The sequence below is a fragment of the Gorilla gorilla genome, chromosome 1, assembly GCF_029281585.2.
Source record: "Gorilla gorilla gorilla isolate KB3781 chromosome 1, NHGRI_mGorGor1-v2.1_pri, whole genome shotgun sequence".
NCBI classification, from domain to species: Eukaryota; Metazoa; Chordata; class Mammalia; order Primates; family Hominidae; genus Gorilla; species Gorilla gorilla.
In genome coordinates this window covers 10,301,181-10,589,538 of record NC_073224.2, presented here as the reverse complement: position 1 = coordinate 10,589,538, position 288,358 = coordinate 10,301,181, and the positions used below count along the sequence as shown (strand labels likewise).

Sequence of the window (288,358 nt, the reverse complement as noted above, 5' to 3'; positions counted from 1 at the left end):
TTACAGATGCACGCCACCATACCCGGCTAATTTTTGTATTTTTAGTAGAGATGGGGTTTCACCATCGTGGCCAGGCTGGTCTTGGACTCCTGACCTCAGGTGATCCGCCTGCATTGGCCTCTCAAAGTGCTGGGATTACAGGCATGAGCCACTGCACCCAGCCACTACTCAGTTTATATTTCTTTCTTTTCTTTTCTTTTTTTTTTTTTTGAGACAGGGTCTTGCTCTTGCTCTGTCATCCAGACTGCAGTGCAATGGTGTGATCAGGGCTCACTGCAGCCTCAACCTCCCAGGCTCGGGTGATCCTCCCACCTCAGCCTCCCAAGTAGCTGGGTCCATAGGCATGCACGCCACCACACCCTGATAATATTTTTTATTACTTTTGTAGATATGGGTTTTCGCCATGTTGCTCAGGCTGATCTCGAACTCCTGGGCTGAAGTGATCCTCCCACTTTGGCCTCCCAAAATGTTGGGATCACAGGGATGAGCCACCGCACCCCGCCAATTTATATTTCTTAAGCCCAAATGAACCACTTTTCTTTTTTCTGACTTTGATCCTATCTGACATAATGCTTAGCCCAATGTGAACAAGCAGGAAAGTTCCATAAAGCACCAGTCACTGAGGAAAAAGTGCTACCTATTCATAAGAAACTTCGGTTCAGATTACCATGAGGAAGAATTTCAATTCCTGAATGAACCAGCACCTTTGCAACTTGATAAACTGGGCTTTGCTGAACTAAAAAGCTTTGCAAGCACATAAAGGATTCTTTCCTCAAAACAATTTTATTGTGTTAAGAATAGTGCATGTAGGCTGGGTGCGGTGGCTCACGCCTGTAATCCCAACACTTTTGAGAGGCCGAGGTGGGTGGATCACTTGAGGTCAGGAGTTCAACACCAGCCTGGCCAACATGGCAAAACCACATCTCTACTAAAAATACAAAAATTAGCAGGGGGTAGTGGCGGGTGCCTGTAATCCCAGCTACTTGGGAGGCTGAGGCAGGAGAATCGCCAGAACCCAGGAGGTGGAGGCTGCAGTGAGCCAGGATTGTACCACTACACTCCAGCCTGGGCGACAGAGCAAGATTCCATCTCAAAAAAAAAAAGTCTTCCAACTCCAGATATAAGCGCCATCAAAAAGTGTTATCTGTGATCTAGCAGATGACTGTTATCTGGACAAGCACATAGAAATGCCAGAGATTCTAGACTGGCACTGACCAATACAGTAGTCACATGTAGCTATTTGAATTTAAATTAATTAAAATGAAATAAAATCCAAAATTCAATTCCTCATTTAGACTAGCAACATTTCAAGGGCCTCCATGGCCATTGGTCTCATATTGGATAATGAATATTTTCATCATCACAGAAAGTTCTTTGGGATAGCACTGTTATAGACTGTTTCAAAGGTCTAATTTACACCAAGGATGGAACTATATAGTCTATATGTGACTCAGTAGCCAGACTAAATGGAAAGTTGGCCCGAGGAATGAGAGAATGGGAGTAAAAGTGTGTGAGATTGTATGTGTGTGTGTATATACATATATATAAAACACAACATAAATATATAATATATATGGAACTTATATATATGGAACAACATAAATGTCTACAAATATCATATATTCATAGATACGTACATAGTCAACTCCCAATTCACCCATTTATCTATATAAAAAATATTTATTGAACATCTGCTATGTACCAAGTATTATACTACGTGCAAGGAAAGCAGATGTGAATGACCAGTACCGGGCCTCCAGGAGTTTGCAGTTTGCAGAGAAGGACAAGCCTTAGCTAGATGCTGTGGAACACTAGCATGGCTGCAAGGGGAGCTAGCCGTCCTGACCACCTGCTGAGCTATTGTCTGCAGGACTCCCATGGTGTAGGTTTGTACGCACGCCTCCCCCCACACAAACATTCACATGTGCAAAAACAAAACAAGACAAAACTTCACACACACACTCAAGAAGCCAGTTGTACGACATTTGCAAGTAAACAGTAATTAGCTAAGATTATCTTATATCATATTCATTATTCTATACACAGAGCTGCCTATCATTTGCAGACTTCTGCCAGCTGATAATTAAGCAAGTCTTTCATCAAAAGCTGTCAGGTTAAGGGGAAAAAAATCAAACTAAAAGTGTCTCCTGCATCGTCCTAATTGCCAAGACACTGTGCATACTCATAACTTTTCCGCCTTTTTCCTGCTTTCACTTTGCCCCATCTAAGCACACATTAAATAGGCTATTTTTTAAGTCTGGTGTGTTTTTTCCTGATCTGTTTATTTGTGCTATTAACTGCCAGTTATTAAGTGCCTGTGCCACTGTACCAGGCATTTATACAAAATACCTCTAATCCTCATAGCAATTATGTGAGGTAGGAATTATTATTCTCAATTTATAGATATGGAAACGGAATCAGAGGGGTTAAGGAACTTGGTCAAGATAGATAAACGGTAAACTGAGATATCAAATCAGGGCTGCCTGACTTTCGTGCCCAAGCTCTTTCTCCTGCACCAAAAAGTTGGAATCATTAGAATTTCCTGGCCAGGCAGGGTGGCTCACGCCTGTAATCCCAGCACTTTGGAAGGCCAAGGTGGGCGGATCACGAGGTCAGGAGATCGAGACCATCCTGGCTAACACAGTGAAACCCCATCTCTACTAAAAATACAAAAAATTAGCTGGGCGCGGTGGCGGGTGCCTGTAGTCCCAGCTGCTTGGGAGGCTGAGGCAGGAGAATGGCATGAACCCGGGAGGCAGAGCTTGCAGTGAACCAAGATCGCACCACTGCACTCCAGCCTGGGCAACAAAGCGAGACTCGACCTCAAAAAAAAAAAAAAAAAAAGAAATCATTATAATTTAGAATTTCAGAGTTATAAATGGCATACTCTGTTCCAGCCAAATTTTATACTATAGAGTCCTGAAGAAAGAGACAGGCAAATCAATGATTAAATTACAAGAGTCATACGTGATAGAGGTACATATTCAGTACAGGAGATGGAGCAAGGGGCTTATTGGGGGCAAAGGGACTTAAGTTGAGTCTTCAAAGAGTGAGCAGGGCTGAGAGAGAGGGAAGGGCATTCCAGGTAGGAGAAACCACCTTTACAAATGCGTAGAGGCGAGGCGCATTCCTGTGGCTATAATTCAGTATGAATGGACATGCTTTCAGGAGCAGGGCTAGGAAATTATTATAGTGGACAAAGAGGTCGATTAAGAAGAACCCAGCCAAGGTAAGAAGTTGGAGCTTCATCCACTAATAAAGAGGCGGGTAGTGAGGGGATTATAGAATGTTAAGCTGAGAAGTAGCTCGATCAGGTCTGAATTTTAGGAAGATCATGTAGGCATCAGAGTGTTGAAAACGCACATGTTCACATATGTCGTAAGCAGGAAACATAAATAAATAGCAACAGGTGTAATAGCTGCCATCTAATAATACATGACAAGGTCATGCATTGGCTCCAGGTCAGTGGTGCCAGAGGGAGTGATGGAGATTGTGAGTTGGAGTGAGGGCCTCTATGGAAAGGGAGCAGTCGCCTAGGACCATCTGCAAATGGGACCCAGGATTGTCGGTTTTTTGTTTAAGGGAAGTGGGAAAATCTTTATTTTTATATAATAGCTACTGAATTTTAGAGATGACCAAACTTACGTAGGCCAAAAACAAAAAACCCCCTTTGGTGATATGTTTGTAAGCCTTGGGTTAAAGAATCTTGAAGGGGGCACGGGCCGGAAGACCAGTTAGGAAGTTATTTAAACAGGTGAGGGCCGGGCATGGTGGCTCATGCCTGTAATCCCAGCATTTTTGGAAGGCCAAAGCAGGCGGATCACCTGAGGTCGGGACCTCGAGACCAGCCTGGCCAACGTGGTGAAACCCCATCTCTACTAAAAATACAAAAATTAGCCAGGCGTGGTGGCACACACCTGTAATCCCAGCTACTTGGGAGGCTGAGACAGGAGAATCTCTTGAACCCAGGAGGCAGAGGTTGTAGTGAGCTGAGATCACGCCACTGCACTCCAGCCTGGGTGACAGAGTGAGACTGTGTCTCAAAAAAACAAAAATACAAAACAGGTGAGAAGTACTAAAGGCCACTCTGACTCAGGTCAAATGGATCAATTAATCTTGAGAAGGGTAAAGAGGGCTGTGAAGAAAGATTACTTAAGATTGCTAGGGTTTTCTTAAATTCCAGTGGTGTTTTGGACCCTCACATGACCACCCAATCTTGGCAACTATAACCATTTGGGTTAATTCTCTGAACAGTGCTGCCATTAGAAAGGAAAGGGAGGCCCAGCACGGTGGCTCATGCCTGTAATCCCGGCACTTTGGGAGACCGAGGCGGGCGGATCACCTGAGGTCGGGAGTTCACGACCAGCCTGACCAACATGGAGAAACCCCATCTCTACTAAAAATACAAAATTAGCCGGGTGTGGTGGCACATGCCTGTAATCCCAGCTACTCAGGAGGTTGAGGCAGGAGAACTGCTTGAACTCGGGAGGCGGAGGTTCCAGTGAGCCGAGATCACACCATTGCACCCCAGCCTGGGCAACAAGAGTGAAACTCCGTCTCAAAAAAAAAAAAAAAAAAAAAAAAAGAGAGGAAAGGGAATGTTTTGTGGTTGTGGGCACCGTGCTTACTAAGAGGAAAAAGGATGTACAATGTACAGATTTTTCAGCTTTTTGGACAAATGTATATGAAGGTATTGAACCATGAAGCAGTTCCTTACATCCCCCTCAACCAAAAAGTGGCTGATTCAGATGAAAAGGCACATGAATTAAGTCACAGAACCAAAGCAAACCTTAGCAACACGTGAGGCTTAGGAAATTGTTTCTTCTCCCCTGCATCTTTATACCATTGAAATAAGATTGAACGGAACGCCAAGGAGTGTTCTGAAACGGAATGTAGTCACAAAGGGAAACGTTAGTCCCAGAGGAGATGATGTGTGGAAGGAAGGCACAGTCTCAGGTGGATCTGGAGAGAGAGAAAGAGAATTTTACAACTTTTTTGGTTGTAAGCAAGAAGTAATGACGCCATATTCTCCACTCACCATCTCCCCGAGTCACTGCCCACCTGTATCATGTGTTAATTAATTGTCATATGTATAATTTATTATTATTATTATTATTATTATTATTATTATTATTTTGAGACAGGGTCTTGCTCTGTCACCCAGGCTGGAGTGCAGTGGTACAATCACAGTTCACAGCAGCCTTGAACTCCTAGGCTTAAGCCATCCTTCTGCCTCAGCTTCCCAAGTAGCTGGGATTAGAGACGTGAGCTACCACACCCAGATAATTAACATTTTTTTTTTTTTTTTTTTTTTTTTGTAGAGACAAGGTCTTGCTACATTGCCCAGACTGGTCTTGAGCTCCTGGCCTCAAGTGATCCTCCCACCTCTGCCTCCCGAAGTGCCAAGGTTACAGGTGTGAGCCACCATGGGCCATTTATCCTTTATTAAACATAGAAATATCTCATTATCTGATCCCACAGTGATTCTGAGATTGTATGAGGATAGGCCTTGCTTATTCTATTCTGTTTTAATATTCAGTTTAGCTACTCAGGAGGCTAAAGCGGGAGGATTGCTTGAGCCCAGGAGTTCGAGGCTGCAGTGAGCTCTGATTACATCATTGCACTCTAGCCTGGGTGACACAGCAAGACCCTGTCTCTAAAAAAACTAAAAAAAAAAAACTTCTAAAAAAAGATTTTGTTTAGGTGTCACCTCCTCTAGGAAGATTTTCCGAATTACCCCCACGCATCCTCACCGCCCCTGAGTGGATTAGGTGTGCCCTTTCTGAGTTCCTAAAATCTCAGAATTTTTTTTTTTTTTTTAGACAGTTTCACTCTTTTTGCCCAGGCTGGAGTGCAATGGCATGGTCTCGGCTCACTGCAACCTCCACCTCCTGGGTTCAAGTGATTCTCCTGCCTCAGCCTCCCGTAGCTGGGATTACAGGCGTCTGCCACCACACCCAGCTAATTTTGTATTTTTAGTAGAGATGGGGTTTCACCAGTTTAGCCAGGCTGGTCTCGAACTCCTAACCTCAGGTGATCCACCCACCTCCGCCTCCCAAAGTACTGAGATTACAGGCATGAGCCACCATGCCTGGCCAAAATCTCCAAAGTTATTCTTGCCCTGTGGTTTCATTATTTTCTGTCTCTGTTTCTATTTCTCCTACTGACTGACCTTCTAATGGGGGCTCGAGCTAGATGTCTAGTTTGTTTTGTATCCTTATCGTTTCCTGGAGGGTAAGCACTCAGGACATGAAACATATGGAATGAATGAGCCTGTGTAGATCCGACATTGCTTAGTAAATAACTATACCCCTTACCAGCCAGGCAAAGTTGCTCGCTTCTCTCAGTCTCAGTCTTTTAACCTGTAAAATGATAATTACCACTGTCCTGTCTACCCTGGGGGTGTAAGAATCACATATGTAAAAATTCTAACCTGTGAATGCTATGTAATTACTACCTACTTATAAACATATACTTTTGGAGAAAAGGGAGGCAGAAGTTTTTTTGCTTTTTGTTTGTTTGTTTGTTTGTTTGTTTGTGTCAGGGTCTCACCCCCATCGCCCAGGCTGGAATGCAGTGGCACAATCTTGGCTCACTGCAGCCTTGGCTTCCTGGGCTCAGGTGATTCTCCCACCTTGGCTTCCTAACTAGCTGAGAATATAGGCATGCACTACCATGTCTGTCTGATTTTTTGTATTTTTTAAGTAGAGATGGGGTTTTGCCTTGCTGCTGGTCTCAAACTCCTGGGTTCATGAGATCCACCTGCTTCGGCCTCCCAAAGTGCTGGGATTACAGGTGTGAACCACCATGTCTGGTTTAGGAAGTTTTTTTGTTTTTTGTTTTTGAGACAGAGTTTCGCTCTTGTTGCCCAGGCTGGAATGCAATGGCACGATCTTGGCTCACTGCAACCTCCGCCTCCCAGGTTCAAGCGATTCTCCTGCCTCAGTCTCCCGAGTAGCTGGGATTACAGGTGCCCGCCACCACACCCGGCTAATTTTGTATTTTTAGTAGGGACGGGGGTTTCTCCAAGTTGGTCAGGCTGGTCTCGAACTCCCGACCTCAGGTGATCCACCTGCCTCAGCCTCCCAAAGTGCTGGGATTACAGCCACAAGCCACTGTGCCCAGCCTAGAAAGTTATTTTATTGCCAAGCGTGGTGGCTCACGCCTGTAATCCCAGCACTTTGGGAGGCCGAGGCAGGCGGATCACTGAGGTCAGGAGTTCGAGACCAGCCTGGCCAATTTGGAGAAACCCGTCTCTACTAAAAATACAAAAATTAGCCGGGCGTGATGGTGCGCACCTATAATCCCAGCTACTTCGGAGGCTGATGCAGGAGAATTGCTTGAATCTGGGAGGTGGAGTTTGCAGTGAGCCGAGATGGTGCCACTGCACTCCAGCCTGGGTGACAGAGTGAGGCTCCATCTCAAAAAAAAAAAAAAGAAGAAGAAGAAGAGTGTAGTGCTTTAAAATATGAAGATAAAGTCACTGACTGCCCATCAAGTGGGACAGGTTTTCTTCTGGTAATGGGGACACACCTGTGCGTCCCACTCTCACCTGGGACTCCTCAATGATCCATGATTTGACACGAAGACACTATCAGCTAAAAAGCAGGGCAGTCTCAGGGTGCACTTTGGAAGTGCTTAAGGGATCTATATTTTGAACTCCAGAAACGGAACTTCCAAACTTGGACTTTATCACACATCCTCAGGCAGCCCCACACTTCTATAACAAACGAGCTTGAAGCAAACTCTCTCTCAAGTTATGATGGATAATATTGCCTAGGCAATCTAATTAAGCACTTGGTAAACAGAATCTTAATTTACGCTTAGTCCAGAAGGAACTGCAGGAATTTATCTCCCTTCCCCCAGGGAAGACTTGAATCGACAAGTTGAGGGAGGGAGGCCAGTTATATTTTAGGCTTATACATTGTATCTATCAGAGAAGTGCTATGATTTCTTCCCAACGCAGGGGAGGTTTGGTGGGCTGCAAAATGGGACTAATTTCCAGTTTTTTCCATTTGTCAGATCTTCAGAATCTGGTTATACTGTTGTGGTGGTCGTGGTCTCAAACTCCTGGGTTCAAGCGATCCTCCCGCCTCTAACTCCCAAAGTGCTAGGATTACAGCTGTAGCTGTGAGCCACTGCGCCCAGCCTGGTTATATCATTTACTTAAGAGAAATGTGAATTCCCAGAACAGGAACTTCAGACATAAAACCAAAGATTTTACAACGTAACTACTAGTGATTTTTCTATCACAGGTGGTTCAAAGTTAGTGTACATGCCATCAGCATGATAATAAAGAATGGCAGAGAAATGAATCATTTGTTAACTAGGGGCAGAGTGATTGATCTTTTAAAGGCTCTGCTTCACGCTCTGCAGCGGCTTCCCACGGCCCTGGAGGTAGAGCAGGAACCCTCCCCTGGGCCCTCCTGGAGGGAGGTGGCTCCTGCTACCTCTCCAGCCTTATCCCAGGCTTCTCTGAGCTTCATGGGGGAAGGGATGAAGGGACCCATTTGTTCCCAGAGCCTGCATTGGTGTCCTTCCTGCCATGGAAATACTCTTGGCCTCCTAACCCTGACTCAGCCTTTAGCTCTCAGCATAACCCTGACGGCCCAGACCAACTAATGTCCTCCAGACTGAGCTTTCCTCCCCAATCACAGCCCACAGCTCCCTTTCCGTCGTGCTTGTTATACTGGGAACTGTTGGGAACGTACACCTACCTCAAAGGAGTGCATCAGTGCAAAGGGCCTGCTCATGGGAGCATTCTGCAAACATTAGTTCTTCACCGTTTGTTTGTTTGTTTGTTTGTTTGTTTGAGACAGGATCTCACTCTGCTGGAGTGCAGTTGATTGCATGGCGCAATCACAGCTCACAGCCTCAACCTCGCAGACTCAGGTGATCCTCCCACATCAGCCTTCCAAGTAGCTAGGACTACAGGCATTCCCCAGCCGGCTAATAGTTGTTATTGTTTTTGTAGAGCAGGGGTCTCACTATGTTTCCCAGGCTGGTTTTGAACTCCTGGGCTCAAGCGATCCATCCGCCTTGGCGTCTCAAAGTGCCGGGATTACAGGCATGAGCCACCGCACCCATTGGTTATGTTTGTCTTTCTCCCTAGATTGTACCCTCTCATTTATTCTATAACCCAGACCTCCCACAATGAGAACTGGGCTGAATCGCAGGTGCTCAATAAGTACTTGTTGAATGAAAGACTATATAAAAATTGGTTGGCCGGGCACAGTGACTCGTGCCTGTAATCCCAGCACCTTGGAAGGCCAAGGCGGGCAGATCACCTGAAGTCAGGAGTTCGAGACCAACCTGGCCAACTTGGTGAAACCCCTGTCTCTACTAAAGATACAAAAATTAGCCAGGCGTGGTGGTGCATACCTGTAGCTACTTGGGAGGTTGAGGCAGGAAAATCGCTTGAACCCAGGAGGCGGAGGTTGCAGTGAGCCAAGATCGTGCAATTGTACTCCAGCCTGGGCTTCAAGAGTAAAACTCTGTCTCAAAAAAAAAAAAAAAAAAATTGGTTGAATGGGGAGTGGGGAGTTATTATGCAATGGTACAGAGTTTCCATCTGGGAAGATAAAAAAAGTTTTGGAGATGGAAGGTGGTGATAGTTGCAGAAGAGTGTGAATGTCTTTAATGCCATGGAACTGTACACCTAAAACGGGTTAAAATATCTATTGGACAAGAGATTGGTGTAAAAAAAAAAGAATTTAAAAAATTTTTAAATGGTTCAAATGGCAAATTTCATATTATGTGTATTTTACCATAATAAAAAAGTGGCTCATGCCTGTAATCCCAACACTTTGGGAGGCCGAGGTGGGCAGATCACGAGGTCAGGAGATTGAGACCATCCTGGCTAACACGGTGAAACCCCGCCTCTACTAAAAATACAAAACTTAGCTGGGTGTGGTGGTGTGTGCCTGTAGTCCCAGCTACTCAGGAGGCTGAGGCAGGAGAATCGCTTGAACCCGGGAGGCGGAGGTTGCAGTGAGCTGAGATAGCACCACTGCACTCCAAAAAAAAAAAAAAAGTGCTAAATAAATGTATAAATAAATTTGAACCAGCTCCTATCCGACTCTAATATTTCAATTCAATAAACATTCATAGGGTGCCTGCTCTTGGTAAGACATAAAGTCCACTCTTGGACTTATTTAATAGTATATAAAATAGACTAAAAATTGAAATCCGATTGCCCTTCGTGTGTAAAACATGTTTTAACTAGATAGCCAGGTCTTATTTATCTTTATACCCCGAGCAGCCAGCACTTAATATGTGCTTAATATTTGCTAAATCGAAAATAGTGCACGGACAAAAATTCGGTATTTGTTCAGGCCTTTCCCCATTACAAAATGCTCCCACAAACAATACAACATTTCCTGTTACCATTAAGATTCGTTGACTTTCACCCTTTCTTCTCTTTCCCCTTACTTTCGTGTTTTTTTTTATTTGTTTTTTTTTTTGTTTGTTTGTTTTTTTGAGATGGAGTCTCGCTCTGGCACCCATGCTGGAGTGCAGTGGTGCAATCTTGGCTCACTGCAACCACCACCTCCCGAGTTCAAGCGATTCTCGTGCCTCAGGCTCCTGAGTAGCTGGGATTACAGGCACATGCCACCACGCCTGGCTAATTTTCGTAGTTTTTTTAAGTGGAGACAGGGTTTCACCACGTTGGCCAGGCTAGTCTCAAACTCCCGACCTCAGGTTATCCACCCGCCTCGGCCTCCCAAAGTGCTGGTATTACAGGTGTGAGCCACCGCGCCCGGCCTTCATGTTATCAGCCACGTCTTCCTGACTTTCTGTTGCCTGAATCAACACATCTTCTTCAATTTCTTTATCCTTGTGTTACTATTTTCAACTGCCCATTTCTGGCTCTCATTGCCTCACATCTCAGCAAATGTTTCTATTTTATACTAAACAGTTACATTTGACTCGGAGGTGGAAGGCACATTACTAGCGTAAAGGTCAGTTTGGCAGAAGCCAATTAGGTCACATGCCTGAGAATCCTGAGAGCCATCGCCCACCTGTCGCAAAACCTTCTGGGCATCCTTGACAGCAAGTATCCCTCATCCAGTTTCAAAAAGGAATTGCACACTGCTTGTCTACTATCTGTAGTTTAAATGGTGATCATGTTTCTTCCTTTATAATCAACTTCAGGCTTTTTATAAAGAAAGGAAGTATAGTTTAGATAAGCAACATACTGTATAATAAAAAATTAGGAGGCATTATAAAAAGAAGGGAACACCAAAAGTATGAGGTTAATCAGAGTGATAAATAATATTTCTGGGCAGGTGTGGTGGCTCACGCTTGTAATCCCAGCACTTTGGGAGGCTGAGGCGGGTGGATCACTTGAGGTCAGGAGTTCGAGACCTGCCTGGCCAACATAGTGAAACCTCATCTCTATTAAAAATACAAAAATTATCTGGGCACGGTGGCACAGGCCTGTAGTTCCAGCTACTGGGGAGGCTGAGGCAGGAGAATCGCTTGAACCTGGGAGGTGGAGGTCACGATGAGCTGAGATGGTACCGCTGCACTCCAGCCTGGGCAATAGAGCAAGACTGTCAAAAAAAAAAAAAAAAGAGAGAGAGAGAGAAAAAGAAAGAAAAAAAGGAAATAATGTTCCTTATTTTCAAGGTCTGATGTCATATGGTAGCTGCTATCAGGAGGAAGGACCCCTTTAAACCCAGATTTTCAATGATAGACAAGGCTATAGTTTGAATATGGCCCCCAAAGTTCATGTGTTGCAAGCGGAATCCCCAAAGCAACAGTGCTGAGTGGTGGGAACTTTAAAAGGTGATTAGGTCATCTGCGTTCATGAATGGATTAATGCTATGATCTCAGGACTGGGTTCCGTTAAAAGGATGAGTTCAGCCTCTGTCTTCTCTCTCTCTCTCACACACACTCACTCTCTGTCCCCTCTCTTCTCTCTTCTCTTTCTCTCATTCTCTCTTGCCCTTCTGTGATAATGTGGCAAGAAGTACCTCACCAGATGCAGACCTCACCAGATGCCCTTCAACCTTGGACTTCCCAGCCTCCAGAAACTATACCCAGTCTCGATATCTGTTACAGAACACAAAATGGACATAGACAAAATAGAAACAAGTAGAGAGGTGACAATAGTTTCATAAGAAGCTGGGAGTCTCATTTGGCTTCCATATGCCTGATGCCTTTGACATCTAGGCAAAGGTCTCATTCTAATATCCCTAGTAGATTTGACACAGCACAGCAGTTAAGAGCACAGACCTGGCCGGGCGGGGTGGCTCACACTTGTAATCCCAGCACTTTTCGAGGCCGAAGGTGGGCAGATCACCTGAGGTCAGGAGTTCGAGATCAGCCTGGCCAACATGGTGAAACCCCGTTTCTACTAAAAATACCAAAAAATAGTAATAATAATAATAACTGGGTGTGGTGGCAGATGCCTGTAATCCCAGTTAGTACCAGACTCTGGCGCTGGGCTGCCAGAGGAAGAAACCTTTTTCTTTTACTTACTAGCTTTGTGAACTCAGGCAAGTTTCCTAACCTGTCTATGCGTCAGTTTTCTCCTCATTCAAAAAATGAAAACAACAAGATATACCATAGAGTTTTTGTGAGCATTAAATAAATTAATATTCGCAAAGCACTTAAAACGATACCAAGTTCCTGGCATTGTATCAATGTTTGATAAGTAAATTACATTACAAATATAGTTATCTCACATCTTAGCACCCTATAGTTTACAAATTAATTTTGGTATACTAGCCTCATCAAATTCTCACAATTCCGAGGAAGGTATTATTACCTTGATGTGTGGATCAAGAAATAAAGTTTCCTAAGTGTTTTGTGAGGTTAATGATTTGGGACAAAGTTGACCAGAAAGAAAAATAATTTCATCTATTTTATTTCTATGCTTAGTTCAAGGGAAAAGGGTCAGCACCTTTTCTCCTATTTTCATAGCAGAGAGCACGGTGGTTAATCACTTACTTTTTCTTTGGTTACCGATATGGTTTGGCTGTGTCCCCACTCAAATCTCATCTTCAAGTGTAGCTCCCATAATCCCCACGTGTAATGGGAGGGACCTAAAGGGAGGTAATTGACTCATGGGGGCGGGTCTTTCCCGTGCTGTTCTCATGATAGTGAATAAATCTCACGAGATCTGATAGTTTTATAAAGGGTAGTTCACGGGCAGATGCTCTCTTGCCTGCGCCATGCAAAATGTGACTTTGCTGCTTCTTCGCCCTCCGCCATGATTGGGAAGCCTCCCCAGCCGTGTGGAACTGTGAGTCCATTAAACCTCTTTTTCTTTATAAATGACCCAGTCTCAGGTATTTCTTCATAGCAGTATGAAAATGGATTAATACAGTTACTATGATAATAAGTAGAATACCTTCCATTGAAACATAGTTTGTATATGTGTATCTGTGATATGTGACATATTGCATGTATCTCTTCCAAGAAAGTTTTCCTATTACTAAGTCCTTTATTACCAAGGACCTTTGGGGAACAGTAGTAATTTCATACATATTAGTTTTAATGGTGAGTGTTACACTTATGCTCAACTTCTAGGCTGAAGTTCAGTCTTTGCCTGTAGAGGGAAGCTCACTGTAGACTCTGGACTGAGTCTTCCTCTTCTCCAACACACACCTGTACCTAGAGTTATGGAAGAAGTTTGTTTTCTGCTCTGCAGTATTGGTATTTCCTTTTTCCCTTTTTTTTCTTTTCTTTTCTTTTTTTTTTTATTTTTATCTGGAGACAAAGTCTAACTCTGTCGCCTAGGCTGGACTGCAGTGGTGCGATGTCGGCTCACTGCAACCTCCACCTCCCAGGTTCAAGTGATTCTCCTGCCTCACCCTCCTGAGTAGCTGGGACTACAGGCACGCGCCACCATGCCCAGCTAATTTTTGTATTTTTAGTAGAGACAGGGTTTCTCCATGTTGGTTAGGCTCGTCTTGAGCTCCTGACCTCAAGTGATTCACCTGCCTCTGCCTCCCAAAGTGCTGGGATTACAGGCGTGAGCCACCACGCCCGGCCCCCTTTTCTTTTCTTTTCTTTCTTTTTTTTTGTTTTCAATAGAGACAGAGTCTTGTTATGTTGCCCAGGCTGGTCTCCAACTCCTGGCCTCAAGCAATCCTCTCTCACCTCAGCCTCCCAAAGTGCTGGAATTACAGGCATGAGACACTGCACGCAGCCAGTATTTCCTATTTTAAACAGGATACTATGCATGGGCAAAGGTTCTCAGGGTAGCTGGACAAACTGGAGAGGCAGGATTGCCTTCCTCCTCAGGTCTTGGGTGCTCCTAGACACTGCGGAGTGGTATCAAGCACACGGGTTTGGGAATGAGGAGCTGAACTGTCTGGGATTGAATTCCAGCCGTACAATTTTCTAGCTGTGTGACTTTCAGCAAGACAATCATTCTCTCTCCATTTCCTCATTTACGACGTGGAGATATTGACAGTATCTACCTTATTGGATTATTGGGAAGATTACGTGGTTAATGCCAGTGAAGCCCTTAGAACACTAGGCCCAGCTGGCTCATACAAACATTCTGTAAACGTTATCTATTAGTATTATGTCCTATTTTGCTTAACACACTCATCATCCTGTCGTCTAAGTCAATAGCTTTCAAACATTTTTGCCCGTGACTTCCAGTAAGAAATATATTTTGGCCATGCACGGCGGCTCATGCCTGTAATCCCAGCACTTGGGGAGGCTGAGGCTGGCGAATCACAAGATCAAGAGATTGAGACCATCCTGGCCAACGTAGTGAAACCCCGTCTCTACTAAAAATACAAAAATTAGCTGGGCGTGGTGGCATGCGCCTGTAGTCCCAGCTACTTGGGAGGCTGAGGCAGGAGAATCATTTGAACCTGGGAGGCAGAGGTTGCAGTGAGCCGAGATCGTGCCACTGCACTGCAGCCTGGCAATAGAGCAAGACTCTGTCTCAAAAAAAAAAAAGAAAAAAGAAAGAAATATATTTACATCACAATCCACTACATACACACATAAAAAAACTAGATTGAAGTTTCACAAAACATGAATACTCTTACTAATACATTGTACTGTCTTAATTTCTATTCCCCTTTTAAAAATGGTGGTGCATTATTAAATTGATTTCGTGACCCGATAATGGGTCAGTTAGAAAAACTGGGCTCTTTGATAGGCTATTCACTAGGCTGAATAATGACCCCCTGAGATGTCCATGTCCTAATTCCTACAAAAGGGACTTTGCACATGTGATTAAGGTTACAAACCTTGAGACGTGGTGATTCTCCTGGATTATCCAGGTGGGCCTAGTCTGTCAACACGAGTCCTTAAAAGTGGAGAACATTTTCTGGCTGTGATCAGATAGACAGGTGACCATGAAAGAAGGGTCGGAGATGCAGAAGGAAAAGGACTCAGTCGGCCATTGCTGGCTTTGAACATGGAGGAAGGGGGCCACGAGCCAAGGAATGTGGATACCTGCTAGAAAATGGAAAAAGCAGGAAGACAGATTCCTTCTGAGAGCCCCTAGAAAGAAACACAGCCCTGCAACACCTTAATTTTAGCCCAGTGAGACCCCTCTCAGACTTCTGACCACCACAATTGTTAGATAATAAATTTATGTTAAGACACTAGATTTGTGATAATTTGTCCCAGTAGCAATAGAAAACTAATGTATTATGTAAGCCAGAAGCCTTGACTTTACTGTTTCCCTAGACTTTTCTTTTTTCTTTTATTTATTTTCTTTTATTTTTTTTGAGACAGAATCTTGCTCTGTTGCCCAGTCTGGAGTGCAATGGCACAATCTCAGCTCACTGCAACCTCCACCTCCCAGGTTCAAGCGATTCTCCCACATCAGCCTCCGGTGGAGCTGGGATTACAGGCATGCACCAGCGTGCCCAGCTAATTTTTGTATTTTTAGTAGAGACAGGGTTTCACCATGTTGGTCAGGCTGGTCTTAAACTTCTGACCTCAGGTGATCCACCTGCCTCAGCCTCCCAAAGTGCTGGGATTAAAGGTATGAGCCACTGCGCTGGCCTAGACCTGTAATTTAATGGTCTTTAATGTCATTAAATTTAATGCCACCTAGTCCTCTTGCTTCTATCTTTGAATATCTCTGAAAAAATCCATATGTTTCCCCAATTTTCATGGCTCTTGCCCTCATTCAGTTCCTATTTATCTCTATCTTGAATTATTCCTACTTCTGGGCCCCTATCTGTCCTACATCCTCTTCCTTCTGGCTTTCAGAGTTAAGTTAATAAACTACCAATATGATTACCTCTTGGCACTTTTTTTGGGGGGTTGGAGGAGATGGAGTCTTGCTCTGGTTGCCCACACTGGAGTACAGTGATGCGATCTCGGCTCACTGCAACCTCCACCTCCCGGGCTCAAGCGATTCTCTTACCTCAGCCTCCGAAGTAGCTGGGATTACAGGCACGCATCACCATGCCTGGCTAATTTTTGTATTTTTAGTAGAGACTGGGTTTCACAATATTGGCCAGGCTGGCCTTGAACTCCTGACCTTGTGATCCACCCGCCTCAGCCTCCCAAAGTGCTGGGATTACAGGCGCGAGCCACCACACCTGGCCAGGCACTTTGTTTTTTTTAAGAGATTGGGGATGGGGGCACCTTGCTATGTCATCCAGGCTGGTCTCGAACTCTTAACCTCAAACCATTCTCCCAAAGTGCTAGGATTACACGTCTGAGCCTCCACGCCCAGCTCTTGGCACTTCTGATGCCTCAACGTGCTTCCAGAATAAAATCTGAAGTCTTCAGAGCAATTGCCAAAGCTTCTCAGATGACCCAGTTCAAATCTATGAGGACACATTTCTCTGCTGCCATTTTCCCCATTCTGGCCTCTCAGAGTATTATATTTATAAAGTTAGTTTTCCATGTCACTTTATTATAGTTGGTTATCTATTTTTTTGGTTTTAAAAAATGTGCTTCCTCAGGGCCAAATAAGCCACAAAGAACATGCCCTGCCTGCCAGTCAGTCAGCTCCACCTGTGTGCCCGTCTAAGGCCTCATTTATTATGTATACAGAGTATGGATCTCCAATCACAATGTGCTTTATTTTTTAATTAGGGCATTAGTGGCCAAGAGAACTCTCTTTTCCATACTTGAGCAAAATAAATAAATCAATCAGGAGTGCATTTTTTATCTGCATCCTTTATTTTAATAAATCTCATCAAAAATTTGTATCAACCTATGCGTTTGAAAGGTCTTGCTAGACCAAACATCAAAACGTGGGTGATAAATGCATGAAGGAGCCGGGCACAGTGGCTCATGCCTGTAATCCCAGCACTTTGGAAGGCCAAGGCAGGCAGATCGCTTCAGGCCAGGAGTTTGATACCAGCCAGGTCAACATGGTGAAACCCCGTCCCTACTAAAAATAAAAAAATTAGCCGGGTGTGGTGGCGCTCGCCTGTAATCTCAGCTACTCAGGAGGCTGAGGCAGGAGAATCACTTGAACCCGGGAGGCAGAGGTTACAGTGAGCCAAGATCGTGCTGCTGCACTCCAGTCTGAGCGACAGAGTGAGACTCCATCTCAAAAAAAAAAAAAATTACTTCTTTAAAGGCCCTATCTCCAAATAGAGTCACATTCTTAGGTTCTTGGTGTTGGGATGTCAATATATGAATTTTGGAGAGACATAATTCAGCCCATAATGAATAGTGAGGATATTACCTCCTAACTCAGCTTTGCGCACACACAGAGTTCTAACAAATTTCTTCTAGGTGCATCTTAAAGCCCCTGTTAAGATCCTCCTATTTGGGTACTACATTTCCATTTTCCTATCTCAAGGCTGAGTTCTACCCTGCAGCTCTAATTTGGACTCAAAAGGAATTCCATCTTTTCCTATGGACCCTCACACACCCATCCCTTGTTCTTTGGTTATAACCCCTCCACTTGCCACAGCGTCACCACCAACTCAGCTTGCCTAGCACTGCCAAAAAATTTTTCCCCTTCTTTCTGACATTTTGGACTTGGATTCTTTTGAAAACTATCCTGAACCCTTATATTTGCAATGGAATTTTTTTTCTTTTTTCTTTTTTTTTTTTTTTTGAGACAGAATCTTGCTCTGTCGCCGAGGCTGGAGTGCAGTGGCGCGATCTCAGCTCACTGCAACCTCTGTCTCCCAGGTTCAAGTGATTCTCCTGCCTCAGCCTCCTGAGTAGCTGGGATTACAGGCACCTGCCACCATACCCGGCTAATTTTTGTATTTTTAGTAGAGACAAGGTTTTGCCCTGTTGCCTAGGCTGGTCTCAAACTCCTGACCTCAAGTGATCCAACTGCCTCAGCCTCTCAAAATGCTGGGATTACAGGTGTGAGCCACCATGCCCGGCCTTGCAATGGAATTTCTGAGAGATCGTGTTCCACTCTTGCTTCCCCTTTCTTCCCTCTATGCCCTGCATTTTTAAATAAGTAACTTTAGGCCGGGCGCGGTGGCTCATGCCTGTAATCCCAGCACTTTGGGAGGCTGAGGTGGGCGGATCACGAGGTCTGGAGATCAAGACCATCCTGGCTAACATGGTGAAACCCCGTCTCTACTAAAAAATACAAAAAATTAGCTGGGCAAGGTGGTGGGCGCCTGTAGTCCCAGCTACTCGGGAGGCTGAGGCAGGAGAATGGTGTGAACCTGGGAGGCAGAGTTTGCAGTGAGCTGAGATAGCGCCACTGCACTCCAGCCTGGGCGACAGAGAGAGACTCTGTCTCAAAAAAAAAAAAAAGTAACTTTAATGTTATTAATATTATTATTTTTTTTGAGATGGTGTCTCACTGTCACCCAGGCTTGAGTGCTGTGGTATAACCTCGGCTCACTGCAGCCTCTGTCTCCCGGGTTCAAGTGATTCTCCTGCCTCAGCCTCCTCAGTAACTGGGATTACAGGTGTGTACCACCATGCCCAGCTAATTTTTGTATTTTTAGTAGAGATGGGGTTTTGCCATGTTGGCCAGGCTGGCCTTGAACTGCTGACCTCGAACTGCTGACCTCAGGTGATCCGCCCACCTCGGCCTCCCAAAGTGCTGGGATTATAGGTATGAGCCACCGCGCCTGGCCAAAAGTAACTTTTAGAATTACTCAACTCCTGCTAGGTACAGTTATGTAGATTCCACTAATGGTCACATAACTTGAGTCCAGATTCTCAGGTGCATTATCTGTCCAATCAGAAAGTTGTAAAGATCATTTTCAACGAAGCCAGCAGGAGCACCTTTCATTAAACATTTCAAGTATGTAATGTGGGGAGGCTCTTCCTCTTCTTCCTCCTGTTTCTATTTGCAGTTTATGTTTTTTTGCATGAGGCATTCTTGCTTCATGGACCAGGTTCAAACTTGACCAATATACCTGACCACCCAGAAGCTGTGTCCTAGTCCTCGGCTGTGGTCTGGGAATAGCGGTAGCTCCTCGGAAGGAGTGAGTCAGTGGCAGAGTGATGCGATGTGCTGGCAATGGGGATGGATTTGAAGACCAGTGGCTCATGCCTTGAGCTATCACAGGCCCAAGTTCAGTGTCCTCTCCTGGGAAAATTGGTGGTTTGTGCCTGTGTATGTTGAGAGTAGGCAAGGGTAGCATTCCTGATCTAGGCAGAGCCTTATTTGAAAGACTTCTGTTTTCATTTTTGTTTTATTTTAGTTTGGAGTGTGTGTGTGTGTGTGTGTGTGTGTGTGGGTGTGTATATGTGTGTGTGTGTGTGTTTTAAGTGGACATTAAAAATTCCAAGCCTGGCTGGGCCGGGCACAGTGACTCACGCCTGTAATCCCAGCACTTTGGGAGGCCGAGGCGGGCGGATCACGAGATCAGGAGATCAAGACCATCCTGGCTAACACAGTGAAACCCCGTCTCTACTAAAAATACAAAAAATTAGCCGGGCGTGGTGGCGGGCGCCTGTAGTCCCAGCTACTCGGGAGGCTGAGGCAGGAGAATGGCATGAACCCGGGAGGTGGAGCTTGCAGTGAGCCAGGATCGCGCCACTGCACTCCAGCCTGGGCGACAGTGAGACTCCGTCTCAAAAAAAAAAAAAATTCCAAGCCTAAGGCAGAATCACCCTGAAGGATGCTAAGTGCAACTCCAATTCCAGGATCTGCTGTCTAAAAATACAAATTCCATTTTCAGACACACGAAGCATCATATTAGACAGCAACAGTGTCTGCTTTGATCTTGGTTAGTTGAGATTGATCATTTTCATTCAAAGTTCATATTAATATTCAGGCTAACAGGTAAAGCTAGCATGCTGAGGTTGGAGAGCCAGCCCACTTGTTAACTGTTATAATTGAGATAGGCTGTGATCATTAATATAAATGACAGTGACTCCCCTTGGTCATCTCGTTAGTAATCAAGAAAAGAGCTCTGAATGAAGATCAATGGATCTGATTCAAATCCCAGCCCTAACTCAAACATTCTCTTAAGCTCTCTGACAACATTCTCCTCTTTTGCCAAAGGATCATAAGAATAGCTTCTATATGCACTAAACTTGTATTTAAGATTTTTTTATCATTTTATAAAAATGATACACATACACTGTTTAAATAGTGAGATAGTACTATAAGGTTTATTACAAAAAACAGCAATTCCCTGCCTGTGACAGATTGTATTTTCCAAAGATGGCCACAATATCTCCCAGCTCACAATGCTTTTCTTCCAATGAGACCATGACATTTCTCCCACAGAATGGAGTAGGGGGCTCTGTGTTTCCTCCCCTCTAACCTGGGTGGATCTTTGTGACTGCTTTGACCGATAGAGCATGGCGGAAGTGATGCTGTATTCATCAGGGTTCTCCAAAGAAACACAACCAATAGGAGATAGCTACATCTCTCTACGTATTTATTTTGAGACAGTGTCTCACTCTGTCACACAAGCTGGAGTGCAGTGGCACGACCATGCTTCCCTGCAGCCTCAACTTCCCGGGCTCAAGCGATCCTCCCATCTCAGCCTCCTTAGTAGCTGGGACTACAGACACACGCCACCATGCCTGGCTATTTTTTTTTCTTTTTTTTTTTTTTTTTGCAGACAGGGTTTAGCCCTGTTGCTCAGGCTGATCTCTGAACTCCTGAACCCAAGGAATCCACCTGCCTCAGCCCCTCAAATTGCTGGGATTATAGGCGTGAGCCACCACGCCAGCCAGGATGAAGGTATTCTACTCTCTTTCTCTTTCTTTTTTTTTTGAGACGGAGTTTCACTCTTGTCGCCCAGGCTGGAGTGCAATGGCACAATCTCGGCTCACTGCAACCTCCGCCTCGCAGGTTCAAGCGATTCTCCTGCTTTAGCCTCCTGAGTAGCTGGGATTACAGGTGCCAGCCACCATGCCCAGCTAATTTTTTATATTTTTAGGAGAGATGAAGTTTCACTATGTTGGCCAGGCTGGTGTCAAACTCTGACCTCAGGTGATCCACCCACCTCGGCCTCCCAAAGTGCTGAGATTACAGGTGTGAGCCACCGCGCCCGGCCTCTACTCTCATATTATCCCAGCCTGCCACTTCTACTTCCTCAACCCTGCAAACATAATTATATCGAGATATTGGTTAAGCCAATATTTATTATTGACCCTATTATTTCTATGTGAGTGTTGTTCACTGTTGAGCTAAGTAATGAATTCGCATTACATTCTCTTTCTTATACTATTTAATTTCCCATTTGCTCAATTTCCCATGTCATTATTACTATTTCTTTCCACATTCTCCAACTGAATTGCAAAACCCCCGCATAAGATTTTCTACATGGTCAAACACACATGAAATAATGTAGCTATCAGCGTCCATTTTCCCCTGGACTTCAGGGCCCCAGTTCCTTTCTGGACTGGCTCCCTCTGGGTGTAGCCGCCGTCTGGAGGCCCCTTTCACCTCTCTCCTGGGTCAGATCCCTTTGTCCTGACTGTGGTCCTACTCTTCAGTGGGTTATCCCCTCATTCTGGTGGAGTGTAGTCTCTGGTGGCTCTGGAAGAAGGTGCCCAGGAAGTGAAAATGTCTTTTTTTTTTTTTTTTTTTTTTTTGAGATGGGGTCTCCCTCTGTCACCCAGGCTGGAGTACAGTGGCTCCAACTCTGCTCACTGCAACCTCCACCTCTTGGGTTCAAGCAATTCTCCTGCCTCAGCCTCCTCAGTATCTGGGATTACAGGCGCGTGCCACCATGCCCGGCTAATGTTTTTTGTTTTTAGTAGAGACGGGGTTTCAGCATGTTTGTCAGGCTCGTCTCGAACTCCTGACCTCGTGATCCGCCCGCCTCGGCCTCCCCAAGTGCTGGGATTACAGGTGTGAGCCACCATGCCTAGCCAGGAAGTGAAAATGTCTTTATTTTACTCTCTCATTTGATTAATGGTCTGGTGAGGCAGAGAATTCTAATTCAAAAAATTATTTTTTCCTCAAAATATTGAAAGCATTGTTTTGTTGTCTGCCAGTTTCCAATGCTGTTCTTGAGAGTTCCACTACCATTCTGATTCCAGAATCTTTATGTGTAATGCTTATTTTTTCCCTTCTATGGATTAATGTTTTCTCTTTATCTCCAGTGTTCCGATTTTTTTTTGTTGTTTGTTTTTGAGACAGGGTCTCACTCTGCCGCCCAGACTGGAGTGCAGTGGCACGATCATAGCTCACTGGAGCCTCCACCCCCCAGGCTCAAGCAATCTTCCGCCTCAGCCTCCTGAGAAGGTGGGACCACTGGCCTGCACCACCACACTAGACTAACTTTTTGATTTTTTGTATAGATGAGGTCTCAACATCTTGCCCAAGCTGCTCTGGAACTCCTGGGCTCAAGTGATCCTCCCATCATAGCCTCCCAAAATGCTCGTATTACAGGCGTGAACCACTGTGCCCGGCCTCTTCTGAAATATTATGAACATATGACTTAGTGTAGATCTTTTCATTAATTTTTCTGGATAGGCCCTTTGAATCTAGAGGCCCGCTCTCCTGAGTTTTTTTTTTTTCTTTGATAATTTTCTCTTCTCTATATTCTACTTATTAAATTCCTGGCCGGGTGCGGTGGCTCATGCTTGTAATCCCAGCACTCTGGGAGGCAGAGGAAGGCAGATTACCTGAGGTCAGGAGTTCAAGACCAGCCTGGCCAAATGGTAAAACCCCTTCTCTATTAAAAATACAAAATTAGCCGGGTATGGTGGTGGGTGCCTGTAGTCCCAGCTACTCAGGAGGCTGAGTCAGGAGAATTGCTTGAAACCGGGAGGCAGAGGTTGCAGGGAGCTGAGATTGCACCATTGCATTCCAGCCTGGGGCAACAAGAGTGAAACTCTATCTCAAAAAATTAATTAATTAATTAATTCCTATTAGTTGGCTATTAGACTATCTGGATAATCCTTTATTTTAAAATTATTTTCTTGCTTGTCGTCCATTTATTTCTATATTATGGGAAATTGCCTCATTTCCCATAAAATTTGCTCTCACTTTATCTTATCTCTCTCTCTGAGAACAGCAATTTCATCTATTTCTGGAAGTGTTTGTCCATTTCCTGCATTACCTTTTTCTTCAAAATTTTCCCCATCATTCGTTTGTTTATTTTAGTCCTTGTCTTTCATACGGGATCATGGAATGCCCAGCAATCCTTGTAGGACCATTCACATTAAACAGTGACTCACTACAAAGCTAAGAGGAAACATGAGCAAGGCTTGGTAATGTTGAACTTCACTCCAGGGTGACAGGGTCATGCCTGTTCAGAGAGTTATTTTCTTTTTCTTTTCTTTTCTTTTCTTTTCTTTTCTTTTCTTTTCTCTTTCTTTCTTTCTTTCTTTCTTTCTTTCTTTCTTTCTTTCTTTCTTTCTTTCTTTCTTTCTTTCCTTTCTTTCTTTCCTTCTTTCTTTTTCTTTTTTTTTTGATGGACTCTCACTCTGTCACCAGGCTGGAGTGCAATGGTGCGATCTCAGTTCACTGCAACCTCTGCTTCCCTGGTTCAAGCAATTCTCCTGCCTCAGCCTCCCGAGTAGCTGGGCTTACAGGCATTGGTCACCACACCCAGCTAATTATTTGTATTTTTAGTAGAGACGGGGTTTCACCATGTTGGCTAGGCTAGTCTCGAACTCCTGACCTTAAATGATCTTCCCACCTCGGCCTCCCGAAGTGCTGGGATTACAGGCATGAGCCACCGCACCCAGGTATTTATTTATTTATTTATTTATTTATTTTAGAGACAGTGTCTCACTCTGTCACCTAGGCTCTCACTGCAGCCTCCATCTCTTGGCCTCACTCAATCCTCCCACTTTGGCCTCGCAAAATGCTGGGATTACAGGCGTCAGCCACCACGCGTGGCCCAGCTATTTAATATTTTAACGGAACAGTTTTTCCAAGAAAAACTCATTTTTCTACCTGAGAACAGGGGTGGGGCTACCATACACTCTGAGGACAAGCAGGGATAGGGCCTGGCTGCATTTCATGTAACCCCTCTTGCTTTCAGCCCAGTGCCTCGTCCCTGCCTTCCAGAATGTCAGCTGTTCCCAAATCTGGACCCCTGCAGTTCCATTTCCCCAAAAATTAGCTTCTGGACTCGTGCCGGCAGGGCGGGGGCAGGGTGGAGGGGAGGAGTGTTCACCTGGCTATGTGGAGAGGTGGAGGGAACATGATGGGAACTCTTCCACAGCTTTGGAACCAGTTTCCCTGTTTCCAGCCCCACTTGGCAGAACCTGTCTTTCGCAGTCCCGAGCCTTTAACGGTTTTTTGTGTACATCAGCGTCCTCCTCTGATCTGGTGCCGCTTCCCTGCTATGTGAGTTACTCGCTTCTTATGACTTCCATAGTCTCCAAATATACTGCTGTCATTCACTGTAATATTCTCTTCTGTTCTCTTTGATGCTATGGGTTTAGACTCATTTTATTTCTTTTCTGTCATTTTAGTAGACCCCAGGAAGCCATGGAGACAAACATTGTGTTGACTCTGCTGTGTTTAATCAGCAGTCTCCCTACCTACTTGGTAAGATTATCGTCAGTATCAAATTGGACAATATATGCAAGTGCTTTGCAAGCTCTAAAATGTCATCCACGTGTGATTTACTATCATTTGATCCCTAAGACACCTCGAGAGATTTTTTTCTGCTGTGACTTTTCTCTTGCTACTTTTGACAAAACGAGCACTTCAGTGCTGGCAGCTGTCCATCTAGCAATAATCTTTAAGGTCCCAAACAAGATGAAAATGACTAAAGCGCTCACAATTGTATGTGTTATACAAAAGAAGTTGAAAATGCAATACTGAATGGTAGGCTAAATGAAATGTACCATGCTAGAATGTCCAGCAAAAGTCTCTTAAAAGCTGGGTGCAGTCATGTATTCCTGTAGTCTAAGCTACTTGGGAGATTGAGGTGGGAGGATCATTTAGGGTCCAGGAGTTCAAGACCAGCCTGGGAAACATAGCAAGACCCCATCTCTAAAAAAAAAAAAAAATTCTTTCTGCTCCGCTCACCCACAAAACCCCCAGGTAAGTGCGCTACTTGACCCTGTGCTCCACAGGCCCTGTGCACAGAACTCTTACACCACTGCCCACTCTGTGGAAATTGTTTATTTCTTGTTGGTTGCACCCTCTGGTTATGGGTTATGTCTTACTCATCTCTTTATCCCCAGCACCTAGTAGAGTGCCTGGAATACAGTAGCTCCTCAATATTTAATGATTCAAAACACTGCAGACAACCGCATTCAAATAGTATCCCGTTTTTTTGGGAAAATGCTTCTAAAGGGGATGACCAGATATTCCACTTGAAATGTTAAGAAAACAAAAATTGGAAATTCTTTCTCCTTTTTTTTTTTTTTTTGAGACAGAGTTTCCCTCTTGTTGCCCAGGCTGGAGTGCAGTGGTGCAATCTCAGGTCACGGCAACCTCCGCCTCCCGGGCTCAAGCCATTCTCCTGCCTCAGCTTCCAGAGTAGCTGGGATTACAGGCATGCTCCACCATGCCTGGCTAATTTTGTATTTTTAGTAGAGACGGGGTTTCTCTATGCTGGTCAGGCTGGTCTCGAACTCTGCACCTCAGGCAATCTGCCTGCTTCGGCCTCCCAAAGTGCTGGGATTACAGGCGTGAGCCACCACGCCCAGCCTTCTTTCTCCCTTATAAAGACAAAGGAGGCTGGGCTTGGTGGCTCACATCTGTCATCCCAACACTTTGGGAGGCCAAGGCAGGTGGGATCACCTGAGGTCAGGAGTTTGAGACCAGCCTGACCAATATGGTGAAACTCCATCTCTACTAAAAATACAAAAATCAGCTGGGCGTGGTGGTGGGCACCTGTAATCTCAGCTACTCAGGAGGCTGAGACAGGAGAATTGCTTGAACCCGGGAGGCAGAGGTTGCAGTGAGCTGAGATCGCACCTCTGCACTCCAGCCTGGGCAACAGAGCGAGACTCCATCTCAAAAAAAAAAAGACAAAGGAGAACATTTTGGATCTGTCTGACAGCTTGCTTCATCTTTTCATGCAATGGGAGAAGAAGGATAGAGAAATAAAACTCCAGTTCTGGCAGCACCAGACAGCCCAGACACAAGTGTTAAGCACAAAAGGAGAGGCAGCGTGGATCCTGGCAGCTCTCGTGTTCCATGAAAAACACCTGCTCTGTTGGCAGCCAGGAGAGAAAGACCAGAATAGCACAGGCTCACCCACTCACGAAAACACAGGAACTCCCCTGTATGTAGGCAAGAGGGGCTGGGGAGCATCAGGAGACAGGCCTAGTGAAGCTTACCTGGAAAATGTACCCTATACTCTTAAAAAGGACTTGAATTCCTTCAGAATGAGAAGAGAATGAAATTCAACACCTTTCTTTCTTAGAGGCAGCTAGGCCTGATCAGGGCCCACAAGGTTGCAAGCTTGCCGGAAGCTTGACTCAGCCAGGACTAGCCACACACGAATGAGGCCTGGGGCCAGAATCGCCCCTGGGGGAGGCTCCCTTGGCCACACTGTGATGAAATTGCTGAGGAACATGCCATCCCCTCTGCTGGGGGTACCCCACAGTGGGCATTGCACTCAGAGTTCTGGGGGAATGGGGCAAGATTTGGAGATAACAGTATTGAGAACACTGAGGGCAGCAATCAAAATAAGCAAGGAAGGAGGCCTACAAATCAGGAAACAAGGGGACAGGGAAGGCCTGAGCCATGAAGACCACGATATTAACCCGCGAGGATGACCCTCTTGTATCTTCAACATCATGTGTCCAAAATAGCCCTTTGAGATGTTCCTTAAGAAAAGCGTTCATGGGCCCGGCACAGTGGCTCACACCTGCAAACCCAGCACTTTGGGAGGCTGAGGCAGGAGGATCACTTGACCCCAGGAGTTCGAGACCAGCCCAGGGAAAATAAGGAGTCCCCCATCTCTACCAAAAAAAAAAAAAAAAAAGACAGAGAAGAGTTCTACCAGAAAATCAATACCACATGTTTTCACTTGTAAGTGGGAGCTAAACACTGGGTCTGTACAGACATAAAGATGGAAACAATAGACACTGGGCACTCCAAGAAGAGGGAGTGGGGAGGCAGACAGGGTTAAAAACCACTTCCTGGAGGTCCTGCGTTCACAGTTTGGGAGACAGGTTCAATAGGAGCCCAAACCTCGGCATTATGCAGTATATCTGTGTAACAAATCGGGACATATACCCCTTGAATCTACCTTTTTTTTTTTTTTTTTTGATGGAGTCTCACTCTGTCACCAGGTTGGAGTGCAGTGGCACAATCTCGGCTCACTGCAACCTCTGCCTCCCGGGTTCAAGCGATTCTCCTGCCTCAGTCTCCAGAGTAGCTGGGACTACAGGCGCGTGCCACCATGCCCAGCTAATTTTTTGTATTTTTTTTAGTAGAGACGGGGTTTCACCATGTTGGCCAGGATGGTCTCGATCTCCTGACCTCGTGATCCGTCTGCCTTGGGCTCCCAAAGTGCTGGGATTACAGGCGTGAGCCACTGCACCCAGTCCTAATTTTTTTTTTTTAATTAAAAAGAAAGGGTTCTATGGTCACAGAAATTTGGGAAATGCGGCCTGCAATAAACCCCCATAGGGATTTACAATGAACAGTAACCTCTGGAAGGCCCTGAGCAGTTCTTCAAGAAAGGAAAAAGATAAAAACAGAAAAAATGACACCTGGATTTCCCACTTTCCTTCAAGTAAGGACTGTTAACATCCTGCAGAACTAGTGTTCCAGGGACCGTAAAATGGTAACTGCTGTTCTACCCAGCCTTGACAGTTGAAGCTTGTCTTTAGCAATGACACAACTTTCAGAATTTTGTAGTGAAAGATACGTTTCGTTATAAACATTAGTTGTGAATTTTTGAATCCTTTTTTCTCAAATAACATCTCACAGCGGAAAATCCACCATGTTTCTGAAATGTTGTTTTGTTTTTCCAATTAACTTTTTTTTATATAGACTCAATTTGTTTAGCACTGTTCGGACAAAACTGAGCAGAAAGCAATGTTCCCAGATGCCTCCTCCCCACCCCTCCCCCTCAGACTCCCCCATATCAACACATAGAGTGCCCCACAGTGGCACATTCTTACGAACAATCAATGAACCTGCACAGACACGTCATTATCACCCAAAGTCCGTAGTTCACATTGGGGTTCACTCTTGGTACTGTGCATTCTATGAGTCTTGACAAGTATATGATGACACGTATCCACCAGTGCAATAATATACAGAGTCGTTTCACTGCTCTAAAAATCCTCTGTGTTCTGCCTGTTCATCCCTCCCTCCCCCTAACCCCTGGCAACCACCGAGCTTTTTACTGTCATCATAGTTTTGCCTTTTCTAGAATGTCATATAATTGGAATCCTTATAATGTTTTTGTTTTTGTTGTTGTTAAATCTTATGGTATTTCTGTGTAAAAGGAAATTAAAGAGAGCGAGCGAGAAATAACACCCCTTCCATGGAAGATCACTGGCTCATTCTTTACTTTATAACAGGGTTTCTCAACCTTAGCACTATTGGTATTTTGCACCAGATAATTCTTTGGTGTTGGGCAGGGAAGGGGGTGCTGTCATGTGTGGTTTTTTTTTGAGATGGAGTCTCACTCTGTCTCCCAGGCTGGGGTGCAATGGAGAGATGTCGGCTCACTGCAACCTCCGCCTCCTGGGTTCAAGTGATTCTCCGGCCTCAGTCTCCCGAGTAGCTGGGATTATAGGCACCCGCCACCACGCCCGGCTAATTATTTGTATCTTTAGTAGAGATGGGGTTTCACCATGTTGGCCAGGCTGGTCTCGAAGTCCTGACTTCGTGATTCACCCGCCTCAGCCTCCCAAAGTGCTGGGATTACAGGTGTGAGCCACCGCGCCCGGCCTGTTTTGTGTATTTTATAGGATGTTCAGTGGCATCCCCAGCCTCTATCCACTATATAGGAAGGACCACCCTTCCCAAGTTGTGACCATCAAAAACATCTCAGACATTACCAAATGTCCCCTGGAAGCGAAATCATTCTGACTGAGAACCACTGGTCTAAAGGAGACATTCAAACTTCATCAGAAAATCTCACAAATATTTTATATGTAGTCATTTACCCTGGTAAGCATTTGACCACCTAAAATGTTTGGTAACGGTTGGGCACAGTGGCTCACGCCTGTAATCCCAGCACTTTGGGAGGCCAAGGTGGGCAGATCACCTGAGATCAGGAGTTCAAGACCAGCCTCGCCAATGTGGTGAAACCCCGTCTCTACTAAAAATACAAAAGTTAGCTGGGCATGGTAGCAGGTGCCTGTAATCCCAGCTATTCAGGAGGCTGAGGCAGGAGAATCGCTTGAACCCAGGAGGCAGAGGTTGCAGTGAGTGGAGATCGTGTCACTGCACTCCAGCCTGGGCAACAGAGGGAGACTCCATCTCAAAAAAAAAAAAAAAAAAAAGCCTTGGTAAGGAGAAGGAAAATGAGGTATAGAGATCAAGGAGTTGCAGCCGAAACCTACAGGATGACCACGAATATGGACTTTTAATCTTACACAACAAACTGTATTATTCTTTAATCGGAACAGCACATAAGTAAATCAGATAATAAAAGTGTTTTTTGTTTTGTTTTGTTTTTTTTTAAAAGAGGTTTTCTCCTTGAAACCTTGTTAAAGGAAAATACTTGAACCCTCGTTTTGGGGTTGTTTTCATGTCGTCTCTAGATCTGAAAAGAGTTTGATCCTGTTCAGATGTTCTTTAAATGTTCATAGAAGGTAAATGCTTGCTCTCTTTAAGAATTAAAAGCTAATATTTGACATAACCATCTTAGACTATAAAATACATCTGATAAAAGTCTACTTTAAAAAAAGCATTTGCTGAGTGTGGTGGCTCATGCCTGTAATCCCAGGACTTTGGTAGGCCTAGGCATGGTGGCACATGCCTGTAATCCCAGCTGCTCGGGAGGCTGAGGCAGGAGAATTGCTTGAACCCGGGACGTGGAGATTGCGGTGAGCCAAGATCACGCCATTGCACTCCAGCCTGGGCAACAAGAGTGAAACTCCGTCTCAAAACAAAAAACAAAAAACAAAAAGCATTAGAGGCCGGGTGCGAGTTTCACGCTTGCAATCCCGGCACTCTGGGAGGCCAAGGTGGGCAGATCACTTGAGGCCAGGAGTTCAAGACCAGCCTGGCCAACATGGCGAAACCTCGTCTCTACTAAAAATACAAAAAATTCACTCGACATGGTTGTGCACGTCTGTAGTCCCAACTGCTCGAGAGACTGAGGCAGGAGAATCACTTGAACCCGGGAGGCAGAGGTTGCAGTGAGCCAAGATCATGCCACTGCACTACAGCCTGGGTGGCAGAGCAAGACCGTCTCAAAAAAAAAAAAAAAAAAAAAGGGTTAGAAATTTAGAGTGAGATACTTCTGCTCCAATAAACTGGCCTAAGGGTGTGAGACCACATACTAAAAACAGGCCAGGCCAGACACGGTGACTCATGCCTATAATCCCAGGGCTTTGAAAGGCTGAGGTGGGAGGATCGCTTGAGTTCAGGAGTTCGAGACCGACCTGAGTAACATGGGGAAACCTCATCTCTAAAAAAAAAAAATAATAAAAATAAAAATTAGCCAGGTGTGGTGGTGCATGCCTGTAGTCCCAGCTAGTCCAGAGGCTGAGGCAGGAGGATGGTTGCGATCAGGAGTTCGAGGCTGCAGTGAGCTAGGATCATGCCAGCGTAGGCAACAGAGCAGGGATACCCCATCTCAAGAAAGGAAGGAAGGAAGGAAGAAAGGAAGAAAGGAAGGAGCAAACATCCCAAAAGGCAGTTTGAAAAGAGGGGGAACTCTTACAATGTCACTTACCAGAATAGACCAACAGCAATTTTTTAGTGACGTGCTTTTGATTTTAGTCCCAAATCCCTAGTTTTTATTGAACGTGGCCAGCAAAGCCCTGCATGGTGTGATCCCTGCCCACCCAGACAGTCTCTCTCACATGGCTCCTCCCAGCCCCACCCCACTTCTCAGTCAGATTGGACTTCTTGCCACCGCAGGGTTTTTACCTCTGCTATTTCCACTGCCTGGCACCATTTCTTCCTCTCATCCTTATCCTGTCTCAGCCTATTCAGTCTTAGTCCATTCGAGGTGCTATAACAAAATACCATAACTGGCCGCTTGCAAACAACAGAAATGCATTATCTCAGAATGCTGAAAACAGAAAAGTCCAAGATGAAGGCGCTGGCAAATTCCGTGTCTGGTGAGAGCACACTTCCGGTTCGGAGACGGCACCTTCTCACTGTGTCCTCACGGTGGAGGGGACTGGGGGCTCGCAGGGACTCTTTTTTTTTTTTTTTTTTTTGAGACGGAATTTCGCTCTTTTTGTCCAGGCTGGAGTTCAACGGCGCGATCTCGGCTCGCTGCAACCTCTGCCTCCCCAGTTCAAGCGATTCTCCTGCCTCAGCCTCTCGAGTAGCTGGGACTACAGGCGCCTGCCACCACAAGTGGCTAATTTTTTTTTTGAGACGGAATTTCGCTCTGTCGCCCAGGCTGGAGTGCAGTGGCGCGATCTTGGCTCACTACAAGCTCCGCCTTCCGGGTCACTCCATTCTCCTGCCTCCGCCTCCCGAGTAGCTGCGACTTCAGGCGCTCGCCACCACGCCCATCTAATTTTTTTTTGTGTGTGTTTTTTTTTTTTGTATTTTTGTAGAGACATGGTTTCACCGTGTTAGCCAGGATGGTCACGATCTCCTGACCTCGTGATCCGCCCGCCTCGGCCTCCCAAACGACCGGCTACTTTTTGTATTTTTAGTAGAGACAGAGTTTCGCCATGTTAGTCAGGATGGTTTCGAACTCCTGACCTCAGGTGATTCACCCACTTCGGCCTCCCAAAGTGCTGGGATTACAGGCGTGAGCCACCGCGCCCAGTTTCCTTTCAACTTTTCTCAAGGATCTTCCTTCAGACTGAGGGCTGTGTTTCTGGCCCTAGCCCTTGAAGTTTTTTTTTTTTTTTTTTTTTTTTCAGTAACCAGTAGTTCTGAACATTTCATTTCCCAGTTTCTGTGTTCTTTCTGCCCAAAGCTAAATTCTAAATATTTCAGTAAATATTTGCATCGGTTCTGGCAGCATAGTATTTTATCATGTGACAATGCCACCATGGGTTTATAGAACCATTCATTCCCTGTTGAGGGGCATTTATGTTGTTTCCAACTTTCTGATATTATGGTGAAATGCCACAGTGGGGATACTCGTAACCTAAATTTTCCCACATGTCTGATTATTTTCTCAGGATAAATTTCTAAAAAGAACTGCTAGGCCGGGTATGGTGGCTCACGCCTGTAGTCCCAGCACTTTGGGAGGCCGAGGCAGGTGGATTGCTTGAGCCCAGGAGTTCAAGACCAGCCTGGGCAACATGCAAAACCCCATCTTTACAAAAAATACAAAAATTAGCCAGGCATGGTGGCACGTGACTACAGTCCCAGCTACTCCAGAGGCTGAGGTGAGAGAATTGCTTGCGTCCAGGAGGTGGAGGTTACAGTGGGTGGAGATCGTACTACTGTACTCCAGCCTGGGGGACAGAGTGAGACCCTGTCTTAAAAAAACAAAAAACAAAACAAAAAAAACCTACTAAGTTAAAGGGTAAGAACATTTTTTAAGGCTAAAGGCATATTTTGTCCAGTTTTGTCCCATTACATTAGGCTTGCTTTTGACGCTTAACTCAGTGGTCACGAGAGTTTTCCTACCAACTCTCCTCCCACTATTTACTTTTTCTGTGTCAGCTTCTTATCCGGTTTCATCTGTCTGATTTCCTGTATTCCTTTTTTTTTTTTTTTTTTTTGAGATGGAGTGTCGCTCTGTTGCTCAGGCTGGAGTGCAGTGGTGCGATCTCAGTTCACTGCAGCCTCCCGGGTTCAAGTGATTCTCATGCCTCAGCCTCCCGAGTAGCTGGGATTACAGGCTCCTGACACCAGGCCTGGCTAATTTTTGTATTTTTAGTAGAGACAGGGTTTCACCATGTTGCCCAGGCTGTTCTAAAATTCCTGGCCTCAAGCAATCCTCCTGCCTTGGCCTCCCCAAATGCTGGGATTACAGGAGTGAGCCAGCATGGCAGTCCTAACACTGCTTGATTCTTATGTCTCATTAATCTTCGCATTGACTTGTTCATTAAATAAGTACGGAGCCCCTATGCTGTGCCAGCACTTGTGCTTGGCTAAGTGCAGTCGACAAAATGATCAAATCATAACAGAATGTGGTCAGTACTCTATGGACACTAACATAACCCTGGGAAATAATTATAGGGGAAAGGTTGACTTCCGAAAGTTTGTTAGGAAAGTTATTTTTTATTTTTACTTATTTACTTCTGAGACAGGGGTCTCACTATGTTGCCCAGGCTGTCCTTGAACCCCTGGACTCACGCAATCCTCCTGCCTCAGCCTCCTGGGTAGCTGGGATTACAGGCGTGCACCACCATGCTCCGTGAAAAGTTCTTTCTGAGAAGATGAAACCTGAAGAATAAGAAGGAACCAACTGGCCAATGAGCAAGCACATGAAAAGACGCTCAGCATCATTAGTCATTAGGAAAATGCCAATCAAAACCACAATGAGATAGCACTCATAACACCCACTAGGATGGCTATAATTAAAAGAAAAGGGAGAGGAGGAATAACAAGTGTTGGCAAGGATGTGGAGAAATAGGAGCCCTCGTACAGTACTTATGGGGATACAGATTGGTGCAGCTGCTGTGGGAAAGTAGTTGAGCATTTCCTCAAAAAGTTAAACCTTGAGTTACCACGTGGCCCAGCAATTCAACTCCTAGGTATGTATCCAAGAGAATTGAAAACATATATTCACACAAAAAGTTATAAACAAATGTTCATGAGAGAATTATTCATAAAAGGTCAGGTGCAGTGGCTCACGCCTGTAATCCCAACACTTTGGGAGGCCAAGGCGGGTGGATCACTTGAGGTCAGGAGTTCAAGACGACCCTGGCCAACGTGATGAAACCCCACCTCTACTAAAAATACAAACAAATTAGCTGAGTGTGGTGGCAGGAACCTGTAATCCCAGCTACTCAGGAGGCTGAGGCAGGAGAATCTCTTGAACCCAGGAGACGGAGGTTGCAGTGAGCCGAGATCACGCCACTGCATTCCAGCCTGGGGAACAGAGTGAGACTCCATCTCCAAAAAAAAAATAAAAGGAATTATTCATAAAAGTCAAAATGTGGAAACTACTCAAATGTCCATCAACTGATAAAGAAAATGATAAAGTCATACAATAGAATATTCTTCAGTCATAAAAAGGAATGATGTGCTAATCCATGCTACAACACAGGTGAACCTACAACATTATGCTAAGTGAAAGTTGCCAGAAGTAAAAGGGCACATATTGGGATTCTATTTATATGAAATGTCCAAAAGGGATGAATCTGTAAAGATAGAAGTAGATTAGTAGGTTTTGTTTGTTTGTTTGTTTGTTTTGTGACAGAGTCTCACTCTGTCGCCCAGGCTGGAGTACAGTGGTGCGATCTCGGCTCACTGCAACCTCTGCCTCTCGGGTTCAAGCAATTCTCTTGCCTTAGCCTCTGTAGTAGCTGGGATTACAGGCGTGCGCTACCATGCCCCGGCTAATTCTTGTATTATTAGTAGAGACAGGGTTTCGCCATGTTGGCCAGGCTGGTCTCAAACTCCTGGCCTCAAATGACATGCCCGCCTTGGCCTCCCAAAGTGCTGGGATTACAGGCGTGAGCCATCGCGCCAGGCCTAGAAGCAGATTAGTATTTGTATAGGTTGCAGGAGGGGAAAACGGAGAGTGACTGCTTTTAATGAGTATGGGGTTTTGGGAGCCGGGTAATGAAAATATTTTGGAATTAATAGTGGTGACGTTAGTGGATGATTGGATGCAGGAAAAAAAATAGTGGTGATGGTTGCACATCACTGTGAATATGCTCTAAAAACAATAACCACTGAATTGTACACTTTAAGATGGTTAAAATGGTGAATTTGTTATGTGAATTATTATTATTATTATTTTTGAGATGGAGTTTCACTCTTGTTGCCCAGGCTGGAATGCAATGGCGCAATCTCGGCTCGCTGCAACCTCTGCCTTCCAGGTTCAAGCGATTCTCCTGCCTCAGCCTCCCGAGTAGCTGGGATTACAGGCATCTGCCATCATGCCTGGCTAATTTTGTATTTTTAGTAGAGACAGGGTTTCACCATGTTGGTCAGACTGGTCTTGAACTCCTGACCCCAGGTGATCTGCCCACCTTGGCCTCCCAACGTGCTGGGATTACAGGTGTGAGCTACCGCGCCTGGCCGTGAATTATTTTGTATTGAGATGCAATCACATGACATAAAAGTAACCATTTCTTTTTCTTTTTTTTTTTTTTTTGAGACAGAGTTTTGCTCTTGTTGCCCAGGCTGGAGTGCAATCTCAGCTCACAGCAACCTCTGCCTCCCAGGTTCAAGCAATTCTCCTGCCTCAGCCTCCTGAGTAGCTAGGATTACAGGCATGCGCCACCATGCCCGGCTAATTTTGTATTTTTAGTAGAGACAGGGTTTCTCCATGTTGAGGCTAGTCTCGAACTCCTGACCTCAGGTGATCTGCCCGCCTCGACCTCCCAAAGTGCTGGGATTACAGGTGTGAGCCACCGCACCCGGCCAAAATTAACCATTTCTAAGGGTGCAGTTCAGTGGCATTTAGTATATCCACAGGAATGTGAAAAAAAAAAAAAAACTACACGTAAATGTAATATGCGAACTGGGCACGCTCATGCCTGTTATTATCCCAGCACTTTGGGAGGCCGAGGCAGGCGGATCACTTGAGGCCAGGGTCTGAGACCAGCATGGCCAACATGATAAAACTGTCTCTACCGAAAATACAAAAAAAAATAGCTGGGCGTGGGGGCACGTGCCTGTAGTCCCAGCTACTAGGGAGGCTGAGACAGGAGAATCTCTTGAACTCTGGAGGCAGAGGTTGCAGTGAGCTGAGATTGTGCCACTGCACTTCAGCCTGGGCCATAGAGTGAGACTGTCTTAAAAAAAAAAAAAAAAAGTAATATGTGGAAAGGATGTCAGTCTTCCAGTTACTATTTTACTAACTTAAAAATAACCTTCCAAGGAAAGGTATTAAGAAAAATTACTGCCAGAATTTTCATTTCGATCACATGTACAAAAATTGTGACATCACAAAATCAATCCCTTTTTAGTGATTTTATACCGTTATGAAGTGTATGATCTTTTAGATACCAAAAGCAGGGGGAACAGTCACCATCAATCATAAACAGCACAGGCCAGTCACGGTGGCTCACGCCTATAATCCCAGCACATTGGGAAGCCAAGGTGAGAGAAAAGCTTAAGCACAGGAGTTGGAGACCAGCCTGGGCAACCTAGGGAGACCCGGAAGGAAGGAGGGAAGGAAACAGTATGGGGAGTCCAGAGTGACGAGATCCTCATCACCACAGCTGAGCTGAGAACGGGTGATGCAGGGCTGGGTGTGGTGGCTCACACCTGTAATCCCAGCACTTGGGAGGCCGAGATGGGCAAAGCCCAGGAGTTCAAAGCCAGCCTGGCCAACATGGTGAAACCCTGTCTCTACTAAAAATACACACACACAAAAACAACAACAACAACAACAAAAAAAAACAGGTGATGCAGGAGAACAAGACACAAGCAAGGAACAGAGCCCATCCAACACTAGAATTCACTGGTGCATGTATATCGATATTGATACTGCTGTGTATTTTCTCTTTTCTTAATAGTTTCAACATTTCCAATACTACATTTCCCAGGACAGTCTCCTAATTAAGTCTACTTCTTTGCACCTAGAGACCACTCGTCTTTTATATTCTGATAATTGACCCTCTCCTCAAATCACAAGGTACACAAAGAAGAATGAGGTTATTTATACATCCTTCCATCCATTCATTCCAACCGACCATCCGGACAGGAAAGTATTACTGAACAGCAACTATAGAGAAGGTGCATAGTATCATTTTAATAAATGTTTTAAAATGGCTAGGTTGACTGCTAGGTTGAAGAGTTGCAACAGCAGCACCTGTGTGGAAATTCAATACCACGGCCAGGCAGGAAGACTTTAAAAAGCAACCACTTGTGGTCGGGTGCAGTGGCTCACACCTGTAATCCCAGCATTTTGGGAGGCCGAGGCGGGGAGATCATGAGGTCAAGAGATTGAGACCATCCTGGCCAACACGGCGAAACCCCATCTCTACTAAAAAAACAAAAATTAGTTGGACGTGGTGGCGCGCACGTGCAGTCCTGGCTACTCTGGAGGCTGAGGCAGGAGAATCGCTTGAACCCGGGAGGGAGAGGTTGCAGTGAGCCGAGATCATGCCACTGTACTCCAGCCTGGTGACGGAACGAGACTCCGTCTCAAAAAAGAAAAAAGAAAAAGCAACCACTCGCATGAGGTGGGAACAGAGGTCTCCACTGTTAATTATTTGGAAAGATCATTCTCCAGGAGAGAAAAGGAAGACTGACAAACTTTTTATATTTGCGTCAAGCTCTTCTAATACTAGAAAGGCAATTTGGGGAAATCTGCAAACTCCTGGGTGGGTGACCTCTGCCCCACATAATACACAGATATATTTTTCAAATGGAATAGGGTCTTAATTTCCAATGATGGGTTTTTAAAATACAAAATTAGTACAAGTACTTTGGGTGAGTAACAGGTCTAAAGAAACTATGCAATCTGAAAGTTGCAGCCTTAAATGTGCAGTCATTTAGCAATTGTTTTGCTATGGTTGTTCTTATTTATTTGTTTGCTTTTTACTATAAGCAAGTGGCTTTTATCTCTCTGTCCCTCAATTTCTGTAATATGGAAATTATAAATGTAACTGAAGAATCGGGTTGTTGAGATTATGAGTTAATGCATGTAAAGTGCTCAGAAAGAGCAGCAGCTGGTACGCAGTGAACACTTAACACATGTTAACTATTATGGTTATTATTACTAGTAAAATACATACAAAGTCACACTTAATTCAGGTCTACCAAGAATCTTTTAGTGCTTTCAGTATGTTATTTTAAAAATTATAGTGTGATGATTTGGTAATCACTATTTTCTTGGGGATTACCAGATTTTTTTTTTTTTTTTTTTTTCTTGAGATGGAGTCTCCCTCTGTCGCCAGGCTGGAGTGCAATGGTGCAGTCTCAGCTCACTGCAACCTCCGCCTCTCAGGTTCAACTGATTGTCCTGCCTCGGCCTCCCGAGTAGCTGGGACTACAGGCATGTGCCACTATGCCCAGCTAATTTTTGTATTTTTAGTAGAGACGGGGTTTCACCATGTTGGCCAGAATGGTCTCGATCTCTTGACCTTGTGATCCAGCCGCCTCGGCCTCCCAAAGTGCTGAGATTAGAGGCGTGAGCAACTGTGCCTGGCCCGGAGATTACCAGATTCTTTGGCTAGAAATAGAAATTTGGATATTTCAATGAGTTCAATTTTCATGGTGAAAACTGAAACAGATAAGAGGATTCAGGTGACTAAATATAGGCAAAGCACACAGAATCCTTGCAAGAATAACTTCTGATGGGAAAGCTGTATTTTACTCTAGATCAAGGAGAACATGAAGGAACAATGGAAACCGTGGTGGGTCTGCAGAGAACTATAAAAATGGGTTACAATTTGAGCCATGTAGAAATCACAGTCACTGGGATTCATGCAATTACTCTGAGAGATAGAGATGAGAGTCTGCATCATCGTGACAGATACAAGAAGTGATATTGGGGCTGGGCTTTGTTATTTCCATGGGATAGTCAGGTACTGAGTCAAAAATTTGTTGAGATAAAAAAATAAAAATAATGACAGGGGAAAAACCTAATATAATTGACAACAGCACTGGTCTAGTAGAGAGAGCACGGCAATCCCATGAGTGTTCATGGAAATGGCCATTTATTTATTTATTTATTTAGAGACTGGGTCTCACTCCGTCGCCCAGGCTGGAGTGCAGTGGCACGATCTCGGCTCACTGCAGCCTCTGCCTCCCAGGCTCAAGCAATCCTCCCACCTCAGCCTCACAAGTAGCTGGCACTAAAGATGCACACCACCACACCTGGTTAATTTTTTTGTATTTTTAGTGGAGACGGGGTTTTGCCATGTTTCCCAGGCTGGTCTCAAACTCCTGGGCTCAAGCGATCTGCCTGTCTCGGCTTCCCGAAATGTTGGGATTACAGGCGTGAGCCGCCCCACCTGGCCAGAAATGGCCTTTTAAAGGTAGCCATACTGTGCCTCAGTTTCTCAACTATCAAATGAAAATTAAATGGAGGCAATTTTACTCTACAAAGTTAGAAGACCGAAGGAGTAAATGTGAGTGTTCCTTTTTAAGAGAGACCTTTGCGAAATTTAACATTGTATTTGGATACTGCCATGCATTTACTCTTCCAGATTAACTTTGGAGTCACTTTGCTAATTTCCAGCAAAATCCTTTTGGATTTTTTGTTTGAAATTGAGTTAAATGTGTAGATTAATTTGGAGACAGTGTTTTAATATGAAATCTTTCCTGCTGGGAACAGGACATGCCTCTCCATTGACTGAAGGCTTTGAGTGCTTCAGGAGAGATTCTTAGTTTTCTTCGTAAAGTTTTCTTACACTTCTCATTTTGTTTGTATTTAGACTTATATCCTCTTTGGTTGATATTTTGACTTCTCCCACTCTATTTTGTAACTGGTTTATAGGAAAGCTGTTTTTTAATATCGGTCTTATAACCAGCTACTTTATGAATTCTCTTATTCTTTCCATCAGTGTTGCGTTGATTCTCTTGGGGTTTCTGACTACACAGACATAGCAACTGCAAAAAAAGGGAATCATTTAATCTCATTTTCCCAATAGGCTCATTTCTTCATCATCTTTTTACATGGGCTAAAACTACCAGAACAACATTGCATAGTGGTGGCGATGAGGGGACACACTTCGTGCTTTTGTTTCAGATTTGTAAATGAATGTCTATGGGATTTTACCCCTAAGTATAGTGTTAGTTGCTGATTTCAGTTAGAAAAATGCTATCACATGAAAGAAGATTCCGTCTACATTTTCTTTACTAGTGGTTTTTCTTTTTTCTTTTTTTTTCCTTTTCGGAGATGGGGTCTCCCTATGTTGACCAGGCTGGTCTTGAACTCCTGGCCTCAAGCAATCCTCCCATCTTGGCCTCCCAAAGTGCTGGGATTACAGGCACCAGCCACCGTGCCCAGCCTCATTAGTGGTTTTTCAATTCATTACTTTACTGTATTAAGGTTCCTGCTTACTCAAAGTACTTTCCATAAAACCCCACAGGACTCATTTTTGTCAAAAACCTATGCACCCATTCCAATTTAATATATAATTATTAGATTATCAGTTAGTACTGTCATAATTTGCATAATCATTAGGACCTGAAAATATGAAGCCCCTCTTTAATTAATATGATGAAAATTAAATTCAGGAAATAAGCGTGATACATAAGCGCCTCGTGTAAGGCATTTTATGAGACGTTCCTGAACAGTGTTGCTCACTGAGGGGCCTGCAGCTCACTTGAAGTGTCTCTGTTAGAATACAGATTGATGGGCTGCACTCCGGAATTCCTGAGACGGAACTTGCAGAATAGAGGCCGGTGGCCGGGCGCCGTGGCTCACGCCTGTAATCCCAGCACTTCCGGAGGCCAAGGCAGGTGGAGCACTTGATGTCAGGAGTTCAAGACCAGTTTGAGAGATGGTGAAACCCCGACTCTACTAAAAATACAAAAATTAGCTGGGCGTGGTGGCGCATGCCTATAGTCCCAGCTTCTTGAGAGGCTGAGGTGAGAGGATCATTTGAATCCAGGAGATGGAAGTTGCAGTGAGCCAAAGATCACACCATTGCACTCTAGCCTGGGCAACAGAGCCAGACTCTGTCTCAAAAAAAAAAAAAAAAAAAAAGAATAGAGGCTGGGAAGCTGCATTTTCAAGGAGATTCCCAGGTGATTGTTACACACCTTATAGTTTAAAACTCTGCCACAGAGAATGAAAGATCAAGTAAAACATATAGAACTTAAAAAAAAAAAGAGAGAGAGACAGAGGCCTGGTGTGGTGGCTCATGCCTGTAATCCCAGCACTTTGGGGGGCCAAGGTGGGCAGATCACCTGAGGTCAGGAGTTCGAGACCAGCCTGGCCAACATGGTGAAACCCTGCCTCTACTAGAAATACAAAAATTAGCCGGGCATGGTGGCAAATCACTTGAACCCAGGAGGCAGAGGCTGCAGTGAGCAGAGATCGCAACACTGCACTTCAGCCTGGGCGACAGAGCAAGTCTCAAAAAAATTTTTTTTTAAAGAGAGAGAAGAATATATTTGAACTTACCATCAGAGAGGCAAAGCTAAATTCATCATGAGATAGTGATTAAACTGGTTGTGAACATAATGAAACAGCTCAGCCACACTCATGCACCACTGTTTGTCTAGGCTTAGTTCTGACTACTTCTAGGAATTCCTTTCAATCACTGGGTTTTCCAGCTGAGCCATACAGCCTCCAATGAAGGAAAAGAAAGGAGGCCAAGTCACTGGGACTCTTTTTTTTTTCAACTTTAACCAGAGCAGCTCCACTTACATCTGTTACGGTGTTTTAGGGTTCTGAGCAATATTTTTAAGAATAAAAGTTTGAAAATTATCGATTGACACTCTTTAAATTGTTTAGATTAGATTTAGTAAGATTGCACCCCTGTCTTACTATCAAGTTTGATCCTTTATGTTGGTACACATGATTAAAACTCAAGAAGTTCATGGCCGGGCGCGGTGACTCACACCTGTAATCCCGGAACTTTGGGAGGCCGAGGTGGGTAGATCACTCAAGGCCAGGAGTTCAAGACCAGCCTGACCAATAGCCTTTAGTAGAGACCAACCCTGTCTCCACTAAAAAAAACAAAAATTAGCTGGGCGTGGTGGTGCGCACCTGTAGTCCCAGGTACTCCGGAGGCTGAGGCACGAGAATCGCTTGAACCTGGGAAGCAGAGCTTGCAGTGAGCCATGGGCGAGCCACTGCACTCCAGCCTGGGCAACAGAGTGAGACTCCATCTCAAAAGCAAAACAAAACAAAACCTCGAAAAAATTGATTTGAGCAAATTTGACAAAATCTGTTTTACATTTTTCTTTTCTTATACATCTCTCTCAAAAGATGAAATATCTTCTATATCATAATTTTGCATATAATCCATAATGCTTCTGTGAATTTGAGGGCATTCTATGACTATTATTATTATTATTATTTGGAAATTCTCTAATATTGTGTTTTAAAAACTTTGGAAAGGGAGAAAAACTCCAGATGAAACACTGAAGGGGTAATTGATGTAGTTCTGTCCCAGTGAAGGGAGCTTATGTTCCCCCCTTCACTGGGACAGAACCTGCATCAATGACTAGGGCAGCAGCTGGAGCTTCTGACGCTCATGCTCCGGTCACCTGTTTGTTTTGGTGCTTGTCCTCTCACCACGCTCGGCTCCAGTTCCTTCTTGGATAAACTGAACCAGTTGGAGCATGAGATTTCCAAGATTCTTCCCAGCTCTACAAGTTGATAACTTCTTTGTACGTCAAAGAATCCCACATAGACTTAGATTACGGCAGGCTCTCTCTCATAACCAAGAAAAAATTCTGGCTAATTTTCAGACATGGAATAATGCTCCGTATCAGTATACATTAAGATTAATTTATTCTAAGATTAATTAATTCAGCATAATAAGTATCTGCTTATGTGTAATTAAAAGCAAATTATTTTAAGGGAACCTGAGCTAATCGTCGTGTTTGTTTTTTGAATATCAGCATGATAAATTAACTTCTTGTGTTCCATTAAGATAACCAGTTCATTGCGGGCAAGGATGGCATATGAAATCAAGCCCAGTATCTCATTTCTCCACTTTAAGTTTTAGTTTCTCCTTATATTTATTTTTTAAGACAAGTTTTTATTTTACAGGTAGGACTTCCTCTCCTCCCACAGTCTCTGCAGAGCTGAAATTTTCAAAGCTTTCTTTTTTCTTTTTAGTTGTGCTCCATGATTTCTCACCAGTGCCCACTTCTTATAACAAAAAAAAATGAACTAAGTTGAAATAGGAGCCTCTTGTCTATTTAGCAAATACTCTCTGTGCACAGCCTATAGTCCTAGCAGTGTTAGAACACTGGAAGGGAATGGGGTGGCCATGACCTTGAGAAGCTCAGGCCTTCTCAATGCCCTGGAAAAAGTGGAAGCCATATTCAGTATATTGATGTCATGATAAGGATGATACTTAACAAATAATACTTTTTATCTTTTCAACAAAAAATCCTTAGCAACAATTGCTTATGAAATACACATTTGAAACTTTAACAATCACGGTATTGGTTTGAAGCAGAGCCTTAGTAATGTCCCTTGGTGGTTGTCGAAACCAACTGAAAAACAAGATAATTAGTGAATTGAAGTAATTAATAATGTTTTGTGATAAGCACCACTAACAAAGAAGTAAAGACAAGTACATGAAATGACAGCTGCTGTACAGAAGAATCATATTTCCCTTCCCCTCCTAAAGAATCCTAGTAGGATATCTTATAAAAAGAGAGCTACTGGGGTAAGGCGACTTAGAGGGAGAAAAAAACATGCAGATACAACCTACAAAAGGCATCCCAGTCTATTCTTTGCTTAGAGACTGCAGCATAGACACTGTTCCCATGAGGCAGGGTCCCACAGGGTTGGGTAAAAAAAACCTATCTAAAACAATTCTGCAGAGGCAGACTGACATTGCGTTGAAAGGCTCCACGCACTCTGTGAGCTCATATGTATGACACACACAGGGTTCTCTTTGCTGGGCAGTTCTTTCCCTTGTGTTGAAGACACACTTGATAGTTGACCCTCACCTCACGGCTCCCTCACTTGTGAATTAAAGTCAGACACTGCCGTAAGGTTCTTCTGGTTCCTGCTTTGTTGAGAAAGCTTTCAGCAGCAATATCTGGGATCACTGGTGTATTAAATGTCAGGCCTCGCATCATTATTCTGCCCTGAGCTGATGGTAAACTGGGCACCCAGCCTTTTAGCTTTCATCCAGCACGAGGGAACTTGCCTTCAGATGTGACACGTACAAGTCAAAAAAGCTCAGAGTCAGCTTCTATTGGATCCCACTCTATCGCCTTTAAAAAGGAAAAGAAAATCGAATTCACAGAACCGAGGCTAAATACGACCGTTAAGAACGGACTGCATTCACCCTACTTCCATGAGAGTGGCAAAGAGAACAAAGATAAATGCCAGGCTACATCTTGGATCCTTTGCCAGCTTGCGGAAGAACTTAGCAGAAAAAGATGTGAACTCTACTGTTTAGGAATAAAATAACTTTTAAAAATAAATTATTGAAAAGTGTTATTTGGCTGTTTGTTTTATGCATTCAAAAGCAAAATAGTAAGAATCCAGTGGACTTTGAAATCTTCCTATATGTTAAAAAATAGGCCGGGCGCGGCGGCTCACGCCTGTAATCCCAGCACTTTGGGAGGCCGAGGCGGGCGGATCACGAGGTCAGGAGATCGAGACCATCTTGGCTAACACGGTGAAACCCCGTCTCTACTAAAAATACAAAAAATTAGCCGGGCGTGGTGGCGGGCGCCTGCAGTCCCAGCTACTCGGGAGGCTGAGGCAGGAGAATGGCGTGAACCCGGGAGGCGGAGCTTGCAGTGAGCCGAGATCGCGCCACTGCACTCCAGCCTGGGCGACAGAGCGAGACTCCGCCGCAAAAAAAAAAAAAAAAAAAAAAAAAAAAAAAAAAAATAATAATAATAATAATAATAATAATAATTAGAGTCCACCTAAGGTAAGAATCTAGGACTCATTTTTGTATTGAAATTTCATTCCTTGTAATTCATATTTTTTCATGTGATCCCTGAAATAAATTAAAAAAGAAAAAAAAAGGTACCAGTGTTCGTAAGTAGAAAGTGGAGAACTAAACGACTCCAAAATGTGCAATATGTTGGGCACTGGTGGCCAGCTGGTAAAAATCTTATGAGAGTTGCGGGTTTCCGAAATATATGTAATTTAGTTATCTGTCAAAATGAGATCCGCATCTACATGGCTTTACCCAGGAATGCAGAATTTGAGACTGGAGCGTAGGGAGAAGCCTATGGGTCTTGGGTTTTCCGGAATTGGATTATAAATACGAACAGGTTTAAAGAAATAATGAGGCCGGCAACGTGTGCGAGGAGCCCCGCGCTTCCTGGGCACCACGCGGCGGGACCCGGGGAGGCAGGCGGGGACCCGGGGAGGCAGGCGGGGACCCGGGGAGGCAGGCGGGGACAGGCACCAACCCACTTGACAACTGCGCGCAGCGGCGCAGCCGGCAGCTCCGGGGCGCGCACACCCACACCGCGTCACGTGCGCGCGGGGGCTGCGGAGACTACCCGAGCCGCGTGGGCGCGTCAGAGCCACCTCCACTCTCTCTCACGTCGCCAGGGATTCTTGACGGATGATTCCGCTGTCAGATGCCAGCTTGCCTCTGTCACACCGTTTTCCTGAACGCAATAACCATGTATTTGAAAGCCGTGTCATGTGTGAAACGAGTTTACCTTGTAGATTAGGATAAACAAAGATTCTCCGTGCTCATCCAAAAGTCCAAAGCCCCCTCCGCTCTGCAATTTCCACTTGTTATATGCAGAACTATTCTCACCTCGGGAATGTGATGGTTTTATAACTGTGGGGGCCCAAATGTACTGACTAGGACTGTTTTCCCGCACTCACCATGAGGAGGTGTTCAGTTTGACATGTGCCTAAGGATTTCTGTTGGCTTTTTATTTAGTATTTGCTCATTTTGGAAAAAAAGTACAAACTACCTTCAAGCTGGGAGATACACAGAGAGGCTTGCTCAGATTCAGATTTGTTTTGGTGTGTCTGTTTCATAGGCTGCAGACTTCCTGCTGTGTCACATCCAGTGCGCATCATACCTGCTGGGGTGTCTCTCAGGGATGTTAAGATTGATCAGTGGGCTCAGATCCTGTCAACCCGATATGTCCATTATAAAGTTCCCCTTCAGCTCTTCACCTCTGGTTTCAGCAGCCATTGATAATCATTGCTTAGATACTTCATTTCATTAGGGGTTGCAAAATGGCAATATTTTAATTTATCATTTCTTTTATGTATCAGCAGGATCTTTTCCCATCAATTATTTGGTTACCCTAAATACAGTTCATACAGGAAAGGCAAAATAAATACTTGATCCTTACTCTTTATTTTTGGAATAAAGAGTTGTTTCCTTAGCACTCTCCAAAGGTGACCAATCCATCTATTTTTGGAGCATTACTCTCAACCGGTGGATGTCACCATACTTGATGTGTCTTAATATGCTACAGTATTTATTTACTTATTTATCTGATGGCCCAAATACCCCACTTTCAGCCAGGGCTCCTGTAGCCTTCTGACACAACCATAGAAGTCTTTGACATATTATGAAAGACTATGTAATATTCCAGGGGTCAGAGGAAGATATTAAATGACATCATGGGGAAGCAAAATCAGCAAAATTTAGAAAGTGAGAAACTCTACAGCACGCATCATTCAGTTTCTTCAACAATAGATTGCAAGGGGGTAGAGAAGGAGGGCGTGAAACTCCTCTAGGGTCGGAAGAGACCAAGAAACTTCAGACAAAAGCAACGTCCGGACTTTGTTTGGATACCGGGTTTTTTTTGTTTTTTTTTTTTTGATTGTAAAAAAAAGAGTTAAGGAGATGGATGATGGTAATGGTTGCACATTATGAATGGATTTAATACCACTGTTTACTTAAAAATGAATAAGATGGTAAATTTTATGTTATGTGTACTTTACCATGATAAAAATAATAAATTAAAAAAATAATAATTTGGCTGGGCACGGTGATTCATGCCTGTAATCCCAGCATTTGGGGAGGCTGGGGCAGAAGGATTGCTTGAGGGCCAGGAGTTCAGGACCAGCCTGGGCAACATAGTGAGACCCTGTCTCTACAAATAATTAAAAAATTAGCCAGGCGTGGTGGCACATGCCTGTGGTCCCACCTTTTTGGGAGGCTGAGATGGGGGGATTGCTTGAGCCTGGGAGGTTGAGGCTGCAGTGAGCTGGGATTCACACCACTGCACTCTGAATGACAGAGCAAGACCCTATCTCAAAAAAAAAACAAAAACAAAAACAAAAAGCAAAAGTAAAATAAAATAATTTATGAGAAAATCAAGGAAATCTGAATGCTGGCTGGCTTTTTGATGATATGCAGGAATTACTATAAAAATGCGTAGGAGTGGTAATATGATTGTGGTTATGTTAAAAAATATTCCTTCTATTTTAAAGACGCATAGTGAAATATTATAGATGAAATTGTATGTCGAATTGGTTTCAAAATAACCTAGTGGCAGTAAGGAGAGAAAGTAATTGTGGTACGATGGATAATCGTTGAAGCTGGGAGATGGGTACCTGGGGGTTCACTGTGTTCATCTGTCTGGTTTTATATATGTTTGGAAATTGCATAATAAAAAGTCTAAAATTTATTTTAAAGTACAGATTACCCTAGAAGGAAGCCGAAGAGGAACTGATAGTGGTAGAACTACACAAACTCCATAAATAAAGTCTTGCCTAATTCAGAAATGTGCTACCACCTGCCAGCTGCAGTAGTGGAGTAAGAGGAAAGCCCAGTGACTAAGCAAGGAGAGTAACTGTCTTATATTATCGAGGGATGCTCCGGGCCTGTGCTAGGTGCTTTGTATGCTTTTAACTCATTTAATCCTTACAATAGTCTTATGAGACAGATACTATTATGTTAGTATAATATCCACACTACAAATGGAAAAACTGAAGTTCAGAGAAGCCACTCTCTTCATAAACAGCAAAGATAGGCTTCAAACCATGTGGTCTGGCTTTGGAGCCAGTCTATTGATAAGAGCAACATAAGTAGCTCTTAATAGATGCCAGCCCTGTTTTAAGTGTTTTGTGTCTATTAATTTATTTAATACTCACAATAACCCTGTGAGGAAGATACTCTCGTAGGACCCATTTTACAGATGAGAAAGTTGAGATACAGGCAGGTGAAGTGACTGTGTAAGATCACACAGCTGGCACACGGCAGAGCCAGATACTAAGCTGGGAGTTTGGGCTCCACCCCACCCTGCTGCCCCTCACATTATTAACCACTGGGCTACAGTGACAGCTAGCTATGCAGGCTCTTTCCTTCCTTAATAAACATTTATTGAGCACCTGCAAGAGGCAGTCTCTGTTAGAGGCGCTGGGATATGGTGATGAACAAGACACATTTTGCTTTACCTTCCAGTGACATACAGTCTCCCAGTCCCTGAATCTCTTAGGAGCTAATTTAGGAGATGAAGGGGTTAAACTCAGAAGCTCAGGCTACCATGTTGGCACTTTCTTGTTTTAAGCTGAATTGGCCAGAGGGTGATGCATGCCTGTAATCCCAGCTACTCAGGAGGGAGGATCACGCAGGAGTTCCAGACCAGCCTGGGCAACAGGGCGAGACTCTGTCTCAAAAAAAAAAAAAAGTTGAATTGGAAAGCGCATTGGATCAGCAGCCCAAGAAGGGCGCTTCTGAACTTGAAAATGTCAGAGGTAAGGCTGTGAAGGAAGTTGCCTGTGGATCCTACTGCTCTACCCACTGGGTCCAGTAGGTCCCTTTTCCCTAGACACCATTCTCATTTCTTTCCTAGAATCCTCTCTCTCTTCTGTTGGGTTCTGTTCAACCCCAACTTCTTCTCTGCTTCGGAGCTCAATGAGCTCCTCTTCTCTGAAATCTCAATGCCCTTGTTGGTTGCACTAATCAATTCAATACTTAATTATATACAAAGCTTGATTGTTATCCAATAATTTTACTACGTATGTCTTGCCTCCTCACTTAAACTGTACATATTTACAGGACAGAGACTAGGTCTTATATTTCATTGATATTCTCCCAGCAAGCCCCAAGCCATGGAGTAGGTGCTCACTAAATATTATTTAAAGGAATAAATCATATTTTCAATAATATTGTGTATGTTAGATGACAATACATAGAATGATCAAGAGCACAGACTCTCTCTCTTCATAGTTGTGTGCCACCAGGCAAGTTATTAACATCCTTTATGCCTTAGTTTTCTTATCTGTAAAGGAGGGATAATAGTTTCTAATCCACGCACATGGAATTCTTAGCCTGGCGCCCAACAAATGTTCAGTATATGCTATCAGTCAATATTTTTATTATTACTACAACTGCCGAGTAAAGTAAGATTAGATTGACTAACCAGAGCATTTCTCCTACATGTGACGTCAAATTAAATCAGAAGTTTGCTTGGTGAGCATGATTTGGTGAGCATGATTTGGTTGGCTGTGGAGGCTGTGGACTGTAGCGGAGCAAGAATGGGCATTAAAATCTCACCTCTGACTCTGGCTGTGAGACCTTAGCTTTCGTGAGCTTCAGTTTGTTCATTTGCAAACTGCAAATAATAACAGATATATCCCATTGAGCTATCGTGCGGGCCAGATTTAATGAATATAAAGCACCTAGCCTGACATAAAATGGAACTTTGATAAACCATTCTCTAAATATCATCAAGCCCATAGCGTCCCTCTCTACAGAGACCATGTCTGCTTAGTAGATGAGACATTTGTGGTTGTTCATTGACTCCTTTTTTTCTGGAAAGTTCTAGTCCTCTAGAGACTCATAATACCCTTGTCCCTCTGAATTCTTGGTATTTAACTATACCTCCTCCTGTTATATGCACCCAGGGTAATATGCCTCTGGCACATGGTAGGCATTTAATGAATTTATGTTGAATAATTCAGCAACTTACTTTTATAGATACATACAGACTATCCCTCTTCTATTAACTCATTCTTTCTCAGTGTATCAAACTACCAATCTGCTGAGCTCATTCACAACATTTTGGTGCTTCTTAATGTTCTCAGAGAATAACTTTCACTCTAGTGCTGGCTTCTTCCATCCACTGGTAGGGGTTTGGATCAGATAAAAGGGAGAACATCCCAGGCTGGGTGCATAATGTTTGGAAAGGGTTAAGGAAGGCCAAGTGAATAGTTCTTGACTGAAACTAAGAGTACAAGATGGGAGAAAAAATCAGAAATAAGATTATACAGGGAGGGTGGAGACAGATTGTAGAGAAACGTTAAGGTCAGGCTGAAGAATTTGACTTGATATATCAGGCAATTGGAAAAGTCAGGGGATAGTTTACACAAGTTATAGTAATTTTTAAATTTAATTTGTGTACATGAGGTTAAAGAATTGAAGTTAGGACATGGGAGTCATTACATTTATAATGAAAAAACGCATTTCCTGTCCCACCTTCCCAACCCACTGCCCAGAGGCAACCATGATCAACTCAACCTATTGATTATTTGAATGTAATTGTTTCTTTCTTTCTTTTTTCTTTTTTTTTTTGAGATGAAGTCTTGCTCTGTCGCCCAGGCTGGAGTGGCAGTGGCGCAATCTCAGCTCACTGCAGCCTCCGCCTCCCGGGGGTCCAGCGATTCTCCTGCCTCAGGCTCCCAGGTAGCTGGAATTACAGGCACATGCCACCATGCCTGGCTAATTGTTTTTTGTATTTTTAGTACAGACAGAGTTTCACCATGTTGGCCAGGCTGGTCTCAAACTCCTGACCTCAGGTAATCCGCCCGCCTCGGCCTCCCAGAGTGCTAGGATTACAGGTGTGAGCCACATGCCTGGCCGAATGTATTTGTTTCTTTTTGAGAAGGGTAATTCCCAACTCTTGCTCCATTACCTTCCCCTCATTTTTCCAGTGTAGTCATATCCTTGTTTTTGTTAAATAAATAGCATTTCCATCTTTATATAGTTCACAGCTAATTACATTTTTCTTGTACACTCTTTTTGTTTTTCCTAATGTTTTTTAACTTTTACTTTTTAGTGATTTTTAATTTAAAGTTTTAAATGTGTTTTTCCTGGTTAATAATTGTCTTGCTTTAAATCATTTAAAAAATTTTTTTAGAGACAAGGTCTTGCTTTGTTGCCCAGGCTGGAGCGCAGTGGCACCGTCATAGCTCCCTGGAGCCTCAAACTCCTGGGCTCAAGCGACTCTCCTGCCTCAGCCTCCAAAGCAGCTAGAACTATAGGTATGCACCACCACACGCAGCCAGTTTTTCTGTTTTTTGGAGATGAGGTCTCGCTACGTTGCCAAGGCTAGTCTCAAACTCCCAGCCTCACTTTTTTATTTACTTCATTTTTTGTGTACTTACTACTAAATCAACCCTAAATGTTCCAATAAAGATGTAAACTGATCAAATACATGAAATAACCCATTAGTTTTATTTTTTTCTTGAATACTTTCTTACCAGAACCTTCTCTGCCTATCTTAACCAGGACTGACTGCTCTCTGAGCTCACCACACACCTGGGATTTTTCTTCACCAACAACTTGGAAATTTTCTTGAACTCCTTGCTGTGTGGGATCTCCTGTTTCTTGGATCTCATGTACTCATCTTTCTTGATTTGCCATGTGTGCGTTGTGGTGGGGAGGGGTGTACATCTGCCCGTAACTTGCTGAGAAAAAGCATGGGACAAATAAAATTTTTGCTGTGCAAGAGCACGGTAGAAAATGTTTTTATTTTACTTTCTTCTACAGGCTGGGATTATGATTTTAGTTTGAAAAGCACATTTCCTCTGAATTTTGAAGGCATCTCTCAATTTCTTCTGTTGAGAAAACGAATGCTGATTTTATGTTGACATAGAGCAATATGGTGTTATTCCAATTCCTGATCTTTATGTGTGACCTGTTTTATCTTTCTAGAAAGTTTTAGAATCTTCTCTGTAAAATGAGGATAATATGAGTACCTACCTCACTGGATTAGTACCTTAATTGTGAGGATTAAACCAATTAATATATCAAAAGCCTTTAGAATGGTCTCTGACCCATGGTTAATTTTAAATGTGCTTGTTATCAGCACATTTAAATTAATCCATGGTTAATTTTAAGTGTGCTCATTTTAGTAGAATTTTGGGAGAGGTGATATAAAGACTTATGTTCAACTTGTCATATGTAACAGGGATTGCAGAAGTTAACATTTTTAAATTTTCCTCATAGCACTTTTGTGGAGGTTATTTTCTTCCAAGACTGAAAAAATAACCAAAAGATGAAATGACTTAAGGAACTATTACTCAGGGATATTGATCAGGGCAGTGACCCAGCTAATTATAATAAGTTGGTAAACACATTAGGATATATAGAAAGAAAGCAGGATGTTACTGTCTGCTGAGGCTTAATGCTAACATTAAATCATGTTCCCCAAATATAGTGGGTTCATTTCTACAGTATACCTGTTCATAATTATTCATCTCTATGTCCTCAGCACATAGGCCACTATTTGATTCCTGGTAGGCAGTAGATACAAAGCCCTTGGCAATGTCTCTGACAGGAAGTAAGCAGTACCTATTAGCTCTTTATATATGTAACACACATCATCTACTTAGAAACTTTGTTTTAGTTCTCTTTCAAGTGACCTTTCTCGTGACCTTAGAGAAAGAATTTGTATGCAATTGCTAATTTCCCCATATATATTTGCATTCATTATTTTCATTCGATCCTCAAAGTGTCCAAAGAATTAAACTGAGTTTTGAAGATGGCTCTAGTGCTTACTAGCTGTGAACAAGTTACCTAATTTCTTCTTATTTTTCTCAAGACATTGGGGATCACCTCATGTGAGGATTAAATTAGATCATCTATGTCAAGCACTCAATGCATATATTAGCTATTGCTAGTGAGGTAAAGTATTATTATTATTATTATTATTTAGACAGAGTCTCACTCTGTGTCCCAGGCTGGAGTGCAGTGGTGTGATCTTGGCTCACTGCAACTTCCGCCTCCAGGTTCAGGCGATTCTCCTGTCTCAGCCTCTGGAGTAGCTGGGATTACGGGCATGCACCACCACACCCGCTACCTTTTGTATTTTTAGTTGAGACAGGGTTTCGCCATGTTGGCCAGGCTGGTCTCAAACTCCTGGCCTCAAGTGACACCCCCACCTTGGCCTCCCAAAGTGCTGGGATTACAGATGTGAGCCACCACACCCAGCCTAGCTAAAGCATTATTATTTTACTTATTTATTTTGAGACGGAGTCTCGCTCTGTCACCCAGGCTGGAGTGCAGTGGCGTGATCTTGGTTCACTACAGCCTCCACCTCCTGGGTTCAAGCAATTCTCTGCCTCAGCCTCTCAAGTAGCTGGGATTATAGGGGCCTGCCACCACGCCCAGCTAATTTTTTTGTATTTTTAGTAGAGACAGGGTTTCACCATCTTGGCCAGGCTGGTCTTGAGCTCCTGACCTCAGGTGATCCACCCACCTTGGCCTCCCAAAGTGCTGGGATTACAGGCGTGAGCCACCGCACCCAGCCAAGCTAAAGCATTATTAACCCTACTGGGTGATTAGACTAATCAGAACACAGAAATTAAATGACTTGTTCACATAGTTGTGCGAGTGGCTGATCTTGGCTTAAAGATTGGCACTGAATGATTCACAGTGCAAATGTTAGAGGAGTTTAATTTATGTTCTTGCTCACTGCTGTATCCTAGCACCTAAAATAGTATCTGGTAAATAACAGGCACTCATATATGTGATTAATAAATTAACGTGTACAAAAAGTTTTAATCCTGGAAATGGCTTCATAGATCATTGAATGAAATGAACCAGTTTTTCAAATTGGTAAACTGAGGCCCAGATGCTTTGCTTTTAGGTGCACCATAGGCACGTTTTGTGTTTGTTTGTTTTGTTTCTTTGCATCTTCACTGTGCTTTTTTTCTTTTTTTTTGAGACGGATCTCCCGCTGCCACCCAGGCTGGAGTGTAGTGGTACAATCTCTGTTCACTGCAACCTCCACTTCCCGGGTTCAAGCAATTGCCTAGGATTACAGGCACCTGCCACCACGCTCAGCTAATTTTTTGCATTTTCAGTAGAGACAGGGTTTCACTATGTTGGCCAGGGTGGTCTCAAACTCCTGACCTTGTGATCTGCCTGCCTCGGCCTCCCAAAGTGCTGGGATTACAAGCGTCAGCCACCGCACCCGGCCCACAGTGCTTTTTAAACCACTGAAGTAATTGTCAAATTAGGTTTGGCCACATATGAATAGAAAAGCCAAATTAGTGGCTTATATAAGATGGAGGTTTATTCCTTTCCCATGTAAAAGACAAACCAAAGATAGGCAATTCAAGATGGTGGCTCCAGAGTCAGCCAGAACCTAGGCAGCCATCTTTCTGCTCCACCATTCTTGCCATATGGCTTTCACTCTCAGTACTGTCTTATGATACAAAGAGGCTGCCAGGGTTCCAGCCATCTGCATTCATTCTATCAGGAAGGAGAAAGACGGAGAGGGCAAAAGGGGACATTTCCCAGCTGAGGTGGCTGCCTTTAATTTCTCCATTTATCTTATTATCCACCCATGGTGCAAGAGAGACTGGGAAATGTATTATTTTATCCAGGAAGCTTGCTGCCCAGATTCAAAGCAGTGTTCTAAGGAAAAGGGGGAAATGGCTATTGGGTAGGCCGTCTCTGTCAGAGTTGTCAGCATTTTGCAAATCAGAAATTTCCAAATAGAAATCTGGATTTTTTTAGCTTTTCTTGAAGAATCAGAAGATGGAGCTGAGGTTTGGGGCCAGAGAGAAGGAAACAATGAGCTGGATTTTGAAGGGAGGGCTGGATGAAATGGAGAAGGCCCATGAAACAGACTGACGAGGGAGAAGGGAGCTGATGTCCTAGGACTTGAGAAGTGATTTAGGAATTTTCATCCCTCGTTTGGTAGAAGTAGTGCTTTGAAGGCTGGGTACAGGGGCTCACAACTGTAATTCCAGCATGTTGGGAAGCCAAGGTGGGAGGATTGCTCGAGCCCAGGAGTTCGAGACCAGCCTTAGCACCACAGCAAGATCCCATCCCTACAAAAAATTTAAAAAGATTAGCGGGGTGTGGTGGTGCATACCTGTGGTCCCAGCTACTCAGGAGGCTGAGGTGAGAGGATCGCTTGAGCCCAGGAGGTGGAGGTTGCAGTGAGCCATGATTGTACCACTGCACTCCAGCCTGGACAACAAAGTGAGACCCCATCCCAAAAAACTAAAATAGTGTTTTGAGAGGATTAAACTAGTAGAGAGCATGTATAACAAGAGAAGGCACAAAGAATAGTTAGGGAACTATTACAGAGCTCCAAGCATGAGTGAGGAGGGTCCAGACCAGCAATGTCAATAGAAATATAGTACGAGCCATGTATGTCATTCAAAAAATTTTAGTAGCCACATTTTAAAAAGGAAAACAGATGAAATTAATTTTAATAATATGTTTTATTTACCCAATATAGCTGAAATATCATTTCAACATGTAATCAATATAAAAAGTCATCAATGAGATGTGTTACATTCTTTGTTTTTTTTGTTTTAGTTTTTGTTTTGAGACAGGTTCTCACTCTGTCACCCAGGCTGGAGTGCAGTGGCACAATCTCGGCTCACTGCAACCTTCATTTCCTGGGCTCAAGGGACCCTCCCACCTCAGCTGCCTGAGTAGCTGGGATTACACAGGCATGCATCACCATGCCCAGCTAAATTTTTTTTGATATTTTTAGTAGAGATGGCGTTTCAACATGTTGGCCAGGCTGGTCTCGAACTCCTGACCTTTAGTGATCCTCCCACCTTGGCCTCCCAAAGTGCTGGGATTATAGGCATGAGCCACTGCGCCCGGCCTAATCTGTATTTAGAGTGCATAAAATTTATAGTTGAAAAAGTAGATTCACATAACCAAGTTATTCTTCACATACTAAAAAATTTTCCAACAACTAAATCAAGTGTATGCATTTTTACATTTAAGTTAAAATGAAATTAAAAATTCAGTTCTTCAGTCATACTGACCATGTTTCAAGCACTCAATAGCCACATGTGGCCAGTGACTTCCATATTGGATAGCACGTTCCAGACAGGGAAAGAAGACAGAAATAAAGGGCCCAGTTTGAGATATGGCTTATAAAGGATGCTCCTCAGATGGAACACTTCTGACGAAACCTGTATTATCATTGTCTTCCAAAAGCATGGAAATTCTCTCATTTCCCACATCCCTTAGATTTGCCAGATCCTTTTACACGCCTGTGCCTTTGCCTGAAATGCTTTTCCCCTTCTTTTTGCACCTGGAAAATGTCAACTTACCTTTCCAGGCTCCATTTAAACATCATCTCTGTGAAATCCACCCCAGGTCCATCAGGACAGGTTAGTTGCCCCTAACTCTGTGTTCCTATTTCATGTCTCATAGATCCGTCATGTCCTTGAGGTCGAGGACTATGTCTTGATTGTCTCTGAGTCCTTGGTACATGGCATGCAGACTTATAAGAATCGTTATTGAATGAAGAAGACCTTCCGTTTAACCACACCTGGCTAATTTTTGTATTTTCAGTAGAGACGGGGTTTCACCGTGTTGGCCAGGCTGGTCTCAAACTCCTAACCTCAAGTGATGCACCTGCCTCAGCCTCCCAAAATGCTGGGATTACAGGCGTGAGCCACCGCACCCAGCCTATTTCAAGTTTTCAAAATAACAACCAAGAATACAAAGGTCAGCCGGGCCCGGTGGCTCACGCCTGTAATCCCAGCACTTGGGGAGGCCGAGGTGGGTGGATCACGAGGTCAGGAGTTCAAGATCAGCCTGACCAAAATGGTCAGGCCAACATTCCAACCAATGTTTTGTAAAAGCAATGGCAGGTAAGTGGCCTCCTCTCCAGAGCTGAAGCTTTTTGCGCTTGCTTTGGTGTCATGCCCATGCAGCTAACTCGTTTCCTCAGGTTCTATTCCATTCCATTTCTTTCTTTTCTTTTCTTTCTTTCTCTTTCTTCCTTCCTTCCTTTCTTCTTCTTTCTTTCTTTCTTTTTTTTTTTTTGAGACAGCATTTCTCTCTTGTTGCCCAGGCTGGAGTGCAATGGTGTCATCTCTGCTTACTGCAATCTCCACCTCCCGGGTTCAAGCAATTCTCCTGCCTCAGCATCCAGAGTAGCTGGGACTACAGGCATGTGCCACCACTCCCAGCTAATTTTTTATTTTTAGTAGAGACGGGGTTTCACCATGTTGGTCAGGCTGGTCTCGAACTCCTGACCTCAAATGATCTGCCTGCCCCAGCCTCCCAAACTGTTGGGATTGCCGGTGTGAGACATTGCTCCCGGCCCTCAGATTCCATTTCTATGCTTTCTCTCTGGTTCACATTCAAAAGTCCTGAAGATAAAGGATCTGATTAGGTCAGTTCATCACCATTCAATATGGATTACTCCTGCTGTGTGGGGAGATGCGTGTACCAGGCCACCTCATGGACGGAGGTCTGCTTTTATAGCCCACTGGCTTTGGTGGAGCTGTTTCAGAGTACAGTCTGGTGTGGCCAAGGTTACAGCATTATATGATGCAAAGTAAGGTGATATGCACGAAGCATGCTCATGTCTTAGAAGGAAAATATGGGCAAGGCATATACGTAGCATTCCATGGACCATCCACTCTCCTCGGTTTCATTTATTTATTTATTTATTTTTCTCTTTGGGATGGAGTCTCACTCTGTCGCCAAGGCTGGAGTGCAGTGCTGCAATCTTGGCTCACTGCAACCTCCGCTTCCTGCTTTCCAGCGATTCTCCTGGCTCAGTCTCCCGAGTAGCTGGGATTACGGGCACTCACCACCACTAAGTTTTATACTTTTAGTAGAGACGGGGTTTCACCATGTTGGCCAGGCTGGTCTTGAACTGCAGACCTCAAGGGATCCACCTGCCCCGGCCTCCCAAACTGCTGGGATTAAAGGCACAAGCCACTGTGCCTGGCCTCTCTTTGGTTTTATACACCTAAAGAGAAAGAGGGAAAGCAGGATAAACATTCACCTGCAGTCATTAAGAAATCCAGCCAAGAACTTCCTTTAAAGATGTCCTTGTCAGTGGAGAGGAAGTTCATCTTCACATTTTCCAGGTGGATCAGTTGGTGTTCCCCAGACCACCAGGTTTGCACTTGTGCATGCTCGAGGACAACAGAGAAGGTTCTATAAGCAGCTTTTCTGCACTACTTGAAGCTTTCTTTTCATTTAAAGATGAATTGTTTGGTTGGATGCAGTGCTCATGCTTGTAATCCCAGCACTTTACTCCTAAAGTGGGAGTAAGTGGGAGGATCTCTTGAGCCCAGGAGTTCAAGACCAGCATGGGCAACATAGGAAAACCCTGTCTCTACAAAAACATAAAAATAGAAATAAAATGATTAATTGAGGCCGGGCATGGTGGCTGATGCCTGTAATCCCAGCACTTTGGGAGGCCGAGGTGGGCAGATCACTTGAGGTCAGGAGTTTGAGATCAGCCTGGCCAACATGGTGAAACCCTGTGTCTACTAAAAGTACAAAAATTAGCTGGGCGTTGTGGTGCGTGCCTGTAACCTCAGCTACTTGGGAAGCTGAGGCAGGAGAATTGCTTGAACCTGGGAGGCAGAGGTTGCAGTGAGCCGAGATCACGCCACTACAGTCCAGCCTGGGTGACAGAGTGAGATTCTGTCTCAAAAAAAAAAAAAAAAGATTAGTTGCTGGATGAAAGGTAAGCAAAAACAAACAAAACAAAATAAAAAACAGTGGTATTGCTTTTGCTTTTAAGACGATGACAAAGGTCATTGTATTTACAGGAATGAAAATGTGGCGAGCTGGGTGCAGTGGCTCACTCCTGTAATCCCAGCACTTTGGGAGGCTGAGGCAGACGGATCACCTGAGGTCAGGAGTTCAAGACCAGCTTTGCCAACATGGTGAAACTTCGTCTCTACTAAAAATACAAAAATTAGCTGGGTGCGGTGGCAGGTGCCTGTAATCCCAGCTACTCGGGAGGCTGAGGCAGGAGAATCGCTGGAACCCAGAAGCTGGAGGTTGCAGTGAACCGAGATCACACCACTGCGCTCCAGCCTGGGCGACAGAGCAAGACTCCATCTCAAAAAAAAAAAAGAAAAGAAAAGAAAAGAAAAAAGAAAATGCGGCCAAAATTTTTATAGAATCTGGGATTCCTGTGATGCTGTGTTCTTGAACTGTTTCAGAGCCTAGCCTGGCACCTATTTTTAAACTTTAAAAGGCAGGTCATCGAAGCCCTTCAGAAGGAGGGAAAGGAAGCCAGAGAATAGGTGTATCCAAAAGTGCTGTAGGAGGAGCAGGCCCTTCGCTATGTTTAATTCAAAAGCAGATATCTTCAGGCCTCTAGGAATATCGTTTATCGTCATTGCTGGCAAAATGTCCATCTGTTTCTGAAAACCTCCATAAGATGTATGTGTATTTGCAACAATTCCAAGCAAGGTAAGGCCCTTATTTCCTGTGGAAAGTAGTACCAATATGGAAGGCAGCCTGTGACATGGTTTCTTTTTCTTTCCTTCTTTTTTTTGAGTCAGAGTCTCACCCTGTCACCAGGCTAGAGTGCAGTGGCGTGGTCTTGGCTCACTGCAACCTCTGCCTCCCAGGTTCAAGCGATTCTCCTGCCTCAGCCTCCTGAGTAGCTGGGACTACAAGTGCACGCCACCACACCTGGCTAACTTTTTTTTCTTTTTGTTTTTGAGATGGAATCTGGCTCTGTCGCCCAGGCTGGAGTGCAGTGGCACAATCTTGGCTCACTGCAACCTTCGCCTCCCGGGTTCAAGTGATTCTCCTGTCTTAGCCTCCTGAGTAGCTGGGATTACAGGCACCTGCCATCGCGCCTGGCTAATTTTTGTACTTTTAGTAGAAACGGGGGTTTCACCATCTTGGCCAGGCTGGTCTTGAACTCCTGACCTCATGATCCACCCGCCTCGGCCGCCCAAAGTGCTGGGGTTACAGGCGTGCGCCACCGCACCTGGACGACATCGTTTATTTTTCTATGCCTCAAAGCAAGCTGACCAATTTGCCAATGTATGTTGCTTAAGCTGTTGGGTCACTGAAGTGTTCTTACTATGGAAAGTCAGTCCCAGATCTTTCAATTTCAGTGTACCCCTCACAGTGTCTAATATGATGCTATGTACTAGGATTTCAATTTACGTGAAACAAATTGGGATTGAATATCTATCTTGTGCCAAGCACAGTGGTAAGCACTGAAATAGCAAAGTAATTTAGATATATTCCCTAACCTAAAGTTACTCATATCTGCCAGAGAAAGCAGCCCCAATAACAACCAACTATGATGTAGTACAAGGTGTGCTTGTTAGAGATATTCACAGCCTGCCACCTTCACCCAGTTAAGGGAAGGACGACCTTGTTTCACCTGTTCTAAGATGTACATTATTGTCTCTGAAGTCCAGATGCATCTTACAATAGATGGTGTCTCACAATTATTATTATTATTATTAATTTTGAGACAGGGTCTCACTGTCACCCAGGCTGGAGTGCAGTGGCACGATTTCGGCCCACTGCAACTTCTGCCTCCAGGACTCAGGCAATCCTCTCACCTCAGCCTCCCAAGTAGCTGGGACTACAGGTGCATGCCACCATGTTCAGCTGATTTTTTTGTATTTTTAGTAGAGATGAGGTTTCGCCATGTTGCCCAGGCTGGTCTCAAACTCTTGGGCTCAAGCGTTCTGCCTGTCTCAGCCACTCACAGTGCTGGGATTACAGGCGTGAGCCATTGTGCCGGGTCTCACAATTATTATTGACAGGTTTTTTCCTTAATGATGCACAAAACAATGGTTCACCCCACAATCAATGACATCTTCAATTAAGCATGTTGAGGCTGGGCGCAATGGCACAAGCCTGTAATCCCAGCATTTTGGGAGGCTGAGGCAGGTGCATCACTTGAGGTTAGGAGTTTGAGACCAGCCTGGCCAACGTGGTGAAACCCCGTCTCTACTGAAAATACAAAAATTAGCCAGGTGTGGTGGTGCACACTTTGGCCTCCCGAAGTGCTGGGATTACAGGCATGAGCCACCATGCCCAGCCCATTTTTCTAGCTTTCTGGCTAGTGATACACCTGCTCTGCCTCAACCCTCCTTCCCCCAAAAATCTTTAGCAAAAAGGAATTCCTGAATGCTTTAAAATCTTGTAGATTTTCTCATACTGTCCTCTTAACCTGAAACGGCTTTTTCCTTGCATAATATAATAACTAACATTTGTGCAATGCATTGCAACTCACAAAGGGAGGCTTTCTTATAAACGCTCATTTTAGAGGCTTCCTGTCAGCAGTTAAGAGCTGTAGCCACACCCCTGGGTTTTAATTTACCACTTACTTGCTATGTAACCAAGGGCAATTAATTCAACTTCTACAGGTTCCTCACCTTTAAAATGGGGATAATAATAGTATCTTATTTCCCAAGGTTGCTGTGAAGTTTAAATGAGTTAATACATTGCCAGACGTGCAGTTCACATGAAATAAGTGTTCATTGTTATTTGTCTTTGCAGCACGCTCACCGTTAAGCAGCAAACAGTCCAAAGTCTCCGAATTTAGGGTTTAGGTTCTGGGCTTATAAGAGATGGATTCCACCATAGCACATTGCTTTTCTATCCAGCAAGAATCCTACTCATTCTTCAGAGACCCAAGCTCAAGAATCACTTTCTCTATGAGTCTCTCTTCACCTGTGTGTGACCCTGCTACAAAATCAATAATCAACAATCAACAACATGCTTTTTCTTTTTTTTTTTTTGAGACAATCTTACTCTGTCACCCAGGCTGAAGTGCACTGGTGTGATCTCGGCTCACTGCAACCTCCGCCTCCCAGGCTCAAGCAATTCTCCTGCCTCAGCCTCCTGTGTAGCTGTGATTACAGGGGACAGAGGTTGTGGTCGGCTGAAATTATGCCACTGCGCTCCAGCCTGGGTCACAGAGTGAGACTCTGTCTCAAAAAAAAAAAAAAAAAAAAAAAAGAACTTAAGATAGAACAATTTATTTTCTTTTGGATATATACCCAATAATAGGATTGGTTAATTGCAGAACTTTTCCCAATAGCAAAGACACAAAATCAACCTGATGGGCATCAGAGGCAGATTGGTTAAAGAAAATGTGGTATATATACACCATGGACTACTACGCGGCCATAAAAAAAGAACGAAATCATGTCTTTTGCAGCAACATAGATGCAGCTGGAGGCCATTAGTTCCTAGGCAAATTAATGCAGGAATAGAAATCCAAAAACCACATGTTCTCACTTATAAGTGGGAGCTACATGTTGGGTACCTATGGACATAAAGATGGCAACACTAGACACTGAGGACCACTAGAATTGGGAGGGATGGAGGGATTGGGAGGGATGGAGGGATTGGGAGGGATGGAGGGATTGGGAGGGATGGAGGGATTGGGAGGGATGGAGGGATGGAGGGATTGGGAGGGATGGAGGGATTGGGAGGGATGGAGGGATTGGGAGGGATGGGGGGATTGGGAGGGATGGAGGGATGGAGGGATTGGGAGGGATGGAGGGATTGGGAGGGATGGGGAGATTGGGAGGGATGGGGGGATTTGGAGGGATGGAGGGATTGGGAGGGATGGAGGGATTGGGAGGGATGGAGGGATGGAGGGATTGGGAGGGATGGAGGGATTGGGAGGGATGGAGGGATTGGGAGGGATGGAGGGATGGAGGGATTGGGAGGGATGGAGGGATTGGGAGGGATGGAGGGATTGGGAGGGATGGAGGGATTGGGAGGGATGGAGGGATTGGGAGGGATGGAGGGATTGGGAGGGATGGAGGGATTGGGAGGGATGGAGGGATGGAGGGATTGGGAGGGATGGAGGGATTGGGAGGGATGGGGGGATTGGGAGGGATGGAGGGATTGGGAGGGATGGAGGGATTGGGAGGGATGGAGGGATTGGGAGGGATGGAGGGATGGAGGGATTGGGAGGGATGGAGGGATTGGGAGGGATGGGGGGATTGGGAGGGATGGAGGGATTGGGAGGGATGGAGGGATTGGGAGGGATGGAGGAATTGGGAGGGATGGAGGGATGGAGGGATTGGGAGGGATGGAGGGATTGGGAGGGATGGAGGGATTGGGAGGGATGGAGGGATTGGGAGGGATGGAGGGATGGAGGGATTGGGAGGGATGGAGGGATTGGGAGGGATGGAGGGATGGAGGGATTGGGAGGGATGGAGGGATTGGGAGGGATGGGGGGATTGGGAGGGATGGAGGGATTGGGAGGGATGGAGGGATTGGGAGGGATGGAGGGATTGGGAGGGATGGAGGGATGGAGGGATTGGGAGGGATGGAGGGATTGGGAGGGATGGAGGGATTGGGAGGGATGGAGGGATGGAGGGATTGGGGCAAGGGTTAGAAAACCACCTATAGGGAACTATGCTCAGTACCCGAGTGACAAGAATCAGTCATATCCCAAACTTCAGCATCACACAACATGCCCAGGTAAAAAACCTACACATGTACCCCTGAAGCTAAAATAAATGTTGAAATTATAATCAAATCAAATAAAATGTCTTTCAAATATAAATCCCCTATTCTTCATCCTTACCACTGCAGCCCTCCACTGTCTGGCCTGCACTAAAGAGCCAGCCTCCCACTGGTCACCCTACCTTTAGTCTTGCCCACTTGAATCCAGCTTCTCCAATGCCTTCTATCATCTTTCTGAATCACAGGTGTGATTGAGTCACTCCCCAGTTCTAGAATCTATAGATGTTGTCTATAATCTATAGATAACATTTGAAATTCAATATGAGATATACAGCATTTTGCAATCTGGCATTAACTGAATTTTCTAGCTCTCTTTTTTTCTATTTTCTTTTTTTTTTTTTTTTGATATGGAGTCTCACTCTGTCACCCAGGCTGGCGTGCAGTGGTGCAATCTCAGCTCACTGCAACCTCCGCCTCCCAGGTTCAAACGATTCTCCTGCCTCAGCCTCCCGAGTAGCTGGGATTACAGGCATGTGCCACCACACCCAGCTAATTTTTGTATTTTCAGTAGAGAGGGGTTTCACCATATTGGCCAGGCTGGTCTCGAACTCCTTACCTCAGGTGATCCTCCCACCTCGGCCTCCCACATTGCTGGGATTACAGGCATGAGCCACCACACCTGGCCAATCTTGTTAAAATCTTTGCGCTATCTCCAAACTGCCTTCCACAGTGGCTGAACTAATTTACATTCCCACCAACAGTGTAGAAGTGTTCCTTTTTCTTTGCAGCCTTGCCAGTATCTGTTTGTTGTTGTTGTTGATGTTTTTACTTTTTAATAATAGCCATTCTGGGCTGGCATGGTGGCTCATGCTTGTAATCCCAGCACTTCGGGAGGCCAAGGCAGGCAGATCACGAGGTCAAGAGATCGAGACCATCCTGGCCAACATGGTGAAACCCTATCTCTACTAAAAATACAAAAATTAGCTGGGCATGGGGGCGCGCACCTATAGTCCCAGCTACTCAGGACGCTGAGGCAGGAGAATCACTTGAACAGGGAGGCAGAGGTTTCAGTGAGCCAAGATTGCACCACTGCACTCCAGCCTGGTGACAGAGCAAGACTCCGTCTCAAAAAACAAAACAAAACAATAATAATAATAATAGTAGTAGCCATTCTGACTGGTATAGGAGGGTATTTCATTATGGTTTTGATTTGCATTTCCCTGATGATGGTGAGCATTTTTTCCATATATTTGTTGGTTGCTTGAATGTGAAAGACATTTTAGATAGAAATCCAAGCCAACTTAGATGAAAGCAAAAGTACCTCTCCTTCAACAGCTCATGTGAGGCATAGAAACGTATCATCAGAGGGCAGGTCAACCACACAGTACTGGAGGCCAGGGCAGGGATCTGACATCCATGTACTGCCAGGTAAACTTGCCTTGTTTGTCATGACATTCTCATAGAGATTTTTATTTTATTTTATTTATTTATTTATTTATTATTATTATTATTGAGACTGAGTCTTGCTATGTCGCCAGGCTGGAGTGCAGTGGCACAATCTCGGCTCACTGCAATCTCCGCCTCCCGGGTTCAAGCAATTCTCCTGCCTCAGCCTCCTGAGTAGTTGGGATTACAGGCAGGTACGTACCACCACGTCCAGCTAATTTTTGTATTTTTAGTAGAGATGGGGTTTCAACATGTTGGCCAGGATGGCCTCGATCTCCTGACCTCGTGATCTGCCCGCCTCGGCCTCCCAAAGTGCTGGGATTACAGGCGTGAGCCACTGTGCGTGGCCAGATTGTTGTTGTTTTTATCAGATATGCAGAGCAATGATCCAGTCATGACCAGATATTGCCTCCTGTGTTTTGCATGCTAGCTAGAGTGGTCATGATGGTCTTGTGCCTAGTAAATGACCTGGAAGTTATAGAGTGGAATGGCCTATACTGGTGGCCAAGACCTGTTTCCAGGGGAGTCCGATAATAGGTTCCACTGGTAGTCAGTAGCAATCGAGTGTCCGCTGCGCCAGAACACTCAGGAACAGTCTAAGGAAGATGGTAAGCTCCTTAGTCAGATGGGAGGTCAGAATCCAAATACCTAGAAAAGTACCTTAAATAGCATATCAAACGATTAAATGAAAAATGAATAACGCAGTATAAAGCAAGCATAGAAAATATAGTATGCACTCTGGTTGTCTTAAGCTGGATGGAAGCTGAGTGGTCTTCGTGGAAGCACTGGATATCCCAGGGAGGTTGGTGCAGGGGTAGATTTGGGCTAAAACAGATCCCTTTTTTTTTTTTTAACTTATTTTTTATTTTGGAGATAGGAGTCTTGCTATGTTGCCCAGGCTGGTCTTGAACTCCTGGCCTCTGCCTGAGCCTCCCAAGTAGCTGGGATCACAGACTCAAGCCACCGCACCTGGCCTAAAGCGGATTCCTGACAGTCATCTTAAGGTCTGGTCCAATCCTCATATTCCAAATACCCGTGGCCAAAAAGGTGGAGGCGGGGAGAGGGGAAGAAAATCTCTCTAGAAATGTATGAATTTGGGAGTATAGTATTTACTGTCCTATGACAGTATTCATTAAATTCCATTCTAGGCTGGGCGCGGTGGCTCACGCCTGTAATCCCAACACTTTGGGAGGCCGAGGCAGGTGGATCACCTGAGGTCAGGAGTTTGGGACCAGCCTGGCCAACATGGCGAAACCCCGCCTCTGCTAAAAATACAAAAAAACGAGCTGGGCGTAGTAGCGGGCGCCTGTAGTCCCAGCCACTTGGCAGGCTGAGGCAGAAGAATGGTGTGAACCCGGGAGGCGGAGATTGCAGTGAGCCGAGATTGCACGACTGCACTCCAGCCTGGGTGACAGAGTGAGACTCCATCTCAAAAAAACCCAAAAGTAATAATAAATAAATAAATAAATAAATAAATAAAATTCCATTCTATCACCCTGGCAGCCACAGCTGGCGCCTCATTAAAACTAGACAGCCTTTCCTCCACCTCCCCCTTGGGGCAGTAGGATGGTGCCATTCTCTACCACTCTGAACAGGTTCCTGTCCTGGGGTTGCCCCCGTGGGTCCTGAGGGAGCTTCTAGGGACGCCTGCTCTGTGACGCCCCATGCAACAGCAGCTGAAGGGTGCCAGTCAGGCATGGTGGGAGCTGGGCAGGAAGGGGATTGACTCCAGGTCATCTGGGCAAACTCCCGGGAAGGGGACTGACCTGTCAATCAGCCAGAGAGCTGGGGTAGGCAGGTTCCCCTCTCCCCACACATTTCAAGCAGTTCTAAGCACCGCCCCAAACTGCCAGAGCAGAGGAGAGGGAGAGTGGGGTTTTCTGGGAAACTCAGTCGGCCCAGACAAAGTGCTGCCTGATAGGGATAGAATGCAAGTCACATACGTAATGAAACCAATATTGGCAGTGACATTATAAAAAGTTAAAAGAAAGAGATGAAAATATTATCATTTCAACATATAGCTGACCAGGGGTGGAGGTCTACGCCTGAAATCCCAGCACTTTGGGAGGGCAAGGGGGCAGATCATTTGAGGCCAGGAGTTCAAGACCATCCTGGCCAACATGGAGAGACCCTGTCTCTACAGAAAATACAAAAATAAGCTGGGCACGGTGGTGTGCGCCTATAGTTCCAGCTACTTGCGAGGCTGAGGTGGGAGGGAGGCTTGAGTCGGGAAGGCAGAGGCTGCAGTGAGCTGTGATCGTGCCATTGTGTTCCATCCTGGGTGACAGAATGAGATCCTGTCTCAAAACACACACACACACACACACACACACACACACAGACACACACATATGTCGCCAATATAAAAAATTATTAATGAGGCATTTTACTTATTTATTTTGTACTAATCTTCAAGATCCAGTGTGTATTCTACGCTTACATCTCAATTTCGAATAGCTACATGTTAAGTGTTCAACAGCCGTGTGTAGACGTTGGACGACGCAGGCCTACAGGCCTACGCTTGGTGCAGCCAAATGAAACAACCAAAAGACTTTCACTTCTGCACTGGGGATGTACCTGCATCTCTCTCCTGTAATTCCCCTCCACTCAGTAGTCATCAAATTCTAAAATCTGGCCGGGCACGGTGGCTCATGCCTGTAATCCCAGCACTTTGGGAGGCCAAGGCAGGCGGATCACCTGAGGTCGGGAGTTCAAGACCAGCCTGACCAACATGGTGAAACCCCATCTCTACTAAAAATACAAAATTAGCCAGGCGTGGTGGCGCATGCCTGTAATCCCAGCTACTCGGGAGGATGAGGCAGGAGAATTGCTTGAACCTGGGAGGCGGAGGTTGTGGTGAGCTGAGATCGTGCCATTGCATTCCAGCCTGGGCAACAAGAGCAAAACTCTGTCTCAAAAAAAAAAAAAAAATCTAAAATCTTTCCTGGCCAGGTACAGTGGCTCACGCCTGTAATCCCAGCACTTTGGGAGGCCGAGGTGGGTACATCACCTGAGGTCAGGAGTTTGAGACCAGCCTAGCCAAAATGGTGAAACCCTGTTGGGGTTAAAATTCTAAAAATACAAAAATACAAAATAAAAATACAAAAATTAAGGCCGGGTGCGGTGGCTCACGCCTGTAATCCCAGCACTTTGGGAGGCTGAGGCAGGCAGATCATGAGGTCAGGAGATCGAGACCATCCTGGCTAACACTGTGAAATCCCATCTCTCCTAAAAACAAATACAAAAAATTAGCCGGGCGTGGTGGCAGACACCTGTAGTCCCAGCTACTAGGGAGGCTGAGGCAGGAGAATTGCTTGAACCTGGGAGGTGGAGGTTGCAGTGAGCCAAGATCGCGCCACTGCACTCCAGCCTGGGAGACAGAGTGAGACTCGTCTCAAAAAAAAAAAAAAAAAAAATTAGTGGTGGTGGGCACCCTTAATCCCAGCTACTCAGGAGGCTGAGGCAGCAGAAGCACTTGAACTGGGGAGGTGGAGGTTGCAGGGAGCTGAGATCACACCACTGCACTCCAACTTGAGTGACAGAGTGAGAATTTGTCTCGAAAAAAAAATTTCCTAAACTGACAGATAAATGTTTCTCCATTTTCAGATTTGTGATATCAGGGCCCTCCAGTGCAGGGTTCAGCGCAGGCCCCCTTGCTCTGGTCTAAGGATGGTGTTGGAGGTGGTAACATTATTTCAACTCTGGATCAAGCCAAGCCCAAATCCAGTTCCTCAGGACACTGCCATTATGCGCATCCTCTTTTCCTCTTGAGGCAGTTTATGAAGGGTTTTCGGCCAAGTGTAAGTAAAAGAGTCTCAACTGATGTAGGGGCCTGATATTTCCTTTCAAGGATCTGGGTAATCACAGAGGCCCCCTCCTCCGGCCCCCAAATTTCTCTGCTGTTGGTGCTATGCAAACAAGTTTCTTTTGAATTATGAATGATCCTATTCGTGTCTCTATTTGTATATATGGGGTACTTGCAAGTCTGTTCAGCCTTTTAAGCAAATGTGTATGTTACTGACATTCTGATTTCCACGGAATCCTCCATTTATTCCAAATGGACATCAAGTCCATAAAACAATTCCTCTGGAGCATCAGTAAAGAACAAAATAGCAGGAATATGAAAATTTCTGAACAGAAAAGTTGTATTCCTGTTTTTTTTTTTTTTTTTTTTTTTTTTTGCTGTTGTTAATGGGATGTTTCTATGCATGAACAATGAACAGTCAGGAAAAGAAATTAAGAAAACAATTCCATTTAGGACGGCACCAAAAAGAATAAAATAGGAATTGGCCGGGCGTGGTGGCTCACGCCTGTAATCCCAGCACTTTGGGATGCCAAGGCAGGCAGATCACCCGAGGTCAGGAGTTCAAGACCAGCGTGACCAACATGGTGAACCCCCTTCTTACAAAAATTAGCCAGGCGTGGTGGCACATGCCTGTACTCCCAGCTACTAGGGAGGCTGAGGCAGGTGAATTGCTTGAACCCAGGAGGCAGAGGTTGCAGTGAGCCGAGATCGCCCCACTGCACTCCAGCCTGGGCAACAAGAGCAAAACTCCTTCTAAAAATAAATAAATAAATACTTAGGAATTTACCTAACCAAGGAGGTGAATGACTTGTACACTAAAAAGTATAAAACACTGTTGAAGGAAATCAAAGAAGACACAAATAAATAGGAAGACATTCTGCATTCATGAATTGGAAGATTTAATATTGTTAAGATGTCAATACTACACAAAGCCATTTGCAGATTGAATACAATCCCTATCAAAATATCAATGGTGTTTGTGGCAGAAATAGAAAAATAGATCCTAAAATTCATATGGAATCTCAAGAGACCCCAAAGAGCCAAAATAATTTTGAAAAAGAACAAATTTGTAAGACGAAAGCATCCTGATTTCAAAACACATTACGAATCTACAGTAATTCAAACAGTGTGCTATTGGTATAGAGAGAAACATATAGACCAATGGAGTAGCACAGAGAGCCCAGAGATAAATTCTTGCATAGCCAAATATTCTTCAACAAGGGGGCCAAGACCACTTGATAAGGAAAGGACTGTTTGTTCAACAAATGGTGCTAGAAAAACTGGATATCCACATGTAAAAGAATGAAGTTAGACCCTTATTTTATACCACATTACATTAGTTAAAAATTAACCTCAAACTCTAAAACACCTTCAAGAAAACATAGGATAAAAATGTTATGGCATTGAATTTCCCATATACAATAATTTCTCATATACAACACCAAAAGTACAGTTAAAAAAATATGGATGTGAGGGTGATCTGGCTGTGGCACCTGTCACCCCATTGATTGCCAGGGTTGATTTGGCTGACCTGGCTGACTAGGCATGTGTCCCCTTCCTCCCTCGCCGCTCCATGTGCGTCCCTCCTGAAGCTGTGCGCTTGGTTTAAGAGGACAACTATCGCAGATAGAGGAGGACTGGTCTCCGGTCAAGGGTATAAGAGTAGCTCCACTCCCCCGCTAGAACCTTCAAACAAGCTCTCAAGGTCCATTTGTAGGAGAACGTAGGGTAGTCAAGCTTCCAAGACTCCAGACACATCCAAATGAGGTGCTGCATGTGGCACTCTGCCTTTTTTAAAAAAGGAAGAAAGAAAGAAAAAGAAAGAAAGAAGGAAAAAGACAAATGAGACTACCTCAAACTTAAAAACTTGTGTGCATCAAAAGACACAATCAACAGAGTAAAAAGGCAACCTACAAAATGGAAGAAAACGTTTGTAAATCATATATTTGGTAAGAGGTTAACATCCAAAATATTCACAATTATTTAATATATAAGTAATTTCTACAACTCAACAACAAAATATCAAATAATCCTATTTAAAAATGGGCAAAAACCTAGGCACAGTGGTGCACGCCTGTAGTCAAAAGCTACTCAAGAGGTTGAATTGGGAGGATCACTTAAGTCCAGGAATTCAAGGTGAGCCTGAGGAATATTGCAAGACCCTGTCTCTGTAAAAAAAATAAATAAATAAAATAAAAATAATAAAAAGTTTAATGAAAAAAAGAAAAAAACTATAAAAAATGGGCAAGGGAGTTGTATAGACATTTTTCCAAAGATGACATACACGTGGCCAACAGGTACACGAAAAGACACCCAACATCACTGATCATTAGAAAAATACAAATCAAAACCTCAATGAGATACCACCTAACACCCATTAGGATAGCTACTATTCCCCCCAATCCCCCACCCAAAAAAACCCCAGAAGATAGCAAATGTTGGTGGGGATGTGGAGGCATTGGAAACCCTGTGAATGGCTGGCGGGATAGCAAAATGGTGTGATTACCATGAAAAACAGATTATGGTTCCTCACAAATTTAAAAATACCGTTACCATATGACCCAGCAACCTCACTTCTGAGTACATATCCAAAAGAAATAAAAGAAGGCTCTCGAAGAGATATTTGCAAACCAATGTTCATGACAGCATTATTCACAATAGCCAAGAGGTGGAAGCAACCCAAATGTCCATCAATTAATGAATAGATAAACAAAATTTGGTACATATACATGATGGAATACTATGCAGCCTCAAAAAGGAAGAAAATCCTGTCACAAGCTATAACATAGATGAACCTTGAGGACAAATACTGTAGATTCCACCTACATGAGGTTCCTGGAGGAGTCAAACTCATAGAAACAGAAAGTGGAATGGTGGTTACCTGGAGCTATGGGGAAGGGAAAAGGAGAGCTGTTGGTTAATGGGTATTGAGTTTCAGTTCTGCAAGGTGAAAGAGTTCTGGAGGTCTGTTTCACAACAAGAGTGAAACTCCGTCTCAAAAAAAAAACATGGTTAAGATTTTAAAAATAGTCCAGTGAAACATACAATGATCCTTTCTGTTATCCATCACCCAGCTCCCACAATCAACAGTTCAAGGTCACGATCCGAGATTACTTTAGGCAAAATCTGTGTAGAGGTAGGGATAGACTGATGACTTTTTTCATTCATTATCCTCCTGCTGGTAACTTAACCTCGAATCCTAATCTTTTTGTAACCTAATTTCTTTGTTCTTCTTTTTTGTTTCTTTTTAGACAGAGTCTTGCTCTGCCACCCAGGTTGGAGTGCAGTGGCCTGATCTCGGCTCACTGCAACCTCTGCCTCCTGGGTTCAAGAGATTCTCATGCCTCAGCCTCCTGAGTAGCTGGGATTACAGGTGCCCACCACCACGCCCAGCTAATTTTTTGTATTTTTAGTAGAGACGGGGTTTCACCCTGTTGGCCAGGCTGGTCATGAACTCTTGACCTTGTGGTCACCTGCATTGGCCTTCCAATGCATTGGGATTACAGGCATGAGCCACCGCACCTGGCCACAACTCACCCGGCTAATTTTTGTATTTTTATTTTATTTTATTTTATTTTTTGAGACAGAGTCTTGCTCTGCCACCCAGGCTGGAGTGCAGTGGCATGATCTCAGCTCACTGCAACCTCCACCTCCCAGGTTCAGGAGATTCTCGTGCCTCAGCCTCCTGAGTAGCTGGGATTACAGGTGCCCGCCACCACGCTTGGCCAATTTTTGTATTTTTAGTAGAGACCGAGTCTCACCATGCTGGCCAGGCTGGTCGCAAACTCCTGACCTCAGGTGATCCACCTGCCTCGGCCTCCCGAAGTGCTGGGATTACAGGATTACAGGCCTGGCCCCTTTTTGTAACCTAATTTGTGAAGTGACATCATACTCAAGGGAAGGGAGTTACATAAGGGTGGGAATCTCAGCAGGAGAAGATCACTGAGGGCCACCCCAGAGGTTGCCCACCACACTATGGGACTATTATTTGAAAGCTGTAGCTTTAGCACTTACGCTTAGCATGTTTTTACCATAACTTTTATTAGGTGCTTTGAATAACCATTTCATGAGGTACTGGTCTTTCCATTTTACAGCTGACTGTATTATGTAATTTGTTCAAGTTCACAGAACAATAATCATAATTAGAACTCATACATCTCAGACTACTGTTTTCTATTTTGCAGGGTATATTTTTATTACTATTACATGAAAATCATATTATTTAACATCAAAGTGTTCTATGGCACTATATCAATAATGGGTTTTGGAGAAATTTTCTTTTTGGATTGTTACTTGTAAATGTACTCTTCTTTGTATGTCACAATTGGTATGTTTGAATCAGAATGTACATATTACATTTGGCTGTTACAATATCTCAAGTTTCTTTTGATTTTGAGTCCTCTTCTTCCAACGCATCTAAAATTTTTTTTATTTTTAATTTTTGTGGGTACCTATTAGGTATATACATTCATGGTGTCCTACTTATTTAAAACATGTCATTGACTTATAGAAGATACTTGTTTAATTGATGTATAAAATATCTCATATCCTGGATTTGCTTGTTTGCTCCCTCCTAGTGTCATTTAACTTTACATTCCCCAGCATTTTCTGTAAATGAAAGCTTTGGAAGCTTGAGTAGATTCAGGTTCAATTTCTTTGGCAAGAATAGTTCGTAGGTCATATAGATATTAGTACAGAACTCCCTACAAAATGCAAGCAATGTTGGATTATTCCAGGAAGCATTTGGAATCTCTCTCAAAAACTCACAATAATAGGGAATAAAAATAGCCCTAGTGTCCAGCCACTAGCTTCAACTTTTCTCTCCTCCTTGCTAATGTTAGCCAGCATTGATTACCTATTTTTGTCATTGTCCAAGCAGATATCATAAGCCAAGAACCTCGCTGAATATACAATGTGCACTGAAGAACAAGTAGATATATATCTTTCTTGTTTTTTATCATAAGCGAGAGAAACAAACCGTGCCTAACATTAAAAGTACTGTATTAAAAGGTTGTAAGATGGATTTATGCTTTCACCACCCGTATTCAACATAGTACTGGAAATCCTAGCAAGAGAAATCAGGCAAGAGAAAGGAATAAAACGCATCCAAATGGGAAAAGAAGGAGTCAAATTGTCCCTCTTTGCAGATGACATGCTTATATTTAGAAAAATCTATATGGTGTCAGACTCCTTATACAAAGAAAAAAAAATAGAAAAACCTAGACTCCACCACAAAACTCTTAGAACTAATAGACAAATTAAGTAACGTATCAGGATGCAAAATCAACATACAAAAATCAGTAGTGTTTCTATACACCAATGAAGAACTGGCTGAAATATAAATCAAGAAGGCAATCCCATGTACAATAACTATGCCACACAAAAACCCTGCACACAAATTTAACCAAGAAGGTGCAAGCTCTCTACAGGGAAAACTACAAAGCACTGATGAAAGAAATTGTCGAGGACACAAACAAAAGGAAAGACACCCTATGCTCATGGATTGGAAGAATTAGAATTGTTAAAATGGCCATACTACCCAAAGCAATCTACAGATTAATGAATCTACCAAAATACCAGTGACATTCTTCATAGAAAGAAAAACAACCCTAAAATTCACGCGAAACCAAAAAGGAGCCTGAATAGCCAAAGCAATCTTGAGCAAAAAGAACAAAGCTGGAGGCATTTTTCCATCTGACTTCTGAACATATTACAAGGCTACAATAACCCAAACAGCGTTGTACTGGTATAAAAATAGACACATAGACCAGTGGAACAGAATAGAGAACCCAGAAATAAATCCACATATTTATAGCCAACTGATTTATGACAAAGGTGCCAATAACATGCACTGAGGAAAGGACACCCTCTTCAATAAATGGTGCTGGGAAAACTGGACAGTCATAGGCGAAAGAATGAAAGTAGACCTCTGTCTCTCATCATATACAACAATCAACTCAAGATGGATTAAAGACTTAAATGTAAGGCCCCAAACTGTAGAAATACTAGAAGGAAACACTCCAGGACATTGGTCTAGGCAAATATTTTATGGCTAAGACCTCAAAAACAGAGGCAACTAAAACAAATAGACAAATGGGACTATATTAAACTAAAAGGCTTCTGCACAGCACAGAAAATCAACAGAATGAAGAGATAACCTGTTAAATGAGAGAAAATATTTACAAACTATTCATCTGACAAGAGACTAATATGCAGAATATACAAGAAACTCAACTCAGCAGTGAAAAATCTGGCCGGGTGCGATGGTGCACACCTGTAATCCCAGCATTTTGGGAGGCCAAGGCGGGCAGATCACCTGAGGTTAAGAGTTTGAGACCAGCCCGGCCAACATGGTGAAACCCCATTTCTACTAAAAATACAAAAATTAGCCTGGCATGGTGGCACGCGCCCGTAATCCCAGCCACTCAGGAGGTTGAGGCACAAGAATCGCTTGAACTCACGAGACAGAGGTTGCAGCGAGCTGAGATCGTGCCACTGCACTCCAGCCTGGGTGACAGAGTGAGACTTTGTTTCAAAATAAAATAAAATAAAATAAAGCTATGATCAGCACAACACAATTATCCTTATTCATTCATTAATTTGTTCAATAGTTATTTATAAGTCCTACCATATTTTACTCACTGCTCTGGTCTCAAGCATTAATAAGACGTTGATTAGAACAGGGCCAAGGACAGAGCCCTATTGTACCTACTTCCAGAAATACGTTGGCTGCGAATCAGCTCTTCAGAGAACATGGTTATTTTATCTGTTATCATCACCTAACCTATTTCCTCTAGCATCCCTGACTCCATTTTGTTTAGGAACATGTCTTCAGGCTTTTGGCACGTGTCTTAATGAAGTGAGATCCACACTGTCAAGCATCCCACCTTTTTCCAGACTAGTAGATTCCGTGTTTCTAACAACACTGTGGACCAGGATGTGGGTGTGAACTAGGTGTACACCTCAGCTTTGCACTTCTTGCTGTGAACCTGTGGCAAGTCACTTCAATTCTCAGAGCCTCAGGTTCCTCATCTCCAAAGAGGGCAACGAACCCAATCTTGCAAGGCTGTTATGAGAATTAGACATAATATACTTAAAATGTCCAGTACATACTACTTGTTTTTCCCCCTTATTTCAGGTCAGTTTCTGGGAGCACAGATCATACATACTACTTTTTGAACTTGCATATAAAAAAATTAGAAAAGCAGCATTGATTTCCAGTTAGGGGAAATTAGATTTTTTTCAATTCCTATATAAATTCGTGAGAAGTTTTAATTCAAGAATTTACAAATCAGAGAAATAGTATATACAAAAATGATTATCAAATATTAAGACTATTATCTTTAATTTCAATGAGTTTTGTATTTATTTAAAATATACAATATATGGTCATTGTAGTTATATATAATGATAGCTTACTATCATTATTGTATTAATATGCAATAAAAGACTTTCCCAAGGCTCAGTGAAAACTAAGCACATTTTATTTTCTCTGTGTTTCATATGTAAAATAAACACCTTGTACAGGATTCTGGAAAGATGCTATGCTATGCCATTTTTTTTTTTTTGTTATTCTAAAAGGAAGGTAACCAGACACTGCTCGAAGAACTTAAATATTTGCATCTGGTTTTTAAAAAGTAGAGAGAAACAAAAAGCTGACAACTATATCTACAGAGGGATATCAGGTCGGGGGAAAGAAAGGAGGCAGGCTGCTTTTTCACTATATAGCTGTTGTAACTTTTGAATTTTGTACCATGTGCATATATTATTATTATTTTATTTATTTATTTATTTATTTATTTATTTTTTGAGATGGAGTCTCACTCTGTCACCCAGGCTGGAGTGCAGTGGTGCGATCTCAGCCCACTGCAACTCTGCCTCTCAGGTTCAAGTGATTCTCCTGCCTCAGCCTCCCAAGTAGCTGGGATTACAGGCGCCTGCCACCATGCTCAACTAATTTTTGTATTTTTAGTAGAGATGGGGTTTCACCGTATTGGCCAGTCTGGTCTCGAATTTCTGACCTTGTGATCCGCCCACCTTTACCTCCCAAAGTGCTGGGATTACAGGCGTGAGGCACTGATTGAAAAAATAGTTAATCTTTTTAAATAGTGGCAAAATAATTTTAAATAACACTATCCTTTTCACTGAGTTTACTTCTATAAAATCTGAAAGCTTTAAATACAAAGAAGGCAAACTAAATTCCCTGAAAAGTCCCATTCAAGTCTGATAATATATGGATTAAATCAGTTAAATGAACCAACTTAAAATAGATCGACTTTATAACAATTTCTAATCTCTGCCTGCTGGACATTCAAATGAAAACTAAACTGTTTCTACAAAGATGCCCAATTCATTGCAAATATTTTACCAAGAACACCAAAATTTTAAACACGGACACTTTTTAGATACAATGAACAGGATAGTAAGCTATATTGATTGATTGATTGATTGACTGACTTTGAGACAGAGTCTTGCTCTGTTGCACAGACTGGAGTGCAGTGGCATAGCCTCGGCTCACTGCTACCTCCGCCTCCTGAGTTTAAGCGATTCTCCTGCCTCTGCCTCCTGAATAGCTGGGATTACAGATGCCCACTATCACACCCAGCTAATTTTTATATTTTTAGTAGAGATGGGGTTTCACCATGTTGGCCAGGGTGGTCTCGAACTCCTGACCTCAGGTGACCTGCCTGCCTTGGCCTCCCAAAGTGCTGAGATTACAGGCATGAGCCACCATGCCTGGCTAGTAAGCTAGATTTAGACATTAAAATTCAAAATCTATTTTTTCAGAATAGTTTGGGCAACTGTATAAGCTTTGTGATTGTATATTTGATTGTTGCTGATAAAATTGTATATGAACAATCAACAATTTACATAAACCCTGACTGCCTATTTAAGGCAAATAAAACAAGAGTTTTCTAAACAGGATTGTGCACAAGAGAGAGATATTAAAAATTTTAGCCGGGCACAGTGGCTCATGCCTATAATGCCAACACTTTGGGAGGCTGAGGTGGGAGGATCACTTGAGGCCAGCAGTTTGAGACCAACCTGGGCAACACGGGGAGACTCTGTTTCTACTAAAAATACAAAAATTAGCCAGACGTGGTGGCACACACCTGTAGTCCTAGTTACTCAGGAGGCTGAGGCAAGAGGATCGCTTGAGCCCAGGAGTTTGATGTTGCAGTGAGCTATAATTGTGCCACTGCACTCCAGCTTGAGAGACAGAGTGAGACCTTGTCTAAAAAGAAAAAAAAGCGACCCTCCCATCTCAGCCCCCTAAGTAGCTGGGACTGCAGGCGTGTGCCACCACATCCGGCTAATTTTTTGTATGTTTAGTAGAGACGGGTTTCGCCACGTTGCCCAGGCTTGTCTTGAACTCCGGCTCAAACAATCTGCCTGCCTCAGCCTCCAAAATTGTTGGGATTATAGGCCTGAGCCATTGCACACCAGCCAGGAGACATAGATTATCAGTAGACACTCAATGGATGATGGCTCAGAATTTCTTTTCACTTTGTTTAGTTAACCAGAAGAAAATGATTTATTTCTTGTCATAGTCATATAAAACAATTTGCTTTTAAACTACTATGAAAGGCCTGGCATGGTGACTCAGGCCTGTAATCCCAGCACATTGACAGGCTGAGGTGGGTGGATCGCTTGAGTCCAGGGGTTTGAGACCAGCCTGGACAACATAGTGAGTCCTCATCCTACAAAAAATAAACATAAAGTTAGCTGGGTGTGGTGGAATGAGCCTGTAGTCCCAGTTACTTGGGAGGCTGAGGTGGGAGGGTCACTTGAGCGTGGGAGGTAGAGGCTGCAGTGAGCCATGATCATGCCACTGCACTCCAGCCTGGGTGACAGTGTGAGACCTTGCCTTAAAAAGGAAAGAAGAAAGAAAGAAAAGAAAGAGAGAAAGAAGGAGAGAAAAAGAAAGAAAGAAAGGAAGGAAGGAGGGAGAGAGGGAGGAAAGAAGGAAGGAAGGAAAAGAAAGAGAAAGAGAAAAGAAAACAGAAATAAGCTAAATATGAGATTTGATGCTAAGCAAATATAGTTGTGTTGGGAGAAAACTTCCCCCAACTTGCCTGGTGCAATGGTATTACCTCCCTTGTGAAGTTCCTGGCACTATAGTAGGTACCCAGCCAAAATAAGACCCCTTCCTACTTCCACATCAACCTCAGTAGCCAAGGTTTCCTAACTCCTGCCTTTAAACTGAAGAAACTGTATCAATGTCTCGTAATGTAATAGTTCCATAGCTGGCAGTAAAGAAAACCAAACTTAAAGAGCCACTTGAGCAGAGGAGATAGACCAAATCTGTTGTATTGGTTGGCATTCAGGGAATACTCAAAGTCAAAAGGCACCACCTCAAGACCATCCAGAAAAGCTCCTTGCGCCCTTGATCCAGAAAGCACCCAGTTGGTCTCCCAGAGAGCGCTGTAGGGATTCTGAAATCATTACACGTGGTTTTTAACCCAGCCCCAGTTGGATGTAGATATAAGAACCAAGAATTTGCCCTGTAGGTGTATGACGAGTTGCTTCTTCATAAGTTGCGTTGAGACCCAGCAGGCAAAGACACACCTGTTCAAAGCTAATATTCTGTTAAACAATAACCAGGGACTACTCATGAAGTTCCTCCAGATGTCTGAAGACTCCCAGGGGCGAAAGGCCCCAACGGAAAGGCCTGGCAGTTGTTCAAAAGCCACACTGGATTACTACAGCTTCCAGCTGCTCAAATTGAAACTGCCCAGGTCGAAGAGTTCTAGGAGCAGTGTAGCAACCCTTTAACTACATGCTACTTTAACCTGCATCTTCCAAACTCTTTGAATTTTTTTTTCTTTTCCAGGACACGAAAAAAATTCAGAATAATAAAAAAAAAGAATAGCAGTAACTACTTTTTCCTGTGTTACTGCTTGTGCCAGACCCTGTAGAAGTGCATAATATGCTACGTCAACTCCATCAATATTTCTTCATAACAATCTGCAAGGAAGTATTATTGTTCTTATTTTACAAATGAAAAACCTGAGTCTCAGAGAGGTTTGGTAATTTGCTGAAGTTCACGTAGCTAACAAGTGGCAAAGATAGGGTGTGAATTCAGGATGGATTGGCATGAATACCCACGATCTTTATTCTCAGTCCACAGCTTCATACTTACATGCAGGGTTACAATGTGCTTGGTAAGGCAGGAAATCTCTACCAACACAGGATTTTTTTGAGGATTAACTAAGAAAACATAAATAAGCACACAGCCTGTTGCCTGATACACGTTAGGAACTAAGTAAATGCTTATTTTGTTTTAAAATCATTACCCTACATTCTGGAAAATGTGCCATGGAATGGGACGGGCCCACAGTGGTTTTTCTATAGAGTTTTTAGTGGGTTCTGGGGACAACTATTATATATTTTAAAATAGCAACGCTCACATGCTCCATAGTAAATCAGTTGGCCAAGTTAAAAATAGATTCTAAACATAGCAAGAGCAGAAATTCAATCTAAGATACTAAGTCATGGAAAGCAGTTGACAGTGGTTGCAACAGAGAAAAGGAAGCGCAGGCACACACTGATTCTACATGTGGATAAAATTCTCCAACCTCCATTTCAGGTTTGTTCTATTCTCTATAGCAGAAAACATGCACACATATATATGCATACATGCATATACATATGCATGCAAATAAATAAACTAAGATGACACATTCTATTTATCTGCAATAGCACCATTTACAAACCTATTAATTTTGAGATTTTGGTACTTATTAGCATGTACTAGATACACTACAACAATATATAGTACCTCAACATTTTTAGGTGTAAGAGAGAGGATGGTTAATGTTTAAAATATTTGGGGTGCAGATACACAGATGGCTAGACTGGTAGATAACTAGAAAGGATGGGGACAGAAGCTATATACCCTCTGTGCTCAGTCAATTTACAGTGGCAGCCTTAGAGAGTTGGGTTAATGCTGCCATTCTGTCATTTGAAACCCCGGGAACTGGTATGCCAGATAAAACTCCAATCACTGTGCCAAGGACTCAGGAAAAGGCGTGGAGCTTAGGTTCTGCCTCAGCCTCCTACTTTTAAACTGTTGTTTGGAGCACACAATTACTTTCTCTCAGTTGCTAGGGTGGGTGCTTCAGCTGTGGGTGTGACTATTTAGGGAGGAAGCCATGAAATGTATATCCTTAAATCACATAGTCTTGTTCCATGTACGTCAAGAAGAGAATGACTGAGGGATGTCTATTATAAACTGGAGTAATGGCACATCACACCAAATAAAACTTTCCATGGGATACTAACATAAAAGCAGATCCATTATAAATATAAAAGAAGAATGATACAGAGAAGATCAGCATGGTCCCTGAGCAAGGATGATACATGAATTCATGAAGCTTTCCATATTTTTAAAAACACCAAAGCAGGCCGGGGCGGTGGCTCATGCCTGTGATCCCAGCACTTTGGGAGGCCGAGGCGGGTGGATCATCTGAGGTCAGGAGTTCGAGACCATCCTGGTCAACATGGTGAAATCCCCTCTCTACTAAAAATACAAAAAGTGAGCCAGGCGCGGTGGCTCATGCCTGTAATCTCAGCACTTTGGGAGGGTGAGGTGGGCGGATCATCTGAGGTCAGGAGTTCGAGACCATTCTGGCCAACATGGTGAAACCCTGTCTCTACTAAAAATACAAAAAATTAGCTGGGCGTGGTGGCGCGTGCCTGTAATCCCAGCTATTCGGGAGGGTGAGGCAGGAGAATTGCTTGAACCCGGGAAGCAGAGACTGCAGTGAGCCGAGATCGCGCCACTGCACTCCAGCCTGGTCGACAAAGCGAGACTGATTCTGTCTTAAAAAAACAAAACAAAACACCAAAATAACAACCAAAAAACCTACAGAAAGACTTATGACACAATTGATAATTTAGGATCAATAACTTTCTCCTTTTTTTAAAAAAAAAAGCTTGAAATATATTTATTTGTAAAACACCGTGTGAAATAGAATAATTGAGGATAAAAACACAGGAGAGTGGTTAGCAGTGCAGGTGTTGGAGTCAGGCTACTTGTGTTTGGTCAATACTAACTGCAGGTCTTTGGACAAGAAGTCTTGCTTCTCTAGGTCATGGTGTCCTAAAATGTCATAGTATACACTTCATAGAGTCCTTGTGACTGTTAAAGTCCTGTATGCTAGCCATGATCCTAGCACATAGGATTCCAAACATTAGCTATTACCATTTTCTAAAAGTAACAGAGGCAAGAGATTACTAAATACTTGAGATAAGCGGATTACTGTAATTGAGGACTGATTTTCCTAGAAGCTAAGGAAAAAAAAAAAAGGTTTTACTTTCTGACAAAGAAAGAATCAGCATACATCAATGAAGACTGCGCAAACTTAAATAGGAGATTAGTAAAGGAATCTTTGAATACAGGACATTGCATCAAATAGCAGGTATCACAATGACAGCTTTGCACACCGCAGAAATAATTGTTTACGTGTAGTGCCTGCTGTCCACTCTCCAAAAGAGCTGAGGGGGGAGAGCACTATATTGTAACTCATGTAGAGGAACTGAGACATATGCTCCAAATTCTTTGCCTTCTGACTTCTTATGGTTAGGACACGGAAAAATCCAGAAAACTGAACATATGAAACTTGCAAATGACTGATATCTTAAGTGTATGTTTGGCAGAAGCGGATCATGCTTTATTCATAATTAAGTTATCTAAATTTTTGGCTCAACAAGTATTTGTTTCCGACATTGAACAAAGGTATATGGCTTATAAGGATGAATAAGACGCATTATTCTTTTTGCCCTTATATGGTCCACATGAGGATTAAAGAAACACCACATGCTGGTCAGGCGCGGTGGCTCACACCTGTAATCTCAGCACTTTGAGAGGCCGAGATGGGCTGATCACCTGAGGTTGGGAGTTTGAGACCAGCCTGACCAACATGGAGAAACCCCATCTCTACTAATAATACAACAATTATCCGGGTGTGGTGGCGCATGCCTGTGATCCCAGCTACTGGGGAGGCTGAAGCAGGAGAATCGCTTGAATCTGGGAGGTGGAGGTTGCAGTGAGTCAAGATCGTGCCATTGCACTCCAGCCTGGGCAACCAGAGTGAAACTCTGAAAAAAGAACAAAAAACACAAACAAACAAACAAACAAACAAAACATGCTTTAGATACTTGAGGTAAGGGAAGGAAATCCCAAATGGAAATAAGAGTCAAATTTCTAAGCTGGGCACGGTGGAGCACACCTGTAATCCCAGCACTTTGGGAGGCTAAGGCAGGAGGATTGCTTGAGCCCAGGAGTTCGAGACCAGCCAGGGCAACAGAGTGAAACTCCTGTCTCAATAAAATAAATAAATAAATAATGAAAAAAATGTAAAAAGAAATTTCTGCTGTCCTCCCAGATGGAAGGCCAGTTGGTGCTGCAGGGAATAAGGTTGCCTAAAGATAGAATCATGACAGCATTTTACTTAGGAAAGAGCTATGGATGAACTTGAATACTTGGATAAGTTCATGGTTAATATGTCAGATTACATATGCCACATAATATAAGGAAATTGTTATACCCTGAAAAACGTTAAGACTGGTTAATTCAGCCCTTCTCTTTATTTGCAAATTGGCCCTGTAGACTTTGTCTAGTTTCAGGAAATGTTGGAGGGATTTTGGAATCAGATTTAATCGCTCCTGGTCTGTGCTACTTAACTTGCAAGCATTTCTCTGATATAGTATTAGGTTGGTGCAAAATTAATTGCGGTTTTTGCCATTACTTTTAATGGCAAAACAGCAATTAATTTTGCACCAACCGAATACTTTTCTTATTGTGCTTTCTTTCACCTGTAGAGTCCAAGGTACTTGTTCATTAATTGAGCCAAATTATTTAGGTTTAAAAAAAGAGTTCTCGGACACAGCTCTCTTCAACGTGGAGATGGATGTCTTGGATGGATGAATATATTAATTAATCCAGCATTTCCTGAATTTTTTCAGTTATACATTATGATATGGTTTGGATTTCTGTCCCCGCCCAAATCTCATGTCGAATTGTAATCCCCCATGTTGGAGGAGGGTCCCGGTGGGAGGTGATGGGATCATGGAGGTGGATTTCCCCCTTGCTGTTCTCGTGATAGTGAGTGAGTTCTCTCGCGATCTGGTTGTTTAAAGGTGTGTAGTCCCTCCCCCTGCTCCCTCTTCCCCTTTCTCCAGCCTCATCACAGGTGCTGCTTCCCCTTCACCCTCTGCCGTGATTGTAAATTTCCTGAGGCCTCCCCAGCCATGCTTCCTGTACAGCCTGTTGGACTGTGAGTCAGTTAAACCTCTTTTCTTTACACATTATCCAGTCTTGGGTAGTTCTTTACAGCAATTCGAGAACGAACTAATACACTTTACTTCTTTTTTCTCTCTCTCTGTCTCCTGCCAGGCTGGAGTGCGGTGGCATGATCATAGCTTACTGCAGCCTCGAACTCCTGGACTCAAGCCACCCTACTGCCTTTGGCCTCCCCAAGCGCTGAGATTACATGTGTAAACCACTGTACCTAGCCACCCTTTACTTCTGATTTTTGTCAGGTCCATGTTACTTGTACTATTAGATACCAACATTTTCTTTAATTTGACATAAATTGTCCAATTTTTAAAATGTAGTCTCATCTTAAGCAATGATATTTGTGAAATCTGAGTTTGAGGCAGATTTTTAAATATACCTTAAAATAAAAACAACTATATAAATAAATTAAAATCATGAGCCACATAAAATAGCCTTCCACTCACTTTGGAAAACAAAGTATTAATCAGTTAATAAAATTTTGAACTGGAAAGGTCTCTTTTAGATTTTCTAATCCAACTCAGAGTTCCACAGAGATTCAGCCAAAGTCACCAGCTGAGGGAAGAGTTGGGAGTAGAGCCTCAGTCTACGGTTTAGTGTGAAAAGTTTAGGGCTTTCTTTACCATGTTTGTTGCAAATTATGCCCCCAACTAGCTGAACAGCTATTTGAATATAAGCATTCCTATCAAATACAATGATTTTAGTTTGGGTATAAATGGTGCCAAAGTAATTCTTCTGTTGGTAGCTAATAGGTCTGACTGCTTAAGCTCACTAAAATACTTATTTTCTTATTTGCGGAAGCAATAGCTGTCTCTAATTATTTAAAAATTATCAAATAAACTGGATTCAGTGGTGTGTGCCTGTAGTCCCACCTACTCAGGAGGCTGAAGTGGGAGGATTGCCTGAGGCCTGAAGTCCAAGACCACACCCACACATACGTGCGCACACGGGTGCGTGTTATAGAATAAAAACAATGGGTTACACTAATTCATTTATTTATTTTTTTTTTGAGAGGGGGTTCTTGCTCTGTCACTCAGGCTGGAGTGCAATGGTGTGATCTCAGCTCACTGCAACCTCCATCTCCCGGGTTCAAGTGATTCTCTTGCTTCAGCCTCTGGAGTAGCTGGGATTACAAGTGCACACCGCCATGCCCAGCTAATTTTTTGTATTTTTAGTAGAGACGGGGTTTTGCCATGTTGGCCTGGCCGATCTCAAACTCCTGACCTCGTGATCGGCCCACCTCGGCCTCCCAAAGTGTTGGGATTACAGGCATAAGCCACCGTGCCCAGCCTACACTAATTTAAAATGTTACTAATAGGGGAGACCGGTGGGGAGGCAGGCAGAAAGGAGGTATAGGGGAACTCTACATTTTGCTTAATTATTTTGTAAACCTAAATCTGCTCTAAAAATAAAGTCTAATAGTAAAAGCAAAGATAGAATGATATTGAAGCATAGTCCTCTTTAAAAATAGGATTGTGTCTAGCTGAGATCACTCTCTTCTACTTTATTTTAGCAATAGTGTTTTGCTATGGACTATGATGAAGCATTAAGGGCCAGGAGCAGTCAAGGTTGGACAGTTTGGCCCATTTATGGTTTAGTACAGAAATGGAGGGCATGTAGGTGTCTAGGCCCTGGATTGGAAGTGAAATTTGCCCTTAACGTTATCAACACAGTGATCCTATTTCACATTTTTGATCCCCAAATTCTTTTTTTTTTTTTTTTGAGACAGAGTCTCCCTCGGTCGCCCAGGCTGGAGTGCAATGGCACGATCTCGGCTCACTGCAAGCTCCGCCTCCCGGGTTCACACCATTCTCCTGCCTCAGCCTCCTGAGTAGCTGGGACTACAGGTGCCCGCCACCATGCCCGGCTAAGTTTTTGTATTTTTAGTAGAGACGGAGTTTCACCGTGTTAGCCAGGATGGTCTCAATCTCCTGACCTCATGATCCGCCTGCCTCGGCCTCCCAAAGTGCTGGGATTACAGGCGTGAGCCACCACACCTGGCTGATCCCCAAATTCTATTAGTGTTATTACTAGGTGATACTTACGGAAAATAGACAATGATTATCCTAAGATTTCAAAGCATAAGTATTAAGTGGTAAAAATGTCATACCCATTTTAAAGAAAGGGAGGCATAGAGGTCTAACATTCCTAAATGACACTGGAGCAAAAATAGAAATAAAATCCAGGTGTCTAGGGCCCTGGCTTTCCCACCATTGCTGTTCATTGTTAAAGTGATCATTAAAAAATAACAATACAAAGAAAGACAGGGTCATAGTCTTGTGAGCACTCATATTTTAAAGAGAAAGGCGTTAAAAAGAAGCTATACATGAGCCTCAATTCTGCATAGGCATGGTTTTTTAAGATCATTTAGGGAAGGTTTTGTGTTTGCTGCCATTAGTTTTAAAAGTATTAAATTCTTGGTTATATCCTTTTTTTAAAAAATTGTATTTGCCCTAATCATATAACATGAAAAACGTACGATCAAGGCAAAAAAATAAAGTGCTAGGTTTAGTTATTTGGTTTCAAATAAGCCACAACTAGTATGAAATTTCTAGTTAATATTCTACTTAAAGGTCTACAAATTCAAAGGCCTTGAGACCCACTTAAGGCACCGAAATAAAATAACTTAGTGAATAAACTTAGCCAAATTACTTAAATCCCTAATGTCTTGCTTTTTACAAATAGGAATAACTCACCACTTGTCTCCTGGGAAAGATACTGTTAGTCTATTCTGATGACACTTCTATGGCATTTTGGATTGCCAGTTGATAATTTTCAAAAAAGGTAGATACAAACCATTGCTGGGTATGCTGTGGCCATGGTGAGGGCATAGTATACATGCTGTATACTATTTGAAGGAGAATGTAGTTTTGGTGGGTGAGTATTTCAAGTTTGTGGGTCATTGTTACCAGCTGTAAAAGGACCTCAGCAACTGCAGAGCAGCTATCATGTTTGTGTACTCCCTGTTGGACCTAGAAGACAGTCCTGCACCTAGTAGGTGCTCCAGAAACATTTTCTGAATGCCGAGTGAATCGTCCCCCTCCAAGACTGGAGAGGGAGGCTAAAATGAACAAGAGCCCCCCCAGGAGTTTGTGCCTGCCTTCCTTTTACTACTTGGTGAGGAAGGATTACGAATATGTAAGAAATGAGAGGCACTAGAGAATGAAGTAAACCCTTCAACAGTTACCCAGCTGTCCCTTGGCCTGACTTCCCCTAGCTCCATGCCCCAAATGCAACTCACTTTTCCCTTCCATCCAAGCCTTCCTAAAAATAACTTCCTTTTCTAACCTCTCACTCCTGTCACCACTATTCATTTCCAAATCTCACACCTTCCCTTACCTCCTTGAAAATATAGCTGACCTGAAAAAAAAAGGCGGGGCGGGGGGGTAAGGGTGGGGGAAGAGTATAGAGAAAAACCCAGCCAAACTGTGAAGATGTTTTACTGTTATGTGTTTGCACTGCATTGCGTAGTGACGTTCTCTGTTGAAAATGGGGCTGCAGATGCTTGTTCTGGGGTAGTTACTAGGTAATGCGGGACTTTAGTAAGGAGTTAGCTTCCAACTCACAGGAATATTTAGTCTCAACTGATTTTTATTCTTAAGCATCTTATTAAGTGTAAGTGTCCATAACCCAGGCCTGCACAGTCAAGGTCAGGTACTGCATTGAGTCATTTTCTGCTCAATTTTTTTCCTTGCCCCACCTATACTGTAACCTTTTAAAAAAATAAGATACAAGGTTTCACTCTGTCACACAGGTACGCAGTACAGTGACAAGATCATTAACCTCTAACTCCTGGCCTCGAGCAATCCTCCTGCCTCTCAGCCTCCCAAAGGAGGCATGAGCCACCGTGTCTGGCTCAATTTTCTGCTCAATTTTAAGGCTCAAAATAGTATTGTAAGTGCTCATAATATAAAACATAGTACAAATTCACTTTTTACTACTTATCTGCTTGTTGAATGCGTACTGCAATTTAAAAATCCACATACTGCAGGGTACAGTGGCTCATGTCTGCAATCCCAACACTTTGGGAAGCTGAAGAGGGTGGATCACTTGAGGTCAGGAGTTTGAGACCAGCCTGGCCAACATAGCAAAACCCTGTCTCTACTAAAAATACAAAAATTAGCCAGGCATGGTGGCGCATGCCTGTAATCCCAGCTACTTGGGAGGCTGAGGCAGGAGAATCACTTGAACCCAGGAGGCAGAGGTTGCAGTGAGCCGAGATCATGCTACTACACTCCAGCCTGGGCGAAAGAGAGAGACTCTGTCTCATAATAATAATAATAATAATAATAACAATAATAAAATAAAAATAAAAATCCACATACTGTATACATATAACTGTTTATTCAGACCCAGGATATTTTTCCTTTGTCCTATCAGAGCCTCATGGACTACCATTCATCTGGGGAAACTCTGGGAAGGAAAATTAATTATAGTGCTGGCAGCATTGGAATGGTCAGGTGACAGAGGAGCCACGTGTGCCATGTGTCAGGCATATCCTCTTACCATCTCAGAGGGACTCACGAACTTTCTGAATCAGGAGCCATGTTTGTAAAAATTTTCTAACATTCCAGAACCTTTATAATATTTCTGCTTGCTAATTTTATTATCCTATCTCTTTCCCCATAGCTCAGCAGTAAAACTCTTTAAATAAATTTTTTTTTTAAAAAAGTACATGTTTACATTCAAGGGTAACAACGAGGGTGGAAGCTAGAAAGACTGGGGGACTCTAGCCCCCTTCACAGTGCCCCTCGTCTGTCACCCCATTGGATGGTGTATGCCTCCCTCCGGGGGAGAAAAGCAGGCTAAGCCCCTGGGGCTTGATACATGGAGGAAAAGAAAAAATCCAGAGTAAGATTCTGAGGCACAACCTGGAAGAGACTCTTGGGGCTGAGCAGTGGAGAGGCTTTGCCTTTCAGAGAAGCAATTTGGGGATCTTAACTCTTGGTTTCCTCATGTTTCATATGGAAATATTAGTATACTTCTTACAGGGCTATTGTGATGATTACATAAGATAGTCCATGTAAAATGCTTGACATACTTCCTAGAACACAGTAAATGCTCCAAACATTACCACTATTGGCCCTCGAGTCACTGGAGGGTGACATGGACATAGTCCAGAAAAAGTAAATCAAGGCCTGGTGCAGTGGCTCACACCTGTAATCGCAGCACTTTGGAAGGCCAAGGTGGGTGGATCATTTGAGGCCAGGAGTTCAAGACCAGCCTGGCCAACATGGTGACACCTCCATCTCTACTGAAAATACAAATATTATCTGGGCGTGGTGGCTGCATGCCTGTAATCCCAGCTACTTGGGAGCCTGAGGTATGAGAATTGCTTGAACCCAGGAGGCAGAGTTTGCAGTGAGCCGAGATGGTGCCAGTACACTCCAGCCTGGGTGACAGAGTGAGACTGTGTCTCACAAAATTAATAAATAAATTAAAATTAAAATCAAATCAAGCCACAAGTAAGAGAGAACTATAGATTGCCTCCATGTCCAAAATGGTGAATCAAGGCCGGACACAGTGGCTCACGCCTGTAATCCCAGCACTGTGGGAGGCTGAGTTGGATGGACCACTTGAGGTCAGGAATTTGAGACCAGCCAGAGCATGGTGGCACACGCCTGTAATTTCTGCTACTCAGGAGGCTGAGGCACAAGAATTGCTTGAACCCAGGAGGCAGAGGTTTCAGTGAGCCGAGATTGCACCACTACACTCTAGCCTGAGTGACAGAGTGAGACTGCCTCAAAAAAACAAAAACAAAAACGGTGAATCATCTTCTTATCTCCATTTTACAGATGGGGAAACTGATGTTACAGAGAGGAAGTAACATGTCCAAAGTCTTCTAGCTAATGAGTAGTGGACTGAGATTCAATCCTGGACCCCTTTACCTCCTAAGACCATTTCCTTGTTCTTCTATACAGCATTATCTCCTGATGTAAATGTTAACATAAATGAAACCTAATTTCAAAGATTTATTTTTGGAGCTGGAACTAACAAAACATTCAAAAATCAATTAGCGGCATATTTTTACACTTTTCCTCTATTTTTACACATGAGGAGGAAGAGGTTGTGTGAGCAATCATAAACACGTATTGAATCTTTGGATCAGCTACCATCCTTCACCTTTAAGGTTTTATTTTCAATAAATAAAGAACAGAGACTTGGCCTGGCAATAAGTGTGCCTGAAAAATGCTGGTTGGGATAGGAAGTGTTTAAGTAATTAATTAAATCGTGACTTGCTGTGTCAAGGTCTGTATTAAAGAGAAACAGAAAGGAACATGTGCTTTTGAGAGAAACAGGGCCAGGGTGTGATTTTTCCAAATGCTTTAAGAGCTGTGGTTTCATGTAAGTGTTACTCGCAAGCTGCCCACAAATGCTGCCACCCGGGCTTCCTGCGCCGGGTCTCCCTGGAAAGCCCGAACGAGCTTTGGCACTGAAAATGATCTTGTCCAGGGCCAAGAATTTAACACAATTAAATTTCTCCCTCTTGACTGAGAGGCCTGAAACCTAAAGCTGCAGAAAGGCGGGAAGGAAAGAGAAGTATGAAGGCGAGAGCCCACTACTAGCTCATGGTAGAGGAGTAAATTTCGCCTCCACTCCTGCCTTCCAAGAGCCAGCATCCGGCCAGACGTTTAGTTTCCCTCTTTGTCTTTCCAGACGAGGACAAAGTGCATGCCACTATCTGGTTCTTTAAAGTCTCTAAGAGTCTCTGCCAGATGCTTGGGTTGATATTTTGAAGCAGTAAAAAAGAAAGAAAAGCAGAGAGAGAGGTGACTAATTCTGTGGAGAATGTTTGCTCTTAACATTCTTCTCTAAATATTTGGGTTATTGAAAGGATCTAACAATATCTTATTTTATAAAGAAGCAGAAAAACAGTGATGGCTGGGCCCAGTGGCTCATGCCTGTAATCTCAGCACTTTAGGAGGCTGAGGTAGGATTGCTTGAGGTCAGGAGTTCAAGACCAGTCAGGACAACATAGGGAGACTCCATCTTTACAAAAAATAAAAAATTAGCTGGGCATGGTTAATCCTGGTTAGCACACCTGTAGTCCCAGCTACTTGGGAGGCTGAAGTGGGAGAATGACTTGAGTCTGGGAGGTCAAGGCTGCAGTGAGCCCACCACTGCACTCCAGCTTGGGCAACAGAGCGAGACTTTGTCTCAAACAAAGAAACAAACAAACAAACAGACAGACAAAACAGTGACTCTGAAATCAGAACTAGATTCCTAACCAGCTCTCTTATTTACTGGCTGTGAGCTTTAACCAAGCCATTTATGTGAAGATGTGGTATTTTTATCTGTGAAACGGGAATACTAATACAATACAAAGTACCTCATGCAGCTTAATAAAGAACTACTTTTATTATTATAACTGTAATGAAACTATGTCCTTATTCTGTTGTATTCTGATAAGGATTTCCTTTTGAGATCATAAGCTCAGGGACTCATCTATGAGGAGGGGTGGTGTCTTCCATGAAGGGCTGGATATTTTTGATGTTCATCATTCAGGGAAAGCATGTACCCTCAGTTAGGAAACTGAAATTAGACCAGAGAACTAACTACCTCCCTATCATTGTCCTGCATCTACAGCTCAAGGAATCCAGATACCCTTACGGGCCCTCCTGAACAGCAAGGTGGAAACAAGGAAGGGGCCACAAGCTGAAGATGATAAGCTGTACGGTGTAAACCAGATCGCATGTCATACAGGCAGCAGATTACAGCAGTGAAGGGTAGAAACCCTGAAGTCAGAACATCTCCCGTTGTGCATTTGAAGCATTAGAAAAGCAAACTCTCCCAGTGGAAGGTGAATTTCAGGACAGAAGGTGGGGTTTGGCGTCTGAGTGCTTCTGCCCAGGTGGAATGGGGCTTATTTCAGTAGATTTCCTTGCAAGTCCTTTAAACTTTTCGAAGCTTTCAGTTACATCTATTGCGCCTCGTGAAAACTCTAAAATAGGAAGTTTGGACATTGTTACTTCTATTTTTATGAGTTAACTAAGTTTTAAAGAGATTACATGACTCGCCCAGGATCATGAGATTAGTAAATGGCAATGCCCAAGGAAAATCCAGTTTAAAAAAAAAAAAAATTATTCCCAGTCCAGATTTCAATTATCTCCATATTAGGAAAGTAAACAGGGCATGAAGGATTTTTAAACTATCATTTTGCATTATTCACACCACTTACCCTTTCCACTTCACTCACATCTTAGGTAACTGAGTCAACTGCATTCAAAAGAAACATTTTCGGGGGGAGTGGGGAGGGATAGCATTAGGAGATATACCGAATGTAAATGACGAGTTAATGGGTCCAGCACACCAACATGGCACATATATACATACGTAACAAACCTGCACGTTGTGCACATGTATCCTAGAACTTAAAGTATGATAAAAAAAAGTAAAAATAAGTAAATAAATAAATTCCTTTTAAAAAAAAAAGAAACATTTTCTGTGTTCCTCACGGACACATCACTGATGGCTGTCTGAACAGATTCAACTCACTATAAATTCAAGCACGCTAAAGGACATAACCTGTACATATCCACCTGGCTCCATAGAGTAATTAATCAAATAAGTGTCATTGTCTAAAACTATGTGCTTCCTTTTCTGATTTAGCCCTAAGTTTATATATCCATGAGTGGGATCAAAAACGATTTTCCGATTCTAAATTTCTGAAAATCACTATGAGCTGTTTAAGTGAAAAAATGCTTTGGCGGCATACAATATTACAAGTTACTCAAGTATTACAAGTTACAAGTTACTCAAGCTATAGCTCAGAAGCCATATACATATATACATGTATACATATATATACACATATATACATGTATATATGTATATGTATATATGTATATATACATATGTAGATGTATATATGTATATATACACATATATGTAGAGTATATATACATCTACGTAGATGTATATATTCTACATATATGTATACATATATGTATACATATACATGTATATGTATATATACATCTATCTATCTATATATATATATATATTTTTTTTTTTTTTAAGATGGAGTCTTGCTCTGTTGCCCAGGCTGGAGTGCAATGCCATGATCTTGGCTCACTGCAACCTCTGCCTCCTGGGTTCAAGTGATTCTTCTGCCTCAGCCTCCTGAGTAGCTAGGACTACAGGCTTGCAGCACTATGCCCACCTAATGTTTGTACTTTTAGTAGAGACGGGGTTACACCATATTGGCCAGGTTGGTCTCGAACTCCTGGCCTCGTGATCTGCCCACCTCGGCCTCCCAAAGTGCTGGGTATACAGGCATGAGCCACCATGCCTGGCCGCAAAATATATTCTGAGGAATAAAAATGATTGTAGTTCGTTTTCCACAGTCCAAAGCAAGCTAATAATATTTAAAGAGTTAAAAGTGTAATATAATCATCGGTCATGTTTCTACAACCAAAGACAGTTGAAAGGAGTCAAATATCAGCATAATGCAGATAATGTACTCACTGGCATTGCGGGCCTTTATTATTTGGATAATCATTTTCACCTTGTGGAGACTTTTCCAGAATTATATACTTTTATGTCTAATCAGCAAATTAGGCAGTTGAAAAGTATGTATGAAGCAGCTAATATGTGCCCCAATTAGGCTAGGTAGTGTGGGTATATAAAAAGGGTTTATAAAGGGGGAGGCTCCTATTCAAACCTTAGTGGGGTCAGGAGATGGGGAAGTTAATTAACATATATTAAATATTTTTTTACTCACCCACACCTAGAGAAACAGTACTGTTTTAAATGTGCTGTAGGAGTTCAGAGAAATACTGATTAATGTGGTTTGGAATAAATTAAATAATAAAAAGCTTTGCTGAATACAGTTAGTTTAAAAAATATAAAAATATAGGGGGGTTTGCAGAGAAATCTGTTCAACTCTTAAAATAATTTTTAAATTTATATATGTTTATATAAGAATTCCATTTTATTAACATGAAATACTAGTACTTTTTTTGGGGGATGGAGTCTTGCTCTGTCATCTGGGCTGGAGTGCAGTGGCGGATCTCGGCTCACTGCAACCTCTGCCTCCCGGGTTCAAGCGATTCTTCCGCCTCAGCCTCCCGAGTAGCTGGGATTACAGGCGTGAGCCACCACACCCAGCTAATTTTTCTATTTTTAGTAGAGATGGGGTTTTACCATGTTGGCCAGGTGGGTCTTTAACTCATGACCTGAAGTGATCCACCCGCTTCAGCCTCCCAAAGTGCTGACATTATGCCTGAGCCACCGTGCCTGGCCCAGTACTTTTACTGATGAAAAATGTAATGTAAAAGGAAGGTCTGTCTTACATACAATAAGTGCTGAATCTGGGTCTTTTTTTAAAAAAGTCATTGAGAAGACTTACTCCTTTCTTAATTTTTAAGACATTTATTATTGCAAACAGAAAAATTGTACTAGATACCGGGGATATATGAACGAATAATGCCGTTTCTGTCTTCAAGATCTTACTGTTTGGTAGGTGGAAATAAAGTGAACGAACGAAGGCACTGCAAATCAATGTGGGAGGCTCTATGAGCATGGGGCCACAGAGGAAAAGGCTGAGAGGGAAAGCTTCAATGAGTAGGTGACTTCAAGAAGGTCATCCTGGCCAGGCACAGTGGCTCACACCTGTAATCCCAGAACTTTGGGAGGGCGAGGCAGGCGGCAGATCGCTTGAGCTCAGGAGTTTGAGAGCAGCCTGGGCAACATGGGGAAACTGTCTCTACAAAAAAATACAAAAACTAGCCAGACATGGTGGCGCGCGCCGCTCCTCCCAGCTACTCGGGAGGTTGCGGTGGGAGGGTCACTTGAGACCGGGAGGCGGAAGTTGCAGTGAGCAGAGATCGCACCACTGCACTCCATCCTGGACGACACAGCGAGACCCTGTCTCGAAAAACAAAAGACAAAAACAAAAACAAAGGTCATCCTGCAGGACAACCAGGAGGGCACAAATGTGTGTCTGTAGGAAGCTGAAATGTTGGCGGGGGAAAGAGCAGGGAAAGGCATTCCAGAAAAAGGAAACTGTAAACTAGCACACGAAAAAGCATAGTGAATGAATAGGAAGCCTGAGACCAAACTTAGGGTTTCCTACACTTATTTCAAAGCCCTTCATTATCTATATGGAAAGGGGGAGTCTTTAAACACAAATATTTAGATGATATTGACTGATATTTAGATGTAAATGAATGCTAATAATTACTTTTCGTTATTTTGGGGTGTTAAAAATTTACTGTACAAGATTGTATTCGTTTTAAGTATCTTCTAACATGAGCCATTTTGTAATGATTCAGTTGTTTATGTTCAATTTCAAGTAGAATGCTGATTACAGCACCAAATGGGTATCTTCTACAGAAAAAGTTATTTTAATAAAGAAAAATATAGTCAGTTTTAGGATTTCCTGAGATTATAGAAACAATAAAAGCATTAAAACTGTTAAGTCATTAAATACGAGTACCTTGTATTTTGAAGGCTCTTAAAATTTAGTTTATAAATTGCTTTTACATAACATATGCACTGAAATACCATTTAAGATTAGTTTTGAAAATAGGTGTTCGTTTCAACCACATCATTAGGTATTTTATTCAAAGCTCTTTATAAAAAGAGCTTTACTATGTTCCAGTATAGTAAACTTATCCAGAAAATAAGACAAAAATTTAACTTCATGCTATAGCTGCAAAGTTTCCGGAAAGCGGGATTTAAAACTTCCATTGTAACTTTAACCAGCGGTCATGTCAAATTTCACAACTAAGAACATTTTAACGCATGTAATACTGAGCACAACATGGGCACGTTTTTGTTGCTATGAGAACCTTCTATTTTGTATTAGACATTGCAGCCTTGACGACGCAATGTTTGTGCCTATTTTGCGCATGTTTTTCTGCAGCTATTCCTCTCCTCTAGCAATAGTCGAATGGCTCTGGTTTCCTCTTGCGCCCGGCCCAGTTTTTCCGTTTTAGCTTCGGTTGTCATAGGCTGTGCTGTCGCTTTCTCTGGGAAAGGACGGTGAAGACTGGACGGGAGAAACCGGGAGGGCAGGCGCGGCCGTTCTGCAGCAGCCGGGCCGCTTCCCGGCGGGAGGCGGGCTGTGAATGGGAAGCGGGAGGAGGAGGCTGGGCCGCGGGCTGGTTCTATCACCCCCTTGGGAGCCCAGCTCTTCACCTAGCTCTCCTGCGCTTTTCAAAATCTGCAGTTAACAACAAAAATCCAGCAACGCCACGTCGCACAAACAGGACAGGAGGGGGCGAGGGGTGTGTGCGCGCGCGTGCTGTCCCCAAATGGATGAGAAATAAGGGAAAGGAGGGGCTGGGGACCGTGTGATGAAGTAACATGCTAGGCCCGGGACAAGTCCGGCTCCGGCCTCGGGTCTGGAGGAACAAGGCTGGGGGCCGGGTGGCGCGGCGCCCGGGTCCCGGCTGGCAGACGGGGCCTCTGGTCTTCCCCCAGGGCGAGGGTCGTGGCGGGAAGCGGGGACAGGGCGCGCGCTCCGAGCCTCCTCCCCGCCCCGCCCAAGGGTCTTCCTCCCCCGGGATTCAGAGCGGCCCCTCCTCCAGGCCAGGCTCGCCGCGGGGCGCTGAGCAGGCCGGGACACCGCGGCCGAGGTTATCGTTAGGCATCTCCCAGGCGACCGGCTCCGCAGCAAGATGGCGGACGAGAAAGACAGGGAAGGTAAGGTAGGGAAGCCGCGGAGCCGCTGCCCTCGCCGCCCGCCGCGACCCCGGGCTGCACGGGGAAGCGCCGGGTGGGGGTGGGCCCTCGTCCATCTGGAGTTCCCACCCGCAGGGAAAGGGCGGCCTGAGGAGGGGGCCACCCGGCAGTAGCAGTCGCCCTGCCCCCGTCCCCGTAGCCCGCCCGGCCCGCCGCTCCGCCCCGCCCCGCCTCTCTCCCCTCCTCCCTCCCTCTTCTCTCCCCTCCTCCCTCCCTCTTCTCTCTGCCCTCCTCCCGCCGCCTTCTTTCTCCTCCCGCCCTCTTCACCCTCTTCCCCTCCTCCCGCCCCTTCCTCCTTCCCCCGCCCTCGGGGGCCGGGCCTTGCCTCCTGCGCGGGCTGCGCCGGAGGTGCCGGCAGGGGGTGCTGATAATGGCGTCGTTGTTCACGGTCGCGGGGAAGCCGCCGCCGCCTCCACACCCTCGCCTGCGGTCTCGGTGCCGCAGGCGCTACGCCCGTAGCTGTCCAGGCTGTGGGCCCCGAGGGGTGGCCTGGGTGAGGAGGAGTTCTGGCCGCCTGAATCTGACGGGATCCTCTGTTTGCGCCGAAACCCCGCCCTGGCGCAGCTTGATGGCGTTCGCGGCCACCATTTTGCCTCCTTAATGAGGACGCAGGAGGACGGTCTGGAGGTCACAGCCGCTGCCTCCGAGCTTCCCGGTCCTCCGAAATGCCTGCCCCGCCGCCGGCTAGCGCCGCGCAATTGGCCTAGTGTCTTGTCTTAAAAAAAAAAAAAAAAAAAAAGACACACACCCAAACAGCAGTTTTAATAACGACGAAAAACCAAAACCTGGCGGAGATCTTGGAACCGCTGTGCGCCGGCCGGGCCTCTCCCAGGGGACCACCCAGCCCCGCGCGGTGGCCGCCTGCAGAGGCGGGACTGCGCTTCGAGGCTTAAGGTCGCCAGATCCGAGGCATCGATGTGTTGCCTGTGCGGAGAAGCCAAAAAGTGATTACGTTTATTTGCAAGACTGTTCATGTTATTTTCAGTTCATGGTGTGATTAAAACCCGATCCTTTGTTACCATGCCCTTAGGTACTAAAAAATAATTGTGTTTGATAGTTGGCAGTCACCCAAAAATATCCAAAAAGCCATGAAACAGTAAAGGTAAACAAGTAGGAAATGAAAATAATATTCCTCCTTTGTTTTCTTTCTGGAGTGCTCAAAACACCCTCTCAAACCATTTTTCTCAGCATAGAACCAAGTGTGGTCAAGTTAACAGCTAATATTTACAAGGGAAGAAACGAACCCTGAAATATTTAGTCACTTGTTCCGGTGATCACAGAAAATCGGCGAAGAAACACATGAAACTGCCAACGATCTCCCTATTGATAACAAGGATACCGTGATTTTTATATAATAATCTGAGAAGCCAGGATTATTTTGTAGGTATTACCTTTACGAAGATGCCCTTACATACAAAGAAAAGGGTAATTTTAAAACTTTCCCAGAAAAATGGATGGCTTATTTTTGTTCTTTATTTACCAAAAAAAAAAAAAAAAAAAAAAAAAAAGCCATTAGGAGATAAACTAGCAAGGTAATTATGGATATTTATTTTCTTAAAAAAGACTTGGTTAGGTCAGCATGAGAAAAAACGCACTGGAGTATGGTACAAATACAATATTTCTCCTTTTTTAAAAATTGAGAGCTTTCCTGATTTTTCAGCTTTTGAACAATATTTTTCCATTTAAAGTAAATTCAGAGAAACAATTTTGTCGATAACTCATAGAAGTAATGACTGTTAAAAGCTGGATGCCATTCATTCAGAATACATATATTCAATGCCATTATGTAGATAAGGCATTCTACTTAGAACTTTGAAAGATACGAAAATGAAAGACATTGTCTTTGCTTCCAAGGAAGGTGAGATGAGTAACGGAGATGAGATATATACAAATGGGAGGAAATAGTTAACTGGGCTGAGTAGTCTGGGTGCCAACCACTGTGCTAGGTGTGTATCCTTGTAGTCCGTGGACAGCAGCCTGGACATCACTGGCTGCCACCGACCTAATGAATCAGTCTTCATTTTAACATGTTTGTAGGTGATTTGTATGTACATTAACGTTCGAGAAGGCCGGGCGCGGTGGCTCACGCCTGCAATCCCAGCACTTTGGGAGGCCGAGGCGGGCGGATCACGAGGTCAAGAGATCGAGACCATCCTGGCCAACATGGTGAACCCCGTCTCTACTAAAAATACAAAAATTAGCTGGGCGTGGTGGCACGCCCTGTAGTCCCAGCTACTCAGGAGGCTGAGACAGGAGAATCGCTTGAACCGGGGAGGCGGAGGCTGCAGTGAGCCAAGATCACACCACTGCACTCCAGCCTGGCGACAGAGTAAGACTCCGTCTCAAAAAAAAAAAAAAAAAGCCAAAAACAAAAAACAAAATAAAGTTCGAGAAGCACTCATGTGCTGTATCTCATTTATTGTTAACAGTTTTATGGATTAACTAATTGCAGTTTGTGAAGGGTATTATGAAATAAAGGCATTTTGTCAGAGGATAAACTAAGTAGAGACTCATTTTGGTGGTAAGATCTTTTTATGGAAATAGTCCATTACTATATTTGATTGTCAGCTACTGTATTTTGAATTTTCAGAAATTACGTCTAACCAATTAATCAGAATTGATTAAGTTTTGAGGATTCACTCAACTAAACTCATAAAAGACTGATGTGCAAACCTGAATGATTTATTAATTTAAATAGGGGTATATACATTGACTTGAAGACTGATTTTGCCAATATACTAATGTAATAATTTTGGCAATATATTAATATAATAATATACTGTTTTATGGGTACTAAGCTTCGGGTAGTGTGAATTTGTATTTCAGAAGTCATTTGATGACCATGGAATCACACAAAAGAAAGGATAATTTTGAAGGATGTGTTCATTACCCTCTAAGTTCCAAAAGATCTGGGACCATTTCTGATCTGTTAATACTGAGTGTTGTGTAGAGTGCTTGGAACGTGGTAGGTAATCAATAAATATTTGTTGAATTCAGAACATTTGAATTAATCAAAGACAGCTTATGAGATTTTAACCAAAGCATTCGTAGCTATTTTCCCCAAACTTATTCTATACCTAAAAATACACAAAACTCGTTTTAGGTCTCTTTTCCCCTCTGCTTTACCGGTAAGATACATTCTTCTATTCCATCTGGCTCAACAAAACGTTTTATTTCACAATGCCACGGTATTCACTAGCATGTCTTTAAAAAACAACTGCAAAAAACCTCATTGTAGAAATACACATATGTTTTAAATAGTTCATCCTTAATATTGAGATTTCTAAAAGTTCTAAAGAGGGAGTAAGTTTCAGGGTACCCATCCTATCCACTCTTCTTCAATATTTAGAGATGAACTTTGATAGAAGTATTGAGAATATTGATAAGAAAAATTACCTAAATTAGAAGGGGCTATTGTGCTCATAAAACTTTTTTCTAAGATTATGTACGTTGAAGTTGTTATACTTATTTGTAGCATTTTTTGCTTTCATACAGTATAATTTATTTTTTCATAGATTAAAAATTATACAGAATTATATTAGCTAAAAGTTTAACCTTTAGAACCAAATTATTTTTAAAACCACTTTTTTAACTGAAAGAAGAATGTTTGAAATGGGATAAGAAAAAATATTTTTGAAGGTTTATTATTTTTCCAAAGTTTCCTCAGCCAGAACATTTTTTGTTTTGTTCTTTCTTTTCCTTCTGTTTTGTTTTGTCTGTTTAAATGGAGAGTCAATGCAATTGTTGATTCTTTGGCTCCTTAAATCTTATTGTTTCTGTCTCTTAGAGAATTTTATATAGGACTGGAAGGATCTTCTGTTTGTAATTAGACTCACGTCTAGGAAACAAACTGCTTAGTTATAAAATTCGAACTTTTGGCAGCCAGTGAGCTTTGGAAAGTAAGAACTTTTTAGTAAGCTGCAGATATTAAAAGCTCACTCTAGGATTTACTATTTTTGTTTCTATTAAAATATTCTTTGTTACTTTGCGTGCTTTGATAACATTGCTTGATAAAGTGCCTCTAATTCAATTATCAACTCCTAAATGGAAGAGGTTTTACAAGGTTTGTTGTTTTGTTTCTGATTTCCTTCATTGTGCCACTCTTTTGAAAACCCAACATTTGGAAATATAAAGTAAAAAACAGAAATTTCAGGTGCCTATTACTTTATAAAAAGGGTTCCCTTAAATAACGTCTTTGTTTTTTTTTTCTTCTTTTATTTTGAGACAGGGTCTTGCTCTGTTGCCCAGGCTGGAATGTGGTGGTGCAACCTCTGTTGCCTAAGCTGGAATGTAGTGGCGCCATCACGGCTCACTACAGCCTCGACCTCCTGGGTTCAAGCAATTCCCCCGACCTCAGCCTCCCAAGTAGCTGGGACTACAGGCGCAAGCCACCATACCCGACTAATTTTTTTAATTTGTAGAGACAGGGTTTCACCGTGTTGGCTAGGCTGGTCTCGAACTCTTTATTTTTTTATTTTTATTTTTTTTTTGAGACGGAGTCTTGCTCTGTCGCCCAGGCTGGAGTGCAGTGGCACGATCTTGGCTCACTGCAAGCTCCGCCTCCCAGGTTAACACCATTCTCCTGCCTCAGCCTCCCGAGTAGCTGGGACTACAGGTGCCTGCCACCACGCCCGGCTAATTTTTTGTATTTTTAGTAGTGATGGGGTTTCACCATGTTAGCCAGGATGGTCTCGATCTCCTGACCTTGTGATCCGCCCACCTTGGCCTCCCAAAGTGCTCGGATTACAGGCGTGAGCCATCGCGCCTGGCTCGAACTCTTGAGCTCAAGTGATCTGCCTGCCTTGGCCTCCCAAAGTGCTGGGATTACAGGCATGAGCCACACTGCCTGGCCTCACAGTAACTGTTGATAGTATAGAGTGTAGCCTGTGGGACAGTACAAAGGTTGAGCTTTGAAGTAAGACTTGAATTTGAATTCCGTCTTCCCCAAGCTCTAATTATCTGATCTTAGCCGAGATGCTAAACATAAGTAGCTTCAAGTTCCTCAGATGTAAAGTGGGGATAATTATACCCCCAATATTTCATAATGTTGTAATGGGGACAATGTTTTCTTATTCATTTTTACATCCCCAGCACCTGCCACAGTGCCTGGCATCAAAGGAATGCTGAGGCCGGCTCACGCCTGTAATCCTAGCACTTTGGGAGGCCCAGGCAGGTGGATCACTTGAGGTCAGGAGTTCAAAACCAGCCTGGCCAACATGGTGAAACCCTGTCTCTACTAAAAATACAAAAAATTAGCTGAGTGTGGTGGCGCGTGCCTGTAATCCCAACTACTCAGGAGGCTGAGGCAGGAGAATCGCTTGAACCCAGGAGGTGGAGGTTGCAGTGAGCTGAGATCACACTACTGCACTCCAGCCTGAGTAACAGGGTGAGACTCTGTCTCAAAAAAATAAATAAATAAATAAAAAATACAATAAAGGAATGCTGAATAAATGGGAAGGAAAGTGTTTGGTACATATCTAGTGAATTAGTAAGTATTAGTATCTGCTTAACATAAAACGTAAGAGTTGGCCAGGCGTGATGGCTCCTGCTTGTAATTCCAGCACTTTGGGAGGCCGAGGTGGGGAGATCACCTGAGGTCAGGAGTTCCAGACCAGCCTGACCAACACGGTGAAACGCTGTCTCTACGAAAAATACAAAAATTAGTTGGGTGTGGTGGTGGGTGCCTGTTATCCCAGCTACTCTAGAGGCGGAGGCAGGAGAATTGCTTGAACCTGGGGGATGGAGGTTGCAGTGAGCCTAGATCGCAGCATTGCACTCCAGCCCAGGCAACAGAGCAAGACTCCGTCTCAAAACAAAAAAACAAATAAAACATAAGAGTTAAGAAAACTTTAAGTCTTACCAATTGGGATCATACATAATGCATTCCTGCATATTTCTGGGGTAATTTAATAAGTTTTCTTCCTGTTTTAGACCAATATAAATATCCGGTTAAGACTAAGCAAACAAGAAGACTAGCTTTTTGAAGACTAATTTGTTTCCTCTTATTCAGAATAAAAAAAATTTTGAAGAAAAACTGGACTGAAATTTGTTTTTGCTCTGATATATAAAATTTACAGAAATGTCTCAAGAATAGTCATAATTTTAAAGATCAAATGGACAGTGAGATACTACCTCACGCCTGTTAGGAAGGCTATTATCACCAAAAGTCCCCCAAATAATAAGTATTGGTGAGGATGTGGAGAAACTGGAACCCTCGTGGAGTGTTGGTGGCAATGAGAAATGGTGCAGCTACTGTGGAAAGTGGTATGGCGGTTCCTCAGAAAGTTAAAAGTTGAGTTACCATTTGACCCCGCAGTTCCACGTGTGGGTATATATCCACAGTAATTGAAAGCAGGCTCCCGAAGAGATATTTGCACAACCTGTTCATAGCACATTATTCACGGTAGGTAAAAGGTGGGAGCAGCCCAAGTGTCCATCGGCGGATGAAAGAACAAACCAAATGTGGCATATACATGCAGTGAAATATTATTCAGCCTTCAAAGGAGGAAATTCTGACACATGCTACCGCTTGAATGAACCTGAAAGACATCATGCTAAGTGAAATAAGCCAGTCAAAAAGACAAATACTCTATGATTCCACTTACATGAGGTACCTAGAGAAGTCAAATTCATGGAGACAGAAAGTAGATTGCTGGTTGCCAGGGGCTGTGGGGAGGGGAGAATGGGAAGTTGTTTAAGGAGTGTAGAGTTCCAGTTCTGCAAGATGAAGAAAGTTCTGGAGATTGGTTGCCCAGCAGTGTGAATGTACTTAACACTATTGAACTATATGGTTAAAAGTGGTTAATACAGTAAGTTTTACATTATGTGTATTTTACCACATTTTAGTAAATAGAAAATGTTGAGTACATTCAGAATGAAAGAAATGGTACATTGTTTTTCAAAGGCAATTTGGAAATTTGTATTGAAGAATAAATGATGATGGCTAGGCAAGGTGACTCACATCTGTAAACTCAGCACTTTGGGAGGCTGAGGTAGGAGGATTACTTGAGACCAGGAGTTCGAGACCAGCCTGGGCAACATGCTGAGACCTCATCTTTGCTAAAAATAAAATAAATAATAATGAAGAAGCCGGGGGTTCCCTCTCTCGGCTTTGGAGCCCCCATCCCTCTGTCTCTGTACAGGGAAGCTTCTTCCTTCTCCTTTCTTGCTCCTTCTTGCCTATTAAACTCTCCATTTCTTAAAACCAAAAAAATAAAAAATAATAATAAAAAGTGATGTCCACATGCTTTGAGCTTTAATATACTTCTGGATATTTATCCTTAGAAATATATTCTGAAAAGAATAAAAAATGCTCTAAGCACAAAAATGATCAACATAAAGTTATCTATAAATTTGAAAATATAGATAACATTTGCATGTCCAACTAATGGGGCATACAAAATAAATGGTTGTATGTCCACTTGTTGGGTTGCAGCCAAATATATAAAAATTATATGTGTAAATGGGTAAGGACACGTCGGGGAGCCCAGGAGATGATGATGATAGCAGGGTGATTAGACTTTTAGGGGCACTTATTTTTAAAATCTCATTTTAATGTCAGTTCTACAAAACTTTAAAAACCCACTTAAATATGCTAATTAAAAATTATTCTTACCCACTTGTGAAAGTGTGTTTACCAGATGCTGTACTTGACAATACTTTGTAAACCTCTAGTATGGATTTTATAGATATTAAGTCTGTAAAAAAGTAATTTTAGTTTTTATTTTTATTTTTTAAGAGATGAGATCTAGGCCGGGCGCAGTGGCTCACGCCTGTAATCTCAGCACTTTGGGAGGCTGAGGCTGGCGGATCGCCTGAGGTTGGAAATTCAAGACCAGCCTGACCAACATGGGAAAACCCCATCTCTATTAAAAATACAAAATTAGCTGGGCATGGTGGCGCATGCCTGTTATCCCAGCTACTCGGGAGGCTGAAGTAGGAGAATCACTTGAACCCGGGAGGCGGAGGTTGTGATGAGCTGAGAGCGCCATTTTACTCCAGCCTAGGCAACAAGAGCGAAACTCCGTCTCAAAAAAAAAAAAAAAAAGAGACAAGGTCTCACTCTGTCACCCTGGCTGGGGTGCAGTGGCTCGATCACAGCTCACTGTAGCCTCTACTTTCTGGGCTCAAGTGATCTTCCCACTTTGGCCTCCCAAGTAGCTGGGACTGCAGGGGCGTGCCACTGTGCCCAGCTAACATTTTTATTTTTGGTAGAGATAAGATCTTGCTTTGTTGCCCAGGCTAGTCTCAAACTCCTGGCCTCAGGCAATCCTACCACCTTGGCCTCCCAAAGTGCTGGGATTACAGGCTTGAGCCACCACCTCTGGCCCATAATTTTATTTTTTTAAATGCACTAGTAAAATTGGGAGTTTAAAAACCTGGACTAGAATTTGGACATTGCCTTTTTTTTATTCTTTTTAAGATTTTGCTTGTTAGTGTCAATTTATCTGACCTTTGGTTTGAAGAATTTCCATCTAATGAGGAAGACAGGCGGCTAAGGAGACAATGATACAATAATGTGATAAGTGCTATGATAGTTGCACATGTATGATGATTGGGTGCCGGGGGAGGGTCACCTGATTCACACACACCCTCTTTAAATTATAGCCCCTTTTTATTCCCTCTCATAGCTATTTGTTTTTTTCCTCTTTCATACTATATTTTGTAATTACCTGTAGATGTGTTGTTTGATGTCTGCTTCTCCTAGACTCTTAACTTCCAAAAGGATAGGGGTCATGCTCATGCATATACCCAGAGCATGGCATATAGCTCGGTATTTGCTGAATGTTGAATAAAAGTTGGCTTTCTGAAGGAGATAACCGAAGCTTATCTTTTTTTTTTTTTTTTTTTTTTTTGAGACGTAGTCTTGCTCTTGTCGCCCAGGTTGGAATGCAGTGGCGTGATCTCAGCTCACTGCAACCTCTGCCTCCTGGGTTCAAGCAATTCTTATGTCTCAGCCTCCCAAGTAGGTGGGATTACAGACATGTGCCACCATGCTGGGCTCATTTTTTTATATTTTTAGTAGACGGGGTTTCACCATATTGGCCAGGCTGGTCTCGAACTCCTGACCTCAAATGATCCGCCTGCCTCGGCCTCCCAAAGTACTAGGATTACAGGTGTGAGCCACTGTGCCTGGCCTAATTTTTGTATTTTTAGTAGAGACGGGGTTTCACCATGTTGGCCAGGCTGGTCTGGAACTCCTGACCTCAAGTGATCCGCCCACCTCGGCCTCCCAAAGTGTTGGTATTACAGGTGTGAGCCACGACTCCCAGCCCCAGGCTTATCTTGAAGGTGTAATAGCACAGAGAACAAGTAGGGGATGGATATTTCAGGAAGAGAAGAAATAACATACTTGAAATTGTGAAGACTCAATATGGCCGAAATTTAGGATGGGTTAGGAGATGTGGGAATTTTTATTCTTAAAGCATTGGTGAGTGATTAAAAGTTTTTAACAAGGCCGGGTGCAGTGGCTCACGCCTGTAATCCCAGCACTTTGGGAGGCCGAGGCAGGTGGGTCACGAGGTCAGGAGATCGAGACCATTCTGGCTAACATGGTGAAACCCCGTCTCTACTAAAAATTAAAAAAAAAAAAAAAAAATTAGCCGGGTGTGGTGGCAGGTGCCTGTAGTCCCAGGTACTTGGGAGGCTGAGGCAGGAGAATGGCGTGGACCCGGGAGGTGGAGGTTGCAGTGAGCCGAGATCACGCCACTGCACTCCAGCATGGGCAACACAGCGAGACTCCGTCTCAAAAAAAAGAAAAAAAAAAAAGTTTTTAACAAGATGGGAGGCTGAGGCAGGATAATCGCTTGAACCCGGGAGGTGGAGGTTGCAGTGAGCCAGGATTGCACCACTGAACTCCAGCGTGGGTGACAGAATGAGACTCTGTCTAAAAAATAAAAATGAAAAAATAAAAAATAAAGTTTTTTTTAGCAAGAGACAATCATATTTGTTGTCTAGAAAAATCACTTGAGCAAGTGTGCTCAGTGGATTAGATGGACTCCAGGTTTGGGACTCCAGGTTTGTCCCAATATAGTAGTCCAGAAGGATAAGACCCTGAACCAAAGTAATGGAAGTCAGGAATGAAACAAGGAGATAGGCTAGAGGAAATGGATAGATTTTGTAATAGGACAGATATGAATATTGAGTCAGGTCAGGGACACGGTTTCTGATTGGGTAACAAAGAATAAAAAGGAATAGTAGAGTTATGTAAATAATAGTTCTAGTCTTGCACATGTTGAGTTTGGGTGCCTGTGAGGCATTCAGGTTGAGATATAACATAGGCAGCACTGTGTGCTTGGTACCTAAATATCTGTTGAATGAAAAATGACAATGATGTGTGTTGGATCGCTTGAATGTATTCCTCTATAAGTGGTTGTAGTCTTGGGAATGGTTGAGAATGTCCAGAAAAAATGGATACAATAAAAAATAATGTTGACTGAGGCTGGGCGTGGTGGTTCACGCCTGTAATCCCAGCACTTTGGGAGGCCCAGGCGGGTGGATTACCTGAGGTAGGGAGTTCGAGACCAGCCTGACCAACATGGCAAAACCCCCTCTCTACCCAAAACACAAAAATTAGCCAGGTGTGGTGGCAGGCGTCTGTAATCCCAGCTACTTGAGAGGCTGAGGCAGGAGAATCGCTTGAACCCGGGGAGGCAGAGGTTGCAGTGAGCCGAGATCACGCCATTGCACTCCAGCCTGGATGACAGAGTGAGACTCTCTGTCCCCACCCCACCACCCCACCGCCAAAAAAAAATGTTGACTGAAAGGAGAAGTGACTAGGATCAGAACTCTGGGTAAAAATCAGTAATTGAACAGAGAAAAATAACTTGTGAATAAGATTGAAAGCACAATTGCAAAATCATGGGAAAATGAGCAAATAGTGTCACAAAAGCCAAGTAGGAAGAATTTCATGAAGGAAGCACTTAAAAATGTTGGGAAAAACTCCCCAATGGTTAACATTTATAGAGCACTTACTCTGAAGTAGGCACTGGGCTGAATGTTTTACGTGTATTATGTCCTTTAATCCTTACAATAAATCTATGTGGTAGGTGCCTCTGTTACCCGCTTTCCACAAGTAAGGAAATGGAGGCTTAGATAGGTAAAGCAGCCTTCCAGTTTCAGCTCAAAAGGTAAGCGCTTGGAAGTCATCACTCTGGTTGCTCCTGGAGCCATAAACTGCAAGAAATATTTGTTAATTTTGACAAATTGCTGGAGGCTGCATGTGGACTGTCATGAGAGTGAGAAACTCTGGAGGCCTGCAGTCTTAGGAGGTCCCTCACACTTCCTCCGGTTTTACTCCTAGGAACCCCACGGGGTTATTCTGGTGAAGAACCAAGCAAGGTTGGTTTAACAGGGGAAGGGGAAAGCAACGCTTTTGAAATATGCTAGTGCATTCTTCATAAAAAGGCCAATTTCAGTGGCCGCTAGTCTGGTCTTATCTCAACGGATGGGAAAAAGCTGAAAAACACTTGTGAAGGTCACAGCCCATTGACACAGGTCCACTAAAAGACTGAGATTTAATCATAAGTTGATAGAATTCTCCTCACCCATCTCTTACCACCACATCAACAGGAATACAACTCAGTACAACTGACAGCGGCTTGCAGCTGGAAGACCTACAAGATGGAGACTCTATTTAAGGACAAGTTCTTAGGGAAGCCTGAAGAGGAATCTGGCACCTACAGCTACAGCAAACATTAAACACAGCCCTACTCCTAGCCAGATTGAGGTAAAGCCTCACACTAGTAGCTGATTACTATCATGTCTGGCTTCCAACAAAAAATGATAAGACATGCTAATAGGCAAGAAAAACAGCCTAAAGAGACAAAGCAAGCATCAGAACCAGACTTAGATATATGATAATGGGTGTTTTGTAATTATCAAGGAATTTAAAGAACTGTGATTAATATGTTAAAGGTTCAGGCCAGGCTTGGTGACGCATGCCTGTAATCACAGCACTTTGGGAGGCCAAGGAGGGTGGGTCACTTGAGGTTAGGAGTGTGAGACCAGCCTAGCCAACATGGCAAAACCCCATCTCTACAAAAAGACAAAAATTAGCCAGGCGTGGTGGCGTGTGCCTGTAGTCTCAGCTACTTGTGAGGCTGAGGCAGGAGAATCACTCGGACCCTGGAGTCCATAGACTCAATGTGGCTGAGGAAAGAATCATTGAGCTTGAAGGTATGTCACTAGAAACTTTCCAAACTGAATTGCAAAGAGAGAAAAGAATGAAAAAACAACACCCAAGAACCATGGGATAATTTAAAAGGTGTGAAATAACATGTAATTGAATGCCAGAAGGAAAAGAAAGAATAGAGCAGAAGAAATATTTGAAAAAATGGGCTGAGCGGGCCCAGCACTTTGGGAGGCTGAGGCGGGTGGATCACCTGAGGTCAGGAGATCGAGACCAGCCTGGCCAACATGGTGAAACCCTGTCTGTACTAAAAATAAAAATACAAAAAATTAGCCAGGTGTGGTGGTGAGTGCCTGTAATCTTAGCTACTTGGGAGCCTGAGGCAGAAGAATTTCTTGAGTCCAGGAGGCAGAGGTTGCAGTGAGCTGATACCGCACCATTGCAACAGAGTGAGACTCCAATCTCCTAGGGAAAAAAAAAGAAGAAAATCATCTGGAAAGCTTGTTAAAACATAGATTGTTGGGTCTCACCCTCAGTAATCTGGAGTGAGGGGGTCTGGAAATTTGCATTTCTAACAAGTTACCATAGGATGAGCATGCTGTTAAGAAACATTGATCTAAAATTTAAAGTGAATTTTGCCATTTCAGTGTATTTCCTTCTAGGTTTTGTCTAGGCAGATTTGTATTTTGTTTTGTTTTACAAACTTGAGATGATATTGAATATGGTTTTATGTCCAGCTTTTTTCACTTACTATTAGAAACATTTTTTCATGTCACAAGTATTTCTTAAAAACATATAAAGGAGTTGCATTCATTATATTAGGTTGGTGCAAAAGTAATTGTGGTTTTTGCTATTAAAAGTAATCGGGCCTGCCGTGGTAGCTCACACCTGTAATTCCAGCACTTTGGGAGGCTGAGGTGGGCGGACCACTTGAGGTCAGGAGTTTGAGACCAGCCTGGCCATCATGGCGAAACCCTGTCTCTACTAAAAATACAAAAATTAGCCAGCTGTGGTGGCGCATGCTTGTAATCCCAGCTACTCGGGAGGCCGAGGCAGGAGAATCACTTGTACCCAGGAGGCAGAGGTTGCAGTGAGCCAAGGTCGTGCCATTGTACTCCAGCCTGGGCAGTAGAGCAAGACTCCGTCTCAAAAAAAAAAAAAAAAAAAAAAAGTAACCGGAAATACCACAATTACTTTTGCACCAACTTAACCTAACATTAGTACTTATGGTCACTATGATTTATTTAAGGTTTCCCTAACTGTTAGATATTTAAATTGTTTAAAAATGTTCTGTTGTAAATGTTCTTATACAAGGATTTTTTTTTTTGACCCAGCTTTGATCCTCATCCTCTACCCACTTTGGAAAAATTTCTTTTTTTTCTGGAGAGACAGGGTTTCTCTCTGTCATCCAGGCTGGAGTGCAGTGGCCCAATCTTAGCTCACTGCAGCCTCAAACTCCTGTGCTCAAGCGGTCCTCCCACCTCAGACTCCTGAGTAGCTGGGACTACAGGTGTATGCCACCGTATCTGGCTAATTTTTTTGGGGGGGGAAAATAATTTTGTTGAATCTCATCTCTGTTGGGTCTTACTAGTTACAGAGGATAACCCAATTTCCAAATTCTGTGAGTACCTTGTGATCCTTTTGTACTAATTACATTATTTCTTTCCAATTTTAAAGAAATCAATCATAGACCCACATATTGCCATTCAGAGCTTATGATCAGGATAAAATACAGGTTTGCTTATTGTCTCTCTATCCTGTTACAGTGGAAATGATAGGAAACCAGATATTTTGTTTCTTTTGTTACTAAATCCCTGGATTTAGAAAATGTGTAGGATATAGTAATCACTGTAAATATTTGTTGCAAGAATGCAGGAACCAGGAGTAGCACATTGATGGCACTTTGCATCTTCTTATTAAGAGTAAATGTATTTTTCTGTGAATCCTTTTAAAATACTGAAAATAGGCTATGTGTGGTGGCTCACACCTGTAATCCCAGCACTTTGGGAAACTGAGGCAGGTGGATCACCTGAGGTCAGGAGTTCAAGACCAGCCTAGCCAACACGGTGAAAGTCCGTCTCTACTAAAAATGCAAAAATTTAGCCGGTCGTGGTGGCGCATGCCTGTAATCCCAGCTACTCGGGAGGCTGAGACAGGAGAATCGCTTGAACCTAGGAGGTGGAGGTTGCAGTGAGCCGAGATTGCACCATTGCACTCCAGCCTGGGCAACAGAGTGAGACTCTGTCTCAAAAAAAAAAAAAAAGAAAGAAAAAAGAAAAAAAAGAAAATACCGAAATACTGAAAATAGCTCAGAGTTACCACTACATTTGCCGAGGCACTCAGATTGCGAATCACATATTTAATCTAACCTCGTCATTTAAAAGACTGGAATAGCACCTCCACTTCAACATAGTGATTGGGCACACGTATTTATTTTATTTTATTTAGTTTAGTTTTTCAAGACGGAGTTTCTCTCTTGTTGCCCAGGCTGGAGTGCAATGGCGCAATCTTGGCTCACCACAACCTCCACCTCCCGGGTTCAAGTGATTGTCCTGCCTCAGCCTCCCAAGTAGCTGGGTTACAGGCACCCGACACCATGCCTGGCTAAGTTTTATATTTTGAGTAGGGATGGGGTTTCACCATGTTGGCCAGGCTGGTCTCAAACTCCTGACCTCAGGTGATCCGCCCACCTTGGCCTCCCAAAGTGCTGGGATTACAGGTGTGAGCCACTGCACCTGGCCCACATATTTATTTTTACTCCTGAAACCCCCCTATAATGACAGTAAAGAAGTAAAAAAGGCACAAATATACAGGGATGAAGACAATAGAAAAGGAGATAATGGTGGTATGTAAAAAGATAGAAAGTGAGGAGATAATGCACTATTAAACGGTTGGACCAGGTGCAGTTTACCTAGCATAAACAAAGAAAATACAAGCCTGTAGAAGAGGGAGCCAAAAAGAAACAAACCAATTTGAGCTTAAAAGCCTTGAAAGGCTCAGGATTAGACACAGCAGCCATCTCAGAAGGCATGTATGTGGAGTCAGGCTAAATAGAGGAGATTTGGATGAAAGTCAAAAAGCAAATGATTAAATCTCTCATCCCCTGGAGTAACCAGGTGACCATGCAGAAGGCTGGTGGTTTACTTTGAATAATTTAAATCAGAGATGCTCAGGACTTAGGGATGATGGTACCTACCAGAGACGGTAGAGATGATATGCCATTATTATTATTACCATCTTTGAGGTAGTAGCTGATATATTGTTAAAATTTATATGAAATTCATTATTATCACAGAGGTTAAATATTCTGAGTAGGACCCAAGACAATAAACCTGAAAAATGGTAATATGTCTAATATATGTCAGAGCAATGGGGATTTGAGATTCTCTTATTTAAAATCTTCATTAGCTACGAGGAAGAAGAGCTATGTACCTCTTTAAATGGTTAGTTGATTTGCATTAGTAGCTAAATTACACAATAGTTATAAACACGAAAAGCCTCAAAAGTGAAAACGAATGTAGAGATTAAAAATCTTCGGGTGAAATCAGTAAATGCAATGAAATTTCATATGAAATGATGCTATATGATGAAATGAGAGGAAAATTAAAATCTGACCTCAATTTTGGTGACTTTTTATCTCTATTACACTTCAGCCACCCACTTCCATGGCCAAACCATGGATATTGCCAATATTCAGGATTGTGCCACCTCTGAAATCCTGAACTCAGATAGTCCATTCTCGGAACATAACCTTATTCAACGCTGACTATTTCGAAAGAATTTTGTGAAATAAACTTTGTGAAGTAATTTCAAATTTACAGGACAATTGTAAGAATAGTATATACAGAGAATTCCCACATTTCCTTTGTCCAAATTATTTTATCTTAACATTTTGCGTTTTTTTTTTTATCATTCTTTCTTTCTGTTTCTACATATATTTAAAATTGTTTTCCCTTCAACTATTTGAGAGTATGTTATACAATCATGCCACTTTATCCCTTAATATGTTGGTGTGTATTTTCCAAGAACAAAGATAGTTTCTTGTGTAAAGTCTCTATGAACTTTAACATAGATTTTTTTTTTTTTTTTTTTGAGACGGAGTCTTGCTTTGTTGCCCCTGCTGGAATGCAGTGGCGCGATCTCAGCTCACTGCAACCTCCAGCTCCTGGGTTCAAGTGAGTCTCCTGCCTCAGCCTCCTGAGTAGCTGGGATTACAGGCACGCACCACCACGCCTGGCTAATTTTTGTGTTTTTAGTAGAGATGGGGTTTTGCCGTGTTGACCAGGCTAGTCTCGAACTCCTGACCTCAAGTGATCTGCCCACCTCAGCCTCCCAAAGTGCTGGGATTACAAGCGTGAGCCACTGTGCCCCGCCAGCTATTTTTAATTCTATAGTCCATATTCTGATTTTATCAGTTGTCTCAATTGTCAATATCTTTGTATAGCATTTCCGCCTCTAGTACAGGTTTCAGTCCAGCATCACATACTGCATTTATTAATAGTTGTCATGTGTCCCTAGTCGTCTTTAATCTAGAGCAGAACCTCAGTCTTTGTCGTGACATTGAGCACAGATTGATTCAGAAAAGGTTTTGATCTCCTGTACAAATTCATGATCTCATACCGATAATCCTCTCATTTCTCCATTCACTCTGCAAACTTCTTCACTTATTATATGGCAGAGAAAATGCAAGCCATAAAGTATAAGCTCCTTGGCCAGGCGCGGTGGCTCATGCTGGTAATCCCAGCACTTTGGGAGGTCAAGGTGGGCAGATCACTTGAGGTCAGGAGTTCGAGACCAGCCTGGCCAACATAGAGAAACCCTGTCTCTACTAAAAGTATAAAAATGAGCCAGGTGTGGTGGCACACGCCTGTAGTCCCAACTACTCGGGAGGCTGAGGCAGAAGAATCGCTTGAACCTGGAAGGTGGAGGTTTCAGTGAGCCAAGATCATGCCACTACACTCCAGCCTGGGCGACAGAGCGAGACTCTGTCAAAAAACACCCCCACTTCAAAAAAAAAAAAACTCCCTCAATTTCCTGACACATACATGTTTATCTGTACTTACTGGCTCCTTACAAAAACCTCTTACCTGGTTTACTTGTTTTCATTTATTATGCTGTAAATCTGGTTATTGGTTAATGAATTCTCTGCCTAAAATCCTTAATGTCTTCCCATACCCTTAGGATAGTCTGAATTCTAACAAAACAGACAAGGATGTCTTCTTTCTCCAGGGTTTTGTTTTGTTTTTTTTTTTTTCTGATTACATGTTTGGTATCACCATTCACGCATTCTACACTTTATTATACGCTTCATCATAGAGAACAATTTCTTTGTTGTTCCCATAATGAAAGTGCTAGCCTCCGCACATATTGTTTCCTTATCCCAGACTTCATTTAGTAAATAGCATTGCTTAGTGGTTAAGAACATGAAGTCTGTAGTTAATCCTTATGGGCTCAAATTCTGGCTTTGCCACTTTAGAGCTGGATAACTTTAGGCAAGGTACTTAGGTGTTCTAATTTCTTCACAAGTCAAACGAGGAGCGTAGCAGAGCCTGTCCCATGTGGTGGTAAAGGATGTTGTGGAGAACTTCACACGCCGTAAGAGCTCTAGAAATGTTATGAGTCCTTACTTACCGTGTTAGGCCTGGTGCTAGATGTTGGGGAATAAAACAGATTTGGGCCCTGTCCTCTTAGATATTGCTGTAGAGGAGAGAACCATTAAAGAGTTACATAATTATTGGGCCAGGTGTGGTGGCACACACCTGTAATCCCAATACTTTGGGAGGCCGAGGTGGGCAGATCAGTCGAGGCCAGGAGTTCAAGAACAGCCTGGCTAATGTGGTAAAACCCCCGTCTCTACTAAAATACAAAAATTAGCCAGGCATGGTGGCACACACCTGTAATCCGAGCTACTTGGGAGGCGGAGGCATGAGAATTGCTTGAACCCGGGAGGCAGAGGTTGCAGTGAGCCGAGATCGTGCCACTGAACTCCAGCCTGGGCAACAGAGGGAGACTCCAACTCAAAAAAAAAAAAAAAAAACATAATTGTTATAAGCAGTTCAAAAAAGTTCAGGGTCCCACAAGAGGGACATCTGATTTAAATTTTTCTTTTTTCTTTCTTTTATTTTTTTTTCAGACAGAGTTTCACTCTTGTTGCCCAGGCTGAAGTGCAGTGGGATGATCTCAGCTCACCACAACCTCCACCTCCCAGGTTCAAGTGATTCTTATGCCTCAGCCTCCCGAGTAGCTGGGATTACAGGCGTGTGCCACCATGCCTGGCTAATTTTGTATTTTTAGTAGAGACAGGGTTTCTCCATGTTGGTCAGGCTGGTCTCGAACTCCTGACCTCAGGTGATCCGCCCACCTCGGCCTCCCAAAGTGCTGGGATTACAGGCATGAGCCACCATGCCTGGTCTGATTTAAATTTTTCTTACTTCAGTGGCTTTGAACGTGACATTTCCTCTACCAAAAACTACTACTAGTAACAGATGGAACTGCGAATTTACAAGCCTGAAGTAAGAAAGGAGCATAGCTTATTAGAGGAGTTGCACGAGGCTCCATTGTGGCTGGAATGGAGACGTGAGGGTGGGAAGAATGGTGTGAAATGAAGTTTGAAAGTAGGCAGAGGCCAGGTCTTTGTGAAGACCAAGTCAGGGAGGCTGACTTCTATACAAGAGCAAGAGGGAGCCATTGGAGCTTTTTAAACAGGGAAATGATACAATTCATTATGTTTTTAAGAGGTCACTTGGCCAGATGTGATGGCACGAGCCTGGAGTCCCAGCTACTTGGGAGGCTGAGGTGGGAGGATTGCTTGAGCCTAGAAGTTCGAGGATGCAGTGAGCTATGATCACACCTGTGAATAGCCACTGCACTCCAGCCTGGGCAACATAGTGAGACCTTGTCTCAAAAAAAAAAAAAAAAAAGATCACTTGCTTGCACTGTGGAAGGGTGGAGCACGGCAAGAGCAGATAATGATGGTGGTGTCTTGGATTAGACAGCAGCGGAGGAAATGGCAGAGAAGGTTTGAGAGTCAAGAGAGTCTAAACGTTTTTGTGACTGGATGTGGGGACTGGAGGAGACAGGGATGAATGAACACCTTTCAGTCCAACTTCTGACTCTTGCTTCTCATCTTTATCTAAGGTCCATCCTCAAGTCTGAGGTGGGTGCCACTCTTGTGCCTCCGTAGGGCTGTCTGTGTATGTCACTAAGTTTTAGCACTGATCTGTTGTGATTTACTATAGCTGGTCTGTTTTCCTTTTAAGTTAGAATGTATTTATAGTAGATGGTAGCTGATCAACAAACATTTGATAAATGAAAGCACAGATTAACATAAAACTAGATGATGATTGAGTACAGTATTTCTTTTTTTTTTTTTTTTGAGATGATGTCTTGCTCTGTCGCTCTGGCTGGAGTGCAATGGCGCATTCTCAGCTCACTACAACCTCCACCTCCCGGGTTCAAGCAATTCTCATTCCTCTGCCTTCCGAGTAGCTGGGATTACAGGCGTGCATCACCACACCTGGTTAATTTTTTTTTTTTGTATTTTTAGTAGACATGGGGTTTCACCATGTTGGCCAGGCTGGTTTTGAACTCCTGACCTCAAGTGATCCGCCCACCTCAGCCTGCCAAAGTGCTGGGATTACAGGTGTGAGCAACAGCTATGGTATTTCATTTTAAGCCTAGTGTTTTGGTGGTATATTGTCTTTGGATCAAGTTGTTTATGAAAAAAGAATTCTCAAAGAACTATTCCTACCACCTCCCTCCCCTGACCCCCCCACCCAGCCAAAGGCCAAGAATTGGATTCTTGATTTTTTTTTTTTTTTGATAGCATATGTCTGGAATATGTATTGGTATTAATTGGGTCAAATAGAACAATAACATTATCTGTACTTTCAGTTAATTGACCTTGAGGGCATTTCTTTACCTTCTTTTTTGTATGCTTTAAACGGTTCCCATGGTAAGTATTCCTCTTGGGGCTTATTATTTTATCTTAATTTCTGTAGGTGGGATTTTGAGTATCTAATTAGATATTTAAATATGTAAACAGACATCTCCATGTTAGAAAAAACTCAGCTGCGCTATTTGTTTAAAAAACTTCTCTTATATCCTTAGGTGATTTGACTTGTGTTTTGTTATGACTGCTCCTTTTGTATTTATTATCATTAATTTGTTCTTTCGAAATTAAGTTTAACTTTTTTTTATTGTTTTTCTCCTATGGTTTAGATTTTAACTTAGTGCAATATGTAGTTTTTTAGTCTTCGCAGCATTTCCATTGATGGAAAACAAATACAGTGTGAAATTGTTGGCTTTCATATACCCAATATGGAATTAAAGTGAAAAGGGAACTATTTAATTAATTATTTTTTTAAATGAGATCGGGTCCCACTATGTTGCCTAGGCTGGCCTTGAACTCTTGGGCTCAAGCGATCCTCCTGCCTTAGCCTCCTGGGTAGCTAGAGAATTATTATATAATGGTATAACTTGCCTCAACTGGTTTTTATCAATTAAGTGGCATTTTGTTATTATATTGACATACTAATTTAGTTATATTTATTTTATAATAAGCAACACTGCCGTTTATATTTTGTGGCCTATTAGAGTAGGAACAACTAAAAATAAGGTAAATAATATATTTTTAAAGGAGCATGAAATAAAAAATTTTATTTAATATTTAGGAAAGATGATATGCATATCCAACCCATTGCAAAAATTATAGTAATTGCTAGTTCCAAAATATTGTTAGTGAAATGTCATCAGATTCCTATAAGGCTTATATCTTCATGAAAAGTAATGCTAATAACACTGAGTGTGACATTAGACCTTTGCCTATTTTCTCTCTTTCCATATATGCTTCCTGTGAATGACTAATAGAAAACTTATTTTCTCTCAACCAAATCTGTATAACTTACTTTCCTGAGATACTAGGCAACTTCCCTGAGTTACAAAAAATTAGTAATGATAATGGGTAACTTTGATTGAATATTCCTATAGTTCAGGTGGTAACCCTCAAAACAACCTTGTCAGCTAGATACTCGATATTGTGCTTTTCACAGATGAGAAAAACTGAATATTTGAGCAGTTATTTATCCTAAAGATTACAGAGCTATGTATGTATGAATGTGTATGAATATGATCTTTAAACCAGGTGGTCTGGTTCTAGAGTCTGTGATCTTAACCATGACACTGTATTGCAACCTAGAAATGGTGGCAAAATTTGTTCAAAGTACAATGTTAATAAAGTAATTTTGATTTATTTAGTTATTATTTATTTATTTTTTGTAGAGACAAGGACCCGCTTTGTTGTCCAGGCTGGTCTTGAATTCCTGGGCACAAGCGATTCTCCCACCTTGGCCTCCCGAAGTGTTGGGATTACAGGCATGAGTCACCACACCAGGCCAATAAAGTAATTTTAAAAATTAACTAAAGTCCATACTTTACTCAGATTTTCTTAATTTTTACCTAATGTCCTTTTCTGCTCCGGAGTCCCATCAAGGACACCAGGTTACCAGTTAGTTGCTATGGCTCCTTCGGCTCCTCCTGGCTGTGATCGTTTCTCAGGTTTTCCTTGTCTTTAATGACCTCCTTGACAGTTTTCAGAATGGGTCAGAATGCCCCTCTATTAGAATTTGATGTTTGTGTCCTGATTAGACTGGTGGAATGGGATTTTAGGAGGGAGACCACAGAGTTAAAGTACCATTTTCATCACATGACATCAAGGGTATGTACTATTAATATCAATACAATTGATCACTGTTGATGTTAGCCTCAATCGCCTGGCTGAGGTAGTGTTTGTCTGGTTTCTCCACTGTGGTAACTCTGTCTCCCCATTCCATAGTCTTTGGAAGGAAGTCATATGTGCAGCCCACACTCAAGGAGTATGGAGTTATGCTTCCCTCCTTGAGGGCAGAGAATCTGCATGAATTATTTGAAATTCTTCTGAACAGAAGATTTGTATCTTTTCTCCTATATATTTATTTACAGTTTCCTGTATTCATGGTTTGGCTTTCTGTGGTTTTAGTTAACTAAGGTCAACCAAGATCTGAAAATATTAAATGGAAAATTCCAGAAATAAACCATTCATTTTAAATTGCATGCTATTTTGAGTATCATGACGAAATCTCTCTCTGTCCTACCAGGATGTGAATCATCGCTTTGTCCAGATTATCCACACTGTATATGCTCCCTGCCTTTAATCATTGACATCTTCTGCTTCTGACATTTAACCATGAACATTGTCATGGCTCGGGATGACCCGGGATCTCCCAAGGCAGGTGCTCTTCCTTTTGGTGTATCATCAGGTCAATAGTAGCCTGACACTACATCATGGTGCTCTGTGTCATTCACCTCACTTCATCTCATCACGTGGGCATTTTATCGTCTCACATATGACAAGACGCATGAGTACGGTACAATAAGATATTTTGAGAGAGGCCATTCATATAGCTTCCATTACAGTATGTTGTTATGATTATTCTATTTTATTATTGGTTATTGTTGTTAATTTCTTAATGTGCTTAATTTATCACAGGCATGTATGAATAGGGGAAAACATAGTATATATAGGGCTTGGTGTTATCTGAGGTTTTAGGCACCCACTGCAGGTCTTGGGACTTATCCCTCGTGGATAAGGGGAGACTACTGCACTTGATCATTCATTCCTGTCAGTATGGACACATTGGATGTTTATTTTATACTTTGGGTTATGAGCCAGTACTACTTTATTCATTTTGTTGCTCAAATTGTTTCAGCTTTGGCCATTGGAAGCTCTTTTCGCTGGCTCCTATGTCACTATGACATAGCCCCATCAAGGTGTGGTGTTTTTGGGGGGTTTTATTGAGACAGTGTCTTGCTCTGTTGCCCAGGCTGGAATCTCGATTTACTGCAACCTCCGCCTCCCAGGCTCAAGCAGTCTTCCCACCTCAGCCTTCCTAGCAGCTGGGACTACAGGCATGAGCCACTGCGCCTGGCCTAATGTGGGTGGTGTTTTTTTTTTGTACTTCTACTACTACTACTACTACTACTGCTAGGATCTAGTTCTACTCAGTACTTCTGGCACCAAATGTGTGGGTTTTCCACACCAAACAATTCTCCAGTTCCCTGTGGACACCAACTGGGAGTCCTACAATTCAACTCAATTTAATACCAACTACCCAGAGTTACTACAGATCCCACAGGTTAAGGATTTGGTCCCACAAGACCGTTCCCCAGGAGAGTAGGCTAACTGCTGATTAAAGGTAATGGATCCTTAAGTTACTCACACTTCAGTTAGATGTGGCTACAGATTGGGGGTTTCCACAACCCCCTTCTTAGTTCCATAATTTGCTGTAAAGGTTCACAGAACTCAAGGAAACACTTTGTTTAACATTTACTGATTGATCATAAAGGATGCAAATGAAGAAACAGATGGAGTGACATAAAGGGTGAGGTGAGATCTGCCAGGTACCCCAGCTGAGGAGCTTCTGTTCTGTGGAGTTGGGTGCACTATTCTCCCGGCATGTGGATGTGCTTGCCATTCCAGAGCTCTTGGAACCCCTTTGTTTAGGGTTTTTGTGGGGGTTCCATTATGTAGGCATGGTTGGTTCGATCACTGGCCATTCGAGATTTGCTCAATCCCCAGCCTCTTCCCTCTCTGGAGGTCACAGGGTGGGGTCAGGGTGGGGGAATGAGTCGGAATTTTTGGCAGATAATTTCTATTTTGTATTAGCTTTCTGGATTATTCTGATTCCATTATTGTAACTTGTTTACTATGGTCCAGCTTTATGCCCTTTGTATACATTATGACTTTTAATCCTTGTAACAGCCCTGTGAGGTAGAGAAATAGAGCAGTAGGAGTCAGGGCCTGTTTGGTCAGCATTTTGCTATTACCACCTTTTTAAACTTTTATAGGAGTGGCTCTGAATCTCTAGAAAGTCATGTAAAGATCTTGATATTTATTTAAAATCAGTAAACAAATATTCACAAGGAAACTTTTTTTCTTGACATTCAGTATGTTTTAAGTAATTTTCATGTGGTTCGAGCCTTGTAAAGGTTTTTCTGGTTTTCATAGTGTAGAAAGTAAAGAAAGCTGTTACAATTGACTGTCTGGACTGATTTATTCAAGAGAAAATCACTTGGTTTATAGAAGGCCTTTAACATTTTGTGAGTATGTGTTTTAAACCAAAACCCATAGATAGGAAGAGCCGACAGGGAGCTGGAAACTGCAATAAGCTTTCTTCTAACTAGCAAACGCAGTTGACAGACATCTTTTTATAGACGTATCTGTGATTGCACGCTGTTTTTAGGCTTGATAATTTTTTCAACAAGGAAAAACTTTTCTTCAATTTGAAAAAGCTGTTTACAGTAAAATGGCAAAGTATGAGAAGACAGAAAGCCATCCTGCTCATTCTAAAGCTAAATTGGGCCACATTTCCCTTAAAGTATAGACAACAGCAGCAGTGGAACACAGTTAAGTGTGTGTTTAGTGAAGGAAAGTTTTTTGAATACTACCGCCACAATAATTTTTCAAACCTTGAATTCTTTATTGAGAAAGTGACAAATCAGTGAGAGAGGGAAAGGGAAAAGAAAATTAATTGAATTTGCAAAATTTCTCAAACAACTAGGATTGCAGAAGTAAAAGAATGAATTTGAAGGCTGGGCGCAGTGGCTCACGCCTGTAATCCCAGCATTTTGGGAGGCTCAGGCGGGCAGATTACAGGAGGCCAGGAGTTTGAGACCAGCTTGGCCAACATGCTGAAACCCTGTCTCTACTAAAAATACAAAAAATTAGCCAGGCATGGTGGTACCCATCTGTAATCCCAGCTACTCTGGAGGCTGAGGCTGGAGAATCACTTGAACCTGGGAGGCGAAGGTTGCAGTGAGCCGAGATTGTGCCACTGCACCGCAGCCTGGGCAACAGAGTGAGACTGTGTCTCAAAAAAAGCCCCCAAAAAAACAAAAAACAGAAAGAATGAATTTGACGTAGTGCCTGTGTCAGTTAGCTATTGCTCTGTAACCAATTACTCCCAAATCTAGTAGCTAAAACCCACAAATATTTATTATCTCTCATAATTTCTGGCTGTAGCTTTACTGGGTGATTGTGCCTAAGGGTCTCTCATAGTCTGAGGCTCACTCACATGACTTTTGGCAGGAAGCCTTGGTTCCTTATTGGTTGTTGGCTGGAGGCCTCAGTTTCTTGACACATGAGACTCTATAGGCCACTTGACTGTACATGCAACATTGCATCTGGTATCCCATAGAGTGAGTCATTCAAGAGACAGAAAGAGATGAGACAGAAGCCACAATATCTTTTATAACATAATCTCAGAAGTAACCAATCATTACTTCTGCTCTATTCTATTGGTGACATAAACTAACCCTATATAATATCAGTGGTGACTGCACAGTGGTGTAAATAGCAAGAGGTGAGGGTCATCGGGAACCATCTCGGAGGCTGGCTACCACAGTCTGCCTTCTGGCCTCCAGTGATTCACGTTTCCCGCACGTGTAGAATGCACTCACTCTCTCCAAAGGCCCACTAGAATGGGCCTTCCATCCCATTACAGCTATTACAGCATCAGCTCACAGTCCAGAATATCATATCTAAATCAAGCCCAGGTGGTAATGAGGTTCCTTAGCTGTAGCTACTTATGTATGACTTCTTGAGTGGTTTCTCTTGATCTATAGACCTGTGAACTAGAGAGATGTTACTTGCCCCTTACCACTCAACATACAATGGGAAAAGGTAACATCCACAGACACTTCTATCAAAAAAGAAGATGTCTTCGTGTATTTGTGCTGCTGTAACAGGATACCACAGACTAGGTAACTTATGAAGAACATAAGTTTATTTCTCACATTTCTGGAGGCTGGAAAGTCCGAGATTGAGGGTCTGCATCTGGTGAGGGCCTTCTTGCTGCATCATAACGTGGTAGAAGGCATCATATGGGGATGGGGAAGGAGGCTGAACTCATTCCTGTTAAGGAACCCACTCCTGCTATAACATACCTGCTCCTAAGATAACAGCATTAATCCATTCATGAGGGCAGAGCCCTTGTGGCCTAATCACCTCTTAAGCTTCCACCTCCCAAAACTTGCATGGGGGATTCAGTTTCCAACACACGAACTTTGGGGATACATTTTTTTTTGGTATACTTTTTGGTATTCCTCCATAGTAAGGAGGAAATGGGAGGAACACAGGAGTTGTTGGTTCATAAAACTGAGCCTGGCAAGTATTGGACATTTATTGATTAGGACTCAGTCTTACTGTCCAGAAGTGATTCTAGGTGGCCTTTAGCTCTGTCCCCTGAGCTCTTGGTTCGACTCTTTGTCATCTTTTCTTTTACGAGAAGTAGTACATGTTTACAGCTAAGCAGTTTTCTAAGCCTGATTCCTGTCAATAGAAGTTTTGGGAGTCCAAAGGACGTTTTTCCTTTTGTAATCTCTTTGTCCTTTTTAGTTCAGGCTGAAGGTGTTTCTGCAAATAGCTTCCTTTTAAAATTTTTCATAGGTCTCCCACGAATCTTATTGTCCGTTAGACAAAAGCCATATACACAAATTTGTTTGAGATAAGCTGTTCTCTGTCTTTGGCTCCTACTAAGATAGCTAAGAGACATTAAACTTCTTTTTTTTTTTTTTCTTAGATGGAGTCTCGCTCTGTTACCCAGGCTGGAGTGCAGTGGCACAATCTCGGCTCACTGTAACCTCTGCCTCCTGGGCTCAAGTGAGTCTCCTGCCTCAGCCTCCCAAGTAGCTGGGTCTATAGGTGCACGCCACCATGCCTGGCTAATTTTTGTATTTTTAGCAGTGATGGGGTTTCACCATATTGGCCAGGCTGGTCTCAAACTTCTGACCTCGTGATCTGCCGGCCTCAGCCTCCCAAAGTGCTGGGATTACAGGTGTGAGCCCCTACGCTTGGGACATTAAACTTCTTTTTAAACCCTGTTGTTTGAGTGAAAGGATCTGTAAGACTCACCCTTAAACTTTCTAGAGATTCTTTGCTAGTCTGAATGTTGCCTTGATGCACCACATTTGATAATTCTGAAGTCCTAAGAAAGGACTCTAGAACCATATACTCTATTATGTTTTCCTGGCAGTGCCCTAAATTTGATCTTTAAGAAGCCACTTCTTAGCGTTTTCTTGCCATCTGGAGATCTAGGGAATTTTCACAACTAGCAATTCCTGGCTCCTTTTTGTTTAACAGGCTTTCCTTTAGGTTATCTCTCCTCTTATATTTTATTTTTTGTTTGTTTGTTTAAAAGAGACAGGTTCTCAGCTGGGCGTGGTGGCTCACACCTGTCATCCCAGCACTTTGGGAGGCCAAGGCGGGCAGATCATGAGGTCAGGAGATCCAGACCATCCTGGCCAACATGGCGAAACCCCGTCTCTACTAAAAATACAAAAATTAGCCGGGCGTGGTGGCAGGTGCCTGTAACCCCAGCTACTTGGGAGGCTAAGTCAGGAGAATCGCTTGAATCCGGGAGGTGGAGGTTGCAGTGAGCCGAGATTGTGCCACTGCACTCCAGCCTGAGTGACAAGAGCAATACTCCATCTCAAAAAAAAAAAAGAAGGACAGGTTCTCACTCTATCCCCCAGGCTGGATTGCAGTGGTGTGATCATAGCTCACTGTAACCTTGAACTCCTTGGGCTCAAGCAATTCTCCCACCTCACCTTCCCGAGTAGCAAGAACTACAGGTGCGTACCACCGTGCCTCACTATTTTTAAATTTTTTTGTAGAGATGAGGTCTCTCTGTGTTGCTCAGGCTGGCCTTAAGTGATTGTGATCCTACCACCTCAGTCTCCCAAAGTGTGGATGACAGGCATGAGTCACTGAGCCCACCCATCTCTTGTATTTTATTATGCGCAACTGGAAGGAACCAGGAAGCACCTTCAGTGCTTTTCCTGGAAATCCCCTTATCTAGATTACCCAGTTTATTTTCTACTTTCCATGTTGATACAGGTGACAATGTTGCAAAATTTCTGCTATTGCATAAAAAGGATCTCTCTCTGCAGTTTCCAATGTGATTTTCCTCACTTTCCTTTAAGCTCTAACCTAGAGCCTACGGAAGGGCCAGTACTGCTTGGCTGCAAAGCCTCTCCCACATTTTTAGGCATGTGTTATGCCAGCACCCCGTTTTCCCGTACCATACCTCTAGATGTTATCTAGTACCATTACCTATTAGTCATCTATTTTGTGGTAACAAATTACCCCCAAAACTTAGTGGCTTAAGACAATAAACATTTATTTTTTCACACAGTTTCTTAGGGTCAGGAATCTAGAAGTTGTTTAATTGGCTGGTTCTGGCTCCGAGTCTCTCATGAGGTTGTAGTCAAGATGTTGGCTGGGGCTGCCGTAATCTGATGGATTCGCTGGGCAGAGACTCTGCTTTCCTGGGGTTACCCATAGGCTGCTTGAGTGCTGCTTGAGTGGGGTTACCCATAGGCAGCTGGTTTCCCGCAGGACTCGTGGTAAGAGGGGTGTGGGGGGGCCAACATGAAAATCTAGTATGAAAGTGATGTGCTGTTACTTCTGCCATATTCTGTTGGTCCCATGGGTCAGCCCTGGTGTATTGTGAAAGGGGACTACACGAATGTGTGCAAGCCAGGAGGCGGGAATCACTGGAAGCCATATGGACGTTACCAGGAGGCAGGAATCACTGGAAGCTATCTGTGAGGTTGTCTTCTACAACCCTGTCTTGAAGAATTTCGTAGCCTACTGGGCACGAGTGCCTACATGTTCTAAGCATTGTGTTAGACTGTCACATGTTGTTGATTTGGCATTTACAATCCAGAAAGGAACTGCTACCGCCAGTTGAAGTTTAAAGAGATCAAGTAACTTGTTCGCGACAGATTCGAATCTAGCCTGGGAATAAACGCTTGGAGCCTAGGCCTTAGGTAAAGGAGTGGATAAATATTCTATAGCATCATTGCCTTTGTATTTAAATATGAATTTTCTTCATTATACTTATGTTTAGCAGCAGCCACTTAATGTCTATTTTATATGTGGACACCTCTGCTCAACTGTTTTTTCTTGTATTCCCTTCTCCATGCAGTCATCCCTTGGCATGTGGCGGGGATAGGCTCCAGGACCTCCTGTGGATACCACAATCCACAGATGCTGAAGTCCCTTACATAAAATGGCAGAATATTTGCATATAACCTATGCACATCTTCTTGTATACTTTAAATCATCTCTAGATCAGTTATAATACCTAATACAATGTAAATGCTGTATAAATAGTTTTTATACTGTATTGTTTAGGGAATAATGATAAGGAAAAAAGACTGTACATGTTCAGTATAGACGCAGTTTTTTCCCCAAATATTTTCAATATACAGTTGAATCCATGGGTGTACAGAGGGCTGATTGTGTAGCTCTGACCTTTTTATTTTTTTTAACCTATCCTATCTCGTTCTTCTACTGACTTTCCTTCCAACACTTTCCATAGAGTCCTTTGGAGCATCAGACTTACTCTAACGTGAATAAACTTCTTTACGAATACTCTTTTTATAGACTACCCCTCTCATTTCTTTGTCTTAACTAAATCCTGGCTTTCCTGCTAGAATGCCACTCTTCGGGGACCATCTTGAATGAAAGCTGTTCATTCTTCCATACCATTTTGTCTTCAAGCCAGTAAGCTGAATCAGTCTACTTCCAATTCCAAATCATTGTTCTTTCACCCTCATATAAAAATTCTTCTTCCTTTGAAATTCGTGCCATCTTTTTTTTTTTTTTCTTGGTTTATTTTTATTTTTTGAGACAGAGTTTCGCTCTTGTTGCCCAGGCTGGAGTGCAATGGTGTGATCTTGGCTCACCACAACCTCCGCCTCCTGGGTTCAAGCAATTCTCCTGCCTCAGCCTCCTGACTAGCTGGGATTACAGGCGCCCTCCACGACACCCAGCTAATTTTTTGTATTTTTAGTAGAAACGAGGTTTCACCATGTTGGCCAGGCTGATCTTGACTTCTTGACCTCAGGTGATCCGCCCACCTCGGCCTCCCAAAGTGCTGGGGTTACAGGTGTGAGCCACTGTGTCTGGCCCTGAAATTCGTGTCATCTTAATCATTTTCTGTCATTCTTTGTCACTGTCATTTATTAGTCTGCCTGTGGCTTATCCCTTGTTTATCAAAGACTTTGGCACTCTTTTCTCAGTTTTCTGTCCATCTCAAATTCCACTATCATTCTGGGTGGCTTCAGTAGCCAGGTGGACTACCATGCCACATGCTAGTTTCATCATCCTTGTTCTTTTCAACTCCAGTGACCTTCACTTCCACTTCTTTCCAACATTTTACTCTCATGAGTTTTAGACTGTAAGACACTCTGAAATCTTGACTCCTTCATTCTATTGACTGACCACCATCTCCTAATTTCCAGAGGTGCTCTGCTCCCTTACATATATATTTATTTTATTTTTCTTTTTTCTTTTGAGACCAGGTCTTGCTTTGTTCTCCAGGCTGGAGTACAGTGATGTGATCACAGCTCACTGCAGCCTCGAATGGCTGGGCTCAAGCAATCATCCCACCTCAGCCTCCTGAGTAGCTGGGACTATAGGTGTGCACCACTGCATTTGGCTAATTTTAAAATTTTATTTTTAGTAGAGATGAGGTCTTGCTATGTTGCCCGGGCTGGTCTTGAACTCCTGAGCTCAAGCAATCCTTCCACCTTGGCCTCCTGAAGCGCTGGGATTCCAAGCGTGAGCCGCTGCGCCCAGCTCCCTTACATATATAATACCGGTGTTGGATCTTACCAAGATGTCTAGGCTGTCCCCCTTCCCCCAACTGGCTTATCAGTCAAACAAATGGCTAATATCAAATGATTCTGGCTAATGAAGTAGAAAAGGAATTTATTAGAAGATAGTAGGTAGCTCACAAAATCAACAGGGAAGCTGGAGAACCAGCTTGGAAAATGGGCAGGAAGCAAAGAGGCCCAGCAGCATGTACCCCAGCTAATGCCATGGCACTAGGACAGTGGTTAATATGCTATTGCTCCTACATTCTTGCTGTTATTTCTTCTGCCATTCCCATAAATAATTTTAATACTGTCTCTCCATTTTTATATTACCTGCTTAGGATTCAAAATCTCATTCCCATAAATAATTTTAATACTGTCTCTCCATTTTTATGTTACCTGCTTAGGATTCAAAATCTTGCACAAGAACATCTGATTGGCTGAGTATAGGTCACATGCCTATTCCTTTGCTACCAGGGAGCTGGGAGAGGAAAGAGCTGCCTTCTTTGGCTTACTTAGTGAGAAGGTAGACACTTTTCTGCCAATATTATACACAATAGGATTCCCTCAAAAGACAATGAATGTTTGGATCCTGGGTCAAAAAAAAAAAAAAGAAAAGGAGAGGAAGGGGAGGGGAAGAATAGAAGGAGGAGAAAAAGGAGGAAGCGGAGGAGGAGGCGGCAATATTGACAAATGTCTACTTTAGCCCACTACTGGCTTGGGAATGGGGAGAAATCTGCCTTTAAGCCTCCTGAAAAAAAAAAAAAGCCTTCTGATCCAACTTTAACCTCCAAATTCTCACTAGATGATCTTGCTTCTTATTTTAAAAATAGGAGCCATTAGGCCTGGAATCCCTTCACTTGTTGCCTCTGTCTTTAAACGTACCTAATCAACATTGTCTTTTCCTATCTCCCTTTAGTTATCTTAGTAGAAGAGCTCTTCCTTCTCTTGTTCAAGGCTAATTTTTCCATTTATATTCATGATATCATCCACACTTGTCTTCTCCAGGACCCCTCATCATTAATTAAGCCTTCCTTCTTAGTTAAGATTATTTATTAATATTCCTTTTTTGTCAGACATTGCTGAATACAGGAGATATAAAGATGAATTTGATATAGCTTTGAAGTATTTATTATTTAGTGGGGAAAAGACAGACACAAATAATTGCTGTGCAATAATTTAATCATGATCATAATTATAGTAGTCCCTTACTTTATCCATGGGGAATACTACACCAAGACCCCCCAGTGGATGCCTGAAACAATGGATAGTACTGAACCCTATATATACATGATTTTTCCTATACATACATACCCATGATAAAGTTTTTTTGTTTTTTTGTTTTGTTTGTTTTTTGAGGCGGAGTCTTGCTGTGTCACCCAGGCTGGAGTGCAGTGGTGCAATCTTGGATCTCCGCCCACTGCAACCTCTGCCTCCTGGGTTCAAGCAATTCTCCTCCCTCAGCCTCCTGAGTAGCTGGGACTACAGGCATGTGCCACGACACTCAGCTAATTTTTGTATTTTTAGTAGACATGGGGTTTCACCATGTTGGCCAGGCTGGTCTTGAGCTCTTGACCTCATGTGATCCACCTGCCTCAGCCTCCCAGAGTGCTGGGATTACAGGCATGAGCCACCACACCCGGCCAATAAAGTTTAATTTTTAAATTAGGCACAGCAAGAGCTGAATACTAATAACTAATGATAAAATAGATTAGTTTTAACAATATACTGTAATAAAAGTTATGTGACTGGTCTCTCTCTCAAAATATCTTATTGTACTGTACTCACCCTTCTTGTAATGAAGAAGGGATGGGATGGAGTGGAATGACGTGAGATTTCATCATACTGCTCAACTGCGTGCAACTTAAAACTTAAGAATTGTTTATTTCTGGAATTTTCCACTTAATATATTTGGACCACGGTTGACTGTGCTAACTGAAACTGTGGAAAGTGAAACTGTGGACAAAGGGAGACTACTGCATTTGTGTAATTTGTTTGATACATGATTTTCTATTAGAATGTGTCTTCAGTGGCCAGGCACGGTGGTTCAAGCCTGTAATCCCAGCACTTTGGGAGGCCAAGGCAGGCGGATCATGAGGTCAGGAGATTGAGACTATCCCAGCTAACACGGTGAAACCCCGTCTCTACTAAAAATACAAAAAAATTAGCCGGGCATGGTTGCAGGTGCCTATAGTCCCAGCTACTCTGGAGGCTGAGGCAGGAGAATGGCGTGAACCCTGGAGGCGGAGCTTGCTGTGACCAGAGATTGTGCCACTGCATTCTAGTCTGCAGAGCGAGACTCCATCTCAAAAAAAAAAAAAAAAATGTGTCTTCAGTGTCTAATACCTAAGAGATGCTCAATAAATATTATTGAATGAATGAAGAGGGGTAAGCACAGGGTACTGTGGAATCGTAGAGGATAGGTACTTGGCCCTCCCCTAGGAGGGAAGGAAGATTGGGCTTATGTCAGTGGAGGCTTGGTGGAGGAGATTGCAGCAGCCAGCAGGGGAAAAAAAATCAGGGGAGAGTACCAGGCAGAGAGAGGGGCATGAACAAAAGTTGAGAATGGTGAGGAGGTGGAGATGGTTTGAACAGTTAGGTGTTAAATAGAGTTATTAACAGTTAACATCTATTGAGTTTACATACATACATAGTATATGTTTATGTATACTTGTTAAGTACTTTACATATATTTTCTCATTTAATACTTACAATATTCTTTGATTAAGGTATTATTCCCATTTTAGAATAGAAAAATCTCTGCAATACGTAGGGAAAATAGTTAACTTGCCCAAGACCATTTAGCCTATAAAGGATCAAGGAGGGATTTGTTTTGGGGTCTTTCTGGATGCAAAACCTGGTGCTCTTTATAAATGCCGTGTTATACTAATATAGTGTGGTTCCCAAACTTGGCGGCTCATCCGAGTCCCCTGAGGACCTTTGTAAAAATACAGATTCCTGGCCATACCCCAGACCTGTTGAGTCAGAGTTTCCAGGGGCAGAGCTTATAGATCTATATTTTTGGGTGGTTCACATGGAACTGGCCTGGTACTGGTTCTCTCACCCTGGGGAGTTATTGCAGGTGGTGTCAAGAGCAAGGCAGGAATAGCTGACTAGCCAGGGAGGTTTTCCTGTGTCTTGCTCCTGATCCTTGACTTTACCCCGTAGATGGTGGGGCACTGAAGCTGAGAAGTGTCATCAGATACGCATATTGTGCCCACCACTTTAGCAACAGTGTGAAGGATGAAGTTGAAGGCACAGGTTACAGGCAATAAGAACTTACATCTTTAGACTGCTGTCTTGACTGAGTTCGTCCTTTTTCCTCACATTCTCAAGTTTTCTAAATTTTTTTTCTCTTGGTCTGCCAACCCTTCAGTTCTCTTTTCCCTAGCTAATTTCTTGAAAGAAATAGTTATACTCAATGTTAGGTTTCATTCAGTTCAAGAAATGTTCCTTACTGACTCACTCTTCTTTGAGGTCATCTTCCATCAATAAATGTTTATTAAACATTATTTGAAAGCATGGTCCTTTCTCAGATTTTGCTTTGAAGTGAAAATACCAGGGATGATTTATTTTTTCATCACGTAATCACTCATATGACAATTTTTATTGATCACCAAGTACTCTTCATGTGTCTCCTTTATGCTAGGGCCTGGGATACAACAGTGATGAGATGAGGCCTCAGACTTTACTGATCGAACATCTAATGGAAGGTGGAAGAAGAGACCATCACACAATGACGGTGTTATGGGGAACACAGGGTACAGTGCATTCATACCTTCTCCCCATCACTGTGTATTCATACCTTCTCCCCATCACTGTGTCAATCACTTAACCATCTCTCTGCCTCCAGCCTTGCTTCCTTCCAGTTAAGTTATCCTCATTGATTATACATCTAGCCAGATACTCCCTACTCTATAAATCTTCATTTGATAGCTATTGTCCTTGAAATAAAATCCAAACTCCTTCAATGTGTCTTATTAAAAAAACTTGAGCCTATCCCCACCTTGCGTTCTCTCATTCTGTTTCATTATAGGGAAGTTAAGGAGCAAGAATTTGAACTTTTCCTCATGTTTCTTTAGTTTCTTTTCTTTCTTTCCAACATGTTCTTGTTCTGTTGCCTGAGCTGAAGTACAGTGGTGTGATCTTGGCTCACTTTGACTTCCCAGGCTCCAGCCATCCTCCTGCCTCAGTTTCCTGAGTAGCTGGAACTACAGGTGCACACCAGCACGCCCAGCTAATTTTTGTATTTTTTTGTAGAGATAGGGTTTTACCATGTTGCTCAGGCCTTAGTTTCTTTTCTGAAAGATTTTTTTTTTTTTTTAGTATTTTGAATTATTTTTAAGTAAGAGAAAAAAAATCAACCTTGTTAATATAAAGGGTAATAACTTAAAAAGCACACCTAAGAACTAGTATCTCAAATTGTTGTGTAGCTGCCACCACCATCCAACTTCAGAACCTTTTTGTCACCCCAAACTAAAGCTCTGTGCCCACTAATCAATAACTTCACATCTCCCCCTCCTGGAAACTACCGTTCTGCTTTCTGCCTCAATGAGTTTGAGCACTCTAGGTACTTCAGATAGGTGGAGTCATACAATAATTTGTCTTGTGTCTGACTTATTTCACTTAGTATAATGTCTTCAAGGTTCATCTACCCTATAAGAATGTGTCAGAATTTCCTTCCTTTTCAAGGCTAAGTAATATAACATTGTATGTGTATGCCGCATTTTGTTTATCCATCTGTTGATGGACATTTGGGCTGTTTCCACCTTCTGTCTATTGTGAATAATGCTACTGTGAACACTGGTGTGTAAGTATCTGTTCGAGTTCCCACTTACAATACTTTTAGTTATTTACTCAGAAGTGGAATTGCTAGATCATATGGTAATTTGATGTGTAACTTTATGAGGAACTACGATACTGGTTTCCAAAGAAGATGCTATTATCACCATGTGGCAAGTGGGGAGACTTGGGCACAGAGAGGTTAAGTAACTTGCCCAAGGTCTCACAGCTAGTACATGGTAAAGCCAGTGGTGGCTGGCTCCAGGTCAGTGCTCTTAACCAGCAATATATACATACTTACTGGCCTCTTCTGTAATCTCTGTTATAATTATGTTTTCCTATTTGGGGAAGATTGACATCATTTGGAGGTTTTTTTTGAGATGGGGTTTTGCTGTGTTGAGCAGGCTAGGGTGCAGTGGTGGAATTATGGCTTACTGCAGCCTTGACCTCCTGGGCTCAAGCGATCCTTCCACCTCAGCCTCCCAAGTGGCTGGGACTACAGGCATGTGCCACCATGCCCAGCTAAATTTAAATTGTAGAATTTTAACTTTTTTGTAGAGACAGGATCTCACTATGTTGCCCAGGCTAGTCTTGAACTCCTGGCCTCAAGCAATCCTCCCCCCTCAGCCTCCCAAAGTGCTGGGATTACAGGTGTGAACTACCGCCTGTTTTGTTTTGTTTTTGGAGGCAGGGTCTCCCTATGTTGTCAGGCTAGACTTGAACTCCTGGGCCCAAGCTATTAGCTTGCTGAGTAGCTGGGACTATAGGCGTGTGCCACCATTGGTGGCTTGGGGTTTTGAGAATTGGACTAAATCAAACAATATTTTACTCGTAGAGTATTTCCTTCTTGGATTGATTTTTTTGTTTGTTTGTTTCTGAGATGGGGTCTCACTGTGTGGCCCTGGCTAGTCTCAAACTCCTGGGCTTAAGTGATCCTCCTGCCTTAGCCTCTGGAGCAGCTGGGACTATAGGTGTGAGCCATGGTGCCCAGCTTTGGATTGATTTTTTTTTTTACATGACAGAATTGTTATAGTTCTTACTCTTAAATATTTTTTAGAATAGTTCTAGATAAGTATACAGGAAACTCTTTAGGAATTTGTATTCTACAAAACAAAATGAAAAACAAAAGTATACTGACACAGTGTATCAGTAACAAATAGCCTGACTCTCAAAGTACTCTCATTACAAAACTTAGAATGATACTTTTTTTTTTTTAAAGATGGTATGTTACTCAGTCTCAAACTCCTGGGCTCAAGTGATCTTCCCACCTCAGCCTCCTGAGTAGTGGGGACTATAGGCATGTACCACCACACTCAGTGAATTATATGTTTTAAAAGGATATTTTGTATATTGGCCATTTCTCTAACATTTCCCAAAACTGCATGCTTTTGGCATCTGTGCTATAAACTTAGACCAAAGTAGCTTCAGAAATACAGTAGAAGCTCCCCTTAACGTGTGTGCCAGATTAACATAAAATAGACATTTCCTTTCTAAGACATGCTTATTCTAAGGGCACGCAGAATACCTTTTGCCATTCATTAAGTATGATGTTAGTTGTGAGTTTTTCATAAATACCTTTTGTCCTGATGAGGAAGTTCACTTCTATTCCTAGTTTTCTTTTAAACAATAACCTTAAGAAGTATTTTTTAATTGACACATAATAATTGTACATGTTTATGGAGCACAGTGTGACATTTTGATATGTGCACATAATGTGCTATGATCAAATCACTATTCCTAGCTTTCTGAGTGTTTTTATAATGAAAAGATGTTATGTATTGTCAAATACTTGTTCTGTGTCTATTGAGATGACGTGGTTTTTTTGCTCTTCTTCATTCTATTAATGTGGTGTATTATGGTGATTGGTTTTCATATGTTGCATTCTTGGGAGAAATCCCATTTGGTCATAGTGGATAATCCCCCATAAGGTGGCTGGATTATGTTTTGCAAGTGTTTTGTTGAGGATTTTGCATTTATATTTATAATGGATGTTGGTTTGTAGTTTTCTTCTTATGTCTCAGTTTTGTTTTTTTTTTTAAATCATGTTAATACTGGCCTTATAGAATGAGTTGGGCAGTGCTTCCGTCTCTTCAATTTTTGGGAAGATTTTGTGAAGGATTGGTAGATTGGTATTAATTTTTTTTTTTTAGACAGAGCCTCACTCTGTCACCCAGGCTGGAGTGCGGTGGTGTGATCTCGGCTCACTGTAACCTCTGCCTCCCAGGTTCAAGTTATTCTCATGCCTCAGCCTCCTGAGTAGCTGGGATTACAGGCGCACACCACCACACCTGGCTAATTTTTGTTAGAGACGGGATTTCAACGTGTTGGTCAGGCTGGCCTTGAACTCCTGGCCTCGAGTGAGTGATCTGCCTGCCTCGGCCTCCCAAAGTGCTGGGATTACAGGCGTGAGCCACTGGTGCCCGGCCTTATTGAGTTTTTAGTAGGTTTACAGGTACTATCAGAGTTATTCTCAAGGTGTTTACAGTATGGAAAGGGAGACAAATAAGTAAACTGCTAATTATAATATGGTTTGATAGACTATTATGATAGAGATAGCATGTATGCTACATGATTACAAAAAAGAGAAGGGAAGCCTTCAAAAGGTCAGTTACTCTTAAACGTGAGTGACGAATGGGAGATAGCCAGGAAGGAGGAGAGCAATATTCCAGGCAGGAGTGTCCGTCACAAAGGCACTGGGAAAAAGCATTATCACTGGGACACTACAGAGACTTCCTGCCTAGCGCATCTGTGTGGAAAAGTGTGAAGAGATCACATTTTTGAGATAGGTAGGAGCCTAAGTTCATAAAGGGCTTTGTGCGCCTAGTTAAGGAGTCTGAATGTTAGTTTGAAAGGCCTTGCGAACCATTGGAGGATTTTAAACCAGACGGTCAAATTACTAAATTTGCATTTTAGATCATCCTAGCAGAATGTGGATTATGGTTTGATGGGTGGAATGGGAAGTGAGAGAAAGGAGACTAAAGGCAAAAAGGCAGGAAGTGACTACATTAATTTAGCTGGAAGTGATGAGTGTTTATTTATTTATTTATTTTTGAGACAGAGTCTCGCTCTGCCTCCCAGCCTGGAGTGCAATGGTGCGATCTCCACTTACTGCAACCTCTGCCTCCCATGTTCAAGTGATCCTCCTGCCTCAGCCTGTGATTACAGGCGCATGCCACCACACCCAGCTAATTTTTTTTTGTATTTTTAGTAGAGGTGGGGTTTTATCATGTTGGCCAGGCTGGTTTCAAACTTCTGACCTCAAGTGATCCACCCACCTAGGCCTCCCAAAGTGCTGGGATTGTAATCTAATCGTAAGCAATGACAATGGAAATGGAAGGGAAAGAACAGAGTTCAGAAGGGTTTATAAGTAGATGGCCGGGTGCACTGGCTCACGCCTGTAATCCCAGCACTTTGGGAGGCTGAGATGTGTGGATTGCTTGAACTCAGAAGTTCGAGACCAGCCTGGGCAGCATGGCAAAAACCTGTCTCTACTAAAAACACAAAAATTAGCTGGGCATGGTGGCACAGGCCTGCAGTCCTAGCTACTTGGGGAGCTGAGGTGGGAGGATCGCTTGAACCGAGGAGGTGGAGGTTGCAGTGATCTGGGATTGCGCCAATTCCAGGCTGGGCAACAGAGCAAGACTCTATCTCAAAAACAAACAAACAACAACAACAACAACCAAAAACCCAGAAAGGTTGAAAGGTGTTGATGATCAAATAGAATTAGGAAGATGAATTTGTTAGAATGAGAAATTTGGAGGACTGTGATCAGGGAATCAGTAGAAGATAGCAGTGAGAAGGAATGGTAGATTATGTGTCCTCAAGTGATGAACCTTAATAGGGTAGTAGTGTTTAATATGAAGTTGAAACGAGGATGCTCCCAGACAAGTCCAGGATGTGGGCCATTCTGTATGATGCTATATAGCCTGGTCTCTTCAACAAGCTAATTTCATGTGTGTGGGGAGGGTTGGGGAAGGATGGAGGACTGTTTTAGTTTCAAAGAGAACAAAATAATATGTAACAGCCAAATGCAGTACATAATCTTTGATTGGATTTTAGTATGAAAAAAATACCTATGAGACATTTAGGGACAGATGGAGACATTTGAATATGGAATAGATATTAGATGATCTTAGTGAATTTTTGTTAATTTTTAAAGATGTCATAATAGCATTGGGATTATGCAGGAGAATGTCTATTTTTAGGAGATATGCTGAAGTATTTAGGGATGAATTATTCTGATGTCTGCAATTGACTTAGAGACAGACAGACATGGAAAGAGGAATCAAAAAATGGCAAAATATTAACAATAGTTTAGGTGGTGGGTATAGAGTTGTTTGTAACACTAAGCTTTCAACTTCTCTGTGTGTTTGAAAATTTCCTTCATTAGAGAAGCTGGCAAAAAATATGGCAGATTAGGAGTATGGGGCTATGAGTAGCAATGGGGAGCTCTCTACTGCTAACCTTCCCCAAGTCCCTGAGATAGGTAAGCCACGGGAGAATGAGCAGCCAGTTCTGAAAGGGACTTCAAGATGGGTAATGACTTTGGGGTAGTGCTTCTCAGCTTTTATCACTTTAAAACCTAAACATTGGCCAGGCTCAGTGGCTCACGTGTGTAATCCCAGGACTTTGAGAGGCCAACGTGGGAGGATCGCTTGAGGCCAGGAGTTCAAAACCAGCCTGGTCAGCACAGAGTGACCTTGTCTCTACAAATAAAAACAAAAATTAAAAAAAATTAGCCAGGCATGGTGGTCTGTGCCTGTAGTTCCAGCTACTCAGGTGGCTGAGGCGGGAGGATTGCTTGAGCCTGGGAGTTTGATGCTACAGTGAGCCATGGTCTCACCACAGCACTTCAGCCTGGGTGACAGAGCACGACTCCGTCTCAAAAACAAAGAAACAAAAACCCTGAGCATGGAAAACAATATTTGTGTGGCACACAATATCTAGTAAAACTAGATGAGCTTTGGGACTCTATATGAGGCTTGATTATTTAAAAAATCGTTATGTTAAAAAATTTTTTTATGTATTTCATTATGTAAAAAAATTTATAAGAAAATAAAACAGAGCATTAGGAAATTTTAAAATGATGACCCTTTTTTAAAAGTTCCAAATGTATTTAAAATGTTAAAGATGGAACTTGAGCTTGCTTCCCAAAGTGTTACTTTTTAATATAAAACTTTTTGCTTGAAATAGTTGTACTCAATTCCTGATTTTAAAAAATCTTTAATATGAGCTCTTCAATTTTTGATCATTTACTACCAATGAGTAACTGTTCATGCAGAAATGTAAAAGCATTTTTCCCAACCATTAAAAAATCAAAATATGAACTAGGCCCCTACCTATCTCAAAAATGTGATCTCTTAACATGTTCTCACACTTTTTTTTTTTTTTTAATTTTCAGAGCAAGATCCTTCAGGCTGCAGTGCAGTGGTGCTATCATAGCTCACTGCAACCTTGAACTCCTGGGCTTAAGGGATCCTCCCATGTCAGCCTCCCGAGTAGTTGGGACTATAAGCATGTGCCACCATGCCTGGCTAATTGCTTTTTAAAAAATTTTGTGTGTGTGTGTATGTGGAAGTGAGGTCTCGCTATGTTGCTCAGGCTGGCCCCAAAGTGCTCAAGCAGTGCCCCCAGCCTGGCCTCTCTCAAAGTGCTAGGATTAGAGGCATGAGTCACTACACCTGGCCCTCGCACAAATTTTTGTAGTTTCCCAAGGATTATGCTTTTTTTTTTTTGAGACGGAGTCTCGCTCTGTCACCCGGGCTGGAGTGCAGTGGCACCACCTCAGCTCACTGCAACCTCCACTTCCCAAGTTCAAGTGATTCTCCTGCCTCAGCCTCCTGAGTAGCTGGGATTACAGGCGCGCACCACCACGCCCGGCTAATTTTTGTATTTTTAGTAGAGACAGGGGTTTCACCATGTTGGTCAGGCTGGTCTCGAACTCCTGACCTTGTGATCCGCCTGCCTCGGCCTCCCAAAGTGCTGGGATTACAGGCATAAGCCACTGTGCCCAGCTGGATTGTGCTTTTTCACTGTGCCTTTGTCACTGATACTCCTGCCTGGAATATTTCAAACCAGTTGAAATTATATCATCTAAAAACTTTTCCTTTAATTAACCAATATAACTTAGAAAATTTTCTAATAATCCAAATGATTTTTTTTTTTTTTTGAGACGGAGTCTCGCTCTGTCACCCAGGCTGGAGTGCGGTGGCATGATCTGTGCTCACTGCAAGCTGTCTCCTGGGTTTACACCATTCTCCTGCCTCAGCCTCCCAAGTAGCTGGGACTACAGGCGCCCGCCATCACGCCCGGCTAATTTTTTGTACATTTAGTAGAGATGGGGTTTCACCTTGTTAGGCAGGATGGTCTCGATCTCCTGACCTCCTGATCCACCCTCCTCGGCCTCCCAAAGTGTTGGGATTACAGGCGTGAGCCACTGCGCCCAGCCCCCCAAATGATTTTTTAATCCAGTTGAACTGTCTCATATCAATTATTTCAAAGTAACGAAGATTTAATTTATATATGATGCATGTGTTTTTTGTTTGTTTGTTTTTGAGATGGAGTCTCTCTCTGTTGCCCAGGCTGGAGTGCAGTGGCACATCTTGGCTCAGGCTCGCTGCAACCTCTGCCTCCCAGGTTCAAGTGATTCTCCTGCCTCAGCTTCCTAAGTAGCCGGGACTACAGGCGTGCGCCACCACGTCCAGCTAATTTTGGTATTTTTAGTAGAGACAGGGTTTCACCATGTTGGCCAGGCTGGTCTCACACTTCTGACCTCAAGTGATCTGGCCACCTCGGCCTCCCAAAGTGCTGGGATTACAAGCATGAGCCACCGCTCCCGGCCTCTCATGCATGTGTGTTTAGGGCCACACAACAAGCTTGGCTGCTACTGAAAGGACATATCAGTTACGGAGGCATGGAAGTAGCCCATAGTATGTGAAGATAAAGATTTGGGACTGCTTCCTAGAGCCATGAGCCCTGTCAGTTTGAAGTAGTTGCACACTGGAATGAACACTATGCTCTTTGGGCACCTGGAACAGAAACTTCTCCAGGAGCTCTCTACTGGGTAATGGTGCATTCTGTATCTGGCCTCTGAAGGAGAGGACCACATGATATGTCACACACTTGGCAATGGGGAGCAGTGGGTGCCTGATGGCATTTGTTGTGGTTGTCGCTGTGCAGAACAGGGGGCCTGCCATCAGAGCCTGTCCTGCCCTGGTCCCCCTCTGGGAAGCTCTGGAATAGACTGCTTTCTGGGGCCTGACTTCATCTGGCCACACTGAGAGATGAGAGATAAGAGGATCAGTATTTTGGGGTACCCCTTTAATCCATCCACTTTACAGGCTGAGTATCCCTTTTTCTTTCTTTTTTTTTGAGACGGAGTCTCACTCTGTTGCCCAGGCTGGAGTGCAGTGGTGTGATCTCGGCTCGCTGCAAGCTCTGCCTTCCGGGTTCACGCCATTCTCCTGCCTCAGCCTCCTGAGTAGCTGGGACTACAGGCACCTGCCACCACACCTGGGTAAGTTTTTGCATTTTTAGTAGAGATGAGGTTTCACCGTGTTAGCCAGGATGGTCTCGATCTTCTAACCTCTTGATCTGCCTGCCTCGGCCTCCCAAAGTGCTGGGATTACAGGTGTGAGCCACCGCACCCAGCCTTGAGTACCCCTTTTACAAAATGCTTGGTACCAGAAGTATTTTGGATTTCTAATTTTTTTGGATTTTGAAATCTTTGCATATACGTAATGAGATATCTTGGGAGAGGGATTCAAGTCTAAACACGAAACTCATTTATGTTTCATATAAACCCTATAGACATAGCCTGAAGGTAATTTTATGTAGTATTTTAAATAATTTGTAGATGAAACAAAGTTTCTGTACATAGAACCATCAGAAAGCAAAAATATCACTATGTCAGCCACCCATGAGGACAAGCTGGTTGTTTGGCATCAGCATCATTCCTGACCCTAAATTGATAGAAATTGATATTGATAAGCAATCATCTTCTTACATTTATTCACACGGAAGTACTTACCAGTAAAAAATATGAAGTACCATTCATGAAGTGAAAAAATAATGTGTTCAAGGTAGTGAAGCAGCACAGTCGCATCACCAGAATACCTGTGTCAGCTGTGAGCAACAGCAAACGCCGGACTCTCAGTCTCTGCTTGCAATGCTGTGTTTTGATTAGAAGGTTACTGTATACTTACTGTACAGGTTGAGTGACCCTTATCTGAAATGCCTGGGACCTCCAAATGTTTTGGGTTTTGGAGCATTTTGGATTTAGCATTTTCAGGTTAGGGATGGTTAACTTGTATTGCAGTGTCCAGTGGGTGAGGATTCCTGAGTTAGGGTAGTCCTAGATTTCAGTTACGGCATTAATCATTCCTGATAGATGATAATTCGAAAAAAGAGACTCGATGATCAAGTGACTTTGGAAAATGCTGTGTTGAACAAAGTTTCATGATTGTAGAACATTCCAAAGACTTTAATATACTAATACACACTATAAATGACCATATAGAACTACATATAAATATTATATATAAACCATAATATTCAGAGTTTTCCAGACATTTTTGATCACTGAAGCCTTTTATTGAGAAGCTCTGGCTGGGCGCAGTGGCTCATGCCTGTAATCCCAGCACTTTGGGAGGCCAAGGGAGGTGGATCACGAGGTCAGGAGTTCAAGAGAAGCACCTTCAGGAATGAGTGTTAAACAGAACACAGTTTAGAAAATATATTGATAAGAAGTTATTAAAAATTCATGCCTTGCAGGCTGTAAATGCACTTTAATCAGAGTGCCATTTGTTTTGTTCAAATGTTTTAAATTATTGGAATGCACACTTTTTAAAATATGCAAATAAAATTTTGAAAACTAAAAAATAAAGTTAGTGCCTGTTCTTTAGAGATGGAAGGATAAAATTATAAATTATGAGTTTTACCTATTTCAAAACAAAAGTCAGCATTATACTTATTGGTAAAAGACTAGTGTTCCAGATTATTAATAATAATAATTATATTTTTATAAAATGGATTATTATCACTTTATGCATTAATGTTGCTTTGATAGTGCTGGCCAGTGCCATGAGTCATGACAGAGAAATAAGATACAATAAGAAGATAATACAAAAAGTATTATTAGAAAATATAAAATAATCAACTGAAAGATTTTAATAAATTTTTCAGGAAATATATAATCAATAGCAAAAATTCAATTTTTACCTCAAACACTTGAAATTACAGGGCTCGAAAAAATATTTCATCACAATATCTACAAAACCCATAAAATACTCAGGCATCATCTTCTTGGAGGATTGTGTGTGACTTACATGACGAACCTCAAAATAAGTAATATTTAATTTAGAGATCTATAAGGGATATATATATCTAAATATACACCTCTTAGATGTGAAAACTATTCTAAAATGTTAATTCTCAATGTATAGCTGATTGCAATAGCAATAAAACTTTCAATGGCATTTCATTTGGAATTTCTAAATTGTATACGGATTTCTGTATTTCCTTTGGAGTAATAAATTGGTATTGATCAACATTCCTAAAAAGAGGCTAATAGAGTGGCAATAAATAAAATACTATGGTAATGGCACAAGACTAGAAATGCAAATCAGAATAGAATCAACAGAATGGACAATTGATAGAATTAATCTCAATCACATAAAAGATGATAATACATGATAAAGTGCAAGGAATCAAGCACCTGGTAAATTAGGAAAAGCTAATCTTTCACTTTGAATCACATCAAAATAAACTTCAGATGAATTACTCAGTGTGTTGTCCAGTGTCAAAAACAAAAAACAAAGAACAAACAAACAAAAAAACCACAGTAAATCTATCTGTAAATTGTTGAAGAAAATAGAATTAAGTATTTGCCAGACCTCGAGAAAAAGGGTAATTTTTCTTTGTCTCCCTCTTGGGCCTTTCAAAGGATAAGTTTCTCAACTTTAAAGTATGAGAAGAAATCTCAACAGATGTGACTACCTAAAAATAAAGGATAATATACTTTTAAAATGACCTTAAATTTAAAAACCAAACATCAGCTTTGTGCAGTGGCAGTGTCGTAACCAGAGAGATTTTCCCAAGATACTGTTATGGCTAATAAGAACCTTGCTAGTTCAACTGTGTTCAATTCGTTGAATTTCAGTGAGATAAGGCAAATGTACAAAGGTGAATTGGGCAGGATTGTTCAATAAAGAATTGATTATTGATTATAATAATGAAAAATCAGAAACAACCTAAACATCCACAATTGGAGGGTTGATTAAATACATTTTGATAAAGCTCTATAATGGAATATCAGGCAGTCACTAAAAATAATAAGGTAATGAATATTTATTGAGAATGAAAGATCCAATTTATTGCTGAGTGAGAAATTAGATTAGAGAACAACATTAAAAGTAGTTAACTCTGGGCCAGGCGCGGAGGCTCACACCTGTAATCCCAGCACTTTGGGAGGCTGAGGCAGTTGGATCATTTGAGGTCAGGAGTTTGAGACCAGTCTGACCAATATGGTGAAATCCCGTCTCTACTAAAAATACGAAAGTGAGCTTGGCGGTAGTGGTGCACACCTGTAATCCCAGCTACTCCAGAGACTGAGGCAGGAAAATCTCTTGAGGCTGGGAGGTGGAGGTTGTGGTGAGTTGATCATGCCACTGCACTCCAGCCTGTGCGACATGGCAAGACTCCATCTCAAAAAAAAAAAAGACAAAAAAAATAAAAAAAGAAAAGAGTAGTTAACTCTGGGTAGAATTTGAAGTGATTTTAACTTAAACTTTCGTCTGTGTCTTTTTTTTTCCTCCAGTAATTGTGTATGATTTTGATCATCAGAAAGGAAATGGAGCTGTTTTCATTTTAGAAAAACAAGTGCAAACAACTGACCTGGAAAATTGTTTGCAGTAACTTTGACATAGGGTTAAGTCTTTATTATTCAAACAGGTCATGCAAATTGTTAAGAAATAATTGAAGATCCCAGTAGGGTTGAGCAGAGAACATGAATAGACAATTCATAACATAGAAAACAGAGATGGTAAACAAACATATGGATCATTATTCAGATTCACTTGTAATCAAAGCAGTGTAAATTTAAATAATGAGGTAATATTTATTTGTTGTTAAATTAGCAAAAGTTTATTGCTGTGTTATAATAAAGAAAAAATAATATCAATAAATTGTGGTGTATTATTTTGGTACCGTTAAAAATGGAAGGTTGTGTAAATTATGTTGCAACCTGGAAAAATATAACATTTGCGTGAAGTAATTAAGGAGTTAAGATTTTATACTGTAAGTACTAACAGGTGGGGTGGGGTGGAGTGAGGTGAGGTGGGGTGGGGTGTGGGGGGAGAAGAGCAGGATTGTTCAAATGAGGAAGATCTGAGTTCAGTCCAGCTCTGCCACTCAATAACTCTGTGATCTTGGGCAAGGTGCTTAGCCTCTCTGAGCTTTGGTTTCTTTTTTTCTCTATGGTTGTAAAAGTATATACAGTACCTGACATAGAACCTGGTGTATAGTGTTTATTCAGTACATATTTGTTGAGTGAGTGAATGGTAGTTATTCAATGCCATATATAAAAGAATATGTATGAAGAAAGATTGGAAGAAAATACAGCAAAATGATGAGTAGTTATGTTAGGGGGAAGAGAATGTGACTGATTTTAAAATTTCCTATTTTCTACTATTGGGTGGTATTATATTTCTAATTGAAATAATTACCTAAACTCATGCCTAATCTCTTTCTTTCTGGGTGTCCTACTGTATTTACTGCTTGATACATTTTGACACCTTTTTCTTTTCTTTGAGACAAGGTCTAGTTCTGTCGCCAGGCTGGCGTGCAGTAGTGTGATCATGGCCCACTGCAGCCTCGACCTCCTGAGCTCAAGCAATCCTCCTGCCTGGGCCTACCAAACTGCTATAGGCATGAGCTCCCATGCTTAGCACAATTTAGAGACTTAATTACATTATTGTCCTTTATTCTTTCACTCAGCCAAACACCTTGGAGTTGGCCTTGACCCTTTTCTTTCTCTCTGCACCTAACATCAAATTTATCAGCAAATCTTGTTGGCTCTGCTCTTTAGAATATATCCAGAATCTGCCGGGCGTGGTGGCTCACGCCTGTAATCCCAGCACTTTGGGAGGCCGAGGCGGGTGGATAATGAGGTTAGGAGATCGAGACCATCCTGGCCAACATGGTGAAACCTTGTTTCTACTAAAAATACAAAAAATTAGCTGGGCACGGTGGTGTGCGCCTGTAGTCCCAGCTACTCAGGAGGCAGAGGCAAGAGAATCGCTTGAACCCGGGAGGTGGAGGTTGCAGTGAGCCGAGATCAAGCCACTGCACTCCAACCTGGGCAACAGAGAGAGACTCTGTCTCAAAAAAAAAAAAAAAAAGAAAGAAAGAATATATCCAGAATGCTGACATTTCTCACCACCTTCACTGCTACCATTCTGGCCCACATCTCTCACCTGGAGTGTTGCAGAGGCCTCCTGACTGGTCTCTCTGCTTCCACCCTTTTCATAATAGCTAAAGTGATCAGCAGACCGCATCACTTTGCTGCCTGGAAAAACCCTTCAGCGGCTTCTCATCTCATTCAGAGTAAAAGCCGAAATCCTTAAAGTAGCCTACAGGGCTTTTTTGTTTTGTTTTTTTTTTTTTTTGAGATGGAGTTTTGTTCTTGTTGCCCAGGCTGGAGTGCAATGGCGCAATCTCGGCTCACTGCAACCTCCGCCTCCCAGGTTCAAGCAATTCTCCTGCCTCAGCCTCCCAACTTGCTGGGATCACAGTTATGCGCCACCATGCCTGGCTAATTTTGTATTTTTAGTAGAGACAGGGTTTCACCCTGTTGGCCAGGCTGGTCTCAAACTCATGACCTCAGGTGAACCACCCTCCTCGGCCTCCCGAAGTGCTGGGAATACAGGTGTGAGCCACCACACCCAGCCAAGTCCTCTTTACAATCACCCTCAAACTCATACCTTTCTGATCTTATTTCTTACTCTTCTGCACTTACTGTTCTCTCTGCCTGAAAACTCTGCAGTTGTTCATAAGGCTGGCTCCTTCCCCTCCTTCAGGTGTCTGCCCAAGGGTCGCCTTACCACAGAGGCAGGCCTCTCTAAGACCACCGTATCAACCCATTCTCCCCCACCCACGCCCAGCACTCCTCATGTCCCTACCCTGTTTATTCCTTCCTCTATTTTTCACACCATTTGCCTTACTATGTATTTTATCGAATATTACGAGCTTATATTTCTTTCCCAATAAAAGTAGCTCTATGGAGGCAGGAATTTTTTTCTACTTTGTTCCTTGCCATAACCTTAGCACATTGTAAGTACTAGCTAACTGTTTATTGAATATATATATGAGTGTTTCATATATGTAAGTCATAGTCCAAAACTAGTTTGAAAGCTTTTTGAGAAAATGTCATGTTGGTTTTTATGCCTTTCTTCCCCCAACTCCGCAAGCATAGAATAAGGCAAGGTAGGCAGGGAACACTGTTGATAAGCAAACAGTATCTGTTTTTATTGGTTTCACTGTGCCTCTCAGGCTACGACTCTACCCAAAGGACTTGAGATAGAGAGGCCGCTGCTGGAAATATTCTGTCACCGTGATTGGAGTGGTTGAGTGGTTCCATGAGTATATGCGTATGTAAACACTTAATTAAGCTGTGTATTTAAGATCAGTGTACCTTTACCATATGTATATTTTGCCTCAGAAAAAATGTTTACAAATACAGTGTATCCTTTGACATCTCCAGAGGAAGTTAAACATGCTAAATGATACATAAATATAAGGAGAGGGTTCTTCATATGCTTACTTATTAAGATTGCTAGTCTGGTTATTAGAATTTTTGTTTTGAATTCAAAGCTAAAGTAAACTAATTTTTATTTACTTTGTCTTTTGCAGAGATAATAGTAGCAGAATTTCACAAAAAAATCAAAGAGGCATTTGAAGTGTTTGACCATGAGTCGAATAATACAGTGGATGTGAGGTTTGGAAATATTTTTTTTTTGTTACACTTTTAAATTACTGATACAAGTCATAAGATACAATAGAGCTATTTTCTCTTTTTACACTGTACCTTGGATTTATTATGCTGTTTTAAGTATTTATTTTCCATGCTCTGTAAAAGGTCTTTGCTAGCTATTGCTTTGATAAGTACTGTTTCTTATTCTTCATACTCTGGTAGAAACAATATACTGTATTCTCATTGCCTGTTCCAACCTATAAATTGTAAACTCTGTAAGTGAGATGAACTCTATTTTAGCTTTAGTGCTTGGCGCATAGTTGGCACTCAGGAAATAGTCGTTGAGTGAAGGAACAGCATTTGCTTTGTAAAACACATAAATATGTATTATAAGGCCACAAATAGGATATTGCAAGGAAACAGTAATGCTTATGCGATGACACACTCCCCCTGTAAAATAGCAAAAAGAACCCAAACAGAAGAACATAAAAAGACAAGAGAAGACATGAATACTGGTAGGTCTGAAATGGAGGACACAGCTTGGGACTGAAACAAAACAAACAAAAAACCCCTTAAGAGAAGAGATTAGACACTAATAAGAATTGTAGGGTTTGTGCCACACACATCAAAGAAAAGCAATGAAGCCAGGCGTGGTGGCTGACACCTGTAATCCAAGTACTTTGGGAGGTCAAGGTGGACAGATCACCTAAGGTCAGGAGTTCAGGACCAGCCCGACCAACATGGTGAAACTCTGTCTCTACTAAAAATACAAAAACTAGCCGGGCATGATGGCAGGCACCTGTAATCCCAGCTACTTTGGAGGCTGAGGCAGAAGAATCACTTGTACCTGGGAGGCAGAGCTTGCAGTGAGCCGAGATCATGCCACTGCACTCCAGCCTGGGCGACAGAGCAAGACTCTGTCTCAAAAACAAACAAACAAAAAAGGCAATGAAACCATCCTTTCAGGAGGCCAGGCTAAATGAGGGTTATTTGATGAGATTGCAATCTCAAGACCAGAACCTAGTAGAGAGGCCAGCAAAGCAGTGGGAAGTGGTTTGAAAATGGTTCTGGAAAGGAACTGTTTGATGCTTATAAACCAGTGCCATCAGAGCTGCAGTACCATACAGCTCCGGTGGCTGTGGTCACATTGCATTCTGTGGGAATGACACTGTGGAACACCAGGCCTTCCTGTGGGTATCCCAGTAGGAAATGAGTGGGCGGGGTGCTGGTGGTGGTGGTAGGGTTAGGGAGGGGGTGCAGCAGGCAGCCTGGCCTGCAATTTGAATAACTAACTACATGAATGACAAGTGCCTTCACCTCAGACCTCTCCTTGAAGGGTTCTCCTCCTGGGGGCGGGGGACAGAGGTATTGTTAGAGAAGTCAGGGAAAGTATGGCTTTATGAGAGAGAGGGAAAAGAGAGAAAAGAAACCAGCATCTGCTTGAGGCTTGTCATCTAACACACTACCTGTAGTTAGGTGCCAGAGGCTTCACGTGGATTACCTTATTTTAATCTTTTTATTTGTGGGTTAAGGGTTGGCGTCTCCGGTTTCCGGAGACAAGGAGAAGGTAAATCGTTTGCTCCATGTCACACCAGGTTTCTCTAACGCCGAGTCTCTTGCTACACTGTGGGCATGCCACACTGCCCACACTCCCACTCCTACTCTTTAAAGACATCAGGGGCTTCTCTTCTGCCTTCAGGCTTCCTGACAGTAGCAGTGAAAAGAAAATCTCCCGATCACTGAGAGCAATGATGCCAGGCCTTTTTTGGTAAAAGGGCCAATTCAGTAAAAGAAAACATGTTTATGGGCTGAATCTTTTTTTCCATTGAAAGTTAAAATAACTTTACCGAGGCCCTGAGGGAAAGTGGATGTTCTTACAATTTAAAGAGTCTGCTTTATTAATTAAAGATTGTTACTAAGAAAATTGTTATTGTTTTTAGCATTAAAATATTGCTGCTGAGTATATTTGAGGAGTAACAACATGGATGAATGTAGCTTTATAATCATTTTTCCTGTGTTAATTTGTGTATCACTTTAAAGTTTATAATGAATGTTCTCATGCTGCTGGTATCATTACCATCCACTCTTTTTTTAAAAATTCGTTTAAAGATAGGGTCTTACTCTGTCCTCCAGGCTAGGTTATAGTGGCTTGATCATAACTCACTGTATGTAACCTTGAACTCCTGAAGTGATCCTCCTGCCTCAGCCTCCCAAGCAGCTAGGACTACCACGCCCAGCTAATTATTATTTCTCGTAGTGAGAGGGGTGTTGCTACGTTGCCCAGGCTGGTCTTGAACTCCTGGCCTCAAGTGATAGACCCTCCTTAGCTTCCCGAAGTGTTGGTATTACAGGTGTGAGCCACTGCACTCAGCCACTCTTTATAAATTGGAAATTAAGCTTTGGGAGGCCAAGGTGGGTGGATCACCTGAGGTCAGGAATTCAAGACCAGCCTGGCCAACGTGGTGAAACCTCATCTCTCCTAAAAATAAAAAATAAAAATAATTAGCTGGGCATGGTGGTGTGCACCTGTAGTCCCAGCTGCTTGGGAGGCTGAGGCATTAGAATCTCTTGAACCCAGGAGGTGGAGATTGCAGTGAGCTGAGATTGCACCACTGCACTCCAGCCTGGGCGACAAAGTGAGACTGTCTAAAAATAAAAAAGGAAGAAGTGTCTTTGAATGGAGGGAGAGATATGTAATGGTTCAGTGGGGGCAGGACAGAGAGAGCTGTTCCTGGAGAGCCCCCCCACCCCAGGCACTGGCTGTTCCTCCCCTAACTGCTTTATCCCTCAGGTGGAGGTTTGGTGTTACTTCCTGTGTAGGGCTGATCTAGGCCCCCGAGAGGTCTAGGTCTTAGAATTTTGTGGTGGCTACTTTCCCTTTCCCTTATCTCTGCTTTGCACAAATTGAAATATTTGATTTGAAATTGTATTGCATTAGATAAAGGGAAAGTCTGGTATTGCAAATGCTGGGCAGCCACTAGCCCACTGTCAAAAGCATTATGAGCTGGGCTCCTGCTACTGCCCTTCCACCTCTGAGGGGCAGTCCTGAGGTCTGGAATCAGACTTCCTGGGTTCCCATCCCAGCTCCGTGACTGTGAGTCACTTTGTTATTCTCTTTGTGCCTCCATGTACCTTTGCCTCCTAGGTTTCATAGTATAAGTAATTAGTTCTCAGAGTGCCCCCAAGACCCTTTCCGGGGTCTGTGAAGTCAGAACTATTTTCATAATAAATTTAAGACAGTATTTGTTCTTTTCATTCTCACTTTTTCCACGAGTATATACTGGAGTTTTTCTTTCTTTCTTTCTTTTTTTTTTTTTTAGACAGGGTCTTGCTCTGTCACCCAGGCTGGAGTGCGATGGTGCAATCTCGGCTCACTGCAACCTCCGCCTTCCGGGTTCCAGCAATTCTCCTGCCTCAGCCTCCCAAGTAGCTGGGATTACAGGTGCCCACCACCACGCCCGGCTAATTTTTGTATTTTTTTTTTTTTTTTAGTAGAGGCAGGTTTTCACCATGTTGTCCAGGCTGGTCATGAACTCCTGGCCTCAGGTGATCCACCCACCTTGGCCTCCCAAAGTGCTGGGATTACAGGCGTGAGCCACCACGCCCAGCCTTATACTGGAGTTTTTCAAAGGCTACATGACGTGCAGTTTTACAGCAGATTGAACGCAGAACTAGATATGAGAATGCAGCTGTCCTCTGTGAAGCCAGGTGTTACATATTTACATTGAACGTTATGTAAAACAATGTAAAACAATGCCATTCTTCTAAATATACTTTTTGTTTTGGAAAATATAGTTTAAAAAATTGAAAACTATTTATGTAAACATTTGGGTTGATTTATGATTTTTAAATGAATTAATAAATACATATTTTTAAAATGTAAGCTTTAATTTCTAATATGATAGTAAATATAGATCCATATAACTCACACAAACATAAACGCTTTGAGCGCCTTGATAATTTTTGATAGTTTGTAAAAGGAGTTATCAGACCAAAAAGTTTGAGAACCACTATTGTGAGTGGACATTTTTAAAGCTCTTAGAACAATATTAGCTTGGGATTTAAAGCTAAGAACAGTATTAGCTATTATAATTATTCTACTTTATATATATATAGTTTTTATTATTATTATTTTGAGATGGCATCTCACTGTGTGGCTCAAGCTGGATTGTAGTGGCCCAATCTCGGCTCATTGTAACCTCTGCCTCCTGAGTTCAAGCAATTCTCCTGCATCGGCCTCCCAAGTAGCTGGGATTACAGGTGCCCACCACCACGCCCATCTAATTTTTGTATTTTTAGTAGAGACAGGGTCTTGCTATGTTGCCCAGGCTGTTCTCAAACTCCTGGCCTCAAGTCATCCGCCTGCCTCAGCCTCCCAAAGTGCTGGGATTACAGACGTGAGCCACTGTGCCTGGCCCCATTTTATGTTCTTAAAGTAAATAACTCAGACTTGTTTTGCCCCTGTTTAATCTGGATGAGCAATGTTATGCTATATGTAACAAAACTCTCATAAGAACTTTAAAATACATATTTTGTTTTAGAGACAAGCTGTCTTTATGTTGCCCAGGCTGACCTTGAAACCCTGAGCTCAAGCGATCCTCCTGTCTCAGCCTCCCGAGCTGGGACTATAAGCACGTACCACACCTGGCTAGAACTTTTTACTTATTTCCATATGTCCGTATCGATCTCTTAAGATCTAAAGCATTTTATTTTCCTTTTTCATTTCCTTGTTAAATAGTTTTTGAAAGCTAGCGCCTTGAAAAACATTGGGCAGGTTTTCAATATCACTAATTAGGGACATTCTGATTTTGCCTCATATAAAACACAGACTTTTTTTTTTTTTTCAGACAGTCTCACTCTATTTCCCAGGCAGGAGCACTGCGGAGTGATCTCGGCTCACTGCAACCTCCACCTCCTGGGTTCAAGCGATTCTCCTGCCTCAGCCTCCCAAGTACCAGGAATAGTGAGATTACAGGTGTGTGCCACCACCCCCGGCTAATTTTTTTTTTTCCATACTTTTAGTAGAGACAGGGTTTTGCCATGATAGCTAGGCTGGTCTCGAATTCCTGGCCTCAAGTGACCCGCCCGCCTCAGCCTCCCAAAGTACTGGAATTACAGGCATGAGCCACCGCACCCAGCCACATTTTCACTTATATATATTTTCCTGCTCTGTGTTTAGAAGTTAAGGAGACTGATTGAAAATTAAATTTTTGAATAGATGATATATGTACATGGGATAAAATTCTAAAGGTAGAAATAATATATAGTGATAAATAAATCTCTTTTTTACCTATCCAGTTCCCCTTTTTAAAGGCAAAGTTTGTTACAGTTTTCTCTAATTCTTCCAGAGATTCTCCGTGCAAATATGTATGAGTATGCGTGTGCATGTGTGTGTGTGTGTGTGTGTGTGTGCATGTGTGTATTTTTTACTGTGGTGAAATATAGATAACCTAAAATTTATCATTTTAAGTACAGAATGCAATGGCATTAACATTACTCTACAACTGTCACCGCTATCCATTTTAGGCTTTTTCATCTTCCCAAACTGAAACTCTGTACCCATTTAACAATAATTCCACATCCCACTCTCTCGCAGCCCGTGGCAACTGCCGTTCTGCTTTCTGTGTCTATGAGTTTCATTATCCTAGGTGCCTCATATATCAATGGAAGAGTACAATATTTGTCCTTCCTGTGCTTGCTTCGGCAGCACATATACTAAAATTGGAACGCTACAGAGAAGATTAGCATGGCCCCTGCACGAGGATGACATGCAAATTTGTGAAGCATTCCATTTTTAAAATACAAACAAACAATATTTGTCTTGTGTCTGGTTTATTTCACATAGCGTAATGTTCTCAAGGTTCATCCATCTTGTTGCATGTGTCAGAATTTTATTCATTTTTTGAATAATATTCCATTGTATTTATATCCCACATTTTGTTCATCCATCTGTCTATTGATGGACATTTGGGTTGTTTTCATCTTCTGACTGTTGTGAATAATGCTGCTATGAATGTTGGTGTATAGATATCTGTTCGAGTCTCTGCTTTTAATCCTTTTGGGTGCATATCCAGGAGTGGAATTGCTGGATCATGTGGTAGTTCTGTGTCTGATATTTGAGGAACCACTGTACTGTTTTCCACAGCGGCTGCGCCATGCTGCCTTCCCACCAGCAATGCCCAGAGGTTCTGGTTTCTCCACATCTTTGCCAGCACTTGTCGTTTCTGTTGGTTTTTTGGAGGAGGGTGGTGTTGTTATTGTTGTTTCTATAATAACCATCCTACTGGGTGTGAAATGGTATCTCACTGGGGCTTTGATTTGCATTTTCCTAATGATTAGTAATATTGAACATCTTTTCATGTACTTATTGGCCATTTGTACATCTTCTTTGGAGAAGTGTCTAGTCTTTGCCCATTTTTAAACCAGGTTGTTTTATTTGTTGGTTTTTGAGTTGTAGGATATGTGTTTATTTTTAACATGAATGGTATGATACTATATAAACCATTCTGCACTCTGCTTTTTTTACTTATCAATATATCTTGACTATTTATTAATATATAAAAATTGGCCAGGCGCGGTGGCTCAAACCTGTAATCCCAGCATTTTGGGAGGCCGAGGCGGGCAGATCACCTGAGGTCAGGAGTTCAAGACCACCCTGGCCAACATGGTGAAACCCCGTCTCTACTAAAAATACAAAAATTAGCCAGGCATGATGGCGGGTGCCTGTAATCCCAGCTACTTGGGAGGCTGAGACAGGAGAATCGTTTGAACCCGGGAGACGGTGGTTGCAGTGAGCCGAGATTGTGCCACTGCACTTCAGCCTGTGCGGCTGAGCGAGACTCTTATCTCAAAAAAAAAAAAATTATCCTTATTTCATTGTATGGATGAATCATAATATATTGAATTAATCTCCCTACTAATGGACATTTGTTTCCAGGCTTTTGCTATAATAGCTCATGCTGCAGAGAATATCTTAGCATGCATATCATCTCACAAAAGTGAGAACTTTTTCTCGGTAAATTATTGGAAATATGTCAAAGGGCTTGACAATTTTTGGTAGATGTTGCTATCTTGATGATAGAGTCTCTCATCTTGTGTGAGAGTGCCAGTTTCTTCAGTCCTTCTGAAACAAGCTTTAATTATCAAGCATTGGGATTTTTTTCCAATCTAATATGTGAAAAATAGAAACTCAGTGTTAATTTTCTTTTTCTTTTCTTTTCTTTTCTTTTCTTTTTTTTTTTTTTTGAGACAGTGTCTCGCTCTGTTGCCGAGGCTGGAGTGCAGTGGCACGATCTCAGCTCACTGCAACCTCTGCCTCCTGGGTTCATGCCATTCTCCTGTCTCAGCCTCCTGAGAAGCTGGGATCACAGGCTTGTGTCCACCTGGCTAATTTTTGTATTTTTAGTAGAGATGGGGGTTCACCATATTGGTCAGGCTGGTCTTGAACCCCTGACCTCAGGTGATCCACCCACCTTGGCCTCCCAAAGTGCTGGGATTACAGACATGAGCCACCATGCCCAGCCTAATTTTCATTTTCTAAATTAGAACATCTTTCATATCTCTTAAAACTATTTGTATTTCCTTTTGTTTGACCTGACAGTTTATGATTTTTCCCCATTTTTTCCCACTGAATTATTGATTTTTTTCTATATGAAAGATCTCAGCCTTAGTCATGATGTGTCTGTCATCTATCTTTTCACTCTACTTTTACTTTCTGGCATGCAGATTTTTTTTAAATTTAGTCAAATTACACACCTTTGGAGTATGGATTTAATTTCTGGAAACAAACGAATGTCATTTCGAGTAGTTTTAGTAGAATAAATTTAGGTTCCCCTAAATAAAGCTAATTTGGTGGGGACAAAATACACCCACAAGGAGTGCCTCTAAGATAAAGAAGATAATTTTTCCATGTAGCTGATAAATTTAATTTGAAAATGACTCTAATCTTATTCACAAACAAATCCAGTTTTTTGTAATCTAATGGAATAAAAGTACACCACAAGTCCGTAGAGACAGTTGCTGGCTCTATCATGCATTTTCTATGTGTCACCCTCTTTTTATTTCATTTTCCTTATCTATAAAATTGAAATAAAAATGCCAGCACCACTTAAGCCACAAGAGTGTAAGAATATCAAATAAAAAATATCAACTTACTTTTTTTAACACTCCATTCTAATCAATTTCAGAAGAGGTTGATACTCAAGAATTTGGTGAGCTAAAACGAGATGGGGCCCAATCCTGGAATAAAAGTGCCAGTCTTTCCCCTTTCCCAAGCCACACCCATCTGTCCTGTTCCTATGCTTCAATGCCTTTACAGTGCGACCTTATTTTTAGTATTCCAGACTATTCTGTGTGATATGGTTTCAGTGTGTCCCCACCCAGATCTCATCTTCAATTGTGGCTGCCATTATCCCCACATGTTGTGGGAGGGACCCAGTAAGAGGTAATTGAATCATAGGGGCAGGTTTTTCCCATGCTGTTCTTGTGATAGTGAATCAGATGATTTTATAAAGGGCAGCTCCTCTGCAGACGGTCTCTTTCCTGCCACCATGTAAGATGTGCCTCTGCTCCTCCTTCGCCTTCCACCATGATTGTGAGGCCTCCCCAGCCACGTGGAACTGTGAATCCATGAAGCCCCTTTTTCTTTATAAATTACCCAGTCTCGGGTATTTCTTCATAGCAGTATTAGTGGTACGAGAATGGACTAGTACACTGTGTTTACTTTATACTTGCCCTATCTATAGGAGATTTTCCCTAATATTTTCTTAATCTTTAGACAAATTTTGCAGTCCAGCAGCACCAAGTATCCACTTGCTAATACAGTGAGTCTCTTTTTTCATTGCTTCCATCTTCAACTCAGTATAAGTCTCTGAGGCTCTTGGTATCCAATATTTATTTCTTTTACTGATAGGGAGACTTCAGCTTCGTTAGCAATTGGCAGGAACCTTGAGTGTACTAGGTCCTGTCTAAAATTCTGTAAGAAGTAGTAACAAGAACTTATTTGTAATGGATTAGAAATAACTTTTCCTAGGAGCACTGGAGATACCATAAATATTACTTTTACTTCTTTACATATAGTGCTGTTTTTGAAGAGATATTAAAACAACATTTCGCAATTCATGTTTATCAGGTAGTAGAAAGTGTGAGCAATGTGGAGAGATTGCATGGACAGTTTCCCCAAGACAGTTATTATCTGAGAAAGCTGGAAGCTACTCAGAGAGCTTTATAAAAACTGTTATCGATACTGGGTCTGCATTTGTGCAATGGAAAAACATGGAAGAGGAATGGGAATTGCTGGGTCCACACACCCCTCAATAAGAAATGAATTGTAAAAACAGATTTATTCATGCAGTGATTGTTCACATGTATGAATGAAGTGAATGATGAACTAAGACTACATGTGTAACTTGGATAAATCTCAAAAAACAACGTTGAGTTTAAAAAATTACAAAAGGACGGAAACATAGTACCATATATATACACTTTAAATACACAAAATAATAGTAAATATTGTTTATGAATACAAAGATATGCATGGAAATGATAAGCATTATCCTCAGAATAGTGGTGTGATTGCATCTGAAGATGAAAGGAGAAGGGATGAGGAGTGGAATGTTAGCTGTTTCTGCAATGCTTTCTTGTCAGGAAAAAAATTCTGAAGAAAATGTGGCAAGATGTTAACATCTGTTAAATCTTGGTATTGGCTGTCGTATTTTCTCCTGTACTTTTCTCTGAAATACTGTACAACTACACATAAAAATAAATATTTTTAAAAGAGTGATTTATATCTTATCTCTTTACCATCTCACTTTGTAGTTGCTTTGTTAAAACTGGTTTCTTATCATGCTCCTTTTGATGAACTGGGATTAAAGAAAAGAGTCAAAGAGAATTTTTTAAAGTCATTCCAAATTCTACTTCCTGAGATAATAATTTTTAATGTTAGACTACTATTATTCTAGAGCGCTTTCTATCCCTGTGTAATAAAATAAATGGCTAGAAGGGTGGGAAATTAATGAGAAAGGAAGAAGGAGGAAAGGAAAGGAAGGAAAAAGATATTGAAGAAAAAATCTAGGATATAATCTTCATGTGGGAAGGACTTACTTTAATTTTACTTGAATGGGACAAAAGAAAAAAAATTAAGTTGAAGAAATTGTGGAATCTCAAATGTTTGTTAGCCGTAAGAGACGATATTTATTTTAAGTTCAGAAAAGATTTTGAGAAAAACATTAAGAGACTGTAGTCCTTGTGTTTTTTTAAACTATCTATTTCGAATATAAAAAGTGTCAGTTGATTCCTTGCTGTGAAAGATAAGGACATTAGCACTTCCAAAATTCTGTCTACATTTTCTCTCCCAACCCCCAATTTATCTTAGGTATATTTTTATTTTTACACTGACAAGGTAGAATGTTCATACTTTGTTTAGTATTCACACATATTTTAGTAGTTTTGTATATTTGAATGAAATTACCACTAACCACATTTTCTCATTTTTTTCTCCATCCTTGAATTCTTTGATTTATTTTTGTGTGTTGATTCTCTTGTCAGTTTTTTTTTTTTTTTTTCAGGAAGTGCTCATGGATGTTTTTGAGACTGGGTCTCCGTCTGTCACCCAGGCAGGAATGCAGTGGTGCCATCACGGCTAACTGCAGCCTCGACCTCCTGGGCTCACACGATCCTCCTGCCTCAGCCTCCTGAGTAGCTGGGACCACAGGTAAACGCTACCACACCCAGCTAAATTTTAGTTTTTGTAGAGACAGGGTCTCCCTATGTTGCCCAGGCTGGGCTTGAACTTCCGGGCTCAAGCCATCTGCCTGCTCAGCCTCCCAGAGTGTTGGGATTAGAGGCGTCAGCCACCATGCTGAGCCTCTTTTATCTTTTACATGTTTTTTTTGTACTTGAATACTTTTTACTTGAATGACATCTTATAAATTTATGCAATCATTTCTCATGGCTAAGAAGTGTTCCAATGTGTAACTATACTAGAATTTAACATATTTCCTAATTTTAGAAATGTAGGTTGTTTGTAATATGATGCTGCTGTAATTGTGACTGGGCTAGAATTATTAGTGTGGAACTTTTCAAAGATCTTATTTCTCTCCTGCACTGCCAAAAAATAAACCCTGGATGCCCAATTTATTTTATCTTCACCTTTTCTTAAAGAGGAATATTTTTTTTTCTTGTTGAGAGAAGAGATATGTCAATCATTATAGTTACGTTCTGAGAGTGGGATGGTGTGCAGGATAAAGAAGAAACCCACTCTGACCGAGATTGGAAGAGGAGTTTGTTAAAGATGTGGGGGAAGTAAGATTTGAGAGAGAGGAGTGGAACTTGAGCAGTTACAGAATATGAAGGAGCAATCAGGAAAGGCGATTACAAAAAAAAAAAAAAAAGTTTTTGAATAGATAATATGTTCACATGTTTAAATCCAAAGAGAATAAAATTCAAAGAAAAGTCCCTGTAACTCTTTTCCACCAGTCACCCAGTTCCCTCTAAAATACTGGCAACCAGAATACTAGTTTCTAGGGATCACTCCAGATTCTAGCCATACACAAGGAAATGCATGTATATTATTTTCTTATACCGTGTTTTTATTGAAATGGTTACTTACTTTCATACTATGGTATGATTCCCATGGAGTGGGGTCATATCTGTGATGAAGCTTGCTTTTATGGCTTTTCCGTAGCGTTCGGGGATCTGGAATGGAGGTAGCTCTCCAGTTCAAGCTTAGGCTAAGTGGCATAAATGCCATAAGGGTTAATGTATTGGAGGACATCACAAAGGGCATGGGGTCGGTCCTAGATATCCCAGTAGGCTATGTTCCAGGCTTTACAGATGGAAGTTAATAGGAATGGCATTGTGACAAGAAAAATAACATTTGGATTCAGGCTTCCCTCTTCAGGGCCCATTACTGGCTGTTTTAATAAAGAAGACCATTTTTGTATCTTTGGAGGCCAACTTTGGTTGACTGTGGATTACAGGTATCTGTCTGTTTTTGTTTTTGAGGTGGAGCCTCACTCTGTCACCCAGGCTGGAGTGCAGTGGCCTGATCTCAGCTCACTGCAACCTCCACCTCCCCGGTTCAAGAAATTCTCTTGCCTCAGCCTCCCAAGTAGCTGGGATTACAGGCACCTGCCACCATGCTCAGCTAATTTTTGTATTTTTAGTAGAGAAGGGGTTTCAGTATGTTGGCCAGGCTGGTCTGGAACTCCTGACCTCAGGTCATCTGCCCATCTCAGCCCTCCCAAAGTGTTGGGATTACAGGTGTGAGCCACTGTGCCCAGCCCTGTCTGTTTTTTTTTTTTTTGGAAAAGGAATCTCGCTCTGTCAACCAGACTGGAGTGCAATGATGTGATCTCAGCTCACTGCAACCTTCATCTCCTGGGTTCAAGTGATTCTCCTGCCTCAGCCTCCCGAGTAGCTGGCATTACAGGCAGGAGCCACCACGCCTGGCCAATTTTTGTATTTTTAGTAGAGACGGGGTTTCACCATGTTGGCCAGGCTGGTCTCGAACTCCTGGCCTCAAGTGATCCACCTGCCTCAGCCTCCCAAAGTGCTAGGATCATAAGCATGAGCCACTGTGCCCAGCCCTGTCTGTTTTTTTTTGTTTTTTGTTTTTTTTTTTTTGTTAATGGAATCTTGCTCTGTCACCTGGACTGGAGTGCAATGATGTGATTCAGCTCAGTGCAACCTTCATCTCCTGGGTTCAAGTGATTCTCCTGCCTCAGCCTCCCAAGTAGCTGGCATTACAGGCAGGAACCACCACGCCTGGCCAATTTTTGTATTTTTAGTAGAGATGGGGTTTCACCATGTTGGCCAGGCTGGTCTCGAACTCCTGGCCTCAAGTGATCCGCCTGCCTCAGCCTCCCAAAGTGCTAGCATCACAAGCATGAGCCACTGTGCCCAGCCCTGTCTGTTTTTTTTGTTGTTGTTGTTAATGGAATCTTGCTCTGTCACCCGGACTGGAGTGCAATGATGTGATCTCAGCTCAGTGCAACCTTCATCTCCTGGGTTCAAGTGATTCTCCTGCCTCAGCCTCCCAAGTAGCTGGCATTACAGGCAGGAGCCACCACGCCTGGCCAATTTTTGTATTTTTAGTAGAGATGGGGTTTCACCATGTTGGTCAGGCTGGTCTCGAACTCCTGGCCTCAAGTGATCCGCCTGCCTCAGCCTCCCAAAGTGCTAGGATCACAAGCATGAGCCACTGTGCCCAGCCTATTGTTCTTATTGGACTGTCTTGATCAAGTGCAAATTTTGCTGTATGATTTCAAAAGTGGGGAGTCAGAGGCTCTCTGAGGATTGGTGATTTCAGAGAGTGTACTTCCTGAGGCCTCTGGGTATAAAATTCCTGTGGCCTCTGGGTGTGTACCCTCTGTGGCTTCCAGATTCATACGTCCTGCAGCCTCAACCTATTCTCCTTAACAGAGGAAATCTAATATTAGATTCACTCGAAAAGTGTGGAAGGCTTAATGCAAATGCACCACAAAGAACAGCTCATGGTAGTTTCTTTATTAGCTTTGAAATATAGAATGGACACAAACCAAGAAAGTGTTACTGTGTATTCTTGTGGCCCCACACTTGTTTGGAAATGGGGCTCCTTTTTATCATTCTGTTGGTCATGCTCTGTCAGGTTGGATGGGACCAAATATTCTTTAAGTTTTCTCAGTTCGAGCAAGTTTCTTGTAAGGACGTATTTGGAAATAATATAAGTGATAGAAGGTGTTATAAGTAATCCAGAGAGGATTTAAAGTATATGGGAGGATGTGCTTAGGTTATATGCAAATACTATGCCATTTAATACAAGGAATTTATTTATATAAGGAATAGCAAAAAGTCCCCTCAGCAGCATTCCAGCCTCTCAGTGTACTGGAAGGACATTTATTGCCATTAAGGGAACACAGGGGCTCTCGTATTTCAAGTCACTCTGGTGACTCCACATCACCTGGTAATCTAACATGCTGGTGACTCTACTCGCCTGCTTTTATTTCTTCTTTTCCAGATTCTTCCTATTTTGCTCCTGACTGATTTGATCCTGCTATGTGTCTCCTATTCCTTTGCGTCTACCTCCTCATGGGTTCAGATGCTTTATGATTCTGCACCTGCCTTCTCTCTCTGTGCCGTTCCTCTTCCATCTCTCTTCCGTCTGTATGTCTTGCTTTAAAACTCCCAAGGAAAAAGGAAGAAAAGTCGGCTTTGGTCATTTGTCAATATTCGGTAGTGTATGCCTTTGTTGAGCAGAGCTCAACTGCGTCAGCCCCTCTCTTGCAGACCTATAGAGGGACGCCTTGTTTTGGTTAAGTAGCCATCTCTGGTTCAAGCATCTGTGCCTAGGGAGGCAGGTCCAATGGTACAAAGCATAGCAACCTATACATTCAGAAACTCTGGGGAGGGAAGTGTGGATTTGGCAGAGACCTTACTGCTCATCTGATATAGTTACCCCAAATTCTAATGAGGTTGTTTGAGCCTAGTGTTAGGCCATTCCAACCCAGTTTCTAGGCCAACAGTTGGAACTCTGTGGTAAACTCACCGGTTTATTACCATCCCCCTCCCTGGTAGTGCTAGTGATTCATGTCATGGTGGTTGGCTGTGGTGGAGATTGCATAGTCTAATTCTGTTTCCTCTCCTCCTGAGCACATAGCTACACTGTAATTCCCAGATTCTCTTGCAGATAGAGGGGAGCTGGGAATTATGGTCTAGCTAGACCACGTGACCTAGTTTTTACCAATGAAATGTGGATGGAGGTAATGGGTGCTACTTCTAGGCCCGGTCCATGGAAACCTCCCACGTGGGAGGTGCTTTTCCCTTTACAGCTTGATATATACAGTAGCGTGACATTGGAAGCCATATGTTGAAAATTATGGAACCACAAGATGGAAGGAGCTGGGTCCCTGAATGAGTTTTCGGAGGAAAGCCATCCACCGATCAGGAAAATCCATTTTGGATTTTATGTGAGCCGTCTCCATGACTATTGTGTTAATCCACTGAAGGCTGGAGTTTGTTACAGCAGTGGCTGTTATCCTCACATAGTGGCATTATTGATTTTGCTCCACAGGGACCCAAGGAAGGGTTTGGGTTCCTTAGGTATCTTGGTGAGCACTGTCCCAGGCGGAAGTTGGTTAACAGGATGGCCCCCTTCAGGGAGGGCTGACGGGGTATGGGAGAGCGACCATCGCTTTGCTACTCCTGATAAGCATGACATAAAGAATGTCCCTCTTTAAGCCTTCCTCCCCGAATCCCAAGCTGTGGATATCAATACATTTGTATAGATTCATGCGAGAGTTCCAGAGTATTCTGAAATTGCCTCTGAATTTATTTGCAGGAAGGTAGGGGTTAGTAACTAGTGGTGCCACTTTATACACAGAGCAAGTAAACTCCATCTTTACCATGGCCAACTGTAGCGATAGAATTCAGTGTCTTCTATATCACAGATAGAAGAAGTAACAAAACTTCATCCATTTCATCTTCATATATAGTAAGGCGAGGTGTCTGAGAGGCAGAGGTGAGAAAGACAAGACTGGCATGCATGGTATTGAAATGGCCGTGAAAGGGAGAAGATTTGCTTATAGTAGCAGGGCCCAGGTAGCATGGGAATTCATTACTTTTATCTTTAAAGGGGTTAGAAACAAGTGTTCAGAGGTGCCATGCAGTAATGAAACCAGCCCAGGAGCCAGGCTGTAATTCAAGTAAGCTTTTGGTTAATTTAAAGGGATGGTAGTTACACCAGCTCCTAACCCATCGCCATCTTCTGTTTCATTTTTTTGATTACTGAGAAGTGACACTCAAATGTTTATTTTTTCTTAAAACTACTGAGTACATTTTGTAACAGCTCCAGTTTCTACTGAGAGCTCATTTATGCCATATTTCCTTTGCTCACGTAACTCTAAGAGTACTTCTGTTTTTTACTGAAAGCTTGTATTTCTCTCTCTCCTAAGTTATAAACTTACTGATGACAAAATGTATTTATTATTTGAGTTATGTAACGCATACAACATTGCCTTTTTTCTATATACAGTGTGATAATATTAGCTGAGGGTATGTAACTAGTTGTGTGGTGTTAGTAGGAAATGAATCTGTAAAGGTGGGCCGGGGCCATTCAGTGAATGATCTTGTCTGTTGCTCTAGGATCCTGGATTTCATTGTGTAAGCAGTACAAATCCGTAAATGCTGAGAAGGGATAAGATGAGATTTGGGCTTTTAGAAAGAAAACCCTAGCCAGGTGTGGTGGTGCACGCCTGCTGTCCCAGCTACCCAGGAGGCTGAGACGGAAGATTGCTTGAGCTTGGGAGTTTGAGACCAGCCTGAGCAACATTTCAGGATTTAAAAAAAAAAAAACCAAAAACCCAAAAAAGAAAGCAAACTCTAGCTTTAGGATGGTAGATCCATTGGCGTGCGGACCAGAGCAGTAGTTCTTAATCCTGGGTGAGCTTCAGAGCGGCCTCACAGCGCGGCTAGTCCGGTACTGCATGCGAAGGAGCAGCACGGAGCTGGCACACGGCGGGCTCTCCAACCCAACTGGACCTGGTGACCTTTATGAACCCGCAGCCCAAAGCCAGGCAGAATCAAGGAGGTCTCCACAGGTGCCAGTGTGGGTAGCTTATGGGCCTTAGCTACACCCTGGCAAGTAACTATCCCTTTTCATAACAAAGCTTTCCTGGGCACTCACCCTGCCAATTGTATTCTGCCGAGTTCTCCTCTCCCGGAGGCAGTGAGCGTGGAATGCCCTTGTCTACATTGGGAAAAGGATATAAAGGATTATGGATGAAATACCTTCTCCCACAAACGCCTTCTATATAAAACAAAACCAAAAAATTTCCACCCACTAAAACCCCTGGCTAATGCCCTATGATTATCTTTCTCTTTACAGCTAAGAATCTTAAAAAAGAGTTTGCTCTTTATTGAGCACTCTGTTCCTTCTTCAACGTGCAATTTGTAATTTCACTTCTATCTCTCCATCCCATCCTGTTCAAACTGTTTTTCCTGAGGTTGTTGTCTCTTACTTTATTTTTCATACCATTGTCTTTTGTTTTCTTTTCTTTTCTCTCTTCCTTTCCTTTCCTTTCTTTCTTTTTTCTTTTTTTTGACAGAGTCTCACTGTTGCCCAGGCTGGAGTGCAGTGGCGCAATCTCAGCTCACTGTAGCCTCTGCTTCCTGGGTTCAAGTGATTCTCCTGCCTCAGCCTCCCAAGTAGCTGGAATTACAGGCGTGCACCACCATGCCCGGCTAATTTTTTATTTTTAGTAGACATGGGGTTTCACCATATTGGCCAGGCCGGTCTTGAATTCCTGACCTCAAATGATCCACCTGCCTCAGCCTCCCAAAGTGCTGGGATTACAGGCATGAGCCACCACACCCGGCATCTTTTGTCTTCATCCAACACCTCTGACTCTTTTTTCTCAGCCTCTGCTTTGGGACGATTATCTTTCTATCTGGACTATTAATGTCTGCTAGAGTTTCATCTCCATCCTTCTTTTCATTTACACCCTTTCTGGGAAATCTCTTCCATACCCAAATCTGTATCTTAACCTGGAAAACATTTTTAAAGTCTATATAAAAAAAGCCCTTCTTAGTTCAAAGGTAAAATTTTAGGAAAATTAAATTGAAAACTTATAAGAAAATAACAATAATGGAAACTAGATTTGAAAACGGAAATGACAGGCCGGGCGCAGTGGCTCATGGCTGTAATCCCAGCACTTTGGGAGGCCAAGGCAGGCGAATCTTTTGAGGTCAGGAGTTCAAGACCAGCCTGGCCAACATGGCGAAACCCCGTCTGTAATAAAAATACCAAAATTAGCCAGGCATGGTGGCATGCACCTGTAATCCCATCTACTTGGGAGGCTGAGGCAGGAGAATTGCTTGAACCTAGGAGGCAGAGGTTGCAGTGAGCCATCATTGTGCCATTCCACTCCAGCCTGGGTAACAGAATGAGACTCCATCTCAAAAAAAAAAAAAAAAAAAAAAAGAAAAAAAAAAAGAAAAGAAAATGGAAATGATGTTAGAATCTATGAGATACAACCAAATTAAGACTCATTAAATGCCTATATAAAGAAAAATGAAAGCATGAAAAAAATGAACAGAACATCCAACTCAAAAAAGCTAGGGAAAATAGGTAAACTGAAAGAAAGCAGAAAGGAGAAATTAATGAAGATAAAAACAGAATTAATGGGGTTGGGAAACAGTGTAACAGTAGGAACCAATAAATGAAAGTTTTTTTTTTTTTTTGCAAAAGTTTAATAGAAAGATAAATCACTAGCAGTGTCTTATTTGGGAAACTACAGATGCAAGATAACTTGGGAGACAGAATGATTAAAACATAGGAAAATTTCAAATCTAATGAGAGTCATTTGTACAACTCTATACAAGTGAATTTGAACACCTAGCTAAAATGGTCAACTTTCTAGTAAAATACAATTTGCCAGAACTAGTCCTAGTCATATGTATATAGATTGGAAGAGTTAATATTTTTATGATGGCAATACTCCCCAAATTGATTAACAGATTCATTGCAATCTCTATCAAAATCCTGGTTGCCTTTTTTTTTTTAAACAAATTGACAGTTAATTCTAAAATTCATATAGAAATGTAAGGGACCTAGAATAGCCAAAACAATCTTGAAAAAGGATAACAAAGTTGGACTCCCATTTCCCGATCTCAAAACTTACTGAAAAGCTACAGTAATTTAGACTGTGATACTGGCATGATGACGTAAGGCTAGACACATGCATCAATGGAATAGAATTGAGAGTCTGGAAATAAACCCTTACACTTATGGTCAATTGATCTTCAATAAAGGCGGCAAGACAATTCAATAGAAAAAAGAATAGTCTTTACAACACATGATGCTAGGATGACTGAATATCCACATGCAAATGAATGAAGTTGGACCCTACCACACACCATATATGAAAATTAACTCAAAATGGATAAAAGGGCTGGGCACAGTGGCTCACGCCTGTAATTCCAGCACTTTGGGAGGCCAAGGCAGGCAGATCACCTGAGGTCAGGAGTTCAAGACCAGCCTGGCCAATGTGGCGAAACCCCATCTCTACTAAACATACAAAAATTAGCCAGGCACGGTGGCACACACCTGTAATCCCAGTTACTTGGGAGGCTGAGGCAGGAGAATCGCTGGAACCTGGAAGGCGGGGGTTGCAGTGAGCCGAGATCACACCACTGTGCTCCAGTCTGGGCAACAGAGCGAGACTCTGTCTCAAAAAAAAAAAAAAAAAAGAAGAAGATAAAAGATCTCAATAAAGAGCTAAAATTATAAGACCCTTAGAAGAAAACATTGATGTGAATGTTTGTGACTTTGGATTAGGCAGTGGTTTCTTAGCTATGATACCTAAAACAAGCAACCCAAGACAAAAATAGATAAAATTGAATTTCACCAAAATTAAAAACTTTTGTGCTTCAAAGGACACTGTCAGGAAGATAAAGAGACAAGCCACAGAGTGGGAGAAAATATTTGCAAATCATATATCTGATAAGGGGTCTAGTACCTGTAATATATAAAAAACTGACAACAATAAAAAGGCAACCCAATTAAAATGTGGACAAAGTATTTGAATAGACATTTCTCCAAGGAAGATTATTTAATGGCCAAAAAATCACATGAAAATATGCTAAGCATCATTAGTCATCAGAGAAATGCAAATCAAAACCATAGTGAAATACTACTTTAGATCCACTAGGATGGCTGTAATTTTAAAAATGAAAGATAGCAAATGTTGGTGGAAATATAAAATGGTGCAGCCACTTTAGAAAACAGTTTAGTAGTTCCTGAGAAAGTTAAATGTAGAGTTACCATATGACCCAGCAAATTCATTCCTAGGCGTATACTGACGAGAAATGAAAAAATATGTTCATACAAAAACCTGTGGATGAATGATCATAGTAGCATTATTTGTACTAGCCAAAAAATAGAAACAACTCACATGTCAATCAGGTGATGAATGGATAAACGAAACGTGATGTATTTATAAAATAGAATATTGTTCAGCTATAAAAAGGAATGAAGTACTGATGCATGTTACAACGCGGATGAACCTAGGAAACATTCTGCTAAGTGAAAGAAGCTGGACACAGAAGGCCACATGTGTATGACATTTATATGAAATGTCTAGAGCAGGCAAATCTGTAGACACACAGATCAGTGGTTGTGAGGAGGTAAGGGGAGGGAGGGATGGACGTAACTGCTAACAGGTATGGGGATTCTTTATGGGGTGATTAAAATGTTCTAGGATTAGATGGTGGTGATGGTAGCTCAACCTTGTGAATATACTAAAAGCCACTGGATTACACACTTAAAAAATCAATTGATGAAAAAAGCAAAACAAACTGATCTCATAAAGATAGAAAATCTAAACACACTAATTTACATAGAATCATTAGACAAGTTTTCAGAGTTCTCTCACCAAAAGGCTTCAATCCAGATAGTTTCACAAGATAATTCTATCAAAGAAGAACATTTTAGCTCTAGTGCTACTTCATCTCTTTCAGAGAATACAAAGTAAGTATAATGTTGACACCAAAAACTTAAAAAAGACTGCATTAAAAAATCTTACAAAACAATCTTATGAATATCTGTACAAAAATTGTAGATAAAATGTTAGCAACAAAATTCAGTGGCACACATAAGCAAATGGAGTTTATTCCAGAAATGTAAAAATAGTTCTGTGTTGGGAAGTTTATTAATGTAATTCATCATATAAACAGATCTGTGAAGAAAAATCATAGGATCATCTCTATAGAGGCATTTGACAGAATTCACACATTCATAATTTTGAAGACTCGATAAAGTAGAAATTAAGGACATGATTTCTTAGCATAAAATATGTGTGTTTCAGCCCAAAATCTAGTTTCTTACTTAATAAAGAAGGCACAAACAGCATTTTCATTAATGTCAGGAATAAGATAACGATATCCGCATTTGCTGTTATTATTTAGTATTGACTAGAGGTATTAACCAATTTAATTATATAGGTGATAACAGACACGTAAGTATTTGACGTTAAATGGTAGAAGGTAGAAAAGATAGAAGAAAGAACTATCTTTATTCACAGATATATGATTAAATATGTGGAAACCTCGAGAAAATAAATGGAAAAACTACAAAGAAAAATAATATTTGCTAAAGTATAGTAGGGAATAAAATTAATACATAGAAATCAAGAGTGTTCAACTATACAAACAATGCCCAGTTGGATGATATAATGGAAAATAAGACTCATTTACAATAGCAACAAAAAAGCTAAAATTTATAGACAAAAATATAACAAAAACCATATAAATGCTACATAATTCAGATAACTTGAAATATATAAAAATAGATGAACAAATAGACATAACATGTTTTTGTATAAGAGGACTTGAAATTATAAAGATGCCAAATAATTCTAAATTAACTTAATAAGTTAACACAGTCTCAATTAAAATATCACCAGATCTTTTCTGGACCTAGATAAGTGAATTTTAATTTTCATATGAGAAATAAGTTAGCAAGAATAGGCAAGAAAACTCTGATAAAGAGTAAGGTGGCCCAGCGCGGTGGCTCATGCCTGTAATCCCAGCACTTTGGGAGGCTGAGGCAGGCAGATCACGAGGTCAGGAAATCGAGACCACCCTGGCTAACATGGTGAAACCCTGTCTCTACGAAAAATACAAAAAATTAGCTGGGCGTGGTGGCAGGCGCCTGTAGTCCCAGCTACTCAGAGGGCTGAGGCAGGAGAAAGGCATGAACCTGGGAGGCGGAGCTTGCAGTGAGCTGAGACCGCGCCACTGCACTCCAGCCTGGGTGACAGAGTGAGACTCCATCTCAAAAAAAAAAGTAGGGTGGTGAGTTTAGCTTTGTTTGATATTAAAACATACTACAAATCCTCTATTGTTAGAACAGTATGGCATAATGGATCAATGAAATAGAAAATCCAGAAATTGTTCCAAGTGCATATGGAAAGTTAATATAGGATATAAATAGCATCTCTGATGTGTGAGGAAAACATAGATTTAACTGGATAGCTATTTAGAAAAATATAAAATTGGGTCTGTACTTCATGCTGTATAGTAAGATAAAGTTTGTGTGCAACAAGTATCTAGGTTTAAAACAAAACCTTGTTAAGTATTTAAAAATATGAATGAATTCCATTATAAACTTGGGGTAGGAAAAATAACTCAAAACAAAAGCCAGAAGTAAAAAGATTTTAAAATTTAATAAAATTTTACATAATAAAATTTCAAGCCAAAAAAGAATTATAAAATCAAGGGATAAATAACACCTTGAGAAAAATCTTACATTGTAAATGGCTAATATCCCTGATATGTGTAAAAGTGGTAACTCTTTTAAAAATATTTGATTAACCAGAAATTTCCATTCCTTGACCACAGAGAAAAAAGGAATCTAGTATGCCATTATTTTGAAATTTAATCTTTTCAGTGCACCCCCTTATTCACTGCATTATTCACAATAGCCAATATAGGGAATTAACCTAAGTGTCCAAACAAATGAATGGATAAGGAAAATGTGATATGTTTACACAGTGAAATACTATCCAGTATTTTAAAAAACATTTTATTTTGAAATAATTTTAGAGTTATATAAATGCAAACATAGTACCCAGGATGGGCAACATAATGAAACCTTTTCTCTACAAAAAAAAAAAAAAAAAAAAAAGCCAAGTGTGGTGGCACATGCCTGTGGTTCCAGCTGCTCAGGAGGTCGAGGTGGTTGGATTGCTTGAACCCAGGAGTTCGAGGCTGCAGTGAGCTATGATGGCATCACTGAACTCCAGAGTGCAACAGAGTGAGACGCTGCCTCTTAAAAAAAAAAAAAAGAGAGAGAGTTTGTGTATCCTTCACCCCATTCACATCTTACATAACTACACTACAGTGATCAAAACCAATAAATTAACGTTGGTTCAGTACCATCAACTGAACTAGAGATGTACTGGAGTTTCACCAGATTTCCCACGAATTCCCTCCTCTCTCCCAGGATCCGTGCAGAACGCTGTCCTGCGCTGTCGTCTTGTCTCTTTAGCCCTCCAGTCTGTGACAGTTCCTCTTTCATCACCTTGATACTTTTGAAAAATCCTGCTGAATTCTTTTTTAGAATGTCCCTCAGTTTGGGTTTGCCAGATATTTTCCTGTGATTAGATTGAGGCAGTATATTTTTGGCGAGAATACTACACACAAGTGCGTTTGTGCCCTTCTCAGAGCATCATGTCAGGGAATACATGATGCTGCTATGCTTTAGTACTGATGATGTTAACCTTAATTGCTTGCTTAAGATAGTGTCTGCCAGGTTTCCCCACAGCAAAGTTATGAATTTTCCTTTTGTATTTGGTAAATATCTTGGAGGAGATACTTTGAGACTGTGCAAATATTGATTCCCCTCAAACTCTGGCCCACAAGTAGCATCCGTTGGTCAATCTTGCCTGTGACTGTTATTACCGTGGTTTTTGCCAAGCGGCGTTTTGGTGTTATTTTTAAAAAGGAAATTCCAGGACAGTGGGCTTGTTCTCATTTTGTTGGGCGGTCGGCAGCCATTGGGCAATGTGGAATTTAGAATTACTTAGGTCTTTCCCAACACAGAAAAATGCTGTAGTCTATTAATTCAGTAAACATTTATGAAACCCTTGTTATGACCAAGGCCTTTTGGTGAAATATGCAGACAGCATAGGATCTGGTCTGCACCTGAGTCTTTTTCTCTGCCACTACTTTTCACCTTGAATCACACTTGCCATCAAGATTTGTTCTAAGATGTTATTGCAAAAAGTGGTGAGAGACAAGTCCAGGAGTCAGAGGATGGGACCAATTTCCAATTTTGCCCCAGACTAGCTATGTTACTAGCAGGGCGAGTCAGATATCGTCTCAAAGTTCTAGTCTCCTTATTTTTAAAATAGGGAATATAATATAGATTGACATTAGAATTAAATGAGTGGATATATATGAAAGTACTGTTTAAGTGAAAGGCATTTTTCAAGCTATAAAGTGTTCTACAAATTCATTAATTATTGTCTGGGCACGGTGGCTCATGCCTGTAATCCCAGCACTTTGGGAGCTTGAGGCGGGAGGATCAATTGAGCCCAGGAGTTCAAGACCAGCCTGGCCAACATAGTGAGGCCCTGTCTATAAAAAACAAACACACAAACATGAATTATTCAACAAATATTTGATTTCTTATTAAGTGTGAGCTTTTTCTAGGTGTTAGAATATAGCAATGAAAGCCAAAGCCTCTACCCTCCAGGAACTTATATTTTAGAGGAAAAAGGTGGATAATAGAAAAGTAAACAAGTAATAAATACAATTTCAAATAGTAATAAATGCTACACTGTAAATAGAACAGGATGATGTAACAAAATGTGCTATAAAGAAAATAAAGTAGGATAATACATTAGAGAATTGGGGTGTGGTTAGGTGGGATGGAATAGTTTAGACGTTCTGGTCAGGGAGTGCGTCTCTGGAAGTAATTTTTGAGATAAGAACTTTAAGATTAGGAGTCAGCTGTGTGAAGTAGGGGAGAGCAAATATAAAGGCCCTTTGAAGGGGAAAGGATTAGGATGCTGGAGAAAAGCAAAGAGGATAGTGTACCTGTGAGGTCGCTAGAGAGTGGTGTAAGATCAAGCCAAAAACGTTGGCAGGGCCAAATGACGTAGAGCATTACATGCTGTGAAAAAGAAGTTTCTCGGTGCAGTTGATCAGGAAGAAGTTGACCAGAAAGCCATTGAAGGGTTTTAAGCAGGGCATTACATGTTGTGATTTTCATTTTAAAAAGATTGTTCTGGCTGCTGTGAGAATGGATTGAGATGGCCATCAAGAGCAGAAGCAGAATGACAGCCTGTGGTCTATTGCAGTGGTGCAGGCAAGAGGGAATGGTGGCCAGGCAAGCTTGGTGGTGGCAGCAAGTTGTAAGATGTCATTATTGTTATTGTTATGGGCTGAATTACGTCCCCTCCAAATTCGTGTTTTAAAGTCTTAACCTCCAGTATACCTCAGAATGAAACCTTAGTTGGAGATAAGGTCTTTAAAGAGGTGATTAAGTTAAAAAGCCCAAACAAAAGGGAGGTGATTAAGTTAAAATGAGGCCATTGGGGTGGGCCCTAATCCAATCTGACTTGTGTCCTCCTAAGAAGAGGAAGTTTGGACACCCAGAGAGACACTGGGATGCTCACGCACAGAGGGGTGACCAGGTGAGGGCACAGGGAGAAAAAGTGGCGCCTACAAATTGAGGAAGGCCTCAGAAGCAGCCAACCTGCTGACACCTTGATCTGGGACCTCTGGCCTCCAGAACCGAGAAAATCAATTTCTGTAGTTTAAGTCACACAGTCTATGGTAATTTGTTGTGGCAGCCCTAGCAAACTGATAGAGCTATGAAAATCATGGTTATGGTGCTGATTTCTTCATTGTATTTATCACTACCTAAAATTCGCTTAGATTTATTTATGTTTATTCTTTCACTCCCTTGATTGTAAGTTCCATTACAGCAGGGATTTTGTCTAATTCATAGTAATCACAGTGCTGAGGGAGTGCCTGCGCTATGGTAGATGAAAAGTGACTGTGTGGTTAAATTATTTCTCAGTCACTCTGTAATATCCAGTATTTTATAGAGCTTTTGTTTTTAATGATATACAGAAGATCCAGAGTTTTTTAGGGGGCTGCAAACTCTAGCACATAGGACTATATAAGAAATAATACTGCAGCAAGTTAGAACCAGGTGTTCAGGAAGCATATCTTAGCAGTGGAGACATGATCTCTTGATTAGAGGGACCTTGGATAAAAGAGGCCTTTTTTGAACAGAATAGCTCTGCTGAATAAAGAGATTTCGTCATTATTTTACCTTCATTTCATGGCTTTTCCAGAATAAGGTACATGTGTGAAAAATGCCCTCCGTAAGGGCGAGGTCTTTATTTTGTTCTCTGCTGTTCTGTAAACGATACCAGCACATCATAGGGTTCAAATATTTGTTAAATGAATGAAAACATTTTCAAATCCTGCTTTGTCCTTAGACATTTTTGGATTGCTTTAAATGTTCTCTTATCCTTAGCATAATATTAGCTATTTAATAGAGCAGGTAAAATGTTTTGCCTATTTTTTTTGTCTCTTATAATTGTGTGAAATATTCTGAATCTGGTCTTCACTTTGGTGTTTTTGACCTTAGGCTGCCCTTAAACTGAAGTCACAGCCTAGCTCAGTGGCACTGGCTCCCCCTTGTGTCAGGAACGTGATACTACACCCACTAAATGCCAGGCTGCCAAGAACCAAGCTTCCCCGGGTCAAACATTTTAAGTGGTCCAAATGCTATACATAATTAAATGATGACACCACGATCGGGCCACCTTATTGGGGCTCATTTGCTCCAAATAGTCTTACTCCTATGCCCATTACTATATATATAGCACAGGTACAGAAAAACATTTTTAATACTTGTAACCATAAAGGCTTTTGGAGTTAGTTTGTACTTCTTATCAATATAAGACATCTACGTTGACAAAAGAAATCACATGTTGACTGAGCGCGGTGGCTCACGCCTGCAGTACCAGCACTTTGGGAGGCCGAGGCGGGCGGATCACTTGAAGTCAGGAGTTTGAGATCAGCCTGGCCAGCATGGTGAAACCCTGTCTCTACTAAAAACACAAAAAATTAGCTGGGCATGGTGGTGGGCACCTGTAATCCCAGCTACTTGGGAGGCTGAGGCAGGAGAATTGCTTGAACCTGGGAAGCGGAGGTTGCAGTGAGCCGAGATTACGCCACTGCACTCCAGCCTGGGCGACAGAGCGAGACTCTGTCTCGAAGGAAAAAAAAAAAGAAAGAAAGAAAGAAAAAGAAATCAAATGTCTCAGCATATTTTAAATACTTTATATGGAACAGTTGAATTTCACTTTCTTTCAAAAGCCTACCAAAATTGAGGAGTTAGCGTTTTTTTAATCCCATGAAATCGATTTAAAAGGAAGAAAATTATTTTTCAAAGGGACAACATTTTTTTTTCAAGAGTAGTATTCGATTTCTGTTTTGTGTACATGGTAGAATACTGAGTGAGTTGCTCCTGCCCACTCTCGCTGTTGAGGAGATGAACCCGTGCAGGGACGGCCCCGGGAAGGCCTCTTTAGCTGTCTGAATGAAGTGATTTCGACTCTCACCGTCGGTGGTGTGCTGGAGCCAGACCGTGCCGACTTATCCCAGCTCACAGGAGCTAATGGCTGAATTTCAGGAATTCTGCAAACTATTGTTAAAGCTAGTTTATATTAAAAATAAATTATATAGACTTAATTCAATTATATTAAAAAACAAGGGTGCTTTCTTCAGCAGCACTTTATCTAAGATCAGAACAACATCAGAAGATGAGCATGGCACCTACACAGGCTGACACACACATTTGTGAAGCGTTGCATATTTTTTCAGGTTATTCTGTATAAAATGCAAAATAAATGCTTTTATTAACAATGACAAAAAGAAAGGTAATTGTAATAAATACTTACAATTTACCACTTCGTAATTACTTTCCTATATTTTACTCATACTTATGCTTTGAGGTTATTTGTGTCTAGTGTATGTGTGGTGGCTGTACCATATAATGGTATGCTATTGTCATTTCTTCCAGACTCCACCTTTAGTGATTTCATGTTTGTAATTGGCAGCTTGAAATCGATCTTGGAACAATGGAAATAAAACCACAATGGAAATAAAAAAGGATCCAAATCAGGACTTTTTGCCTATGAGGAGCCAGTGATAACCAGCCCATTACTATATGCAAAACGAGTTTATATCTTTTTTCTCTACTCCAAAAACTTAACAAAAGAAGGAATTATTAAACTTTAAAAAACAATTTTAATTTTATTTTACTACATTGGTTTCAGTTTTTTATTTTATTTTATCATTTATTTATTTATTTTTGAGACGGAGTCTCGCTCTGTCACCCAGGCTGGATTTATTTATTTATTTATTTATTTATTTATTTATTTATTTATTTATTTTGAGACGGAGTCTCGTTCTGTTGCCCAGGCTGGAGTGCAGTGGCACCATCTCGGCTCCACCTCCCGGGTTCAAGGGATTCTCCTGCCTCAGCCTCCTTAGTAGGTGGGATTACAGGCGCCTGCCACCACGCCTGGCTATTTGTGTGTGTGTGTTTGTGTATTTTTAGTAGAGACGGCATTTCACCATGTTTGTCAGGCTGGTCTTGAACTCCTGACCTCAAGTGATCCACCTGCCTCGGTACCCCCTCCCCCGACCCAGCCCCAACAAAGTGCTGGGATTACAGGTGTGAGACACCATGCCTGGCTTGGTTTCAGTTTTTTAAATAGTTTTTTGAAAAGATAACTTCAATAATTTTAAATTCTTTAATAATTTTAATAATGTTAAAAATGGTTTTAAAAGGTTGCTTTAATTGAATTGAATTTATTTATGTTAAGACAGAGTCTTGTTCTGTCACCCAGGCTGCGGTGTGATGGCAGCATCACAGAGCTCACTGCAGCTTCAACCTCACCTGCTCAAGTCATCCTCCCATCTCAGCCTCCAGGGTAGCTGGAACTACAGCCACACACCACCATGCCTGGCTAATTTTACATTTTTTTGTAGAAACAGGGTCTTACTGTGTTGCTCAGGGTGGTCTTGAACTCCTGGACACAGGTGGTCCTCCCGCCTCAGCCTTCCACAGTGCTGGGATCACAGGTGTGAGCCACCTTGCCTTGTCACTGGTTGAGGGTTGTGACTGCAAGTTGTCCAGGTTCTTGGCATTTTGAACAAAGAATTGGACAAAATGCCCAGCAAAGCAAAGCAAAGTATGAAGCAACAAAAGAACAAAAGCAGGGATTCATTGAAAATGAAAGTACACTCCACAGTGTGGGAGTGGGCCAGAGCAGCAGCTCCAGGGTCCAGATGCAGAATCTTCTTGGGTCCAAATACCCGCTAGCAGTTTTCCATTGGCCACTTCATGTCCATCTCATGTAAATGAAGTGCTAGCCCACAGTCAGTCTGAATGGTTGCAGAAAGCAGCCAACCAGAGGCTGAAGTGAAGTTACAAAGGTCACACCCCTGTGCAAACAGGAGTTGGTTTTCGCAGCCAGTCAGAGGCTAGGGTGAAGTTACAAAGTTATACCTCTATGCAAACAAAGACTTGGCAGGCCATCAGTCTGACTGGTTGTGGACAGCAGCCATCAGTCTGACTGGTTGTGGACAGCAACCATTCAGAGACCGGAGTGAACAAAGATGCAAACGAAGACTCAACCCGCAGTCAGTCTGATTTGTTGCAGACAGCCAGTTTCCCATCTGCCTACCAGAAAAGGTAGTGAGTTTGCAAAGGGAGTAGCCTCTGGTCCTTTTGTTACTTAGGCTGGAAAGTTAGGGTTTTCCTTTCAATTTAGTTCTAGGAAGTCAGTGTGAAATAGCCTTAGGATCCCTGCCTCCAGACCCTATTGCCCTGCCTCAGCCTGGCCTAAAACTTTACTTTAATCTTCAATCAATTCACTTAATTCAAAGTTTCATTTAGTAGAAATGGGTTAACCAACCTTAATATTATATATGATTTTATCAATTATGTTATATTTTTGTTTCATTTTCTAGTTCCTGTCTAATGTCTTGTTTTCTTATTTCTAAACTTCTTTCTTTTATTTTCATCATTAAGCTATGAACTTTTTTTTCCTATCTCCTGTAACTTTCTTTTCACTTATTTCAGTGTTTTTACATTTTTCTCTTCAGCTGTCTCCCTTTGCAGACAGACCTTGATCTCTTTCTCAGAATTAATGGCCTGATCTTTTCCTGACCTGTGCTCCTTCTCGCCGTCTCTTTTATTCTTAGCTCACCTTTAGGATCCTCACTACTCCTGAGGCTGAACTGTTAGCAATACGGTTTCCTCCACTGTGGCCAGGATCCCAGCTCCATCCGGATACCATCTGGACATGTGCAGGGCCCACCTGGCCCCTTCTGCTGTTTTCCCATGTCTTTGGCACCAGAAATACGATGCGAGGATAGTGCATAGGATCATTCGGTCATTTGTGTCTCTAGCCCCGTATTTCAGAACATGGGAGGACAAGAGAAGCTTCGAGTCGTTTTTGCTTCTGCTGTAATTTGTTTTTATTCTCATCTCAAGGAATTTGGAAGGCCTTTTGAAATAAATGCATCTCATTCCATTATCATTTGAGGAAAGAGACATTTGAGAGGAAAGGGCGATTAATATTTAAACACCACCTCCCTTCCCCTACCTCATTTGCCCTTGTATTTTTTTCTTCTCACTCGCTCTCTTATATTGCCTTTACTGGGCAACTACGTCAACAAATTGCCACTGAAAGGCACCTGACTGGTGAGCTGCCTTGAGCTGAGGTCAGTGTGATCCTTCAGCTGGGAGCCGCTGCTCCGTTTTAGAGGGCGAGCCATTGCTACCGCTGATGAGCTGAGCCTGGGGCTCAACGAGTCCATCTGAAAAGCCATCTCTCTTCCAGCAGCAGGGAGCCGCTCGCAGTGCTGCTTTCATCAGCCTTCGTGAAGGATGAAAAGGGCTTCGTCTTTTCCACACACACTTGACTCGAGCAGCGTGGGGGTTTGGAGCACTGATCTCCCCTACCGTTGAAAATCCACATGTAACTTTTGACTCTCCCAAAACACAACTAACAGCCTGCTGTGGACTGAAAACCTTACTGATAACATAAACGTCAATTAACACATATTTTATATGTTATATGGATTATCTACTGTATTCTTACACTAAAGTAAACTAATGTTACTTTAATAAGAGAGAACATTAGGCCAGGCGCAGTGGCTCACACCAGTAATCCTAGCACTTTGGGAAGCTGAGGCAGGTGGATCACTTGAGGCCAAGAGTTCAAGACCAGCCTGGCCAACATGCTAAAACCCCATCTCCACTAAAAATACAAAAATTAGCCAGGCGTGGTGGCGGGCGCCTGTAATCCCAGCTACTTAGGAGGCTGAGGCAGGAGAATCGCTTGAACCTGGGAGGTGGAGGTTGTAGAGAGCTGAGATGGTGCCACGGCACTCCAGCCTGGTCGAGAGAGCTAGACTCCATCTCCAAAAAAAAAAAAAAAACCAAAAAAAGAAAATGTTATTAAGAAAATCATAAGGGGCTGGTGCAGTGGCTCATGCCTGCAATCCCAGCACTAGCACTTTGGGAGGCCAAAGCAGGTGGATCACTTGAGGTCAAGAGTTTGAGACTAGCCTGGCCAACATGGTGAAACCTCGTCTCTACTAAAAATAAAAAAAATAAACTTAGCTGAACATGGTGACACGTACCTGTAATCTCTGTTATTTGAGAGGCTGCGGCAGGGGAATCGCTTGAACCCCAGAGGCGGAGGTTGCAGTGAGCTGAGATGGTGCCACTGCACTCCAGCCTGGGTGACAGAGCGGGACTCTGTCTCAAAAAAAAAAAAAAAAAAGAGGAAGAGAAAATATATTTACTCCTCCTTAAGAGGAGGTGGATCATCATAAAGGTCTTGATTATCATCTTCACATGGAGGAGACTGAGGAGGAGGAGGAGGAGGAAGAGGGGTTGCTCTTGTTGTTTTGAGTGGCAGAGGCAGAAGAAAATCCACATCTAAGTGGGCTTGTGTTGTTCACACCATGTTGTTGAAGGGTCCACTGTGCCTTTCTTTTACCTGCAAGGAATGGTAGGCTGATACACAGCCTCATCTCAACTTTTACTTCAGGAAACAATATTTTAGGTCTCTCCAGGGTCGCCAAGTTTCTGAAGTACTGAGTGAAAATGTTGTAACTAATATATTTTGCTATGAAACTGAGGATTAAGACATCCTTCATAACCAGCTTGTCAAGCCAAAGTGATACAGATAGTATAACACAAGAGTAAATTGTTGTATAAGTAGTTTATGTATATGAGGCAGGGTTTCTGTTATCCTTTGTTATTACTGTGGTTTTGATGGATGAGAGTGAAATGTGCTTATCTTGTTTTTTTTTAAATAAAATCTTTTTATTTAAAAAATTTCAAACTTCTAAACGGTAAGAGTGTTGCCCTGAACTCCTGCGCACTTTTACTTAGATTCGCCAATCCCTCATGATCTGCCACATTTGTTTTCGCCTCCTCTTTCTCCTTCTCCCTCTCTCCCCCGTTTCTCTCTATATATGCACAAACACACATACCTATTTATACATTTTATTATTATTGTTATTTTCATCATCACCATTTTGCTAGACTATTTGAGAGTAAATTGTAAACATTGTAACCTTTCCCTGAAATGCTTCACTGTGGATCTTCTTTCTTTCTTTTTTTTTTGGAGAAAGGTGTCTTGCTATATTGTCCAGGTGGGAAATGGACATGAACTCCTGGGCTCAAGTGGTCCTCCCACCCCAGTTTCCCAAGTAGCTGGGACTATAGGTGTGCACCACTGGGGTCTTCCTTCCTTTCTTTTTCTTTTTTTTTTTTTTGAGACAGAGTCCCACTCCATCACCCAGATGGGAGTGCAGTAGCTCGATCTCGACTCACGCAACCTCCACCTCCCAGGTTCAAGTGATTCTCATGCCTCAGCCTCTCGAGTAGCTGGACTTACAGGTGTGTACCACTACAGCTGGCTAATTTTTGTATTTCTAGTAGAGACAAAGTTTTGCCATGTGGGCCAGGCTGGTCTCCAACTCCTGGCCTCAAGTGATCCACCCACCTCGGCCTCCCAGAGTGCTGGGATTACAGGCGTGAGCCCCTGTGCCCAGCCTCAGTGTGGGTCTTCCAAGACAAGAACATTCTCTTACATAAGCCACAGTGTCTGTGTGTGCTCTTGAAAATCACCTTAGAGTCAGATCACTTGGGTTAAGGTGTCATTTGGCTCATTCCTCTGCTTCTTGCAGGTGCATTTCTAAACAGTACAAAACTGATATTTTCTGGGAGTGATAGACCGAAATTCTTATGGGGGCCAGCCTGTGATATAAAAGTGAGAATCAGACAGAGTTCATACTGTACTCATGACATGTATGTATGCCCCACCTAAACAAATAAACACGCCAATCCTAGACTAAAAAAAAACTGTAATAAGAAAAAATAAACAAGAACAACAACAACAAAAATATCTGATGGCCAAATTTGTCACTTGGGTCAACAATTTGCGGCCCTGGATCTACGGTCAAAGCTCCCGTGGGGTGGAATATCCACAGCTTTCTTTGGAAGCCACTGTGTTATAGTTCAGAAGTTCGCCTTCAAGTCCGAGTGCTTGACTGAGATTTGTGAGAGGCAGCAGTTGCAGTGGCAGGTAGCATGAGAGCTAGGCTGTGTGTGTGAATCCCGTTTCCACCATTTGCTACCGGTGTGATCTTGGGAAAATGTCTTAACCTTTCTGTGGTTCACTTTTCCTCATCTGTAAAATAGTACCTATCACACAAAGCTGTCATGAGGAAGAAGTGAGGAAGAATGTTTAAAGCACCTTACACCAGAGTCTGGCACGCGTAATAAGTCACTGTAGAACTGGATTCTGCGAAGACGAACCTGATGGCTGGAGGCTATTTTTTCTCACATCCATGCAGATCATGATCCTGGTATAAGGGGAGAGGGATGTGAGGACTGTTCCTCCTGGAAGACCTAGAGAAGATGTTCATTCTTGAGCCAGAAAGCTACTTAATCTACTTTTCTCCCATTGTGAGTGACTTTCTTTTGTTCTTATCCCCATTTTCTTTTTTTTTCTTTTTTTCTTTTCCCTTTTTTTATTAGACGGATTTTCACTCTTGTTAGTAGAGATGGGGTTTCACCATGTTGGCCAGGCTGGTCTTGAACTCCTGACCTCAGGTGATCTGCCCACCTTGGCTTCCCAAACTCCTGGGATAACAGGCGTGACCTACCGCGCCCGGCCCTCATCCCCGTTTTCTACTCATCCTTCTTGTCAGACTTCTCCCCAGCTCTTTCCTCTATGTCCCTAGTGCTGAGGGGGTCACTGCTTGAATATTAACTCTACGTGATCCCTGACAAGTTATTTAATATCTTTGAGCTTTAGTTTTCTATCTGTAAAGTGGGGACAATAATAGTACCTACCTCCTAGTTGTTGTGAGGGTTCAGTGAGTTAATGTAGGGATTACTGTGTCAGGACAGTCCCTGGCACACAGTAAGTGCTGTGGAACTCTCAGCTATTGGGTAGGATGTGCATCATTCTCTTTAATAGCCATATTCCTCCACGGTGTACTCTATACTTGTGATCTCAATTTTCTTTTTGCTGGCTCTCTTTTGGAGTTTTTTCTTCCTCTTTTTCTCCTCTGCAAGTGCTCTTATTGAGGTCAGTCCTCTTCTTTTTGTCCAGATCTAAGATTCTGCTTATTCTCTTAGCCTTCTGAAATATTTTATTTTTTTACTTTGAGACAGGGTTTCACTCTGTTGCCTAGGCTGGAGTGCAGTGCCACGATCTCGGTTCACTGCAGCCTCAACCTCCTGGGCTCAAGCAATCCTCCCCCAAGTAGCTGGGACTACAGGCATGCGCCACCATACCCCAATAATTTTTTTAAAATTTTTGGTAGAGATGGGGATTTGCCATGTTGTCCAGGCCACCTTCTGTAATACTTTGAACTGTAGCAACCTGGCCAGGCTCATGCCTGTAATCCCACTACTTTGGGAGGCTGAGGTAGGAGGATCACTTGATCCCAGGAGTTCAAGACCAGCCTGGGCAACATAGCAAGACTCTGTCTCTATTAAGAAAAAAAAAAAAATCAGCTGGGCATGATGGTGTGTACTTGTAGTCTCAGTTGCTTGGAAGGCCGAAGCAGGAGAATCGCTTGAGCCCAGGAGTTTGAGTATGTAGTGAGTGTGATCGTGCCACTTCTCCAGCCTGGGTAACAGAGCAGACCCCATCCCCTCAATCCCCCCCACCCAAAAGGAAGACAAAACCATTGATATTATTTTGCAGCCAGAAGCTTGGGGGTAGGGGACAGTAAGGAGGTTATTGGAGAAAGGGAAGTGGAGATGAGGAGGGAAGGGAGGGAGTGGGAGGGAGACACTGGCTGATTGGCTGAGCAGTGGAGAGCTACTGATGGCAGGATTCTGCAGCGCGGTGAGGCATGGGGTGGATGGTGTGAAATGAAGCTGGCAGTTACAAGATAAGCCATTTAGAAGAAGTGCTGTGATTAGTGAAAGGAAGCCGGGAAATAGAATAGAGTGGCGAAGCACCTATCAAGTTTTTTCAAGATAAGGAAGATACCTGAATATTTTAAGGCAAAAGAGGAAACAGCTAATAAAGAAAAGAATGAAGATGCTGAGAGGGAGAGGTAATTGTGTGAAGAACAAGAGCTGAGTGTGGAAATGAAAAACTAAGAGGGAGATTTGCTTCTTTGAGGAGGAGCACTTTTTATTTCTCCAAGGCTACGAGCATGAGGCAAGAGCTATAGGACATTCCTCTAAAGTGGTACAAAGTCAGCGACTGTAAAGGTGACGTGAGGATTAATCATAGCACCCAGTGATCGTGCAGTTCACATCTGTTGAGGGAAGTGGGTGATAAGGAAGCTTTCTGAGATGAAGGGAGGGAAGTGGGTGATAAGGACGTTTTCTGAGATAAAGGGAGGGAGTACTTTGGAGCTTGAGGCAAGAGATGCTCCAGAATAGCTGCTTTGAGGGAGTTTGCCAGGAAGTCAACAGACGACTGAGCGGATTGTTAGGCAACACCCAGGACAGATTCGATGTTGGATGGGGGTGAATTTGTCATAGGCCACGGTTCTTTATTTTATTATTTATTGCAGCAGTGCTTTGCAGGAACAAAGAAAGTGAAAATTGAGAGGTTCAGGATTATGGACTAACAGCAGGCAGGATGGAGGGTGAAGGGCCCAGAGTTCAGGGTGGTGACAGTGGCCATTTTGAGTGGCTGAGTGTAGAGGATTGAGCAGCCGTGTGTAGATTAACTGCCAAGCACAGCTCCATGAGTGAGCCTAGGCCAGGAACCACGCAGCCAACCTGCAGGATGGTGGAAAAGAATAAGCCGTGGTTGATTCCGCCACTCTGTGGCGGGCAGCTTGTTACACAGCAGAAGATGCACGCCATGCCTCGTGTTGACTGCGCACAGCAGGGAGCCTGAGGCAAGGGAGCCTGGCACAGAAGCAGAGGTCGGTCGGCTGGAGAAGCTGGGCAGGTGGAGAAGAATAGAGGGGGCCTCTGGGGAGCACCCAGAAATACCCAGCAGCTCTGGAGAAGTGCAGGTTTTAGAATGTGAGAGAGAGAAGGAGGCTTGCCATCTTGAGATATACACACCTGGTGGCAAGTTGTGGTGATGGTAAGTGCTGGAGGGAGCGCAGCCACAGCTCAGACTGTCTCTTTTCTTCCGTGCCATTCACTCTCAGCAGAGGACCTTGCCTTGTACTACACAGAGGACAGAGAAGTCTTTTTATGCGAGTTTCTTCATCATCCCATTTCCAAAGACAAACTAGGGATACAGATATGAATTGTATGATAAAACTTGAGATAACAGATAAGTCACATTACTTTTCTAAGTCTGATTAAATCTTGTACCCCTACTTGTCAAGACCAATAAAAAGTTAATATTAGTAGTTTTCGTGGCTTCTTTTTGTCTATTATATTGTACAGTAAGTCTTCTCTTAACCTTTCAATCAGTTGTTGGAAACTGCGACTTTAAATGAAATGATGTACAGCAAGTCTTTGAATAATGTTGTTACAAAGTTGATGAGAAAAAAAAATGGTTTTGTTGTATGTCCTTTTGCTTACAGTTGTAGTTTCCAAGAACCCATCAATGATACTCAGAGAAGACCTGCTGTTCTGGGACTCCAAGGCTTAGTGCAGTCTCTGGGGGAAACTGGAGAGAGGAAAAGCATTGTGCTCATGAGCTGTCTAGGCCTGAGACAGGAACAGCATCCGTGTCGTCTGCACCAGACTCAGCCACAGGGAGCCTTAGCACAGCTTCCAGGGCCCCAGAGCTCAATGGACAGATTAGCTTTCCATAAGAGGAAGGAACCTCATCCAGTGCAGTAGAGGAAAACAGAAGAAGATAGGTGAGATATAGGTGGGCTAGTGGAGCAGTTTGTAGGTGTACAGGGAGAGTTCTTGAGGAAGCCGTGGTATTGTCCTTCAGGCCACTGTGGCCTCATCAGCAAAAGAATCTTTGCCTTTTTTTCTTATATCATCAGGCCTTTGTGATTCGAGACTAGAGAGAAAGAAGTTGCTTAATGCCTGGAAGATGTCAATCACGTGGGCTTTGTTTTCTGGGGTCTACCCGGGCAGGTGAGACCATAGCAGATTTGCTCAGCAGAGAAGAGGATGGTGATGGGTTTCCTCAAGGGGATGTGGAAAGAGGGGGAGGGAAATTTCCCATGATAGGGAAGAACTTGCCATTCTCTCACATGTAGCACCTTGCAGGTGGCAGGACCTAGGATGGGGGTGGCTGGAAGAACACTGAGCGCTAAGTGCCTGGCCCAGGCCCTCCCACCCTCTCAGGAAACCCACCCACCCAGTGAACAACGCCCGCATCAGCCTTCCTCTTTGCACGGGCTCTTTCCCAGTAGCATTAAAATATGCTCACATCATTCAGGTCTTCAGTATCAAAAAAGAAAAAACATCCTCTTTAACACCATGTTCCTCTCCAGACACCCCTTCCCTCCCCTTTACTTCTGTTTGTTTTTTGGGGTTTTTGTTTGTTTGTTTTTTGATGTGGGGGTCTGTGTATGTTGCCCACGCTGGAGTGCCGAGTCAGTGGCTGTTCACATCACGATCTCTGCTCACTGCAACCTTCGCCCCCGCTTCCTCCGGGCTCAAGTGATCCTCACGCCTCAGCCTCATGAGTAGCTGGGACTACAGGCATCTGTCACCACGCCTGACTTCTCCCTTTCACTTCTTAGATCCTCCTTGACCCACTGCAATCTAATTTCTCCTCCACCTTCAACGGAGAGTGCCCTTGTCAAAATCATAGCTGATCTCCTTTTTTACTAACTCCAGTGGCTGTTTCTCAGAATTTACCTCCCTCGACCTCTCAGCAGCATCGGAAAGCCAAGGATGACTTTCCATTTTCTTTCTCCTTAGCCTCCATGCCCCGGCCCTCTCCTGGATGTTCACTTTCCTCTCTGGCTCCTCTGCTCCATCTCTCATGCGGGTTCCTCTTTCTTGGCTCGTTCCTTGAATGTGGGTACTCCTCAGACCTCTTCCTTGTTTTTCCCAGCCAATACATTCTACGTAGAGGAGCTCTTCTGCTCCTGTGGCTTCATGACCGGATCCACGTCTCCAGCCAGATCCTTCTGCACTTCACACTCTTATAAGTATCAAGTCTGTGGTTTGATTTTATCCCACTTATAAGCTAGCAAGTTAGCTTGTTACTGTTTCATGAATGTTGCCACAAGACTTGAGACTCCTGGGTCAGTGAAAAAGGACTTCATTCCTCTTGGCACAGCAGGCAACATGAGCATCAGCTTGTGGCAGTTACTCCTGCCCTCACCTTTTCCTGGTGATGGGCCCAGCTGGATGCCTGCACAGGAAATGGGTGGCATCACAGAAAGGGAACAGAGCTTTCAGAACAGAGAAGTTCAGGGAACAGAACAGGGGATATCTACTGCTTTTATAGCAAGCAGGAAGCAAGCCTGCTCTTTGGCCTAGAGGGAGACATTACATCATCTCTCGAGGCTGCTCACTGCGTCGTAACCCTGAGAGATGGTCAGGGTTTTTATGGCATAACCAGCAAGAACAAGCATGTTGAAAATTCAGCGTGTCCCAGATTGAACTCTTCATCTCCCTCCACCCAAACTTTTTTACTTCCTTTTTAAAAATTTATTTTTATTTATTTTGCACATTTATTGGTATTTCTTTTAGAGACAGGATCTCACTCTGTCACCCAGGCTGGAGTACAATTGCAGGATCATAGTCCACTGCAGCCTTGAACTCCTCAGCTCAACCGATCCTGCCATCTCTGTCTCCTGAGTAGCTGGGACTACAGGCACGTGCCACCACACTCGACTAATTTTTAAAATTTTTTGTAGACATGGCAGTCTTGCTGTGTTGCCCAGGCTGGTCTCGAAATCCTGGCCTCAAGTGATCCTCCCACCCACAGCCTCCCAGAGTGCTGGGATTACAGATGTGAGCCACCGCGCCTGGCCTGTTTCTCCTTCTATTTTCTGAATTCAGTGACTGATGCAGTCCTCGATATTGGTAACTCATTACCAACTGATAAGAAATTCTTAACTCTTTTGACTTTCCTCTCCCTCATGAAGTCTGATGACTCCTTCTAACTCTCTCTTAGGTTTATTTGCTCTTCTTGCCCCTTGCTGCCTATCCCTGGGTCAGACTGCGCTTCTCTTATGTGTTTAAGACAATTACAGCCTTTTATCATCCAGCTAGAATATTCATTTTATGAAGTTGTAAGTTGTTTTATTACGAAATGTTTTTAGAGACAGGGTCTTGCTGTGCTGCCCAGGCTGGAGTGCAGTGGCCATTTACAGGTGTGTAATAGCTCACTGCAGCCTTGAACCCCTGGCCTCCAGCCGTCCTCCTGCCCCAGCCTTCCTAGTAGCTGAGACTAAGTTACTTAATTTAAAATGTGTGTATTCATTTGTTTGTAATTCAAAAGATTCAAAAGGTAGATGCTGAAAAGACTTCCTCCAGCCTTTGCCCCTGCCACCCGCTCTCCTCCAAGGCATTCTCCACCCTCCAGTTAATGTTACCAGCTCCTCCTGTGTCCTGTTAATACTGTACCCAAGGTAGACATTTTATACTCAGGTTACTCAAGTACCGTATGTGAGATTGTGACACAAATTTCCATACCTTACATTTGCTTAGTACTTTTTTTTTGAGACAGATTCTCACTCTGTTGCCCAGGCTGGAGAGCAGTGGTGCCATCTCGGCTCACTGCAACCTCTGCCTCCTGCGTTCAAGCGATTCTCCTGCCTCAGCCTCCTGAGTAGCTGGGAGTGTCCCAGAGAGGAACACGGAGGCTTCTGTTGCTGACGCAGCACAGTGGCATTCTCACTTTCTCCTTATCTGCTCTCTTCTCAGTCTGACTCCGGATGGAAGCTCTTCCCTAGAAAAGCCCTGTCCAGAAGGAGTTTGCATAGTCTATCATTTTCCATTTTATGTTAGCCACATTTTTTCAAGTAAAAAAGAAACAGGTGTTGGAAGAAAAACTTTAGACAAGGCCGGGCGTGGTGGCTCACGCCTGTAATCCCAGCACTTTGGGAGGCTGAGGTGGGTGGATCATGAGGTCAAGAAATCAAGACCATCCTGGCCAACATGGTGAAACCCCATCTCTACTAAAAATACAAAAAATTAGCTGGGCGTGGCGGCCCGTGCCTGTAGTCCCGCTACTCAGGAGGCTGAGGCAGGAGAATTGCTTGAACCCGGGAGGCAGAGGTTGCAGTGAGCCGAGATTGTGCCACTGCACTCCAGCCTGGAGATAGAGCAAGACTCCATCTCAAAAAAAAAAAAAAGAAAAAAAGAAAAAGGAAAACTTTAGACAAATTGAATTTAACAGAATTTAATTGAGCAAAGAACCATCTGAGAATCAGCTCACCCCTCCAAAAAAAGGGAAGTGATGTACGGAAAATGGAAGTGAGGTGCAGAAACAGCTGGCGTAGTTACAGCTCGAAGTTGGTCTCCTTTGAACAAGGTTTGAACCGTTGGCTGTGATTGGCCGAAACTCTGTGGTTGGGGCATGAGTAGGTTATGTCTGTTGTAACATCCGGTTAGGTTGCAGTTCACTATATATGCGGAAACCTCTAGGTCAAGCTTAAAACATGTAAGGAGGCAGCTTTAGGCGAAACTTATAGGTTGGTGCAAAAGTAATTGCAGTTTTTGCCCTTTTAATGGCAAAACCCACAATTTTGCACGAGCCTAATAATTTAACACAAGTAAAATTAATTTTAACAACGTATCTTATTTAACCCAATGTGTCTAAAGTGTTATCATTTCAACATGTAACCAATAATAAAATTATTAATGAGCTATTTTGCATTTTCTTTTTCATACTAAGCTTTTGGAATCAGTGTGTATTTTACACTGACAGTACATTTCCATTCGCAGTAGTCACATTTCAAATGCATAATAGCCAGATGTAGTTGGTGGCTGCTGTTTGGTCTAGCACGGGCCTAGAATTTGTCTTTTCCCAATCTTGTCTCCTTCAAAAATCTTTTTGGTAATTAAAAAGTCGATATACCATGGTTGTACATATTTATGAGGTCCATGTGCTATTTTGATACCTGCATACAATGTGTAATGATCAAGTCAGGGCAATTGGGATATCCATCACCTCAAACGTTTATCTTTGTGTTAGGAACATAATTCTTCTCTTCTTGCTATTTTGAAAATAGAATAAATTATTGTTCACTCTAATTTTCCTACTGTACTATCAAATACTGGAACTTACTCCTTCTATCTAACTATATATTTGTTCCTATTAACCCAATTTCTCTTTGTCCTCCTTCTCCTCTTCCCTTCCCAGCCTCTGGTAACCATCATTCTACTCTCTACCTCCCTGAGACCAACTTATTTAGCTCCAGTAAGTGTGAGAATGTGCGATTTATGTTGCCCTCCTTCAAAACTCTTGCCTGCAATAAGAGTGAGAATGTGCGATTAGCCGTGCATGGTGGTGCACATCTGTAGTCCCAGCTACTTGGGAGGCTGAGGTGGGAGGATCACCTGCGTTTTGGGAAGTCAAGGCTGCAGTGAGCTGAGATTGCATCACTGCACTCCAGCCTGGACAACGAAAGCAAGACCCTTTCTAAAAATAATAATAATAATAATAATATCTTTGCTATATGAAAGAAAAAAAAACAAGAAAATGGGAAAAAAGGAAATATACTTGACATGAGGATAGTACATGTTTTGTTGGCCCTTCATTTATTAAGAAGGAAGATCAGTAAGTGAAAAGAATCCTATATTCCACAGTTACTGACTTTAGGTTTCACTTTTAAGTTGATACTTATTCTGCAACCTCTTTCAGTGAAGAAATTTAAAATTCTTATTTAAAACATTTTCTTTGTAAATAGGGAGTAAATATAATACCACTAAAATTATCCAGAATGGTAAAGAAATTAACTACTCTAGTTAAGTGAATATTTGTGAAATTAAATTAACATTCAAACATTACAACTTTAATTTTGATAATTTTGAATGGAAGTATTTCATAATCAATTACACATCCCTGTCTTAATATTCAGAGAGTATTGAATAGCATTTATACTTTTCTTAGGTTATTTGTGGAATTGAACTACGTTATGATGAGGGCAGGGAGAGGTGAATAACTCATATTTATTGAGTCGCTGCTCTGCCAGGAGATGTGCTTTGTATTATGATAGCTCTTCTTATTTAACCCTCAGTGTATCCCCCTTCCTGGTTCTTAGTGTTTGAAGGAAGTCACTGTGTTTTACCTACCAGGTAGGCTTATGCACACATTGATTAGGTAGGTGATCTCTCCAATCTAGTAAGTCACAGAGCTGGGATTTGAACCCTAGTGGTTTGGCGCTAGAGGCCATGCTTTTAACACTCTCATACTAATGTCAACTTCACCACAAAACTCTGCGGTAGACATTATCATCCCCATTTTACAGGTGTGGAAACTGAGGCTCAAAAGAGTTAAGTAACACTTAAAGTCAGTTGGTACATGGCCAACGTTTCTTTTTCTTTCTAGAACTTTTTTATATTGGCCCAGGCAAGGCATTTGCCAGTCAGTGAAACCATTTCTTTCATCTTTCTTTGGTTCACTTATCCTCCTTTTTCTTTCCCCAGAAAACATCTTTTATAATCATGAGGCAATATCGGAGTGATTTGGTTTCCTACATTACAAAATATGCTCTGATATAATTTGGAGAAACATGGCCTTTTCAGAGTTTATATTCTAAAACCATTGAAAACTTTTTTTTTTCCAGAGAGATTGGAACAATTATCAGGTCACTAGGATGCTGCCCTACGGAAGGAGAGCTGCATGATCTGATTGCAGAGGTGAGTACGGCAAAAAGGTTTCATTCAGCCGGCTCTCTGTGTGACAGCTACTCCTTGTAATTAAAAACAATCCTTACCTGAAACTAAAAAAAAGTGCCCCAAACTACTGAATGTGCTCAGTGGAAATATTAGGATAACTATTCATATTAGCCAACCAACAAAATCTGAAAGAATTGAGCAGATCTTGAAGAAATGACTATGAACAAGTAACACAACTGATCAAATAAAGAACCCACTGTAGAAATGATCCTCTCTGTAAAATGCAAGGGGCTGACCGTATGCAGAAAGGCTATTGACAGAGACAGTAAGGAATTTTTATTTATTTGGGGAAATAAAACTAACTTTTAGAACAAGTAGTAAACAGAATAAAATATCAAGAATGAACTTTACATTGACCAGAGAGTCTAAGAAGTTTAAAAACGAGTCAGTGTAATAGTGGAGATGAGTCTGTGAAGAGAATGATCCCATAAGGCAGTGGATGAGCAGCCCAAGATGGGAGTGCTTCATGCTCTGTTTGACTTTTCAGAAAGGTCTCTGATCTCATTTCAAATGCAGCATTCGGTTCAACAACAGAGACTTTAAGGGGAAAAAGCTGCCTGGCCAGGAGAAGAATCTTTTCAGAATTGCTTATCTAGGCACAAAGATTTTAGTGGAGTCTGGGGATGGCAAAGGGGATAACAGAGGCAGGTAAGGAAGTGGAATTTTATCTCTTTATTTTGCACCTAGCACAGTAGCTGCTTGTTCAATATTAAGTTGGAGAGAAGGAATTGTGACCGTGGTGAGTCACTTAACCCCTGCTGAGTGTCAGTTTCTCCATAATAATAACTACTTCAAAGTTTGCTTCAAAGATAAATGAAAGAAGGTACAAGAATGCATGTTTTGAATCCTAAAGCATTATGTAAAGTTAAGGAAGGGAAGATTAGAAAGATGATTCTGCTGCACAGATATTAGCACCTTGGTGACCAAAAAGCAGTAGTAATTTTTTGAAGCATTCGGAAATATTCAGTAAAGGAATCTAAGTTGTAAGAACACATTGTTTTTACCTTGTGGGATTCAATAAAGCTATTTTTACCAAGAGTAAGAGGAAAAGCTTGTTTTTCCTGAATTGATGCTCACATTCAAAAAAGATACTGATTACTGCCTTAAAGTGTTTCTGCACAAAGCTGGAATTAGTGTTAGGGAAAAGCAAGATGGCAGTGTGGAAGAGGTAAGAACTAGAGGACGAATTTACAGCGAAATCATCATCATCACATGCTCAGGATAGTAAGTGAAGCAATAATGAAAAATACCTCCGAAGGTCAGAAAAGGAGGATCTCTAGAGTCTAGTCCCTTTATGGTTTGTTTGTATGTTTTAATCTCTATCAGGAGTTAGCAAATCATGGCCCCTGGCCAAATCCTGCCCACCACCTGTGCATGTAAATAAAGTTTCACTGAAACACAGCTAAACTCATTTATTTGTATATTATCTATGGTTGTTTCCTGACTACAAGGGCAGAGTTCAGTAGTTGCCACAGAGACCTACAGCTTGGAAAGCTTAAGATATTTACCATCTGGCCTTTGCAGAAAAAGGTTGCCAACTCCTGATCTATGGGCTTCTGTGCCAAAGTAGAACAAATACCACATCTAGTACTAGAAGATCTGAGTTCAAACTCCACAGCTACCATTTATAGCCATGTGGCCTTCAATGAGCCACTTAATCCTTCAAAGCTTCGTTTCACATCTGCAAAAGGAGTATAATAATATGAAAATGTTTTTATGAGGATTAAATTTAATAACCGAGGAATCAGCTGTTACTTGGTGGGCATGCAGTACATACTTGAGTTTGCTTGCACTGCAGGTGGCTCTCTAGGATAATAATCTCCACTGGTTTGGGCAGTTAGCCACAGTGGGTGCTTAGGTCCTAAAGTTTTATTTTATTTTTACCCTTTTTTAGGGACATGACACAACCTTTGAAAATTACAGATATTTAGAATACTTATGTACCAGTAGGGGTCACTGAGCTATTAAGCTCTGTAAATATTTTTCTATATTTGTATACCAACACAATTTACTCTAATTAAATTCTACTGATAAATAGCTTTGGGTATAACTACCTTTTAAGAACTTTTCCAAATAAATGGGTGGGAAAAAAGCACATGAAAAAAAGCACAAATTTGAATTGATAAATACAAGTATGTATTTGTACATATTTAAATACATTTAATAGTGAATACATGTAAACACATTTAGAAAATCAAAGCCCCATAAAAGTCAACATCTAGGGATAAATGTCATATTGCTAAATGTTCTATAATAGTTTCAGAGATCAAACTATTTAAATGTATGTGTGTATATGCTTTAAAATTGTTCTATAAGGCTGGGCACAGCAGCTCACGCCTGTAATCCCAGCACTTGGGGAGGCTGAAGCAGGTGGATCACTCGAGGTCAGGAGTTTGAGACCAGCCTGGCCAACGTGGTGAAGTCCTGTCTCTACTAAAAATAGAAAAAATAGCTGGGTGTGGAGGTACACATTTGTAATCCCAGCTACTTGGGAGGCTGAGGGAGGAGGATCACTTGAACCTGGGAGGCAGAGGTTGCAATGAGCTGAGGTCATACCACTACACTCCAGCCTGCGTGACAGAGCAAGACTCTGTCTCAAAAAAACAAACATACAAAAAATAGTCCTATAAAAAGTTGAAACCTTTGTAAAATTCTCTGGTTGTCATGTACTTGAACTTTAGTGTAGACACATTCTTTTCTCTTTAATTTTTATAACTTTCAGCCCTTTGCTTCCTGAAGATCAATTTCAAATCTGGTGTTTCTCTTGAAATAGATCATTTTAAAAATCATTTAACTTTGATCCATGCAGTTTATATTCTATAAATAGCAACTTCCTGCAAATACTTTCTGCCTTTTGGAATATCACAAAAACTGGCAACTGTGAGAAGGATTAGTGAAAAATCTTACCGACATATAGGCTACCAAATAATCCTTCTTTTAATATTAAGTTAGAGCCTTCTAGGATCTTCAGGGTGTGGGAGCTGGGAGGAGATAATGGCATTTTCATACAAATGGAAAGGTTATTTAGAGGTCTATGTCTGCTGAAGTTTCAACCTAAGTGGAATTATGGAGAACTTCAACTAATTACAAAGGAAAACTAAAAGATGATTTAAAAGTAAGACCTATGTTCGTCAGATTATTGACCCAGGCTTAGGCACTAAGTACGGATTATGACTTTTTACTGGGGTGACCATCTGCATCCTCCCCTTCCCCATCCTTGCCCTTTTTTGGTTGTAGATGTTAGGCAGCACCTTTGTTGGCTCCACATCTGTTTTGCTCCTAAGCATGCTATGTTCTATTAACCATCTCCACCTTTCCCCTTGACTCCCTCTTCAATCTGTCTGCTCATTATATAAGGCCTCTTAACTTCTGTGCTCAAACAACTCTGCTTGGCCTCTGTTACCTGGGTGTAGGAGAGCTGGCTAGCAAATCATTACATGGATTTAACAAACCCAGGTCTACAATTACCTAATCTAGTCAACCCTGGCTTGCAGAAGACACCATCACAGAACTTAGTGACACCAGTGCCTTTCTCACCAGCCTGATACCCTTGGTGAGCAGTGCATCTGAGCCCTCCCATGGAACAGAATCCTCCAGTGAGTCTTCTGACTCATTAGATGCCCATTCTGCCCTCCCACTTCCATCAGCTTGGTTTGCCACTTCACTCAGGGTTTGGTGTCGCTTGTTCCAGGTCTCCACTTCACTCAGGGTTTGGTGTCACTTGTTCCAGGTCTCACCCTCTCAGCAAGGGTGCCCCCATCTCCTAGGGTCCTTGCCAGAGTGTTAAGTCTGTGTCCTGAGAAAGTGCCTGAAGTCGATGAATTCTTGCTTATCCAGTTTTATATTCCAGACCTCTTGGTCAAGCACTCTCATCCAATCTCAGGGGTACTCCCCTAGCTCCTAGTTCAGGAGCCAATTCCTATCTAATTCCTTTTGTGATTTTAGTGTATAGTCTTTTTCTTTCCTTATTAGGCGCAGCACTTCCTCAGCCAGATTATGCTGGGATTTAACACTTCATTATTGCCTGGAGCAGCCCATTGGATGGATGGCCTTGGCTCAAATATGATGGCTAGGATTATCATTCAATTACATTTCCTGCAACTGTAGATTTAAGAGGTGCATTTCATTGGGAGGCTGAGGTGAGAGGATTGCTTGAGCTCAGGAATGAGGCACAATCGTGGCCCACTGCTCTGCAGCCTGGGTAACAGAGCCAGATCTCAACTCCTTTTTTTTGAGATGGAGTCTCACTCTGTCGCCCGGGCTGGAGTGCAGTGGCACAATCTCGGCTCACTGCAACCTCTGCCTCCTGGCTTCAGGTGATTCTCCTGCCTCAGCCTCCCGAGTAGCTGGGGTTACAGGCACGCACCACCACACCCGGCTAATTTTTATATTTTTAGTAGAGACGGGGTTTCACCATGTCGGCCAGGCTGGTCTCGAACTACTGACCTCAGGTGATCCGCCCACCTCGGCCTCCCAAAGTGCTGGGATTACAGGCGTGACCAACCGCGCCCGGCCCAGATCTCAACTTTTCTTTTTTTTAAAAAAAAGAGAAAGAAAATTGAATTTTCATGGCTGCCATAGTTGTCGTCTGGAAGAGCTGTAATGCGAATCAGGTGTTCAGTGTCCAGTAGAATATGACCAAAAGGAGTTGGCTGCTCTATATATTTTATTTCTAAACTCACTAGGGCCTACCCCTGGCTTTCAGGATTAGATCAAAGCATAAAACTACTTAGGAATGAAATGAAGGTCCTCATCAGATCCAAGGAGTGGGGCAAGAGTGAGCAGAAACTTGACCAGCACATAGTAAAGATAGGTCAGTGATAGATAAGAACTGGGCCAGGCTTATCCTGGAATTCTGTTCTTGGAGCAAAAGAGGATACCATGGCAGGGAGACCATGGTAATGATAGTTCTTAACAAAACTGTCCCTTTATATATGATGGTTGACCTCGACATCTGTGCACAGCCATCATTCTGGGATCTTTGTGATATTTCTGGGAGTCACTGTTTTCCTTCTGGGTTGGACTTCTTTCTATCCCAGGTTTTCCTCTTTCTAGTTCCTCTAGCATTTTAACATATTATTTGATAGCGTCTTGGGAAAGAGTGCCTTGGGGGTAAAATTTTTGAGATTTGTATGTTTGAAAGTGATTATGCTAATCTTTGGCTGGATATAGAATTCTACATTCAATGCATTTTTCTTCATTAAATGGATTTGGATTTTTCAGGTCTTCAGTAAGAGTTCTGAAGGCACTGCTCATCTTCATGTTCCTGGTAATGCTATTGAGATAGCGCAAATCCATTCTGGTTCCCAATCCTTTGTATATAAACATTAATTTTTTTTTTCCTGAAACTCTGGACAGTCTTTTTTCCCCAGAGTTTGAAATTTCACAATGATTTACATTGGTGTAAACACATATCTAATGTGTTAGGTACCTGGTGGGCCTCTTCAAACTAGTGACTTGTATTTTTTGGTTCCAGGAAGTTTTCTTGCAATTATTTTGTTTTCTTTTTTCTGTCTTTTGGAACTCCTATTATTCATTTTTGTGTTTCTGGACTGGACTAGTCTTTAACATTCTTCTTCTTCTTCTTTTTTTTTTTTTGTATTTTTAGTAGAGGCAGGGTTTTTACCATGTTTGCCAGGCTGGTCTTGAACACCTGACCTCAAATGATCTATCTGCCTTGGCCTCCCAAAATGCTGGGATTACAGTCGCATGCCACCACGCCCGGCTAATTTTTGTATTTTCAGTAGAGATGGCATTTCACCATGTTGGCCAGGCTGGTCTTGAATGCCTGACCTCAAGTGATCCGCCCGCCTTGGCCTCCCAAAGTGCTCGGATTACAGGTATGAGCCACCGCGCCCAGCCTAATATTCTTATTTTTCACCTATTTTCCATCTCTGTCTCTGTGTTCTCTCTGGTAGATTTCTTGAACTTTCTCTTCCAATATTTTTATTGAGTTTCTCATTTCTGTTGTGTTTTAAATTTCCAGTAGCTTGTTTTTGTTCTTTGAATGTTCTTTTCTAAATAGCATCCTGTTCTTGTTTCAGATCTCTGAAGATAATAGTGTTACTTTATTTGAAGTTTTCTTCTCTTTGCATAATCTGTTTTCTCCAAGTTGATACCTGTGTCTGTTCTGGTCTTTGTTTTTGTTAGTAGCTTTCCTCCGTATCTGATAAACCTTGGCTGTCAGTTCCTAACAAACACATGCATGGAACTTGTCAACTTTAAACTTCATCACTGGGTAATCTGGGAATCACCTGCATCGGAGTGTTGGGGATTTTTCTGTCGTGCAGGCTTGATTCTTTGGAATAGAGTGTTCAGTCTTCTGCTTGGGAGGCAAAAGCGTCTAGCTGCCAGTTCGGACACCTTCTGTTTACACTCTTTAGAAGGTAAATCTCGAAACTCCTGCAGGGATGGAGGGAGGCAGTCACTTAGTGGGGAAAACTGAGAGGGAATTTACAGCTTTTCAAACATATTTTACCCTAGTTCCCCTAATTTTAGTTCCTGGTCCCTCATCCTCATTTCCAGAAGCAACCAATGCTTTTTGAGGATTCTTTACTCACTACTGTCTTGGGTTCAGTTTTCTAGATCTACTAGATTATTGCCACTCATCCATCTACTTCTCAGCTTCCAAAATTTTATTCCCATTATATTTTTTCCTATTCTTCCTAAGTAGGTGTATGATTATTTTAACAAATGTTTCTTTACTGCAATTTTAATAAGGTTTGAGAGAGAGTAAAGTTAGATGCAGATATACAGTTTGCCTCCTTAACACAGAAGTTTCATTGATATTTGATTAGTCAGAAAATAGCAACAGTACTCCTGAGAAAAGTATTAATAATATAAATCTAAATGAGATATTGTAATAATCTTTAGAAAGAGAGCATTAGTAAATGTTGGAACTAAAACACTGATAATTATAGCATATAAGATGTAATACATTGGAGTGAATTAAGTATGCATGTTTAAATATTAAGGGTAACTACAAAAGAGTATAAAGTGAATGCGTAACTTCCACATTGATATAGAGGATAAAAGAATTAGAGGTCATTCCGTCAGTCCAAAAAGAAAAGAAGCATAGAATAATCAGAGTATCTAGAAAACACAAGATAACGGTACTTATAATCATAATAGGCCAGGCATGGTGGCTCACACCTGTAATCCCAGCACTTTGGGAGGCCGAGGCAGGCGGATCATAAGGTCAGGAGATTGAGACCATCTTGGCTAACATGGTGAAACCCCATCTCTACTAAAAGTAGAAAAAATTAGCCGGGCGTGGTGGCGGGCACCTGTAATCCCAGCTACTCGGGAGGCTGAGGCAGGAGAATGGCGTGAACCCAGGAGGCGGAGCTTGCAGTGAGCCGAGATTGCGCCACTGCACTCCAGCCTGGGTGACAGAGTGAGACTCCATCTCAAAAAGAAAAAAAATCATAGTAAATGCAACTGGATTAAACTGACCAGTGACAAGAAATTGAAATTGGACTTCTGGAAAAATCCGGTATTATAATACATCAACACATTTCTGCCATCTCTACCTTCACATTATAAATTTAACTCTTTCTCATCATTTCCACATCCATCACCTTAGTCCAAGCCTTATCATTTCTCCATGAATGACTGCAATGGCATTTATTTACTTATTTTTCAGACAGAGTCTCACTTTGTCGCCCAGGTTGGAGTACAGTGGCACGATCTCGGCTCACTGCAACCTCCACCTCCCAGGTTCAAGTGATTCTCTTGCCTCAGCCACCTGAGTAGCTGGGATTACAGGCGCCAGCCAACATGACCACACCTGGCCCAATACATGCATTTTTAAATATTTGAGATGGTATTCAGTCCCTACTCATTTCGCTAAGTGAGGAAACCCATAAACAAATGTTATAGTTTTTTTTATATCTGTGGTCAGTGGTTTAATGTTACATTTATAGTGTTGAGACAACTATGATGTCAAAGTGTGATAAATACTCCCCAGTAACCAGTTAAAATAATGTAATGACACTACTGAATCATTTCCTACACTTTTCATCTTGGATGGAAAGTATCATACTACTCCAGGCACACCACAAGCCCCAGAGGTCCCAAATCTCCATCTTTCATTATTCTTAATTGGTTAAGTATCCTTGGATTTTTTTTCTTTGAAACTTCAGAATTGGCTTTTGAGTTAGTAGAACAAGATCCACGTAATCTACACCCTGGTGAAGTGGGAATTTCTATCAGCCTGTACCTGGACTCTATCATTGAGCTTCTAGAAGAGCCCTGGGACTTTACATCGTTTGGAATTTGACTGTATCAAGTTTCTCAGAGAATGAGAAAGGGTGGGAGTAATTATGTTCTTATTTTGAAGTAGTTGGTGATATGAAATGTTTTATCTGTTATTGTTCCTACACATCCTGCCTTTGGGAGATGGGGGAGAATGGAATTGATCTGCTCTAATTTTTGTTTATGTTAGATGCTGGAATTTAATTATAGAGCTGATGGTACTTTGCAGATTAGTTAGTAATGGCTACCATCCAGCCGTTACTTCTGAGTAGAATCAGGTACATTTGGGGCAATGAGGAGAATATATTGTAAAAAGCGTATACTGAGAGTATTGCTTACTTGTAATGGGTAGGAAAACATTAAACGATGCTAAAGCCATGATCAGCAGCGGGAAAACGTGACCCAGGGAAATCTGCAAAAGTGGTTTTTTCTTTATTAGATAAATAAAATGTGTTTTTATATAGAACAGAAACAATCACGGCAACAGACTATTAAATACGGTTTTATTCCAGATTTCTTATTGTATAGGTAATATCCAGATTACAAAAAAATTTAAATAAATAGGAATTTCCTTTCCAACAATGCCATCACCTTAATATAATCATTGTTAATATTTTGGTACACTTCCTTACATATTATTTTTCTGTGTAGGTTTTTAACTGGACTGTAATTTTTTTTGTTGCTATCGTATTCTTTTTTTTAGAGACTGGGTCTCACTCTGTTACCCAGGCTGGAGTACTATGGCACGATCATAGCTCACTGCAGCCTTGAACTCCTGGACTAAAGTGATCCTCCCATCTCAGCCTTCCAAATAGCTGGTACTACAGGTATATGCCACCACTCCCAGCTAATTTTTTTTTTTTTTTTTTTTTTTAGAGACGGGGCCTTGAAATGTTGACTAGGCTGGTCTTGAACTCCTGGCCTCAAGTGATCCTCCCACCTCAGCCTCCCAAAGTGCAGGGATTACAGGTGTGAGCATGTGAGCCACCATACCTGGCAGAACTATAATCTTATAGTATAATTCAGTAGGTAAAATTCTGAATCTTGCTTTTTTCCACCTAATTATATCACAAATTATATCTCCATGTTATTACAAAGCTTTCATTATAAAAATGCATGCTGATTAAATTGCACAAGAAAAAAAAGGAAGGGAATGATCTCTCTTCTGTGCATCACTCAGACACAACCGGAGTATTTTACCTTTTTCACTCACTATTACATCAAAATGATTTTTCCCTTCTGTTATCTAGTTTTTAGAAACCAACACTTTAAGAAAGAAATCCTGTTCTACTATAACATGGATGAAACTTAAGGATATTATGCTAAGCAAAACAAGCTACAGTTGGCCCTTAAACAACATGGGGGTTCAAGGCACCGACCCCCATGCAGTTGAAAATCCAAGTATAGTTTTGCCTCCCCCAAAACTTAAACTAATAGTCTACCATTGACTGGAAGCCATGTCAATAACATACACAATCAATTAACAAAGATTTTGTATGTTATGTGTATTATTTACTGAATTCTTACAATAAAGTAAGCCAGAGTAAAGAAAATACTATTAAGAAAATCATAAGGAAGCGAAAATATAGTTACTATCCAACAAGTGGAAGTGGGTCATCATGAAGGTCTCGTCCTCATTGTCTTCACACTGAGTAGGCTGGGGAGGACGAGGAGAGGAGGGGTTTGGTCTTGCTGTTCCAGGGTAACAGAGGCAGAAGAAAATCCATGGAGAAGTGGACCCATGGATTTCAAACCCATGTTTGAGGGTCACCTGTAGTTATAAATATTAATGCACAAATACTGCATGTGAGGTATCCAAAATAGCCCAACTCCTAGAAACAGAAAATAGAGCAGTAGTGGCCAGGGAATGGCGGAGGGGAAAAGGGGAGCTACTGTTCAATGAGTATAGAATTTCAGTTTTGCAAGATGAAAACGTTCTAGAGATCTGTTACACAACAGTGTACATGTAGTTAACACTGCTGTACTGTACACTTAAAATGGTTAAGATGGGCTGGGCGTGGGGGTGCACCCCAATAGTTTCAGCTACTCGGGAGGCTGAGGCTTGAGGATTGCTTGAAGCCAGGAGTTCGCGACCAGCCTGGGCAACATTGTGAGACCCTGTCTCTACAAAAAAATTTTCAAAAATTAGCCAGGCTTGGTGGTGTGTGCCTATAGTCCCAGCTACTTGGGAAGCTGAGACAGGAGGGTCACTTTTGCCCGGGAGTTCAAGGCTGTAGTGAGCTATCGTGGCACCACCGCACTCCAGCCTGGGCAACAGAGTAAGACCCTGTCTCTAAATAAAATATAAACCAATAAAGTATACAGAAGGATGTGCATAGGTTATATGCAAATAGTGTGCCATTTTATATAAGGAAGTTGAGTATTTGCAGATTTTGGTATCCATGAGGAGTCCGGGAACCAATCCACCATGGATACAGAGGGACGCCTATACTAATATCATTAATATTTTCCATGCCAATATTCTACTATAATAGGAGTGCAATCGCTTCCTAATATTTAATTATATGGCAATAACCATATTAATAAATAGCAACATAATATTCCATTAAATGAATATTCCATATTACATATCCATTCATCTATTGGTAAAGGTTGCTAACAATTTTTAATATAATGGATACTGCATGATAAATGTTATTTGAATAAAGTATAGGCCCTTTTCAGATGTCAGAGGGCCTTGTGAAGCAAGCCAAGGCAGTGATGGGTTACTGAAGGGTTTTAAATGAGAATAACATGACAAGATTTGCATTTTATTTTATTTTAATTCATATTTGTTTTTATTGAAGGAGATTGTACTTTAGACAAACCAGTCTGATGGTAGTAAGCAGTTAGATTGGAATAATTTATAGTCATCCTTTCCCTGGGTCATATCTGACAGCTTGGAGCCCTTTGTACATTTGGGTAATTTTTTCCTAAATGGTTTTATTTATCCCTTTTATTCAGTAAAACTTAATTGCCATGTTTCTATGATGCTGTGGTCAGAATGTATGTGCGCCTTCAAAATTCATATGTTGGAGCTTAAACCCCAATGAGATAGTATTAAGAGGTGGAGTCTTCAGGGGGCAATTAAGTCGAGAGAGTAGATCCCTCACGAACGGGATTAGCAATGTTATAAAAGGGCTGGAGAGAATTAGCTAGGCCCCTTTTTGCCCTTGCATCCCTTCTGCCATGTTAGGACACAGTGCTTATCCCCTCTGGAGGCCACAGCATTCAAGGCCCCATCTTGGAAGCAGAGACCAGGCCTTCACCAGACACCAAGGCTGCTGGTACCCTGATCTGGGACTTCCCAACCTCCGTAACTGCAAGCTGTTAGGTATGCTGTTTATACATTAACCAGTCTGAGGTACTTCGTCATAGCAGCACAATTGCACTAAGACCGAAATTGATCTTCGTGGGACTATTGCTATAACAAATACCTGACAATGTGGAAGTGGCTTTGGAACTGGATAATGGGTCAAGGCTGGAAGACTTTGAGGTGTATGCTAGAAAAGCCTGGATTGCTGTGAACAGAGCACTAATGGTGATTCTGATGAGGGCTCAGAGAAGAGATCTGTAGAGAGAGCCTCAGGCTTCTTAGAGATTATCTAAGTAGACAAGAACAGAATGTTGGTAGAAATATAGATGGTAAAGGCAATTCTGTTGAGGTCACAGACATAAATGAGGGATGAGGTATTGGAATCTGGAGGAAAGGACATCGTTGCTATAACATGGCAAGGAACTTGTCTGAATTGTGTCCGTGTCCATGCTTTATGGAAGGCAGAACTTAGAAATAATGAACCTTGGATATTGAAATTGGCAAAGAGTTTCTAAAAGTGGTAAGTTCCTGGCATTGACACTTTTGCACATTGCTAATAGCAGTAAAAAATGGTGGTATTCATACTCCCTTCCTGGACGGCATTTTAGCAGTACTTATCAATAAGCTAAAAAAAATGTACAAGCTCATTGATCAGTTTCTGGAGGAGATACTGTATGGAGAACAAACAGAAAGATTTTACTTCAAAGTTAGTCACACGGTTGTTTGTAACAACAACTGGAAACAACCTGAGTGTTCATTAACACAAAAATGGTTCAACAAATCTTGGTCTGTCTGTGGAATGGAGTGCTGTGCAGTCATTACAAGTATGTCGTAAAAGACTGATGCCACCACACACCTATGAGAGTGGATAAAATCCAAAGCACCGACAACAACAAATGCTGACAAGAAAGTGGAGCAGCAGGAACTCTCCTTCACCATTGGTGAGGACAGTGCGGCACTTTCTTAGAAAACTAAACATCCTCTTACCACATAACCCAGCAGTCTTCTCCTTTTATTTATGCAAAGGAATTGAAAACTTATGGCCGCACAAAAACCTGCACACAGATGCTTATAGCAGCTTCATTCATAATTGGCAAAACTTGGAAGCAACCAAGATGTCCTTTAGTAGGTGAATGGATAAATAAATGTGGTACATCCAGACAATGGAATATTATTCAGCACTAACATGAGTTAGCAAGCTATGAAAATTCATTGAAGAAACCTTTTTTTTTTTTTTTTTTTTGAGACAGGGTCTCACTCTGTCACCCAGGCTGGAGTGCCAGTTCTCCCACCTCAGATTCCCAAGCAGCTGGGGTTACAGGCACATGCCATGCCCAGCTAATTTTTAAAAATTTTTGTAGAGATGGGGTTTCGCCATGTTGCCCAAGCTGATCTCAAACTCCTGGCCTCAAGTGATCCACCCACCTTGCCCTCCCAAAGTGTGGGATTACAGGCATGAGCACCACGCCTGGCCTCAGAGGAGTTTGAGGGCAGTGAAACTACTCTGTGTGATACTATCATGGTGAAGACTTGTTGTTATGCATTTGTCCACACCCATTGAATGTACAACCAAAAGCGATATAGTTTGAATATTTGTCCCTGCCCAAATCTCATGTTAAAATGTAATCCTCGGTGTCAGAGGTGGGACCTGGTGGGAGGTGTTTGAATCGTGGGGGAAGATCCCTCAGGCATGGCTCGGGCCGTCCCTTGGTGATAAATGACTTCACACAAGCTCTGAGTTCACACAAGCTCTGGTCATTTAAAACTGCATGGCTCCTCCCTCCACACTCTCTCTCTTGCTCCTGTTCTGGCCATGTGATGTGCCTGTTGCCCCTTCACCTTCCACCATGATTGGAAGCTCCCTGAGGCCTCCCAAGAAACCAAGCAGATGTCAGTACCATGCTTCCTGTATAGCCTGCAGAACTGTGAGCCAGTTCAACCTCTTTTCTTTATAAATTACCCAGTCTCAAGTGTTTATAGCAATACAAGAACAGCCTAATACAAAGAATTAAACCTAATGAAAACTATGAACTTTGGGAAATAAAGAGGTATCAATGTAGCTCTATTAATTTTTTTTGCTTGTTTGTTTTTGAGACAGAGTCTCACTCTGTTGCCCAGGCTGGAGTGCAGTGGCATGATCTTGGTTCACTGTAACCTCTGCCTCCCAGGTTCAAGCGTTTCTCCTGCCTCAGCCTCCCGAATAGCTGGGACTACAGGCATGCACCACCACACCCAGCTAATTTTTGTAATTTTAGTAGAGGTGTGGTTTCACCATGTTGGCCAGGCTGGTCTCAAACTCCTGGCCTCAGTTGATCTGGCCATCTCGGCCTCCCAAAGTGCTGGGATTACAGGCATGAGCTACTGCACCCGGCCAGCTTCATTAATTTTTAACACATATACCACTCCTGTGGGGATGCTGATTGTAGGGGAGGCTGAGGATGGGGAGAGCAATCCGGGGGAGGGGACATGTCATATGGGAACTGTCTGGACATTCCACTTAATTTTGCTGTGAATGTAAAACTACTCTTAACAAACTCAAATTTATTAATTAAAAAAAAGACTAATGGCTTGATAAGATGTTCACAGTGTGTTAAGTAAAAAAAAAAAAAGACGCTAGAATTCTATTTCTTGCTAAAATATGTATATACATGTATATATAATACATACACAAATATAATATGTGGATATAGCATTGTATTAATAAATATAAAACTAAAAGCTCTCCAGCACTGTATATACAGAAGTGATCTGTAGATGACAGGATCAAATCCCAGCGTGATTTGTATTCTTTGTGCTCGTCTCTATTTTTCACTGTTCCACAAAGAACATGTATTATCTCTGTAACAAGAAAAAGAAGAAAAGAAAACTGCATTATATCATTCAAAAAGTTATCTAGTGGTCACAAAGACACTATTGAAGATGCATGTTGAAAGTTTGAATAAAGTTGCTTTTTAAAATGCAAAAATATAGAGCGATATTTTTAAATTAACGTCGTTACATGCATGATCTGAAATGTATCTGTGGACGTAGTAAAGTTTATATATTTAACTTGACCAAAACTCCTTTAGGGGATTTTCTTATTAGGGAAAGGAGGGTCACTTTTTTTTCATCACTGTATTCAGATATTTATTGTGTTAACCACTGCTCCTTTGCTTAATCACAACCCAGAATAAAGCTTTTCCTCCAATCATATTGCAACACAACTTTAAATCATTGTTTTTGGTCTGAGTGGGGTTGAAGAGTACCTTAGTGAGATGATTGCTGCAACACTTGCTGCAATCACCATCTCTATCAAATACAATAAAACTACTTGGCGTGGGAGCGGCACTCACCCTTAAGTAGAGAAACTGGAGCTGGAGAGGATGAAACAATTAGTGTAGCTGGTGCTCCTGAAGCCCCACCCTCAGAGGATTAAAACAGGGAAATTAATGGTCTGACAGGGACTGCTGCAGCCTTTCCCCCATCTCTTCAAATTGGAGAAACTCTCAGTTGGAAGTGATCTTATTAAGTACCGGATTTAGCCACCTGTTGATTTTTAGAATCTCTGGTGATTCATCTATTTTTAACACTTGCACTTAAATAGGAAAGGAATTTATAACCCAGAAGACTCGTGTAGCCTCATGGTTGCACAGCAGCCTCTGGAATCTTTAGAATAAATAATTTTTCTAAAGTAAGTGGCTTTAAAATTTTTTCTGTGTAAAGACAACATTTTTGGTAGATGCCAATTAATTATTGTGATTTTATTCTATTCAAGGTAGAGAAATATTTTCTAAATTGTGTTTATGTTTTGGTTTTGAAACATAGTTTATGTCAAAATTTGTATCTATACTATTTAGAGCCTAATGTGAACTATCTCATGGTTTTTATATTTTTTACTACAAACAGTTTTTAAACATTCACATGTATATCTGATTTGGTGACCTGGAACTAGCTGAAATGCAGATGCTTTATAAACTATCTTAACTACTGACATTATCTTGTTTTTTGTGAAGCATGAAATGGTTCAGTTTATTGACTGATTGTTATGTCACTGGGGAGAAATGAATTTTCACGGTGTGTTTTATTGTGCCTATTTAGTTGGTTCAGCATTAAAATAAATAATGCTTTTATGAGAAAAGAGATGGCCTGATGATTTCTGGATGCAAGTGGAAGAACTCCAGGCTGTGATCCCATCAAAACACCTGACGGACTCTGACGCCCTCAGATAGGCACTTAACCTCTCTGTGCCTGTATTTCCTCAAATCCAAAATGGATTAAGAAAATTGATTTAGACCAAAGTTGAGTGAGAAGCACAGTATTTGCCACGCGCTTTGAGGCTGAGATAAATGTTGATATTATTAAAAAGTCCCACAGTATTTATTGAGATGGCTCCATATTGGGGAAGAGGAGGAGAGAGACTGTGGAGTGCTGGAAGGCACTGTGTTAGCCTCCAGAATTTGGGCCCCTTTGTGTGGCAATGAAGGCAGTATATTTTCTTCAGGTCACCTACTCCACCTTAATTCTTTGCAGGAGGAGAAGCCAGGCGTACCAGGGCCTTGGTTTTCCAGGTGAGCATCTGCTGGCACACTTTTAAGATGAATTCCCTGCAAATGGTACTTTTAGCAGGCTAGGCTCGAGGGGTCTTCTGGCAAAGACGTTTTTCCTGTACATTCATAAACGCTGCCTGGGTTACTTTTAAATTATTACTCCGTTAGCCCTTCTCTTAGAAGAAACAAACTAGACTTAACTTACTTTGCCTCATTCATGTTTGCAGTAACAAGATGTATTTGTTTTGTGAGTTTCTTCTGTCTTTTGGAGGGATGTGGAGTTTGGTGGATATTTGTTACTCTCACCTTTTTTTTCAGTCCAAAGAGGCCATGTGGAGAAACAGCAGAGGTGGAGGCATCACTGCTAACCCACATACCCTGTCCTCTAGACATGGGGCGAGGCAACAAGGGGTGAGGGAGAAGGTGTTAAATGCACCTAGCAATTCCATACATTATCTTATTTAATTGCCACATTCCACGTGGCATTTTACGGATAGGTGGCAGAGGCAAACTTCTGTATAAACAGGTGGGTCTACACGGTGGGTCAGGGAGGATGTGCCTGAAATTTCAGCACCAGCGATTGAGTCTTTTAGGAAAAAGTGCCATTGCATGTCATAGAACCAGAAGTGTGTACACTGCTGGTACAAATCATCATCATCATCGTCATCATCATCATCATCATCATCATTGACTCTCGCAGTTCACAAAGCACCTTCATATCTCATGGAACATCGTCATCATCATCATCGTCATTATCATTGACTCTCACAGTTCACAAAGCACCTTCATATCTCATGGAACCTTCACAACCATCCTGTAGGTTACTGGTTCCCCTGTTAGACGTGAGCATGCTGAAGCTAGAGGATGAATTTTAGTAACATTCTTAACTATTATTGGTCTAACATGGGGAATATATTGTGATTTTTCTCTATAAGAAAGGTAATGTCTTTTTTATTTACTTTTCATACCTAGTACTGTAGAACATCTGTTTTTTAAAAAACACTCTGACCAATACAGAAAGAAGTCAAGTGGATTTTCCCAACACGACTTTGCTTTAAGTGAAGAAATGCAATGACTTTGTAGTCTTTTCAAACATGTCTGATATAATATATGGAATCTTTCTTGAATTCATTTCAGTATAATTGAGTTTTCTCCTGGAGAAAATAGGTCCCGATTGCACCATTTTTTCTGCATTTCTGCATCAACTCTGTGAAATACAGTTTTTTTTTTTGGTTTGTTTGTTTTTTTTTGGGACAGAATCTTGCTCTGGAGTGTAGTGGTGCGATCTTGGTTCACTGCACCCTCCATCTCCTGGGTTCAAGAGATCCTCCTGCCTCAGCCTCCCGAGTAGCTGGGACTACAGGGGCACACCACCATGTCCAGCTAATTTTTGTATTTTTAGTAGAGATGGGGTTTCGCCGTGTTGGCCAGGATGGTCTCGATCTCCTGACCTCGTGATCCGCCCACCTTAGCCTCCCAAAGTGCTGGGATTACAGGCGTGAAATACAGTTCTGAATTCTGAATATCTGCTCTGCTTGATGACAGTGATTCAAACTTGATCAGACTTCTGCTTGATGATAGTGATTCAAAGTCTTTGGCTAAAAATATGTCATATACACTTAGAATATATGTTAGTTATAATGTTTGCCAGAGCCGCTTTGATAGTGCACCACACAAGAGTGGCTTAAACAATAGAAATTTATTGTCTCACAGTTCTAAAGGCTGAAAGTTTAAGATCAAGGTATCAGCATGATTAAACATCTACCGTATTCTTCTTGTTCTTTTTTATGACATTGGAATATACCATATTTGAAAAATGCATTTAAGAAAAACTAATGGAATCCAAATAAAGTTTGGAATTTAGTGACTAATAATGTATTAATATTGATTCATTAGTTATGACAAGTGTACCATAATAATGTAAGAGTTAACAATAGAGGAATTGTATCACAAATGAAATTACAAATTATGTTACAAAGCAAAAGTAATCAAAACAGTGTGGTACTGGCACAAAAACAGTCATATAGACTATTGGAACAGAATAGAAAGCCTATAAGTGAAGCCATGCATAAATGGCCAGCTAATCCTCAGCAAGAGTGCCAAGAATACACGATAGGGAAAGGATAGTGTCTTCAATAAATGATGATGGGAAAACTGTTATTTACATGGAGAAGAATGAAATTGGATCCTTATCTCACACCATACACAGAAATCAACTCAAGCTGGATTAAAGATTTAAATGTGAGACTTGGAGCCGTAAAACTAGAAGAAAACATAGGGAAAATGCTCTTTGACATTGGTCTGGGCAATGATTTTTTGGATATGATACCAAAAGCACAGGCAACAAAAGCAAAAATAAACAAGTGGCACTATATCAAACTAAAAAGTTTCTGCATGCAAAAGAAACAAGGAGCAACCTATGGAATGGGAGAAAATGTTGCAAACCATATATTTGACAAGGGATTAATATTCCAATACATATAAGGAACTCAGACAACTCAATTGCAAAAACAAAAACGACCTAATTAAAAAAAAACGGAAAAAAAGGACCTGACATTTTTTCAAAGATGATGTACAGATGTCCAACAGGTATATGAACATCATTGTTCATCAAGGAAATGCAAACCAAAACCACAATGGGATGTCACCTCACACCTATTGTAATGGCTACTATCAAAAAGACAAAAGTGTTGGTGAGGGTGTGGAGAAAAAGAAACCTGTTGGTGGGAATGTAAATTGGCACAGCCACTACGGAAAACAGTACGGAGTTTCTCAAGAAACTAAAAATAGAATTACCATATCATCCAACAATCCCACTTATGGGTATAAGTCCCAAAAGAAATAAAATCAGAATCTCTAAGATCTATCTGTATTGCCATGTTTATTGCAGCGTTGTTCACAGTAGCTAAGATATGGAAACAACGTGTCTATAAACAAATGAGTGGATAAACAAAAGGTGTGTGTATATATACACACACACACGTATGTAATGGAATATTATTCAGCCTTAAAAAAGGAGGTCCTGCTATTTGCAACAACATGGATGGACTTGGAGGACATTATGCTAAGTGAAATAAGCCAGACACAGAAAGACAAATACTGCATGATCTCTGTTACATTTTCAAAAGTCAAACTCATGGAAACAGAGTAGATGGGTAGTTAACCGGGGGTGGGGGTAGAGGAAATGGGAAAATGTTGGTCAAAGGGTACAAACTTTTAGTGATAAGAAAAACAATGTCTGATGTACAGCGTGGTAACTATGGTTAATAATTATTCTATACTTGAAATTTACTAAGAGAGTAGATCTCAAGTATTCTCACCACACATACAAAAAAGGTAACTAGTGAGTCGGTGGATATGTTAATTAGCCTGTGTGGTAATCGTTCCACAAGGTATATGTATATCAAAACATCGTGTGGCACACCTTAAATATATGCAATTTTTATTTGTCCATCATACCTCAGTAAGACTGGAAAAAAAAATAGAGGAAACTGAGTGAGAGAGGTATATGGGAACTCTGTATTATATTTGGAACTTTTCTGTATATCTAAAACTATTCTAAAATCAAAAGGTTATTCAAATGTAAAATCCTTTTATAATATAAAATAGTGTCTATATTAAACATTCCATGAATGCTGTACTTAGAATTATTGTATAATTTTATTGTTTTTAATGCCATTGCTTATACATGTTTTTGTACTCAAGAACAAATTGGATACGGCCTCTAGAGGACAGTGTTGGGTCATAGAAAGATTTTACAATTTCTGCCCAAGTTGAAGATGGTCATAACCATTTTTCTTCTTCTTTTCTAACCACAAGTCCTGTTTATTCGTTGTCCCTCTGTAAAAACAACAATAACAAAGAACACTTATGACCCCTCTGCTATTCTGACTAGTTGGCTGTTTTGTTTTAACTTATTTTCGTATAATTTTGGTTCCACAAACATCTATTAGGCAAGAAAGATCTGCAGAGTTGGCACCATAATGTTCACATTCCTGAGGGTTTGTGAAAGTTGTGAGGGAACCTGGGGAAGCGATATGAGGCGTATATTGTGTGTCATTTGTGAGTTCTTCCACGATGGAGACGGAATTATAGAGTTGAACTTCCTTTGGAAAAACAAACAACGGTTCGTAGCTTGATCAGGGTGCATGTAAGCTAAAGAGGGGTTTTGATCGTTTAAAGGTTGAGACTGCCTGCTCTACAGTGGTTTGTTGGTGGTGGGAGGAAAGGAAAAAAACCATTGCTCTTGCTTCTGGAGCAAATTTCTGGAGTAATCAGAATAGCAACTCAACATTTTAATTTTAAAATTCCTCCTCTGGAGATAACCTCGTGAGATTGCCATTGTATTTGCCCGGGGCTCCTGAGGTGGGGAGTTGCAGAGTGCTGCTCAAGTGCATCAGAGCCATATGAACATTCATCTGCAAAATGCTCGCCTTGGACTTAGAGGCAGCTGAAGACAATTGTTCATGAACGGATGGGCTCAGAAATTCTGAAACACACAATTCTGTCATTGAATGCACTGAATTTTCTGCTGAGAGTGGAGTCTGAGGGTTCTACCATGCTAGGTGTGAATCTAGTATAAACATTAAAAAATAGGAGTCATTTGGATGACGGTGTGTTCCACTTAGCAGCAACCTATAGTTTTTCGTTTGTTTTTGCTCAAAGAATAAATCTGTCCAAAGCTCATCTGCTCAATTGGGATCTTTGAGCCTTTTAATAGGAGTCTTGAGAGGGAGTGGAAAATGTACAGCTCCTTATAGATAGCCCGACATGAAAGTTAAGGTCAATGGTGTTTTGTTCAGCCACTCCATCCAAGTCGAACCCACGGGCAGGGATCTGTTTTGTTCTCATTTAATAGTGCTAAGTGACAAACATTCTCTTTCTCAGGTATAACCTTCTAATTTAGTGGTGGTGTGACAAAGTTCTATTTACCATATAGGTACTTACTATGTATTATGATGATTTAAGATGTAGTTGGTCCTTGAGATCGTGATTGGTCCCCTCAGCTGGTCCCTCATTCAGGATTCCTTATCTCAGGGAAAAGCATCACCTTATCCCAGTGGTATAAGTCAGAATCTTGGGAGTCATCATTGAATCCTCTGTTTTTTCCATCCTTACTCATAATGAATGCAGGACCAGGTCCTACCAATTTCACTTCTTAAATATTTTTTGAAGCCATCCATTTCTCTCTCCATGGCCGCCACTCCAATCTAAGCCCTTGTCATATCTGCTTAGACTACTGAAAAAGCTGCCTCACCCTCAACCAGTGTGCTCTTCCAAAACATGCATCTATGAGACCGTCACTGATTTCCCATTGTTCTTAGGCTAGCAACCTTATCACTGTCATGGACAAGAAGGCCCTGCCGTCGGGCCCCTGTCTCTCTTTCTAGCCTCATCTTGAAGCCTTCTCCCTGCTCCTTGTACTCCAGCCTCCTAGCCTCCAATGTGTCAGCAGAGAGTCTTAGCGTATTCAGTTTCCTCTAGGTGACTGTCTCTCCCCTGCTGTCTCTGTCTCATTACCTTCTACTCATACTTTCTAAATCAGCTGGAGTGTTATTTCCTCATGGATGACTTCCCTGGTCTCCTGGTCTAAGAAGTGTTCTTTATTTTTTTATTTTTTATTTTTATTTTATTTTATTATTTTATTTATTTATTATTTTTTTATTTATCTATCTATATATATTTTTTTGAGATGGAGTCTCGCTCTGTTGCCCAGGCTGGAATGCAGTGGCCCAATCTCGGCTCACTGCAAGCTCTGCCTCCTGGGTTCACGCGATTCTCCTGCCTCAGCCTCCTGAGTAGCTGGGACTACAGGAGCCCACCACCATGCCTGGCTAATTTTTTGTAGTTTTAGTAGAGACAGGGTTTCACTGTGTTAGCCAGGATGGTCTCGATCTGCTGACCTCGTGATCCACTCACCTCGGCCTCCCGAAGTGCTGGGATTACGGGCGTGAGCCATCGCACCCGGCAATTTTTTTATTTTTTATTTTTTTATTGAGATGGAGTCTCACTCTGTTGCCCATACTGGAGTACAGTGGTGCGATCTCGGCTCACTGCAACCTCCATCTCCCGGGTTCAAGTGGTTCTCCTGCTTCAGCCTCCCGTGTAGCTCGGATTACAGGTGTGCGCCACGATGCCCATATAATTTTTGTATTTTTAGTAGAGACGGGGTTTCACCATGTTGGCCAAGCTGATCTCGAACTCCTGACCTCAAGTAATCTGCCTGCCTTGGCCTCCTCAAGTGCTGGGATTACAGGCGTGAGCCACCACGCCCGGCCGACTGTTCTTTATTGGCCGTTCTTACAGACCCATGCTCCTTCCCCTCACTGTACTTACATCAATTCACAGTGTCTTTGGTTGCTGTTTCTTGATTAATGTCTGTCTCCCTTATCAGAGTATCAGCTGTGTTCCAGTTGAATGATGAAGATAAATCTTAAAAAAATAAAATAAAGGACCATCTCTGTGAGCAGGGGTCACGCCCAAGTGTGCTCACCATCCAGAGTCTCTAGCACTTGGCACAGTGCTTGGAAAAACTAGTTGCTGAATACATTTGTTGAATGACTAAATGGCTATTTACTTATTGAATGTTTAGGTAGAGGAAGAAGAACCCACTGGATACATTCGATTCGAAAAATTTCTTCCGGTGATGACAGAAATACTACTAGAAAGAAAGTAAGTAAGTAAATGCAATTGTTAAGGCAAAGTAATGGTCAGAATTATGAACCCATTCATTTCAGGACGCTTGGCTTTTTCACTTTGTGTATTATACTCAACCAGTGTATCCTAAGGTGGCCTCCCTCTAAACTTTCAAGCTACTTCTGAACTGGCAGTTGGTACGTGCTTAGAAATGTCAACCACATTAGTGTTATCCTAAGCAAAGCATAATTAGAGGGTAAATAAGCTATAAAGATCATAAATCAACATTCTTAATATCTTCTGTTTTGAATTATCAATGATAAATAAGAATCCTAATATTTTTCTAGCAAAAATATAGCATTAGCTTACCATAGTTGGTTCATCATAGAAGTCTTGTGCCCAGATAAAGATGTCCAAAAAGCTAATAGATAACCTCAAACATGTCAGTGATTTTGCACTAAATATTTCCTGTGGGGCTGAGGTATTTTCAACTTTCATATCCAGAAATCCAAAAAGATTTCAATGAGGCAAGTATTATCATCCCAGTATGTTAGCAGCTTTTATTTTATTTTATTTTATTTCTGAGATGGAGTTTCGCTCTTGTCACCCAGGCTGGAATGCAGTGGCACCATCTTGGCTCACTGCAACCTCCACCTCCTGGGTTCAAGCGATTCTCCTGCCTCAGCCTCCCGAGTAGCTGGGATTACAGGCGCGTGCATGCCACCATGCCTGGCTAATTTTTGTATTTTTAGTAGAGACAGAGTTTCACTATGTCAGGAGTTTGGCCAGGCTGGTCTCGAACTCCTGACCTCAGATGATCTGCCCACCTCAGCCTCCCAAAGTGCTGGGATTACAGGCATGAGCCACCATACCCAGCCCTATTTTGTTTTATGTGGTCATTTATTACAGGGATCCCCAACCACCAGGCCAGGTACTGGTGCCAGTCCCTGGCCTGTTAGGACCCCTGGGCCACAGAGCAGGAGGTGAGCAGCAAGAGAGTGAGCATTACTGCCCGAACTCCGCCTCCTGTCAGAGAAGCATTGGCATTAGATTATCATAGGAATGCGAACCCTATTGTGAACTGTGCGTGTTAGGGATCTAGGTTGCATGCTCCTTATGAGAATCTAATGCCTGATGATCTGAGGTGGAGCAGTTTCATCCCCAAACCATCCCTCCCCTACCCTGGTCTGTGGAAGAATTGTCTTCCATGAAACTGGTCCCTGGTGCCAAAAGGGTTGGAGACTGCTGATTTATTATGTAAAGACTGTGGTAAATACCATGGCATTTATTAATTTTATTGCATAATTATAGATACAGACCAATTCCAGAAGATGTCCTTCTTCGAGCTTTTGAGGTATGTAAACTCCAGCTTATATGCATATACATATATATAAATACATTTATTTACATACACACATATATGAAAAATTTATTGTGTAGAACTTATTCACCAAATGAAAAATATAATATCTATCTTTTCTTTTCCCCTAGGTTTTAGATTCAGCTAAACATGGGTTTCTTACTAAGGAAGAGCTGATCAAGTATATGACTGAAGAAGGTAAGTGTGATTTATTACTTATCACAATGACTTATGTGAGGAATTAATAATTTGTTAACAGTTATGCGAAAGTTACAGGGGATACTTTAAAATCAGTCATTCTGGTGAAAGTTATTTACTGTTCCTGCTATTTTGGCTTGGGGATGGTTTCTGCTCTGTGGGGGTTAAGAGGACAAAGAGTAGGGAAAGGGGAGATGGGTTGTTGTCTCGTAGAATTTTGTGAAGCATGGTGATTACTTCTATAATTTCAGGCATTGCATTCAGAGCATTTCCAGAATAAAAGATCTGCCATCTGGAAAACATGAACTATCGATCACTGTAAATGAAGGCCCCTTCCTAGATTGAAGATTTGAATAAAGAATATAAAAACTCCCCCCGCCGGTGCCCCGGCTTTTTTTTTTTGAGACGGAGTCTTGCTCTGTCACCCAGGCTGGAGTGCAGTGGCGCGATCTTAGCTCACTGCAACCTCCGCCTCCTGGGTTCAAGTGATTCTCCTGCCTCAGCCTCCCTAGTAGCTGGGATTACAGGCACAGGCCACCGCGCCCAGCTAATTTTTTGTATTTTTAGTAGAGATGGGTTTCACCATGTTGGCCAGGCTGGTCTCGAACTTCTGACCTCAGGTGATCCACCCATCTTGGCTTCCCACAGTGCTGGTAAAAATTCCCTTTTAAAGAGCTTTTCTGTCAGTGAAGTTACAGATAATGTAGCCTCAATTGAATACTGAGGTCATTTTTAACACTAAAAATGTCCTTTTTTAATGTTAATTGAAGCATATATATTTGTTTTGAACATGGCCCATCATACATATATGCATACACACACATAAAACCTGCACACTTATATATATGCCAACAAATTTCCTTTAGGAATTCTCTCTGCTAGGCTGATGTGTAAATTTGTTTACGCTGAAGGTCAGTAGCCTGATGGACAGTCTCCTGAAACCATCCTCATATTGGTCCCCTTGCCTTCTCCCATACAGAGCTAGAGCTCTCTGGTTCACAGACTGAGTCCTGAATGACTCAGAGTTGCTAATCACTTGAGGCAGAATGAAAAGCGCAAGTGATTTTGAGTAGGGAAGACTAAGACTGCATCTACACGCACAACTGGTTTGACCATTCCAGCTTGATCCACCTTTAGGTGGAATACAGGGAGTGAGGGTCAGAATGGCACGGCCGTCACAGCTGCCACCCAAGAACTCTGATGCCATTGTTAAAATTACCTTAGGGATTAATTTTGATGGGGATGTTATGACTTTGAAAGCATCAGCTTCTTAATCCTGAGGATTCGTTTAAAGAAAGTAAATCCTACGTTATATATTAGGCAACATGAATTTAGTCAAAATGGCCAAAACAGTTAGATTTTCCTACTGTTGTGTGCCTACTATATGTTTAATATTTAGTAAGTGTAGTAAGGTATAATGATACTTAAATCTACTTCCTCTCTCAAGGATATTACACTCTTACTGGGGAAATAAAAGTAACGTAAAATAATTCACAATACAAGACAATACAAAGCTAAATATCAGAAGATCAACCAGGGCCGGCCCAGCCTGGAAAACTTGGTCTGGGAAGACTTAAAGAGAAAATAGGTTTTTTGAGATGGTGGAATGTATATGGTTAAATTGTTGAGGGCAAAGGTAAACTCTTGTGCATTATAATTCTGTCACACATGGTAGTTATCAACAAATGTTTGTTGAACGAATGAGTGAATGAGTAGATGATGAAGACCAGGTGAAGGGGCTAATGAGAGGGAGACATTATCGATGTGTAAAACAGTCTGAACAAAAATGGGGAGGTAGGAATGAACATGCTATTTCAGAGAGAAAATAAGCCTAGCTGGCCCAGAGGGCAATGTTGGCAAAGAGCAGGAAATTAACTTCAGTAGACTTACTGGGACTAAGTTGTGGAGTCCCAGGCTCAGGAGTTTGGAATGCATCCTGTGGGCAATGGAGAAGTATTATAGGCTTCTGAGCAGATGACTCACATGGTGTATGAGTGATTCTGAGAAGGTTTTTCTGGTGCTGGTCGGTTTGTTAGATGCATAAGAAAGAGGTTGGACTAGGGAGGCCAGTTAGAAGGTTATTTCAGCATTTTGAGGGCACCCAAATAAGGGCCTGACCTGGCAGTGGGAATGGCAATGGGAAGAAGGGACTGGTACAGTAGGACTGTCTGCGGCAGGATCCATGGGTCATGATGAGTAACAGAGTGTAGGCGACAAAGGTGAGAGCTGAATCCAAAGTACCACCAAGGCTTTGCCCTCGATGGCGAGTATGATGGTAATGAGACTGACTCAAACAGAAAGGTCAGAACAGACCGCAGTGTATACAGAGACAGTGCGACCATGTGGTTTACTTGGAGGTGCTGTGTGATAATTTCAAAAATGGTATGTTTACAGAGAGTTCATGGTACTTAAAGATCAACTATTGAGTATCTCAGCGGACTAAGCATAGGACAGGTATGGGCAAATAAGAATACATATGTTTTCAATTATTCACTCAGCAAGTATTATTACAAACCTTCCACATATATGAACCAATATGTTTGGAAGTAATATGTAAGATGTAAATCTATACAAATCTAAGTTACGATTTAATATAACAGACCCATCAGCTAAGTGTAATAGCAGTTGACTAGTTTGGTAAAATAGGAGCTTAAGAATTGCTGCTTTGAGAGTCTCGGAATTCTACAAATTGTTTTTAAGTACATTTATGCTATATAACAATATGGATTCAAGCTACTTGCACACTCATCCTAATATCCACAAAGTATCAAACACACTAGTTTGAGAATATGCATTCCTACACCCCAGGATGTCATATGATAAACAAAATAAATCACATTGAATCAAGTTCCTACAAGATAGAAGTCCCTAAGTGTCCAGGAATGTGTATTGCATCAGACAGTGTTTAGCAGCCGGGAAGATCTCAGAATAATTTTTTAAACAAACACTTGCATGTTGCTGCTTATATGCCAGGTACTGTTCTAAGTCCTATTCAAATCATAACACGTTTCATTCTCATGACAACCCTATGTGATAGTTGGTATCATTATCACCTCCATTTTATAGACAGGTAAACTAAGGTGTGGAGCTGTTAAGTGACTTGCTCAAGATCTTAGAGCTAGTAGGAGGCAGCCAGCATGTGAATCCAAACTTGTGCTTTAACCATTTGGTTATTTTCCTTCCATCTTTAATCAAATACTGGGGCTTCAAGTTAATCCTCTGGTAATTTCAAAAGTTTTAATCTAAATAAATAACCTTGTTCATGATGTCTGTATGTCTTCCTACTGTTTTGCCTGAAATGACGTGTTCTAGAGGTTGCTTGATATATGACATCTGCAGGCTAAAAGAAGTCCAGAATCTACCACGGTGTACAATAGCCTTGTCTTTGAACCTCTGGACTGTCGTGATGTCCTGGCTGTACGGCTCCAGGGAGTGTAACTAGTGGCATTGTGGGAGCTTGTGGGGCTCCATGGCTATTAAGCTGGCTAGTGGAAAGAGAAAGAAAAAAATCAGATGATCCTAAATGATAAATTTTCCTTTTTGTCTCTCTGAGGTGAGCCTTTTTCTCAAGAGGAAATGGAAGAAATGTTGTCTGCTGCAATTGATCCAGAATCAAATTCAATTAATTACAAGGACTATATAACAATGATGGTGATAGATGAAAATTAAATGTTCTAAAGATAATTTCTGATTGAAAGAACAATTTTAGAAATTGCTTGTTCTTGTTAATTTCACATCTTAGCTTAGGATTCCTATATGTGATATTTAATACCTTGTGACATAACTATTTTAAGACACTTTGTTTTTAAAGATGATCGTAACACTTTAAACCAAATTTAGTATGTCTAGCCTTACAGAATGATAAATTACTATTTATTTAAAAACTATTCTTAAAACATTTTAACATTAGAGTGGATTGTTGTTTATTTTCTACAATAAAACTCAGGTTACCTTCGAATTAATTAAGCTGACAAAATGAAAATGACTTAATTACCCAAGGTTTGGCATCTAGAGATCTTAAGAGGGGGCAGAATGAACCACTCGAAAACGAGTAGCAATGTAATGAAGACTTCTTTTTTAAACAATAACAAACGCTTCATCAATCTTAGTGTGGAAGGAGATTTATCAAAATAAATATTACTAATTGATTTTTTATGAGTGCCAATTACAAATATCATATGGGATGATAATAACTTAGTGTAAACATTTATATTTGCTGATCCAGCGTGTCACCATTTATGGAGTAGCTAAAGGAGTTGAGATCATTGGAACTAGAGAAAAGAAGGCTGAGTGGAAGTTGATAGTGTAAGGTAGTGGCAATTCTCCCTTTGTCTTTAGAATTCTCACCCACTCGGCATATCTGTCATGGGAGCATTGTCCTGAATACTGAGTAAGAATACTGAGAAATGTTATGGTGTGCAAATGTACAGCTCCTGAAAGAGCAGAATGAAGCACAAGCAGTCACAGTGGAAAAATATATGGCATGGCCACTGCCTCCTCCTTGCAATTCTCTCCGATCTTGGCATCTTATATGGCAACTATATGGCAACTTACAAGCAAAGGGGAAGATAAAGTAAAGGGAAGTGAACAATTTTCCAAACTTAGATATTCTTTTGTAACAAGACACACACACACACACACACACACACACACACATGGCTCTCTATTTAAAGATAGCTTTACCACTATATGTGTGTATCTACATAGATGTAAACATTTAGAGTTGCTGTGAGCCTTCCTCAGGCATGTAGTCTTGCCCCCAAAAGAGGCGGCTGCTACCCAAGAGACTGTCGCTGTTCATTCATTCATGAAACACTGAAGGAGTACCATGAGATGATGTGCTGGGAACCGGAGTCCCTAACGAATCCAGGTCACAGTTTAGTGAGGGAAGCCTGCAAGGCAGTCAGCAGCCACATTTCAGATAGGGGCACGTTCAGGGTACCGTGCAAGTGCCGAAGAGAGGCAGCTACTCAGCCTTGCAGGGAGAGAGCTTTCTGGAAGATGAAAGGTGCTAGTGAGCGGAGAAGGCTTCCCAGGACAGGAAGCTCCTGACTTTAAAACGAGTAGTTTAGTAAGTGGGCGGCGGGGCACAGGGCATTTCAGCAGGTGAGCAGCAAGTCCAGACACCCTAGAGGTGTCATGAGACATGGAACCACCTGGGAATTGAAAGCAGCTCAGTATACTTGGAATGTGGGAGATTTGGGAGTCATGATGAGAGGTGAAATTGGAGCGGTAAACAGGAGCGGTATCATTAAGAATATCGGGTTAGGTGCTGAGTTAAGGTTTCAGTGTGAGAGTTTGGACTTTATTCTGAAGATCACAGAGAAAGATCATTTGTAAGCAGCATGGAAAATAGATTTGATAGGTCAAGACTAGAAGTGAGACCAGTTTGTAGGCTATTTGGTTGGTGGGAGGGGATAGACTGGGAAAAGTCAAGCATGAATCCCAGGTTTCTGGCTCGGACGATGGGTAAAAGTGCCATTCATTCAGATAAGAAGTCCAAGGAGCAAGTGGGGCATTTGGTAAGCAAAATGATGAGGTTGGGTGCAGACACCTTGGGACACCCAAAGGGTGACATTCAATAATCAATCGGATATAGGAGGGAGATCTGGCTGGAGACCTGGATTTTGGAGCTGTCAGCATGTAAGTAGTATTAATGCCTTGAAAGTAAAAGAGAAGACAGTCTAGAACAAAACCACGGGGGATATCAGCATTTACAGGAAGGCAGAGGAAGAAGAGCCCACAAAAGAGACTGGGAAGGAGAAGCCTGAGAAGAGGGAAAGCTGGAAAGAAGCATCTTGGATGCCAAGATCAGAGAGAATTGCAAGGAGGAGGCAGTGGCCATGCCAGATGTAGTGGAGAGGAGAGGGAAGTTAAAGACGGAAAAAACGTCCATTGGTGTTAGCAATGGAGAGTTCATTGAGGGCCTCTCCCACAGCAGATGTGGGGAAGCAACAGGGTATGGAGTTGAGTGGATGGAGGAAGGAATGGATGTGAGAAGGTTGCAGCCTGGAGGACAAGTTATTCGGCAGTGAAGAGAAGGAAACGGACAACAGGCTCGGGGAGTGATTTTTGGAAGATGGGTGGATGTAGCAAGTTCATTTCTAGTCCAAGGGCTGAGAGCCCGCAGAGAAGGTGAAGGGAGGGGCCAGCTTCCAGAACAATAAAGAGATTTAGGAACAATGAACCAACGCTTGTGGTCCCTACCTCATGGCCTCTACTGCCTTTTGGAGAGGAAGGTAGTAGGTTATAGAGTTTCAAGAGAATGGTGTAATTTTGGAATATCTCTTGTGGGAAATGGGAGAAAGAGTTGAGAAAGAGCCCATGTAAGGATTTTCAAGAAACCCTGGAAGATTTTGTGCTCAGGAGCAAAAAAGAAAAGAAAAAGGTAGATTCTTGTACCAGAGTTAAGGTTTTGTCATGTGGGTGAGGTGGAAGGAATCAAAGGCTGAGGAATCTGGGAGAAAGCAGTTTCAATGGTGTCCGTGGGACTAACGCATTAGGGAAAGACCCAGGTAGGAGGAGTGGGTGACAGATGGGAGGAGTGGGTGACAGATGGGAGGGGGTTAGAGGGCTCAGGGCCCTGAAAGGGCAAGTGGCTGGTGTTGGTAGCAAGGGGTGGTCTTTCCTGCCTGAGTGATAATTCCTGAGTGATAATATGTTTCCCTTGAAATTTCGCTTCTCTGTGTTCTTAGAGTGTTTCTTTTCTTCTCCTGTGTTATTATGTGAATAAATAGTAAGAGTGGCTGACGTTTGTTGACTGTTCTCTGTGTTGCAGGCACTGTCCTAAGTGCTTGACGTACATGACATTTCATCCTCACATCCACCCATCGGTGCAGGTGCTATTAAGTTATCCCCATTTTAGAAAGGTGACAATCAAGAAGTTACACAGCAGTAAGTGGCTGTATCAGCTTTTTCTAGGTTATATTGTGATAACAAAACTCCCACGTGTCAGAGGTTTGCAAGAATGAAGCTTATTTCTGTTTACATTTTTTTTTTTTTGGTCAGCTGGGGTCATCCTGGACTCTGGCCTACGTGTCTTTGTCCTACTCATGGCCTACAGAAGTAGGATGACCGTCTGTCCTGCTTTGCCCGTGGTAGTTTCAGGCTATACCTGTCCCAGTGTAATTATTAATAGGTCTCCTTTGTACTCTTAGAAATGTTCCAGTTTAGATGATTAATATGTGGTCATCCCATTCAAAAAATAGTGAGTAAAAACGATGGTGAGGAATCATCACTTCTGGAAGGCTTCCTGACAGATAATTCCAGCAGTGGTAAGAATGGAAGGCATTTCTTCCTTCTCTAGTTTCCCAAGATCATTTTTTTCCCCAGGATAACCTAAGATTTTCCCAAGGTAAAATCCAAATAGAGACCTGATGTGCCACTGGCTTGGCCGTGCATGCTAGAATCACCAGCCAGAGATGAGGATGAGCCACGTGCCTTCAGGACAGGGCGGAGACGGAGGAGGAAAGGAGTGTGGTGACCCTCAGAACATCAGCAGACAGGCTGTTGATGATAGGAACACATTGCAGCGGGGAAGGAGGATGGCTGAGATATGAAATACCCTTCAAGGTGGACGCATACCCAGGGGCATGTCATTCGGTGGCAGGGGCCAGCACGGACATGCAGCACTGAGGCGTGTCCTAGCGCCTAATGCGTCGACCCAGGCACGGACTTGTTTGGAGCATACAGGACAGCTCTGAGTTAAGTCCTGTAAGCCATTAAAGAAGTACAGTCTGGTGAATGAACCCTAATCTCTTGATGATCAAGTGATGACATCATATTCTGTCTCCAAGGAGACACCCTCGTGCACAGAAGGCAGCAGAGGAAGGTTGCGTCGAGACTGCGTACCTCCCCAGCCCCACCTTTGAGGATTCTTTCAAAAGTTCGGACTGATGTTCAACTTCACATCTTGTCTCAAGGCAATCCTCTCTGTTTAGTCTCATAGAGTTGGCTTTGTGGAATGTAATTCATTTTTATCTTTAGCACAGATTTGTCTGTTTCTTTTAAGGCCACTAGAAAGCACAACATAGACTCCCCACAGAAATCTCATTTTATCTCCTAAGTTGCAGAATAAACGTACCTTGTTTGCAAAGGGAACATTTTTCTTTACACTCAAATCACTTCAATGTGTATTTTGCCTCTTCAGCTCACTGACCTCGCCCGCAGCATCTGATGTAAGTCACCATATGCCGTTTCCCGACTAGGAGAGTGCTTGGCCTCTTGTGCAGGAAGTTTGCTTACCCTCATGAGTCCTGGCTTCTGCAGAGCCTGCCATACCCCACAGCTTGGCCGGGCCCTGTGGAAAGCCATCTCTATTCTCACACTGCTGGGGAAGGTGCATGACTCAGGGCCCGACACACAGGCCTGAGAGTCTGGCGATCTTGCGCTCTGATCCCAGCTTCATGTGTGACTCACTCTGGATCAGGCGCTTCACCTCCTGTGCACCTCTGTCTGTAAAATAGAGAGCCCAGCTCTAGTCCTTCTCCCTCCTGAGAAGCAGTGCAGAGATTTCATCCCCTTTGCAGTCACCCAGTGTCTAAATACCAAATGCCCAAGAGACAAAAAAGAGTCCAAGATAGCAGGCTAGTTGGGATTATGACTGTTCGTTAAGGGCAGGAATATTTTCTGTGGGATGGAATGTGTTTAGATCTTTCTCTCCTAGCTTCCTGTCTTCCTTCCTTTCGCTTTTCTAAATCCTTCCATATAAGAAAGTACCCTGTTTATACAGGCAGTTCCTTGAAGGTCAGTGTTACTACCTTACCCTCCTGGGCTGCTTAAATAAACGGAGAGCCTCATGGGTGCCAGGCATGGTGGCTGCCTCCTAGGCCTGCCTATTTCTGAAAGCGTGGTTGCCAATCATCTGCTTCAGGAGCATCTGGAAGGAGGGTGTTAGAAATGGGAGGTGTGCCCCATTCCAGACCCCTGAAACAGAATCTCTGGAGGTAGGGTCCAGGAAACTTATATTTTTAATATTCTCAGGGGATCCTTATGCATGCTTGTGTGTAAAAAGCACTACCTGGGGCTCTGATATTGAATGAAAGTGTGGGATTTGGAGTTAGGCTCTGCTGCTTACTGATTACGTAATTGGCCCAGACATTTAATATTGCTGAGCTTCCCCGGAGGTCGAGGCTGCAGTGAACCATGATTGTACCACTGCACTCAGCCTGGGTGACAGAGAGAGACCTTGTCTCAAAAAAATAAAAAAATATTGCTGAGCTTCTGCATCTTAATTTGTAAAGTGGAAAAAACACTTTTCGGGGCTGGTGTGAAGATTAAATGAAATAATAAAAGTGAAAATGTTTAAAAAGCTGTAAGCTATGACACAAATTATTATTTACAGAAAGCCAGCTAGGCAGAGAGGGAGAGAGAAAAAGAGAGAGGGAGGGGCAGGGATGGAGATCTGCTGCCTGGGTGTGGACAGGGAGGTGGGGAAGTAGGTAAATAATAGAAAACTAATTGGAGAGAACATGCGCATACCTGGGCTGCTGGTGGGGAAATAGCCGAGGTTTGCTGTCATGGTGCTATTAATTATAAGGCGTTAAGTTTATTTCTAGAATGTGAAAATAGGAGGCCTTAAGAGGTTTCTTTTTTTCTTCTTTCAAAAATGTGCTATCAGTCATGGTACTTTTAGAGCAGCAGGAATTATTTACCTAATCTAGTGGAGAAAACACTCTTAATCATTTGAAGAAACTGTTATTTTTCTTAAAAAAGAAAGATCAGGCCAAGCACAGTGGCTCATGCCTGTAATCCCAGCACTTTGGGAGGCTGAGGTGAGCGGTTCACTTAAGGTCAGGAGTATGAGATCAGCCCAGGCAACATGGTGAAACCCCGTCTCCACAAAAGTACAAAAATTAGCCAGGCGTGGTGGTGCACTTATAATCCCAGCTACTCGGGAGGCTGAGGCAGGAGAATTGCTTGAACCCGGGAGACAGAGGTTGCAGTGAGCCGAGATTGTGCCACTGCACTCCAGCCTGGGCAACAGAGCAAGACTCCATCTCACAAAAAAAAAAAAAAGAAAGAAAGAAAGAAAGAAAAAGAAAAGAAAAGAAAAATCACAAGTTGAAAAATTGAGGCCAAACCTAGTTCTGTGGAGAAGGAGATAAGATAAAATAGCACACTATGAAAATGGGGCCATGGTTTTATATGTGTGGCAGGTCAAAATGCCAAATATATCTTGCTGGCTCCTGCATTAAGTTTTCAGCTATTAGTAAGAAATCTCAAAAGAGGCTTCTAAGCATTTATCACCAAACTTAGGAAATGTACTGAAGTATAGGTGAGTATTGCATGACTTTAAACATAGCTTTTAAGCATGTCAAGATGTGTTTCCGTGCTCTGAATGCCTAGTTTTAAACTGTCTTGCTGGCTGGTAACCATTCCTGGTTACTAACTCAAGGCATGATCCGCACTTAGGCAAAGCTCATTGTTAATGAGAATAGAGGTAAGTCTATTTTCCAACTAGTCTTGATAATGTTTAAGTTTTCTTAGTTCTTCTTTATCAAATCCGATTAGCGTGTCTTTGTTCTTACACAACATGATGAAGAGCTCATCCTGGTGGAATTGTCGGCCTCACCGTTCTCGGAAAACCCCCCTGTGCTTAGGTGTTGGGATATCTTCAATTCGAGGTTACTTTTTAGGAACTTTTTAAGCCTCTTATCAGTTTTTGAGGGCTGGTGTCATTAAAACCAAATAACATCTGCAAATCCTTCACTCAGTTGGCCACCTGTACGGTTAGTGATTGCACGGAAATAAGCAAGGTGGAATGAGTACACGAGCGAAGGCTCCCCGAGCTGCCTTCAGGACGGCCGCCTGCCTTCCTGATACGTGCGTTCCTGGTACATGCATTTCTGCTGTATGGACCCCGGGAAGACGTCAATGAGATTTAACTCTAACACAGAACATAAATATAAAGTAAAACAAATCCTGGTTTTCTTCCTGCACCCTGAGGAGTTATCTTGCGTTCCCTGCAGGGGCACCTCACTGTGAGATGGCTACGTTAGAGAATCTTCTCAGGAAAGGCTCTTTTGGAAAAACAATGTAAAGTGTAAAATACTCTAAAAATTACTAGAGTGGCTCCCAAGCAATAAAGAGAAATTGGAAAATGCCAGTAAACAAAAAAAGAAGAGGAAAACCCCTTAATTCCACAGAAGTTAACCACCATTACTAATGCTTTGCTTCATCTCTTCTGAAAGCTTTTTCCAAGGATGTGTCTCTCTATAGAACTTCTTTAAAATATCACTGTGGAACCTATCAGTTAGGGTCCTTGACCATAAGGACAGAAAGCAGGACTCACTGGAAGGCACCTGGGCTGAGGAAAGAGTGCTCACAGAGCCTACTGGAGACTGGGGCACCAGGCTCAGGCCAACAGGAGCCAAGGGGGCATCTGAGGGCAAGGAAGCATGGTGCAAGAGGATAGCAAACATCACACAACCGGAACAGCCCGTGCAGGGCCGCTGCTGCAGGGGATGGCTTTGCACTGGCTCAGGTTCAAGGCCTGCAAGACACAGCCCACTGAGCTGAGCTCAGTCTGGCCTGGGAAGGTAAGGAAGGACCTTGCTTCTAGGCAGCCATGTGGAAGGCAGGAATCCTCCAACCACCAGCTACACCCCGCTGGAGGGAGAAATACTCTGGTGAGAAATCAAGGTACTATTGGGGAAGAGAAATAAATAAATAATAAACACGCCAATACTACAGGATCAGACCATATATGCTATTATGTAATCTGCTATTTTAAATGAATACATAAGGAACAATCTTTCCATGATAGTGTGTACTCACCTAAAATATAACTTTGAGTGACTGGATAGTATCTTATTGTTTGGAGATACCTTAATTAATTAATTAATTTAGAGACAGGTCTCGCTGTGTCACCCCGGCTGGAGTGCAGAGGCACGATCATAGCTCACTCCAGCCTCGAACTCCTGGCCTCAAGCAATCCTCCCACCTTGGCCTCCCAAAGAACCGGGATTAGAGCCACCACACCTGGCCTATTTAATTAGTTCTTCATACTTCTTAATTTAAATAATTTTCAGTTTTCACTATTATAATAAATTATGACCAACATCCTAGTAGTTAAATCTTAATTGTTCACTTAGAATACATTCTGAAAAGCAGAACTGTTGGGTCACCTTTAAAGTGATGGGGACCTATTTTTAAGTCTTTTGCTAATGTGTTTTCAATCTGTCCTGCAGAAAGATTGTTCCCATATTCTAAACCCTCCTCAGCATATTTTTGCTTTTTATTTTGCAATTAGATAGGGAAAAATAGTATCTCACTGATCTTTTAAAAATTTGCATTCCATTGATAACTGGAGCTTTCTAAAGGCCCACAGCCATGTACTGAAAGATTCAATTGGATTAGCTCCAGGAAGCACAAAATTGGAGCCTCACAGATTGTTTCTTCAGATAGAAACAACAAACCCCTCAGCTGCTATGAAATGGAGCCCACAAAGCACAACATGACAGACAGAATCTGAATTCCAGAGACACAGTTTCTTTCAGAACAAATATTATTTGCAGGAGGCAATTAGAATGAGCCACTATTGAACAGTAGACTTAGCAGGAAATGTCACAAATATTCAAGCAACAAAATAAGAACTGGGGAAATAAGCCTGCAAAAGAAGTGAAGAATGTCCAACACAGGCAGGACGAGGGGCCAACTGGCCGTCCGCGCTCACACCAAAATGCCAGCTTCTTAGGCTGTGACAGTGTTTCCTAATGCAATTCATTTGCTCATTCAGTCAGCATTCATTGAATTCCCACCATGTGCCAGACACTGTGCTGGGCACCAGAGATGCCAAAATGAGTATGAGACATAGCCCTTGTCCTTGAGAGATTTCAGCCTCATGGGAGAGACAGGAAGACCAATAATGACACTGAGCAAGAGTTGTTCAGCAATGTTAGCAAAGTGCATTGGGGTCAATGACAGCAGCTGGCTCTGCCTGTGGGACTCACAGAGGACTTCATAGAGGAAGTGGCAGGATGAACTGCAAATGTTTTATGTGCTCACATTGGCAATTCTGCTGCCAATACTGGGGGGTGAGAATGTTCTAGAACGAGATGGCTTGAGGCTAATGCTGAAGTAGCTTTTTAATAGCATGGCTTAGGGAAAAGAGTGCTGAATTCCAGCTGTGCCAGGTATAGGATATGTGACCTGGGGAAAGTCACGTGATGTGTCTGTCCTCTGTTGCCCATCTGTAAGTGACAGAAATCATAGCTACCTTGTAGGATTACTCTGAGCATGATGGGCTGTCTGCACACAGGGCTTAGCAAGTGGTATCTATCATTACAAAGTGTTCAGTAAATATCTGCTGAATGAATGAATATAAATATTTTCTCCATATAGTAAATATCTTCAATTATATAACGAGGTTGGCTACAGGTATTTATAGGATGTCCGGGAGTAGGGAAGTCCATTTTCCTAAACTTGTGACCTCAGGGACTTCATGGAAAGGGTGTACATGTCATTTTAACTTCATTCATTCAATAAAATATTTAATTAGTGATATTCTATGCTAGAAACAGTTCTAGTAAACTGGTCGGGTGTGGTAGCTCACGCCTGTAATCCTAGCACTTTGGGAGGCCAAGGCGGGTGGATCACTTGAGGTCAGGAGTTCGAGACCAGCTTGGGCAACATAGCAAAACCCCATCTCTACTAAAAATGCAAAAATTAGCTGGGCATGGTGGCAGGCACCTGTAGTCCCAGCTACTTGGAAGGCTGAGGCAGGAGAATTGCTTCAACCCAGGAGGCAGAGGCTGCAGTGAGCTGAGATTGTGCCACTGTACTCCAGCCTGGGAGACAAAGCAAGATTCCATCTCAAAAAAAAAAAAAGAAAAAAGAAAAGAAAAGAAAAGAAACAGCGCTAGCAAACAAAACAAAGTCCCTGTCCTTAAGGAACTTGAATTCTGGCTGTGAGGTTGACAGTAGGAGGCAGATAATACATCAATAAACATATGTCATGTCGGGATTAACACTATGAAGAAAAATGAAGCAGGATAAGGGGTGAGAGTGATGGGGTACTGTCCTATCTAGAATGACATGGAAGTCCCCTCTAAGGAGGGGATCTTGAGCAGTGGCCTGAAGGAAATGAAGGGACATGGGGAAAGGGCATTCCTTGTAGAGGAACATCAAGCACCACGTGTTTGGCAGCCAACAGGATCAGCAAGGTGCACCCCAGGCCTTGGTAGCCTGAGTGAAGAGAGAGAAGCAGATGAGGACCGAGAGGTGGGCAGGACCCCGAGCATGAAGGGCCTTGTGGGCCAGGAAAGGATTTGGAGCTAAATGTGGAGAGAAGAAGAGATGCCATTGAATGGTGCTGAGCCAGTTAGGGGACACTACAAGGGAGATGGCATCTCAGGCTGGGGAGATAATGGTGGATAGTGAAAGGCGGTTGGATTTGGGATCTGTTTGGAAGGTAGAAGCAACAGGATTTCCCAGTGGATGGGATGGAAGTAGAGAAAAAGACACCAAGAATGATCACAAGGTTTAGGTCTCAGCAACTACATACTATTCGTTAAGGTTTAGGGGGAAGATCGAGAGTGTGGTTTGAGACGTGTTCCCACTGAGAAGCCAACCATCCAGGCTGTCTATATGAGCTCCGGAGAGCCTGGGGTTGGAGTGGTCAGTGCACAGAAGATGTTTAAAACCGTGGGGCCGGATGGGATCCCCTAAAGAGGGAGGGTGAGTAGGGAAGAGAAGGGCTCCGAGGGCTGAACCTGGGGGCAACCCAAAGTTAGAGATAGGGAAGGAGAAAGATCAGCAAAAGAAACAAGGCAAACATAGTATCAGGGCAATCCCAGGTCCTATTCCGTCCCCCATCCTGTGTCCCCAGGGCCTCCATCACCCAGTTGTTTCTCTTCAGTGTCCTTCAGAGTCCCTGAGGCAAGCTGGGCTCACATAGACTAGAAAATACTGCATGTATTTTGTGTGCAACCCAGTGGTAGTGCTGCGTTTTTCAGTTGCTTGTGAGATCTACGAATATCCCTTCTCATCACAGTCCGAGTGAACTGTCCTGATGCTGTGGTTTCTCAGTGTCTCTGAAATTCTGGTGACCTTCAGTCCTGAGGACCATTCTTCTCTGAGTAGGGAGGCCGGGGGTTAAGGCCGGGCCTGACTGCCATTGTTCTGACTGCAGAACCGAACGGAGTTCGATCCAGCGGAGCCCGTGTGGCGGCTGTCGAAAATAAGCCCTTCACAAAAATGGTGTGCTTAAAGGTAACTGCAGAGGCACTGGGGTTCTTAATTTTAAACTATCAGGAAAGAATGAACGGGCAATATGTGATTCTCAGGGGTGAAATGCAACCATCACACCCTTGTCCCAGAAACACCGTTTCATTTTTTCTAAATCAAGTATGACTCCAGTCCCTTACTGACCAGTCATAATAAGAGGAGGCCTGGGGGTTTATGTGGTGCCTCTGAAACCTAACAATACGGACCAAGAACATGACAATTGTTGAACACCAAAACTGGCTCCGTCACCTACATCATCGCCTGAGCAGCCCTGTCCCCTCCCCAGTCCACTGCTCCCGAAACTGGAATGACCCTTGTGAGGAAACCAGTGAGAAGCTTGAGCAGTTCTCTCAAGGGGGGGCTTTTTCAACAGATTGTTAAAGGGACTATATTGACATGATGTTTGACAAAAGCCCATAGTGAGACTAGAGGAGAGAAAGCTGAGTGACAGCAAGACCCTAGGACAAGGGAAGTTCTTCCCTCCAGTTTGCCCGCCAACCAACAGCACAGCCACCAGCCCTGCCCACCCTTCTGATGCTGGGACACAGCCCCGCCCTGCCCCGACACCAGGCCACAGGCCACAGGCCCTGTCAACAGCCTTCCCATTCCCGGCCCAGAGACCCTACCTGCTCTCTCCAGACAGTTCAGCTGTTTGTTCATGCAAAGCCTTTCTGAAAACAAAGGCCTATTAATTCTGCCCCGTTTGCAAGTGAAGCCCCAGTTCTGTGGGACTCAAAGCACACGCTGATCGCTTGAGGGGGTGGTGAGAAGAGGATGTGAGGAAGGATGACTTATTTTTTTCTCTTTTAACAGCAGAAAGAAAAAACAAAAAATAGTAACTCCATAAATCATCCTGCCAGGCAGAGAGGAATCTCCCATTTTTAAGCTACAATACACACGTTTTTGTAAAATGTTTTACTATAGTTAGTAGACAATGGTACAGTGTATCTCCATGTAACATCACCCTCCCCGCCGGCCATCAACTCGAGGCCAATCCTGTTCCCATCTCCAGAGGTCACCTCCCTCATAATTTTGAAGCAAATGTAAGGCATTATTTTATTTTATTCATAATTTTTTTCAGTAGGTATATTTAAAAGATACTTAAAAATAAAGGCTCTTAAAAATTACCTATAATACTATAATGGTCCCTTTAAAATAATAATGGTTTGGCCGGGCACGGTGGCTCACGCCTGTAATCCCAGCACTTTGGGAGGCCGAGGCGGGTGGATCACCTGAGGTCAGGAGTTCGAGACCAGCCTGACCAATATGGTGAAACCCAGTCTCTACTAAAAATACAAAAATTAGCTGGGCATAGCGGCATGTGCCTGTGGTCCCAGCTACTCGGGACGCTGAGACAGGAGAATTGCTTGAACCCCGGAGGTGGAGGTTGCAGTGAGCCAAGATCATGCCACTGCACTCCAGCCTGGGCGACAGAGTGAGACTCCATCTCAAAAGTAGTAGTAGTAGTAATAATAATAATAATAATAATAATAATAATAATAATAATTGTTTAATGTTATCATATATCCAGTGTCGAAAAGATCAGTCTTCCCGTAAATGAATAAATGACCTTAAAAAAATACTATACAGAGGCGTGGCACAGTGGCTCATGCCTGTAATCTCAGCACTTTGAGAGGCTGAGGCTGGTGGATTGCCTCAGCTCAGGAGTTCGAGACCAGCCTGGGCAACATGGTGAAACCCTGTCTCTACCAAAAATACAAAAATTAGCCAGGTGTGGTGGTGCACGCCTGTAGTCCCAGCTACTCAGGGGGCTGAGTCAGGAGGATCACCTGATCCTTGGGAGGTTGAGGCTGCAGTGAACAGCGATCGGTCTACTGCACTCCAGCCTGGGCAATAGAGTGAGACCCTGTCTCAACAAAATAAATAATAATAATAAATATTTCACAGTTTGAATTAGGAGTCAAGATTCAAACTGTGAATCTTGTGATTGGCTAACATGGGTTTTTTGTTTGTTTGTTTTTTGAGATGGAATTTTGCTCTGTCACCCAGGCTGGAGTGCAATGGCGCAATCTTGGCTCACTGCAACCTCCGCCTCCCGGGTTCCAGCGATTCTCCTGCTTCAGCCTCCCAAGTCGCTGGGATTACAGGCACCCACCACCACGCCCGACTAATTTTTGTATTTTTAGCAGAGATGGGGTTTCACCATGTTGGCCAGGCTGGTCTCGAACTCCTGACCTCAGGTGATCCACCTGCCTCGGCCTCCCAAAGCGCTGGGATTACAGGCATGAGCCACCGCGCCTGGCCTGGCTAACATGTTTTTAAAGTTTCTTTTAATGTGTAGTTTTTACTCCCAACCTTTCTTTTATCCTTGCAGTTTAATTATTGGAGGAACCAACTTGTTTGTCCTGTAGAATTTTCCACATCCTGGTTTTGCTGGTTGCATCATCATGGTATATATAATTAATGTATTTGTCTGTCTTCTCTACTTGATAAATTGGCAATTGGATCTAGAGCAAATTCAGATTTGATGTGGCGGGACCAGATTACTTTACAGGTGTTGTATCCTTCTATCAGGAAGTACATGATATCTGATTGTCTCTCTATGACGTCAGTACTATTGTTGATGAACACTAGGTCTATATTTATACATTAGGGACTGCAAAATGGTGATAATCTAATTCTATCATTCTTCATTTACTAGTATTTCCTTGATTTATAAGTATTTTCCTTTATCAGTTTTCAAAATAATGATTTGGTTTCTCAATATTCCTTAACAGCAACCAAGTAGTTTTTAAAATTATTTTTTAAAATTGATACATAATAGATGTACATGCTTTCAGGGTACATGTGATAATTTAATATATTTATATCAAGTATTTTTTGCTTTTTAGTATTATTATAAAGTCATGAATATTTGGTATATTTCAATCCATTGTCGTCATTATTCTTATTGATGTTCACAGTATCCCATTTTTGAATAGTGGGAGCTGCTTCAGGTTGGATTCTAAAAGCTTCCTGGATATATGGCATAAGACGATTTAGGTTCATCTTGTACCTATTGGTTTCCAATGACGTTATCAATCTTTTGTGACACGAGATCAGGGCCAACAGTGGGTTTTTGCTAATGATGTGTTATTAGGCAATAAGTAGAGGAAGAGTTTGGTTTGTGTTAGAGATTTACAGATCATTTTACTTGTTTTTGCACCATGCTTCTACACAATAGTGCACAGACACACAACTCACTGGTTAAATGGAGACCACAGAAGTCTCTGGGACACTTTATGAGCAGCCTAATATCTCCTGATTCTACAAGCTAGATTGGAGAATGCGTCTGGAGCCTGAGGCCAAACTGTAGTCCTCCTAGTTCTCAAATCAAGACAGGATTCACCTGTGGGGAAAATGATGTGTACAGAACCTCTGAATTCGTTGTAATAATCAGTGTCATTAGGAACTTTATTTATTTATTTATTTATTTTTGAGATGGAGTCTCATTCTGTCGCCCAGGCTGGAGTGGAGTTATGTGATCTCAGCTCACTGCACCCTCCACCTCCTAGGTTCAAGCGATCCTCCTGCCTCAGCCTCCCAAGTAGTTGGGACTCCAGGCATGCACTACCACTCCTGGCTAGTTTTTGTGTTTTTAGTAGAGACGGGGTTTCGCCATGATGGCCAGGCTGGTCTCAAACTCCTGACCTCAGGTGATCCACCCGCCTTGGCCTCCCAAAGTGCTGGGATTACAGGCGTCAGCCACTGCACCTGGCCACTTTTAAATCCCAGTGGCAGGAGTACTTATAGATTTGCCTTAAATTCCCATTTGTTGGGAGAACAAAAAACATACAAAACAGAGTAGGAGGCAGGTCCAATACAGACTTTCGAAAAGTGATAAAATGTGGTAAAAGCAAAGCTTCACACATCCAATCAGATGTCTTCCTCATAAGGGAAAGAACAAGTAACCAGCTGGAGAGGCCCAGCATTGTTTATTTCAGTCCTCCACCCTGTGAGGCTGACGAGGATCAGCGGTGGTCCTCTATGGTCAGGAGAGGGAACCAGAGGAGGGTGGTCTGGGAAGCGCTGCTTGACTCAGAGCTTCCTAGTACCAAGCACTGGATCCACTGAAGAAAAGGTGGGGAGAGGAAGAGTGGCTGCTTGTGGAGTGGGCTATGGCTGGAAACTGGTGAGAAGGTGATGACAAAAGAAGGCCCATTCTCGGTCTAAAATCTGTAAACAAGATCCTAAGAAGGGAGAGTGGGCTTAGGGATAAGACAGAGTAAAAAGAGGCGGGGAAGTTGCAGACGGAATACGCCGAGCCAGCGACAATGACTGGTTGGTTCAAACTTTCTTTCCTGGGACAGTGGAAATAAGAAGAGGTACTCACTTTGATGGGGATGTGGGGATATGGGAGAAGAGCCTGTGGATGGAGCACAACCAAACTGAAGTTATTGTGCAGCTGGTTTTGCAAGACACTGATCACCAGCATAGGTGATTAAAAAAGGACTTTCTATTAAGAAATGTTAACCCTTAAAGAATAGGATAAATGGGCCAGGTGTGGTGGCTCAGGCCTGTAATCCCAGCACCTTGGGAGGCCCAGGCGGGCAGATCACCTGAGGTTAGGAGTTTGAGAACAGCCTGACCAACATGGCAAAACCTCGTCTCTACTAAAAATACAAAGATCAGCCGGGTGTGGTGGCGCGTGCCTGTAATCCCAGCTACTCGGGCAGCTGAGGCAGGAGAATCACTTGAACCTGGGAGGCGGAGGTTCCAGTGAGCCGAGATGGCGCCACTGCACTCCAGCCTGGGGGACAGAGCGAGACTCCGTCATAAAAAAAAAAAAAAAAAAAAGAAAAAAGAATAGGCTAAATGGACCCCCATGTATTTATTAGGCATTGCCATTAACATATGGCCAATCTTGCCTCACCTATTCTCCCTCAACAGTTTCCCTCACCTCCATCCTCACCCCTGCTCGTTATTTCAAAACAAATTCTAGACATCACATCATTTCACCTATAAATGCTTTGATGTTATCTTTACCAGATAAGGTAGAGATAAGGACCTCCTTCCCCTTTTCCCCACACAACCATTAAACCATGATCATATCTTAAAAAGCTAACAATAATTCTGTAATGTCTGATATGCAATATTTTCAAATTTCCGCTCTTGTCTCATAAATATGCTTTTACCATTGGTTTATTCCAATCAGGATCCAAACAAGGTCCTCGTGTTGCATTTGGTTGATGCGTCTCTAAATCTTTAACTTTCCCTTCCCTTTTGTTCTTGTCTTTCATTTGCTGAAGAGCCTGGTCTTTGGTCCTGTAGAATCGTCCGCACGTTGGACTTGTCCGATTGCATTTCTGTGGTTGTGTTTAACACGTCCCTCTATTCCCTGTATTTCCTGTAGACCAATTTTTATATCTAGCGGCTCGATCAACGTCAAGTTCAGTTTTGTTTTTGTTTTTTCTTTCCTTGCAAATCAACTTCATTGGAAGTGGTGAATTTTTATTGCCTTCCTTCAGGAGGTAACATAATGTCTGGATTGTCTCTTTTTGTCACTCCTCAGACTCAGTAGCTGTCAGCCTGATCTAGGCTGTATGAAGCTCTCCATCAACCTGTCACCTAATGGTTGCCATTAACATTATTTTAGTAGGAGTTGCAAAATGGTGATTTTTTTTTAAAAAGATTCTATCATTCCTTCTTCATTTATGCAGTGGAATTCCTCTATTAAAGATAATTTTCTGAAGACCAGCCTGGGCAACATGGAGAAAGTCCATCTCTACTAAAAATAGAAAAATTAGCCAGGCATGGTGGTGTGTGCCTGTAGTCCCAGCTACTCAGGGGGCTCAGGGCTCAGGGAGTATAACCTGAGCCCAGGACATGGCGGTTGCAGTGAGCCATGATCACACCATTGTGCTTCAGCCTGGGCCACAGAGCAAGACCCCATCTCAAAAAAAAAAAAAAAAAAAAACAAAAACAAAAACCCAAGATAATATTCTGCCATCAACTATTTGGCTTCTTTGAAATACAGTTTGTTCAGAAAAGGCACAGCGGTTTGCTTCTTTTCTTTAATTTTTCAAGCAAAATATTTCTTGATTTCTCTTGAAAACATGCGTTTTTGGCTGGATGCTGTGGCTCACACCCATAATCCCAACACTTTGGGAGGCCAAGGCAGGAAGTTCACCTGAGGCCAGGAGTTTGAGAGATGCCTGGGCAACAAAGTAAGACCCCATCTCTACAAAAATTTTTAAAAAATTAGCTGGGTATGGTGGCACATGCCTGTAGTCCCAGCTACTGAGGAGGCCGAGGCAGGAGGATCACTTGAGCCCAGGAGTTCGAGGCTGCAGTATTGCACTCCAGCCTGGACAACAGAGCAAGACCCTGTCTCTGGAAAACAAACAGAAATATGCATTTTACTTTCATAAGTGTGTGTGTGTCATAGGTGGGCCTTAAAATTGCCTGTATCCCTTATGAGACGTATAAGCCTCCCTTTGGCTTGTGTGCTAGCCAAACCACACTTGGTAACATTCTTCTTCCCTTATTAGTTTCTGGTGATTTACAGTGTTTGCATTAGCAGTTACACTGCTCTTTCTGTCACAGTGAATCTCTCTGGGAGGAAGTGAAGTGTTTGGACTTGATTTAATGAAGCTATCATAGACTGATAAAACAGGTTTCAAATATCATAGGGTTATAAGGAAAAAGATGATTTAGAATAATTATTTAAATAAATGATAACAGTACACCATGAATTCCATAATAATTCTGAATATAACTCTTCCCTATGTTAAATAATTAACATTTACAACCATTTAAATATATTTCAATATTTAATATATTTAAATTGTATATTTAAAATAATGTATATTTAAAAATAAGAAAAATGTTCACACAACTCAAACTTGCACCTTGTTATATCTATGTTTCTTCCATTTTAAATTTTGTCATTCATCGATATGAACTGGTTACCAATAAATTTGGATTTGTAAGCTAGGTAGAAAGTTGGGGAAATTTCTGCAGGAATAACCAGGATTAACCAGATAATTTCAAGATTTTCTTGATCTAGGAATTAAGAATTCATATGATATGGTGGCCTGGTGCAGTGGTTCACCCCTGTAATCTCAGCACTTTGGGAGGCTGAGGCTGGCAGATCACCTGAGGTGTTTGAGACCAGCCTGGCTGGCCAACATGGCAAAACCCCGTCTCTACTAAAAATACAAAAATTAGCTGGGTGTGGTGGCGGGTGCCTGTAATCCCAGCCACTCGGGAGGCTGAGGCAGGAGAATCGCTGGAACCCGGGAGGCGGAGGTTGCAGTGAGCCAAGATTGCGCCATTGCACTCCAGCCTGGGTGACAAGAGTGAAACTCCGTCTCAACACAAACAAAACAAAAAACAAACAAAAAGGAATTCATATGACATGGGAACTAGAACTATTTCCAAACAGTTGTAATCCGATTCCAAAGAAACGCTGCACTTCTGGTTTCCTGATGATGTCACCCACATATATGGCTACGTCAAGGAGTCGGTCCTGAGAGCAGTGAGGCAGGAGCGAGGTCGAGTGGGCAGGCGTGAGAGCCGAGCACAGGGGCAGAAATGAAGACTCTGCACCCAGAAAGCGGAAAGGAGGCAAGTGGGGGACGGGGGTGTGGTCACCGGCCCAGGCACTATGGGACTGCACATCGCACCCAACACTAACTTCCCTTAATAAACACTAAGTTAATCTTTACAACTCTTCAGCAAGGCCGTGCCACCCCTGGTCCTTCTGTTCTGATCGGAGGACCTCGCCTCTTATTCAGCAGAGAGCGTAGAACCTTTGGCCTCTAACACCGCCAAATCTCCCTTTCACAGACCAACTGGCATCTAAGAGCTCTAGGGGCAGAAGTGCCGCTGTGGGGCACTGATGGGGCAGGGACTGTGGCGCAGGTCACCTCCTGCCTTTGCTGTCTGATGCGGGCTCCCAGGGCTGCTTGCATTTGGCAGGGGCTCCTCCTCCACGCTGCCCTCTCCTGGTTCTCAGTCCTGCTCGGTTTCCAGGCAATCACAGCCCCCCTGTGCACCACTCCAGGCACCGGGCTCCTAAAGCAGCCCCTTTTTCAGAGCTACCCTTTAGTTGGTGACACTCTCCACTACCAACCCCAGCCCAGCCCAGATTCCCTCCAAGCGCAATTGTGCTGGGCACAGTAGTCATCATCTCTAAGCTTACCTGTGATTTCATCCATCCTCACCTCGTCACCACTCTCAGAAGCTCCGCGTCCTCCTGGAGGCTAACTCCTCCTCTGCTGTTGTTCCCACTCCGGGCTGCCTCCTCACTGCCCTTCCTCCACCAGAGATTCCCTCCATGCTCTCCCCTTGACTTTGTCACCATCCCTGTGCTTATCGCTTTCAGACCACAGTCTTAGTCAAGTCCACCCCGTCTTTTCAAAGAACACCTTCCTTTCCTTTAGACGTCTCTCCCCGTCACCCACCCGTCACCCAGTCTCTCTTTCCCTCCCTCCACCGCCAAGCATTCTGAAGAAATGTTCCCCTCGCCCTGAGCTTGCTGCCCCTCCCTTCCATTTCCCAGCCTCCTGCAGTCTCACTCTGTCTCCAGCATTTACTGAGACTGCTGAGGTCCTCAGCGACATGCCCATTGCCAATCCCAGCAGCCTGTGTCCAGTTCTTCACGTTTTTTGAATTCACTGCAACATTGAATGTTTGCCAGTGATGCTTCCTTGCTGAAATTCTTCCTTGGATGAAAAGACACATTCTTTCCAGGTTATCCCTTTTCTCTTTGACTATTGCTTCTATGTCTTACTGAGGCCTCTTTCTATTTCCACCCTTAACCATTAGTGTTCCCAGGATTCTAGCCTCAGCTCAACTTCTTTCATCTCTCCCAGTAGCCTCATTCATCCCCGTGACCCCAGCTACACTTGCAAGGACTCCTAGATCCAAACCTTTGATCCAGCCTTTCACTAAGACACTCTCCAGCTGAATGTTGTGCTGGTCTCTCATATGCAGCAGAGTCTATTCCTCCTCCTCTCAGCTCTCTTTTCTGTCCAACCTAGACCACAGGCATCAGTCTCTAGGACTTGCCTCAGCGTCTCTGGGGTCCCTCCTTCCACTCTACTCCTATAATACGAGGTGATTCCAGCCCTCATCCCCTCCTTCCTTGACAGTTGCCATAGCCTCCTAACTCTGCCTCTAGGCTCAGCCCAGTCCGATCCATTATTCCTCTGCTTTTAGAAGTATTTTTCTAAATAGATATGGCCATGGCTTGTACCTCAGTATGGGTTTTGTCAAAAGCAGAACCTGAAACGAGGATTCTGGTGTAGTTGTTGTATTTGGGAGGAAACAATAGTATGTGAGTAGGGAAGGAAGACAGGAAAGGGAAGCAGGCCAGTAAAGGGTGTGTTGTCAAGCCAGTTACCGCTGCACGTAACTGGAGCTGAATCTTGCTGGGCAACTCTAGGAGTCTCGTAGAATACATGCCTCAGAGGTATCCTGCCTGAGGGGCGAGAGAGCTGGGTTATTTATACTCCGACCCTCATCAGGCAATGAGAGGTGTCAATTCTGTAGCAGTTCATTCCCCTCCTGCAGTACTTGGAGGCAGGGGGCTCATGAACCCCTTAGGCAGTAGAAGTCAAGCCAGCTATTGCAATGGAAAGGCTCAAAGGGCTAGAGAGGGGCACAGATGGAAGGACAGGGACAGTATCTGTCTCATTACCCTCCTGCTTAATAATCCCCAGAGGTCCCCACTGCCCACAGCTGGCCTTTCTGGCCTCCTCCCCTGCACTGCTTCCCTCCATTCACACAAGGGTTCTGAGGTCTTTCCTGAAGAAGACAAGCACCCTCATGCCGGCACGCCTGGGTGTGCATCGCTCTTTCCTCCACATCACCCTTCGCTTTTAGGTTAACTGATAATACTGGCTGCACGTACTGGGCACCTGCTACCTGCAGAGTCATTTATGTATGTTAGTTGATTTAATGTAACTGCTATAATAGCATATGAGTTGACTAGCTAAAAAGAATGATCACTTCCATTCTACAGGTAAGGAAATCACAGCTCAGAGAGGTTATCGAAGTGCCTCTGGCACAAAGCTAGCAAGTGGCAGGGCCATGTTGGGAGACCCGGCTCCCTGCTACAAAGCCTGTGCGAGGCACTAACCACTGGGCTGAACTACCTCAGACTTCCTGTCTCAGCTCGGCGGTGGCCTGTCCTTGCTCCTTCTCACCTAAATAGATGTGCTGTCAGCTCTGTCTTCCCATAGCCTATGGTACTTTTTTTATGTGGGTGTCTTCCTTAAGCGTGTGTTGTCTTGTAGTGTAAGTATTTATCATCTGACTTCCCTTTTAAACCATAAGTCCCTCCCATTTTAATCTTCAATGCTTGGCCAATTGCGTAACTCGAGTAAAGCCTTCATTAACTTTTAAAAGAGCATTAAGTTGAATTCTGCTGGGCACAGTGGCTCACGCTTGTAATCCCAGCACTTTGGGAGGCCGAGGCAGGCGGATCACTTGAGGTCAGGAGTTTGAGACCAGCCTGGCCAACATGGTGAAACCTCATCTCTATTAAAAATACAAAAAATTAGTCGGGCATGGTGATGCACGCCTGTAGTCCCAGCTACTCAGAGGGCTGAGGCAGGAGAATCACTTGAACCCAGGAGGTGGAGGTTGCTGTGAGCCGAGATTGCACCACTGCATTCTAACCTGGGCGACAGAATGAGGTTCCTTCTCAAAAAACAAAACAAAACAAAACAAAGAATTAAGTTGAATGAATGTTGACTTTGTTTCAATACCATGTACACAAATACTGAGGAATGAGACTTCTTAAATAAGACAGGACCTAGTTTTGACTTTTCTGGGCATATTCTGCTGGGCGGGAAAGAAATACGAACATTAACTCTAATGGACCACAGACAGATGGCCTGCCAGCCAGACAGCGCCCCGCTGAGGGCCAGAGCAGGGCCTTTGCCCAAATCAAGGAGGAGCCTATTGTTTCTTCCAGTTTGTGTATGGAAGGCAAAAACATACAAACAAACAAAAATTCTTTGAAAGCTCTTCAGGCTCTGCAATTTGGGACATGTTTATAGGGCATGCATGAGTCACAGTGGTCAGTGGCTCTGTGGCCACAGAAGGCATTAAGAGGAAATGTTAGTGGCCTCCTCACCCTTTGTTCCTTAAAGGGCTTCTGCATTGACACCAACAGCCAGAAGGGTTTGCTAGCTTTTAGTGTGGTTATAGTGTGGACTTAGACACTATAAAGTGGGAGGAAAGAAAGCTCCTTTTAGGGAAGAAACTTCTACCTATGTCAGCTATAGTATACCAGCTCACAGAGTGCTAAGAAAAAATAAATTTTTTAATTTAAAAAAACTACATGTGCATGTTTATGAAAACCTGGTTTCACAATCAGAATACTGAACCTGCTAATAAATTTATACCAGAAAAGCATGCATGCTTTGCTGTTAAAAATTAACTTTATAATTTACTTTTTGGCAATAGGGGATAATGAGAAAGAGCAGCAAAGATATCTTTAAAAGGCAGCAGGGAGTCAGACCTCCTCCTCCTTTCTTCACCCAGGTCTGCACTCGCGGGCACTGAGTCGAGACCACCAAATGCATGTGGGTGGGTCTGATACCCGGTGACCTGCAGGGACAGCAGCACTCCCAGCCTCTGCCCACCTGCTGACCGCAGGGCAAAGTGTCTAGTTGTAAAAGGAAAGTATGGCTCCTTCTCCCTTCAACCCGGCCGAATCTTCCAAAGTCATTTGCAGAATATTGACTGCACAGAGCGAAGAACACTTTGTTTACAGTGCAGTTGGTGCAAAATGAATAGACCAATGAAGGTGACGTGAATGTCTTTGACTCATATTTATAGATTTTGGCTTCTTTGTTTCCTCTTGAACGTATTCGCAGTGCCTCCTTTCTTTGTCTGTCTTCTCTTCACTTTCATCAAAGGCAGCCTGTTCCTTCTGACCTTGAAATTTCTTGTGTAAACCTCATGCCTGTTGGCACCTGAACCCACCTAAAGTTTAAGGGGTCCAGGGGTAAGGGGACTTTTAGAAAACCCTGCTGTCCTATGGCCAACATCAGATAACTGGGGTGGGACATAGTAGCTCATGCCTGTAATCCCAGCATTTTGGGAGGCTGAGGCAGGAGGATGACTTGAGCCCAAGAGTTCAAGACCAGCCTGGGAAATGTAGTGAGACTCCGTGTCTATACAAATAAAAAAAAATTAGCTGGGTGTGGCACGCACCTGTAGTCCCAGCTACTCTGCAGGCTGAGGCCAGAGGATTGCTTGAGCCTAGGAAGTCGAGGCTGCAGTGGGAAGTGTTTGCGCCACTGCACTCCAGCCTGGGTGACAGAGCAAGATCCTGTCTCAGGAAAAAAGATAATCTGGAAGACGTTATTATTTGTTTTTGTTTGTTTGTTTTTTAGACAGAGTTTCGCTCTTGTTGCCCAGGCTGGCGTGCAATGGCACAATTTCTGCTCACCGCAACCTCCGCCTCCCGGGTTCAAGCGATGCTCCTGCCTCAGCCTCTCGAGTAGCTGGGATTACAGGCGCATGCCACCACGCCCGGCTAATTTTGTATTTTTAGTAGAGATGGGGTTTCTCCATGTTGGTCAGGCTGGTCTCGAACTGCCGACCTCAGGTGATCTGCCTGCCTCGGCCTCCCAAAGTGCTGGGATTACAGGTGTGAGCTACTGCATCCGGCCTTATTATTTGTTTTTATGGATGATCCTTATTCCTTTACTTATTTCATTTAAGGTTACCTTTAAGATTATTGGAGCTTAAAAAAGAAATATACAGCTGAGTGAGAAAAGGTTATTGAAAATTTTACTATATATGTGTGTGTGTTCATATGCTTAGAGACATTGTGAAAGCCGGTAACTTTTAAACTTCTTTATACTTTTACTTAACTGTGGTGGAATATACATAACATCAAGTTTACCATTTTAACCACTTCCATGCATATAGTCCAGGGGGATTAAATAAATTCACATTGTCGTGCAGCCATCACCCTGATCCTTCTCTAGAACTTTCTCATTCTAAATGGAAATTCCATACTCCTCAAACAGTAACTCCTGTTCTTCCTTCATGTTACCTTTTTTTTTTTTTTTTGAGATGGAGTCTCTCTCTGTTGCCCAGGCTAGAGTGCAGTGGCACGGTCTTGGCTCACTGCAGCCTCCGCCTCCTGAGTTCAAGCAGTTCTCCTGCCTCAGCCTCCCAAGTAGCTGGGATTACAGGTGTCTGCCACCACGCCCAGCTAATTTTTTAATTTTGGTAGAGACAGTGGTTTCACCATGTTGGCCAGGTTGGTCTCGAACTCCTGACCTCAAGTGATCCACCTGCCTCGGCCTCCCAAAGTGTTGGGATTACAGGCGTGAGCCACCGCACCTGGCCCCTGATACTATTTTGAGTGTGATTCTTACAGTAATATCTTATATTTTAAAAAACAGGATACACCTTACCTTGGTCCTTAAAGAATATGTTTGCTTATTCTGCTGTGGTTCCAAGATTATTTTTCCTATAAAGTTTTCCCCCCTAAGAGCTTATCACCGTGTTTTACAGGCGAGTCAGCCAAGTAAGACATGATGAAAATGCCAGTGTTACGAGGTTCCCAGGCGCTCCTTCATAAAGATTCTGAGAAAAGCTTTTAAGAATGTATCTAAGAGTTGCTTTCAGGGATCTTAACTCAATTAGTGGAGGTTGCTGACCACAGGCATGTCTAGAGCACAGACTATATCGTCACGTTACTCTGTTGTCTTCTCATTGTTCAATTCAGCAGCATTTTATAAGGCCCGCTGTGTGCTCTGCACTGTGCTAAGTACTGCGAGAAATAGAAAAGTTGAAGACGTGGTTATTGTCTGAAATGGCAGCTCCTGGGAAAAAGTGCTGTAGAAAGAGGAGCTGGCTATAGAAAATATGGTAATTTCTAACCTAAAATTAATATGCCACTTATGATCATACAATACGAACATTAACGTGTTCAAATATGAGAACAGGAACGAATGCTGGAAATATATTAAAGTAATAACAATAATAATATTAACACCTAACAGTCACTAAGCATCTGTCATGTGCCAAACGCCACACTCGACACTTTACGCGCATTATCTCCTTTAATCCCCCCAAGAACAAGAAGCTTACAGTGATGGCTCTTGTCCCCAGTTTAGTTAGAAAAGCTGTGACACACACAGAGATTAAGGGCGTGGTACTAGCAAGTGATGACATGGGGCTCCCAACGCAGACCTGCCCGACTCCACGGTCCAAGGCTGGTGTTTGTCATTGTTGGGACAACCATTGGTACACTGTGATGTCCAGTCTGGAAATAAAAGAGAGTGGATTTTGTTCTGTTACATTTTATTTTTCACAGAAGTGAAAAGGAAAAGGAAGCAATTCATTTAAAAAGCATCCAAAAGCAGGATGTTGTTTCTGTCACGCCATTGCTTGGGGTCTGCTACCAAGTCCCTTACTGGTAGCTTAGGCCTCACTGGTTGGGATTCTTTTTTAAAAAAATTGTCTTCCTGGGTCGGTTGTGGTGGCTCACACCTGTAATCCCAGCACTTTGGGAGGCCGAGGCAGGCGGATCACAAGGTCAGGAGTTCAAGAGCAGCCTGGCCAATATGGTGAAACCCTGTTTCTACTAAAAATACAAAAAAATTAGCCAGGTGTGGTGGCAGGTGCCTGTAATCCCAGCTGCTTGGGAGGCTGAGGCAGGCGGATCACAAGGTCAGGAGTTCAAGAGCAGCCTGGCCAATATGGTGAAACCCTGTTTCTACTAAAAATACAAAAAAATTAGCCAGGTGTGGTGGCAGGTGCCTGTAATCCCAGCTGCTTGGGAGGCTGAGGCATGAGAATTGCTTGAACGCCAGAGGCAGAGGTTGCAGTGAGCTGAGGTCACGCCACTGCACTCCAGCCTGGGTGACAGAGTGAGACTCCATCTAAAAAAAAAAAAAATTGTCTTCCTAAGATGTCCCTAGATTCCTTCATGTACGACATCCATGGGGACACCACCATGCAAAGCCAAGTGGTTGGCCAGCAGCCGGTTCCTGCCAGTCTTCATGTCGGGCTGAGGACTCGTTCAAGAGGAAATTCACCGATGCGTGAACAGCCTGCCTGTTCGTTTGGTGAAATAGGGCAGATTTTTTATTTCATAAAAGTGTAGTAAAGGGAGATGCTATTAATCAAGGATTTAAATTATGATCATTATTATTATTATTATTATTTTTGAGACAGAGTCTTGCTCTGTTGCCCAAGCTGGAGGGCACAGTGATCTTGGCTCGGTGCAACCTCTGCCTTCTGGGTTTAAGCGATTCTGTTGCCTCAGCCTCCCAAGTAGCTGGGACTAGAGGCACATGCCACCATGCCCAACTAATTTTTGTATTTTTAGTAGAGATGGGGTTCTGCCATGTTGGTCAGGATGGTCTCGATCTCGTAACCTCGTGATCCACCCGCCTCAGCCTCCCAAAGTGCTGGGATTACAGGCATGAGCCACCATGCCCAGCCGAGATTTAAATTATTTATTTTATTATTTATTCATTTATTTATTTTGAGACAGGGTCTCGCTTTGTCATCCAGGCTGGAGTGCAGTGGCACGATCTCGGCTCATGCAGCCTCGACCTCCCCAGTTCAAGCAGTTCTCCTGCCTCAGCCTCCCAAGTAGCTAAGACTATAGGCATGCCACTTCGCCTGGCTAATTTTTGTATTTTTTGTAGAGATGGGGTTTCACCATGTTGCCCAGACTGGTCTCAAACTCCTGAGTTCAAGCAATCTGCCTGCCTCAGCCTCCCAAAGTGTTGGGATTACAGGCGTGAGCCACCCTGCCTGGCTTTAAGTTACTTATTTAAAAAAAATTATTGCCCACTCTTTAGCAATGGGGAGGGAATAGTGTTTCTTCCTGGATCTTCAGGAGTGGCTGTCCCTTCTGGGAAGGTGCACTTTTCAGTTGAGAAATGAAGTTCAGGGAACCTGGTGACAGTGGGTTAATAGTTTCTCAACTCACCTCTTTTTGCCAACTCTGACATGTAGGACTCATTCATTCTTTCAATCACTGTCATTCATTTATTTATTCATCAGTAAGTGCCTTCCTTGAGCATGGCACACCAAACTATGTAGCAGGGCTCAAAGAACCATTGTGCACAGTGCCTGCCCTCATAGGGCTGGCTGTCTAGTGAGGGAGGTGGGCGTGTGAACAGGCAAATCACACACCAGTGGCCAACACCAGGGCAGAATGATGGACAAAGCACTGCTGATGGGCAAAGAGCACAGAAAACAAAACGACGACCTGGGCCTGGTGCCGTGGCTCGGCAGGAAGATTGTTTGAGGCCAGGAGCTTGAGACCAGCTTGGGCAACAGAGTGAGATCCTATCTCTTTTTTTTTTTTTTTTGAGACAGCGTCTCACTCTGTCGCCGAGGCTGGAGTGCAGTGGCGTGATCTCAGGTCACTGCAGCCTCTGCCTCCCGCTTTCAAGCGATTCTCTTGCCTCAGCCTCCTGAGTAGCTGGGATTACAGGTACCATCGCCATGCCTGGCTAGTGTTTTTGTATTTTTAGTAGAGACGGGGCTTCACCATGTTGGCCAGGCTGGTCTCGAACTCCTGGCCTCAAGTGATCTGCCTGCCTCAGTCTCTCAAAGTGCTAGGATTATAGACATGAGCCACTGTGCCTGGCCTAAAGATCCTATCTGTACCAGGAAAAAAAAAAGAAAGAAAATTAGCCAGGTGTGGTTACTCACACCTATATCCCAAGTAATTGGGAGGCTGAAGTGAAGGCTACTTGGGAGGATCGCTTGAGGCCAAGAGTTAGAGGCTGCAGTGAGCCTTGACTGAGTCACTGCACTCCAGCCTGGGCAATGGAGTGAGACCTTGCCTCTTAAAAACAAAACAAAACAAAACAATACAAAACAAAAAAAACTCTGGCTTGAGGAGTCTAGAAATTAGGAGGTGACATCTGAGCTGTGTCTTAAAGGACAAATAGGAAGTTTCGGGTGGAGCTGACATCTGCAAGAGCACAAAGCCTCAAGAGCTAGCCAGCGTCCACCTCGTCAAACAGATGTGGCGTCAGAACAAGAAACTCTCCAGGGCAAGAGGAAAGTGCCTACATTTCTTGTTTGTATTTTATACCATATAGATAAAATTGTTATTTGTTTTTTGTAAGGCTTTCAGTCACCTTGAGTATCTGGCTAAAACCTATTTTTTATCTTAAACTATAGACACAAATATTAATGTTGTCAAAGTAGCGTAAAAGCTGGCCTTGTAGAAATATTTTATCAACTAAATACATGGAAGAGCTGTGTAATAAAATCTTGTCTCCTTAGCTTTTTCTTGTGTGCTGTGTAGTACAAAATATTTTGTTTTTATCTCCCTTCTGTGGTTAATACTTATAAAGCCAGCAACGATTTTATCTGACATTCAGAAATATCAATGTAAAAGCCTGTAAGCCCTGCAAAGAAAATTGTTTTTCTTCATTCTTTTCACCAATACTGGGAAGCTCCCAAAGATATCCAAGGTTAAGCAATTTGCATTCAGATTGTTGTTATTAAGTCTGGTTTCCTTCTCTTTTTTGTGAGACAGAGTCTTGCTCTGTTGCCAGGCTGGAGGGCAGTGGTACAATCTCTGCTCACTGCAACCTCTGCCTCCCGGGTTCCAGTGATTCTCCTGCCTCAGCCTCCCGAGTAGCTGGGATGACAGGCAGTCACCACCACACCCGGCTAATTTCTTTGTATTTTAGTAGAGACAGGGTTTCACCATGTTGGCCAGGCTGGTCTCGAACTCCTGACCTCAAGTGATCCACCTGCCTCAGCCTCCCAAAGTGCTAGGCAGCCTCCCAAAGTGCTAGGATTACAGTCATGAGCCACCGTGCCCAGCCTGGTTTCCTTCTTTTGATAAATAATAACAGAGAAAATAAAGCACATCCACTTATTTTTATTGTTATTTTATTTTATTTTATTTATTTATTTTTGAGATGAAGTTTCCCTCTTGTTGCCCAGGCTGGACTGCAATGGCACAATCTTGACTCAGTGCAACTTTGCCTCGCAGGTTCAAGCAATTCTCTTTCCTCACCCTCCCAAGGAGCTGGGATTACAGGCGTGCACCACCATGCCCAGCTAATTCTGTATTTTTAGTAGAGATGAAGTTTCACCATGTTGGTCAGGCTGGTCTCTAACTCCTGACCTCACACATCCACTTAGTTTTAAATATGCTTCAGGGCAGGCACGGTGGCTCATGTCTATAATCCCAGCACTTTGGGAGGCCAAGGCAAGCGGATCACTTGAGGCCAGGAGTTCAAGACCAGCCTGGCCAACATGGCAAAACCTCATCTCTACTAAAAATACACAAATTAGCTGAGTGTGGTGGTGCGCACCTGTAGTCCCAGCTGCTTGGGAGGCTGAGGCATGAGACTTGCTTGAACCCAGAGGTGGAGGTTGCAGTGAGCCAAGATTGTGCCACTGCACTCCAGCCTGGGTGACAGAGTGAGACTCTTGTCTCCAATAAATAAATAAATACGCTTAAAATGGGAAATGATGACTTCCAGGCTGTGGGATGTTTACTTAAGCAAAAACCTCCGTTACGCTACCTGAGAATTACATTACTCAAGTTTGAATAATTACAAAACTGCATGATGGGTCTGCCCTGTCTGACCTCCTGCACACTTAGGCCGAGAACTGAAAGACCCTAGTGTCAAAAATATTTAAGATCTGCCATGAGAAACAGATGAGGGAGAATTAGAGCAAACCCTGGCCCCAGGGTGCATTTTGAGATTGAAATCGCAGCCTAGTCTCTTCCATTACACCATCAGTAAATCTTGAAGGACAGAAGAGTAGCCAAGAACAACACAGGGACAGGTGCGCTGGGCTTGGCTGGGGAGGGAGCCAGGTGAGGTTGTGGCTTCCTGAATGCCCTCGAAGTTTGCCCCTGCAGCTTCCTTCGGAGAACTGGGAGAACACCATGTGTCACCTTGTGGAGCATTTTAAAAACGAGTGAGAAACCTTTATCGGGAAGATGCTACGTGCTGTAAAACAATGACAGTAAGCCGGGTGCAGTGGCTCACGCCTGTAATCCCAGCACTTTGGGAGGCTGAGGCAGGCAGATTGCCTAAGGTCGGGAGTACGAGATCAGCCTGACCAACATGGAGAAACCCCGTCTCTACTAAAAATACAAAATTAGCCTGGAGTGGTGGTGCACGCCTGTAATCCCAGCTACTCAGCCTCAGGAGGCTGAGGCAGGAGAATCACTTGAGCCCCAGGAGGCGGAGGTTGTGGTAAGCCAAGATCACACCACTGCACTCCAGCCTGGGCAACAAGAGCAAAACGCCATCTCAAAAAAAGAAAAGAAAAGAAAAGAAAAAAATAATGATAATAACAGTTGATGAAATGCTTTGATTTCCAGAAGACATTATATAAAGAGAGAACTTTACTTGCATGGGACAGCTGATGAGCTCCTCAGCTAGGGAGAGGGGAGGGATTGACTCATTTTTGATGATGGGGCAGGGCCAAGGCTGTAGGGAATTGGGCATTGTCTGGTTGCTGGTGGTATGAGATGCTGGCGGAGCCCAAGCCATGCCTCTGGCTGTTATGTGAGGGTGGGAAAATTCCAGTTTGCTAGAACCATTAATAACACAAGTGGAAATCATGGGTAGGTTTACAGTTTATTCAAGCAAGTACTTCTAATTAAACAGAAAAAAAGAGTGTGAACTCTTGACCAAGGCATATTCATGATTTTCAGTAAAATAATTTCTCACTTCTAGTGATCGAAATAATAATGAAGTGCGAATATGAAGTGAAATGCAACATTAAGGGTTGGTTAACCCCAAATTCTTTCATCAAAGAGCAATATACAAGAAATTGGAGAGTTGTTTTTTTTTTTCATACTAAAAGTAACCATTAAGGGTAAAGAACTGAGCCTGGCACAGTGGCTCATGCCTGTAATCTCAGCATTTTGGGAGGCCGAGGCAGGAGGCCAGGAGTTGGAGACCAGTCTCGGCAACAAAGCGAGGCCCTGTCTCTACAAAAAAAAATTTAAAAGTAACTGAGCATGGTGATGCATGCCTGTAGTCCAGCTACATGGGAGGCTAAGGCAGGAGGCTGAAGTGAGCCATGATCACGCCACTGTGCTCCAGCCTGGGCAACAGAGCAAGACCCTGTCTGAAAAAAAAAGGAGGCTGGGCACAGTGGCTCACGCCTGTAATCCCAGCACTTTGGGAGGCCGAGGCATGTGGATCACAAGGTCAGGAGATCAAGACCATCCTGGCTAACATGGTGAAGCCCCGTCTCTACTAAAAATACAATGAAGTAGCCACGTGTGGTGGCAGGCGCCTGTAGTCCCAGCTACTCGGGAGGCTGAGGCAGGAGAATGGCGTGAACCCAGGAGGCGGAGCTTGCAGTGAGCCTAGATCGTGCAACTGCACTCCAGCCTGGGCAACAGAGCGAGACCCCGTCTCAAAAAAATAAATAAATAATAAATAAGTAAATAAGTAAATAAATAAATAAAAGAGCAAGGAACTGAACCCAGTGGATATGCTGGGGCATCAGATAGAGGCTGTTGGGCATTTAGTTAAAATAAGATGGATGACCATAATCTGAAAGATGTGAAAGAAGAAACTGACCTAATTTATTTTTTTGAATGAATAAAATATATTTGGTACAAAATTCAAAAGGTATGAAGGCTCATAGAGTAAAAACTAATTTTTTTTTTTATAAATGTGTCCCAAAAGCACTCGGATCCCTCTCCCCTGAGTGCACCGATTCCAGGGAATCCTTGTGTGAACAGGCGGGTAGCATCCTTATGCGCCCTTCACGCATCTCTACACATCACACTTTTCTCACTAAGCAACAGGTCCCATACGCTCAGTTCCTAATTTTATAAATACCCACCTCATCGATCTCAATGTCTGTGTAGTATTCTATTGCGTGAATGTGCCATATTTTATTTAACCAGTTCCCTTCTCAAGAATATGGAAGCAGTTTTCCATCTTTCAGAAACTCTGATTTGTTTATTATTTGTATTTTTTTCCTGACAAAAATGCTGTTCAGAACAGAAATTCGAGTTTAAATTGCAGTGGCTGTTCTGGTTCATGTAGAACTAGACTCCAGCCTTTTCCTCATTTTCTTTTGCCTGGTAGATTTTTGCTTATCCTTTTATTTTCAGCATTTTTCAAACATTTTATTTTGGATGTGTCTCTTGTATACCCAAGCAGTGATTGCAACATTTTCAGCAATTGCTATAATTTCCATTTTAGATACAGAGACACCTGTCACTTCGCACCTTAAATGAAGAGCTTCTGAGCTAATTTCTTCAATGGGCAGGCACCTCGGGGGTGATACATGAATAACGTGGAATAATGCAATTTGGGCAGATTACCAGTTAAGAGCAATGTTAGGTTTGACCCACTTTGCCTTGCAGGCCGCTAAAGCCTCAAACAATATGACACCTGGCCTTTTACAAAAACCGGACAGTGGAGGTGTTGACAGGAATGGTGTTAAGCCAGGTTCATCTGGGTTTGTCAAGCATAGACTTCTATTTTTAAAATATTTAGGGCAAATACAGTTCAAAATTAATTTGGTCAACTACATTTTTCTTAAGTTTCTTTAGTTTTGAAACCTTTGTATATTTTTGTTAATTATGAAACTCATACAAATATTATGTAGGCAGAATTTTCAGGAGGTTTTATGTCCCTTTTTATAAACCTGTAACAAAGAAATAAGTGATATAATAGGGAAATACGGAGGTGTATTTGTAGTCTTTGTATTTTACAAAATTATCATCTGACCATAGATGTGATCGTTGCTGTTCCAAGTAACAGAAAGCTCAACCCATAAAAGGAATTAACTGGCTTATATGTGACAGAAGATTCCAAAAGCAGACATAGCTTCAGATGCAGCTTGATCCAGGGCTCAGATGCCATCATCAGAATCCAATTCTTGGATCTGTTTCTTTGGGTTGGCTTCATTTTCAGGCAGCCCCTTTCCTCATATCCTCAAGATGGCAGAGACAGCCCATGGTCTTTCCCTTGCAGAGACAGATCACCAGGAAACAATACTTCTATCCCTAGCCATGAAACAGTCTTGAACTTTATTCTGATTTGATCAGCCAAGTCCCTGTTGGAACCATCACTGCCTAGCTTAGGCCTGAGACAGTGCTGCACCTCTACTACCAAAGGCCGGGCTGGCCTTCCCTAAAGTATATGTGCTGCGTGGGGGAGAGGTACGGATCTGAACCAAAACGAGGGCTGTCCAGCGTCAGCGAATATCTCCCGCAGTCCCCGTGCCTCCAACAGGAGGCAAAGCATCAATCCCTCCCTCTCGCTCCTCTACTGCAAATTCCCTCAGCAGCCTCACAGGTCTTAGGCTTGTCTTAGCTACTTCTTCATCTACTTTTTTGCTTTCTTAATTATTTTTCTTTTCTTTTTTCTTTTTTTTTTTTATTTTATTTTTTTTTAGATGGAGTTTCGCTCCGTTGCCCAGGCTGAAGTGCAGTGGCATGATCTTGGCTCGTTGCAACCTCCGCCTCCCGGGTTCAAGTGATTCTCCTGCCTCAGCCTCCTGAGCAGCTGGGATGACAGGCACACACCACCACACCTGGCTAATTTCTGTATTTTTAGTAGAGATGGGGTTTCACCATGTTGGCCAGGCTGGTCTCGAACTCCTGACCTCAAGTGATCCTCCCGCCTCAGCCTCCCAAAGTGCTGGGATTACAGGCATGAGCCACCAGGCCCGGCTGCTTCCTTAACTCTTGATCTCCTCTCTGTATCTTGCTTTGTCTAGCTGTTCTCTTCTCTCCATATTCATCCAAACATTTGCTTAGAAGTACCCGGAAGCGTGGCGTTGAATGTGGTACACCTTGAACGAAGGGTGAAGAAACGAGGCAGAGTGACTTAGTAGCACGTGACAGCACACAGTTTAAATTTTAATATTAGCCCATTTACAAAAAACAGCTTATATAATAGTCATTCACATACCTCAACACTCACCATCCCCTCCCCACTTTTTTTCTGGAGACAGGGTTTCACTGTCACCCCAGCTGGAATGCAGGTGGCATGATCACAGCTCACTGTAGCATCGACCTCCTGGACTCAAGGGGTCCTCGCGCCTCAGCCTCCTGAGTAGCTGGGACCACAGGTGCATGCCACCACACCCAGCTAATTTTTTTTTTTTATTTTTTGTAGAGACAGGGCCTGGCTATGTTGCTTAGGCTGGTCTCAAACTCCTGGGTTCAAGCGATCCTGCCACCTCAGCCTCCCAAAGTGTTAGGATTACAGATGTGAGCCACCGTGCCCAGCCAACATTCACCCCATTCAAGTGTGCAATTCAATGGATTCTAGTATCTTCACAGTGCTGTGCAACTATCACTCCTATCTACTTACAAAGCATTTCCATCATCTTGAAAAGAATCCCCATGTCCAATAGCAGTTCCCCTTCCCCCACCGTCATCCTCGGGCAACCGCTAATCTTCCTGTGTGTCTGTGGATTTGCCTCTTCAGGGCATTTCACATAAACACAATCATACAATATGTGGCCTTCTGTGTCTGGCTTCTTTCATTTAGTGTAAGGCTTTTGAGGTTCATCCATGTTGTAATGTATATCCTTAGTTCATTCTTTTTTGTTAAGCTCACAAATAAAAAGCCTCACTTTTCATTTGAGGCAAGGAGACTGGCTACAGGGATTACAGTTCCAGCAGTCAAAACGCAACTCCAAGTGGCACTATTTGGACCGTAGGTTTTGCTTCATTTTGGCTGGAAAAGGGTATTCAGGATGTACTTCTCCCAGCTGGACAAGATAAAGGGCAAAGAAAACTGGAAGAGATGTCTCGTCTACACAAACTGCTCTTTGGACACAGCATCAACCTGACCACACCCGTGCTGGCCAGTCTGCAGGTTGCTGACCCGCCGTTAAGGGACACAGGCCATACTACACTTGCTAGAAAAACTGAGGCGGGAAAAAGAGGTGCAAGGCACTTGGGGAAGAGCAGGTACCTATAGCTTTAAAGCTCAGTGTTGAAGGGGTAATCCTTGCAGGAGGCACAGCTCACCAAGACACAGACCCTCCCGTTCCTGTTGTAGCTGACTACGGTGGTCACATCAGGCTGCTCAGTTGAAAGTCAAAGTCCTCCAAGTTTTCAGCAGTGCGTTCCAGCATCACCACCGAGATGATGATAGGAATTACCACCAAATTCCTATGCATGGGAAACCAGATCAGAACCTGGGCTGCGTTTTTATTTGTTTATTTTTTTTACTGTGCTTGGCTGTGATTGCTTTGGTGCTGGGATCCCCCAGACCTGCCACGAGAGCTGAGGGGACTATAGGCAGTCACCACCTTGCCTTTGGATTGGCAGCCCTGGATTAACTTCTCCTGAGGTGGGTGCAGGTGGCACTCACTCTGGTTAACCACTGTTTTTAAGCCAGGTTTCTTTTTTTCTGTCTGTCCTATATATATATATATTTTTAGAGACAGGGTCTCACTCTATCACTCAGGCCTGGAGTGTAGTGGCATGATCATAACTCACTGCAGCCTCGAGTTCCTGGGCTCAAGTGATCCTCCCGCCTTGGCCTCCCAAAGTGCTGGGATTACAGGCTGAGACACCACACCTGGTCTTAAGCCAGGTTTCTTTACCGTCTCTTGGACATGGCTGCAGTTGGAGATACCAAAAGCTTTCACAGCCCTTCATCCACCAGCTCCTCCATGTGGCCACCCGTGTGTCCATGAAGTTGGTGTCACTAGGTACCACGTTGTCTGTCCCATCCAACAGGAAAAATAGCCTGTTGGCCAGTGAATAAGGTAGGGCTCCAGGTGGTCCCCTGAGGGTCTTCTGGCAGGCTCCTTTACCAGGCTCTTCTCATGGTATGAGCACCGCAGCTTGCTGACAGTGGCAACGTTCTCAAGCTTTACAGACTCCGTCACTTGGCCTGGAGGGGAATTCTAGGTGTCCAGCCCCAGGACAGGCATTTTGGCACCATGATTGAGCACGATATGGTGAGCCATCCTCACAGGATTAAGAAGAATTCTGGACAGAAATATAGTTGTAATTAAGCGTCAGTCAGCCTGCACTTGGACCCACTTCCTTGTAACCAACAGTGACGTAGCACTAGGTAACATTTGCATCCCCGTTGTTCCTAGAGATACGATTTCTGACCTTAGAATCACAAGGCTTTTGTTTAAAATAGATGGGATCTCTGACATTAGAATCATAAGATTTTTGTTTAAGACTTGCTTAAGATGTTTTTCAGATCCTGAATTCCAGCAAAACAGCCGACACCAACCAGTTTGAAGACCCCCACAGAGGAATGTGATCAGCATGAAAATACAGCTCCATCTCCCTCTCCCATGACTCCACCCTGCACACTTCGACCAGTCAACCATCTCCACACTCCAGTCTCCACTCCCAAACCCTTAAAAACCCCAGCCCCAAACTCCTCAGGGAGATGGATTTGACGTTTCCTCCGATTTCCTCCTTCGGTGACCCTACGATGAAACCTCTTTCTCTGCTGCAACCCTATGCCTCGGTGTGTTCACTTGCTGGTCCCATCCAGCGATGGACCCATCGTGGTCACCGTGGCTGGCCAAGCCTGCTGTGCTTCACAGACCCCACTCAGGATCACACCACTTCGTTCCACTGTTTGGAGAGGCCATGTTTGCTTATCCCTGCATCAGCTGATGAGCATTTGTGCTGTTTTCACTTTTTGGCGATTACAAAAATGTTGCTATGAGCATCCGTGATATTCGCCCATTTAAAAAAGTGTTTTTCACCATTACTGCTGTGGGAAATTTCTCCCTGGCTCTGTCCTTTCTTTGTAGCCCAGCCTTCCCCCAGGTTTTGGCTCTCCCTCTCTGGCTGAATGTCAGCTCCTTGCCTCACCTCCTAGAGCAATTCCACTCTCCCACCTCCTGCTGCGGCATTTCCAAAGCCTCTGCTTAGCAAGGGACCACCCATTCTGCACCTCTCCCCTTAGGGCTGCAAGCACCTGCACAAACTTGGTGGTTATCATATGCTTCAACCCAATCAAATTCTCTCAGTTTTCCATCAGCAATCTTTTTAAGCCAAAGGGAAGGCAAGGACTTGATCTTCACATCACATGAATCATGACACCTACCTTAGAAGGCAGAAGCAACTATAGTTGGAATAGCAATTGTTTTTCAACATGTGGGATGATATCAAGGCTCTTTCCTCCCCATATGTCCTGTCCTGTTAGTGGCTGGGGCTGAGGGTTTTCCCAGGAAGCCAGATTGTCCTCAGAAGTTCAGCAGGACCCTAGGGCTTCCACAGATAGTAGGACTGTTATCAGAAAGAAGTCTCAATCCAGATGCTGAGAGAGGGTTCTTGGATATCGCCCAAGAAAGAATTCAGGGGGAGTCCATAGAGTGAAGTGAAAGCAAGTTTGTTAAGAAAACAAAGGAGTAAAGAATGGCTACTCCATAGGCAGAGCAGCTCCGAGGGCTGCTGGATGCCCTTTTTTTTTTTTTTTTTTTTTTTTTTTTTTGAGATGGAGCCTCGCTCTGTCGCCCAGGCTGGAGTGCAGTGACACAATCTCGGCTCACTGCAAGCTCCGCCTCCCGGGTTCACGCCATTCTCCTGCCTCAGCCTCCCGAGTAGCTGGGACTACAGGTGCCCGCCACCATGCCCGGCTAATTTTTTGTATTTTTATTAGAGATGAGGTTTCACATGTTAGCCAGGATGGTCTCGATCTCCTGACCTCGTGATCCACCCGCCTCGGCCTCCCAAAGTGCTGGGATTACAGGCGTGAGTCACCACGCCGGGCCGGTTGCCCATTTTTATGATTATTTCTTGATTATATGCTAAACAAGGGCTGGATTATTCATGAGGGAAAGGGGTGGGCAATTCCTGGAACGGAGGGTTCCTCCCCCTTTTAGACCGTGTAGGGTAACTTCTTGACATTGCCCTGGCATTTGTAAACTGTCGTGGCGCAGGTGGGAGTGTCTCTTAGCATGCTAATGCATTATAATTAGCATATAATGAGCAGTGAGGTCGACCAGAGGCCACTCTCATCACCATTTTGGGTTTGGTGGGTTTTGGCCACTTCTCTACTGCAACCTGTTTTATCAGTAAGGTCTTTATGACCTGTATCTTGTGATGACCTCCTGTCTCATCCTGTGACTTAGAATGCCTAACAGGCTGGGGACGCAGCCCAGCAGATCTCAGCCTTATTTTACTCAGCCCCTCATCACTCTGATTCAAATGCCTCTGACATGACCACGCAGATTTGAGAAACAGGCCCTCAGCCAACCAGACTCTGGCTCTACGACACACTTAATACTGTGAAAAGAAGATTACGGGTCATAGTCACAAATACCAGGGGTGCAAAACTTCAGATTAGAAGACACTTGTCAGACTCAGAGGCTCATCCACCTCCACGGAGATCATTATCACCACAAGCTCTTCAGACAGGTATGGAGGTTTTCTAAGGGATATTTTTATTTTCTGGATTGCAATTTTGTTTAGGAAGAGATGAAAGTGAGGATCAACTACTTTGAGGATTGTACAACTTTGTAAATTGCACAAATATGACGGCATATTTATATCTGCCTGCATTTGTGAAAACAAACTTGTCAAGGAGCTTATTTCTGGAAAGGGTCAATGATTCTAGAAAAAAAAAAAAAGATAAATATGAGACCCTTCAGTAAAAAGAAACTTACTCTAGGGAAGTTTTTTGTTTTTTTAAAGAAGCAGTATTCACTTGTGTTTTTAAAAAGGAACATGGATTTCAACAATAATATAATGAGTAAAGCATCTGTTTCGTTTATGAAATTAGACCTATTAAAGAACAGAATCAGTGAGGGTTAAGGTAGGATGAGAGTGACAGGGAAAGAAAATGGAAGGAAGGCTAGGCACGGTGGCTCACGCCTGTAAGCACAGCACTTTGGGAGGCCGAGGCGGGCAGATCACCTGAGGTCAGGAGTTCAAGACCAGCCTGGCCAACATGTTGAAACCCCATCTCTACTAAAAATACAATATTTAGCCGGGCATGGTGGCAGGTGCCAGTAATCCCAGCTACTCAGAAGGCTGAGGCAGGAGAATCGCTTGAACCCAGGAGGCAGAAGTTGCAGTGAGCCGAGATCACACCACTGCACTCCAGCCTGGGCAACAAGAGCATACCTCCATCTAGGACAAAAAAAAAAAGAAAAGAAAAAGAAAATGGAGAGGAAAACAAAGACCGAGGCGCACCCAGGCCTTTTGAAAGTGAGGCTGTGACCCCCGTGCAAGCAAGAGCCCTGTGTGTGGCTCCCACGGTGCCTGCCACATACTAGCTGCTCAATAAATGGCTGTGAAATAAATGCTGATCACAAAGGACAGAATGGGAAAGATTAAGAGAGAGAAAAGGAAGTGTGGAGGAGTACAAGCAGAAATAACAGCCTGGGCACAGTGGCTCATGCCTGTAATCCCAGCACTTGGGAGGCTGAGGTGAAAAGATCATTGAGGCCAGGAGTTTGAGACCAGCCTGGGTAACAAAGCAAGACCTTGTCTCTACCAAAAAGTCAAAAAAAAAAAAAAAATTAGCCAGGGTAGTGACACACCTGTAGCCTGTACTTGGGAGGATGAGGTGGGAGGATCACTTGAGCCCAGGAGTTCGAGGCTGCAGTGAGCTATGATCGCACCACTGCACTCCAGCTTTGGGCTATAGAGCAAGACCATATCTTGAAAATAAAATAAAAAATAAAAAAGAGAAGTAATAACCAATTCCACTAACGTAAGGCTTTTCCACTTACAAAACCCTCGCCATGACTTGATTCTTATAGTCAATCCACAGGGTAAGAAAGAGCATTTGTACAGAGAAAGCAATAACATTTATGGTGGAGAAGTGAAGTCTGTCACCAGAGGCCACACTCCTGGGAGGTGGCAGGGCCAGTTCTAGACGAGGACTTCCATCTGCCAGCCCCATCCTGACTGCATGACACCACGCTGCTTCTGTCTTCTGGAGGCACAGCCTCAAAATCGGGCCAGTGTTGAGGGGCCTGGGGACAGGGCTGGAGATGGGGCTCTGGGAGGCATCATCAGCACAGGGAAGATTTTCGGAACCATGAGACTGGTGAGACCACCAATGAGCGGCGGAGAGCGCAGATGGAGAAGAGGGGCCGGAGGACCGAGCCCTGGGTGCCCATCCTTCAGAGGGCATGGAGAAGGGATGGATCCGAGAAGGTGACTCGGTGGAAGGAACCAGAGGGAGGGAGTGGGGAGTCCTGGGAGCCGCGTGGAGAGTGTATCAGGGAGGGAAGGGGGCCACCCTGCCAGAATATAACAGTGCCTGATACCTAGTGAGAGCTCCAGAAATAAGAGCCCGTTCCTATTTTTATTAATGTCTTGTTGAGAGGAGGAGCGAGCAGTGAGTATGGTAAGAGCTAAATTGTCATGCACCACAGCACAGAGTAAAGAGCTGATGTCTCAAATGGATAAATCAAGAAACAGCAGAGCAAGCGCATTGAGAAAAGCAGAGGTGAATACCTCAAAAACCTCAAAATGGTCACCTCAGAGGGGAGGAGGACAGGTGTGGAGGGGAGGGGCAGCCAGGACAGGGGATTTTTAAAAATAAGCCTTTTGATATTATTTGCACATGTATTTCTTTGATAAAGAATTTTTTTTAATTTTTAAATTTTTGTAGAGATGGGCCCTCACTCTGTCACCCAGGCTGGAGTGCAGTGGCATGATCATAGCTCATCGCAGCCTCGACCTCCTGGGCTCAAGTGATTCTCCCGCCTCGGCCTCCCAAAGTGCTGGGATTACAGGCATGAGCCACGCACCCAGCCTGATAAAAAAAAAAAATAAGCTTCAAAGGACACAAAAAGAGGGCTTTTGCACATGCAGTTGTCTAAGGTGATTGGTGAATGGTTTTGGGGGGCTGATTGCAGAGCCCACCAGGCGGCAGGGCTGGCGTGCACATTCTCCAGGACCCCTCGTTCACACTCACTGTCCTGGACATCTTCCCTGCACTGCTAGGACACCTCGTTCTTTATTCACTAAGCTCTTTCCTGGCTCAGTGAGAGAAAATTCAGAGGCCCCAGCAGCAGAGGAGTAACAGGCTCCAGTGGAGAAGGGACCGGGAAGGAAGTAATTGGAAATCTCTCTTCCTCCCAGGTTCTATCTCCCCTGCTCACTCCCCACTGCTGAGGGTCGGTACAAAGGGGGGTGACACACTCCCACCCCATCCTTGTCACACTGTGATCTCCCCCAATGCATCAGTGCCTGCACCTTCCAGGCTCTGGAAAGACGATGTGCCCTTTCTGCTTTGGAAAATCACAGTTCTCAGAAGACCAACAGAAATGCATGTAGAAAATGATGGAAATTACTGGGTATCAGAGGACACGATGACCTGAATGAGTAAGAAGATGGTGGGGGCCGGGGGGTAGGGCGGAAGCCAGCTAGGACCTGATAGTGACAAATGCATAACTATTTGCTTATTTTCAGTGCCTTTTGCTTCAAATGAGAGGTTTCTGCTCTCCCACGGTGAAGTGTGAGGCATAAATCCTGCTTCATTATGGGGGACTTCCAGGGGGGTGGCACGGAGCCCAGGAGTCCCTGTGGCATGATGAGGGGGAAGTTGGGAAAGAGAAGCAGAAAGCAAATGGAAGGGGGCCAAACCCAGGAGGTGTGAGGAGGAAAGCCAAGGAAGACGAGGGGAGAGGGAATGATAAAAAGGAGGGAGAAGCCGGGCGCGGGGGCTCACACCTGTAATCCTGGCACTTCAGAAGGCTGATGCAGGAGGACTGCTTGAGCCCAGAAGTTTGAGACCAGCATGGGCAACATGGTGAAACCCCGTCTTTACAAAAAAAAAAAAATATATATATATATATGTGTGTGTGTGTGTGTGTGTATATATGTGTGTGTGTGTATATGTGTGTGTATATATATATGTGTGTGTGTATATATGTGTGTGTATATATATGTGTGTGTGTGTATATATATATGTGTGTGTGTGTATGTGTGTGTATATGTGTGTGTATATATATGTGTGTGTGTGTGTATATATATATATATATAAATTAGCTGGGCAGGGTGGCATGCACCTGTAGTTCAAGCTACTTGGGAGGCTGAGGGGGAGGGTCACTTAAGCCCGGGAGGTCAAGGCTGAGTGAGCCATGATCACGCCACTGCACCTCTAGGCTGAGCAACAGAGTGAAACCCTGCCTCAAAACAAAACAAAACAAAACAAAACAAACAAAAGGAATGAGAGGTAGGGTCTAATAGGTAGGAGGCTGGCCCAGGAACGAGTCGGGGTGTTATTCTGTGCACTGATGCAATGGGTTAACGCACTAGTTTCCTAAGCCTGTCAGGGTGAGTTGCCACAGAGGTGATGGCTCAAAACAGAAATCCAAAATCCAGGTGGCAGCAGGGCCACGCTCTCCTGCAGCAGGGCCACGCTCTCCCGCTAGGTCCTAGGGGAGGATCGCCCTCGCCCCTGCCTCTCCAGCTACTGCTGGCCCCAGGCGTTCTTCGTCTTGCAGCTGCGTCACTCCCGTCCCTGCCTCTCTGCCTTCACAGGACCTTTTCTCCCGCGCTTCTCCACGGTGTCTGTGTGTCTCCAATCTCCCTCTTCTTTCTCTTATAAGGACATTAGTCACTGGATCTAGGGTCCACCCTAAGTCCAGGATGATCTTATCTCAAGATCCTTAACTTAATTTCACCTACAAAACCCTATTTCCAAATAAGATCACATTCACAGGTACGGGGGGCCATGGACTGAATATGTCCCCCCAGAATTCCTATGCTGAAATCCTAATCCCCGTGTGACAGTATTTGGAGGCGGGGCCTTTGGGAGGTGATTACGCTGTGAGAGTGGAGCCGTCATGAGTGGGATCAGCGCCTTTATGAGAAGAGGCTGGAGACCCACCATGTGAGGATACGGGGGGGGAAGGTAGTGCTCGAGCCCAGAAGCAGGTCCTCGCCAGAACTGGCCATGCCAGCACCTCGATCTTGGATTTGCAGCCTCCAGACGGTGAGAGGCGACTGTCTGCTGTTTAAGCTCCCCGGTCTTGGCCTTTCTTATAACAGCCCTAAGTGGTAACTGATCTGGGTGCCCCTATTCAACCCTTGTTTTGACTTAGATGACATTCTCTACAGGGAAAATTTCTTAGGACTATTGGACAAAATATAAAGTTCTTTTCTTGCTTTTTGGTTTTGCAAAAAAAAAAAAAAGATGAATGGGTCAATGAGAACATCTGAAAAGTCTGGAGTATCACTGAGGAAATAGAGGGCGATTGAGAATCTGAAAGTGAATGGAAACCTACAACAGAAGTGAGATACGCTTTTCTGTTGTCACCTCATCGGACTGTGTGTGATGACACAAATGCCAATAGCCGGCAAACAGCGAGGAACCGAACATGATCCTGACAGTCTCAGGAGTGCCCCCGCTGAGTGATTTTTAAGTTGAATATCTGACTAAAATAAATAATTGTCTCATTTCTTTGTTGATTTAACCAACTCTGAAGCCTAAAAGACACGTGTGAGGCCCTGTGAGGGGAACCGATAGGAATGTGGGCGAATGGCGTCCTTGGAGAGTTCACGGTCTGATAGGAGAGAAAGATTTTATAGGAAATCACAGCCACAAGAAAGGAGCCCACACCCCACACGAGATGGCTGTGGGGGTTTGGGGAAGAAGATAGTGCATCCAGTTGCAGATATCAGAGAGGGCTTCCTGGAGGAGGTAGCACTGGAGCTGGGCATGGTAGGAGGAAGGATCTGAATGAATATGTGGTGAGAGGAGGAAGGCCATTCTGCGCGAAGGCAAAACAGACGTGGGAGGGGGCGAGCTCGTCCGGGAGTAATTAGTCGTTCAGTTTGGTTGGACCTTAGAGTCTGTGGACAAGAGTAGCGGAGGTGAAGCATAGTGGGGTTATTCTGGCGCTGGCTCCAGGAGGGCCTTGAAGGCCATGCAGAGTTGATGCCGCAGACCCATGATTCCGAGGTTGGGAGAGAAGGTCCAGCTCACAGAGAAGCTCCAGGGGCTGGAGATAGTCGGAGAGAGCTCCTCCAAAACGCCTGATGTGCCCCGGGACATCCCTCCTACCCTGGAACTGATGCTCTAGACAATGAGATATGCTAACACGCTCTGAGCAGGGAATGGCGCCGCCAAGCTGTGCTCCAGGAAAGAGTCATCTGTAGCTCCTTTTAAGACTTAACAGGAGGCCAGGTATGGTGGCTCATGCCTGGAATCCCAGCACTTTGGGAGGCCAAGGCGGGTGGGTCACCTGAGGTCAGGAGTTCGAGACCAGCCTGACCAATATGGCGAAACCCTGTTTCTGCTAAAAATACAAAAATTAGCCGGGTGCGGTGGTGCACACCTGTAATCCCAGCTACTCGGGAGGCTGAGACAGGAGAATCGCTTGAATCCGGGAGGCGGAGCTTGCAGCAAGCTGAGATCACACCACTGCACTCTCCAGCCTTGGTGACAGAGCAAGACTCCATCTGAAAAACAAACAAACAAACAAGAAAACCACTTAATGGGGATGGGACAAATTTCATGGGGCACTACTGCCATCTCCCCAGTTATGTGGAACTGAGGGCTGACCAAGCGGGGTGGCTGTGGGAAGAGGAAAGAAGCAAGCTGTGGGCTCTGAGCGCTTGCTAGTGAAGCAGGGACTGAGCTCTCTGGTGCCTGTGGGGCCGGGCACGGGGAGAAGCTTTTCTGGCTGGACGTTCACTCCTTGTTTGGGTTAAGATAATGTGTGTGCGATTGTCTCAGCCTCTCATCTCACAGGAGTTCCTAGTGCACTGCTGATCCCGAGGGTGCGCAGATCCGTGCTTGAGACACTCATCTGTTCTCTGATGCTCCTCCCTCATCTGTTCTCTGTTTTCCCTACACTGGCAGAGGGGAGGATGAATATCCACGGCCCCTCATTTGCTTCATTTGGATGACAGAAAGATGAAAATGTTTCAGCATCTCTTGTTGACATGTGAGCTGTAGTAAGGCCTGAAGAATCCTCTGCCCACCGAGAGCTGGGGCAGTGTGTGGGGTGTGGCAGAGACAGAATGAGACGGGAAGCTGGACATCCTGTGGACTCGTGTATCAGCTCAACTTCTACCAAGCAATCCATTCCTCTACTCAGGCCCCAAGTCTCAGAATCATCCTTGCCTCCCTTCTTTCTCCCTCTCCCTCCTCATCCAATCCGCCAAATCCTACCTTCACAATATGGCCAGTCAGCATGGGTGAACCTTGAGGACATTATGGTAAGGGAATAAGGCAGTTCCCAAAGGACCAACACTGTGTGATTCCACTTATCTCAAGTACCTCGGGGAGTCAGATTCCTAGAGACAGAGAGTGGAATGTGGATGCCAGGGGCTCTGGGGAGGGGAAAATGGGGGGTTACTGCTCAGTGGGTACAAAGTTTCAGTTCTGCAAGATGAAATGAGCTCTGGAGATGGATGGGGGTGATGGGTGCGTGACAATGTGAATGTATGTAATACCACCCAGTGTACACTCCAAAACGCTGAAGATGCTTTTATGTTGTATGCATTTTTATAATAAATAAATTATACAATAAAACCACCGACTTCAAGTTATGATCTCTCATTGGACAAGAGTGACACAGGAGAAGCATGAACAAAGTCCCCCACTACCACAAATTATGCAGTTGAGTTTCCTGCATTTGGAGAAATGGCAGGGGTCAGCCTACCTGGAGTGCAGTGGGTGAGCCCCACTCTGGGAAAACCATCTTCATGATCATGGCACCTTCCCTGCCAGGGAAGTATGTTATATGGACTTTATCACAGTTTTAAAAATACACCCACATATACATTTATCTCTATCATCTATATCTATCTATATCACTGATATCTATCATCGATATCTACCTATATCTACACCTAGATCTATATCATCTATCTCCAGTGCTCCTCCTCCATGGCTACTGGCCTGGTCCAAGCTGCCTTTATTTGTCATCTAGATGATTGCAATGACATCCTTCCTGGTCTTTGCCTCTGTAACTATGTTCCCAACATGTAGTCACAGTGATCTGAATGAAACATAAAACAGACGTGTCGCTGTTCTGCTCTGAAGCCTCCATTTGGCGTCTTATCTTTCTTGGAGTAAAAGCCAAAGGGCTTACCACGGCCCCCATGGGCTGTCCAGGCCGGCTGTCAGTAACCCTCTGCCATCACCTCGTACTGCTCTCCTCTGACTTTGCAGCCGCAGAGGCCCATTGACTTTGCTGTTCCTCACGTAGACCACGCCGAGCGCGCTCCTGCCTCGGGGCCTTTGTTCCTGGCATCCCCTCTGCTCTAAATGCCCTTCCACACAGCCTCCTGCCCAGGGCTCTCACTTCCTGCAGGTCCCAGCCCAGATTTCCTGTTAGCAATGAACCTTCCCCAAATACCCTAGGAAATAAGGATGCCCCTTGCCCCACCCCACACTCTCTGTCCTACCTGCCCTGCCCTTATCAATTCCTATTTATTTCCGCTAGAATGTAAGTTCCAGGAGGGCAGGTCTCTTTCCGTTTGGTTGGCTGCTGTATTCCTAACACCCAGAGCAGGGCCTTGCTTTTAGGCACTCAGTATAGTTGTTGAATGAGTATATTGAGACTTCCATTCCTTCAGGCAATAAATCGATCAGAAAGACAGAGGCCGCTCTAGGTATTTAAAGCAAGAAGAGATTTTTCTCTTTTTTCTTGTGAATTTTTGTGGGTACATCGTATGTGTGTGTATTTGTGGGGTCCATGAGATGTTTGGTTCGGGCACGCCATGTGAAAGGAGCACATCATGAAGAATGGGGTATCCATCCCCTCAGGCATTTGTCTTTTGAGTTACAAACAACCCAATTACACTCTTTAAGTTATTTTAAAATGTACAGTTATTATTGACTACAGTCTCCCTGTTGTGCTATCAAATAGTAGGCCTTTTTCATTCTATTTTTTTTTACCCATTACCATCCCCACCTCCCTACTCCCCTTCCCAGCCTCTGGTCACCATCCTCCTACTCTCTATGTCCATGAGTCCTATTATTTTAATTTTGAGAATACGTGATGTTTGTTTTTCTGTGCCTGGCTTATTTCACTAAATACAGTGATCTCCAGTTCCATTCATGTTGTTGCAAATGACTGGATCTCATTCTTTTTTATGGCTGAATAGTACTCCATTGTGCATATCTATCACATTTTCTTTATCCACTCATCTGTTCATGAACACTTAGGTTACTTCCAAATCTTGGCTCTTGTAAATAGTGCTGTGACAAGCAGCAGTGCAGACATCTCTACAATTTACTGAGTTCCTTTCTTTTGGGTATCTACCCAGCCGTGGGATTGCTGGATCATATGGTAGCTCAATTGTTAGTTTTTTGAGGGAGCTCCAAACGGTTCTCTACAGTGGTTTACTAATTTACATTCCCACCCACAAGGGTTCCCTTTTCTCCACATCCTCACCAGCATTTCTTTTGGATGTAAGCCATTTTAACTGGGCTGACATGATATCTCATTGTAGTTTTTTTTGTTTTTGTTTTTGTTTTTTTTGGAGATGGAGTCTTGCTCTGTTGCCCAGGCTGGAGTGCAGTGGTGCAATCTCGGTTCATTGCAACCTCCGCCCCTGGGTTCAAATGATTCTCCTGTCTCAGCTTCCTGAGTGGCTGGGATTACAGGTGCATGCTGCCACACCCAGCTAATTTTTTGTATTTTAGTAGAGACGGGGTTTCACTGTGTTATCCAGGCTGGTCTCGAACTCCTGAGCTCAGGCAATCCACCTGCCTCAGCCTCCCAAAGTGCTGGGATTACAGGCATGAGCCACCACGCCCGGCCCTCATTGCAGTTTTGATTTGCTTTATCTGATGATCATGGTGTTGAGCACCTTTTCATGTGCCTGTTTGCCGTTTCTATGTCTTCTTTTGAGAAATGGCTATTCAAATCTTTTGCTCATTTTTTGATCAGATTATTAGACCTTTTCCTATAGAGTTGTTTGAGCTCCTTATATATTCTGGTTACTAATCCCATGTCAGATGGGTGGTTTGTAAATATTTTCTCCCATTCTGTGGGTTGTCTCATCTCTTTGTTGATTGCATCCTTTGCTATGCAGAAGCTTTTTTACTTGATGTGTTCCCATTTGTCCATTTTTGTTTTGGTTGCCTGTGCTTGCAAAGTATTGCTCAAGAAATTTTTGCCCAGACAAATGTCCTGGAGATTTTCCCCAATGTTTTCTTATAGTAGTTTCACAGTTTTGTCAGAGGCGTTTGAATCAGAGCAACTCCATCTTGAATAGGATCTTGCTAACACGAGGCTGAAACCTACTGGGCTGCATTCCCAGACGGTTAAGGCATTCTAAGTAACAGGATGAGATAGGAGGTCAGCACAAGACACAGGTCATAAAGACCTTGCTGATAAAACAGGTTGCAGTAAAAGAGCCGGCCAAATCCCACCAAATACAAGATGGCGACGAGAGTGACCTCTGGTCATCCTCACTGCTACACTCCCACCAACACCATAACAGCTTACAAATGCCATGGCAATGTCAAGAAGTTACCCTATATGGTCTAAAAAGGGGAGGCATGAATAATCCACCCCTCGTTTAGCATATCATCAACAAATAACCATAAAAATGGGCGACCCGCAGCCCCAAGGGCTCTGTGTGTGGAGTAGCCTTTCTTTTATTTCTTCACTTTCTTCATAAACTTGCCTCCACTTTACTCTCTGGACTCTCCCTGAATTCTTTCTTGCACGAAATCCAAGAACCCTCTCTTGGGGTCTGGATCAAGACTCCTTTCTTGTAACAGTTTGAGGTCTTAGATTTAAGTCTTTAATTCATTTTGATTTGAATTTTGCGTATGGTGAGAGATAGGGGTCTAGTTTCATTCTTCTGTGTATGGATATCCAGTTTTCCCAGCACCATCTATTGAGACTGTCTTTTCCCTAGTGTATGTTCTTGGCACCTTTGTCAAAAATGAGTTCACTTTAGGTGTGTGGATTTGCTTCTGGGTTCTCTGTTCTGTTCCATTGGTCTATGTGTCCTTTTTAATGCCAGTAACATGCTGTTTTGGTTACTTTAGCTCTGTAGTATAATTTGAAGTCACGTAATGTGACTTCTCTAGTGTTCTTCTTTTTTCAAGCAAGAAGAGATTTAGGGATCTAGGAATTAGGGCTTGCAAAATCACTGGAAGGCTAGAGGTGCAGAGGTTCAGGAAAGCCATTCACTGCACTCAGGCCCACCACCAGTTACAGGAAAAACAACAAGTTTCAGAACCTGCAGAAACCATTGCCAGGGTCACATTTGCCTGCAGTACCAAGGTGGGATTCACTGGGGAAATGCTCAAATGCCAAGGCAAACTCATGCTTGCCGTGTTTGCCACCTGTTGAAGGGGGAGCAGCAAGCCGGCTTGCCTCTCTTCTATCTTCCAAATTTCACTCGAGTGCCTCTCAGTGGCCCAATCTAAGTTGGAATGCTCCTAGTTGGTATACTGGGAAATGTAGTCCCCAGGCTGTCTACTCCCCAGTACAGAGGTGGCACACCAGAGTGGAGAACCAGCTGACAACCCAACAGAGGCAGAAAATGCCACCCTGTGTTCTCTTCTTGCTTCCCCCCCAGTTATCCTTTTTGTGGGAAGAGACTCTCCAAGAAAGAGATCAATGATGCAGATGAATTTCAAGGATTGAGGTCTGTCAGATTTCAGAGTCCACATATGGAGGGAATGTCTACCTTAAATTACCAAAAGGTAATGATTATAGCTTAAGTGTATTGAGCTGTACTATGTGTCCAGTACTATTCTAAGCCTTTCATATAAATTACCGAATTTAGTCCTCATGAGGCAAGCATTATATTCATCCTCATTTTATTTTATTTTATTTCATTTCTTTTTTTCTGAGACAGAGTCTCACTCTGTCACCCACGCTGGCATGCAGTGGTGCAATCTCAGCTCACTGCAACCTCTGCCTCCTGGGTTCAAGCGATTCTTGTGCCTCAGCCTCCCAAGTAGCTGAGACTACAGGTGCACGCCACCACACCCAGTTAATTTTTGTATTTTTAGTAGAGATGGGGTTTCGTCATGTTGGCCAGACTGGTCTGGAACTCCTGACCTCAGGTGATCCACCTGCCTCAGCCTCCTAAAGTGCTGGGATTACAGGAGTGAGCCACTGTGCCCAGTCTTCATCCTCATTTTATAGATGAGGAAAGAGAAAGTGGAGGCTACGTATCTTGCCCAAGGCTGCATAGCTAGAAAGCTGTGGGGCCACAATTTCAACCCTGGCTTTCTGACTTTGGAGCCTGAGCTTCTAAACATTAGATTACATTCCCCCTCCTCCATAAAGGGGTGGAAACACCAGTTCTGGGCATCTCAGCTACAAGAGCATACATGAAGGAAAGGCTGTAAACGTCTATGTAAATTTGTCAATAACATAAAAATAAAGGTGACCTGAATGTAGCGCTTGGGAGGTCAAAACAGAAGCCGTGAGTAGGTCTCAAGAAGTGTGTCGCTCTGGGTCAGGGAATCCTGCAACAGCAAAGTCGCTTGCTCACTGTGGCACGGAGAGGGGTAAGTCGAGAGAAGTGTGGCTTGCAACTTGGAATTCGAACCCTTTCCTTGCCACACTAACTTCTTTGGTGGTGTTGGCATATCATTTAGGCTTTTTGTATTTTGGGGCTTCTCACAGTTCCAAGTGAAATAACGATGTTAACTTTATCCAGAGAAGAATATGGGGGAAGTCCTAATCACTTAGTATAAATTATTCTGAAAACCAAACTGCTGAAGCGTAATGCTCTATGCTGGCAGAGAAGTGAATATTGCACTAGAGAATCTTCCAGGTGTCATTTAAAATTCAACAGTGATGGGCTTGCCCCCAGTAACTAAGGAAGATGACTTCGCAGTCTGCTAGATTTTACGGTCATTGTTTTTACCTTGAAAGCTTGCCTACACTTTCTTAATTTTAATTTAAATCCATCCCTCCTTTGAAACCTCCTCAACTAGGCATGTTTCTGTCTTTGTTCTCACCCCTAGACGTGGACTTCCTGAAAACAGTCTTGTTTTACCAGTTATTTTTAGATTTTATACATATTCTAGTTGCTTCAGTCTTCACTTTGAAGCCATCCCTTCTAAGTTGTTTAATTACTGTGATCATACACTACATTTATCTTTCGGGCAATAAGATGTTCAGAACAGAATGCAATATTTTAGATTAAGTTTCAGGCTGGGTGCGGTGGCTCACGCCTGTAATCCCAGCACTTTGGGAAGCTGAGGTGGATGGATCATGTGAGGTCAGGAGTTTGAGACCAGCCTGGCCAAGATGGCAAAACCTCATCTCTACTAAAAATACAAAAATTAGCCAGGCATGGTGGTGGGTGCCTGCAGCCCCAGCTACTTGAGAGGCTGGGGCAGGAGAATTGCTTGAATCTGGGTGGCAGAGTTACAGTGAGCTGAGATTGTGCCACTGCACTCCAGCCTGGGCAACACAGCGAGACTCTGTCTCAAAAAAAAAAAAAAGAAAGTTTCAACTGAGCTATTTCACATGAAAGCAACGCACTAGATTCATGATACATACTGAGTTCCTCCATATACCTGTAACCAGAGCCACACCCAGTGCTGTGCTGAGTGTTAGAGACACAAAGATTAAGGAACTGGCTACCGGCCTCAAGGAGCTTAGAGTCGAATGGTTATAATGCACAGATTTTTGAACCCTTAAATGGATGTCTCAAATCTTGAGTCAGAGCTCTGTAATTAGCAATCATTTTGCACCTTAGCTTTGCACAGTGGGTTTAGAACTCTTCAGGAGTAATCAATTTAATAGAGAAAAGAGGGCAAATAAAAACACAAATGGATAGCACGTGCATAGCTATGTTGTTAGTGATTAGGGAAGATCAGATTGCAGGTCCAGAGGGACTGTGAAGAGTGCCGTGGATCAGTGCGACTAATCGAGAGACGCTTCCTGTAGGAAGCAGGCCTCCCTTAATGTAGCAAAAGTTTACGTTATTTCTGAACATTAATTATGTAATTAATTACATAATTAATTTCATTAATGTAAATTATTCATTTACATAACTAATGTAAATTAAAGTTTACATTAACTACATTTAATTCATGTAAATTAAAGTTTACATTAATTCCATTATCTCTTGTCTGTCTTTAGGGAGAACTGCTTTATTTATTTATTAAAATTTTATTTTATTTCAAATTGGGGTACATGGGCATGCTTGTTACGTGGGTACATTGTATACTGGGCTTCTAGTGTACCCATTACCCAGAGAGTGAACATCATACCTGATGGGTAAATTTTCAACCCTTGCTCCCTGCAAATCCCTGCCCACCCACTTTGGAGGCCACGTGTCCACTGTTTCCATCTTTATGTCCATGTGGACTCACTGTTTTGCCTCCACTTACAAGTGAGAACATGCAGTTTTGATTTTCTGTCTCTGAGTTAGTTCCTTAGGATAATGGCCTCCAGCTCCATCCATGTCACTGCAAAGGACATGATCTCATGCTTTTGTATGGCTGTTTTTTTTTTTTTTTTTTTGAAGAGATAGTCTCACTATGTCGATGAGGATGAAGTGCAGCGGCATGATCATAGCTCACTGCAGCCTCGAATTCCTGGGCTCAAGAGATCATCCCACCTTAGCCTCCTGAGTAGCTGGGATGATAGACGTACACCACAACTGGTTAATTAAAAAAAAAAAAATTGGCTGTGCGCAGTGGCTCACGCCTGTAATCCCAGCACTTTTGGAGGCCGAAGGGGGTGGATCATGAGGTCAGGAGATCAAGACCATCCTGGCTAACACGGTGAAACCCCGTCTCTACTAAAAATACAAAAATTAGCTGGGCATGGTGGCGGGCGCCTGTAGTCCTGGCTACTTGGGAGGCTGAGGCAAGAGAATCGCTTGAACCCGGGAGGCGGAGGTTGCAGTGAGCTGAGATTGGTCCGCTGCAATCCAGCCTGGGTGACAGAGCAAGACTGTCTCAAAAAAAAAAAAAAATAGCAATGTGGTTTTACGATGCTGCCCAGGCTGGTCTCAAATTCCTGGCCGCAAGCAATCCTCCTGCTTCAGCCTCCCGAAGTGTTGGGATTACAGGTGTGATCCACTGCACCTAGCCAAGAACTGCTTTCCAAATGTCTACCATGCAGAGTCGGGGTCATTGTCTCCGTGAGTAGGAAGTTTGATGTTTTGGCTTGCCTTTGTGCCTTTGACTTTCTCATACTTTTGAGACTCCATATTTTCACACTTTATTTTCCCTTCTGCAGGAGTGTTGGCAACACCTCTCGATTTAGCTCATCCCTGCATTTTATCTGTTGCTTTTTATTCCCCCTTAAAGAACATTAAGATGACAGCTAAGGCCAGAGCCAGTGCTGGTGTCAGGCCTCCCTTCCTGGGGACTGTGGGCCACATGTCACAATTTGTGGCCTAGAGCCTTTGGTTGTGTTTTCAATCCATGCACCTGTGTTCTTCTGGGAGCTGAGATTTGCTAAGATTCGCTACAGTGAAAGTTTTATCTAAGTAAACATCTCTCACCTCTTTTGGGGACTTTTCATCTGTGGAATGAGTGAAACGGTCCAAAGGTGATCAAGTACGCAAGACAGCCTCCTCTCTATAGGACCTGGATCTTCCTCGCTCCTCATTCTCATGAACCATTACTGGGGTTTTTTTCTTCTTTCTCTTAGGACATGGTCACAGTTGTGTGCAGCAGTGAAGCTGGACATAAGAGAGCACAGCCAAACTGGGGCTGTGGGGTGTTTCCTCTCACCTGTTCTTCACCTGTTCTTGCCCACTCAGAGCACTGTGGCCCCTGGCTTTTATTACTGCTTCTTTAGTTGCCTGAGATGCAGTCATCATTGGGAGGAGCTTGAAAAGAACTCACTAGCAGGACCTAGTGCACAGCAGGCATTTAATAATGATTGGTCTTCGGCTCTCTCTGCAACCTTGTGAGTGGCATTGCACCCTGCAGCCTGCTGTTACACACAGAGTCAGATTAGCTATGGCTAGTCACCGCTAGTCACGGCTGGTCATGGCTAGTCACGGCTAGTCACGGCTGGTCATGGCTAGTCACGGCTAGTCACGGCTGGTCATGGCTAGTCACGGCTAGTCACGGCTGGTCATGGCTAGTCACAGCTAGTTATGGCTAGTCACGGCTCATCACGGCTCCTTGTGGCTAGTCATGGCTAGTCACAGCTAGTCATGGCTTGTCATGGCTTGTCACGGCTCATCACGGCTTGTCCCGGCTCGTCCCACGACGGGATTCTCTGGGCATCATTCTTCTCCTGGGACTTGGTGTCCTCATCCTTCCTGTGGGAGCGAGGAGGCCGCCTCCCTCACGGGTGGCTGTGAGGAATTATAAACCAATAAAGTGACTGCTTAGCATACGGCTGAATGTGAAGGGCAATAGAAATGCTTAATTTCATTTATTTGCTGGTAGTTGGGTGGCCATGTGAATGTTGCTGTGGAAACCATAACTCCTGAATTCCCCGACACTTACCTATGCTGTTGTTTTTAAATGAAGCTTTACACTTAAATCTTGTGATGTTTTTTAATATTAGAAAAGTAGCAGGAAGGATCACAGCTTGCTCTCCATCTCAGCCTTTTCATAGGAAACTGTGAGCTGCTACAGTCCCCACCTAGGAGCATCTACTGACCAGTTACTCTCACCTGATCCCTCTCTTCACCCAAGGTCATATGTCTTCCATCTATCCATCCACCCGTCCACCCATCCGTCCATCTGTCCACCCACCTGTCTGTCCGCCCACCCGTCTGTCCATCTGTCCACCCACCCATCTGTCTGCCCACCCATCTGTCCATCTGTCCACCTGTCCACCCGTCCATCTGTCCACCCACCCGTCTGTCCACCCACCCGTCCGTCCATCTGTCCACCCACCCATCTGCCCACCTGTCTGTCCGCTCACCTGTCTCTCCGTCCACCTGTCCACCCGTCCGTCCATCTGTCCATCCACTCTGTCCACCTGTCTGTCCGTCCACCCATCTACCCGTCTGTCAATTTGTCCACCCACTTTGTCCACCTGTCTGTCCATCCACCTGTCCGTCCATCTGTCTACCCACCCGTCTGTCCATCCACCTGTCCGTCCATCTGTCCACTCCCCCATCTGCCCACCTGTCTGTCCGTCCACCCATCCGTCCATCTGTCCACCCACTCTTTCCACCTGTCTGTTCACTCATCCACCTGCCCATCCATCTGTCCACCCACCCGTCTGTCCACCTGTCTGTTCCTCCATCCAGATACACTGCATTTCCAACTCATGAGTTGAATGGGCCCCATGTGAGTAGATCAGAACTGTTGATTTTCTAGTGAACCTTTAGAATTGAGAGGATGGAGACGTGATGGCAGATTCTGTGCAGCTGATGAGGTGAAGGGGGAAGTGGCAAAGGGAACATTTGCAGCAGTGATGGTGGAGGCTTTAGCAATTCCGTGCTGGTGCCCAGCCTCAGGCAGCACACAGCTGTGAGATGACAGTCAAGCCAGGGGGCAACAACAGCACTGCTTAGAAAAATGGGTCTTGATTCTAAGGCCTCATTGGAGGAATCCTGGAATCCCACACCCCAGCAAGTCCCTCTCTTCCCTGAGCAGGTCCTCAGGTTGCTTCCGTGTCTCCACCACGGTCTTTGAAGCCCTTCTCTGGGCTGTGTGTGCTTCTCTGCCCACCACCCTTACGGCTGACTCTGGTGGCATTGCTCCCACAGCTGAACCTGCTGCACCTGCTGCGGCTCGTATGGCTTAGGTGGAGACAGCCCGTGCCTTACTCCTGGCCACGGCAACTTTGTTCTGGCAGTTCTTTACAGAGTTCTTAGTATCACAACTTTTTTTTTTTTAAATTAAGCACACATTCTCAGTTCATTTTCTTTAATGGCTCTTCTATTCCCAACAGCAATCAGCCAGTGTCTTTTGATGATCTTCCCAGTGCTGAGGTCCCCTCTCCCAAGACGACATGAAGCTAGACCCCATGGGGACTCTAGCTGGACATGCTGGGATTCCTGAAGTGGGCACACAGGCTAACTCTCTCTCTGGGACTTTTGCTTCAGAGGGAAAAGACAATTGGATTATTGTGGCCCTATCTTTTCTCTTTTTTAATGTAAGTTCTGGGATACATGTGCAGAGCATGCGGGTTTGTTACATAGGTATACATGTGCCATGGTGGTTTGCTGCACCCATCAACCTGTCATCTGGGTTTTAAGCCCCACATGCATTCGGTATTTAACCTAATGCTATCCCTCCTCGACAGGCCCCAGTGTGTGATGTTCCCCTCCCTGTGTCCATGTGTTCTCATTGTTCAACTCCCACTTATAAGTGAGGACATGCGGTGTTTGGTTTTCTGTTCCTGTGTTAGTTTGCTGAGAATTACGGCTTCCAGCTTCATCCATGTCCCTGCAAAGGACATGAGCTCATTCTTTTTTATGGCTGCATAGTATTCCATGGTGCATATGTGTATTGTGGCCATATCTTTTCTAAATCAAATGCATCATCTTCCTCCCACTTTTCTTGTTGGAAATGGTATTTCATCTCTCTCGCCCAACTCATATGCCTGAAAATCATCCTTGCCATCTCTGCACATCAGGTTAGTCTCCAAGCCTAGCCGATTGAGTGCCAACAGCTCTGAAATTGACCCCCAATTTCCATCGCCTCCTTTACCTCTCCCATCACTTTCTAAAAACAGCATTATTGACATATTTTACATATGATAAAACCCACCCTATTCAAGTGCACAGTTCAATATTTTTTGGTAAATTTACTGAGTGGTGCAGCCATCACCATAAATCAGTTTCAGAACATTTTCGTCATCCCAATGAAGATCCCATTTACAGTTAATCCCTGTTCCTATCCCCAGTTTCAGGCAACCACTAAGCCACTTTCTGTCTACAGATTTGCCTTCTGAGCATTTCATATAGATGAAATCACACACTACGTGGTCTGTCATGTCTGGTTTCTTTCAGTTAGCATGATGCTTTTGAGATTCATTTGTGTTGTGATGTCTATCAGTATATCAGTATTTCATCCCTTTTTATTGCCCGGTAATACTCCATTTTTGGATACTCCGCATTTTGTCCATCCATCAGCTGAGGCACATTTCACCGCTTTTTGGCTATTTATAAATAATGCCACTGTGAACTTTTGTGTGCAAGTCTTTGTGTGAATTGAACATATGCTTTTATTTCTCTTGGGATAGATACTAAGGAATGAAGTTGATGGACGGTACAGTGATTTTATGTTTAACTTTTTGAGAAACTGCCAAACTGTTTTCCAACACAGCGCACCATATTACATTCCCACCAGCAACGCATGAGGGTTCCCGTTTCTGCACATCCTCAACAATGTTGTCATTGCCTGTCTTTTTGATGATAGTCGTTCTAGTGGGTATGAAGTGGTGTCCTTTATATTTTTAGTTTTCATTTCTCTAATGACGAATGATGTGGAGCCTCATTTCATGTGCTTATTAGCCACACACAGAGCTTCTTTGATGAAATATCTGTCCATGTCTCTAACCCATTTTTTGATTAAGTTGTTTGTTTTCTAATTATGGAATTGTAAGGCCCTCCCGTCCCATCACTTTTTTTTTTATTTTTTTTTGAGAGAGGGTCTCACTCTCTCATCCAGGCTGGAGTGCAGTGGCCCCAGTATGGCTCACTGCGGCCTCGACCTCCTGGGCTCAAGTGATCCTCCTACCTCAACCTCTCAAGTAGTTGGGACTACAGGTGCATGCCACCACACCTGGCTAATTTTTTAGTTTTGTGGAGACAGGGTTCTCACTATGTTGTCCAGGCTGGTCTCAAACTCCTGGGCTCAAGCAATTCTCCTGCCTGTAATTTGAGTGCTGTTTTAAAAATTTTAAATAAAAATGTTTCCAGGAACCCCTCCCCCACCCCCCACCAAGAGAATGATATTCTAGTCTGGTTCTCTTTTGAATTCATTGGAACGGTCATCAATCATATAGGTAGTGGGTTTTTTTATTCGTTATTTTAACTTTTATTTTTGGTTCGGGGTACATGTGCAGGTTTGTTATATAGGTAACCTTGTGTCACGAGGGTTTGTTGTACCGATTATCTTGTCACCCAGGTACTAAGCCTAGTACCCAATACTTATTTTTTCTGATCTTCTCCCTCCTCCCATCCTCTACCCTCAATTAGGCCCAGTTGTATTTTATTCTAAGTTCTGGACTTCCACAGCTTTTTAGCTTTTTATGCCCCACCTGCTACCCACATCTTCCACCTCAGATCCTAAGCTGTGTGTGGTTCTTGCTTGGGGACCAAGGAAGGGTTTATGTTTTTCCCTGGCACTCTCCTTGGCTTTGCCTTTAAAAAAAAAAAAGAGAGAGAGAGATGAGGCTTCTATCTGTTGCCCAGGGAGCACAGTGGTGCAAACATAGCTCACTGTAGCCTTGAACTCCTGGCTCCCTCTCACTCTGTTGCCCAGGCTGGAGTGCAGTGGCATGATCTCGGCTCACTGCAACCTCTGCCTCTGGGGTTCAAGTGATTCTCCTGCCTCATCCTCCCAAGTAACTGGGACTAGAGGTGCGCACCACACCTGGCGAATTTTTGTATTTTTCTTTTTTTTTTTTTTGAGACAGTGTCTCACTCTGTCGCCCAGGCTGGAGTGCAGTGGCATGATCTCGGCTCACTGCAAGCTCCACCTCCCAGGTTCACACCATTCTCCTGCCTCAGCCTCCTGAGCAGCTGGGACTACGGGTGCCTGCCACCACGCTGGGCTAATTTTTTTTTTTTTGTATTTTTAGTAGAGATGGGGTTTCACCATGTTAGCCAGGATGGTCTCGATCTCCTGGCCTCGTGATCCACCCGCCTCAGCCTCCCAAAGTGTTGGGATTACAGGCGTGAGCCACCGCGCCAGGCCAATTTTTGCATTTTTAGTAGAGACAGAGTTTCACCATGTTGGCCAGGCTGGTCTTGAACTCCTGACCTCAAGTGATCCTCCTACCTCAGCCTCCCAAAGTGTCGGGATTACAGGCGTGAGCCACCGTGCCCAGCCTGCTTTGTTGTACCCTGGCTTTGGCTAGGCATGCAGCTGTGTGTGTGTGCAATGTGTGCATGTTGCTCACATTGTGTGTGTGTGTGTGTCTGGATGCTTTGTGGGCACACACATCGTTTACCCTCTAGCTTCTTGTGATTCCTTTCTGACACTGAAACTTGCTTTAAGCTCCTTTTAAAGTAATCTTTTTCTCATAAGAATATTAAATATTAATATTAAATTCTGTCTTAGAAAACAGAATTAGAGGCTGGTCATGGTGGCTGATGCCTGTAATCCCAGCACTTTGGTAGGCTGAGGTGGGAGGAGGATCACTTGAGGCCAAGTGTTTGAGACTATCCTGGGCAACATAGCAAGATGCTGTCTGTATAAAAAAATATAAAATAATTAGCCAGGTATGGTGGTGCGTGCCTGAAGCCCAGCAATTAGAGGTTGCCAGCTGCTTGGGAGGCTGAAGCAGGAGGATCACTTGAGCCCAGGAGTTCAAGGCTACAGTGAGCTATGCTTGTGCCACTGTACTCCAGCCTGGGCAACAGAGTGAGATCCTGTCTCAAACAAAAGTAAAAAGAAAACAGAATTAGAATTAGCAACTCCCCCCAAAGAATTGTTATGCTTTTTAATATTTGGGTGTTAAAATCTAATCTTTTTTTCCTGATACATATATACTTTTCTTTTGGTTTTACTGAATTATTATCATATTGCATATACTTTGCTTTTTAACTTAACACTAATATATGATCAATATCTTTGCATTCCATTATTCTTTTATGAGCATTTGTAAGGGCTGCAGGGTATTCCACTGTCTGACTAGACTGTAAGTTGTTTATTTACTTTTTTTAAGAAATGGGGTCTCACTATGTTGGCCAGACTGGAGTGCAGTGGCACCATGATAGCTCACTGCAGCCTCGAACCTCTGGGTTTAAAACATCCTCCAGCCTCAGCCTCCTGAGTAGCTGGGACCACAGGTGTGTGCCACTGTGCCTGGCTTAGACTGTGAGTTATTAAACCCATCCCCACTCTTGTGAGTTTAGGCTGTTTTTCTCCCCTTCGCTATTATAAACAGGGCTGCACTGGATGCTGTGATCCCTTTTCAAAGCAGGTTACTTCTGTGGAAGGGGCAGCACAGCCCAAGGTTGTGAGCATCTGGAACCCAAGGTCAGTGGGCTGAGCACAGAATGTCTGATCCTCCTCACTCTTTTTAATCTTTTTAAAGTCTTTTAAAATCTTTTTTAAGTTTTCTCCCCCAACCCCAAAACAAAATAAAATTAACAACCAAAAAAAAATGTATCACTCTGACTACACAAATTTGGTTCATATCTTTTCTCTCTATATACCTTTATCATCTGAACTTTTAATTTCAGACTGAAATCAAGCCTTGGAATTTAGCGTGGAAGGAATTTATAAGGCTAAAATGATTAATGATTGAAATGATATTTCAAGAGTGGAAACCCTTTCTCAGCTTGCAGGATAACAACCCTCCTCTTATATCACAATAATGACCAAGCACACAGATTCACGTTACCAGCTTGCCGATGACTCTCTGGTGGCCCCCGCATGATCATACGGTCCTCAGAACACCAGAAGATCATATGCAAATATTGTCTGCATATTCATCAAGATACCACGTGGCCAGTGTAAGCTGCTTTAATTATCCTTCAAGGAGAAACACAGCCGTCTCTAGCACACGCACTTCGGTGGCTCTGTCGGCGTGTTGGTGCCTGAACTGATATGGAAATTATTTCAAAAGCAAAATATTGAAGAGGAGTGAAATCTGCTGTACTGTACAGTCAACTTAGCAATTAGAAGTTGCCAGCCTTTTTTTTTTTTTGAACAGTCTTGCTCTGTCGCCCAGGCTGGAGTTCAATGCTGCAATGTTGGCTCACTGCAACCTCTGCCTCCTGGGTTCAAATGATCCTCCCCTCAGCCTCCCAAGTAGCTGGGACTACAAGCATGCACCACCACATCTAGCTTTTTTTTTTTGTATTTTTTGTAAAGATGAGGTCTCGTTATATTGCCTGGGCTGGTCTTCAACTCCTGGGCTCAAACAGTCCACCCACCTCGGCCTTCCAAAGTGCTGGGATTATAGTTGTGAGCCACCGCACCTGGCTGGTTTTTTATTTCTGATTTATACTTTCAGACTTTCAAAAACACAATGATATAATATATTTTAGCTATAAAATTTATGATCTATTCACCCCTGAGTTATAAATAATGGGAAAGCTAAATTGCATTCTCTGAAATATAAAAGTCCCGTGAGGCATTCCCAAAGAAGTTATGTCCATTTAATAATTAAGCAACAAGGAATATGGAATAAAAATTTCATTCTTAGCCAGGTAATGGACTGTAGCTTTCTTTGCACTTTGTACTCATGGATACACCAGAAAGATATGTTTTTCACCCAGGGATATCAACGGAATCAATAAATTGATGTTCATAGAAGCTCTTGGTGGCCGGGTGCGGTGGCTCACACCTGTAATCCCAGCACTTTGGGAGGCCGAGGTGGGCAGATCACTTGAGGTCAGGAGTTCAAGACCGGTCTGGCCAACATGGTGAAACCCTGTCTCTACTAAAAATACAAAAATTAGTCAGGCGTGGTGGTGCATGCCTGTAGTCCCAGCTACTTGGGAGGCTGAGGGACGAGAATCACTTGAACCCGAGAGGTGAAGGTTGCAATAAGCTGAGATCTTACCACTGCACTCCAGCCTGGGGAACAGAGTGAGGCTCCGTCTTAAAAAAAAAAAAAAAAAAAAAAAAAAAAAAAAAAAGCTCTTGGCTTTTATAAGCCAGTATATAATTTTTTCATTCTTAAAATGAGTGTCTTTTCCCACCTAAATCTTGAAGTAATACTGTTAACATCCTCAAATGTGAAGAAGAAAAACATGTATATTTATAATCTATATCATTTATCTATGAGTAATGAGTAAAGGTTTCAGTTGCAACACTGAAATTCCTCAGTCTAATAGAGAATCAAATTATAGCTACAGGCTGCTAATTCATAGAAAGAAAACCCTTGAAACAACAAGAATTCCAAAAGCCCAAGGTAGATCTGAAAAAGCCACCGTTAAAACTAGAATTCGGGAGTATCTTATGTACAACGTTGAATTTCCCAAAGAAAACTCTCATAAACTGACAACAATGACCAACCCATTTAAGGGCCCTGGAGAATGGCCAGAAGCAGGCAGAGACTGGAAGGGGTTCAAAGATCTAATCCTTAAAAGAAGGGTTCTAGGGCCCTTCTTCCAGTCTGCTGAGCACTGTGACTAGAGCACAAGAAGAAAGCCAGTCGTAGGGTTGGAGACGTTCCATGGTGAAGTTCAGGGCTGTCAAGAGTAGCTGGAGAGGGGGAAAGAGAATCCAGGAAAGGAGAGAGCCGCATTGAGGCAGCCCTGAAATCCACTAAAATTTCCCTCAAATCTGGCTGATGAGTTGAACTCTGAACACCCAGAAGAGCTGCAGGAAGTCGAGAGAAGGCAGGAACTGCATGGTGAAGGAGTTGAGCAGAGACTGCAAGTCCTGTCAAGTGCACGGAGCAGAGTTGGAGTCTGAGTTCCAAGTTAGAGGGGACTGGCAAAGCGGTTAGGCTTTCCATTGAAGCTGCAGAAGGGCCGCGCCTCGGGGATAAAGAACAATCCCAGGACTAAGGGATTTTCCTTAGATCTCAGGGCAAAAGCTAGTTAGAACCACTCAAAGAAAGCATGAAACCAAGCCTCCTCAAGTTCGAGGTGACCCATCAGTAACTTAACTGCCTGCTAGAACAAAAATCAGTACTCCTCAAGGAAGGGAATAGAATCTAGCATCTCTATGATGTAGCATCTACAATATTCAATATACAGTTAAAATTTATTGAACATGAAAAGAAACAGGAAAATGTGATTCAGAGTCAGTAGAAAAATCAGTTAATAGAAAGTGACCCCCAAATGAGTCAGAGGTTGGAATCCAGACAAGAACTTTAAATATGCTACTGTAAATATGTTTAAGGATTTAAAGGGGGAAAAAAACCCAGAGAAATGGAAACACACACACACGCACACACATATGCAATTTTTGGATCAGCTGCATCAGCTTAACAGCAGATTGGAGGCAGCTGAAGCAAAGGTTGGCAAACTTAATAAAGGAGCAATAGAAATGATTCCGTCTGTAAAGAGGTAAAAATGTAAATAATGAACAGAGTTTCAATAACCTATAAGACAATATCAAGCACTGTAATAACAAACATGTAATTGGTATCCCAGAAGGAGAGGAAAAAGAGAGAACAGGGCAGAAAAAAATATTTGACTAAGCAGTGGCTGAGAATCCCCCAAATATGGTAAAAAACTTACAGATCAATTTACAGATCCTAGAAATTCAGCAAACCCTAACCAGGATAAATACAAAAAGTAACACATATAGAAATATTGTAGTCAAATTACTGAAAACCAGAGGCAAAGAAAAAATCTTCAAAGAACTCAGGGAAAAAAAGACACATTACATACAGGAGACTGTCCATATGAATTCCTGCTGACCTCTCATCAGAAACAAGGAAGGCCAAAAAGCAATGAATGGCATCCTCAAAGGGCTGAAAGAAAAATAACTGTCAATCAGGAATTCTACGTCTAGTTAAACGATTCTTCAAACACAAAAGTGAAACAAAGACATTTTCAGATAAGCAGAATCTGAGAAATTTGTTGCCAGGAGACCCTCACTATAAGAAACACTAAAAGAAATGACCCAGTTAGAAACTTGGCTCTAAAGGAGAGAAAATCAAGAGTCCCAGACATGACAAAACTGGGTAAACATCAAAAACTTAACATTTTCACTGCAAGACAACAGATTGTTTAAAGTAAAATTGATGAAATTGTATTGTGGATTTTATAATGCATGTAGATGTAAAATATATCAAATTAGTAGCACAAAGGAGGAAGGCAAGATGGAGTGGTTGCAAGTCTACATTTTAGGTGAAGCGGCACAATGTTAATTCTAAGTAGCCTATGAAATGTTAAAGATTCATATTATAGGCCGGGTATGGTGGTTTCATGCCATAATCCCAGCACTTTGGAAGGCGGAGGCGGGAAGACAGCTTGAGCTCAGGAGTTTGAGACCAGCCTGGGCAACACAGGGAAACCTTGTCTCTACTTAAAAAAAAAAAAAATTAGCCAGGTGTGGTGGTGTGCACCTGTAGTCCCAGCTACTAGGGAGGCTGAGGAGAGAGGATCATTTGAGCCTGGGAGATGGAGGCTGCCGTGTGCCATAATAGCGCCACTGCACTCTAGCCCAGGCAACAGAGTGAGCCCCTGCCTCAAAAAAAAAAATCCATATTATAATCATCAGAGCTAAAAAGTCAACAGAGAGATGAAACTGGAATACTGAAAAGTTATTCAATTAACAAAAAAAGGCATGAGAGGCAGAAGAATGAAATAGAGATAGAAAACAGACCCATACCAGCAACAACATGAAACTCAAAAACCTGTGTTAAGTGAAAAAAGCCAAACCCAAAACAGTACATGCTGTACGGATTCTATGAATTAAAAACCCTTCCAGATCAGTCCACACTAACCCATGCTGATAGAAATCAGAACAGTAGTTTCTTATGAGAGGTGGGGATTGCCTGGGAAAAGGTAGATAACCTTCAAGAGGGACAGGAATTTATAGATGTTGATCGAGGTGGTGGCCTACGCAGAGTACACGTTTGTCAAAATTCATAGAACTTAACAATTAAAATGTGTGCATTTCATCTTATGTATATACATTTTACATAAACATCAATTTTTGAAAGCTTCTTAAAAACTCTTGCAGAGCCTCCGGTTATAAACTTTAATCAACAGAGGGCGCTCGGAGCCCACCAAACACGCTTTGGGCCCCCAGCGACTTAGAAATGCAAATCAGAGCAGCTCTGGGCTCCCCCGTCTCCAAGGTGGATCGCGCAGCTCCCCAACACTCCCCCTCGACACCCCACCTTCCCCACCCGCGGCCTCGCCGGCTCGTTTCACCACACGCTGCTTTTTGGCTGATAAGCGGCTCGTGGCCAACGGCGATGATGTGTTTCGCGGCACCTACGCGAAATACAGATGCGGGTGGGAGCTGGCGCGTGCTGCCTGGAGGTGTACCTGCCCCCTAAGGTCCCCTATTGATAGGATCGCTTTTAAATTGGAAGTGGGAACGTAATGGAAACGTCCACTCTGTTCTTGCCATCTTCATTTTGACCTTTTTACCTCGCTTTGGTGGCTGTGAAATATTCCCACGCAGGAGCTGGAGCGGGGAGGAGTGGGGCAGAGCATGGGAGGCACAGAAGAAATTGTCCCCGAGGAAGGCAGAGTGGGGGCGTGGCCCCAGGCTTCCAGAACTCCGAACCTTTGTCTTCTTGCCCCCTCCTGCGTCGTCCACAGCTCAGAAGGAAGTCAGCGACCAGAAAGCCCTGAACGTCCTTCGCGCCCTCGCCCACCCCCGGGCTGGGTCTCCCCGCGGGCGCGGAGATGCCATTACACCCCACGTGATCCCTGCGCCCGGCCAGTCCTTCCAGAGGCGTCTCGCGGGGTGTTAATTAAAGGTCACAACAAAACAGACCCGCTGGCTCACCAGAAGAAATGTCCTCCCGTGAAATGAAAAATGACACCCCAGAGCAGCCACGTGTGGAGCCTGGCATGCGCCGGCTTCCTGCGCTCCTGGGCGCTGCGCCGGGGGACTGGGGGGGGGGGCGATCGGAGAGGGAGCGATGACGGGGTGCTCCGGAGACCCCGCGGGGCCCAGGCGCAGGAAGAAACGGGCGGCGGGGGGCGAGGGGGCCGATCCCACGCAAGGAGAGGCCAAGGCCAGCTCGCGCCACACCCCCTCTCCAGGCCTGAGTCGTCCGCGTGCAGCGCGGCGAAGCCCTCAGTTTCCCCTGCCCGGCAGCGGCCCGCTGGGTCACCAGGCTCACCTGTCCCAGCCCCGGGCGGCTTAGTCCATCACAGACTGGGGCTCGGGCGGGCGGGGGACCAAGGGCCCTAGTCCTGCGGCTGCGGTCGGGGAGGGTGGCCCCCCGGCCGGCCCGGGGTCGGTAGGGCAATTCCAGAAAAGGTTTGCCGGGCAGGTCTCCGAGAACAAAGGGCGGGGGGAGGACCCGGTATGTTTGTGGACTTGTTTGTGACTCAATCCCTTTTGCACGGCGTTTCAAAGACAGACCTGCAAGCCTTGTCAGGAAGAGAAAGAACTTGGGGGCGGGGGAGGCTGGGGCACCGCATTTCCGTCCAGCCACGCTCGCTCGCGCGGCCCCTGAGCTCCAGGCTCGCGCAGCGGCGTTTCATTAGAGCCCCGGGCCCGGGCAGCGCGCCAGGAACTTCCCCGCACGCAGCGAGATCGACGATCCCCCGCCCCCAGCCCCGGCCCGGCTCCAGGCCTCGCAATGTCAGGCACGAGCGCCGCCACATAAAATGGATCCCGGCCGGCGCGGCGAGGGCGGCAGGTTCCCGAGGCTCCTCCGCGCTGCGCCCGGGCGCACACGCGCGCTGTGACCGCCGACCGCTCCCGGGCCACGCGGAGCCGCCCCTCTCCCGGCCCTCGCGCAACTGTCAGGCGAAACGGGCCGGCGGATATTGGCTCGGCGACACGCCGAGGCTCCTCCCCGAGTCTGGATCTTTATATTTTGGGAGAATTTCTTTGAACTCAGTTACCAAGCTCGGTGAAGGAGACAAGTTCCCACAGCTGACTCGGCTCGGCTCTCCCACCTTCCCGGCAGCGGCCGCGAGCCCTGATTGTATCCCTCCCTTTCCTCGTGGGGGAGCACGGACTGACTTGGCTGAAGAAAATGCCAGTTCTGTGGATGTGGCCGTGACAAGAGGACGTGCGGCTGGAAGAGGCACAAGGGGATGAGGAAAAGCATGCTTTGAAGAGAAGAATAAACCAGCGACCCCAACCCTTTCTGCAAATTGGTGCTGTTACTTGTGGGATCCATTTGCTTTCATTCCCTCCCACCCCACCGCTGAAGAAACCTTGCCCTGAGGGCTGAGAGCCAGCCCCCTACAGCCGGGGGACGCTTCTGGGTTGGAGGACCTTCTGGATGTAGCGTTGGTGGAACCTTTAGATGCTCTCCTCTGGAAAAGCCACCATGAATTCGGTAGCTGGGAATAAAGAGAGGCTTGCGGTCTCCACCAGGGGCAAGAAATACGGGGTAAGTTGTGACGGTACGACGCGGAGACGCGTTACCAGACCCATCTCGGCGGGGGTCCCCCTTTCCCCGGGATCGTGCGGCCCCGACCCCGAGCTCTCCCCCGCTGCAGAGGCGCCCCCGGGGCTGGCGGGGTTGTGAGTGCGCGGAGGCGGGTCTGCCGCGGGGACGCCCGCACACTCGCCTCGCTCTCGGAATTTTTTCAGCCCTCTCGTTCCTTCCTTTCCCCGCACCCGTAACTTTTGCAGCATTCCTGCACTTCTAGGCAGAGTGAAGCCGAAGGGGAGGGTTTCCCATGAATGCTTGGCAGTACCTCGGATCGTTTAGCTGGAGCCGTGAGAGCCTTTCGTTTACCTGCAGGATCCGGAGAGTTGGACCCCGTATGAATAAAAATCCTGAAATCACAGCCCTCCCCCTACCCCCCCATAGGGTCTTCCAGGATTTTGTTCCCGGCATCTTGCTGGGGTAGGTGCCGGCTTCAAAAGCGTGGGGCGCTGAACCTATGGATCCCCCGCGCCTTGCAGAAGCCGTGGAAACGGCCCCGAGCGAGTCCCCTTCCTGACCCCAGGAGGAGGCCACCGGAGACCAGCGCAGGGGTCACCTGGGCGGTGGGGACTCACTTAAGGACAATTAACGAGACAGATGGAGGGCAATTTGGCCGCAGGGCTTGGAGAGGTCCCCAACCGACTCCCGTGGGCGGTTCGAGCGGGTACTTGGTGGCGCACGTATGACCCAGCTCCTGGGCGCTGCAGCCCGCCGCCTTGCGGCCCCTGACACCGGCGTGTCTTCCCCGCAGGTGAATGAAGTCTGCTCGCCCACCAAGCCCGCAGCGCCCTTCTCCCCAGAAAGCTGGTACCGGAAAGCATACGAGGAGTCGCGCGCCGGCAGCCGGCCCACTCCTGAGGGCGCGGGCTCAGCGCTCGGCTCCTCGGGGACCCCGTCTCCCGGCTCGGGCACCTCGTCCCCGAGCTCGTTCACCGGCTCCCCGGGACCCGCCTCCCCCGGCATCGGCACTAGTTCGCCGGGCTCCCTGGGCGGCTCTCCGGGCTTCGGCACAGGCTCCCCGGGCTCCGGCAGCGGCGGCGGCTCCTCCCCCGGCTCGGACCGCGGCGTCTGGTGCGAGAACTGCAACGCCCGCCTGGTGGAGCTCAAGAGGCAGGCCCTGAAGTTGCTCCTCCCGGGGCCCTTCCCGGGCAAGGTGAGCGCCGCGCGGGGCTGGTGGGGAGGCGCCGGGAGGGCGGGGCCGGGCCGCCACCCACAGCAGCTGCTCAGCCCGCTGCGACCTTGCGCGCCGGCTCCACGCGAGGGCCCCCGGCGGCGCTGGGGATGCTCCACACCTCACGGGGCTCTAGCACGCGGGGCGACCCATGCCCCTTCCTCAGCCAGGCCGCCCGGGGGGCAGGAGGACCAAGTCCCGAGCGCGAAGGGGCGCCCGTGGCCACAGGCCTCACGGCCCACGGGGGAGGCCCCCAGGTGGTCTCTCCTGCCGCCCCCTCCCAGCTCTCCCTGGCGGCTGCAGGCTGCGCTTTCGATGTTTCTCCCCACCCCCACCTGTGATCCTTTACAAAAATGTCAGCGGGAGCTGTAAAAGCAAGCTGATGCTTGGAGCTGGCATTTCCCACTGCCTGTTTGTGGTCCATCCTTTCCGCGGTTGCAGAAACAGAAACATACTCGAAAGCCAGCATTTTCCCCTTCTCAGTCTGTATGTGTGTCTGAGGAAGATCCGGAGGCGGGTGGCTCTTCGGAGCAGTGCTCCCTCCTGGCCTGCTCCTGCGCCAAGCACACTGGTTCCTCCATAGCAACCCTGCCCGCAGTGTGTGACTGGCCGGAGCCCCCAGGGGATAACAATGCGATTGTATTTGCACTGTTGGGTCCAAGTACTATCAAATGATAATATTTACTCTGCCACTTCAAAAGAGTTTTTATCAGTGGTTAGAGAGCAATATCAAGGAAATAGAGTGGATTGCTGTAGAGGTTTTTGACACTGTTGGTTCAACGTCAATTTCTGGTTTATTATTTCCGTGACTTTAGAAATGAAATACTGTGATTTCGAGTAGGCGTTTAGGAATGACTGCGTCTGCTGGCCCAACCTGCGTATGCAGATACACACGTTGATGTTTTCATAGGCAAGGGTTAAATTCAACAAATGCCCACAGACGCTGTGAAACTTAAAATGGGGAAAATGACCACCAGGAGAATTGGTTTTATGAATGCAGAACTTATCTCAAGAATAATGAACTCGTGGATTGTTGTCAGTGTACCGTTTTTGTAGAACTCGTGGATTGTTGTCAGTGTACCGTTTTTGTAGTTTGATACATCTGCCATGACATCCCAAGGATAAATCTCAAGGAGTCAAAAAGCTTATTTCGCTCTTGCGTGCTAGACCTTCTGATTTAACACCGTTTCTTCACTCACAGATTTATTTGCTCTCGTGATCCTTCATCAATATTCATTGATTTTCTACTCCATCCGAGGCACTGTGCCAGGCACAGCAATGAAAATACCAGGTCCATTCATGCAGTCCTTGTCCACGTGGAGCTTAGATTCTAGTGGAGGATACAGATAACAACCACAAAACGCACAGTTCACAATGTCTTCCCATTTGTGGAGGGAATGTAGGGTGCTGTGAGGTTGTTGAACTGGATGGGAGCATCTGATAAAGATGGGAGGACCTTGGTTCTTAAAGATCTAATAGCTGATATTTGGCAGTCCTAATACGTTACAGCCTACCAAATTATTTTAGACCTTTCTTGAGGACCTATTCTTATAATAGGCTTATTGTGGCATTGGGTGTTCCTATATGCAAAGGCAGATCAAAATACACTCTTCTCATTTAAAAAAAGAAGAGGGGAAGGAAAATCTACAGAAGAAACAAATGTTGAAACTCATACGCATCCATCATGTTTTATGGAGTCCTGTGACCAGCTGGAATCTTGTTTTTATAGAAACAGCCTGGAACATTCACTCACAGGGAGGCAGCTCAATATATTTGCCAATTTTATGTGTGTGATAAGGTAAAACTCTTGTTGGTAAACTGATTGTATTGTCAGAGTGAGGTGATGGCCCCAGAAGAAACACTGGATTTGCTGAACCCCCATGCTCTACAATGCCTTAGAGTGATCCAAGGACATCTAGAGAAGACCTGGTAGTCATGGGGGCAGTCACAGGGGATCACTTTAAGTGCATACGCGAATGTCACACAGTACCACAGTTGCCGGAGTTTTATACGTGAAGCAGCACAGTAAAGCGTGACATTTGGTGCAAGGGCATAGACAGGGCTCAGCCAGGAAGAAGGATGCTTTGCATCAGCTCGTTGTTAGTAATGAGATGTGGGGCCTCAATTTTAACTACAAAATTTCTGCAAGCCTTTGTGAATAATAATTGTGTGTGTGTGTGTGTGTGTGTGTTTTAAGCATTTGTACCTTGCATTTAGGTACAATTTCCATTATACCTTTAGCATTTGCAACCTTATAGCCAAACAGTTGCCATGTTCTCTGGTGTACCATGGATGGAGGCCATGTGACTTGGATAAGACTTTTCTTCTTCCCGGAGCAATATTAATGAACAAACTGGACCACTGTAGCCCTCAGGCACAGAAGGAGTTAAGTTTCATTAGAACAAGAGGTGTCACTGTGACTCCAACATGCAGTTCGCTCAGTTCGCTCTGAAGAGTGAGAGTCTGGAAGATAAAGACATGTTTTTGAGGCGTAATTAACAAAAATCATCTGTGTAATTTGCTTAAGATGCTTACCTGCATTTGGGA

At 43.2% G+C, this 288,358-nt stretch overlaps 2 protein-coding genes and 4 non-coding genes across 11 annotated transcripts in view; 5 read left to right on the top strand and 1 right to left on the bottom strand.

Moving 5' to 3' along the window:
- Nucleotides 1-81,010: 81,010 nt before the first annotated feature.
- On the top strand, nucleotides 81,011-81,116 carry LOC115932211 (U6 spliceosomal RNA). Its single transcript, XR_004068530.2, has one exon. It is a non-coding gene; the product is annotated as a U6 spliceosomal RNA (small nuclear RNA).
- Nucleotides 81,117-96,199: 15,083 nt separating this feature from the next.
- Nucleotides 96,200-254,983, top strand: EFCAB2 (EF-hand calcium binding domain 2). 6 transcript variants are annotated; one of them, XM_055373945.2, is made up of 8 exons: nucleotides 96,200-96,677; nucleotides 139,702-139,843; nucleotides 146,236-146,320; nucleotides 189,047-189,119; nucleotides 211,849-211,928; nucleotides 213,204-213,246; nucleotides 213,384-213,450; nucleotides 253,821-254,983. In XM_055373945.2, exons 1-8 carry the CDS (start codon nucleotides 96,339-96,341, stop codon nucleotides 253,859-253,861), a joined length of 870 nt encoding a protein of 289 aa, XP_055229920.2. In that variant the 5' UTR covers nucleotides 96,200-96,338; the 3' UTR covers nucleotides 253,862-254,983. The 6 variants fall into 6 exon arrangements, with proteins under 6 accessions (XP_055229920.2, XP_055229915.2, XP_055229922.2 ...); XM_055373940.2 differs by having other exon boundaries at nucleotides 253,810-254,983; XM_055373947.2 differs by having other exon boundaries at nucleotides 253,799-254,983.
- On the top strand, nucleotides 151,988-152,094 carry LOC115932132 (U6 spliceosomal RNA). The gene has a single exon (XR_004068461.3). It is a non-coding gene; the product is annotated as a U6 spliceosomal RNA (small nuclear RNA).
- LOC115932246 (U6 spliceosomal RNA) lies at nucleotides 173,572-173,676 on the top strand. The gene has a single exon (XR_004068559.1). It is a non-coding gene; the product is annotated as a U6 spliceosomal RNA (small nuclear RNA).
- An 8,145-nt stretch (nucleotides 254,984-263,128) lies between the features above and the next one.
- Nucleotides 263,129-263,290, bottom strand: LOC115932659 (U1 spliceosomal RNA). The gene has a single exon (XR_004068883.2). It is a non-coding gene; the product is annotated as a U1 spliceosomal RNA (small nuclear RNA).
- Nucleotides 263,291-284,463: 21,173 nt separating this feature from the next.
- Nucleotides 284,464-288,358, top strand: part of KIF26B (kinesin family member 26B) — a 554,735-nt gene continuing 550,840 nt past the window's right edge. Inside the window, exons 1-2 of the mRNA XM_004028696.5 lie at nucleotides 284,464-284,598; nucleotides 285,392-285,793. Coding sequence (XP_004028745.5) covers nucleotides 284,512-284,598; nucleotides 285,392-285,793 — 489 coding nt within the window. The 5' untranslated portion in view covers nucleotides 284,464-284,511. The remainder of the gene's footprint in view (nucleotides 284,599-285,391; nucleotides 285,794-288,358) is intronic.

Excerpts from the sequence above, each read along its gene's own strand:
- EFCAB2 (XM_055373937.2), top strand. The coding sequence starts at position 96,339 with ATGCTAGGCCCGGGACAAGTCCGGCTCCGGCCTCGGGTCTGGAGGAAC. Across the intron at positions 211,929-213,203 it reads GAAATACTACTAGAAAGAAA|ATACAGACCAATTCCAGAAG; the intron begins GTAAGTAAGTAA and ends GCATAATTATAG. Across the intron at positions 213,247-213,383 it reads TCCTTCTTCGAGCTTTTGAG|GTTTTAGATTCAGCTAAACA; the intron begins GTATGTAAACTC and ends CTTTTCCCCTAG.